Source organism: Cotesia glomerata, linkage group LG8, assembly GCF_020080835.1.
Source record: "Cotesia glomerata isolate CgM1 linkage group LG8, MPM_Cglom_v2.3, whole genome shotgun sequence".
NCBI classification, from domain to species: domain Eukaryota; kingdom Metazoa; phylum Arthropoda; class Insecta; order Hymenoptera; family Braconidae; genus Cotesia; species Cotesia glomerata.
The window spans coordinates 8,314,833-8,603,190 of record NC_058165.1 but is presented as its reverse complement, the minus strand read 5'-3'; the positions used below and the strand labels follow the sequence as shown (position 1 = coordinate 8,603,190).

The 288,358-nt window shown below is 31.7% G+C and overlaps 13 protein-coding genes, 1 long non-coding RNA gene and 1 other non-coding gene across 19 annotated transcripts; 6 read left to right on the top strand and 9 right to left on the bottom strand.

The window, feature by feature from the left end:
* Positions 1 to 580: 580 nt before the first annotated feature.
* Positions 581 to 9,028, bottom strand: LOC123270600. The gene is made up of 2 exons (XM_044736727.1): positions 8,424 to 9,028; positions 581 to 1,330 (listed from the first exon to the last, which is right to left on the bottom strand). The coding sequence occupies exon 2, from the start codon at positions 1,328 to 1,330 to the stop codon at positions 668 to 670; it is 663 nt and encodes a 220-aa protein (XP_044592662.1). The 5' UTR covers positions 8,424 to 9,028; the 3' UTR covers positions 581 to 667.
* Positions 9,029 to 14,734: 5,706 nt separating this feature from the next.
* LOC123270559 lies at positions 14,735 to 15,615 on the top strand. The gene is made up of 3 exons (XM_044736672.1): positions 14,735 to 14,941; positions 15,014 to 15,119; positions 15,202 to 15,615. Exons 1-3 carry the CDS (start codon positions 14,819 to 14,821, stop codon positions 15,462 to 15,464), a joined length of 492 nt encoding a protein of 163 aa, XP_044592607.1. The 5' UTR covers positions 14,735 to 14,818; the 3' UTR covers positions 15,465 to 15,615.
* Positions 15,467 to 27,383, bottom strand: LOC123270558 (centrosomal protein of 290 kDa). Its single transcript, XM_044736671.1, has 8 exons — positions 26,939 to 27,383; positions 26,278 to 26,469; positions 25,091 to 25,920; positions 21,931 to 22,072; positions 21,585 to 21,834; positions 21,279 to 21,444; positions 16,425 to 20,484; positions 15,467 to 15,589 (listed from the first exon to the last, which is right to left on the bottom strand). Exons 1-8 carry the CDS (start codon positions 27,116 to 27,118, stop codon positions 15,515 to 15,517), a joined length of 5,895 nt encoding a protein of 1,964 aa, XP_044592606.1. The 5' UTR covers positions 27,119 to 27,383; the 3' UTR covers positions 15,467 to 15,514.
* Positions 27,384 to 47,719: 20,336 nt separating this feature from the next.
* LOC123270557 (2-oxoisovalerate dehydrogenase subunit beta, mitochondrial) lies at positions 47,720 to 52,830 on the top strand. Its single transcript, XM_044736669.1, has 8 exons — positions 47,720 to 47,873; positions 47,955 to 48,032; positions 48,114 to 48,316; positions 48,410 to 48,565; positions 50,177 to 50,348; positions 50,488 to 50,633; positions 52,427 to 52,513; positions 52,611 to 52,830. Exons 1-8 carry the CDS (start codon positions 47,747 to 47,749, stop codon positions 52,749 to 52,751), a joined length of 1,110 nt encoding a protein of 369 aa, XP_044592604.1. The 5' UTR covers positions 47,720 to 47,746; the 3' UTR covers positions 52,752 to 52,830.
* A 6,461-nt stretch (positions 52,831 to 59,291) lies between these two features.
* On the top strand, positions 59,292 to 204,464 carry LOC123270930 (terminal nucleotidyltransferase 5C). Of its 4 annotated transcripts, none has more exons than XM_044737113.1 (2): positions 59,292 to 59,642; positions 202,173 to 204,464. In XM_044737113.1, exons 1-2 carry the CDS (start codon positions 59,415 to 59,417, stop codon positions 203,685 to 203,687), a joined length of 1,743 nt encoding a protein of 580 aa, XP_044593048.1. In that variant the 5' UTR covers positions 59,292 to 59,414; the 3' UTR covers positions 203,688 to 204,464. The 4 variants fall into 4 exon arrangements, with proteins under 4 accessions (XP_044593048.1, XP_044593049.1, XP_044593051.1 ...); XM_044737114.1 differs by lacking the exon at positions 59,292 to 59,642 and adding an exon at positions 177,212 to 177,690 and having other exon boundaries at positions 202,173 to 204,461; XM_044737116.1 differs by lacking the exon at positions 59,292 to 59,642 and adding an exon at positions 199,681 to 199,892 and having other exon boundaries at positions 202,173 to 204,462.
* On the top strand, positions 60,250 to 60,322 carry Trnat-cgu. The gene has a single exon. It is a non-coding gene; the product is annotated as a tRNA-Thr (tRNA).
* LOC123270931 lies at positions 84,939 to 87,077 on the bottom strand. Its single transcript, XM_044737117.1, has 2 exons — positions 86,958 to 87,077; positions 84,939 to 86,773 (listed from the first exon to the last, which is right to left on the bottom strand). The coding sequence occupies exon 2, from the start codon at positions 86,577 to 86,579 to the stop codon at positions 84,984 to 84,986; it is 1,596 nt and encodes a 531-aa protein (XP_044593052.1). The 5' UTR covers positions 86,580 to 86,773; positions 86,958 to 87,077; the 3' UTR covers positions 84,939 to 84,983.
* Positions 120,576 to 121,285, bottom strand: LOC123270932. The gene is made up of 2 exons (XM_044737118.1): positions 121,135 to 121,285; positions 120,576 to 121,076 (listed from the first exon to the last, which is right to left on the bottom strand). The coding sequence occupies exons 1-2, from the start codon at positions 121,139 to 121,141 to the stop codon at positions 120,742 to 120,744; spliced, it is 342 nt and encodes a 113-aa protein (XP_044593053.1). The 5' UTR covers positions 121,142 to 121,285; the 3' UTR covers positions 120,576 to 120,741.
* A 7,209-nt stretch (positions 204,465 to 211,673) lies between the features above and the next one.
* LOC123270928 lies at positions 211,674 to 232,015 on the bottom strand. The gene is made up of 3 exons (XR_006510728.1): positions 231,267 to 232,015; positions 226,945 to 226,949; positions 211,674 to 211,689 (listed from the first exon to the last, which is right to left on the bottom strand). It is a non-coding gene; the product is annotated as an uncharacterized LOC123270928 (long non-coding RNA).
* A 3,557-nt stretch (positions 232,016 to 235,572) lies between these two features.
* On the bottom strand, positions 235,573 to 237,546 carry LOC123270407 (2,3-dehydroadipyl-CoA hydratase-like). The gene is made up of 4 exons (XM_044736444.1): positions 237,150 to 237,546; positions 236,832 to 237,079; positions 236,002 to 236,296; positions 235,573 to 235,909 (listed from the first exon to the last, which is right to left on the bottom strand). The coding sequence occupies exons 1-4, from the start codon at positions 237,262 to 237,264 to the stop codon at positions 235,632 to 235,634; spliced, it is 936 nt and encodes a 311-aa protein (XP_044592379.1). The 5' UTR covers positions 237,265 to 237,546; the 3' UTR covers positions 235,573 to 235,631.
* Positions 237,547 to 238,042: 496 nt separating this feature from the next.
* LOC123270406 (exocyst complex component 3) lies at positions 238,043 to 241,874 on the bottom strand. Its single transcript, XM_044736443.1, has 3 exons — positions 241,765 to 241,874; positions 240,148 to 241,512; positions 238,043 to 239,100 (listed from the first exon to the last, which is right to left on the bottom strand). Exons 2-3 carry the CDS (start codon positions 241,480 to 241,482, stop codon positions 238,168 to 238,170), a joined length of 2,268 nt encoding a protein of 755 aa, XP_044592378.1. The 5' UTR covers positions 241,483 to 241,512; positions 241,765 to 241,874; the 3' UTR covers positions 238,043 to 238,167.
* A 986-nt stretch (positions 241,875 to 242,860) lies between these two features.
* On the bottom strand, positions 242,861 to 244,723 carry LOC123270416. 2 transcript variants are annotated; one of them, XM_044736450.1, is made up of 2 exons: positions 244,609 to 244,723; positions 242,861 to 244,485 (listed from the first exon to the last, which is right to left on the bottom strand). In XM_044736450.1, exon 2 carries the CDS (start codon positions 243,715 to 243,717, stop codon positions 242,881 to 242,883), a length of 837 nt encoding a protein of 278 aa, XP_044592385.1. In that variant the 5' UTR covers positions 243,718 to 244,485; positions 244,609 to 244,723; the 3' UTR covers positions 242,861 to 242,880. The 2 variants fall into 2 exon arrangements, with proteins under 2 accessions (XP_044592385.1, XP_044592386.1); XM_044736451.1 differs by having other exon boundaries at positions 242,887 to 244,485.
* A 12,400-nt stretch (positions 244,724 to 257,123) lies between these two features.
* On the top strand, positions 257,124 to 261,892 carry LOC123270657 (XK-related protein 6). Its single transcript, XM_044736802.1, has 5 exons — positions 257,124 to 257,294; positions 257,550 to 257,859; positions 257,940 to 258,264; positions 258,339 to 258,494; positions 261,147 to 261,892. The coding sequence occupies exons 1-5, from the start codon at positions 257,251 to 257,253 to the stop codon at positions 261,641 to 261,643; spliced, it is 1,332 nt and encodes a 443-aa protein (XP_044592737.1). The 5' UTR covers positions 257,124 to 257,250; the 3' UTR covers positions 261,644 to 261,892.
* Positions 261,893 to 262,508: 616 nt separating this feature from the next.
* On the bottom strand, positions 262,509 to 263,423 carry LOC123270717 (dynein light chain roadblock-type 2). Its single transcript, XM_044736873.1, has 3 exons — positions 263,264 to 263,423; positions 263,117 to 263,195; positions 262,509 to 263,043 (listed from the first exon to the last, which is right to left on the bottom strand). The coding sequence occupies exons 1-3, from the start codon at positions 263,264 to 263,266 to the stop codon at positions 262,832 to 262,834; spliced, it is 294 nt and encodes a 97-aa protein (XP_044592808.1). The 5' UTR covers positions 263,267 to 263,423; the 3' UTR covers positions 262,509 to 262,831.
* Positions 263,424 to 265,164: 1,741 nt separating this feature from the next.
* On the top strand, positions 265,165 to 270,813 carry LOC123270691 (maternal embryonic leucine zipper kinase-like). The gene is made up of 12 exons (XM_044736853.1): positions 265,165 to 265,537; positions 265,628 to 265,778; positions 266,461 to 266,570; positions 266,745 to 266,898; positions 267,003 to 267,109; positions 267,187 to 267,357; positions 267,443 to 267,637; positions 268,272 to 268,497; positions 268,719 to 268,791; positions 268,882 to 269,047; positions 270,181 to 270,284; positions 270,388 to 270,813. The coding sequence occupies exons 1-12, from the start codon at positions 265,394 to 265,396 to the stop codon at positions 270,683 to 270,685; spliced, it is 1,899 nt and encodes a 632-aa protein (XP_044592788.1). The 5' UTR covers positions 265,165 to 265,393; the 3' UTR covers positions 270,686 to 270,813.
* The last annotated feature ends 17,545 nt before the right edge of the window (positions 270,814 to 288,358 follow it).

The window sequence follows — 288,358 nt, the reverse complement described above, 5'->3', positions numbered from 1 at the left end:
AATACAATACTTAACTAACTTATTCGCTAAATTAAATTCCTATTCGCAATAAATTTTGTTTCGAACGCAATCGAGCTTCGGTCAAATTTTTTTTTTTTTCCCACGCGAGGGCGACTCGGTCGCGGCGAATTCAATCAACGGACATTAAATAAATTTAAGAGCCCAATTTAAATTTTCTTTTAAAATTTAAATTCAAAATAAAATTATCATAAAAGAAAATAAATAATAAACAAACGTCTTAACAGGTGGCGCTAAAAGCGGCCTGTTACAACACCTCCCCCCAGCCGTCGACCAGGAGCCCATGGTTTCATCTAGGTACCGCTTGGACCAACACAACTACCTTTGGAACCAACAGCAACCTAAACTACCCATCACCAGCAATATAACCAAAATCAATTTCCGTCCAATTCCAAAATAACAAGTTTTTATTTATTAAATTACTCCGCTTAGCGGCACGTGCAACACTATCGCCATTCGGCGTATTCAGTCAGCGCCTTTGGCGCATATCAGTCATCTCCTCGACGATCAAAAAGGTTATTACAAACTCATACCAAAAAAAAAACTTCAGATAAATAATAAATACTAAAAAAAAATAATAAAGTACACGCAAAAAAAACTCAAGTAAAAACAAACAAACAAACAGACGTCGTCTGTACAGTAGTGTCATCTAATGGCGTCGGGGACCGTCGATTGGGCACTCGGGCTGGCACCGGCGGCACTCCTCGAAGTAAACGCCGATCTCTCCGCAGCGTTGGCAGAACGTGCCTCGAGGGTGGGGACACATCACCATGTTGTGCGGCATCCCGCAGTTCCAGCATCCAGCTCGGCTCCGCGATGGCACAGTGGGGTTGGCTCGCAGCTCCCGGGCAAGAACTCGAGCGTTCTCTAACGCTCGGGCTCTAGGAATTTTTGGGAGTAACGTCCGCGGTGGGTTACGTTGCACAAACGCGAGTGCACGATTCAACCGCTCCGCCAACGGCAGCAACTCCTCCAACGTTGCTTCCGCTCGGCGCACTCGTTCGACAAGCGTCAGGTGGGACGCCAGGATCGCGTCAGCTCCTCTCACGCACGCTTGTGCTGCGTACGTCGGTCGTCGGCACGTTGGACACCGCCAGCCCACGGCGATCGGCGCCATTGGAATCTGGATGGACAGCAGATAACGCTGATACCATCCCAGGCGCATTCGTCGTGTCGTCGGGAGCGCAACAATGCGGCATCGCTCAGCGCGCATTGTCCGCTCTTCTCTTTCCAGCAGTTCGTCGAACAGGCTCTGGTTCTCAGCGCGTAGACGTGCCAGCACGCGACGTTGGATTTCGTCGTTATTCGCCATCTGAAATTCACACACACACCCCAAACCAACAATTACATGCTTGAACAACAGTTAACTAAATTTAAGGGGATTCGAGCTTCGGTTATTCGTCGATCTCGTCGTTCTCGAGCGCACGCTCAACTAAACGCAACGCTTTGACATGTTGTCGTCCCGCTGGACGATTATTCTCGCTCACTAACTCATAAACAACCGGTGAAATTACTTTCGAAACTACATACGTCTCCTGCGAGTATTTACGCGCCAGCTTCGACGAAAAACGATCAACTCCGCGTGACAGTGTGTGCTGTCGCACCCTTACAACGTCTCCTACCGCAAATCGTTCATCTCGGTGATGACGATTATAATATCTTGCTTGTCGCTCAAAACTTCGACCTAAATTATGTGCAACTAAGTCGTGTAACTGCATTAAACGCCCAATTCGGTCTAACCACGCCGCAGTATCAGGACACGGAATGTCCGTCGCACCTTCGATCAACTTTCGATAGTATTTCGGCGCACGCGGTTGCCACCCGTAATTCAACATCGCTGGGGAAACATGTAACGAACTATGTACAGCGGTGTTATACGCATGCCTAAACTCATGGACGTGTTCGTCCCACGCTCGGTGATCCAACTCGACAAAGGAGATGATCATTGTCTTCAAAACGCGATTTACGCGCTCGACGGGATTCGCTTGCGCGTGATACGGCGGTGTGCGAGAATGATGAATACCATAAGCTTTTGCTACCTCATCTACCAGCTTATTCACAAACTCTGTGCCGTTATCAGTCAAGATCACTTCAGGACATCGGAAACGATGAACGATGAGTTTGTCAAACTCTCGAATTATCGTCGGGCCATCAGCCTTCTTAATAGGGCATACTTCGATCCACTTCGTAAATAAATCTTGGAACACCACCATGTATTTACATTTTGCATGACTAAGCGGAAATTCCATGCAATCGATAGCAACCACTGTCCATGGTGTGTTCACAATCCGTCGACACATCAGCCCAGCAGCTGGTTGTTGCGACACTTTCGACGTTTGGCAAACATCGCACTCAGCAATGTAACGTCGGACGTCTTCTTCCAGTCCTGGCCAATAATAATCGACTTTAATACGTGATACCGTCTTCTCAATGCCTAAATGACCTGCATCAGGTGGATCATGGTTTTCTTCGATGATTCCCTGATGTGCGGCCTTCGGTGGAACTAACTTCCAGGCATCCAAGTCCTCAACGACGCTCGATACAAGAGAATTCGGCATATGTCGATACAAACGTTCCTCCTCGACACGCCAGTCCTTGAATTTCGTCGGAAAAGCTAATACGTCGCGTTTTCGTCGCGAGTACCAATCGTCAACTACTTCAGCAGCAGGTATTTCGTCAGCCTGCTCAGGCAATTCGTCAATTGCCATGATGTCATCGCAATATTCCAGTTCGTCTGGTTCAAACATTCGTGATAACGCATCAGGAACGTCGTTCAATGAACCCTTTCGATACTCGATCGGAAACTGGTACTCGGCTAAACGCATCGCCCATCGACTCAATCTCGGCGTCTTACTTTTTAGATCACGCAGCCAACGAAGACTGCTGTGATCAGTAATAACTTTAAATCGATATCCTTCAAGATATCGTCGAAAATGCTCACATGCCCAGAGAACTGCGAGGCATTCGCGCTCAGTCGCTGAGTAATTCCGCTCGGCTTTATTCATGACGCGACTCGCGTATGCTACAACTCGCTCACCATCTTCATGTTCTTGGGTCAAAACAGCTCCAAGACCAGTTGCGCTCGCGTCAGTCTGCAACACGAACGTCTTTGAGTAATCAGGACACGCCAGCACTGGTGCTGTTGCCAATGCTAGTTTCAACGCTTCAAAAGCCGTCTCTTGATCCACGGTCCAGGTCCATCTGACCTTCTTACTCGTTAAACGCGTCAATGGCTCGGCTATCGTCGCAAAATCAGGTATAAAACGTCGATACCACGAGGCCATTCCTAAAAATCGTCGCATTTTCTTCAACGTCGTCGGCCTCGGGAACTCGAATATCGGTTTTATACGCTCTTGGTCTACTAATAAACCCTTCTCATTTACGCGGTAGCCTAAATAACGAACCTCATTCGTACAGAACTCACATTTGTCAGCATTTATCTTCAGATTCGCAGCTTTTAGACCGTCGAATACTTCATCAAGCACTTCTAAGTGCTCCTCAAACGTCTCGGTGACGATAATCAGGTCGTCAAGGTATCCAAATACCTTCAAACCACGTCTTTGTCCCAACATTTTATCAATTAGACGTTGGAAGTGCGGCGGCGCTCCAGCAAGGCCAAACGGCATGCCTACATACTGGAACATACCCCTTCCGGGTACGCAAAACGCCGTATACTCTCGACTTGCAGGGTCGAGTTTCACCTGGTGGTACGCATGTTTCAAATCTATCTTCGAAATAAACTTCGCACCACTCAATTGGTCCAAGATCCATGTCATCAGCGGCAATGGATACGCACATGGCTTCGAAACGGCATTTAATCGTCGGAAATCCAGGCACATTCGATACTCGCCTGTCGATTTCTTTACCATGATGACTGGATTGCACCAAGCACTCGTCGAAGGCTCAATTATACCCGCCGCAAGTAGATCGTCTACTTGCCGGCACATTTCTGCCTCAATGATCGGAGAAGTCGGATAGTTCCGCTGTCGAATCGGTTCATGACCCTGCACGTCGATTTCATGGGTCATCAGATTCGTAAACGTCGTTTCTCCTGTATAATTCACGTTAGGCAATCGTCGTGCCAGCAATTCATCCAACGCTGACTGCTGATCCGGGGTTATCTCAACTATGGCCGCTATTTCCTCATCGATGAGGTAATCTTTCGCGTTCCAATCGTATATCTGGCCCTCGCGTCGAGTCCACCATCGCTCCGAACCCCCGTCGTAGCAAATACCAAAAGCAATTATCGCATCCATGCCTAGTATCATCTCGTACTTCAACTTCGGGATGACACGAACCTCAATCGGCATGATTTCGTCGTTAATCGCAAGTGGCAGCGTGATCAGCGATTGCACTGACATCATCGAACCATCAGCAACTGCTGCTGAGTTTCGAGGTGCTGGTCTCACTCGAGCACCGCACCCATAGACCCAATTCAACTCGTCAACTTCTCTGACGCACGTCATCGTCGAACCGGTATCTAATAAAGCCTTAATTTCCCTTTCGCCTATCCTAACATCTATAAAGGGTCTTACATCGTCGCCCTCAGACTGCATAGGACATACTTCCTCGGCTAATTCAAGAAAAATTCGCTCACGGTCATCAATCGGTACGCAGATCCACTGGTGGATCGGCCAATCCGCTTCTTGATGCTCACGCGAACAGTAAAACGCATTCTTGCACCCCAAACATCGCCATAAGTTGCCTTCTGCGCCACAGACGCCACAGCGATGGCGCTGCCGAAAAGGTCTTCCTCAGTTATCGTCGGTATTCTCACGTCACATCCAGGTGAGGAACCAGCATCCGAGGACTGGTTCACGGGCCCGCAAGGCTCAATGTCAATGTTAAAGATGTCTGGCAGCGGCTCGTTCGACATGTTGACTTCCACATCAATCATCGGCCCATTTACGTCGCGGGAAATCAGTTCTGGACCCGTCCTTACTGATTCCCGACGTCGTTTTCCGGCCTGTTGTACTCGAAGAACATCATGCAGCACGTGCATCCAGGCGTTGGTTCGGTTCGCGTTCCACAACCGAAACAGAACTTCTCTTGTCTTGCCTCGGGACAATTACGCCATCCGTGATCCGTCGAGAAGCAATTAAAACATTTGCCCCAAAGATCACGACATACCGGCGTCTTGGGTTTACCCTGCTTCGGGCTTGATCGGCCATTCGAGGGGCCCTGGTAACCTCGCTGAGCTCCATTGTTGTTTGGAGGCCTTGAGGGCGGCCCTCGGTTTGCGTTCGTCGTCTCTTGCGAGTTTATCGCAACAACCTGATCATCTGACTGATCAGCATTGTTCGACTTATTCTGCTTCTTCTTATTTTTCTTCGCATCTTGGGAGGAGTTCGATACAGCAGCAACCTGACCAACAGTACGTCGCTTAGATTCGTACTTGTCAGGTTGGTAGGCGTACTCTGGAACGACGCTCTGTTCCACGGGTACTGGCTCGCGTCGTTGAATACGATTGCGGGGAATATCGACCGCTCGTACGTGCTCATACAACTCTTCGAAGTTGTTAAAATCGTACCGCTCGAACTTCTGGTGGTATTCCGGGCGTAAACCATTGTATGCAAAGTCCAATTGATCCTTCAACGGCAATGGATCGTCTACTCGCGACCACAGCGCGATCACGGCGTCTAGGAAGTCTAACCCCATCTCAAGCTTCCCTTGAGTACGCGTGATAACTTCCCATTTAATCCTGCATCCAACTGATGGCTCTCCAAAACGTCGACGCAACTCGGATCTGAATTGAGAATACGACGTAACACGACGTTTCATGTGTGACCACCACGTTTTGGCCACATCTGATAGCAATAACGGTAATACTGCCAATGCATCCGCATCTGTCATACCACACGTCGTCAAACATTCATCCAACCGATTCAAAAATGATTCAACGCGCGCGCTACCTAAACCGGAAAACTTCAAATTCCATTTCGACACTCTCTCATACATCGCGGGTTGATAATGTGGTCCTCCACCCATTCCAGACAGCACACAGAGCTCACTGTGTGGATGCTGAGGTGAATTCGCACCCAGTGGTGCCACCTCTGGTGCAAAAGTCACGTTATGTGCCGGCAAATGTGTCGAATTCGCAGTAGGTCGCAGAAGTCCCTCATTTAGACGATTTCGTCGCCTAGGACTCGGAATTGGACGCACTATCGGCAATGATGTCATTCTCGGGCGTTGATTGTTAATCCCGTGCTGCGTCATGTATGTGGTACGTCCATTGACGTCCACATGTATTGCTCCTGGGGCTAATGTCGTCCAGGTCGTCGTCGTATTGCTCGCGGTCGTCGCCGTTATAGTGGTCGACAGCGGAATCATGTTGTTCGCTGTCGAACAACCTGTCAGTGCGGTCGAGCAAGGCATCATCCTCGATGGACGTCGTTGCTCTCGCTCAAACGCGTTCAGAACCTGTCTGTCTGGTATTGCCTGGTCCTCGTGTGTCCAGACAGTGTTCGGAAACCGCCTCAGACGCAAACACCGATGTAGTCGGTCGCGGATCACCGCAGCGCTCCCTATCGGGTTGGCATTCATCGTCACGAGGATTTCCTGCACCTGCAGAGGTGACGCATCCGCGATCCAGTCATACTGCCCGCTTGATCCGCTGGATCCTCCCATCGATTCATGGCGTCCTTCTATCGCGGCTAGTTCGTCCTGAATTATACCCTCACGGATTGCCAGCTGCGCGAGCTGATCAGCCATATTACGCTGAACCGTCTCCAGCCGCAGCCGTTCCGCACTTAACTCCCCCCTGCGCCTCAGATACCACTCGTATGTCTCATTCTCATCAATGGCATTCGGAGGTACCCGAATACGACGTCTAGGTGGCGATGGTGGGCCGAATACATTGGCACTAGTCGTCGTCACTGTAATAAGTTGAGACACCATATGCGTCGGACTACTTGTATGTACTGTAGTACTCGTCGTGGTCGTCAATTTCGGGAAATCCCCGGGATTCGTTCGTCCATTCGCGTTCTCCTGATTACCCTGTTGCGTGGAATCATTTACGATTTGATCCCATGTCACCAGAGACTCGTCTCCCACCCCATCATTCGGGACAATTCCTTCGCGACTATCGCTCATTTCGCCGATTAATTAACCTACGTTCTAATTTAATTATAACGCGTCGTAATTTGCCCTTTTGTGTGCCCCACGTTGGGCGCCAAATTATATAACGGGTATTTTCGTACTCGTGCGTTAGCGAGAACGAAGCCCGAAATAAATAATCTGGCCTACCTGCTTTACCTGTTGTTGGGCGCCAGGAGCCTTGCTCCAATCACGTCGATGTCCGGCTACTCCGGTTCGGGACTCCTTTCGTCGGGTGGCGGGCCTCAAGGGTACGACTTAATTATAGAGGAACGAGGAAAGTATTCGGGCTATTCGCATTAATTCGCAATTAAATTAACAAAAAATAAATTATCAATTTATTGACAATAAATTCAAATAGTTGTTCAAAATTAACAAAATACAAGAATTAAACGCGAGAAAAAAAAATTAATAATAATCGTCGACGATCTCGTCGATACGCCGTCGATACGCAGTTTTCGCCGAAAAGCAAACTTCAACGGTTTCAAAAACAAAATACTCCGGCAAATTTCACTCAACAATCTCAAAAAATAATTTTGTCGTCGCTCACTCAGTTAATTTAGTCAGTTAACGACAGCAACAAAATAAAGCTCCCCGCAATTCACTCAATCGCAATTGATTAACTAAATAACCAAAAAAATTGAATCTTCGCTTAATTTAATTGAAATCCCTTAATTAAATAATACTAATAATAATAATAACATAACGTCCTTGAAATTCAATTAATAACAATTAATTGAAATAGTTAAATATAAATCGTCGCTCAAGTCAGTTGTTCTTAACTAACCCAAAAAAAATTACTTGTTCATAAATTGTCGCTCAATTCAGTTACGTTCAGTAAATTAACACAAAAAGATTTATACAAATTCACTCGATTCAAATTTATAGCAGTCAAATAACTAATTCATCATAACTACTTTTAAATTTTACTTTCTAAAATTTCGCCGAATTTTTGGTACTAATAATAATAAACAAAAATACATTCACCGCAGTTAAATAATAGTTAAATTAATTATTCAGCACGAATCCGAAGCTCGATCAATGGATAATCGACCTCGTCGATTATCCCGGGAGTAAACGTCGAAATTAAAAAAAATAATAATAACAGTATTAATTGTAACTTTCATACATCAGTACACAAAAAAAAATAACAACCATGGCGGTACCGAAATACCTCGTGGGATTACTCGGTTACTGGCTGAGTCAACACAACCTTGAAATTCCTCATCGACAAATTTAATGAAAAAAAATTATTACTTGATGAATATAAATCCCACGAGCTATTTATTTACGAAACCCGTGGCACTCACCCTGGTCGAAGACGTCGCTTAATTCCGTCCGTCGATTGGCCACACCAGGTCGTACTCGGCTTCCACGTCGAACTATCTCGGACAATGAACCTCCTCGGCAAAGATACGGGGTGATTTTGTTCGTCACTTGCACACGTCAACCAGCGATCACCCAACAAAAAAAAACGTCGTAATAGATCGCTTCTATTAAATAAATAATTGGCGACAGCCAATTATCGTCGTAATGCCGTAATAAATTTTTGGCAAACAAATTCGCAGCTAAACACAATAGATTTCAAACGCGAGAAATTTCACGATAGTCGTTCTAATAAAGCTCAAAATCAGACAATATTAAAAAAATAACCAACAAAAATCCTCCGGATCGAAATTACATCCGCACGTGGCAAGTGGAAAACGTGGAAGAAGGAAAAATTAGCACATGTCGCATTCCTCGTCTCTTCCCCTTTCTGGGTCCGTCGTTAGCTTTGAACTCCAGAGATGGCGCCGCAAGTCCAATTTACCAATATCGACGTTTATTGAGTGATATATTGGCTGGAACAGTTGCTCGTTCCCGAGATAGACATCCGCCCGCCGTTGATAATCTTGCAGATGATCCACGTCGTTGATCCTCGTTGGTCGCTCTTCGCGGGTTTGTGGCCGGTAGTACCATTCTCAATAATACAATACTTAACTAACTTATTCGCTAAATTAAATTCCTATTCGCAATAAATTTTGTTTCGAACGCAATCGAGCTTCGGTCAAATTTTTTTTTTTTTCCCACGCGAGGGCGACTCGGTCGCGGCGAATTCAATCAACGGACATTAAATAAATTTAAGAGCCCAATTTAAATTTTCTTTTAAAATTTAAATTCAAAATAAAATTATCATAAAAGAAAATAAATAATAAACAAACGTCTTAACAGGTGGCGCTAAAAGCGGCCTGTTACAGTATATATATATATATATATATATATATATATATATATATATATATATATATATATATATATATATATATATATATATTAAATAATAATAATAATAATAATTGTGACGGGTGGGCCTACCTTCCCGTCAATATTATGATATTCTATATATATTTTCTATAAATCGATGGGCCAACTTGCCCACCTGAATTGGACACCGAATTTCCGTTGTATTTCTAGCCTGACTCTGGTTACCGGGAATCGCTGCTTGCACGTGTTGCTGAGGAGACGCTTTCTCATGGGAACCGAGCGAACAGGTACTCTAGCACAGGGAACCGCTTTCGGCGCCTTGATACCATTTTCTGCTGACTAGGGAACTTGACAATAACCACCTAGTTCCTAAGGGCGGAATAATCTGAGTTCAACCGCGGAATAATACAAGTTCCGCGCAGTGATACAGGTCTTTAGCGGCATCCGCGACCGAGGTTACATAAACCTGGGACCTCCAGGAGGAGCGGCCGCTTGTAATCAGTCAGTCGTTTAGTCTGTCCGAATCTATGTCGAATCCGAGCTGTCTTGCATCGTGATTAATTGTCTCCTAAGACTCTCATTCTCGTTGCTGTCCCATCTCTCTCTCTCTCAGTTATAGAATCAAAAGTATTGCATCAAATGGATTATTATACTGGATTAGATTTGCTTTCATAAATAGAATTAGTTTGTAAAAGAGACTCTCAGGGCCATTTCGGGCAACTCCCATGCTTTGGGGACGCCCAATAAACAATTAGTACCGTAATTCACGAGTATTCTTCATTCACTGAGCGACCCACCCTCTTATCAACATCTAAATATTTTTCAGTGAGACGCTGAGCTAGTCCGGAGGTCTGTTTACGTGACAGGTAAATAACCAGGTGTAGGCTCACACGTAACAACAACAATAATAATAATAATAATAATAATAATAATAATAATAATAATAATAATAAGCGGGCTTGTTACGTGGCCTCCAAGTGGCGCACCGCGGGAAACGCAGACCAGATCACCAGGTCTGTAGGCAAACGACGTAACAGGTGCAGTGGGCCAACTACCCACTGCACTGAAACTCTGAGTTACAACAAGACATAATCTCAGAAGTGCTCCCCACAACCGGTCCTTTTCGGATGAGGACCATTTATCAGGTGGGAGGAGCACACCGGACCCGATAAATGATGACGACACTGGCGCTTTAAGGACTAACTTTAAGTGGACGGAGGAACTGCGAGTCGATCTCTTGGCGTGTTACCAGCGCAGCGAGCCGGGGATGATCGGTTACATAGCCCGGATGCACACTCTTTGGAGTGACATGCATCCGGAGCTAGCACATTTTACGCCGAAACACCTGCGTAACTATGCCGCTCATCTCCGGCGTAACAGACGATCGCTTGTGCCGGATAGAAGGCAGTCTAATAGACTTTCCTTTCCGGCGCAATTACACCAAGAGCGACGCCGTTCCTCCTTGGATAACAACAATCCCTTTATAGGACGGCAAGTAAGTATATCTAAAAAGATAACTTACTCCCAACAACAACTTGACACGGTCAATGAAGATCTCCTTACACAGATCCAGGAGGATTCCACTCTGCTCGCTGTGAACCAGGTTGTGTATGGTGCAGCAGTTTCGGCTTTTCCGAGAGAGAGACATCGTCTCTTAATCGAGGCAAGGTTGAGACAGCGCATCGCACAACTTGGCGACAAAATTGACAGATCCCGGAAACATGTCTCTCGCATCCAATGTGTGATTGAGTTCGAAACAACTCAACGAGCATACACGCCCCGAGTACGTCGCATTGCTGCTGAACTTCGGTGGCGTCATCACACATTGAATAAAAGTACTCTTCTTGTCATCAAGGAAGAGTCGCTTAATAAATTGCGAGCTCTAGTGACTGCCAAAAGTCACTAGAGAAAAGGCTGAAACGGCTGGTCGACAATTCGTTGTTTCGATCTAGCCCTTCACGCTTTCTGACACCAAAGACTGTTGTTACCGGGAATTATCCAGCACCTGAGCGGGTGGAAGCCTTTTGGACTGAGTTGTATGGAGATCAACCAAACGTAAACGCCAACACTCCAGCTCTGCATGACTTCAAAGCATTTTGTCGGAAACACCGTCGACAGAATGCTGATGAAGAGAGCCCTGCAGTCAGTGTAAATGAAGTTCGTTTAGCTCTAGATGGCAGCAGAAATTGGGCTGCCCCGGGACCAGATGGCATTAATGTCTTCTGGTGGAAGAAGTTTACTTCTACCCACCTCCATTTGGCCCGTATATTTACATCCTACATTAGAGCTGACGAACCGATTCCAGACTGGCTCGTAGAAGGGCGAACCGTACTGATACCCAAAAAAGGTGACTTGTCTGACCCAAAGAATTACAGGCCTATCACCTGCCTGAATGCGGTTTATAAAATTTTTACAAAAATTTTGAATAACCGTATCTTGCATGAGATAGAACCTGTATGGCAACAGATATATGAACAGCGTGGCAGCAAAAGAGGCCTGTCAGGTTGCAAAGAGAACTTGATAGTTGATCGATGTGTCACACAAGATGCGATCTACTATCAACGCAACCTGTCAATGGCCTGGATCGACTATCGCAAGGCATTTGACTCAACTTCTCATGAGTTGATTTTATATCTCCTCAAATGCCTGGGGGTCAATCCTGAAATAGTGGAATGCATTCGGCGTACAATGCAGCTCTGGCGAACGCGTTTTCACATTGGAAGTGGAAACGCATTGCACATAACCGGAGTTGTAGAGTACAAACGAGGGGTCTTCCAAGGTGATTCCTTAAGCCCTCTGCTGTTTTGCATCTCACTGCTGCCTATATCTGTTGCTCTCCGTAAAACTCGTGGGTACTCTGTGGGGCCTCCGGGTGATCGAAAATACTCGATTACCCATCTGCTTTATATGGATGACCTGAAGCTTTATAGTGCTGATGAAGATCATCTACAGGCGGCCCTTAACATCGTAGCAGAGTACACGCGGGATGTCGGAATGTCTTTTGGGTTGGACAAGTGTGCGGTCGTACATCTGGCGAGGGGTAAGTGCTCTGTTACGGGTGATGATGTCGAGTTGGTAGATGGGAGCGTTTTAAGACAATTAGACGCCGGAGAGTTGTATAGATATCTAGGAATGGAAGAGCACCGCATGCATGCGGTCTCCGAAGTCCAAGCAACTCTCCGTAGCGAGTATGTTAGGAGACTCCGGAAAATTTGGTCCTCCGAACTTTCCGGCAAAAATAAAGTCTCCGCCACTAACATGCTCGCTGTCCCAGTCTTACTATACTCTTTCGGTGTCCTGAAATGGGCCCGAAAGGATTTACGAGATCTCGACATCAAAACCCGTAAGGTTATCAATATGAATCGGAGCATGCACCCCAATTCATCAGTCGCCAGATTATACCTCTCCCGGTCCATCGGTGGGAGAGGTCTGCAGAGTTTGGAGCGGCTGCATGATCGTTTGGTCCTGGGCTTAACATTCGAGGTTGTCAATTTCACTGCAGACGAGGATGACTTCCTTATGCAAATCGTACATAAACATGAAAATGCGCATAAGGGGTCGTTCTTGTATAAGGCAGCTATATATGCAGCAAGAACCCTTGGTCTTGGAGAGATAAACGCTCTTATGGAACTCCGAAAGGAAGAATTTAAGAGCGTCATCAGGAACGCCGAGGAAAAACAACTCCTAGGCGAACTAATGGACAAGTCCATGCACAGCGTGTACTTCAAACACGTGCGTGATCATGGCTTGTCCACCCAGCTGACCTTTTCCTTCTTAAAGTCAGCTGGCCTGATGTCCGAGACTGAAGGGTTCATATTTGCCTGCCAAGATGGTGTCATTAACACTCTAGAATACCGTAACAAGGTGCTCCAGGTGCAGCTTCTGGACACGTCATGTAGGATGTGTAAACAACACCCGGAGACGCTCATACACCTTTTGTCGGCATGTCCTGTGCTGGCGAGAGGTGCATATATCCAGCGTCACAACGCTGCCCTGAGAGTACTGTACTACTATCTTCGTCATTACTACGGTATTGATATGACACCAGTGCTGCCTTATCTACCAGGAGATATTCCCCAGGTTGTTGAGAATGACAGTTGCAAAATTTACTGGAACATGCCATTTGCAACAACCCGGCGGATCGATCACAACAAACCTGATATTGTGCTCTTCGACAAGGCCACTCGTGACATTTATGTCATTGAGTTCTCGGCCCCGGCTGAACACAACATCTCAGCCAAAGAAGAGCATAAAAGAAAAATATATCAGGATCTCCTATTTGAAATTGGCAAACTTTACCCAGGTTACCGTGTCAAACTAGTCGTCCTAATCGTTGGCGTCCTTGGAGGGATGAAACAGTCTTTTGTATCCTCACTTGACAAAGTTCCAGCTTGCACGTCAAAATCTGAGTTCTTGGCTGTCAGGATGCAGAAGGCTGTAATATTAGGTTCCCTCCGTCTACTTAGGGAAATGACTATGGCCTGCTGTGGCCGCTAACCGCCTTGTTGTGCGGAGTGGTCCAGCAGTAATGGATGGAGCTCAGGCTGGGCCCTCGGAGAGTCGGACTTCGGGGACAACCCCCCTGAGCATTTAATAATAATAATAATAATAATAATAATAAAATTCCTAAATAACATAAAAATGCATGTGCTGTATATATTTAGTAAATAAAAAATATTAAGTGGTAATTTAAATTAATCATAATTAAATATTGAGCCACTAAATAATATTTTTCTGATTTAAATTTCACTGTCATTAGTAAAAAATTTTGTGACGTTACGGCTATCCCAATCGCTCCCGTAAAACTGTCTAAAATTTCTTTAAATGTAAAACTTAAAAAAAAAATGTTTTATTAGTAAACAACAAATTTCTTTTAATAAATTATAACTACAAAAATGAAATAAAATTTTTAAATATTTTTCATTTGTCATACCCTGATAAAAAAAAAGTATTGAGACAAAGAAAAAAGTATTGAAAAGTATTGGTTTTCTAGTCAATCTAATACTTTTCAATACTTTTTTCTTTGTCTCAATACTTTTTTTTTATTCAGGGTAATTTTTTTTTAATTGTTTACAATTCAAAGTTAGTGATCAACAATTTTTATAAAAAACTAATAAATTTTCTCCGTGTAAATCCATAATTTAATTAATACTATTGACATAAATTTTATCAATACTTAAATACTTCGCAGCTGTTATAAGTATTGTATATAATATATATTTGTTGATAAATGAAACTATTGAATAGCTAGAACGAATTAATAATCTATATATCTAATATTTCTGCCTGTGTAAAAATGTTATTTAAAACAGCACGTTCTCTAATCTAAAAAAACATATTGTCGTGAGATATCACGAGCACGTACGTATAAACTTCATATCTACAGTCCATCGTCTCACGTTTTAAAATCGGCATACTCTGTTCTATTCGTCAGTCTAAGTTTTCATACCAGTTAGTTAACATGGCCAGTAAAGTCGTATCTGTTCTCTTCTCTATTATTCTAGCCACCATTTTGGTAGCCGTGAATTCTGCTAACGATGGTATCAACCGCGAAATCCAGTCCTGTGTTAATCATACAATGGAGGTTTGTAATTAAATTGAATAAAATTAAATCAAAGTTACCAATAAATTAAAAAAATAAAATAAAAATTTTCAGTGTAATCCCGAACTAAGTGAACCATGCTGTGATTCAAGTACCACTTGCAAACTAATAAACAATGTCTTCAAGACAAATACAGTCAAATTTTTCTGCTACAAAACAAGTAAAATTATTTAAAGATCTCAAACCTAGCCTAATTTCTTCTTTCTTCTTTGTTAAATACATTAATCTACTAATTATTTTAGTAAGCATTGGCGAAGCGTGTGAAGATGACGACTTCGACTGCACTGAAGACAACTTTGCTCGCTGTAACAGCAAGAATATCTGCGAGTGCGACAATCGATTCACGAAAAACAATGAAACTTGCGAGCCAACTTTGTCGGCGTACTGCAAAGAGGACAATCACTGCAGAGTAGAAAATTCAAACTGTCGTGATGGTTTCTGTAATTGCAAACCCAATTACAAACCAAACGAAGCGTCGACAAAGTGTTTACCAGATTTTTTATAAAAATTTTATTTACAAAATATTTAAAACATTGTATTGAATTATAATTATTGCTAATTTTGTGTTGGTGAAGGAAATTGACACTCGGGAATTGTTGATAAAGTTTGTTTCATCTCAATCTGATGAATCTGAAAATAAAACATTATCAATCAATGATTATTATAATTATTTCTTAACCATATTTTACAGCTAGATTTATCGATTATCGACAAATTGGGAGAGGAAGAAGAAAGGATAAAAGGGAAAGGGGGGACCTACTTACTGGATATCACTTTCGGTTTCTTAAAAAACTTTTCTTTTTTTTTTTTTTTAAAAAGAAGACTCTTTAATAGTTAATAAATATTTATTGAATTATCTGATATTAATCATGACTAATATCCCTGATTAGAAAAAAAATTCAAAACGATTGACATGCTCTCTTCATAAGAGAAGAAATTCAAAAGTATTGTAAGTATTCAGAAGTACTGAAAAGAATTCAAATTTTGTTATTTTTAATTCGTTTTTTTAATATTAAGAAATTCTTCTATCAGGGCATAAAAAATTACTTAGTCTGGAATTCGAACCCTGGACTTCTGAAAATTTTTTATTGTACTTAAATACCAAAATTTTAGAATTTTAACTAAGAGAACTGTAGCCACCTAACGGTAACTTTTTGAATTATTTTTTTGATTTATTTCATTTTATTCTTCATTTGAAACGGCTAATTTTATTTCTTAATACACTAATAAAAGAATTTACTAACTGTTATTATATTTATTTTGAAACAGTTTTTTCATTTATTATATGGACTAAACATTTCTTTATTATTAATAAATATTTATTATCTGTTAATAAATCTTAATAAATGATTTATCAACAGTAATTGAATCTCACTAATTATTAAAAAAAACCCTTCTATCATTCTATTACCATTATTATAAAATAATGTCCAATTAAAAGTAATAAATAAACTAAATTACTTACACGCTGCCGGAGAGCTTTCTCATTAATAGCAGCTCTGGTAAGCAGCTGCTTAACTTTGTCCAGGAGTTCCGACTTATGAGCAAGCTGTTGCTTAAGAATATTAATCTCCACAGAAGTGTCTTCCTTATGCATATCCTCAAACATTTTAATCCTCTGCTCAGCTAATTGTAAATCAGTCTCCAAAGCAATAACCCTTTTCTTGGCCTCGTCATACTGCCACTTCAAAACAGCCATTTCTTCATCCTTCCTCTTCCCATTCCCATTCCCATCCCCTTTAAACGCTGTCTTCGCAACCCCCCTATTATTTACCACTCGGTTACTATTCTTCGAATTAACCCTTAATCTCTTGTTCTCCGCTTGAAGTTTCTCAATAATTCGCTTCAGCACAAATATCGTACGTTCCAATTCCAACACCGACTTCTTAGAACTCTGCTCATGATCTTTCTCCGAGGAACAAGCCGAAGAATCTGGCGACTTCTCTATCTTCAGCAACTGAACATACTTCTCCAAATGCTCAACCTTTTCCTTCAACCTAGGAGTATCATTACTAACCTTCTCAATCTCCATGCGCAGTTCAAAGTTCTCGCTTTCCAACTTAATATTGTTCTTTTCCAACGCGGACTTAGCAGCTTCCAAAGCTTCCAATTGATCAACAACCGATAAGTTACCTTCAGCAGCTATTTCCAAAGCAGCGATCCTCCTTTTCTGCTGTTCAAGCAGCGCAGCCAGCCTTTGGCAGTCTTCAGCTTCTAACCTATCAGTCAATTCCTTAATTCTGTCCCTCAAAGTTTGGCACTCTCTCTGAAGATCTTCAATGACCCTCAGGTTAAAATCAGGTCTTGCAGTTCCGCAGTCTTCTGCCTTTATTTTACTCCTCAGGAACCACTTTTCACGTTCCATGCAGGAAACAATCGACCTCAACTTCTCATAGTTAACATTAAGCTTCTTAATCTCCGCCTCCTTGTCCTTCAACTCTCGCTTCAGTTTTTCTGACAACCCTTGCCACTTTTTTTGCTTTTCCCACAAAGAAAGCTCTTCAGCAGTTTTAATCCTCTTATTTTCCTGGAACCTGTATTCTCTATCGAGCTGAATTCTCGCTTTGTTTAACTCTTCCTCCATCGACTTCAGCTTTTTCTCCAACTGCGCCTCTCGCATCGACGTTTTTCTTTCTTCACTTTTCTCAGCCATGTATCTGCGACTCAACTGCTGCTTCAAATCAATAATCTGTTCCTTGTACATCTTCTCTTTCTCCGCAAAAGACTTGTGCTGCTTTTTCAACAAATCTAACTCAGAATGGCCCTGGCTCTGAGGATTTTCACCACTGCGATTCAATTCTGTGCGATCATAACCTTGATTCACATTTGAATCATTATTGAATTTATTAGACTGCTGCGATGATGGAGTTTGATGATGCACAAATTCAATCATTTCGAATTCGCTTTGAAGCTGCTGATAAGCCACCGTCAGCTCTTCTATCTTGTTATCTCGTTCCTGGAGCTCTTTTGTCAGCGTGATATTTCCTTTGGTCAATTTGATCCTATTATCCGACAACTGTTGACGCAAAGCGCTAGTTTCCAATTGCCATTTGTCTATTTCACGACGATAACTATCTAATTCATTCTTATGTTGCAATTCTAGCTTGTTGCGAATCTCATCTACATGCTCGAGTCTTTCTTCTGCTAATCTTCGCCATCTTTCATTCAATTGACTGGCAATCTCCAGGTCCGCTTGCAAATTTGAAACCTGTTCGGTAAAACGAACTATTTTATCTTCTGAATCAATATCAAATTTCGGTTTAGTGTCTTTCAAATCATTTATCAAGTCTGATTGATCCATTTTATCTTGCTCGTTTTTCATCCCATCTATTTGCAAGTTTAACTTATTGATTTGTTCCTGTAGTCGAGCAGTAGCTTTGTTATACTCATCCCGTTCTTCTTTAAGAAGATTCTGATACCGCAGAATCGTTTCTTCCTTCTGGCTGATTATCTTCTGTAAGCTATTGGTTGTCGATTTAAGAGTCACTTTCTCCGTAGCTTCTTCATTTTCAATATTTTCTGAAGATTTTCTAGCAATAACACGTTTTTGTTCTATTAACTCACGGTCTTTGTCTTCTAACGAGCGATTCAGAGCATCAATTTTTGCCTGGTACTCCGTAATCTGCGACTCGTATCTGATCAACTTTGCAGAGCGATCTGACGCCAAAGTCAAAGCTTCTTTCAGTTGATTTTCTAAAAACTCTGGAACTTTTTCTTCTGCATTTGCTGTTTTATTCAACTCAACTTCTTTTTTTAACTCTATATTGAAATTAAGATCAGTTTGAACGCCAATCACTCTAGTGCAAACATCAATTTGAGTTGAAATCGATTTCTTCTCCATAACTTTTTCATTTTTTTCCGTCTGAGATTTTTCGACCAACGACTTAATCGGGAATTTTTCGCTCTTTTTCTCAGTAAACTTTTCAAGATTCTTCCGAGGACTTTTTATTCCAAGATTGTCAAAATTCTTCCAAGCCTTTTGATTGCTAACCATTTCAATCTCCATTTCTACTATAATACCTTCATACTCGCTCAACTTGTTGATTTGCACTTGCAGCTCATTTTCCAGCTGATAAATTTTTCTTTTGTATCTGTATTCATTCAAAGTGCTCTGCGAATTATCTGAAAATGTCTTGATAACATCTTCAACATTCGCGCTCCCGATCTGCTGTTCCAAAATATCCTTTAGCCGCTCCACAATTTCAAGCCTATTGGTCAAAGTTTCCTGCTGTATTTTGGCTTTTTCAAGAGTCTCTTTAGCCTCCTTGAGCTGTCTTTCAACCTCAGCTCTATTTCTTTTCAAATCAGCCATCAGATCTTCGTACCTTAGCAGTGAAGTCGCAGAAGTTGATCCTGAGTACTGATTCCTCAAAAACTCAATAATCAATTCATAATTTCTGGACTTTTTATCACAATAATTCCGATGCTCCTCCAACTGCGACTGAATCTCAGAATACTTCTCCTCGGAAATTTCCAAATCCTTCTTAGCTCGCGCAACTTCGTTCTCCAATTGAGCTTTGTAGATGTTAGTTTCCATTTCCACGGCCTTGCAAGTGTTAAGTTCAAATCCTAACCTAGCAATCGTCTCCTTGTCTTCACTGACTGCCTGCAAGTCGACTATCTGATGCCTCAGATTATCAACTTCGAATATTTTCAATGAATTCGTTAAATAATGCTTCTGCGCTTCGTCTCTAGAAATCTCCAAACTCTTCATCAAATTGTTATTTTCATTTCTTAGCTTTAAAATTTCTTCCTTCATTTCAAATGGATTTTTATCACTAATTTTGCTTTCACACTCGCAGTATGATTTTATTTTTTCCGCAAGCAAAGTCTGAACATTAGCCAGCTGTTCCTGCAACTCGGCATTGATTTTTTCAACACCCTTAAAATCTTTCTCATTCACGCTCAGCTGAACTTCGTACAACACTCGATAGCGCAAGTGCAGCTGGTTGTACTTTTTATTCAATTCATTGAAGTCGTCACGGCTGACCGTATTCGCGAAATTTTTCTCTAATTTGGTCACCTTTTGTTCTAGTAATTTTGCGCTTTTCTCCAAATCAGCGATGGTTTTTTTGTAAGCGCTCTCGCTGGCAATCGCCTCCTTCTTAAAAAAATACATTTTCTGCAGCTCGTCGTTTAGCAAAGACTCCAGAAGCTTAATTTTTCTGGAAGTTATTTTTTGAGACGTCATCAATTCTGTGAACTCTTTGGTGCGTATCGCGAAAGCCTGCTTTATTTCATCCTCGCTAGATCCGAAGACTTTTAAATCGTTTTCGTAAATCTTTAATTGGGTTTCGAGCTTTTCTTTCAGTTCCGTCAGATTACTAATTTGCTGGGTGAGAGTTTCTTTTTCTTTTAGCCATTCGTCGAAATCATTTTCATAGCGCGTTTGGATCTTTTCCATCTCCAACGCGTACACTTTGGCTTCTTCAGTCTCAGATTCTTCGGAATTTGTGACACTGTTCTGGTTGTCATGCTTTAAGGCTACTTTTTTTAAGATATTGTCTTTTTTCTGGATCTCTTTTCTGCAACAAAAAAAGAAAATTCCTGTTCAAAAATTGAATGATATTGAAATCAACAAAAATTTATTTTGATTTTATTTAAAAGATAAATTAAGATACTTATACAAGAATTTATTAACTATTAATAAATTCAGTTATACAAAAACAATTTGTTCTTTTATTAAATTGGCTGAATATTTTTTAATTGTTAACGAATATTTTTTGAAAAAAAATAACATTTATGAATAGTTAATAAAAATTTCTTGATTAATTCTGCTAATTATCAAATATTCGTCGAATCATCGAACGTTAAAAAATCATTCATTAACAGTTAATGAAACTTATTAAATATTAAAAAATCCTTTTATCAGTGCATATAAAAAAAATTACTTTGTTTGGGATTTAAATCCTGGATCGTTGAAAATTTTTTAGTGAAGTTTAATACCCAAATTTTAGAATTATAACTATAATAACTGTAGCTATCTAGCGGAAACTTTTTGATTCAGTTCATTCGACTTTTTATTTTGGATTGTTTAATTGAATTCTTAACACACCAATAGAATAATTTATTAAGTGTTAGTTAATTCATTTATTTGGAAACAATTTGTTTATTTATTAAATAAAATTAAATCATTTTCAACTATTAGTAAATATCGATAAATATTTATTAACTCATTAAATGTTTAAGAATCATTTATTAACAATTAATAGGACTTAAAAAATCAGTAAAAAAATTTTTTTAATTTAATCAATAATTTTTTTTTAAATTAAAATGATCAGATTACTGTTAATTTCAGCATTATAAACCATCGACTTACCTCAATTGCTTCAATTGTGACCTCAACTCATTGTTGCTTCCCTGAATGACATTCAGGCGCTCTTGCAGCCTCATTGCAGGATGATACCACCCAGCCAAATGCCTGACATCTAGTGCCTCGAGCAGCCGTTCCAAAATGTCCGATTGGATTTCAATAGAGCTTTTGCCTAATCAATAATCAATTAAAATTTTCAATCCTCAAAATCCCAAAAACAAGAAAATAGAATAGAAAGAAGAAATCAGTGCATGCAAAAGTGAGGAAGACTGAAAATGGTGCATTACAGTACCATTAAAAATGTAAATTCACCGTCTTGATCGTGAATGCTGTCTAGTATTTCATGCATCCCCTTTCTAAGAGCCTCGTTCTCTTCAACAATAATCCTCATGTTTTCTTGAACCTCATCGTACTCGGATTTACGCCTCAGAGAGATGAACCCTTCATCGGTCCAGTTTATTGTCGAAGTATTGTCCTGACTTTGCTTCTTATCTGGCGAATCACGGCTACTTATTATCGGCTTATCACTAAATTTACTTAACTTATATTTTAACGCTCGAATCTAAAATTCAATCAAGCAGAATTAATAAAAAAACTTAAAAGTTTAAGATTGCACACTAAAGCACTTTTTGATAAAATAACATTTTTAAATACTTACATCAGATTTCAAATCTAAGTTTTCTTGTTCAAGCATCTCAGCGCGTTTTAATAATTCATTTTTAACTCGCGCTTCTTCTTGGTATCTCGATTCGACCGCTTCGACACAAATTTCTTCATTATCGGACATTTCCAATTTTTCTCTGCAAAAAAGTTCATTTTGTATCGTTTGTTAGTATTAATCATTACCATCAATATAAAAAATACAATGATAGAAGGATTTATTAATATTTAATTAGCTTTTTATTTTAAAAATTTTTAGTTATATCTGACGAGTGAAAAAATTGTTTGCAAATAAATTAATTTATTGATAACTAGCTGTTACCCGCCCGCTCCGCTGGGCACTTAGCATTGTATTTAGAATTTAATAGAATTGTATTTTTAGATCTAGACTTGAAATTAAATTCGAGTATTGTTTTGACTAGCACAGATTCCAAATTCCATCGGATTGGCCTGTACCTTTTATCCATGTGATTATTTTAGCAAATATTTATTAGAACTTTCAATGTGCAATCACTATAACATTTTCGTGTCTTTCTTCCAAAAATGAATAATAATTAACATAAAGAAAAAAATTTGAAATAAGCATTGTAAGTTTCAGTTAAAGTGATCGCAGGTCTCATAAGTGAAGTTGAAATCGGCCCAGCTTAAAGTGCGACGAATTTTGCTGTTATCTATGATTCTATCAAATTTTATATCTGTACACGGAGAAAAAAATTTTGTTATAGGAACTCTATAATAGTTAGTTAGTTGTAAAAAGTTCCAGTAGGTTAACGTATTCTTATGGTAACAATACCGTTTGGCTCCTGCAACTCTACATCGTTGAGCTTTGAGAGCTAAACGTTATTTACCTCTCACAACTCTACAGGATCGTTCTGAGACTATAACAAATTTTTGGCAGTCTCCTTAATAATTTTTTTTATGATTTAGTATTGATAATTTAATAAATAAATGCGGCAGAACGAATTTATATTGCCAACAATAATTGTATATGATAAATAAAAATAGTATTATAATAGAAATAAAATAATAATAGAATTTATATTACAAATAAAAATTATTTGTAAAATAAAAATATGGTCGTCACAAAATTATCTTATTTTTTTAATTATATCAATAAATATTGAACATAAAATCACTACCGTGTATGCACAAGAAAAGATAAATAAACGAAAACAAATTTTATTTTGTTAAATGGGGTCTTTTTAATGTATTCCGATAACTTATTACTTAATATCACAATATATTCAACTAATAAATTAAATTAACAGTCACTGCAAATGAACCTTGAAAAACCATAAGTACAAAACTGTTCTAACGAAATTCAATTTAAGGTAGTTGTAGCGTGATAGGCATTTCAACAGAAAATTATGAAATTTTTTTTATTGAAAGATAAATATATTAATAATTCACTACCAAAATTTCAGATCAATTGACCACACCGTTTTTGAGTAATTAATTTTCGAAATTGCACCTTTTACAGGTAGAGGTATAGAGAGATGGTAAAGTTAGTATGAAATCTTTGGCCCACTCGAGTGGTACAAAATTCGTTCATGAATTATTTCTACATCACATATAGAAGATTCCTACCAAATTTAGAGCATGTAGGCCCTATAGCTTGGAAATTTAAAATTTTCATTGTTAACACCTACCCCCGCAACCCTCTGTGGGGTGGGATATCGTAGAATTCGTTCATAAATTATTTTTACATCACTTACAGAAGATTCCTACCAAATTTGGAGTCGATAGGAGCTATAGCTTGAAAATTAAAAATTTTCATTGTTAATAGCCACCCCCGCAACCTTCTATAGGGACAAGATATCGTAAAATTCGTTCATAGATTATTTCTACATCTCTTACAGAAGATTCCTACCAAATTTGGAGTCGATAGGAGCTATAGTTTAAAAACGGGAATTTTTCATTGTTAACGCCCCCGCAATTCCCTTTGGGGGAGGAATTTCTTAAAATCCGTTCTTAGCTGACCTCTACATGGCGAAAGTAATATTCCTACCAAATTTCAAGTCTCTAGGTCTTATAGTTCCAGAGATATCGTGATGAGTGAGTATATACGTGGAAATCTCTTATATATATATATATATATATATATATATATATATATATATATATATATATATATATATATATATATATATATATATATATATATATATATATATATATATGTCGGAGATAATATCGAGCTGGGTTTTCCTAGAGATAGGGAAATTCCCACTATTTTAGTTTGTTTGTTAGTTTTAAGTAAAATTGTAAAGCATAGAATATTTAATAATTATTTATAACTTAAGCCGATAATAATTTTTATGGTTATGGCGATGGGCTTGAGTCCGGAGTGACAATGGTCACCAAACGTAGCCGAGGTCACAGGATAGAAGTAATAAGTATACAGTTAAAGATATCGACAGACAATGAGGGCTGTTGAAATATTTTTTGAGACAAGAAGTACTTAGGGTACTGAGACGAGTAGTGCTCATTGAGCATTGATCAAGTAAAGACATCGAATATATCCTGCTGACCCCGGATTCGTTCTCGGTCTCATTCCCCAGCGCTTTTACCTTGTATATTAATTATATTTGGATAATTAATCGTAGTATTGTTTATACAAGTTAGCGTATATTTTAATTATTCTAAATTAATAAATAATTGAATAAACGAATCCAATGGACTGTACTAACGCCCCTAATAATGCTTTTCCGACATATATATATATATAGATTATTAAATTCTTGTATCAGTGTGTTAGAACTTGAAATTAACCATTTAAAATAAAAATTAAAATAAATTGGATTGAAAATTTATTTCAAAAACTCTCCGCTAAGTGGCTAGAATTATCGTAGCTAAAATTTAAAAATTTTGGTATTCAAATTCACTGAAAAATTTTCAGAGATCCAGGGTTCGAACCCTGAACAAAGTCATTTATTATATGGACTAATAGGAGAATTTGTTACTATTTAATAAACTTTATTAACTGTTAAAAAATGAGCTATTAATATTAGACGATTTAATTAATATTTATCAAAGATTAATAAATGTACTTTTCTTCAAAAAAAATGTTTATCTTTCAAAAAAATAAACAAAGTGTTTCCAAATAAATGAATTATTAACAGTTAATAAATTTTTCTGTTTATTGAAAAAAAAATTACCTTAATGCAATAATTTGAATCTCCTGTTGTGAATTCAAAGTCTCTAGTTTATTAACAACATTAACCAAATCCTGAATGTGATTAGTTTTAGCTGTCAATTGCTTCTTCAGCTCCTTGACTTCGTTGATAATTTCCGTGAGTCCTTGGTTTTTGTTCTGGTACTTTTTCAACGAGTCCAAAACTTCACACAGCTGCTGGCTTTTTGCCATCAAATTATTCTCACTTTCAGCCAACGAAGAATTTAGAATTGAAATCTTCACATTGGCATCTTGAATTTTCTTCAGCAAATCTCTCTGCTCTTTCCTCTTACCACTTTTCTCCATTTTCTTCAAATCCCCGTTTAACTTCTCAATCACAGCTGCACTGTCATTGATTTCCGCAGCAGCTTCGCCTAATTTGAATTTCAGTTCCTCGATAATCTTATCTCGCTTGTCTATTTCTTCGTTCAAATACACGATCTCCGCTGTTACATTCCTGCTGGTACTCGGATTGATCAATGACTGGGACAATTGCTCCTTTAATTTGAAAATTTCTGCGTCTTTGCTGTCCAAAATCCCCTTCCACTCGGAAACGCGCTCGTCTATCGCTGCCCCAAATTCGTCAATCACTTTGTCACGTTCGAGTTGCGCAGATGTCATTTCTTCGATCTGGTTAAATAATGCTGCTTTTTCTTGTTTCAAATTAAAAGCTTCTTCTTTCAAAAGTAGCAATTTTCCATTTTGGTTATTGAGTTCCTCCGTCATTTCGTTCATGCTTTCAATCGCGTCCTCCATTTCTTCTTTTAAATTCCCCAATTTCTCCTTTAGTTCCTCGTTTTCTTTTTCAAATTCCTACAAAAAAATAAGTAAAAATATGACTAATACTACATTACTGTCGGATTTTTTAAAATAAGCAAATTAGTTGTAGAAAACAATTTTTTTTAATCTTGCATTCATTGATTTTTGCAATTTGTCCGAGCCAAATTAAAAAAAAATTTTTTTTAACCACAATTTATTAGTTAAAAAAAAAAAAAAAAAATAATAATAATAATAATAATAATAATAATAATAATAATAAGTTTATTGTTTCTCAGACAGTTACAAAATCTGTAACAATTATATAAAAGGATATAAACAAGTCTAAAAAAATTATAAAAATAAGTAAATAAATAATATAAAACAATGAAACTAATTATAATCAAAACCAACCTCCAGTTCATTCATAAGTGTCTTAATTTTCTCATTTTTGGTCCTCAATATTTCTTCATAATTATTCGAATTAAAATCACTTATCTGAGTGACACTATTGTCTATGACATTGTTTTTTTTACTCTTCTTAGGAGTTAAGTTGTTTGATATTTTAGTCTTTAATTCATCACATTCTAATACTAATGATTCCACCTAAAACAAATTGATAAATTGTTCGTAAATTAATCAAAACACCGGTACAAAAAAAAATTGACCATTCAAAAAAAAAAAAATCTTGAACATAAAACCATTTTGGAGTTTTTTAATTTTCATGTCACCAAAATTAGTAAACATTTCACTGTATTTAAATATTACTTAAAAAATAAATTATTTTTCAAAAATTATTCTTTAGAAAATTTTACTCATCGATTTTTGCATGTGAAATTTTTTTGAAAATTTTCTTTTTTTTTTTTTTTCAATTTATTTATTATTAAAATTATATAATTCTATGATAATGAAATTAAGAGACATTTGGTGATTTTTATGATTTTTTAAACAAATAAATTATACAAAAAAAAAAAAAAAATTCAGAAATTATGTTTTTGGTTAAAGATTTTTTTTCTAAAATCAAATTAATTCTTTATCAATATAAGTGTCAAATTATAAAGAAAAATGATCTTACTTGATTATCTTTATACTGCAACATTTCTTGTGACAATTTAATAAGAGCTCGTAGATTATGAATATTATCAACTTGTTCGGTATCACATCCAATTACCATCGGGAATAAATCTTCTATTTCATCGTCTGTCAGCGAAACCGCTTTGACACCGCGAATCCTATCCCAATCCATTTGCACCATTTTAACTTTTATTAATTATTTATATAAATTACAATATGAACAATATAATATTACAAATCACATCAGAGTAGTTACTTATAACTGAATATATTATGTTATGCTTTATTTTATATTTTTGTATACATTTGTGCCAGAGCGCAATCACCTGGTCTGTTTGTGTGTCATGTTTACGATTGTTGTCATGGATACGCTATTAATAGTAGAGGGGAATTATACATTTTTTAAATTGTGCTCCAATGGATATTCTACTTATTTTCATAAATATCACTATATTATTTTCTCAAGTAACAATTTTTAGTGTTTTAAATTTTTTGATTGAAATAAAATGTTCCTTTATTAAAAACTTGTTAGACATGCTTTTAAAATATATTCAAATTCTGTATAAATGTAAATTATTTCATGAAGGGGTCATTCTGGTTCATAGAAAAATTTATTAACTATCAATAAATTTATTTATTTGTGAACAATTTTTTCACTTGTTAGATGTAACTAAATATTTTTTAACTATTCCCTGATTAAGAAATATGATTTGGAATGATTCGAAAAATTTTAATAATTTCATATTGTATGATATCGCAAAATTATGATTCACAATTATTCAAAATGATTCAAAATTCTTAGTTCTGAATCATTTTGAATCATAATTATATTATTCAAAATTATTCAAAGTTTTTAGTAGTATATGATTTTAAATCATAATTATATTATTTGAAATTATTTAAAATGATTCAAAATTCTTAGCTGTCCATAATTTTGAACCATAACTTTATGACTTAAAATAACTCGAACTGATTTAGGATTGCTCATTTTGAATACTTAAAAATTGCTCATTTTAAATACTTAAAAATTGTAAAATTATGATTTAAATTAATTCAAAATAACTTGAAATTTAATTTCTATTAATTTTAAATTATTTTTTCGACATTATTATTAGAAATAATTTATTGCTTTTATAATCGACATGATCAAGTTTACGTAAAGGTAACAGTAGCTGCAGTAGAAAAATTTGATATTTTTGAACATATATTTGTTATAAAAGAGTGGGAAAATAAATTTACAATTATAGATATAAAAAAAATAGTATCAAAAATGGTATTTATTAGAGTAGAAAATTTATCTTTGATTTCTATGACTGACTATGTATGTCTACAACCCAATAGTTTTGAGGTTCAATAAAAAATAAGATTATACCTATGTAACAATGACAATTCAATCTTTTGTATCCCTATAACGACACCTTCATTACCATTCTATTTATCAAACTAATAACAATTAAATGATTATGATCACTCTGGGATCGAAAATATTAAAAGAAATTTATAAAATTTAAAATTACCCAAACGAGCTTTCAATGTTATTCAGTATTATTTAAGATGATTTGGAAGTTGGAATCATTTCAAATAATATTAAATCATCTGGAAAACCAGAAATTATAATATTATTTCATCATTCAATATTATTCAAAATGATTCGAACGTTTAAATTATGCTAAATAATTTTATATCATCTGAAGAACCAGAAATTTCTATATTATTTTATCATTCAATATTATTCAAAATGATTTGGAAGTTGAAATCATTTCGAATAATATTAAATCATCTTATGAACCAGAATTTTCAATATTATTTTATCATTCAATATTATTTAAAATGATTCGAACGTTTAAATTATGCTAAATAATTTTATATCATCTGAAAAACCAGAAATTTCTATATTATTTTATCATTCAAAAATTATTAAAAATATTTGGAAGTTGAAATCATTTCAAATAATTTTAAATCATCTGAAGAACCAGAATTTTCAATATTATTTTATCATTCAATATTATTCAAAATGATTTGGAAGTTGAAATCATTTCAAATAATTTTAAATCATCTGAAGAACCAGAATTTTCAATATTATTTTATCATTCAATATTATTCAAAATGATTTGGAAGTTGAAATCATTTCAAATAATTTTAAATCATCTGAAGAACCAGAATTTTCAATATTATTTTATCATTCAATATTATTCAAAATGATTTGGAAGTTGAAATCATTTCAAATAATTTTAAATCATCTAGAAAACCAGAAATTATAATATTATTTTATCATTCAATATTATTCAAAATGATTTGGAAGTTGAAATCATTTCAAATCATTTTAAATCATAAAATAATATTACATTTTTTTATTATTTGATATGATATAAAATGATTCGTTGTAAAATTTATGCTTGAAAGTCAAATCATCCTGACAATTTGGGATGATTTGAAATGATGAAACCCGCGTCTTTTCGAATCATTCCAAATGAGATTTCTTAATCAGGGTTATTACAAATACTTTTTGAAAGAAAAGTTAATTTATGATTAGTTAATAAATATTTATTAAATCTTCTGTTGAAGAATTTTTTACTAATAGTTAAAAAGAATTAATAAATATTAACGAATCTTTCTATTAGTGCATATAAAAAAAATTACTTTGTTCGAGATTCGAACTCTGGACCCCTTAAAAATTTTTAGTGGACATAAATAATCAAATTTCAGAATTCTAACTATAAGAACTGTAGCTACCTAGTAATGAATTTTTTGTTTTTTTTTTTATTTAATAAATTTATGGTCACATCAACTGCTTGGTTATTAGCAGGGCCTGGAAGTTGGGGCCAACAATTGCACGTAAAACAAATTCTGATTGTACAATCTTGTCAAGTCTACTTGTAATTTTTATTTAGGGGTGCAAGAAAAGTTCGAGCAGATATTTACAATAGAATGATTCTATATTCATTCTGAATTTCTTATATATATGATGTTTTTTACTCAACGATGATATTTGGTGACTCGAAAATAGTGAGTTATTTGTTATAATCATTTATCTATGCAAAATTTACTTATTTCGTACACGCAAAAAATATTTGAATTTAGGTATTATTTTGAGTTTTACTTGTATACCGTTATCTGGTTTTTACAAGGCTGATATCCCCACTTTTTATCTCCATTCTATATCTCCACTCTATATCTTTCACTCTATATCTCCCTCTTTATTGTGGCTGTGGACCGAATTGTGCTTTCTGTACCGTATTCACCCTGAACCTCACCTTCTCAGGCTGTTGGAACAGAACCATGGGGAAACCACAGAGAAAACCCATGATAGTACAGTCGGAGCTGGGCTAAGTCTATAGTGATTGATAAGAAACTCTTCTTTGTCGACCACTAGAGCATTAGACCCCTCTCCTAGTGTGCAGAGATCCCTCGCGCTAGCCAACGTTGACTAGAGTGGTCACCCATTCAAGTTGTTGCTTAAATGTGTGATCACCCAAGTCAGACGTGTGCCGCCCGGCTATCTCTGCCACTTCCAGAGGCTGGCAACGTAATGTAACGCACTTATATTTAATTATAATCACTGAAAAATATTGGTGCGTGCTGGGATCGAACCCGGGTCACACACTTTCGAAAAGTGAGTAACGAGCCGACCAGGCCATTGCCAGCCTCCTTGAATTTAAGTATTTATAAAGCTAAAAAACATAAATAAATCTTCAATATTTGCATGATTTTTTCGTTTGACTTTCAAAATAGCAACAGAGTCTTTTTAAGCTTTGATTTATGAACTATCATATCTGCCATTCTAGAATTTAGAATTTAGAATTTTATTTATTAATGCCAAGGCTCAGGCCAAATGGCAAATTTCATTACATAGTAAATACAATTATTACATAAAAAAAGAAAAAAAAAAAACATATTTGTTTGTTAGTTTGTGAGTATTATATTATATTCTCTAATAATTTATATAAGTAGCAAACTGCATAATACAATCGGCGATATTTAATTGTAAGCCATCCTAGCTCTTGACGGTGAGGACTAATATGGTCATCTTTTTTGAGATTAAAGATAAATCTAATTGAAGAGTTGACAGCTCGTTGCAGCTTCAGATCATTTTCTGAAGTCGAATCAATAAGAACAATAGAGCAGTAATTAATTAGAGGTAATATAGTAGCTGTAACTAGGAGTTTTCTTATCTCAGGAGTGTAAATATTTTTTCGCACTTTAAGACTATGGAGAGCAAAATTAATCTTCCTGGTGGTTTGCAGAATGTGACTATTCCAGGATAAATTTTGATTGATTACGAGCCCCAAGCACTTTGCAGAATTTACATAAGGAATTTCCGAGTTGTCAATTTGAATAGGGGGAACATCTAGAGATTGCAACTGTTTTAATTTGCTACTAGATCCCAAAATCATCGCCGTAGTTTTAGATAAATTAATTACCAACCCATGTGAACGTGTCCAGTCGGCAATCGCCTGTGAATCAGTTGTGATTTGCTGAACTGCATCATGGAGCTGGTAAGCGAAACAATGTCGGTAGATGTACATGTCGTCAGCAAACAGGCCATATTTACAAAAGATTATCCACCTAGCCACAGAATTTATAACAATTAGAAATAAAATTGGGCCAAGTACAGAGCCTTGAGGAACACCCGACGAGGTTTTTAAAAGTTCAATTGGAGTTCCATGATCATTTAGTATGGATTGGGAACGGTTTGACAGATAAGAAAAAAACCAATTTATCACTTCTGTGGAGAAGCCTAGCTCATACAGTGAGATCAGAATAACTTTGGGATCTACGTAGTCAAAGACCTTACTCAAGTCAAATAGCACTAGTATAGTGAATTGATTTTTATCCATTGCTCCTCTAATGTCATCGGTGAGTTTTAATAATGCCGTTTGCGTACTGTGATGCTTACGAAATCCCGATTGACATCGATCAAGTAAGGTATTGTCTTCCAGGTAAGTTACCAGTTGATTTGCGACAATTCGTTCAAATACTTTCGCTAAGTGCGACAGATTTGCAATTGGTCTTGTATCTGATGGAGATTTGGGTAAGGTTATCTTGTTCAATGGTATGATGCATATGATTTTCCAAATCTCAGGAAAGATACAGGTGTCAAGCGACCTGTTGAATAAAGCTGTAAGAAATAAGGATATTTGGGGAAGGTGATCCTTTAGCCATCGTAAGTCTAATCCATCAGGACTATTGCCTTTAGATTTCGTGAGAGTTAGTTGAAGAGCCTTCGTGACATCGACGATATCAATTTTTTCCCAATGAAATGAACAATCTACCTGGCGCTGGTAACAGTTCGACAAACTGTCTAAGAACTCATTGTTTACAGCTGGATGTTTCCTAACTATACCTGCATAGTACTCATTTAATTCTAGAGCATCAAAATAGCTTAGGGGCGATGAAGAATTTGATTTAGTGAGACCAAGATGTTTAAGCTTGCTCCAGATAGAAGAGTCACAAGGCGAACTAGATAAAGCTGTCTTCAAGTATAACTCTCGCACCTGTGCTATTTCAGTTTTTAAGAGTTTTCGCTTGATTTTATACTGCGTAAGCAAGGTTAGATCATGGTTTCTTTTAGCTCGTTTATAAAGTTCATCACGCTCTTTACATTTATTTTTAAGTTCTTTGGTAAACCAAGGGTTACTGCGCCGAGAAATATTTTTTGTGTGACTTGGTGCATACTGGACCAAAGAGGCAAGCACATTTGATTTAAAGATTAATAATAGCTCATTTGGATCAGAGTTTTCTAGCACGGAGTTGTCAATTTTCAAAGAGTTAAACAAGGAGTCTGATAGCGCTTGATGGTCACAGTTTTTTAGATTCCGGAAGGTAATTTTCTTGTTCATTGGTTGAGGTTGGTCCATTGTATATTGACATAGTAAATAGTCATGGCCATCAGCGAACGGGGAATCAGATTTTGAAGAAGAAACCAATTTATTTTCATTGTCAACCAAGATTACATCGAGCCAGGAGTCGCAACCATTCTTATGGAAGGTAGCACCATACGGTATGCAGTGTAAGGAAGACTCAGTAATAAAATCTTTTAAGTGACTCGTAACGTAGGAATTGTCCAGAAGATTACAGTTTAAATCCCCTGCTATGACAATATTCTTGAAGTTAGGAGCAAGTTTGGAGTAAGTATCAAAAAATTCAGTAAGGAACATTCCCTTTGGTCTTCTGTATATACAAGATAGCAGGAGGTGGGAGCTAGTTCTTAAAGTAATGTCAACTATCAGAAATTCAGGCTGGTTTATGTGATCTGACGTTGAAATGTGCAATACTTTGACTTTGAGAGAGTTGTGAACCAAGCAAGCTACTCCACCACCTCTAATATAACATCCATTTTCAGTATGTTTTAAAGTTCGGTCTCTTCGAACAACTGTGTAATCACTTAATGAAAAAATTTAACTATCAAGCGAAGGTTTTAACCAGGTTTCAGTCAAAATAATAATATCAGGATGAGTTTCATGGACTAGGTTTAAGAACTGAGCTAAATGTCCGACAAGACTGTTTATATTTAAACTCAGTACATTTATAGGTGAAGATGAATTACTTATAGACTTATTAATTGAACAATTTTGGCGTCATTCAAGCTTCGAAAGATCAACAGTGGAGGCAATACTGAGCCTATCTGAGTTGTCGTCTTTTTTGGCGATAATAAGGCCACTTCGAACCCAGACATACTTGTAATTCATAGTTTTGGCCTTTTCCTTGGTCTCTATAAGTAGTTTGTAGGGCTCTGGGTGCAAGAATTCGTTTATGTAAATAGTCCCTCTATAATTACTATCAATAATGCCCGAGAAAATATCCTTTGCTGGAAGAAGTTTATTCTACTGGATATTAGGAAAATAAACTCATAAAAATCATAGAGTATACTTTAGGAAATATTTCCAGACCTATAATCGATCAATCCACTCCATGGACACCGAGTATTAGCAGCAAAAGTGGTGTCTTTTGAATAATTCAACTTTTTAAAATTCAATTCTCGGTGTCTACTGGATATTAAGAAAATAAACTCATAAAAATCGTATAAGAGACTCTATTAAAGATTTCTAGATCCATAATCGATCACTCCACCCCATGGGCATCGAGTAACAGCCCGAAAAGTGGCGTTTGTTGAATAAGTCGACTTTTTAAAATTCAACTCTCGGTGTCCACTGGATATTAAGAAAAGAAACTCAAAAAAATCGTAGAGACTCTATTGAAAATTTCCAGGCCTATAATCGATCGATTCACCCCATGGGCATCGAGTAACAGCCCCATAAGTGGCGTTTTTTTGAATAATTTGACAGGAATTTGACTTTTAAAATTCAATTCTCGGTGGCCACTGAATATTAAGAAAGAAACTCTTCAAAATCGTAAAGGAAACTCTACTGAAGATTTTCAAACCCATAATCGATCGATCCACCCTATGGGCATCGAGTTACAACCCCACAAGTGGCGTTTTTTGAATAATTTGATAGAAAGCAGACGTTTAAAAATTTAATTCTCGGTGTCCACTGGAAATTAAGGAATGTTTCGATTATGCGTTTGGAAATCTTCTGTAGAGTCTCCTCTACGGTTCTCATAAGTTTTTTTTCTCAATTTTCAGTGGATAACGAGAAATGAATTTTTAAAAGTCAAATTTCTGTCAAATTAGTCAAAAATCGCCACTTATAGGGTTGTTTCTTCGTGTCCATGGAGTGGACACGGGTATTTATAGTAGTTTAAACAATTCAATTGTTACTAACAATCAAACTTACCATCGGTGAGCAAAATAATCTAGTTTCTCATAATCCTCGGCAAAAAATACGGAAATATCAGTTATCAGAACCCGGGGACCTAAAAGTGCATACGGGCTTTCTTCTTCAGCTGAAGAACTATAAACTTATAGTCTTCTTTTATTTTTTATTTCTTCAACTGATAGTTTCACGAACCTCTCTTGACATTAGATGACAGCGCAGAATGATTAAAAAGAAAAAAATTAAAAAAGTTGCTCAAATAACCAGTAATTAAAAATATATTTTATAAATATTTCATATACTTTATACCTCATCAATGAGTCATCATTTTATATTGTGCTATTACAATTTTATTTTCATTTATCAGTTTTTTTTTGTTTTTACAATTTTCTTCATTTTTCAATTCATTTTGATCGTTACACTCTAATTTTTTGAAGTTTTAATTGTGTTTCACGTTATTTATATTTGCTGTTTACTTACCAGTTTTGATTAATTAATTTCTTTCTTTTGAGTACTTGTTTAATTTTTTTTCTAATTAAACCAAGTCAGTATTCTTCACGTACGAAAGGTAAGTAAATTTTCATCAGCTTCTTTACTGCGGTGTTTCTAAAAAAAGTTGTATCAAACGTTTGTAGTATTTATAACAGGCAATTTTTTTTAACAAAATCAGATATGGCGGCTGAAAATCTCCGTGTTCCCGTTTTTCGACGGATTCAGAGGGAGTTACAACTACCTGACGATCATTTTCGACTTGAAGACAACTGCGTACGTTGTTTATTGTGTACATCAGCAATAGTTGTGTTGAAAAGGTACTCGTTTGAACGTCACCTTCAATCCGCTAAGCATCAAGCAGCAATTGAGCGGCGAAACCAACCAGTTTTCCCAACTCCACAACAACAAACCAATTTGAGCAGTCGACACTCGGCTTTTTTCAAAGATTTCGCGAGTGCATGCATCAAATTAGATATTTGCTTTGACAAAGTTTGTCAGCCTGATTTTGCCGCTTTTCTACAGACTCATACCCATCATAAAGTCCTAGATGCAACAACAATGAGCAAGACTTATGTGCCCATTATATGCACAGAAACCCTTACCGCTATTCGTGAAGAAATTGGAGATAGTCCTTTCTGGATTTCAGTCGATGAAACTACTGATTCTCAGCGTCGATGTGTAACCAATGTTATCATTGGTAGGTTACTTCAAGATCAAGCTTCACCTGGACGACTGATTAGATGTGGAGATGGTGTGACTGCAAACGCTGCAAACATGGCTGCTTACATTATTCAGAGCTTAAATCAGTTTTGGCCAGCAGGGTTTGATCCAAATCGACTTTTATTATACTTGACGAATGCTGCTCCATACATGAAAGCATCTGCAGGAATTTTAAAAAGAACATTCCCAAAACTCGTCAACGTAACATGTTTGGCACACGCATGTCACAATGTAGCTGAAAAAGTACGAGAACATTATGAAGAGATCAATGATGTCGCTGCTAGTGCCAAAGAAGTTTTTTCAAAATCTAGAATGCGGGTTGATATTTTCAAAGCTGCTCTTCCGAATGTCCCTTTACCACCAAGACCAGTAATAACACGATGGGGCACGTGGATCAAGGCTTGTCAATATTATTGTACATACTACGAAGACGTAAGACCAGTTTTCATGGACCTTGATGACAATAGTGAAGCTGTAAGAAGCTTACAAGAAAGTTTAGAAAGGCCAGAAAACCTCCAAGAGTTTGAAGACATTACTGCCAAATTCTCGTGCCTAGTAACAACGATCAAGCAACTACAAAAGAGAGGATGCAGTCTGCTTGAAACGTGTAGAAGTATTGCTGACTTAAAACAAGAATTCGAGGAGGATTTAGATATTCCTTTAGAGATCCGGAATAAAGTTGTCCAGGTATTCAGAGATAATCAAGGATTCACACAGATGATCAATATCAACAACTGCATAGTCAATGGAGTAATGCAAGACTTACCTGATAACTGGGATGCTAATGATGCTCTCAGTATGACTCATGCACCATTGACATGCTCAGATGTAGAAAGATCATTCAGCATCTATAAAGCATACTATAGAAATAACAGTCAAAGTATGAATTTTGAAAATTTGTGTCAGCATATGGTAATTAACTACAACAAAAACATGGGACGCGAAAATGAGAATGAGGCAGTGGATTCGGATGAAGATGAATAAACAATGATCAATAAAAAATTTCATAAAAACTTCTAGTATTTTATTATTTTATCATTATTTTGAATTCTGTGTGAAATTTATCATGAATTTTATCTTAAATTTTGTCTTGAAATTTGTCTTGAATTTTATCTTAGATTTTGTCTTGAAATTTGTCTTAAATTTTATCTTTAATGTTGCTTTGAAATTTGTCTTGAATTTTATTTTGAATTTTGTCTTAAAAATTTAATTTTAATTCAGTCTTGGATTTTGTTTTGAAATTCATCTTGAATTATGTCTTGATATTTGGCTTCAATTTTGTCTTGAATTTCACATTTAATTTTGTGCTGAATTTTGTCTTGAATTTCATCTCCAATTTCAACAAAATATTTAGCAAGACATTAAAATAGAAACCGATTTAGATATTCAGCCAGATATTCTGAGAATAGTATATTACGACCCTAGGCCAGAAAGTTGGATTTCCATCATATCATATACGTCAGGGCATCCAACATTCTGGTCGTGGATTGTATACTACTTTTCTTTCTTTCCAGCCAAAAGTACGCAATCCCGTGGAAGGGGTTTTGCAAAACCGAGGCGAAGTCGAGGTTTTGCCGGGCGCGAGGGGGGCACCGCCCGACTTTTGCAAAGCCAAGGCTTTGCTAGACCGGAAATTTTTTTTGTGGTTTTTTTGAGATTTCTCAAAATATACCGGTTTAAATAGCTCCAAATTATATTCAAAATCTAAGTTTAGTCAAGCCCTTTCGAATGGCACCAACCGCGATGAAATCGGTCGAGCCGTTCAAAAGTTATGAGAGGTTTACATACGGCCACACACACAGACACACACACATATACAGACATACGGACATCACCGCGGAAACATTCGGGTAGGCTTCCTAGGACCTCAAAACGTCAACATCCGTTGAAAACTCGATTTTCGAAAAACGGGGTAAAACTAATAACTTCCCGACTTTTGGAAATTTTCAATTTTCTTAGCGGGAAGTTAAAAAAAATACTGCGCTCATAGTTAACATTTTTTCATATATTTTACTTATTCGAAAATTCCCTTCTCATTTTAAAATTTATTTTAATTTTTTATTATAATTTTAAATTCTTTTTATTCGTTTTACTGTCAACTTTTTTTTTTATTTGACATTTGCGTTAGAGGCTATATTTTGCATGTAAACAATTTAACTTGTTTACGTTTGTCATTTTTTTTCGATAACATATTAACAATATAAAATCTTATAAATGTTCACCGTCTCACTTAATCGGGACAAGCCGAAATACACATGTCCGTGTTACATGGTACACCTAGTAAAGTGTCTCATAAACCGGGGCATTCATGTTTATAAGTGTAGGTATTGTGAGACACTCAGATTTAAAATATTGTAATAAAAAAAACGCATAAATATGTATAGAAATAAAGTCTATGACTCATCAGCTTTCAATTGATATACAATTTAACATAAAAGTAGAAGAGACAATGAAATTAAACTAATATAAGAAACTAGGTAGCCGTTGCCGTTTTACTATTCTCGGTCGGGGCTTTGAGCACAGATAACAAACCTCGCACTTTAATAAATATTTTTTAAAAACAGTATGAAATTAATTAAGAGCAAAAGTCGAAAATTGCTTTTGAAATATGTGAATTGAAATATTTTTTATATTTTTGGTATGCTAGCGGTGTGTTTGTTTTTATAAAATAGTATTTTTATGTAGTGTATCATAAATGGGGACATCGTCTCATAATAGGGACTTTTACCTTAATATGAATTTTAGATAATCATAGGTTTTTTAATAGTTTAAATTTCTGTAGTAACTCGATGATACTTTCGGTGTGATCCGGGTTATCTAAGCAATTTTTTATGTCCTTTGGTAAATTGTATCTTTCAGCTATAGAAGCCTCTCAATCGGTGATAAGATGTTGGATAGTAAGTCATGTACCACATTTACATTTGTAGGGTTCAGTTTTTGTGAAGATGTGGCTGTGGGTGTTTGCTGTGTGACCAATACGGAGCCGTGTAAAGATACATTGGAGTTCTCTATTATAGATGTTAGGAGCCACTTCCCATACATTATTTCTGATATTGTGTAGGCTGGAAGATTCCTGTTTCCATCTGTCATTCCATAGATTCCACACATATTTATTAGCTGTTTTTTTAAATTCTTCTATGGTTAGTGGCTGTTTTGTATAATCTGAACCATTTGATGCCAAGACTATGATCTGTCCTTGATGTGCCAGATAATGGATTTTTTTTTAATAATTTGAATGCGTGTGTTTTTATTTTTTGTGTTGGATATAGCTTCCAGTGTTGATTTGGAATCAGTGAATATCACAGATTTCTCCAAGTGATTCGAAGTTGTAACAGGGAAAATCGAACTTCCCGGGGTCATTATCGACCCCGATAATTGACGCACGGTAGGTAAGGGTTTTCCCTTACTTTTCGATTTTTGACAAGAGTTTCGACTTGTCACCGGGCGTGCTAATCAAGATTCCCCACTACTGTTCCCGAAAAATGAAGCGGGGCGTAACAATAGGAAAGTTCGAGAGCCTGAGCTGAGGGTTATAAAAGAGCGAGCACGAAAAACATCGAGGCTTTTTCCCTTCTGGAAGCCAGTGGCCTTTTGCCTTTTGTGAATCAGTGACCTTGTTGAGATTAGATAAGTCAAGAGAGTGCAGTTTTGAACGCCGACGATAGAAAGCAACTACTGAGGAGTTTATTACGGTATTTGGAATTGGACAAGCCCTGACCGGAAGCTAACATAGTGGTTTGAGACGACAAGACGTCAAGCGGCGGAGCCAGCCAAGTTGGACCGGAGTATCAGTCGTCGTTGGATAAAACAATAATTGAGTCTCTAGGTATTTTCGATTAATTTAGGCCAAAATTGATTATTAATTTAATTAAGAGGCTGAAATAATTTAAATTAATTTCTCGAGCGGTCATTTTTATATTAGCAAGTTTTGTACTTTAGAGATTCATGCGCCAAGGTCATTTAGCTAGTTTTGTTATTGGATATTTATTTTAAAAGAATGAGATTAATAGTTTATTTGTGAATTTACTGTAGATAATTTAATCAGTAATTTATTATAGGCCTGCTGGCTATAATAAATTAATTTAGTTAATAATTTTCGGGATATAAAGAAAAGTAAATTTGAATAAGAAATGAAAATGCGTAATTAAGTCAGTGAAGGTCATTCTAGAATGTATGTAGTTAAGAGTTGTATTGAGACGCTTAGGATCCGAATAGTTGATGTTTAGAATTTTGTTTAGGAAGATTAAAATTAGTAAATCCTGTAATAAGTTCAGTAGAATTTATTAATTGAAAATATTAGTAGAAAATTTAGTAAGTGAACTAGTACAGAAATTTAGTGATTATGTAATGTAGTAAAATTTATTTGCAGTAAACAAGTGTTGGCGTAAAATTTAGTAGATTATGATAGTATTGTAAAGTTTTGGAAAATTAAATTTAGGCCGGTGGATAAATGTAATTGAATTGTTTAAGTTAGAAAAGTGCTAAATCAATTATTAAATAATTGATTGAATTAAGGATAATTTATTAGATAAATTCGATAAGAAAATTTGGTGAATTTGGTAAATTTAGTTAATTTGGAGATTAAATTTATTTAAGGAAAATTGGTTAAAATTTTATTTAAGAAAATTTGAGAAATGAAGTTAACGTCCGGTGGATGATTTTATGTGGAATTGAATAAGATTATATGGTATTCCGTCAGGTAGACGAGGTTGTTTATGTGAAATTAGTTCAGATAATTGAATAATTAAGAAGTTTTTATTGGGTAAAACATGTTGTTTGTTATTCCGTCAGTTGGACGAGGGTTTAAGAAATTAAGAATCTAGATGCGTAATGGTCTATGATTAAATTTAGAAATTAGGAATCTAGATGCGTAATGGTCTATGATTGAATTAGGAAATTAAGGATAGATGCGTAATGGTCTATGTAGAGTTAAGAAATTAAGAAGATAGATGCGTAATGATCTATAGTTGAAAGAATTTAAGGATATTTAGTTATAAGTTTTGGCAAGTGCCTGCGTAGGTGAGAGGTCCTCACAATTAAGTAATTGATAGGTTAATTTTAAGGGTAATATTATTAAGGAATTTTGTTAAAATAAAATTGTTTATATTGAATAAATAATTAAATTGTTAATAATTGTTTCTCAGTATTAATTTTTCAGCCTTTCTCAACTTCTCACGACCCGATCTTTCCTTCTCATGCTCCCCGGTTTCTGGGACACCGAGTATAAAATCCCAGTGGCGCCCTTTTCAAAGAGGAAAGGGGTGACCAATTGGACAGGGCTAACCACCCCGTTACATTGGCGCCCAACAATTTAACAACCCTTGAGAAGTTTGGGAAGGGTTAAAAATTTGCTGAGAAAAATTTGATTTGAAGAAAAATAAGTTAGTTGAAAAATTCGGACACAGAGAATGGGAAATTAGAAAATTTTTATCGTAAATAAGAAATAAGTAGTTGGAAAAATTTTTATAGGAAAGGATTTAGAAAATTTTAGTTGAGAATAAAATAGGATAGAAAGACCGAATATAAGTGAGGGATTAAGAAAAGATAAATTGGTAAAAGTGAAAACTGAAAATAAAGTTAGAGATTAAAGTTCTTGAAATAAATTTTGTTTACAAGTAATGAGTCATTTAGCTAAATATTTTAAGTGGACTAAAGTAAAATAATTTAATCTCTTCATAAGTCTCTTTAAAAATTAATTTTAGTAAAATTTTAGTTTCAAGGTAGAAATTTTATCTCTACTCAAAATAATTTGGGGATTATTTTCAAATACAAAATTTTACCTAGATTTATTATAAAATCTACTTAAATTAATAAGTAGTCTTTCACAATTTTATTAATCCCTATTATTATATTTCATTAGATTGAAAAGAGACATCAGATAAGAATGACTTATTCAAACATGGCAAACACACAGTTAGATGGACGTAGAATGTCTGCAGGCCATGTGCAAGGCCGGATTAATTCCATGGCTAACCCGGGCTCGACAGACATATTTCTATCAATACCAACGTTGTCAACAGCTACAACTACGACTTCAACAGTCACAACTACGATGAGTAGCAGAGTCTCCGATAACTCAACAGTTCAGCGTTCCTCACAGGCCAACAATGAGTTACTCCAACAGAGTACTCCGGCTGGAGGCGCTTTCCAAAACAGGAACCAATACTTTACACCGCCAGGGGACCATCGTTCAGAGGAAATTAATTTACCCCCTGAGATGCAAAGAACTTTCAACCGTTTAGACCAAGCGACAGAAACAGTACGTCGAATGAGTACTGAACAGAGGACTATAAATCAAGAAAATTCTCTAGCCATTACTCGTCTGTCGCAGATATTGGAGGATGTGGTTCATTTTCAACGTGATTTAATGAACAGAATTGGCAGCCGTGACAATTCCGTATGGTCAAATTCTCCAGTTGATTTCAACATTACTGACTGTCAACTACGGGGTACAACCCTAGCCCCTCCGGGTCAAGGTTTGGCAGGGGGGGATGGAACAGCTCATCCGTCGGGTCCGAGAAATCAACCGGAGAATAACAGAGACAGGACTGAGGCTGAGCAAAATATTCCTCTATCAGAAAGGATCAATTTCCTCAATCACCGACTGAATCAGCTTCACCTTTCCCAGAATCAACAACAGACAGGTGCACGAGGTGACTCTTCGTTTCATAACCGAGATAGTTTTGGACGAAGGTCAGGCCACGACTCCCAAGGCCAATACACAGGGCCGGGGATGGCTCTACCTCCGTTCCAAAGTCCATACCAAAATTTGAACAGAGGCACCAGGTACTTTATGCACGAAAGAAGGCGCAAAGATATTTTATCAAGTCTGAAGCTTGGTAACCTGATCTTTCCACAAGATAGAATGTCTGTCGAAGAATTTCTGCATGCGGTCGAGAGCAGAGCACACCGTGAAGGCTGGACAGAAGACGAAGTCCTGGGTTCCATGGGGTACATACTCCGAGGAACACCAGCACGCTGGTTTGATAACAACTACCAGCGCTGGGGTTCTTATACTCAATTCAAGATGGAATTCCGCAAGGCTTTTGGTAGTGCAATGACAGATTACCAAATAATTCACGATATTGGTAAACTGAGGATGAAACCCGGGGAAAATTTCACGGAGTTTGTGTTAAAGGTTCAGCAAAAATATTTGACCATGATGAGTCCTCCATCCATAGAGGATCAAGTGACAAATATTAGAAACTATCTAACTGATGAACTGCGAACTCTGGTTTCTCTAGGCCGGTATACTCATACGAAGACCTTTTGAACGCTCTGCATGAAGCCTCGAGGTGCATCGAAGAAGCTGGACAGTCTTGTCAGACTCAAGAAACAGTAAAGCCCCAGGAGAAGACAAAGGTTGGGGTGATTGGGCCTACAGTCGAAAAAGGGAGCTGCCAGGAAGAAGAGTTGGAACTATCAGGCTACAGAACTCCAACCACATCGTACGATAATAAGTATGGGGTTCAGGTGAGAACAAACCAGAACCATTATCGGCAGCCTCATAGATTTCTGCAGACTCCAAGAATTCCCAGGCCGTGTTACAACTGTGGTGTTCCTGGACACTCCTTTGTGGGTTGCGAAAACCCTAGACAAGATGTCTGTAACAATTGTCTCAAAATTGGTCACACTCGACAAAACTGTCCGCTGTTGACAATCGATAACCGTAGGAAAAGCTCTTTGGATAGTGTAAACTCTAGTGAGCAGTGTAATGATCCCAGAACTGAAAATGAACGGAAAACCCACTTACACCTGTCCCTAGTTCCCCGTCGGTTCAGTTCGTTCAAGGAGCAGCAATGGGGTCTAGTGAGGGTTCGATAAATGTTGAGACATCTGGCTGCTCAGAGCTAAGACAGGCTTTTAAGCTACCTTGCTCTGATTCAGGCCCATCAACATCATCTGCGGCATAGTCTATGGACACAGTTAACTTCAATCAACGCATCTCTTTGGCCAGAAGATCAACCAGCAATTATAAAACAGGGCAGTAGGCTATTTGATGATCCTAGTTGTACTATAATTAACACTGATAGTAAGACTTATACTAATTGTACTCTATTTTCTTTAGCAGGGAATCAGGAGAGCAATGAACCTGTAATTTTGATGGAAAATGAACTGGACCTAGGTTTTGAAGTTGAGAATGACAAGACCCATCTGTGGTCCCAGAACACAGGCCCTGGAGGCTGGTCCTCGAATCAAGAGGCCCCTAATAACACACTGGAAACGTCATCTAGGGCAGCTTTCATTCCTAGAATGCTCTAGAGTGAATCTTCGTCAACGAAGGTCAACTCCAAGCTAGCTGAAAGAAAGGTTTTCATCTCAGGAACAGGTCCAAGGCCTCCAATAGTTACGGATAAGATCCCTGTGTCCTTGTGGATATTTGGAGTCACTCTGAATGGTATCTTGGACACTGGTAGTAAGAGATCATATATTAACAGCAAGATATATGATGATTTAAAAGAACTTGCTTCGGGTGAACTTAGGACGGACGAAACTAAGGAACAAGTTGCGGGGAACAATATCTAAGTGTTCTTGAAAACCTCAGTCACCCAATAGTTTTGGGTATGGACTTCGCTCTCCAGTTTGAGGTCATAATAGACGGCAAGAACAAAACCTGGCACTTCAATGGAAGTCGAGAACTACATCCGTTCGAGTCGGTTTATTTTGAAGAAAGACACCCAGATTCCGGTGTAACCACGACGGAGCAAGACCAAGACTCCCAGGAATATTTCAGACGTGAGTCGAAAAAAAGTTCAGGGACTTATCAATCCAGGGACTCACGAATATTATTGGAGATGAGATAATATTGAAACCCGAGGCTATTCCGGTAAGGGGTGTCAGGCCTTTTTGTTGTAAACGCCCGGGTGACAGTCTGGCAGGGGGGAGTGTAACAGGGAAAATCGAACTTCCCGGGGTCATTATCGACCCCGATAATTGACGCACGGTAGGTAAGGGTTTTCCCTTACTTTTCGATTTTTGACAAGAGTTTCGACTTGTCACCGGGCGTGCTAATCAAGATTCCCCACTACTGTTCCCGGAAAATGAAGCGGGGCGTAACAATAGGAAAGTTCGAGAGCCTGAGCTGAGGGTTATAAAAGAGCGAGCACGAAAACATCGAGGCTTTTTCCCTTCTGGAAGCCAGTGGCCTTTTGCCTTTTGTGAATCAGTGACCTTGTTGAGATTAGATAAGTCAAGAGAGTGCAGTTTTGAACGCCGACGATAGAAAGCAACTACTGAGGAGTTTATTACGGTATTTGGAATTGGACAAGCCCTGACCGGAAGCTAACATAGTGGTTTGAGACGACAAGACGTCAAGCGGCGGAGCCAGCCAAGTTGGACCGGAGTATCAGTCGTCGTTGGATAAAACAATAATTGAGTCTCTAGGTATTTTCGATTAATTTAGGCCAAAATTGATTATTAATTTAATTAAGAGGCTGAAATAATTTAAATTAATTTCTCGAGCGGTCATTTTTATATTAGCAAGTTTTGTACTTTTAGAGATTCATGCGCCAAGGTCATTTAGCTAGTTTTGTTATTGGATATTTATTTTAAAAGAATGAGATTAATAGTTTATTTGTGAATTTACTGTAGATAATTTAATCAGTAATTTATTATAGGCCTGCTGGCTATAATAAATTAATTTAGTTAATAATTTTCGGATATAAAGAAAAGTAAATTTGAATAAGAAATGAAAATGCGTAATTAAGTCAGTGAAGGTCATTCTAGAATGTATGTAGTTAAGAGTTGTATTGAGACGCTTAGGATCCGAATAGTTGATGTTTAGAATTTTGTTTAGAAGATTAAAATTAGTAAATCCTGTAATAAGTTCAGTAGAATTTATTAATTGAAAATATTAGTAGAAAATTTAGTAAGTGAACTAGTACAGAAATTTAGTGATTATGTAATGTAGTAAAATTTATTTGCAGTAAACAAGTGTTGGCGTAAAATTTAGTAGATTATGATAGTATTGTAAAGTTTTGGAAAATTAAATTTAGGCCGGTGGATAAATGTAATTGAATTGTTTAAGTTAGAAAGTGCTAAATCAATTATTAAATAATTGATTGAATTAAGGATAATTTATTAGATAAATTCGATAAGAAAATTTGGTGAATTTGGTAAATTTAGTTAATTTGGAGATTAAATTTATTTAAGGAAAATTGGTTAAAATTTTATTTAAGAAAATTTGAGAAATGAAGTTAACGTCCGGTGGATGATTTTATGTGGAATTGAATAAGATTATATGGTATTCCGTCAGGTAGACGAGGTTGTTTATGTGAAATTAGTTCAGATAATTGAATAATTAAGAAGTTTTTATTGGGTAAAACATGTTGTTTGTTATTCCGTCAGTTGGACGAGGGTTTAAGAAATTAAGAATCTAGATGCGTAATGGTCTATGATTAAATTTAGAAATTAGGAATCTAGATGCGTAATGGTCTATGATTGAATTAGGAAATTAAGGATAGATGCGTAATGGTCTATGTAGAGTTAAGAAATTAAGAAGATAGATGCGTAATGATCTATAGTTGAAAGAATTTAAGGATATTTAGTTATAAGTTTTGGCAAGTGCCTGCGTAGGTGAGAGGTCCTCACAATTAAGTAATTGATAGGTTAATTTTAAGGGTAATATTATTAAGGAATTTTGTTAAAATAAAATTGTTTATATTGAATAAATAATTAAATTGTTAATAATTGTTTCTCAGTATTAATTTTTCAGCCTTTCTCAACTTCTCACGACCCGATCTTTCCTTCTCATGCTCCCCGGTTTCTGGGACACCGAGTATAAAATCCCAGTGGCGCCCTTTTCAAAGAGGAAAGGGGTGACCAATTGGACAGGGCTAACCACCCCGTTACAAAGTTACCAGTTCAATTGCTTTGTCAATGGCGAAAGCTTCGCAGGAAAAGATTGAGAAGGGTTCAGGTAATTTATATAGTAATTCTGTATTGTTCCAAATCACTGCACATCCGGATTTATCCTCTGTCTTGGAACCATCAGTGTAAATATGATTGTAATCTTTGTATTTGTCGAGTAGTTCATAAAAAAGGTTTTTGTACAGTATATTCGGTGTATTAGCTTTGTCTTCCGAGTTCTCTAACATGTGACGTTCGATATTGCATTTGAAATCTTCCCATGGAGGAATAGGTTGGTATTGTCTTGGTATGACGCTAATGTCTTTTAGTCTAGCATCTTTTTTAATGTTTTTTACCCTGTGGAGTAGAGGAGTAGGTAATTGAGGGTGCTTGTGTAGTTTTATGTCAGTTTTGGTAAACTCTACTTGTTCGTGAAGTTTTGATCCAAATGTTTTGACTTGTTATTTTGAATTATCAAATTTAATTCTTAACACACCAATAAAAAAATTGAAGAATTCATTAAGTGTTAATTCATTTACTTTTAAGCAATTTGTTCATTTATTAGATATAACTTAAGATTTTTTAACTTATAAAAATATTTTTTTAAGGAAAGTACATATTTATTAACATTTAGTTAATGTTTATTAATAGTTAACAAATTTTAATTAGTAAATAATTTATTAACTATTATAAAATATTTATTAAATCATCTAACATTGAAAAATCATTAATTAACAATTAATAATGCTTATTAAAAATTAACAAATCCTTCTATCAGTATAATAATAATGATAATAATAATAAAATAAAAACCACTACATTAAGAGGTCAAATGTGAATACCAGTATTAAAAGATACCGTATGTAAATGTATACAAATTTTTATCACAGCTACAACTCGAGCGCAGATATATAATAAAACACAATTAATTACAAATACGAATACTTATTACTTACACATAAGTAAATACTGTAAATGTAAATACACATGCGATTATCAACTGGGCACTTGTCAGACACTAGTATTTTTCGAGCATGATTCCAAGCAAGTTGTACGCGTATAATTACATGAGCTTGCTGAGAAATTTATTGAGAAAAAAGTCTCTTAATTTGGTTCGTAGCTTGCATTTTTCGTTTGTACCAGACAAGAAATCCTACGATGGTAATTCAAAACTTGTTGTATTGTATTTATTATTTATAAATGATTCATAATTAACCATTAATTGATATAATTTTGTCTAAGGTGAGACCAAAAAGATTAATATGTACCAGGCGATTAATGACGCGCTGGGCATCGCGCTTGAAAAAAACTCTAATTCAGGTAATACAGAAGTTCAGTTAATTGAAAATGATAATTTTTTTAACCTTTATTACTAATTAATTCTTATTTAAAATATTGTAGTAATTTTTGGCGAAGACGTCGCATTTGGTGGCGTATTCCGTTGCACAGTTGGCTTAAAAGATCGGTTTGGCAATAACCGAGTTTTCAACACTCCGTTATCTGAACAAGGAATCGTTGGATTTGGAATTGGACTCGCTAATCAAGGTGTTACTGCGATCGCCGAAATTCAATTTGCTGATTACATTTATCCAGCATTTGACCAAGTAACTAAAATTAAAATTTTAATTAATTGTTATTATTAATTTTTTATTGGAGAAGAAATTATATTAATTGATAATTGTTGTTAATATTTACAGCTGGTAAACGAGGCAGCTAAAATCCGATACCGAAGCGGCAATCTCTTTGATTGTGGGAAGCTAACAGTACGAGCACCTTGTGGAGCTGTTGGACATGGAGCTCTCTATCATTCGCAGAGTCCAGAAGCTTATTTTGCCCACACACCTGGTCTTAAGGTAAGTATTTTTATTATTCACTCAAAAATTCAAACAAAAAGTTAAATTTTTTTATTATTTAATTAAAAAATAAACTATGATAAAAAAAAAATACTTATAAAAATTCGCACTTTAAATTTTTACTAAATTTTTTTAACTTTAATTTAATTAGTAAAAAAAATTTTTTTAATTTTCAGATATCTTTTAATTTCAGTATTATTAAGATTTTCACTATTCTCGCAATTTTCATATTCTGACTGAACCTAACTTTTTTTTTATTTAAAAAATAATTTATTTCAAAGAAACGTTTTCAAAAAATTGCGTACTTTTTTTTTTAATTCTTTCATGAGTAATTTTCGAAAATTTTTCTTATAATAATTTGTTAGTTAGAAGAAATTCTAAAAACTGACAGATGTTTTTTTCTTTTTCTTTTTAAACAATGTTATTAATAGTTTTCAATTAAATATTTTTAATTTTTACAAAAAATTTATTATGTGATTTATAAAGTTGATCATTCTTCGCTTGGCTCAACTATTTCATACTTTGATTTATTTTTATACATTTGATAGTTTTACTTTTTCATTTTGTTTCTTATTTATGATTGATCCATGGATTTTGGATTGTTTTAAAAGATGTCTACATGATTTAATATGTCTTTAAAGAATCTCGTTGAATGTTCGTACACAATTCATTTTACTTCCGGTGACAGATTATTTTTTTTAATCATTTAAATTATTATTTCTAACTACCTAGTCTCAGTATTACTCAACAGATGGTGCCTCTGACTGAATTATTGTTATAAAATTAACCTGAATAATAGTGTCGTTAACAGGCGAGACCATCTTTTTCTCGCTTTGCTCTCACGGAGTTCAACGGAACTATCTCTGTCGCACTCCCAACAGTAGAGCAATTGCAGTTTCGATTGGTTTCACGAAACGAATGAAATTTTTGAAAAAAAACGCTTTGTGGTGAAATAGTTTATTAAATTATCTATTATCTCTAAAAACGTTTTTTCAAAATTTCCATTCGTTTCGTTAAGCCGATTGAAACTGCAATCATTGGTCTCGGCTGTTAAAACCTTACAGAAGTTTATTAACGATATTGATATTTTTATTTAATTAGAATCTTTATAAGCATAGACTGTTTGTTTGTTTTTTTTTTTTTTTTTTTTTTTTTAAAAAAAAAAAAAAAAGGAAAAATTAAAAATGTTAAAATGTTAATTGTTGCGGAATTGTGATATTAAGGATAATGTATTTTAAATTATTGTTTTTGATTTCATACTGGTACAAGTAACTGTGTAGTCAAAGTAAATATTGTTTAATTTAAAGACCGCCTGTGATATGAAATAAGATTTAACTGACCCATATGCCGACGAATGGTAATTGTAATTGTACTGTTTATTGTTATAACTATGTATCAGTTGGCTGCATTGGTTTTTACCAGGGCCTTTATTTCAATAAGAAAAAAAAAAAAAAAAAAATATAAAATTTACTTGCAGAAATCAGATGTTGATTGTTAGTTATTCCTTGCTGTTTATTGCCATAATTACTGATCATTGATCAATGATTGATAATCAATTATTATGATTGATGATTAATGATTTGAATAGTCACAAGTATTTGTTGTAAATAGATCGTAGTTCCTCGAGGACCGATTCAAGCAAAAGGTTTGCTACTGAGCTGCATCGATGATCCAGATCCTTGTTTGATATTCGAACCAAAGGCTCTCTACCGCATTGCCGTGGATGATGTTCCTATAGACAACTTCAAAGTACCCATTGGAAAAGCTGAAATCGTAAGAGAAGGTAATTCAATGTAAGATGTAAAATGTAAATAACTAATTTAATAAATTAGATATTAGATATCCCATCGAGGCAATTTGTCAATGCATGATTGTGATTGATCAGATAAATTTATGACAAATGATTAATGGTTTACTCTCAGGTGATTCAATAACGCTGGTTGGATGGGGTAGTCAAGTGCATGTTCTACTCGAGACTGCTGATATTGTCCAAGAGAAACTCGGCGCTTCTTGTGAAGTCATTGATCTCATGTCTATTCTTCCGTGGGATATCGAGACTGTTTCCACGGTAATTTTTGTTTTCTTATGACTTATGACATGATTATCTGATGTCTTATTGAAGTTTTACAAAATATAACTTTTATTGTCCTTTCTTCTTTTTAAATGCTACTGACCCTGCGTAGATCGCGTAATGAGTGCAGCGCCGCCTTTTTTACATTTTATTATTTTTTTTACTAATATTTTAAAGGAAAGTTTTGAAAAAAAATTTAATTCTTTCTTTGAATATTTCTAAAAATTTTAGTCCAATTAAGGTAGTACTACCAGTTTTAGAATTGACGTTCAGAATTTAATGAAATATTGCATATTGGTACTTTATAATATCATAATTAAGTAGTAAAATTTTTGGAAGCCTAGCGAGTCCTGAAAAAAAAGATATTAATATTTACATATTTTTGCCTTTACCATTGATCCTTATGGAAAATCAAAGACTTTATTTTATTTCACAAAACTGGACGTTCAGATTCTTATAAAAATTAAGACAACGAGAGTAAATAACATCTAGAACATATTTAATAACAATCAGTATGGTTTTCGAGGATATGAGAATATTTATTAATAAAAAACATTCAAAATGTATATCTGTCTCTCTTTCTCCAACGTGATTTAGTATAGGGAAATCTACTACGTTAATCAAATAAGGTTAGATTTTGGGATTTGACTCTTGTGGTAACGATAGTACTACCTTAATATGTCCTAAAATGTTCTAGAAAAATTTATCAGAATGTAAAGTATACTTATGTACTGATAAATAGTATATTACATACCTAGGGAAGTAAAGTAAGAAATGTCTCAGATCACATGTAATTGTTGGCTGAGGCGAAGCCGAGGTCAACAAACATGAGTGATCTGAGGCTTTCTTATTTACTTCCCGTAGAGTGTAATACACTAAATTAACTGTTAATAAATTGATTTGGAAACAAATTATTCATTTATTAAATACATCTAAATATTTGTTTATCACAAAAGTACATTTATTAACAGTTAATTAATTTTTTTTTTGGAGTGAATATGTTAACAGAAAGATATGAAGATTCATAATAAATTCATTTCTAAATTTATAAAGCTATAATTTTTTATAATGAGGCTTATTAAATATTAACAAATTTTTCTGTAAGTGGATAAAAAAAAATTACTTTGTCTGGGATTTAAACCCTTGACCTTTAAAAATTTTTCAGTGAAGTTAAATACCCAAATTGTAGAATTTTAACTACAAGAACTGTAGCCACCTAGCGGAAACTTTTTAAATAACTTCTTGATCCAATCCATTTAACTTTTTATTTTAAATTGTTAATATTATTTCGTAACACATTGATAGTAAAATTTATTAACTAATAATAAATTCATTTATTTGGAAACAATTTATTAATTTATTAAATATTAATAAATATTTTTCGAAAAAGAGTCATTTCTTCAGATAAAAAAATCTACTCGGAAATTTTAAAAAATATACGTTCTTTTGTCAAGAAAATAAATTTTAAATAAAAAGTGTTTTCTTTCTCAGTAGTGTGCATCGAGAATATAACTATTCTCTTTTCTCCATATAATCAACAATCGGATTGTAAATTAGCATTAATGGTGATTGGATATCGATGCATTAGATCTATGATCTATGATTTATATATACTTTGTATTGAGCATTAATGCAAAGTGCATTCTTGTAACGTACAGCTGATCCGCGAAAGTAACTTCATCGAATAAAAAATACATTCGTAAATACCAGCTGCTAATAGTCAGTGTTTAAAATTTTATATTATTTATTGTTCGTACTGTCTACTTAATCATTATTTATTAAACTTTTAGTCTGCGAAAAAAACTGGACGAGTTGTTATTGCGCATGAGGCGCCACTCACTAACGGATTTGGGAGTGAAATAGCTGCGACCATCCAGGTATTTTTTTCTTCTATTTATTTTTATTTGGTTTATCTTATTTATCTTGTTTGTGTTTATTATGTGGGTAATAATTATTTTTTGTTGTTGTTGACAGGAAGCTTGTTTTTTACATCTCGAAGCTCCCGTTCAAAGAGTAACTGGTTGGGATACTCCCTTTCCTCTTATATTCGAACCGTTTTATCTTCCTGATAAATGGCGTTGTTTTGACGCGATAAAGAAGACTTTGAATTTCTAATTTTTTTCCAAAAATGAGAATCTAGTGAAAAAGAAGAAATGTAATTTTTATAAATAAATAAATTACTCATGGAATCAATATTATGAATTAAAAAGTTTGGAAAATCCAAAAGTGCACAACTCATTACGCGCATTAAATTTTTAATAAAAATGTATTGATAATAGAAGAGTAAAGTGAAAAAGAAAGAAATTTATTAGTGGAAATTATTGATGAAATTCATAATTCAAATATTTTACGGTGTTTTTCGAACTCAACTCAGCTCCAGCTATTATTATAACGCGCATGCACATTAGGAACAAAAGAGTGTTAAAAAAATTTAAATGATAGATTTTTTGTAAAATTATCGTATTTTCAAGCTATAAATATTTTTCTATTGCGAAGGTGGGAACAAATTTGGGAATTTGTTATGATTTTACTTGATTTTAGAACACTGAATGAATTTTGAAAGTTGGAGAGTTGATATTGATTAAATTATCTGTTTGATGGTACACAAATTATGTTGGTCTCCGAGAACTAATAATAGTATAACAATGAAAGATTGAATTTTTGATACTTCCAAAAACTAAAATTTTATATTTCTGAAAATTGACCTTTGATAATTTTTGGTATCTTAAAAAAATACATTTTTTACAGTTCTAAAAACTTAAACTTGATATTTTCAATAATTGAATTTTTCCAAAAACTTAAACTTTGCAGTTCCAAAAATCGAATTTTTAATAATCTTAAGATAACTGAATTTTAATATTTGATACCTTAAAAAAATTAAATTTTATAGTTCCGAAAATTAAATTTAACAAACATAACTTTTGAATATTTTTAAATAATTACATTTTTATACTTTCAAAAACTTAAATTTTATAATTTCAAAAATTGACTTATTGATCGTTTCATAAGACTGATTTTAACAAATTCTAGTTAACAAGCAATTGAAATTTTTGGTATCTTAAAAAATTGAATTTTTTTATATTAACAAAAACTTAAATTTGATATTTTCAAAGATTTGATTTTTGATTATTTTCAAAAAATTGAATTCAAGAAATCTCAATATTTGATATTTTAAGAACATTGAATTTTTAATATCTTCAAAAACTTAAACTATAATTCTCACAATTGAATTTTTGATAATATTAATTGCTTACCCACACTAATTTCTTCCGAGCCTAAACGAGTGAATTAAGAAAAATGTCATAAATAATGATTATTCATAAAACTATTCATGTTTTTCAGCTACGAAAATTTTTGTGTCACTTAACAGGACTACATTTGTTATTTTATTTTCCTAAATTTCTATTCCACTAAATAATTTTTTGAACTATCAGAATAAATCTTGATTGAATATCTGTTTCATGGCGCAAAAATTATATTGGTTCCATGGGACTATCAAGAGTGTAACAATAACAAAATTAGTTACAGAGAGGAGACGAGAGAAATTTTTCGAGCGTAGACTACTCTCTAATGTTTCGCAGCATGAGTAGTGTAATAATAAGTAATAATAAGCAATAATAAGTAATAACAAGGAAGATAATTGTGAGACTGAAAACGAATAATTCGAAAGGTCAAGGTATTTTGATGCTGGAAATTGGCATAAAATAATTTTATTAAGTTTATTCAGTGGTAAATTATTGCCTGGGGCTTGCTTATAAAATCACGTGTTCGATACATGGATATAATAATAACAACGGGTTGTGTTATGTTATATTACAAGATATAAGAGAATACTTAATAAAATATCTACTCTCGACACTACGCCTTAGTGTAACGAAACTTACACTACATAACATATATACTATATCCACCACCGACCATGGCCTAATTTTTCCTACACTAGCCATTTCTATGTAAATAAATCATGCTCAAATTCAATAACTAGATGTATTATTGATTATCATGTTTATCATTGAATATCATCTTGCATTTCGTATGCATATAGACATAAATATGCAACACGTTTATTTTTTTTTTTTCTTCAAAATTTATATTTATATATATATATATATATATATATATATATATATATATATATATATATATATATATATATATATATATAAATTTTTGATAGAGTGCGTTTTTAAAATTAATAATTACAAATCTCGAGGACAGTTGTCAGTACCCTCAACTGAGTATTTTGTAATTTGAAAGGGAAACCACATTCTTTCTCTATGTGTATTATGATACGTGAAAGTTGGCAGCAGTGGATATATATATATATATATATATATATATATATTTATAAAGGAGACTGTAGTGTGCAGTGTCTATAAGAGTTAAATAAAATGCGACTATCTCTGAATGAGAGGTTGTTACAATGGCATAAACTATATCGAAGGTCGACGAGTTGTTTCGTTTTTTTAGTCCAATATTTTTATCAACTATCAATTTTAATATTTATTCACAGTCTGGGTTTTTTTAAAGATTAAGATCGAAATTTGATCGTCTAGTGATTAGGGAGAGGCTGTTTTATTTATTTTATGGATGTATTACTGAAGACTAAACGTAACATATGGCGGCATTGCTGGACTTCCCCGGTGTTTCAATGGCATCAAATGACCGTCAATTGTGAAATGTTTCGTTGAGTAGTTAATAGGATTTATTCAATTTATTTAACTTTTTTTTTGCTTACTACTTTTATTTCTTGTCACTACTCCCTTCTATTACGATTGATTAATTGAAAAAGTTAATCAGACCTTTTTGTAAGGAATTTAATTTTTTATAAAAATTATTTGAACCATTTTTTTGGTATCTTTAACCCTTTAGTCAGAAGAGATGGTCGAAGTTTACAAGTCAAAGATATTATTGAAGAATTACTCGAATGATTGACGAAAAAATCAAAACTTCAAATCTTGGATTAAATATTGAAGAAACAAAAGAATTATATAAAACCTTTTTAACTTCCCGCTAAAAAAAATTGAAAATTTTTTTAAATTTGGGAAGTTATTGGTTTTATCCCGTTTTGCGAAAATCGAGTTTTCATCAGTTCTCAAGTTTTGAGGTTCTAATAGGAATATTCCTTGATTATTTTTACGGTAGTGACCGTACGGCTGAATGTGTGTGTGTGTGTGTGTGTGTGTGTGTGTGTGTGTGTGTGTGTGTGTGTGTGTGTGTGTGTACACCTCTCATGAGTTCTGAATGGCTCGATCGATCGGGACCAAACTTTGACTTTGTAAGGAGTATCGTTGCCATTGAATTTCCTGAAAATTTGAACCAATTAGGTTGGTTAGATTTTGAGAAATCTCAAAAACAAAATTTTCGAAGAATCGTTTTTTTGAAATAACTTCTGAATGGCTTTATCGATCAATCTCAAAATCTAATCAGCTTTAAATTTTGGAAAACCACATCGATCGCTGCCAGACCGGTCAAAATTGATTCGTTCGTGAGTTATCAAAAACGAAAAATTTCAAAAATAGTGTTTTATTTACATAACTTCGACATTTTTTTCGGATCGTTTTCGATTAAATAAAATAATTATTAATGCTCAAAAAATCACGTTGATCGCCGCCAATAACGTGAAAATCGGTTGATTGATTCGAGAGATATCGTTGACGAAAAATGTGGGAACAAGTGTTCTTTTAATATAACTCCGACATTTCTTTTCGGATCGGTTTTGATGTAATGATATAACTATACGAGCTCAAAAAACTACATTGATCGCCGCCAGGCCGGTCAAAATCGGTTAATTCGTTCGTGAGTTATCAAAAACAAAAAATTTCGGAAAAAATGAATTTTTCAAATTTCTCCAAAATTTTCGGTTTGATTAATTTGTGTTTACAAGTTAATCCTAAGATTTGAACAACTGCATCGAATGCTGCCAACCACGTGAAAATCAGTTAATTCATTCAAAAGTAATTGCAGTTTGAAAATTTTAAGAATAGTGTTTTATTAAACCTTTATCAGGCTTTTGAGCTTGAAGAGTTAACTCTTTGAGCTCGAAGAACTCAAAAACGTCATAAGTGCAATTTTAAGCACTTATGTATGGAATTAGCGGGAAGTTGCAGGAATGGCCTTCAGGGTCAACCGTTTTTCTAATTTTTTTTGCTGGGAGTTTAATTTTCTACAAAAAATATTTTAATCACCTTTCTCCGTATTTGCAAGCCTTTACTCAGAAAATTAGATAAAACTTCAGAAATCAAAAATATCATTTAAGGATAAATCGAATGACTTTTACGAAAAAATCACAAGATACCTTTTTTGTCGAAAAATAAATTTTCAATAAAAAAGGTTCCTTATCATTTTTTCGTATCTTGGATATTCTTGCCAAAATTCATGCGCACATCTTAATTATCAGTACCAAAGTCAATAACAGATGATTAAGTATTGATGAGAGCAATAAAAAAAAAAATAAAAGATGACATGATACATCAGATATTTGCTTAGTTGTTCAAGCAATGTGACGTCAAATACTATTGTAAATAAACAATATTTATAGTTTTACACCAAAGTTATTACAGTAGCTATTGTAACAAATAAATAAAGATAAAGACATACGTAAACGCATATACTTATTCATATTTAATATATGTATAATGTATAATCATTACGCAATAATGATATTTATTATTTCATCCACGACAAATATACATATACATACACACTTATGAGTTTTTATAAGTGCTGTATATTAATGAACGAAATTAAAAGTATAAATCAATGAGTAACCTCAAGGTGTTTTTCGAATATTTCACAGCTGTTATTGTTTTCGATTATTCATTGACAGAAAATATATATATTAACATTTATGTTGGAATTAAACCGTACGGAAAGACTAAAAATATTATTTTGTCCTCGGACTTCATAGTGCTTAAGCGATGGGTCACAAGCGACTAAAATAAACCAACTACAAACAGTGTACAATTGTTCAGCAGCAAATAAATTATTTATTCTCTACTTCAGTATTTTCTTCTTATTATTTTAAAATAAAATACGCTATTAAATCTTCAGTTTAAATAATTTTAGACGAAGTATTTTCATTAAAAAACTAGCGTAGGTGTTTGCGATTCTAATTACACGTGTAAGAACACCTGGTTAAATAAAAATTAACAACAATTCATCAGTAATTAATAAATAATATTTGAGCAGATATTAACATCATTAACGTCCTTCAATCTTATGTTAATACGACAGTAATTAAATATACAGTTTTTATAATCATATTTAGTATAGTCGTAGAAAAATTGAGCAATTCATAATTCAGTTAAATATTTAATTAATGGAATTAAAAATTGAAATTTATTACTCGAAATTGTAATATTAATTTATGTACTTATCATCACCTGTTAATAAATATTTTATCAGGCAATAAATTATTTAATTTAATAAGGAAAAAAAATAAAAAACATTTAGAACATCTAGAAATAAGGGAATTTTTATAATTCTGAAGAGGCTTCTCAATTTAATGATATAGAAATTGACATACTTATAGTAGTGACTTTTAATTTCGATCATGAGTTTTTTTGTTAACAAGAAAATGATTTTTTTTACTCCTGTAGACGATCTTTGAGAAGTACTAAAAACAAAGGTATTGATGAGCACGATATCTTCAGTCTATAATTGAAATTCAAAAATCCAAAAATGTTTCGGTAATGTAAGATATTATCTGGTGATTATCGAACGATCAAAATCATTCGGAATTACCAAATCGAAAACTGAAGGAGTATAGATTCTGTTTTTATCAAAAAATCAATACGAAATTATTAAATCTTAAGAATTTGCATTAAATACTACAGATACGAAAAAATAATAAGATACTTTTTTTTGTACACTGATGAAAAATTTAACTTGATTTAAGATGTAAAAGTATATATAAAGTCAGGACTTTTCTCGAGTTATGTAGATTTTTAGGATGCTTTTGGCCGATTATAAGCGATATGATCATTTATCGTAAATATCATATAAATTCGTAATAATAGTCATTTAGCAAAATTACTTTCTGTTCTTGATCTAAAAATCATCAGAAATTGAATTTATTGATCAAGTCTCTTTAAAATTATAAAAATAAAATTAATAAAACTAATTTTTTATATATTTCAAGTGCTTATAACCTCTTATCAATAAAATTAAATAAAATAAATTTAATTAACGTTTGTACCGAACGGAACTCGATAATTAATTTAAATCTCTAAATCTTGTTTATTTAAATATAATGTGAGCTATTTATAACAACAGACAGAAAAAGCATATCAGAATATTTGTCCACTGGCATGACTTGCAACCATTTTAATCGGCTCACTCTCAAAATTCAATTTAAAAAAAGTACATGCTTAGAGCTGTGACGAGTAGTTTTCGCGCTTGCGCCAATTCACACAAACATTTTATCTACTAATTGCATGTATTATCCCCTCCGGAAAGTATTAACGTCGCCGACATGTAAATGTGGAGTTTGTCTGTGTACCGTCTCTATTCTTAACTAAAGATAATCCAACATTAACATTACATCTACACGCACAACTATTAAATAATAAGAAGAAGAAGCGCTCAACGAAAGCGGGAATGTTCCAAGTAGGGGAGCAGAGCAAAAAAAGTTTATAAATTTTTACAAATAATTCTAAGTCTAGTGAATTATTTTCACGAGCATTCATTGTCTTTCCGTCTTCAATACTCGTCATATCAGTGATTCAAACGTTTTATTATTACGAGTCTTTGAGAGTGAGTGAGTGATTATTTACGATGGAGAATCGATGCGAAAATGTGAATGAAATTTTGCAGGGTCGAAAAAAAATAGGGATGTTAAGTATCGCTGACCCAGAAGAAATCAAGATTGTTTCTTCCTCTTCTTCTTCTTCTTTGGCCGAAAAAATGATGCTCGCAGAAGTTTGTCCGTCAAATTTAAATTCAAATTACGAAACTAATTATCGACTACCCGAAGTCGGAGACGGAATGATTCAGCTTATGCAGGTAGATTAAGATTATATTTTTATTATTGTTATTATTATCATGATGAATAAATATTATATAACATGCAGCAAACTCTCTATTGTTGGGTTTATAAATACCCATATTTATTACCGGTTACAATTTATGCGCTCAAACAATTAGAATTTCATTTGTTAAGCAAGTGGAAATGTTGACGTGTATTGATAGTTATTGTTATCATTAATACTTATTTATTTATTTTTTTTTTTTTTATTAATTAAAGGATGTTAGTATCAAAAGTTGCGACCTTGGTTATCTTCTTTCACAATAATAATAATAATAATAATAATAATAATAATAATAATAATAATAATAATAATAATAATAATAATAATAATAATAATAATTATTAATTACACATTTATTATTATTATTATTATTATTATTATTATTATTATTATTATTCGGCTTAGAATAATAACTATCTATCTTTATCAATAAACACCGATCTTCGAGTCGATTATATATATATATATATATATATATATATATATATATATATTAAATACCTTAAATATTAAAAAGCCTTGGCCAAAAGAGTTTTACTCAGTGGAACTTAATAGGTAACTGGAAGGTAGTTACGGACAGTGTCTCGGATAGCTTAACTGGTAGAGCATTTGGCGCGTAACCAAAAGATCCAGGTTCGAGTCCTGGTCTGGGCTGTCTGAATTATTTTTTCAGTTTCTGAAAAAGCTATACTGAGTAAAAATTACATCTTTCTCTAACAATAATTTTCGATAAACGAATTTTATTTGTGAATTTCACCTAAATTTTCTCTGATGGTATGAGACCTCATACCGATAAAATATTATGGTGAAGAAGTAATAATAAAAAATTAGTCATTCTTCAAGAATTTGGATCGGGAGTATTCGGCTTAGAATAATAACTATCTATCTTTTAATAATAATAATAATAATAATAATAATAATAATAATAATAATAATAATAATAATAATAATGTAATGTAATGTAATGTAATGTTTATTAATAATTTTAGCAAAAGCTGTTTACATCATTTTTAAAATTTACAATTTCTATCAAGTATTACTGCTATACAAAACAGTAATGACAATTTATAACAATATATATATCCAATACTATCTATAATTTAATATTATTCATAATATTAACGTTCTTTCTAATATATTCTTTAAGTTTGATTTTAAAAATTTTTGTTCGGTTTTCATTAACTATATCCTTATCTAATTTGTTAAACCATTTGAATCCTCGTGACACAACTGTCTTCTCAGCTGTATGTGTCTTTGTATGAGCAATTTTCAATTTAAAATCTTGTCTAGTCACATAGTTTTTATCGTACACTACTACTTCATTATTCAAATAGTCCGGATAAAGTTTATATTTCATTTTATGTACAAATATGCATGTATTATAAAAAATAATTTGTCTTATTGAAAACCAGCCTAATGTTTCTAGCATTTTGGCTATACTCATATATTTATTTACTCCTAAGATTGCACGCATGGCCCTATTTTGCAATTTCTGTAGAATATTTATTTTATTCTCATTATAGTTCAGCATAATGGTGTTACAATAATTTAAGTGTGGAAGCACAATTATTTTGTAAATAAAGCACTTGACATAATTACTTACTGAATATTTTAACCTACTGATCACATTAATTTTTTTGGCAATTTTTTTACAAGTATATATTGCATTGCTATCAAATGAAAGATTATCGTCAATTATAACTCCCAAGTACTTTGTTTCACGTACGTAGTCTAATTCTTTGTTGTTAATAATTAATTTACATCTATTTCTTACATTTTTAATTCTTCGATCATGCAAAATCATATATACAGTCTTCTTTACATTAATTTTCAGTTGATTATTTTTCAGCCAACCCGAAAGTGCTTTTAATATACCATTTAACTTTTTTTCTATATCGGACAACTTATTACCACTTACCGACAACATCATGTCGTCAGCGAACAATTTACAATCTATAGATAGTCTCTTAAATATATTTACAATTTCATTAATATATATTGAAACACTAAATTTTTGCTTAATTTAAAAATTTAATTATTTAGACCATTAGACCTCGCGGATAAGAAATAATCGCCTAAACTTCTAAAAATTAGGATTCGCTGCTCTGGGATATTCCGCTCCCGTGAACCAATGAGTGTCTTTGTCTTTAGATGATTTTATTAGTTTGAGACAGAAGTTCTCACGCGTGCCAGTTAATTTATTTTACTTACTTACAAATTTTAACTGCAACGATGACCCTTCGTCTTTGATTGACCCTTTGGCAGGTTGTAGGTAGATAGTCGTAGTAAATAGATAGGTGAATAGTGGTAGTTTAGTAATAGTGTATAGCGGTGATAACAATAAACTTAACTTTATTACACAAAATAAGCACTTTTAATATAAACTTGTGGTATTTCGGTTACGTAATTTAACAAAATATTTATAGGGATAGAATAATTAAACTTAGTGTTATAAATAATTGAACAATAGTAATAAACGTGGTGAATAATCACCTAATGCAAAAATAATAAAATTAATAGAAGTAATATAAAATATTTCTGATAATTAGTATTAAACTATTAATAGAATTTAAGTAGGTTTTAGTAGTAAGTTTTATAAATTTTGGTGAGTAATCACTTAATAGTGATAATAGTGGTATAGTAGTAAATTGACTAAGAAATATCAAACGTGGTGGTTGACACCGGGGGATAGATCGAAGTGTCGAGCAATGCTCAAGGTTTGAGGTTCGTAACCGTTTTTTCCCCTCCTCGTGTCGTCCTGTGACGTCACGGGAGTTACACATTAATTTAGCGAGCGTCGGTAACGAAAATTTCGGGTGGTAGTTCGCCAGGCTGATAAAATCGGGACATCTGTAGTGTCTCAATATTATAAATAGTATTGGACCCAATTTGGAGCCTTGTGGTACACCATGTTTTACATCACACTCTTCTGACATAACATTTCGGAACTTTACTTTTTGCTTCCTATCTGATAGATAGGACCTAAACCATTTAAGGACTGTTCCTCTTATACCTAAGTTGTACAGTACATTCGATAATTTACTCTTATCTATCGTTTCAAATGCTCGAGCAAAGTCGACAAACACAACCCCAATGAACAAACCTTCATCTAAATTTTTTCTCAAACGTATGATGGAATGTTGAAGAGCTGTTTCGCATGAATGATTTTTTCGAAAGCCTGATTGTTCAGGGTTAATAATTTTATTATTATCAATAACTCTAACAAGTTGTATATTAATTATTTCTTCTAAGACTTGTTCATATACAGGGAGTGTGTTTATCGGCCTTTGATCTACTATTTTATTACTTCCTGCAACTTTTTGTATTGGTGTAATTGTCGAAATTTTCCAACTGGGTGGGACAAGACCCAATCTGAGTGAATTATTTATCATGTAAAATATTATATCATTTCTGACACTCCATATAAGTTTTAAAATTTTTACATTAACGTCATTTTTAGAGCTCTTAGTAATATCTAGTTTATTAATCATTTTGTCAATCGTATTTATATCAATTTTATCGAATGATTCCCATTTACTTATGCTATGTGGTTCGATATTTTCATCTATTTCCTCACTATAAGACATTCCACAATTAATCTCATTAATAATATCTTCTATACTACAAATAAAGTACTCATTGAGCTTATTAGCTATAACTTGATTATCAGATACAATATTATTATCTATTAACATTTCACGTAGATTCGTTTTTGTATTTCTTTTATCACCTATTAATTCTTCCAAGGTTTTCCACATGCATTTTGAATTGTTTTTATTATTACTGATGTTAGTTTCATAATATTGTTTTTTATTTAATCTTATGTTATTTACTACTTTATTGCGCAATATCTTATACTGATTCATATCCGATTCTAATTTCGACCGCATAGCTAATCTATATAATTTATCTCTGGCTCTAATTAGTTTAATAATTTCATTATCAATCCAAGGTTTATTGGCCCATTTAATACTCTTGGATTTTTTTTCGAATGGTGCCAATTTATCTAGAACATCTAAGACATTATGACTGATTTTATTTACATTTAATTCAAAATTTACAATATGACTGTTATTATTACTATTACTACCATTATCACTATCAATAATACTATCACAAATACCTAACTCTGTCTGCCAATTATTAAATTTATTATATATTTCAGTTTGAAATAAAACATCACTAAATTTTTTAAAGTTCCTACTATAAACAGTTATATTATTATCAACGCTATTTACTTGCTCTGTCTGAATACAGATGATGTTATGGTTAGACAACTTCGGTGTTTGTAATACTGAAGATTCAACTCGGAAATTCGTGAAGACTAAGTCAATTATCGTCCTCGATGTTAATGTCGATCGTGTCGGCGTCTTAATATTCTGTTTCATGCCTAAATAAGACATTTCATCACTTAATTTTCTCGCGTAATAATCATTTTTTAACATGTCAACATTAAAATCTCCTAACATTATTAGTCTTCCAGAATCTAAGAGTTGTTCTGCAATTTCCAGAATTTTATCACAGAAAATACTTATACTACTGCTTGGTGATCTATATATATTGCATAATACTAAACAGTCTTCACTATTGCCTAACTTAATACTATTCAACCAAATTCCTTCAACAATTTCACTATTATTCATTACTACTTTATATTTAATATTTTCCTTTACGTAGGTAATAGTTCCACCTGTTCTATTATTTTTTGTATTGGTTCTTATCATATTATAATTCTTTATATCAATCTCATAGTCTAATATTTCCTCATTAATATGATAATAATAATAATAATAATAATAATAATAATAATAATAATAATAATAATAATAATAATAATAATAATAATAATAATAATTTCAATGTGAAATTTTATTTTCATCAGAGGATTTAATTATAACACGTGTTTAGATGTTTAAAGTCTTATTCAAAGGCTATCTATCAGAGATAGAGAAAAATTGTAAGAGACATTTCTTATAGAAAATTGAATTCCTTACAAAAAAAGATCCTTATTAATTTTCCCGTATTTTTTATCATTTAGCCGGAGTTTTCATTTTAAATACGATTTCAATCAAAGATGTATTTCAATTATTTATTATTATTATTATTAGTATTGTTCAGTTTTTAATTATAATAATAATAATTAATTTCTTATAAAAATTATTGGACTCACTTTTGCACTGTGCTAAAAAAAAACTTGGTACGACTTATGAAAAGAAAGGATTTGTAGTTATTTAGCATAACAAGTACTTATACTGGTAACGAGTTAGTTAATAACCTACAGAATGCGTTAATTTTTTTATTTTTTCTTTTAAAATTAATTTTTATGCAAGTTTCAAGTCTTCAGGAATTCATTTTCTCTCATATATTTTTTTTTTTTTCAATTTGGCATTACAAGTTAATTATATCGCCGAAATTGCACCGAGAATTTCGTTGACGAAACTTGGAACTTTCCAATGTAATTAACTAACAAGTTTTTTTCGGTGAATGAAAGTAAAATGATTCACAGATATAAGATATATAACATGCAACATTTAATATATGTTTTAAAATTGTTGTTGTAAAATGTTAATGAGATAATTCCTAGCAATGAATTGATAATTTTCCATAATCCATAATAAAGTACGTCAGTATTGATTAGTGTGAGTTGAGATAACTTGTTGCGTGGGATGTTGGTCTCACAACCTACGCCTCGATTAATTCACCCTCGTTTACGTCAATAATAATCTTTATTTTGTTTTTATTTTTATTTCCCAAAGGATTTTCAGTAAATTTTTTTGTCAATTACTTAAACTCGATCCCTAAAATTAAATAAAACAACGAATTTCGCTACGAGGGACAAACCAGAAAAACTTGTTGCGTTTTATTCGAGAACTTAAATTGAAACCTTGACCGAATCCTCCGGAGTGAGTCTTAGTAACAAGTATTAACGTTTCAATTTCAAACACAAGGTCATGGGAATGTTAACTTCACTTCATCATTACAATTTTTTTTTTTGAAGTTTTTAGTTGAAAGAAGTTGATTTCATTTCAAGGTTGTTTCATCAATTAATCAGAATAATTTATCTTTATTGATAAATGAGAAATCTTTTTTTTTAAATGTCTGGTTGAAAAATTTTTAAATTTACTAGATCGAAATAATACATAAAATTTTTACCAAAAGATGCAGCGAATTTGAGCGATGGTTTTAATTTATAATACATCCTCAATTGCTCATTTCTTATCTACATTTTTTTAATTAACAAAATAATAAATTTTATGAATTATAAAGTGGGTATTTTGATTTTCATTTATATAAAAAATCAAAATAAAAATCCAAGGATTTATTTATTATTTATTTGAATCTACCTTTATTAATTCAATGATATTTAAGTTAATATTAGAAATTTGAATAGCGCGCTACGCGCGCGCCTTTATTTTAACCAATAAAGAATCGTGGCCCGTTTTTTGCGAGTTTCGACCTTTGACTAACTTCAAGACTTTCATGTATTTTAATTTAGAGGATCAAATCAAATTTTAATGATAATTTATTGTAAAAGTTTATATTAAATATCAAACTGAAATTAAGCAACCAATCTAACTCACTTTTCATAAAGATATTCATATTTTTTTATAACACATGTCCGAAAATGAATTAAATATATATCTTCAATTATTTATATCTGTACTATAAATGAAGAGACCTGTTTTATAAAAATCCAACAAAAAAAACCATTGACCTATAATAAACGTCTAATTAATCATATAAAATTCAAAGTTTCTCAGTTAATCTTTTAAGTTTACGTATTATTTCAATATTTTGTAAGTTGAGAAAATAATGACTTATCATTATTTGCACTTATCAGCACATTACAAATTGTTTCTTTGAAAATTTTATTTAAATAAATAAAACGTAATAATTATATTATTGATTGACTAATTAGATATGTTTATAAAGTTAAACTCAATTTTGATCACGATTATAGAGATGTCAATTTACAAAACTATAGATTATTTGTCGTTTGAAAGATTAACCTTTAAGGTATTTTGATAATATTGACAGTATTTATCTTTGCAAATAAAAAATTGTAAATATTCACAAAAGCCCTTAAAACATAATTGAGGATGAATACTGATGTAAAATTAAAAAATTATTTTACTGAAAAGCAAACAAAGTTCAACTCAAAATAGAAAAAGATAAGTGAAAATAATGACTCATCAAGTTGGAATGTAATGAAAGATTATTTTTTATTTTTAAAACAAAGCGAATTATAAATTTTGATAGACGTAATTATAGCTTGATAATAAAAAGTTAAAAAAATAGTACAGTGTATTATTATATCAAGGAAAACTGAATTAAATGAAGAATTTTTAGTAAATAATCCCAATAAAAATTCGACAGCATTTAAATCAGTTGTTTTTAAAAACACATTATCAATCATTTTTTTCATTGAAGTTACCATTATGCTGATGTAAAGTAATTTACTATTTTACTAACAAACAAACAAAATCCAACTTAAGCTCAGCGAAGTGGGCGATTGACGATATTTATTCACTACGGTTAAAAAAGACTTAAAACAATCTGTTATGTAAAAAAAATTATTTTAGGGTAATTAATTAATTTTACATTTAAAATATTTAATGTGTTTAAGTATTCGGCCCTAGCGTGTTAGACTAATAGACCGGGAACTTCCGAGTTTTAATTTATTGAGAATAATAGGTTTGTTTGAATATTTGATGTAGTTGAATAATTTTAATACATATATTGTTTAAATCCAAAATTATTGTCATTATTTAATTTACAATAATTACAATTCTTACACAGTGATTGAAGTTAACTTTTTCTTTCATATAACTATTTTACAATATTACTAAATTCACAAATATTAATAATTTAAAATATACCTGATAAAAAATTTGATGAACCTTGTTGATTTAATTTGTTTTAGTTGGTTTCACTTTACGATTTCACTTTACCTTTACAAATGTTTTACTTTCTATACAATAGATTTACACGTGGTCTATTGAGACTTATTTAAACTATGTACGATGTTAACACTAGGACGTCAGGACAACGAGAGAGTTTTTTTTGGTGACAATTGCGAGATGTCGAATTTTAGGGCGTTACTAATTTCCACTCATTGGGGGAAAAAAATGTCCAATTATTTATCTATTTTCTTGGGCCCTTACCCTCTCTCTTAAATTTGTCTACAAATGTTGCATGAGTCCCTCTACTTGGGTCAGAGTGCAACATACTTTCTTACTTACTCTTATGTTCTATTATTCATCTTTGTGTTTGTGTATATATAAGCGTATTTACGCATAGACAAAGACATACATTTGTACTGTCTACATTAATTTATTTATTTAAATCGTATGAATAAATACGTACTCAAATCTAGCATCTCTTACGTTTTCTTGAATTTAATTATTTATTTGTAGAAATATTTCTTTGTCGTTTTATAAATTTGTTGTATTATTTTAGAATTTAATTGTTTAATATTTGTTTATTTTAAATTATTTAACTTTCAAGTTTTATTTTTTTTATTTGTTTCTTATTTCATATTTAATTTTCATGATGTAAAAATTATTTCAGAAAGTGCATTATTAAAATTTATTTTGATATTTGTCTCAACACTAAAATTCTGTAATTAAGTTATTCTAAAATCTTTTGGTTTAAAATAAATCTTTTATCTAATGTTTTTTGTCATTACTTAAGTATTTCTTATTTTAAGTATAAGTGAGTTTGCTTACATATAACAAAACTCCCATTCATCTATTTAATCTCTTTAATGTACCTGGGCCCCAGACTAATTACGGGAATTTCCCTGGGTCTCTTACAAGAGTCAAACGAGATACTTAATGATCACACTCGAATTATCTTTTACAATCGTTAAAAAATGAAATAAAATCATACTCGATTTTTTTATAATTAATAAATATGTAAAGAAAAATTTCTTTACATAACAAATCCAATACTTGAAAATTTCAAATTTCGCGATCAGTTAATTCTTTATTTTTCCGCTAGGTAGAAACGCTCTCTCACTTGCAAATTAATTCCACTAGAATATATATAAGCTTCAAACTTCTTTTTATTGTTTAAATAAATAAAATCATTTTGAGGCCCTTCATGTTCAATTTTAAAGAATTGAATTACTTTTTTTTTCTGAGTTGAAAAATTGTTAAACTAAAGAATATAAAAAAATTCCAACAAACTCAGCAGAGCACGCGATTGACAGATAATATGAATGTAATTGGGAAAAAATGATTATGAATAATCAATTCAGAAACTTTAAGTCAATAAATTAAAATGTTGTATGCTAATAAATATTTTTTTAATAAAAAAGCATAAATAAATTTTTCGAATTACTATTTGTCGCAAGTTTGTTTTGAATCAATATTATCAACTTTCTAAAGTATTTAAGTCCCGAGCGAATGTCTTATGATAATTACTTAGATAGACAAATATGGGTAATTTGAAATAATAATAATTAAAATTATAAATCATAATCATAATTAATTTCATAATAAAGTTACTAACAGTTTCAAATAAAATCTCAATTAGAGATCCGGCATTTAAATACTAATTTATTTATTTGCTGCCTAAATTTGTTAGGGCTGGTAATTTAATTGTAAGTAATGAATAGCAGCTCGTATGAAGTTGATAGGCTGTTCGATTTAGTAGGATGGAGAATAAAAGGCCAATACATTATTGAGATTAATTACCTCAAGACAAAATAGATTGATCTACTGCCGTTTTATTTATATTAAAAACTAATTTATTATTTTGCTTACTAAGTATTTATCTACCTGTTTTATTTTAACTTTCATTGATTAATACTGATACCTGTGATATCCCGAATCGCTAAAAAATCTTACACGATAAGATTATTCGAATAAATATTTAGTGTCATTGTAAAATTATCGCGTAAAAATTTATCACTCAGATTTTTATTTTCTAGGAAGTTATCGGTTCTTAGTAATTTTTTTATCGTCGTTAACGCTAGTTTAAATTATTTATGTATTTGATCACTGAATACTTTACTTTTACGACTGTGAATAATTATTTCTGTACGTTTTTAGACGATAAAAAAATTCAAAGACAGCAACACTGGTTGGAATTTTTTTGACGCCTCGAGGTTCCACAATGATAGAAGGATTTGTTTATAGTTAAAAATATTTGTTAATATTTAACAAATCATTTATTAGAGACCACTTTTTAGTCCTTAATAAATATTTCTTAGTATTTAAAAAGATTTATTAATATTTAATAAATGAATATCAGATTTATCAAATACAAACAAATCATTTTAAATACTAAGAAATATTTGTTTAATACTAAAAAATGGTCTCTAATAAATGATTTTTTAACTATTAACAAATATTTTTTGGTACAAAAAAATCCTTCTATCAGTGCAGCTTCGAGTCCCGGCACCTTAAAATTTATTATGAAAATTAAATGCAGTTATTATTTAATATAATATAATATAATGTACGAATGACTTGTGGCGTTTAGTGTGTTTTGTAATATATAACACATTTAATGGTTAATATTTAATACCATAGCGTGTAATGTCCGATTAATCGTAGTATAGAGTACTAGGTACAGAAAGGTACACATGCATTTACGTATACACACATACAGAATAGGATCACTATTTAACATTTCCCGTTATGTTGACAAATTGATCATTGAACCGAATAACAACGCTTATCTCTAAAGCTGTTACGCAACTTTATTCACACGTGCTCGGTGAACCGATAATTCACTATGCTATGCTACATAAAATGTCTCGATATACATATTTTTTAAATAATTTACACTTGATATTAATGATTGTAATTATATTCATCATTTATATTTATCATAGCCATCGATGTCGCTTTTTATACGGCGTTATTTTATGATATTAATTATTAATATACATTACAATAAGCTGATTTACTATTACATTCTATTTCATTATTATTATTTGAAAATTTGAAAAGATTGAATAATAATAATAGTAATTAGTACAATGATTTATTTTGACAAGTTCATTAAACTAATTTTCTTACGCCAAGAGGTCTTTATTTTGAAACCAGATGATTTATCTAAATATTGTGGCTTTATAACAACTTGGTATTCAGATAATAGATGTTAGGTCAGGAGTTATCGATTATCTAACTTCTGTTTCGTTAAAAGTTGATAAGCTCGAAATCAGAGTTCAAAAAGCACCCGAATTTTTATCTGATAAAATCTGTTTCGAAGAACGCAACTTTTACATTTAGCACTTATAATAATACTTATAATGTACACCCGAGTAAAAATGAAATTATTATTTTTTACGGAAAAATAATAAATTTCGTTCGACCGCCGCACCACCGCTGCACTACCGCCGTTTGGCGGACTATTACGCCGCACGCTAAAAATTTACTCCCCCTAGCATCGCCGCACCACCGCTGCACTACCGCCGCACCAATGCTAAGTCTTACCTACAATTTCACAAAAAATGGTATCATAATTAATTTATCACGCAATAATTAATTAATAAATAATGCGACTAGAAATATTAATGTAAGACCTATTGATCAACCTCCTTTTAATCAAATGCCTAATATTAAAAAAAAAAATTTTTTTTAAATCAGGCCAAAGCACCGCGAAATTATTAATTTTTTTAGTCGTATTGTTGATGTAGATTTTTAATTTCGTCCTCGGGTTGCACAGAAGTGGTACGCCTATCGAAATACTCTGAAAAAATTTTAAAAATTGAACTGTGATGGGATTCGAACCTGGATAGTCTGCATGGAAGTCTCGAACATTGCCAACTACGCTGCAAGCCATAGTTAACTAAAAAAATTTTGTTAAGCTATTTGAATGATCAACAAATATTTTATTTCAATGTATATACCATCAAACAGCGGTATGGTGCGGCGGTGGTGCAGCGGTGGTGCGGCGGTTGAACGAAATTTATTATTTTTTCGTAAAAATTAATAATTTTCTTTTTACCCGGGCGCGTCACAGCTGTGGTGCGGCGGTGGTGCAGCGGTGGTGCGGCGAATAGAAATTTATTTACTTGTCACGGCGGTGGTGCGGCGGTGATGCGGCACTTGTAAAATAATCAAAATTGTCACGGCTGTAGTGCAGCGGTGGTGCGGTGCTTAAAAAGCCGTGCAGCGGTGTTGCGGCGGTGGTGCGGCGGAATTCTGTTTTTACTCGGGCATCTATAAAATATTCTCCGGTGCATTTAAATGTTGATAAAATTTATTAGTAGCAAATTAAAATGTTTTTGACGAAAAAGAAAAAGAACTGAGTAAATATTTACGAGACAAAAAACAGTAGTTTTTTTTTTATACTTGTAAGCTTTACAATATTTATCCACAAATTTAAATTCACCCGAGTCAAAATTAATAAACTAATTTCAGCCTCCAAATTCTACTCGAGGGTAAGGAGGCTGAAATCAGTTTTTTAGATTAACCCAAGATGTACAGCGAAACCTTAATTTCAGCCTAAACTTGATATTTTTGTCCACTTTTACCAAGTTTAGGTTGAAATTAGTATTACAGAACCCTAAAATGACCCTCCAAAGCCTACAGTTCGATCGAGAAGAAGATCCTGATTGGTTTATATGAAATAGGTGAGAGGAAAGAAGGGAAAGGAGAAGAAATTTAAATAAAAATGGCTGCTGGGAGCGGGAAAAATTTTTAATTTTAATTTTTTTATTTATTCATTATCCTCTATCTATAGATGAAATATAAATGTGTGAAGTTAATTAAGTATCGAATTAACGCAAAAATATGGTCCCTGATTCCTTATTGATTGAAAAATTAAGGCGCGTAAAGCGCGAAATTTAAATTCCTAGTAATTTATAATTCTCATATAATTTATAAAATTCGCTATGTGAATTAACAAAAAAATTAGCATTAAAAAAAACATTTGATAAAAATGTTTTCTTTATTTTATTTTTTTTTTGTTTTTTATAATTTTTCTTTTTTATTTTAATTTTTACTTTTTTTTTGGAGTTTTTTAAAGGAGGCGGAGGGGGAGGGGATAAGGTATCGCATCATATTTACATTCATTCATCTTAATTAAGTTTAACGCTTGCCTTATAAATCATTTTCTAAAAACGCCTATCGCTCTAATCGAGATTCGAACAGTACACCTAACGCACGCGAGACTACAACTTATCCGCAACGGGAACGTCCCGCTCGTGAGATGGACAGGAACTATAAGCGGGCGATTGACGGGACTTATTAAAATATCGAAAGTAGCCGAAAAAGCCTTGAAAACCTGAAAATGATCTACAAAATAATTCAGAGTAGTTTCAGGTTTTTCTTCGGAATATAAAAAATTATAAAAGTGCCGCGGAAATTCCTGCAAATAACCTGAGGCTGAGTTTAGGATACACGGAGAAAAAAATTTTGCTATAGGAACTCTATAGTAGTTAGTTAGTTGTAAAAAGTTCCAGTAGGTTAATGTATTCTTATAGTAACAATACCGTTTGGCTCCTGCAACTCTACATCGTTGAGCTCTGAGAGCTAAACGTTATTTACTTCTCACAACTCTACAGGATCGTTCTGAGACTATAACAAATTTTTGGAAGTCTGCTTAATAATTTTTTTTTACGATTTAGCATTGATAATTTAATAAATACATGCAGTAGAATGAATTTATATTGCCAACAATAATTGTATATGACAAATAAGAATAGTATTATAATAGAAATAAAATAATAATAGAACTTATATTACAAATAAAAATTATTTGTAAAATAAAAATATGGTCGTCACAAAATTATCTTATTTTCTTAATTATATCAATAAATATTGGACATAAAATCACTACCGTATATGCACGAGAAAAGATAAATAAACGAAAACAAATTTTATTTTGTGTTAAATTGGGTCTTTTTAATGTATTCCGATAACTTATCACTTGTCACAATATATTCAACTAATAAATTAAATTAATAGTCACTGCAAATGAACCTTGAAAAACCATAAATACAAAACTGTTCTAACGAAATTCAATTTGACAAAAAAAACCTATTTCCTTAAATAAATAAATTAGGAACTTAATTGTCCTCATATATTTTTAATAATATAGATTAGTAACAAAATAATTATGTTTGGCATTTTAGAAGGTTATGAAATATGTCAGCGCACTCTACTACTGCGCAACGTAGAGCGCTCTCAACTATACCGTTTGGCTTTGAGAACAATCCCGTAGAGCTCTGAGAGCTCAACAACATTGAGTTATCAGAACTAAATAACATTTTGTTACTGTAACCCTACAACGAACAGTAAACTGTGTATAGTTGTGGTAACTCTAAAGTTACGTTACCAGAACGAAATTTTTTTTTCCGTGTTGTTTCAAGTACTTTTTGCGGAATACAAAATTAATAATAACACCGCTGAAATCCCTGTAAATGACCTAAAGGCTAATTCGAGATAGTTTTAGGTTCTTTTGCGAAATACAAAAACGATCAAAGTACCGCTGAAAGTCCTGCAAATGACCTGTGGGATAATTTAAGGAAGTTTCAGGTTCTTCTTCGGAATATAAGAAATTATAGAAGTACCGCTGAAATTCCTGCAAATGACCTGACGAAAAATTCAGGATAGTTACCGGTTCATCGGTGGTATAAATAAAAATAAGTAAATTACCGCTACCATTCTTGAAGATGATCTCTGGGATAATTTAGGGGAATTTCAGGTTGTTTTGTGGGATACAATAATGATAAAAGTACCGTTGAAAGTCCTGCAAATAATCTGAGACTGAGTTTAGGATCGTTTCAAGTACTTTTTCGGAATACAAAATTAATAATAGTACCGCTGAAATCTCTGTAAATGACCTGAGAGCTAATTCGAGGTAGTGTAAGGTTCTTTTGCGGGATACAAAAATGATAAAAGTACCGCTGAAATTTTTTCAAATGACCTAGAGAAGAGAACAGGACAATTTCAGGCTTTCCTGTGGTTTAAAAAAAATAGCAAAAGTACCGCTTCAATTCCTGCAAATGACATGGAGGAAAGTATAGGATAGTTTTAGGTTTTTCTGTGGCATAAAAAGAAGATAACAAAAGTACCGCTATCATTCTTGCAAATGACCTGTGGAATAATTCAGGGTAGTTTCAGGTTCTTCTTCGGAATATAAAAAATTATAGAAGTGCCGCTGAAATACCTGCAAATGACCTGGAGAAAAATTCAGGGTAGTTGTAGGTTCATCTGTGGTATAAATAAAAATAACTATAGTACCGCTACCATTCTTGCAGATGTCCTGTGGGACAATTTAAGGGAGTTTCAGAGTTTTAAAAATATAGCAAAAGTGCCGCTTCAATTCCTGCAAATGACATGGAGTTTAGGATAGTTTCAGGTTCTTCTGTGGTATAAAAAGAAAATAACAACAGTATCGCTAAAACCTGCAAATGACCTGTGGGATAATGTAAGTAAGTTTCAGGTTCTTCTTCAGAATTTAAAAAATCATAGAAGTGCCGCTGAAATACCTGCAAATGACCTGAAGGAAAATTCATGATAGTTGTAGGTTTTTATCTGTGGTATAAATAAAAATAACTACCCAAAAAGACACGATAATAATTACGGCAATTGTCAGAGCCGCAACGAGATCTTGTATTTTACGTTTATTTATAATAATTCAATGTCTGATTACATACAAGAGCGAGTGACGACTCAACAGCAATAATAATCATCATAAAAATAATAAGAATAATAGTTATAATAATACTAATAATAATAATGATAGTAATAACAATAATAATAATTATATGAATATTAACAATGATAAAAATGGCAATTGTAATGAACAGACGTAGATAATAAAAAAACCTAAAACATGTTATTCATTTTCTTGAGTAGGTTCTTCATCTTCTTTATCAGTTTTGGCCTGTTCTTTATTTTCTATATTAATTTTGGCCTGCTCTTCACTTTTTTTATTGATTTTTATCTGTTTTTCACGCAATCCACCTAGCATTTTGGTCACGACTTTTTTAAATTCACTGTCAGTCAGTCTTACGCTCTTCTTACAGTGGAATTCCACGAACTCTATGAATTAGAAGAATGATAAATATCAATTTTAATAATTATTTGATTTAAAAGTAAGCGCGTTATATCGTTCAATCGGGTTGCGGTCAACTAGTCAGATCGACAAAATTCCAAATTATTAAGACTCTAGAAAATTTAAAATTCCGCTACATTCAAAGTTTATAAAATACATTAGCTTAAATAGAATAACAGCCGAAAAACAATTTTGTAAATTATAAAACACCGGGTTATCGAATAAAAGTAAATATAAATCTTATATTCCTCAAGAGTTAAAATTAATTTGATTTCGAAAAGGGTTGTTCCGACGTATATTCATCCGAATACTCATCTATCCGAATAATGATTCGGCCGAAAATTACTCATCCAAAAAATTGGAAGTTTTTCTTAGATGGTCCACCTTTACAATCATGAAATTTGAGTGTTTTCCATACATGCTTGTAAATTAAAATAAAATTAATTTTCAAAAATTAATTAAAAAAAATTTCTAATCTAATTATAAAATTATTTACATTTTTCGGCTAAATGAGTGTTCGTCTGTTCATTCATTTTGGCGTATAAATTTTCGTTGTTATGTTTTTTAATTTATTGAGACTTTGTGACTTTGAAAGATTCTATTAATATAGCTTTAGATTTTTCTTTATTTAAGATTATATTTTTCGGAATTTTAAAATTTGTAAAATTAATTATTTTAAATTACATTTAATATTTACTTTCTAAGTTCTAGTAATTTATTAATTCGGAATGTTGTCAATCTGACTAGTTGACTGCAATCCGTTCAATCGTATAGCATATGTATATTTCAGATATGAATTAACCTTCCGTTACTCATGCTATGAGCGTAGCGCTGCCCTAAAACGACTCAACTTATAGGTTACCGCTTAAACATAAGAGATAAACTAAATAAAAGAGCGCGAGTAATAAAGGGTTAATATTACGTTATTAATAATATTTTTGGTAACGAAGATACTTCAAAGTCATAGTAAATGCAATATATATGGACGTTTACTCCATAAACGTGCCAATTTTATGCCTATTTTTGTCTCGACAAATAGTCCAAATTTTTCATAGATTAATAATTTTATTTAATTATTATCATTGGGAAAACTTAAAAAGCTTAAGAGATACTACGAAAATATGGAGATTAATTATACTAAATGTTATTGAGGCAATATTCAATATGAGAAAAAGGATTACTGTCGGTAAAAGTTCTTTTTAGGTACAATTTTGAATTGAAAAATCAATTCCTCTGATATTGTCAGTAATAAATGCAGTAATTTCTAATTATCTTAAATATAAAAAAAACTATTGATATAATTATTAGGTATAGGTTGTTTTTGCCAGGAAACTGTTTCGAGACACGCAGGGGATTTTTGAGCTCTATAAAAACGTTTTTGATGTAATAACTTTTATTTTTATTGATATTGTATGATAAACAGTGGTAGATAGGGTGATTATCTTTTAAAGTTAACAACAAATTATATAATTAACTATATTTTTTTTCTTATAATATTGGCCTGAGACCATACTCGCCTAGTATACAGAGAAACGCCCATATATAATATTTCATAAACTACATTTATTAATATTTTACCTATGATTCACTTAAACGTATATGAAAACTAATTAATAGAAATATATCTACTATCTAATATCTAATGAAGAAGAACCGAAACAAAAATATATTTTTAGATATTTTCATTTACTACTGCTCGATGACTATAGGGTAAATCCACAATAATACCTTACAATGAAATACGGACTTTTTACTGTATCGTAGGTGTTTTTTGGAATTTTTTGCCGTTCATTTTTCTTGGTCATCGCGATTTCCATCAGTTTTTCTACCCCAAGAATTTTTTTAAACAAAGATCTGGTCATCTCATTTGGGTTCCGTCTCATTCTTTTCGATGTTAAATATTCGAGAAAAGTGGCACTGACCAAGATGTCACTTTCTGGCATCAATTTTTGCTAAATATAAAACAAAAAATTAACCATTTTTTGTGACAAAAACGTGAAACAGTGGTATTTCAAATGAAGTAGAGGTAAATTTTGTAAGAAAAAAATTAGGAAAACGGTTGACCCTGAAAGCCATTCTTGTAATTTCTCGCTGATTTAAATCGCAAAGCTATCGTAATGCAAGTTGTTGTGACGTTTTTGACCTTGAAGAGCTTAAAAATGTATTTTTTTTTTGCTGTTTTAAGCTCTTCGAGATTAAAAGCGTGGTAGTGATTGAATAAAACATTTTTTTTTCAATATTTAAATTGCATTAATTTGTGATTTTTCAAATTTGTAAAAAATTAAAAACTAAGTGATTCTCACGCGATTGGTATCAATCAATGTGGGCTTTTAGAGTTATATAAAAGCTCAAAATTTCACTTATCACTTATTATCACACATTTTAACGAAGATCATCCTTTAATTTTATTTCTATAGGCATTCTAATGGCTTTCAGGAACACAACAAAAGTTATGTTATAAATTTTAGGTAACCTTATATTGTCTTTGATTGACTTCTGGAACAATGTTTATTGACGTCGCTATCTTTGCAGGATCTTGCTGCTGCCGAGCATAGAGTGTTTTCATTTGTCGAAGATAATACTCCGTAAAATTTATGCATTCAGGTGTTACTGTAAAATCAGTAAAAAAAATTTGTCAAGTGATTTAACGACAGTTTACGACCTGATATCCCTTCTGGAAAGAATGATAAATACACATATAAGATTTCATCACATCTATGAGTTTCTATGTGCATTTGTTTATATTTTCATATTTTGGATAAGAATTTATGATTATTTTCCAGAAGGGACGTCTATGTACAGTCATACAAAAATATTTGACCTTATATAACTTAATATATCTTGATGAAAGTATGTATGCTTCGAATACTTTTGAAAACTCTTTTAATATAATATTTTCTAGTCGTCTACTGCCGATAGATATATTTATATATGCGATCATATCTCTTTATTTTTAATAGTCATATTTTTACAATCAATATTAAATAATACCTACACTGATAAAAAGTTAACTTGACTCAAGAGAAAAAATTTTGAGCGGAGATATTCTTCATTGTTTATGTAATTTTTCTTGATTCAAAAAATTTTTCTCACTGATTCAAGTTAGCTTTTTTATCAGAGTACAACTTATGCATAGAGATACGTCAGAAAAAACAGCAAAAAAATAAACGTAGCAAAGCTCAAAAGCTTAGAAAGATCAAATTTAAAAAAAAAATAAAAGAAGATTTTCTAATAAATTTTATAAAATATAGTATGCTACTAAATATTTTTATTAAGGAAGAAATAATAAAATATTCATACTTGTATCAGATTATATTAGACCTTAAATGGGAATAACTAAAATTAACGAATATAAGACCTGATCAACAGTTTTAACATGAGCCAGTGTGGCTCATCTAGGTTAAGGTCTGACTCAAGTTGATATACCTGGGCGAAAGACAAAAATGAACTTTCCAAACAATTCTTAAAGTATAACAGAAACAGGTATTATTTTATACAGGTTCTAGGGACACATCGAATCTAACTTTACCTCTGCACGCACTGATAGAAGGATTTATAGTACGGAGTACTAAACTGATTTAGTAACAAAATTTTTATTCATTTATTTGGGAGAAACAAATATTTTGTACCCATCAAAATTATTTGTTACAGTTTAATAAATGATTTCTTTATATGAACAAAGTCTTATTACATGGAAATAAATATTTAGTTCCACCAAATAATATTTATTAGTAACAGGTACTAAATATTTGTTTGGCAAGTATTGTCGGCAGATGGCTATGCTTTAATTCCAATGTTTATGTGATACATAACCTATTCACTAATTCAGATTATTTTATTCAGCTCGATTTTGGGAGATTTATTAAACCTTTAAAAACACACATACTCCCAATAAATGTCTTTAATTTATGTCCTTTTTCAGTGGAGTTTAGTTTACATTTTTTTATTTGTCTATTATCGATATGTTAAAAACTTGTTTAATTTTAAATTTTATAAATGTCTCAGACAAAAAATATAATATAATGAGATTCTTTTCTTTCTAATACCTTATAATTTTACTTAAAATTATTTATTTTAATTATTTTTATTTATTTAAAGTTAAAAAGTTAGGTTACACGCTAAAATTAGTTAAAAAATTAATTTCTTTGATACCAATAAACGATTTGTATGTATGTATATTTGTATGTATTGAGTACCAATAAATCATTTGTTAAATACTTCTAAATATTTATTTGGTGGAACTAAATGGGCTTTAATAAATGATTTAGTACCTATTACTAAATATTTGGTAATGAAAGGTTTGTTACTAAATCATTTAGTATCTGTTACTAAATCTTATTAAATAGAACTAAATCCTTCTATCAGTGCGGAGTTAAGCATTATACATAGTAATTAAATTACCCCTTGGCCAGGTATCAAAATTTTTGTCCATTTTTCCAAGATTTTTTTCCGTTTTCACAAGATTTTTTTCCACTTTTTCAAGATTTTTTGAAGGCAGGTTGTGAAAAAAGCAGGATAGAATCGCATTATTTTCGTTGTTTACTCCTGACTTAGTGACTTTTGCTAACTTTTTGGGATCAAGAGCTTTTTGGGAATGAAAAGTCTATAATTGAAATTTCATACATCATTTAATCATACTGCACAAAAGACTAAATCGAAAAAATATATGTCAATTTTACATATTTGAATTTTGTCGACAATGATATCTCACGAAAGAATAAACCGATAATTTTTTTTACTCGACGAAGGCAAGAAGCGGCAACTTTGTTTTGTGCAGCGGGCCGAAAGTTGACGCTTCCTGTCCGTCGAACAAAAAAAAAATTATTTTTCCATTAAAACACTAAAATTTTCCGTCATTATGTCAAAAAAATATCTGCGTAAAAATCATAACAATAGTCTTTCTTTTCAAGTGTGCAAAATTTGATACCTTTTTGTTCGTTTCTTCGATAAATTTATTCTTGATTTGGATAGATTTTTCACCATTGCTCGATTCATCACTCTCTCATCGATAAAGCATTTGTTAATAACTAAGCTAGCAGAGTAATAAAAACATAAAATTATACTGATGTAATGTTATACCTTTTTTGATAATCCATGGATGAGGTTATTTTCAGGTATATATTTTGTATTATCATCCTCACAACTACTGCCGTTTATACTTTTATCATCCCCAAGTTTATTAAATTCCTTTTAAAAAGAACGATGTATCAAATAATTATTTTTAATCACTTAAGTATCAAATATTTTTTTAACTAACTTTCTCCCGTTCGCTAGACGGGATTTATTTCTAGATAACCGCTTAGAACTTTATGTATATTTTACATAAATAAAAGAATAGTATATTACATATCTAGGAAAGTAAAATACTATTCTTCCATGACTTTAATAATATTTAAAACAAAATAAACATTCCCGTAAATCAAAACTCGATTTGTGGCATTTAAAGGGGCACTAATAATCCTGTAATAGTGCGACTACATAAACTAACTTAATGTTAATTTTTGAAAGATTTTGACACTTTTACAGTCATTACTGTAACTCATCGTGATAAATTTAAATTGTAGCAAGATAACTAGTACACTGTAAAAAGAACGGTGTTAAAAATGGACTTATTTTAACACCGCGCGGTGTTAAAATAAAATAACACCGGCGTAACTTTTCCGGTGTTAAATAGCGGGGTGAAATCGGTGTAAAACGGAGTAATACCAGTGTAAAAATGGAGTAAACAGTCTATTTAAAATATCAAGATTATAAAATCTATAAAACATAATAAAATTTAGTTTTTAAATTAAAAAAATAAATAGAAAATATATTAAAGTAGTATTCATTACACCGGTCCACAAAAAAAGTAGTCTGTACTTTTGACCGGGCCTATCTATCTTTATGTATGTTGACGCCCTGAATCCGAATCTGAAGTCAGTTTTGCCCGGACACCCTCAAAATTTTGAGTAAAATGCAGAAAAACCCCAAATAATTGCCAAAAACTGATCACAGCGATGAATAAATTTTTGTGAACCCAAATAAAGTATGATTTTTATGTATGTCAATTCACTTAATCTGAATCTAAACGTTAAGTAACCCCTTGTGCCGTCAAAATTTGAAAAAATTGCAAAAAACCCAAAAAAAAATTGCAAGAAATCATGAAAAATCGAAATTATCGAAATGAAAAAAATTTTTTGCCAGTGTAATTTTTATAATTTTTAGTAAAATAAACAAAATTGTACCTATAAAACTGGGGAAAAAAATGTATGACATAAACAAAATATAAAAAGTCTTTGAGTATCATCCAGAACAAATTTTAATTTCCGTTTATCGTTATTTAAATTATTACCTATATAAATCGAACTTTACTTAAAAATTATACAATTTTACACCTACCATTTCAATAATTAATAGTTTTATGAATTAATGAATATACTGTCCAATAGTAGTAATTTAGTGAATAAAAAAATTCACAAGGAAAATTTTTAACACCGCTTTAACACCGGAAAAAAATATTTACACCGGCAGCGGTGTTATTTTAACACCGCTTTCGGTGTTGGAATTTAACACCGCAAATTTTAACACCTACACCGCTTGGACTTACCCCGGTTTTTTTTACAGTGCATGTTCAATACAAGAACAACTAATATCATAAACTTAATAGGTTACTTACATTCAGCAATTTTTTCTGATCTTCATTATTTTTAATGGATGATTTAAAATCATTAGTGGCTGGTAAATTTGACAGATCTTCTTCACTGTCATCGTTAGTCATTATTTTTTTTTCTGTTTCAAATCCATCAATTTTTTTTGAATTGTTTTCTACACAGGTTTCTGAAAGCTTGAAGAGAAACGAAACGGAATGTTATGTTTCCCTTGGTTGCCCCTATTATCTCTTAAGGGCGCCACTGGATTTTTGGACTCAGTATCCAGAAACTGGACCAGAACATGGAGTAATAGGTCAGGGTCGAGAGAGATTGCTGAAAGGAACCAAAACTTAAACACAGAAATTCGTTTAACAAAATTATTTATTTATCCAATCCCTTTTACAATTAATGGCCAAAATAACAATATATAAAATTTCATGAAACAAATTCACACTCACACCCCACTCTCATACGATATATTTCGCGCTGTCCAGCTAGACCCTCACGTGGCTGTAGTACCCGATGCCTACTGGACTCTCACGTTACTCTATCTACTTCGCGTCGTCCCCTGGACCCTAACGCTACTCTAACTTAGTTCACACGGTCTCACGGACCCTCACGCCACTGAGCTGCACCCTGACGTGACTACACACGCTGTCCACACAGTGCACGCTGTCCCCCAAACTTCACGCTACTCTAAGAGAACTACCCCGAAGCCAGAGGAGTATACCATGAAACCGAGATGGTCTCTTTACTCACACACAACCACACTATATTCCTTAAATTCCAATAATAATAACGCTGGATTCCAATTTATAAATAATTTTCCAAAATATTATTTTCCGAATTAATATTTCTAGATTTGCTATATCATTTTCCTAATTATAAATTACAAATTTTTATTATCTAAATTACCACAACAATAATTATGCAAATTACAATTCCAAATTATCGAGGATTAAATCCATTTATTATGTCCGAGAATTTACTAAATAAATTTTAATCTTCATTTTAGTAAAAATTAAATAAATTCCGATAATTGAGTAAACTTAAATTCTTCCTAAATTATTTGTATTTAATTCGAATTATTTTATTTAATTCTGAGCCATTTTATTTAATCCCTTTATCGGCGGTAAATTTTACTGAATTTTATTTTCATTGCAAATGTGAAATTATGACAAAAGATTATTCTATTATATTTTATTTTATGTCTCTTGAAACTTATTTTACTTGAGTTTATTTTATTTTAAACGAACTAAGACTTTTGTTTCGACCTTGAGTGTCCTCTACTCAGCGTTCTCGCGCGGGACAAGATGGCTGACGCTCTCGCTTGGTCTTGCGTCTCTGTCGCAAGTTTTTAGTGTAATTTTTTTTTCTGACGAATTTTTACAATTTTTATTTTCTACCCTTTTTTTTTTTTTACTAAATAATTCAGATTAACAAATTCTATTGATTTTAATGATTATTTCCTGACTCTAGATTTATTTAAATTATGACAAATATTAAATAATACGCCAAATAATTTATTAAAATAATTTTAGTGTGAAATGAATTTTTGTCTTAAATAATTTTAATTTAGCGGTTTACTTAATTCTACTCTGCTGGCTTAAGCCAAATTATTGTCCAACGATTCTCAATAATTAAATTTTACACATGACATAAGAATCTAGAATTAATAACCCGAATTAAATTCCTGGTATTACTAATTCAGACAGGCCTATGTGTAAAATAAGTAGTGACAAAGATAAATTATTTTTCTTAACAAATTAATCAATAACCCGAAATAAGTCCTAGTATTATTACTTAATTAATTTATAATTTTTCTAATTTATAGTCAATTTAATTTTAATTCTTACAAAAAGCGATTGTGACCGAACGCGAAATGGCGGTGACCTTCAGCCGACATGTTGCCTGGCTGACGTCGCAGACTCGAGAAATAAAATCAGACAGGATATTTGTACCTGGAGCTTTCTTAACCTTCCGTCACTCGCGCCTAAAATCCTGACATAGTTACACGCGTCGCGGGGAATCGCCGCAATACTTTTCAGCTCTACAGTGTTGCCAGATCGATTACGCGCGCAAAACACTAGCTGCTGGTTAAATTTAAATAAACAAGTACTTAAAATTTTATTTTTTGGAGTTGGAACGAACAAATAAATCGATTTTTTAGTCATGTCAAAATTATTTTTATCATCAAATAAAAAATAATCCAATTTCAACAACTCTTTAACTTAAAATTATTACAGTATGATGTCAAGTAACATTTATTTTTATGATATTATTTATAATTATACAAGTTCTATATTTTTAATAACTTTATTTGGTTACTTAAAACAGCCTTTTGACTATTATAAACATATTCTTTTTTTATCACGTTTTCTTAGCTCTTTTTAAAAAATTATTATGTTAATTATTTTCATATATTAATTCTGTGACACAGATAATTAAATAATTATTATTTTAATACTTTTTGACTAATATTAATTAACATTGCACTAACAAAAAATAATAAAATAAATAATATCTTAATTTAGTGAATTTAAAATTCTACTACTATATTAGTCAAATCGTAAGATCTTTTAAGAATTAAATCATACTTGTTTTAAAAAATATCATTGATACAAATCGCGAATTTGTAATTCAGAAAATATTGCTTCAACCCACTACTCCTCCGAAAACCCATCATCAACATCATGACATTTGGCACAAATTGCCTTTGTGTGTTCTCTGCAAATTGTTTTAAGACATTCTGCACACTGGGTTTTAGATTTTCTGTTTTTACGCCTCGGACACAAATAACAAATATCGCGTGCTTGATGATTTATTTCGTTAGTAAATATTCGATCAGAGTAAAATTTTATACGTGAACGAAGATCTATCGGCAGTGTTGACATTTCAGATCTTCGTTTTAATAAAGGTTCAGTCAACTCACGGGCAATCATCTTTATAAACGCAGATCTTTTCATTTTATTCTGAGTATTTTCACGATAAATAATTTGACTATTTATTGTTGCAATATTCATCAAACTAAAGAACGCTGTCAAAGACCATCGGTTACTATTTCTAGATACACTGTACGCCGACTTAAGTTTGTCAACAGTATCAACACCACCTTTGTGTTTATTATAATACGTTATGATTTCTGGTTTTTGTCTATCGCCAGTATTCTTGTCAATAACTCCGGATGAATGTAATGATGAACATAATAATACATTCTTATTTTTTCTAGGAACGTATGAAGCCAGCATAACGTCTTTTTGAAATCCGAATAAACTACTGTAAACTGGTTTTTTTTTAGTAGTAACGAAATCGGGTGGTATTTCTGCTTTATTTTTTCTAATAGTTCCAACTACCGTAGTGTTATAATCATTTTTTAGTTCTTGAATAAGAGGAATTGAGGTGAACCAATTATCCATAACTATAGTTCGACCACTATTCAATACTGATTCAGAAATACGCTTTACAACGCTCGCAGGTTTATTATCAATCTTATTTTTTTGTTTACCAAGATATATTTCCATTTTCAAGACATAAAAACTCTGTGAGTCAACAAGAGCAAATGTTTTTAGACCATATTTATCGGGTTTTTTTGGCATATATTGCTTGAAGCTACAACGGCCGCGAAATGCTGACATCATTTCATCAATAGTCAATACTTGACCTGGAGAATAACATTCTTGACATACGACGTTGATTTTCTCCCAAATTTCTCGGATGGGTGCAAACTTGTCACTTGAAGCTCGATCTTTCCGAGTATTTATATCATCAAAACGGATTGCTCGAAGTAATAAACTAAAACGAGTGTAACTCATTACGCATCGAAAGTAATCAGGAGAAGTACCATCAGTCGCCCAAATATCTCGAAGATTTACTCGAGACATTTTCAATGATCCCGCTAGATATAATAAACCAATTAACGCTCGTATTTCAATAACATCTGTCAGAGCACAGTCTCTATCACGTTGGAATTTAGATTGTTTACTCAGTAGTTTAATATTTGTAAAATGCACTATGTCTTCAATCATTTTCTTATCAAAGAATAGTTCCCAGCAATCCATCGGAGTTTTACATTTTTCAGCTCGTTTATTAACTTTAGCAACATGTACTTCATTTGCTGTCTTGTTGTGTGAATAAGGCTTTTTCATCCATCTTGAGGTTTTATTTTTACCCAAATAATAACTATTTGAATTCCAATTATTTGAATTAGTCTCATTATCTGACTCAGCCGATTCTTCAGAACCACTGTCATGGTCAGACATTTCAAAATCAGCGTCTGAAACATCACTGTCAGAAAAAATACCAGATAATTCATCTGTAATCTCATCAACACTCTCTTCGTCGAACCAGTCATTTGTTGTTATTTTTTTGAAATAGTTGTTTTTTTAGAAGTAGTTTTCTTCGAAGTTGTTATTTTTTTTGCATTTGTTTTTCTTGATGTCATAATAAGATTTATCTAAAAAAAAATATAACATATATAAATAAATAAATAATCCATTTAACATTTTACTGTATATATATATATATATATATATATATATATATATATATATATATATATATATTACTCATATCGTTAATTCAATTAATTATTTTGTTAAGTTATTTGATTTATTACAAAACATTTTGTAAATACTAACCTGAGCATAACCTATATCTTGTTCATAAATATCGTGAATTATCTCACATATGTGAATAGCTGAATTTTTTAAATCATGTAAATAATTTTTACGAATTTTAAATATCATATACAATTTATATTAATTTTGATTGTTTAATTTTTTTTAATTTTATGTTTATTATTTCTTTTTAATCACTGCTTATGTATGTGTAATCACAGATATTACACTTGTACCTACTGCGCAAGTCCGTAAGTTTCTATGTCAAAATCTGGCAACACCACAAGTAAAATTTATACATCAAGAGTACACGCGTTAGCGGGGAAAAGCCGTAATTCTCGAGACGTCGTTATTTTAAATTCAATAAAAAAAATTTTAAGCAAAATAAATTGAAAATTCCGGCTTAAGAAGATTTTTTGATAAATAATATACAAATTCTGAAACGTTTACAGTACTGACTATTATAATTTTTTTAATATTTAAAATAAAAGTTGACATGCGGCGATTCCCTCACTAGCGCGAGTGACGGAAGGTTAATAATACTCTGTGCACTCCCTCGAAGAGTTGCAACTCCTTTTTGTCCGTGGTGGTGCAAATTTTTCCTCGGTAGGTTACTCTGCTTGGCGGCGAAACTTTGGTCACCGTCACTCGTCCTCCGGATATTTTATAAAGCCTGTAACCGCAAATCGGCATTAGAAATTATCACAATTTAGAATTAATTTACGCAAGCTGACATTAGGCCTAGCAAGCAATAAATTAATTGCGTTTTATCGCTTCGTTCCACTTTAAAACGAACAAAATAGAAATAATTACCTGTGCTATGCTGTTTGATAAATTTACGTGGTGTCCAGTGAGACTGTTCGGTCACAATGAATCTTCGGGATATTGTCGTTGTAGTTCTTTCTTCACTCTGCCTTCCCCACTCTCTCTCTCTCAGCACTGGCGCTTCCCCCTCGGGGACTTACTTACTATTTATAGCTACAGGCGCGAGTATTTCGGAGCACAGCGCCCTGGTATCCGTCGATAAACTAACTGGCGCGTATCACTCCGTTACAGAAAAAATTGAATAATTTTTTTAATAAGTTTTATAGTAATAGAAATAAAGTTCGGTTAAAATAAATAAGTAAATCTTTACAAGATATCACTACGTTTGAATAATTTGTTAGGGTAATTCCCGTTGAGATCGCCATAGGGGAGAAATGATCAACCGAAAAAAGTTCAACTAATAATAATAAAAAAAAACGGAACTATAGTATACTTTCAATTAAGTTTGCCTTATTTTAAAACAAGCAAAGTTAGTTAAAGTTTATCCAAAACAAACAAGAATAGATGAATACGTTGACTTTGTTTATTTAAATCATATCATATCTAAGTTCCGAGCTTGACATATAAAGTGATCACAAAAAGCTGCTCGGTTTTGTTATTTTTTTTTGTATTTTTATTTGTCAAGATAATCATTTTCAAGTATTCTAACTCCAAAATTAACTAACAAGTTTATAAGGTGCACTAATTAACTTGTGGCCATCTCACCCGGACAATCGGGAAAAAACGAACAAAAGTAGAAGGACATTTGTAAGATTTTAAATAAAAATTTGCGAGAAAATTTCTATGAATTTCAGTGACATCTTTACAACAGATCGAAAAATAAAAGAAGTACAAGTCTCCGTTTTTTATCATCTTTAATATCATCAGCTTCGATGAAGGAACATTTTTTTGTTGAAATCCAATACACTAAAGAATACATTTCTCACTTTTTAACAATGTGTAAATAATTCGGAGTTAATATTTATTTATTTTTTTAATCCTTATTATTCTTCTACAATTAAATGAATTTTTGATTTTTATACAGAATAAACAATGTGAAGTTGTTAACATGAAGTTATACAAATTTATTAAGTAATATGAATCACGCAATGAAGTTAGGCTAGTTCATTGTTTATTTTTTTATGTAGTTTTATTATAATATTTTGTATTTAAAATAAAAAAAAAAACCGTTGCCATATAGATAGATAGATAGATTTATTTTTACTTGTATCACATAAAGATAAAAGTGTTTTACAAGACATTTTTACATATATATTCCTCCTCACTCTACTATACATATAAAGGTATTAGTTACATTTTTCGTTTATAACTTACGTAGAATTTCTTTCTAATTCTCTATTTTTACTCATACCTTCAATCCATAGCCTTTTTTTTTTTTAATTTTTATTTATTTTCCATTCGTACATACTCATTCATTCTTTCTATTTCTTCCTTGCCTTTATATTCCTATTCTACTCTTTTCCCTCATTTTTAATTTTTTCCTATTTTTCCTTTTTCCCTATCGCTTTTTCTCTTTCACTTTTCTTTAAGATACTTTCTATTTCTCTAAGAGAAATTAACACCTTGCATGTTATTGCTTTTATTCTTCCCTTCATTATTCTCACTATTTCCTTCCGTATCTTATCTTCATCCTCAGTACCCTCCCACCACTTCTTTATTTCCTCTTTACTTTCCCTAGTGAGTTTATCCTTTATTTTTTCACATTTAAAAACATGCGTCAGCGTCTCTTCCTTTGCCTTGCATTCTCTACATCTCCAATCATTTCCCCCTTTTTTTCCAGCTTTTACTAAGTTTCCGCACCTTACTCTTGCCCTTACTTCTTTATCTGCACTTCTAACTTTCTTATTCTTCCAATATATTTCTTCATCACTTTCTTCCATTAGTTCCACATAAATTTCACTAAACTTCGATGCTCTTATCCTTGTCTCTTCTCTCTCTGTTTTCTGCTTCTTTAAATATTCTATTCCTGTCCTTATTTCTCTCTCTATCTCTTCTATATCTTCTCTATTATATATTTTTTCTATTACTTTTTCACATTTCATCATCTTTGCGCTTTCTTCTATTTTCTTTCCCCATTTTGTCGGTTTTTTATTCATTATTCCTCTCATCTCTTCCCTTAGACAGATTTTTGGCCATCTTGTACCCTCCATCCCCGCTATTTCTATTATATATCTCCATAGACTTTCTCTTATTATTACTTCTATTATTCCGCTTCCCGTTTCTCTTCTCACTATGCATCCTGGCGTGTTTTTTGCCACTTCTAATGCCATTCTATTTATTTTGTTTTGTAGTACTTCTATCTTCTTCATCTCTCCACATCCCCATATCTCTACTCCATACATACATCCTGACCTTACCAATGTATTATATAGGTACATCCTGTCCTTCATATTATTCCTTTCTGTTCTTCTTATTACGACCCATGTCGCGTTCGCAATCCTACTCGCTTTATCCTTCATTATATTTAGGTGCATTTCATGGCTGTTTTTGACTATAAATGTATATCCTAGGTATTTGAAACTTTTCACTACTTCCAACTTTTCTCCTTTGTATTCCCACTTCCCTTTTTCATTTCTTCCTCCGTTTTTGAAAATCATTACTTTTGTTTTCTTTGCGTTTATTCTTAATTTGTTTTTATCCGCGTATTTTTCTAACTCCTTCAGCATTTCTCTTAATCCCTCCTGTGTATCTGCGACTTCCGCTCCATCATCCGCATATTTTATCATGTATATTTTTTCCTTTCCAATTACCATTCCTCCTATTTTTTTCCTCACTATCTCGTCTTCCATGTCATCTATAAATATATTGAATAGCACTGCACTCAGCGCGCATCCTTGTCTCACCCCTTGATCCGCTCCAAATTCTTCCGATTTTGCCCCATTAATCACTACCTCATTTATCGTTTTACCATATATCACCTTTATCATCTTGTACATTCGTCCCTTTATCCCTGTTCTCCATAGCTTCTTCAGCAGTATGTTCCTGTCCACCGTGTCAAACGCCTTTTCTAAATCTATAAAGCATACGTACAGTTTTTCCTTGTCTCTAATCTTTCTGTTTATTAATGCATTTAGAGTGAATATATGGTCCCTTGCTCCTCTTTTCTTCCTGAAACCCACCTGGCTCTCTTTTATTTTCCCTTCTCTGTCTGCCCAGCACATTATCCTCTCTGCCATCATTGCTGTCAGTATTTTGTATCCTATGTTTAGCAAGGATATTCCTCTGTAATTTCCCGCTATATTTTCATCCCCTGCTTTATATATTGGGATTATCCTTGCTATTTCCCATCCCTCTTGCAATCTTCCTCCTATCCACATCCTGTTTATCACGAGTCTGACGTCTTCCATCACATTTCTTGGCAGATTTTTTATAAATTCTGCTGTTATCCCATCTTCACCCGGCACTTTATTCCTCCCTAGCTTTCTGACTGCATTTTTGAATTCTTGCCTTCCAAATTCCTCATCCAGCCTTTCATCTTCACTGCTTTCTTCACTTTCTTCTCTTTCCTGTTCTTCTACCTTTCTTTTTTTTTCTTTATTGTTTAGTAGGCTCGCGAAATCTTTAATCCAGCTTCTTCCATTTATTTTTTCTCCCTTGCACTTCTTACTTTTTTTGCTTCTGAATTTATTTATCATCTCCCACCATTTACTCATGTCCTTTGCTTTATCTATTTCTTTCTTTTTCTCTTCCCACCATTCTTCTTTTACTTTCCTTATCTCTTCCTTGTACTTCTTTTTTTTTGCCATACTATAATTTCTCTTCTCTTCATTGTTGTTTCCATATTTTGTCAGATCTTTCAATCTTTTCCATACCTCCTCTCTTGATTCTCTGCATCTATCATTAAACCATTCTTTCTTTTGTGTTCCCCTTCCTTTTCCATTTCGCACCTTTGTATTCATTTTCGTCATCTTTGCCGCCTCTTTTATTACTGTTTTTATATCGTTCCATTCTATCTCTTCTTTGCTCTCTTTTATTTCTCTCCATTTCTCATTTGCCCCCTCCATATATTCCACCGTTTTTTTTTCCATCGTAGCCTTTTTTCCGTTACCTTCTTTAAATCCTTATTTTCTCTTGTTTCTTCCTCCTTTTCTTCTATCTGCTTCTCTTGTCTTTCCAATTCACTTTCAACTGGTAGATGATCCGATTCTATTCTTTTTATTACTTTAAATTTTTTTATTCCATCTCCATCTCTCCTATCTAATACCATTCCCAAATCTAAGACTGAACAACTGTTTTCATTTTTTCCTCCTATGAACGTGATTTCCCCTGAACTATCTCCTTCTTTTGTCCCATTTAATATTCTTAGACCTAATTCATTGCACATTTTTATTAACTTCTTTCCTTCTACATTTATTTTTGTATCTTTTGATTTTCTTTCTTCCTTATTGCTCGCCCCCTCTGTATTATATTCTCCTATTCTTGCATTCAAATCCCCTATTACTATAATCTTTTCAAATTCATCCTCATTTTCATTTACTAACCTTTTTATTCTATTCTCTATTTCATTCATTCCTACATTATTATAGATTGATATTATTAGCTCACTCTCTTCTCTGTTCGCTATTTTAAAGCCATACATCCATTCCTCCACTTCCCATTCTTTACATATTTCTTTCTTTATTCCCACTAAGTGACCCCCACTAGCCCGCCCTCTCATATATTCTATCCTTCTTTCTGCTACTTTGCACCACCACTTCATTTTGTCACTCATCCTTTCTATTACTTTATCTCTATTTTTTTCTTCTACCCAAGTTTCCATTAAATAAGCTATTTCATACCTCTCCAGAAATTCTTTTATATCCTCATACTCTTTCATACCTGCAATGTTCCAACTCATCATTTTCCAATGTTCCAACTCATCCTGCAATGTTCCAACTCATCATTTTCCAACTCATCAACACTTTCTTTCATTTTCTTTACATTTTTTTTTTCATTTTCACTTTCTTCCATTATTGCATTTTCTATTTCATTTTCATCTACTTTTCTCTTATAATTTTTATCTTTAATCCTAATTTTTCTATATTTACTACCCCCCTCAGACCCTTCTCTCGTATTGCTTCCCTTTCCCTCTTTCTCTGTTATTTTTTTTCCACCCTTTTTTTCTGCGCTTTTCGCTTCATATCTCACTTCACATCTCACTGTTTCTTCTAGCTCACTTTCACTTCTGCTTCCTCCTCCTATCGACACTCCATCTGCTTCTTCTCCTTCTGCTCCCTTCTTTTCTTCGCTGTTGTACCGTCATTTTATCATTTCTCCCTTCGTCTCATTCCAGCTTCTCCAAATGCCTCCAATCTTTAGTCTCTTTTCATCTATCTCCACTTCACTTCCATTGCTTTGTTCCCACCTTGCTACTTTTCTAATCCAAATCTCAACTTCTCTCTCTCTTCTCGTTTTTTCATCCATTATCCATATTCCCGTTCCCTTCATTATTTTTCTGTTTTCCCATATTGTTTTTTTTTCTCTTGCACTGCTGCACTCTATTCTTATTTGTCCTCTTTTAACTAACGTTGTTCTCTTCTTTTCTATTCTCGTTCTCAATCTTTCCTCTAGGTGTATCATTACTTGTTCCCAATTTTTGTATTTTTCCACCCCATATTGTATATGCAAGTTCAACCTTACTTTTTTTCTTTCTTCCAGTTCATCCTCCATCTCTTTTTCATTTAATCCCTTTGGCCTTTCTTTTTCTAATTTCTCTTTTTCTTTTTTTTTCTATTTTTCACTTCTTTCTTCTTCTCTCTTTCTTGTTTCCTTTAATAGAGTCTCCATTCTCCTTTCCAATTCCCTTTGTGCTTCTCCTATTTCTTCGTCTCTATCATCGTTGCCTCCATCTCCGCCTGATATTCTTTTCTTGCTTCCTCTTTTCTTTTTTTGTTCCGTTAAGCTCTTTGTCAACTCTTCTTGTCTCATTATTCCACTTCTCACCAGCTCCTTTAATTTTTCTATTTCATCGTTTTTTTCCTCTATTATTCTTTCTCTTTTTTCTATTCCTATCCTGCAGATTTCTAGCTCTCTTCTTGTTTGTGCTTCTTCTTCGTTCGTTATTTCCTTGCACTTGCACTTGCACTCTGCATCCCTGCTTAGTTTCTTCAATATTTTTTCAAATAACTTCCCCAGCCTTTCCTTTATTATCTGTTCCATTCTTTCAATTTTTCTTCCCACCATTTCTCTTTCATTATTTCATTGTTTTCTTCTTTTTCATTATTTTCTTCTTTCTGTTTTTCTTTTAGCTCGCGTTTTTCTTTTATTCTCATTTTTTCTGCTTGTGCTTCTTCATCCTCTTTGCGTGCCTTTTCCTCGTCATCCTTATTCTTTTCTCTCTCCTTCTCCACTTCTTTCTCTTTTTTTTCGTTTCCATCCTTTCCGTTATCACTATTGTTTTTTTCCGGTGTCCTGTTTAACATGAACCTTGTTCTGAATCTTTCAATGTACTGCTCCATTGCTCCTTTTCTCATTCCCGTTTTGTTTTCTCGCGCCAATTCTTTTGACAGTGCTGGCCTTCCCCTCCCTCTTCTTTCTTTTACATTTATTCCGTTGTCTGCTTTGATCTCTACCTCGCCTTCTTCCCGCTGTCTATTTCGCTCTATGTGTCTCCCTCTTTTGTCAGCTCTCCAAAACTCTCTTTTCCGTCTTCCACTGCTTGCTCCCTAACCTTGCTTTCACTTCCATCTTTTACCTCGCTCATTTTACCTACTATCTACTATTTCTGCTTCTATTTCTATTTTCTTTTCGAAATCTCCTATTTTTTTCTCTCTTTAACGAACTATTTTTCCTTTTATTTCTCTATATTTTATTCTTATTTTTAAAGTATCTCTACACTCAAATTTCTCGCGTCTATACTCTCCAGGCCAATGTTGCCAACTTTCCGTTGCCATATAAATAAACATTGATTAAAAAATTATAATAAAATTCATAAATATAAATGATTTTTTAATTTATGTAATTATAATTGTTAAAATATTAGTATTTAAAAATGAAAAAGTCTCAATTATATTCACGTTCATCACAATATAGGATTTTGAAAGACAGCCAAGAGAGAGATGATAGTTCGTCCGATGAAGAAGTTGATCGCATAAATTCTAATAGGGGACAACCCAGGGAAATTAATCAAAATTGTAAGCTAATATATTAATTTTTTTATAACTTTTCGCTTCGAAAATTTTCGAAAATCTGGTAAGTTATTGATTTCGGTCCGATTTTCGAAAACCGAGTTTTGATCAGATCTTCACGTTTGGAGGCACGAAAAACCTATTCTGACGATTCCCGTCAAAACGTCCGGTCGTGTGTGTGCAAATAAAATTTTGTCAAACAGAAAAAAAATCCGTATTTTTTTTTACGTTTTTCTAAGATAACTTAGAGGCTTAAAAACGAAACATGACAAAACTTTTTGTCCTCGAAAAACCATATCAAATGCAGTTTTGAAACGGAAAATAAAACAACGCGTTCATAAGTAGGAGCTGTTCAAAAATTCCCAAAAAGAGTTTTTTTTTTCTCACGATACCTTAGACGTTTTTCGACCAATCAATAAAAACCTTATATAAATTTTAAAATAAGTCTGAAGTTCTCAGCGTTGGATGCGAAAGAATTTTTTTTGTCTGTTAAATGCAAAAAAATTCAGACGTTCATTAGATCCCAGAGGAACTAAAAAAAAAATCACCGGGGCCTTTCGTATCCCGTAAGACCTTATATCAGCAATCAAAAAATATATTTTTTTTTTATGCATTTAAAAATCCAACATTTTTTATAAGATTCTGATACATCTGTTTATTTCACCAAGTCCTCTAGGACCTAAAAAAGATAATAATTTTAAAAAGGATGATATTTTTAAGGGTAGATATAAGGGCTTCTAGAGTATGGCGTTTTCAATGATTTTTTTTAGGTTCTCGAGGGTCTAATGAACATCTTTGAATTTTCGCATTCAACAGATAAAACAAAAAACGTTGGCATCTAACGTTAGGAAGTTCAGATTCGTAATACATTGAGCTTGAAGAGCTCAACAATTTACTCTTGAGCATATTTCGGTGCGTTTGGAATTCGAACATAGCGGCAAGTTTTAAGAATCCGAACAAAAACAGTTTCACTGTAAAAAAAATCGCGCCAAGCCCACGTTCATAAGACTATTAAGAAAAAAAAATTTTATTTCTTTACAAAAAGATATAAAATAAAAAATTAAAAAATCCAAAAAACCGATATGATTGTATATGATTTTCGGAAATTAAAAAAAATTTTGCTGTAAATTTAAAAATTAAAAGAAACAATTTTGGATCGAATTTACTGTGCGTGGTTATAAAATATTTCGCTTTTTATGAAATTCGTAAAATCTATCTACTAGAACTTTTAAAAAAAAATTGAAGTACACAATGACGCATACCAAGTGCGTTCCAAAATTGTTTCTTTTAATTTTTAAATTTACAACAAAATTTTTTTTAATTTCCGAAAATCATATACAATCATATCGGTTTCTTGGATTTTTTAATTTTTTATTTTATATCTTTTTGTAAAGAAATAAAATTTTTTTTTCTTAATAGTCTTATGAACGTGGACTTGGCGCGATTTTTTTACAGTGAAACTGTTTTTGTTCGGATTTCAGTATTTTTTGTAATTATAACAAAAATTGACAATTTTAATTTAATACGTTTCCGGTGGAAAACTATTCTCTTTAAGCTATAGTTCATGTAAAAGTTATTCTTGTGCCGCCTGGCGTATGTAATTGTAAACTGTTAAATGTCTTTTTTCACTGTAGTTTTCCATCTGTTATAAGATTAACATGCATCCTTATATTATTTAGTCTCTGGCCGTCCGCTTTTTACATAAAAAAAAAATTAAAATCTAAAAATCTGGGTCGCTATAGTTTGTGCTGATTATATTTAATAATTTTAAATAGAAATTATAAAGATAACTGATAATAATCAAGTAACACGCTCAATAAAAAGCATGAACTATTATTATAAAATATCATATAAAAAAAAAACAAAATAAATTTGAAAAAAAATTTGTAACCTCAAAAAACCGTTCTGCTTACGGTATATACACACTCGGTAGTCTGGCTAGAGAACGGAACTTGGCGCCAGACTCTATCGAGTCTGTTGATAGCCTGCAGGGTCAACTGATTTCCAAACTTTTTTTTTGTAGATTCCGTAAATTTAACTATCAATTGAACTCATTGTATTTAACTTCATGACTGAATTTTTTAAAAGTTTCGCTACTTCAGAACTCGATACATGTATATGTTTATATTGATACTGTTGAACGCAGCTTGTCATGATGATAGTTTCTACACAGATAAAAAATTAAGTTGACCTAAAGATATATATATATATATATATATATATATATATATATATATATATATATATATATATATATATATATCTATACTACTATATAAATCTATTGACTCTGTCTGTACATTCAATTTTTTCATCTAATTTTGTGATAAATAATCGTTTTATGATGCGCTGATTCACATCCGACTTTTTTTTTTTTTTTTGTCTGTCTGTCTGTCTGTCTGTCTGTCTGTCTGTATGTCTTCTTATAACTCAAGAACGGCTTGACCAATCTTAATAAAAATTGGTATACAGTCAGAACACGTTATTCTGCGAATGATAGGACATATATGATGTCGGTCAACCCAGTGGTGGTTATGAAATAGGAGTCCTAATCTATATTATTATGAGATTCCTATCTATATAGTCACCCATCACGATATCTCGGGAACCATCAGACCTAGAAACTTGAAATTTGGTAGGAATATTACTTTTGCCATGTAGAGGTCAGCTAAGAACGGTTTTTAAGAAATTCTTCCCCTAAAGGGGTTTGCGGGGGCGTTAACAATGAAAAATTTCCAGTTTTAAAATATAGCTCCTATCGACTCCAAATTTGGTAGGAATTTTCTGTCAGAGATGTAGAAATAGTATATGAATGAATTTTACGATATTTCACCTCGCAGGGGATTGCGGGGGTGAGTGTTAACAATGAAAAATTTTAAGTTTCAAACTGTAGCTCTTACAGACTCCATATTTGGTAGGAATTTTCTGTAAGTGATGTATAAATCATTTATGAACGAATTTTACGATAGCTCACCCGACAGGGAATTGCGAGGGTGGGTGTTAACAATTAAAATTTTTAATTTCCAAGCTATAGTTTCCATAAACTTCAAATTTGGTAAGAATCTGCTACATATGAGATAGAAATGATCTAAGAGCGGATTTAATGACAACCTAATCCAAATATGAACTGCGGGGGTGGGTGTTAACAATGAAAATTTTTAATTTCCGAGCTATAGCTCTTATAGGTTCCAAATTTGGTAAGAATCTGCTATATGTGTGGTAGAAATGATCTAAGAGTGGGTTTTGTGACAACTTACTCTAAATATGGATTGAGGGAGTGGGTATTAACAAAAAAAAATTTTAATTTTCAAAATATAGCTCCTACATGCTCCAAATTGAGTAGGAGTCTTCTATATGTGATATAGAATTGATCTAAGAGCGGATTTTACAACGAATCACCTCCAATAAGGATCACGGGAGTGAGTGTTGACAATAAGAACTCTTAATTTCCAAAATATAACTTCTAAAAATATAAATTTGGTAAGAATCTTTTATTTCTTATGAAGAGATCATCTCAAAATGGATTTTAATAAATTCTACTCCTGATAGAGATTGCGGGGTTGGGTTTTAAAATCTAAAATTTTAATTTACAAATAATAACTTCCAAAGACTCCAAATTTGGTAGGAATCTTCGTGTATGATGTCAAGTTCAGCTAAGAATGGATTTTCTCGAATTCTAACCCCATAAGCGATTGCGGGCGCGTTAACAATGAAAATCTCTCATTTTCAAACAATAGTTTCTATGGCCTCGAACTTTTGTTGGAACCATTTGTTTATAATGTAGAAATCATCTCGAATAGGATCTTACAAAATTCCTCCCCTACATAGGAGTACGGGAGTGATGATTGTCAAAAATTCAGATTGTTCCTACAGATATAAAATTTGATAGAATCTCAAGAAAAATAGGAAATCACAGGGATGGCCTCCAAGGTCAACCGATTTAAATATTTTTCTTTCTTAATAATTATATTTTCTTACAACAATCGTCTCTTTGGCAGCGGCTAAAAGTCATTTTAACGTTTCCAAAATTTTACTTTCCATGTAGCTATTCAGTCAACGGACTAAAAGATTAACATACATTTATTTTTACTGATCACTAACCGATGAATTGTTCTTTTTACGGAGGAAATTTTAATGAACAGCAAAATTCGCTGCACTTTGAGCTAGACAGATTTCAACTTCACTAATGAGACCTACAATAACTTTAACTGAAACTTTCAATGCTCATTTCAAATTTTTTCTTCGTGTCAATTATTATTCATTTTTGAAGAAAGCCACGGGAATTTTATATTAATTGCACATTGAAAGTTACAATAAATATTAGCTCGAATGATCACATGGATAAAAGGTAAATGCCAATTCGATGAAATTTGGAATCTCTGTAAGTCAATACAATACTCCAATTAAATTTCAAGTTTAAATGTACAAATACAATTCTATAAACGCCCAGCGGAGCGAGCGGGTAACAGCTGAGCATATATATATATATATATATATATATATATATATATATATATATATATATATATATATATATATATATACAGGGTGTCCCAAAAGTCGAGGACGCCATTGTAGCATCTGATGAAAAAAATAATTATGAGACGAAAAGTCCTTAGCCATTTTTCAATTAACCGCATAGATAATTAATTATTAATTAAAAATAACGTCTCTTTATTTGTTAGAGAGAGAGCGCCAGTGTCCAGTCAAGTATGTGCCAAACAAAGACACAACTAACTGTATGACTAACTAGTTTCTATAGCTAACGTAGACATATTTACTTACACATTCATACGTGCAAGCGTCTTCGTTGGAACGCACTTGACTTGACACTAGTGCTCTCTCTCTAACGCATAAAAGGACGTTATTTTAATTAATAATTAATTATCTATGCGTCTGATTAAAAAATGGCTAAGGACTTTTCGTCTCAGAATTATTTTGTTTATCAGATGCTACAATGGCGTCCGTTACTTCTGGGACACTCTGTATATATATATATATATATAAGATTTTCTATAGACATAATCACTCATCGCGATATTTCTGGAAGTGGGAGTGTTAAATAGAAAAAAAATTGTAACTTTTAATTTGTAGCCCCTACAGGTTTAAAATTTGATGAATATATTACTTCTACCATATTGAACTTAATTGAGGATTAATTTTACAAAATTATACCCGTAAAGGGGGTTGGAGGAGAGGGGGCATTAATTAAAAAAAAATCAACATTTTCAAAATAAGGCTCTCAAAGGTTTGAAACTTGGCCAGACCGTTTTTTTTTTGACATGCTAATACTTATTAAAAACGGATTTTATGAAATTTGACCCCTAAAGGACAGTGTGGGGGCTTTAAAAATTAAGAAAATTTGAAACTTTTAATCTATAGCTCTCACAAGTTTTAACGTTGGTAAAAATGTAATTTTCGTCATTTCGGACGAAACTGAGAATAAATTTTACTAAACTTCACTCACTGAAGACAGTGCGGGGGCGTTAAAAATTAAAAAAATTGTAACCTTTAATCTACAATCCCTACAGGTTTGAAATTTGGCAAATATATTATTTTTGTCATTTCGAGCGCAACTGAGAATACATTTTACAAAATTCTACCCACTGAGGGCCGTGCGGGGGCGTTAAATATTAAAAAAAAATTGAAAATATTTCATCTATAGCTCCTGCAGGACCTAATAGAAAGTCATCGATACCTATTGTATTCCGAAAACCCTAAAGTCAGTCTGTATAGTCTCCAGATGTAATGTTTTTACTTTTAAAAAGTTGTGATGGTGTTTACCAATCATGTTTTGTGTAATTTTATACCATAGAACATTTTCATATTTTAATTGAAAGTCTGAAAAATGTTTGGCACTCAACATTTTTATTTCTACCGCCCTCTTTCTTTTTTCATCTAAAAATTTTAGAAGTTTGTATGGCACGATACTATAAAAAAAAAATACCTATTTAGGTCGATCGACCAGGTCATTTAATAACACCAATTGCAATAGAAGTGATGAAAATGAGAATGATGAAAGTCTCAGTGAAAAAGATGCCGATAATGTTTGTGAGTGTCTTTAAAAAATATGTTCCATTTTTTTTTACACATGATATTCATGCGTGGAAAATATTTTATGGCTGTGATTATTAATATAAAATTTAAATAATCACTATCCTAATATTTTATTGACAAAAATTTGATTGTGGTAACAGTTACAACACAGCTGATGGTATTTATAACCGTCATAGTAGTAGTTATCATTCCAATAGTAATGATTACCATCACGATAGTAACAACTACTATCTCACACATTAAAATCTTAAATCCACGTATTTAAGGTAGTTGTCGTAGTACAATATTGTCAAAAAATTAGAGATTATACGCGCCGTAAAAGTATATGAATTTTTAGCTAAGTAATCCATAATTTTTACGCACGACTGTACCCGTGGAGACGTAAACTATACATTATTCATATATATAGATATAATCTATATATACTTTTTCATAAATAGTTGAGCTTTAATCCGTTGTATATAAATAATTAGACGGTCAAAAATTTTTTTTAATTTTTTTTTAAACTCACAACAAATAAATTAAAAGGCTGTTAGTCTTTTTAAAGTGTCTGACCGTTAATTTTTTTTTATAACTAAGAACTTGGTACAGAACTGCAGAAAGTGGATGCAATTAAGGTTGCACGGACAGTACCCCGTAAGTCATAATAGAATCTAAATATTTTTTTCATTAAAATTAAAAATTTGAATACGAAAATTCATTACTATAATTTAACCGTTACCTTACATTATTATTAATTAAAATAATTAAATAATTTCATTAACAAAAACAATAAATAGTCAACGTTTGACTCAAGTATTTTTTCACAAAACTCAGACCTGGCAACACCGCGCATAACAGCTGTTTATATTTATCTAGCTGTGTAATGTTGAGTTGAAAAACATAACCCATAAATATACACAGGAATTATTAAAATTCAAAATTCGCGCGTTCTGTTCTGTGCAATGTTGCCAGACTGCGCTGAATCACGTGGTTTATTTATCTTTAAATATGTCGGCCTGAAATTTTCGTGAATTTCTCATCTTTTGCATTAAAATATCTTTAAAAGCTTTCGTCAGAAAATTTTCATTTTATTTTTAAAGTATTCTACGAAAGTTGATTGACTGAAATACAAGTTTTTTGTTTTTTAATCTTCCTATGAGGTAGTCAAATAAATCGATATATGTGCAATCCGCCAATAGTCTCTATAGGCTAGATGTTAAATTTCAATTTTTTAATAATTTATTAAAGGATAACCTTTCGTCAGATCTAATCCAAAAAATTAATTTAGACGTATGAGATAGCAATTCATAACATATCAAAAAATTAGCTTTTGATATTCACAAGTGCATTAGTGTCCGAACAACCTTAATGTTAAATATCCAATTTTTAATTGAATTCATCTCGAGTTATAGGTGGTCAATCGACTTTAAGGGTAATTGTAACATCATGTCCTTAATAAGTATGCAAAAATTTAGAATTTTCTGACACTATGCCTTAACCACAACAACTACCTTAATCATTGTTTTTGATATCTTGATATAAATCTTAACTTCTTCATCTTAAGGGAGTATTCTACTGTAGAGGCATGAATTTCGCCCGGTTTTAGAAGCGCTATACGAAGGAAACAAAAAATATTTTTATAATCAATTTTTTTATCATTTGTTTATTGATGTTTTATTATTACATAAAAAAATTATTAAAAAAAAAAATTAAAATTGACAAAGTTATGAGCAGTCAAAGTGGAGGGTCAAAAAAAAAGAGGGTGCCCTGGCGTGCATTATTCCAATCCTCCTGGTGATCTGAAACATAAAAAACACACGGATTCTTAATTATTATAGATGCCGCTATCCTATAACCTTTGGATAAGTTAAAAAAAAATTTTTTTTCAAAATGGCGGCAGTTTGAAAAAAAAATTTTTTTTTTTCATATTTTTTTAACAATTCCGAATTTTTTAAAAATACTAAATGAGAAGTTATAGTTTTGGCCAGGTTTCATGAAGCGACGTATAGAGAACATCCTCTTCAAATTTGAAGTAAATCAGTTCATTAGAACTCGAGATATCCTTACCGCCAGCTCGAAAAAAGTAGTTCCGAGAAAAACGCGTTCAAAGTTTTGAGACAAGTTTTTGACAATTTTACTTGTAGAATGGTGCAGAATACTTACATATTTTTAATCGGCGATTCCTGCTCCATATAAGAATCCTTCCTCTACTTCAAAATGCTCATTCTCCGATGTTCGCTTGTGAAGACGTGCAGTTCTACCCTCCTTTGACGCCTCTGAAGTCCGGAGTTCCGAGCGCTCGATACGCGCTTCGTCCCGTCTCGCTGCAAAAGCATTAGCTTCTGGGCCAATCGTGATTCCCATAACATCTAAGATTTTTAATATAGGTATAAAACCTTCATTAAAAATACTAACTGCGAAGAAAGTGGCAATTTCAATTGTCTTCGGTCCAGCGTGAATGTACTTCGGAGCAAAAGTCTAAATTAACGAATTCAAAGATTCGTTATTATTTTGGGTTTCAGAACCCAAACATCGTTCCAATAAAGAATCAGCTGATAAACTTTCATAAATTGGTTTTATTACTTCTAAAACTTTGTCATTTAGAGGAGGATTTTTGTGGTTAAATTCGTCAATAGTGCCGTCTTCTATTGCCTTCTGATATTTGCACCAACTAGATGAACAATTCATGTGCTGAGGATTTTCGTTAGTTGAAATTTTATGAAAGTAGGTTGCCCACACATCTCTCTTCATGTCTTCAACAGAATCTGGATTTCGACGAATTGCCAAACCATAATATAAAGACAATTCATTGATAAGCTTATCAGTGAGTTTACCAGCGCCTTTGCCACCAATACCTTTATTATCTTTTTTTGCTTTACGTAACCGTGGTCCCATGCGTTTTTGAACATGCCCAACACACTCCTTTTTTTCTACTACCGGGTTATCATTGTAGGGGTTAATATCAAGAATGCCCTTGAAAGTAGGATAAAGGACATAAGTAGGGACTCGGGAACGCCTACCGTCTTTTGTTAACTTGTAGCGGTCAGACCGGAACCGATGCCACGTATCTAAAACGGCTATAATTCATGAAATAATAGGAATTTTGAAAAATCCTTTTAATGACATATTTTTGAATATCTAAACTTTGAAAATATGAAAAAAAAAATTTTCGATTTTTTCAAAATTCTACAGTAGAATACTCCCTTAAACGCTTTTACTGAATGTATTTTATCATTTATTTACTTGTTAGGTTCCTTTGGACTTGACAACCTATAAAGGCTGTTAATTGTGAATACTGGTGGTTCAAATAAATATAAAAACATGATATGATTAAATATACACAGAAAAAAAGATTCACTTAAGCCAAGAAAATATTTTTCTTCCTAATTATTTTCTTGAGCGAAAAAAAAATTTATTTTGACACAAGAAATTTCACTTATTCCAACTAAATTAATTCTCTTGCTTCAAGAAATACATATCTTGATCCAAGAAAATTTATTTAAGTCAAGAAAATCTTCTTGTTTTGAGAAAATTCAGCCTCTTGGTCCAAAAAATTTAGTTCTAGATAGAAGTAAATTTTCCTGTCTTGAGAAAATTTCTCTCTTGCTCCAAAAAATTAAATAACTCGACAGAAGTAAATTTTCATTAATATTTTTATTGATTAGCATGTCAAATGGGAAGATCAAATAATATTTCATTTGTTTTCATCTCATATGTATAATTACACGTTAAAATAATATAAAATGGGTATCAAATATTCAAGAGAAAAATTTTCTCAAGGTGAGAAAATTTTTTTCTCAGCTGAAGTAGGTGGTGCTGCTTCCCTAAAGTATCTAAAAATCTTGATCAAATATAAAAATTTATTGTTTCAAGTATTTATGATAATTTGAATTAAGAAAAAATTACTTCCACGAAGAATAGAATTTCAAGAAAAATTTTTACTTCGGCCAACACAATTTCGGTCTTCCTTCAGGCACCCGAAAATTTTCTTGAGCCAAGAATTTTGTTCTTCAGTCAAGAAATTTTTTTTTCTGTATAGATTTGACAAAGAAATATTGAAATTTTGTTTAAACTGATCGTTTTTAATTTATTCTTTGAATTGTTTGTATTTTATACGATTTTACTCTATTTTAGTGTATTTCTAGTTTTTTATCAGTGTTTATAATTGGAAGCTTTTATAAGTTGACAACTCCAGCCTGTAAGTACAGCTGGGGAAATGTCTAACAAATAAAGGAATGATAAAGTACATTCAATAAATAATTAAATATATTTAGATGATGATAACAATGATCACGGATTTGAGGAAGCTGAGAATATTCCAAATAATCGAGATATCAATGATGAAGAAATGTATGAAACGGATTCGGATGACGATTCTGAAAACAGTCGAGAATCTGATGGCAGCTCTAGTTTTGAAGAGAGCAGTACGAGTGAAAACGACACTGATTCTGATGACGACATGAGAAATGGGTCACCCAACAATAACGAAAATCTGGATTCACCGTTGTACGAAAATGCACCATTATCTTGTGGCGAAAGTATTTTATCAATATTATTGCTAATAATGCGTCATAAAATAAGTTCAGTGGTATTGAAAGACGTTTTAAAAATCATTCGTATTCATTGTAGTCTACCAAATTTGTGCATAAAATCATTATACAAATTTAAAAAAATATTTAGTAGGTTAGATCTCCCATTTAAACGTCATTATTTCTGTTCGGATTGTGTGTCGCTCTTAAAATCAAAAGAGAAATGTCAAAATTGCCCGGATTCTGACATATGCTATTTTATTGAAATTCCACTTATTAACCAGTTATTGAAAATCTTCAAACGTGATAGTTTTTACAATTTGCTAAATACAAGATTTACTCGTCGGAAACGAATGCCTAATGATTATGAAGATATTTGGAATGGAAATGTTTATAAATCTTTAAGTGAAAACAATGGATTTTTGTCATCTAGAAACCATATTTCATTTACGTGGAATACCGATGGGATATCTCTATATAAATCGTCAAAGTTCAGTATATGGCCTTTTTTTAATAATTAATGAACTACACTTTCATCTCCGATCCCAACTAAAAAATCTTTTTGTTGCTGACTTTTGGTTTGGTCCTAAGAAACCCGAAGCAAATCTTTTCATGAATTCATTTCGACATAACCTTGAAATAATTTATAACGGAATTTTTGTTAGTATTCCTGGCCATCAAAATCCAGTGAAAATTCGTGGAATGATCATCTGCGGCACATGCGATTTACCAGCAAAAGCTGGTTTCCTCAACATGAAAGGTCATCAAGGTATCTATGATTGCTGCAAATGCAAAATTAAGAGTGAAAAATTAGGTAATTTTAGAATATTCCTCCACTCGGTACTCGCAGCTGCAAATTTCGAAAGTGATCTCTATTTTTTCTAATATATCTGATTTTGAAGATTTGTATTTGCGGCAAGGTAGAGGTATCTAATTTGTGCTATGAACTTGAAAAAAAAGTTTGACATCGGAGAAAACTAACACCTATAAACGAAAACTCTTCTATCATTGGTAAAATTTGTTTAATGAAGAACTTACCCCTAAATTTTGAAAATATATTCAAAAATATCGGCATTACAGTCTTCCAAAAATGCTATGAATTTCACCACCTGTTGAAGAATGGAGTAGAGTTTGACTCGGAGAGTTATAGAAGAAAGAAATGAAAAACAATTTCCTACGTCGTTGTCTATGAATCGAATAATACAATGAATCTGGGAATAATAAATACTTTTGTAAAATTATGCAGGTGCTATTGCGAAGATTTATGTGAAAATTGTGAAAAAAACTCTAGCTATTTTGCGATTATTAATGAATGTACGGTCGATAAAGCTGTTATCAGTAATGAGCATCTCGACATCGGTTCTATTGGTAGGAGATCTGACAAAGCCATGGTTGCTGAAGAAATTTCGAAACTAGAACTAGTTTGTTATTATATTGAGAAAGATAAAGAAAATAATTCGTTTTATGTAATGGAGCCTGTAAACAACAGAGAGTTTTTTTAAAAATGATAAGCTGTCAGTGAATTTTATGACTCGTCACTCGCTCTTGTATCTCATCAGATATTAAATTATTATAAATAAACGTAAAATTCAAGCTCTCGTTGCGGCTCTGGCAATTGCCATAATTGGCATCGTGTCTTTTTGACATTTTAACTCACGTAAATTTTTTTTTTGTTTTTAACTAAGCCGTTAATTAGTAATCTGTTAAGATTGAAAATAAATGAGATAATTTTATTTGTGGTATCCTTCCCACTTGCCCCAGCTCTAAAAAATTATAATTTGTTCCGTTTTTGTTTGTCGAGTCTTTGTTTAGTAAAAATATAAATAATTTATATTAATAAACCATAATTATATTAATTAAGTAGCGCTGTAAATGATAAATATCAATAAAAAGACTCACTATGTCCCAAATTATCTCTTCAGTCATTTGTAAGCAGTTGCAGTGACACTTTTATTATTTTTCATATTTTGCAGAAGAAGCTGAAACTACACAAAATTATCCCACACGTCATTTGCAGGCATTTCAGCGGCACTTTTATAATTTTTTATATTTCGAAGAAAAACATAAAACTCCCCTAAATTATCCCAGAGATCATCTGCAAGCATGGTAGCGGTACTTTACTTATTTTTATTTATACCACGGATGAACCGGCAACTATCCTGAATTTTTCTTCAGGTCATTTGCAGGAATTTCAGCGGCACTTCTATAATTTTTTATATTCCCAAGGAGAACCTGAGACTCCCTTGAATTATCCCACAGGTCATTTACAGAACTTTCAGCGGTACTTTTATCATTTTTGTATCCCGCAAAAGAACCTGAAACTACCCCAAATTAGCCCTCAGGTCAGTTACAGGGATTTCAGCGATAGTATTATCAATTTTATATTCCGCAATTGAAGCTATCCTAAACTCAGCCTCAAGTTATTTGCAGGAATTTTAGCAGCACTTTTATAATTTTTTATATTTCGAAGAAAAACCTGAAACTCCCTTAAATTATCCCAAAGATCATCTACAAGAATGGTAGCGGTACTTAACTGATTTTTATTTATACCACGGATGAACCAGCAACTATTCTGAATTTTTCTTCAGGTAATTTGCAGGAATTTCAGCGGCACCTATAATTTTTTATATTCCAAAGAAGAATCTGAAACTCCCTTGAATTATCTCACAGGTCATTTGCAGGACTTTTAGCGGTACTTTTATCATTTTTGTATCCCGCAAAAAAACCTGAAACTACCCAAAATTAGCCCTCAGGTCATTTGCAGGGATTTCAGTGGTACTATCTTTAATTTTGTATTCCGCAAAAGTACTTGAAACTATCCTAAACTCAGCCTCAGATTATTTGCAGGAATTATAGCGGCACTTTTATAATTTTTTATATTTCGAAGAAAAATCTGAAACTCCCCTAAATTATCCCAGAGATCATCTGCAAGAATGGTAGCGGTACTTTACTTATTTTTATTTATACCACAGATAAACTGGCAACTATCCTGAATTTTTCTTCAGGTCATTTTCAGGAATTTCAGCGGCACTTCTATAATTTTTTATATTCCGAAGAAGAACCTGAAACTTCCTTAAATTATCCCACAAGTCATTTCCAAGACTTTCAAAAGTACTTTTATCATTATTATATCCCGCAAAACAACCTGAAATTCCCCTAAATTATCCCAGAGATCATCTGCAAGAATGTTAGCGGTACTTTACTTATTTTTATTTATACCACAGATGAACCGGTAACTATCCTGAATTTTTCTTCAGGTCATTTGCAGGAATTACAGCGGTACTTCTATAATTTTTTATATTCCGAAGAAAAACCTGAAACTACCTCGAATTATCTCGTAGATCATTTTCAGGTTTTCAAGGCTTTTTCGGCTACTTTCGATAATTTAATAAGTCCCGTCAATAGCCCGCTCATAGTTTGTCCGTCTCACAAGCGGGACGTTACTGATGCGGGATTCCTGAGGCATTCCTTAGGAACAAATTTTTTTTACACGGGTTAGTTTTTTAACTTTGACTCGGGCGAGCATTAGCTTCACAATTAAGGAGAAGAAAGAGTCCCACACATCATGCGATCATTTTTTAAGTACGAAATGATAAATTTCGAAGTCTAAATTTTTAATTATTATCTTTTAACATTTCAACATTCACATAGCGAATATTACTGTTTGAAATGGTATTTTCGCCACGTAAATAATAAATTCTAGCATTTAAGTGATAAATATTATGAGGTGATCATTTAAATCACGATTTTACTGTTTAAAATGATAATTTTTTTCAGTAGATCATTACTTATTATAAATCGACTAAAGTAAAAGCCCCAATTATTGACAGGGGTCTAAATATTGACACACTAAATTATTTTTAAATATATTTAATTATCTGTAATAAGAATAACTATCATATAAATTTTTATTAAATTTTAATTAATTAAAAAATTGAAAAAAAATTACTGTCAGTTCAAACCAGTTTACGAGCATCTATTTTCTTAACAACTTCGGTTAGAAAAGCATTTTATTCAAATGCCAAGTTTAAATTAATTTCTTCATCTAATTATAATGATCTTTATTTTTTTAATTAACAATATATGAAAAACTTATAAAATTAAATAATCGAAATTAATTGTATGCTTTATAATATTTCAATAATGGGTGTCAATAACTAGTTGATAATTTTTAAGTTGAATCTCATATTGACAGCCAGCAGATAGCGTTATATGACGCTTTTTTTTACTTTGACCTAAAAAATTTACTTTAAGAGTTTGAACTTTTCTGATTCAATGAATTATTTTTAAATTAATTTTTACATTTTTAATAGTAATTAATCACTTTTATGGAAATTATTATTAATAAACTTTAATAATATTGATTACTTAATAATGAGTTTCGATAAATAAAAATAAGCAGATAATTTGACACATGCACAGTATAGGTGTCATTAATTGGGGCTTAGATATGTCAATAATTATTAGATCAATCAGTTTTTAAATCTGTCAATAATTGGTGTATCCGGATAATCTATTTAATTATTTAAAATTAATTAGTACATATCACTGATTATCATTTTAAGAAAAGAAATTGATTAGTAAAAACATTACTTGAGATATTAACACAAATAAAATTCAACGATATTAACATTTTATCGCTTAAAAAAATGAAATCATAACTTTGTGTCTTATAGTGTCAATAATTGGGGCTTTTACCTTATTATTTATTACAGTTTACTTTTTTCCGTGTTAAAAAAAAAATGAGTACTGTTTATTTGTGGTATTGAAATTACTATTACTTTTTTTTAACTTTCTCTACTAATAAACTTTCGAGTTTGAAACAGTGTAATAAATTTATCATATGTGTGTTTATATTACCCTATGCCCATATACTTATTGCTACTAATATATAATATTTTAACCAAATTTTTGAACTTTAGTTTTTCATATTCAAAGTTAAAGTGAAAACTTTGAAATTTTTATTGAGAGCATAAAGTAGAAAAATTCTAAGTCCAAAATTGGGCTAAGTTAATGTTTTCAACTGTAAACTTACGAAATTCTATTGCAAAATATTTATAAATTGTCAACTAATCGCAATTAATAAATGATTTATCAACTCTTAATGATTGATTAATGAATATAGATCTGATCAGATATGAACAGGCATGAGTCTTCAGGTCTGATCAGATATGAAAAATGACCGGGTCTGATCAGACCTGGCCAGGCATGTTCATGTCTGATCAGATCTGTTCATGTCTGACTCGATCAGGTCCATAAAAGAAAAAAGAAAAGATTGGTGCCGACGGAGATTCGAACCATGTACGTTGCGCTCTTCAGACTGATACTTTAACTGTTGACCCAATGACTTATCTATACTCTAGTGTACCTTTCAAACTACTTTAAGTAATTTAAATTTTATACATAACTTATCCTTATATTTAACGGAGTTCTATACTTAATTTATTAATTATTAATAATTAATTATACACAGTAAAAAATTTCGCGTCATTGCGTCAAATAATTTTGTGTTAAAAATTATTATGTTAAATATTTAACACTTTTTTGTGTTGATTTAACAGAATAAATGTTAAATTTACACATAAAAGTGTTAGATATTAAACATAAAAATTTTTAACACTAAGATTACTGACGCAATGACGCAAAATTTTTTACTATGTATATTAGAGTGATTTATTTGGGACGGCTATGTATTTTTTTCGCTCCATTAAAATATGGTTCTATGTAAAGTAAAAAAAAAATTTCTTCAAGGTTTATTCCATAATTATAATTTTATTGTTTTCTTTTAAAATTGAAGTTTTTTTTTAATTAAAATATATAGGAAATGAAGAATTATTTGTGTATTCTACAATTTAGCAGCCTTTGACACTACTGCAATGGCTCAAGGCGTAGCTTAAGATAATAACAGACACCTTGAAAGGACTTATCGCCTATCGATATCAACTGATATATTTTGGTATTTTCACGCTATCAAACTCAAACTTTTACTAAATAATCTTATTTTTCGCGTATTCAATGGAACACAGTAAAAAATTTTATGTCATTGCGTCAAAATTCATCGTTAAAAATCATCGTTTTGGCATGGAAAATTAAAAAGTTCATGCTTATGTAAGCCGAAATTTTTTATGAAAGTTGTTCATTTAAAATTTATAAGCGGATAGAAACTGATACGGCATACGGAACAAATTAATTTTAAAAATAGAACTGCAGTCTACAGTTCGATACAATTTTTCTTCCAGACTTAAAATATCATTTAAGACCCTGATTAAGAAATCTAATTTGAAATGATTAAAAATAATTTGAAATGATTTAAATGTATCGGATTTGAATACTATATAGGTATACAATTAACATGAAAGTAATCATTTCAAATCATCTTTCTGAATCAGGGGAGGACAAATCATGCATGAACAGTTCTTGTCAGCTGATATCTGGAGTTTTAATCCTTATCTATTTTAGGCTAGATCAGACATGATCAGACATGGACAGGTCTGATCAGGTCTGAGCGTATTTAACGCTTCAGACATGAACGGGCATGGACAGGTCTGATCAGGTCTAAGCATATTTAATGCTTCAGACATGAACAGGCATGAACAGGCTTGATTAGATCTGATCAGGTCTGAGCGTATTTAATGCTTCAGACATGAGCAGGCATGAACAGGCTTGATCAGGTCTGAGCGTATTTAACACTTCAGACATGAACAGGCATGGGCAGATCTGAGCGTATTTAACGGTTCAGACATGAACAGGCTGGACAGGTCTGATCAGGCCTGATCATACATGAACAGGCCTGATCAGGTCGGATTTCAAGCCTGATCAGATATGAACAGGTCTGATCAGTCCTGATCATTTTTTCCCGGGTACGTATAAAAAAAAAAAAATTACTTTATTAGGGATTCAAACTCCGAACCTCTAAAAATCTTTTATTGATCTTAAATACTTAAGTTTACCAGCCGAGACCAGTGATTGCAGTTTCAATCGGCTTAGCGAAACGAATGGAAATTTTGAAAAAACGTTTTTAGAGATAATAGATAATTTAATAAACTATTTCACCACAAAGCGTTTTTTTCAAAAATTTCATTCGTTTCGTGAAACCAATCGAAACTGCAATTGCTCTGCTGTATTAAATTGATTTTCTAACACACCAATAGAAGTATTTATTAACACTTACTCTCTAAATCTGAAACAGTGAAAATCACTGGAAATTAGTGGTATATTAACTATTTCATAGTTATAAGTATACCACTTGGTATACTTATAGCTGTGAAACAGTGAAATTCCACTGATTCATTTTAAGAGAGTAACAAATATTTATCAGCTATAAATTAATATTTATTAACAGTTTATAAAACTTAAAAAATATTAACGAATTCTTTTATCAGTTCACCTAATTTTTATAATTCTCTCAATTTTATAGATTACATTTATTCATGTATGAACTTAGTGGATAAGATATTTGGCACTTGTGTGTTAGCGCATACGTTCAACTTGTTTTATCAACCTTCTCATAAGTCTAAAGCTCCTTAAATTTTACTTATTCTCTTAATCATAAAGATAGTTAATAATTAATAATATCTAATCTTAGTAATTATTTATTCAAGTATTTAATATTAAAAAATTATTTACTAACAGTTCAGCAGGTAAATCAATGTATCTATTTTCAAAAATTACAATTTGTATCATTAAAAGTTTGTTTAAAATAATAATGGAGGTGATATATTTATATAGTTTAATGAAAGAGGTAAATAATATAATAGTTATATAGAAAGACAGTTTTAGGCGTAAATGACAGTGCAATATATACTATACGACATGTATTTTTATACAGTATAAACTCCGTTCTAATTATTATCAACCAGCTATTATAATAATAAACGGATATAAAACTTGTTTGCTAGTTAATTATATATTAAAAATTCAAATAATTATTATATTAACAACTGGTTGTTAAAGTTACAATATATGAATTAAAAAATAAAATAGACGCACCCCTTCCCCTGGAATCGAACAGAAAAAATAATAACCAGTGAAAGTATCGAGGTAATTTTAGCAATTATTTTTTATTGCCCACTAGTGTTACATAAATTATAATATGTAATTAATAGAATAAATATTCAATAATGAGCAAATAAATTAAAAAAAATTGAATTAATTATCTTGCATATGGAGAGAAGAGATAAGTTATATTTCCAATTTAGAATGGTAATTATTAGTATGTTAGACAACTACATACTAATCATTAAATTTAAAAGAATAATAAATAATAGTAAAATTATCGCTTTACTAAGTTACAATATAACATAGTAATTATTATCATAAAAATAGCAATGAATCGTATTTTACGTAGCATCATTAATTATTTTATAAAAAATTTTACACGAGTCGATAGTTACTTTGCAAAATAATAAATATAACTATTTTTTTCTCCGTTTCTCCTTATTATTTTCTGCAAAAATATGGCAACAGACGGACGTTCGATGACGCCCGTTCATTATTAAAACGTTCCTGTCATTGACATTGTCCGATAACGGCTCGAGTGATAAAAATTCTCAACAGCATTACTAATTTACATTTTAAATAAATTAGGGCATTGTGACGGTTTGCAAAATTAATTATAATTGTTCTGTTCGGTGAAACAGCGACAGACTTTAGACAAACAAAAAAAAAACGTCTATCGTCAATCGTCTATTTGAAGTTATCGGTCAGAACTAGAACTACTTTCGAGTTTCGAGGCAGGTTACGCCCGCTTCGTTACGAAACACCTGATATACTTAACTTATAAAGACCAATAAGTCGCTTGATCTGAGTTCTTTCTAATCTAATGTATACATATGTGTATGATAGCTTAGACTCTTACTGATAGTTTATTTTTATTCATGCATTAGATAACCTCAAAAATTCTCCGGACTCTAATTTAATTTTTAAATTATATTTGTTATTTATTAAAGTCAACGCGCGTTAAAGTTTTAACTTTGCTAACTTTTTAAATTCATTGCTCGTAAAACATTTCAATAAGCTAATAAATTATGGAATAATTATTATATATATGGATTTATGTCTTTTTATTCATAAACTTCTATAAAAGTTTACGAGCTAATCATAGTGTCATAAAACTTTTCTTTTTATACTAAAACTAAATACCGTTATTATTATTTTTTTAGTCATCTAGTTGAAAAATTTGCGGTCAATTTTCTTGTTCAACTATTTTCTACTGATTTATAAAGAAATTTTTTGTGAAAAGATGAAATATTCATAAGAACTACAAAATTTTTACTTGGTCCAGAACAATTACGGTTTTTTTATTATTTTATTGAAAAAAATAATTTATCTAAATATGATGCATTACAGTACAAATTGAATTTTGTAATTCAAGTATCTAAACGATATTCATCAAAAAAATTCTAGATTAATTTTATTATCATTTGCTGGTTTGTTTTTTGAATGTAAAATTCATTTCGTCTAATATCTAAAGAAATTAAAAAAACATACTGTATAGGGAAAAAAGCGGAAAAATTCAACTAGAAAACTAGGATTTTATTTAATCTTTTAAAGGTAAAAGATTTCAACCTTGAACTTTCGTTTTCACATTAAATATTTTACACTGTAATTTGTCGTATAAATTCATTACATTTTGGTAACTGAACGACATAGTTTGAGAATTACAGATTGAGCTGTTATAACAAAATTATATATAATTCACAGTAAATGTAATATTCTCGAAAGTAAGTAGCTCACACTGCAAATCTTATTCTTTCTTGACTATTTTTGGCCACTTGATATTTTAGTGAATTTGTAAAAAATTTAACTATTCAAGTAGAATTTTTATAGAATTTATGAATTAGTACATTTATACGAATTGAATTCATAGTCTTGTGCTTATGGAAATATTTATACAATAATTTGAAAATGAAGTGGCCAAAAAAGGTACACTACACGGGAAAAAAATCCCATGAAAAATTACTATAGTAAAATCGTAATCCAGGACTAGACTTTCAGTATCTCGATTTTTACGATGCTGCCGTCTACAGAATACAATTTGAATTATTGAAAATTACGATGTTATTTAGTAAATTTTTTTTCCGTAAGGGCAAGTGAATAAGGACGCATACTATATATGTTTTAATAAAAGAGAGACAGAGTCTAGTAGTTTGCGACGCCACCACCGAAAGATGACCAACTACTGTAATGAGGGTCTTATTATGCGACTGAACAGAAACTTTAGATAATCCCTCCGATAGCGTGAGGGGATAAACCTTAGACTTGAGGCGGAGTGGACACCGGGTTCGATTCCTGGATGATACAGAAATATTTTTTCGGTGACCTAAACTTCTTTTTAATTCGAGTGATAGAAATTTACGATGTTGCATCGTATAAACTACGATGTTTGAGTTCTGGTCCGGCACTGCAATATCCTACACTAAAAATTACGATGTTTTCATTGTAATTTTTCGTACAATTTTCTTTCCGTGTAGCCACAAACGGTACTTCTATCCTATTTTCACAAAATCAAAAAATACATTACGAAAAAACAGTAATTTTAAAAGTTTTAGTTATTAACTACATGAATTTCTCAATAAAAAACTGTTAAAAAATAATAAATAACTGACAGTTTTAATTTTCGTGCCAGTAAAAATTCGTTTGAAACTGTAAAATTTGGTATTTCCAATTGTCATTGCATTATTACAAGATATACTCTCAATTATTACAGTATGAAGTGTAATACTTGCAGTTTTGTGACGAGCGACCTGTTTTCACTCGAAAAAACTGCAAACTTTACTTTTTTTTTCCGTGTGATAAAACTATTTATTTTATGTACGAGAAGCGCGTGAGGTAGTGCTTTACTCCCGCCTCGTCAAAGTCAAGCGATTTCGTGATCTTTAAATGCCTATATTACAACCATATTGCACTTATACAATAATATGAGTAGATTTACATCGAGAAAGCACTTGAAGTAAACCATTTCATACTTTTTAGAAATCATTTTATGTTGCTACTGTGAAAAAAAAACGTTTCGAAAATTTTACGTAGACGTCCTGATGTCACTCGCTGATTTTGTATGTACCAACGATTACTCTCGAACAAAATCATACATCGAGAGCGGGCTTTTTTCATTAGTTCCAGAATTCGATAAACTGGTGCCGTATTTCATTTCAGTAGCCTAGTTTACGTAGTTTTCAACTTCCCGTTGAGAAAATTAAAAATTTTCAAAAATCGGGAAGTTATTGTTTTTACCCCATTTTTCGAAAATCGAGTTTTCATCATATCTCGATGTTTTAAGGTCCTAGGAAGCTTTCTTGACTATTCCTGCGATGGTGTGTCTGTATGTATGTGTGTGTATGTGTGTGTGTGTGTGTGTGTGTGTTTTTTTTTTCCCTTAGGGGGGGGGGAATCCTTTTTACGGATTCTAGGCGTAGCTGTTTGGCCTGGATATGTGGCGACTCGACGCAGCGTCATACTAAAACTCGACGCTAACGCCCCTACCCACTAAACCCTAAACCCCTTTCCTCTTTCCTCTAATCCCTCATGGAAACCGCCGTTAGGCATTACTTCGTGGGGGGAGGATATATCGACTGCTCTTCCTTCTGGTAATTAGGTATTATTTTACCTTTCTTCTAGTTGTTGTCATTTGCTCTTTTTCTTTCGATGGAACGCAAGTCTATAAGGACTTCTGTTGCAAACGTGTTTGCGGCGTTCCAGGCAGCCTCTGATGACAGCATTGCTTCTACTATTGTCTCTGGTTGGATTTTCTTCTTCAGGATCATCTCCAGCTCATCGCGCTGTGGGTAAAATCGTGGGCACTCAAAGAAAACGTGCTCCGCGTCTTCATTGATTCCTGGGCAGGACGGGCACTCCAGTGAATCATCATGCTTGAAGCGGTGAAGATACGTCCGAAAACATCCATGTCCTGACAACATCTGCGTCAGATAGTAATTGACCTCGCCATGACTCCGGTTTATCCAAACGTCGATTTTCGGTATGAGACGGTGTGTCCATCTTCCTGTTGTCGCGGCGTCCCACTGCGATTGCCATCGTGCGATGCTGTTCTGCCGTTCTTCAGCTCTGAGTTCCTCGGCACTTAGTGTGGTTGACCTCTTTCGTTGGTAAAGGTTCCGTCTTTCCTCAGCTAGAACTCTAAGCGGCAGAGTTCCGGAAATGACACACACTGCTACTTCTGATATCGTGCGGAATGCACTGGCTAGTCTTACAGCGCTCAGTCGATATACTGGTCCAGCTTTTCTCCATGATTCTTGCAACTTCAGCGCGTCTGCCCAAATGGATATTCCATATGTGAGCACCGATGTGACAACTGATGATAGTAGTAGTCTCCTGCTCTGCTTTGGCCCTCCGACGTTCGGCATCAGTCGTGCGAGACTAGCCCTCACTACTGACGCTTTGGCACTGACGTGTTCCACTTGCTGTTTAAAGTTGAGACGGGCATCAAGTATCACTCCCAAATATCGGATGTAAGGTTGTGATGTGATTTCTTGTTCGCCGACTTTCAGCTTGATGGTCTCTAACACTTTTCTGTTGGATATAAGCACTGCCTCAGTTTTGTGTGTAGCCAGATGCAGGTTTACCGTATTCATCCACCGATGGACTTGCTCGAAGGTGATGTCGAACATGTTGTTAATTTCGTCAAGGTGTTTAGCGACGATTACTACGGCTACGTCGTCTGCATATGCTACGAGTTTTACACTTCTTGGCAATTTCAATCTCAATAGGCCATCGTACATGATATTCCACAGCAGTGGACCAAGTACAGAGCCCTGGGGTACACCTCCTGTAATATCGTACTCTTTTAGACCATTCTTCGTGTCGTATTTAAGAACTCTATCGGTGAAATAGCTGGCCACTATTCTACACAGGTATTCTGGAACGTTTTTCTCTCGAAGAGCTTGCATAATGCAGTTCCAGTTGGCGGAATTGAAGGCGTTTTTAATGTCTAATGCCGCCACCAGGCAATACTTCTTTGTGCCACCCTTCCATCTGGTTCCTGCGATCGCTTCTTTAGCCGTGCTAACAACCAGATTGATCGCGTCCAGGGTTGATCGTCCTTTCCGGAATCCATACTGGTTGTCTGCCAGGAGTGGGTCGACTACTGCATCTATTCGTTGATGAATTATGCGCTCAAGTATCTTACCCGCCGTATCTAGCATGCAAAGTGGTCGGTAAGATGACGGTTCTTCTGGTGGTTTCTTCCCTTTAGGTAACAGTACCAATCGTTGTTGTTTCCACTTACGAGGAAAAGTCCCCTCCTTGAGGCATGCATTATAAGCGTCTAGGAATAATGTTGGAGCTGCCTTTATGATGGTTTTCAAGGCTAAATTAGGGATTCCGTCCAATCCCGGCGCTTTATTATTCCCTACACGGTTACAAGCCTCCAGCAGTTCTTCTTCAGTGACAGGTGGGATGTCGTCCAATTTGCCTGGCGCCAACTGGTAATCGTAGTTGCGTTGCTGTGGAAACAGTGCAGTGACGATTTTCTGAAGAAGTTGAGGACACGTAGGTGATGGCATTTGTTGTTTTTTCAGGTGGGTCATAACCACCTTATAAGGCCTACCCCACACGTCTTTATCCACCTCGTATATAAGCTCTTTCCAGCATCTTCTTTTGCTTTCTTTGATGGCTTTATTCAGTTCACGACGCGCCTTTTTGTACTCTGCGATCAGCTCCACTGAGTTGGGCCGTTGATAGCCGCGCTGAGAGATTCTTCTTTTCTTATGACACTCTTTACGGAGGACGCTGATATGGTCGTTCCACCAATGCACCGAAGGTCTCGAATTTATGCCACGTTTACGAGGCATACTGGCATCACAAGCATGTGTTACTCTCCTCATCAGGTCCTTAGTCTGTTCTTCTGCACATCCAGTGTTGATCGGATCACCATCGAGGGCTATTAGTAATGCTTCTGGGTCAAAAGATTTTACCTTCCAACCAACGATGTTAGACTGCTTGACTGGTCTCTTGGGGTTCTGGTCGCTTGATATTTCCCAGAATGTCGCATGATGGTCGCTGGCAGTGTAGATGTCCAACACTTTCCAGTTGCAGTCGCCTCTGGCAAGGCTATTACTGACAAAAGTGAGGTCTACAATTGAGCTTGCGTCACCTTTGGTGTAGGTCGGCGTATCACCACTGTTGAGCAAAACCACATCTAGTCTAGTAAAGGCCTCCAGTAGTGCTTTCCCTCGTGCGTTTGTATGTTTGCTGCCCCAGTCAACTGCCCAGGAGTTGAAGTCTCCAGCTATCGCTACTGGATGGTATTGCTTCGCATATTCGGTTAGTCGATCCAGGAAATCAGTGAAGTCAACAATGGAGAGGCTAGGTGGTGCGTAGCAGCTATAGAAGCGGATGCCTTCTACTGATACTGCTACAAAGCCGGCATTGCTGTTGTCGACTGCATTTTGGAAAGAAAGCTTGCCACATGACCAGATGACAGCTTTGGATGTGCTGTCAGATTCCCAGGGTTGGGTACTCAGGTGTTTATATGGCTCTGCTATCAGTACCAAGTCCAGCTCTAATTCTCGCACAGATTGCATGAGCAAGTCATGCGCTGCTTCACAATGGTTGAGGTTGAGCAGCAATATCCTCATGATTGTTTGTTCGTCAACTTCTGGAGCGCCTCCTGATATACCGGGCATCTGTAGGTGCCGGCATGGTGAGCCACGTCCTTTGCTCCTTGCTGGTCAGCACATATTGCACACTTGGCAGAATTTTTACAGTCCGCGATACGGTGCCCTTCTTGTCTACATTTGATGCAGAGTTTAGATCGGTCTACTTGGCTTTTACATTGGGGCCCAACATGTCCAAAGTGCCAGCATTTAAAGCATTGGATAGGTCTCGTCGTCGCTTTGATTCGGCAGTTAACCCACCCAACATGGATCTTGCCGGTTCCTTCCACTAATTTTCGCGCGATGGTCATAGGTAAAGTGACTGTAGCCGTCTGCGTACCTCTGAAAGCCTTACGGATTTTTATTCCTTCTAGAGGTATCTCATGATCTTTTCCAACTTCCTCTTTCAGGGCGGCCTGGATCTCTTCCTTCGTCGTTTCTTCGTCGATGTCTCGAATCTCAATGGTCTCCTGTGGACCTTTACAGACTACCTTAACATCGTCTTGAAGAATTCCTGTGATGGTCCTCTGCAAGGCTTGGCCTTTGTCAGCACTTTTCCTTGACAACGTGATCAGCATATCTCCGGTCATTGTCCTGCGGATCTTCTCGACGGTATTTCGAACCTGGTCTGCTGGGACATCACGCTTTATGCGGCGCAATATCTCGGAATACTTCTCTTTTTCGGCAGGGCGGATTATCAGCGCGTCAGGTCTGATCCATTTGCGCGATTTTTCCGCTTAGGTTCCGGTCGTGGCTCCTTCGGCAATTGCTTTGGGAGGTGATCCTGCTCCGGCCTTCTCTTCTTCGATTCTACTTTTTGCCACGCGTCGACCTCCTTATTTTTGGCACTCCGTGCCGCCACTTCTTTCGGAGGACTTGGTTTTGTGTCCTTTTTCTTCATTACTTGGTTGACCGTTGGGTCAGGAGAGTTACGGTCTTTCCTCTTCCCAGACCTGACACCAGTGTCGCTTCTGTCTTCTGTTACAGATTCACCATCGCCTTCGGCACCGGTGTCCATCTCTTCGACGGTGTCTGCGGCAGGTTGTCTGCTCTTCTTCGGTGTGACATTGGGAGTTTGCCGTTGTTGTGCCTGCCATCCGTCATCAAGTGTTCTGAACCTTTGAAGGGCGTTGACTACACCGGTTGTCTTCGTCTTGATCTCTTTGTGGATGTTGACTTTAGACTTAACAAACTCATGCAGCTCTCTAGTAAGCTTATCAAGGTGTTCCAGCGCTTGTGCCCTCTTCATCTCAGCGCTTGCTACAATAGCTGCTTGCTGGGCGTGAGCCCCGTTTTGACTCTTGTTTGTTTCCATATTTCTACTCATACTTTTTTGATTTACCAGCGCATCGTACGGAGTGGAGCGGGTTGCCATAACTAGGAACGGGTGTACCCTCGGAGATAGTACTCCTACCCCAGTTCCCTGAGGCCTAGCCGACACTTAGCCAGTCCCGGAATACACGGACGGACTAGACTCGCTCGGAGCGGTGAAGATTCCGATCTCTAACACTCACTGCGTACTTCCTGATCAAGGCCCGAAGTGGCTGGCTCCTGATCCACTGCTGCAACTTTCACCTCTGCAGAGCAAGCTCACATCAGCCGTGGCCTGCATCGTCGGAAACTACGATACAGGTTCCGGACACTCCCAGTGAATTACAGCAGGAACCAATCGTCTTGCTAGGTCAGTTAGTGTGACCAAACCATTAAAGGGGAGTTTTGTCCACGGGAGCTTATTTTGTTTGGTTATTTTGCTTGGCTCCTACCCGCTGTACCTCATCAACTAAGAGATTAAGTGTCATCCAAGGACAGCGAGCGTTCTCCCATCCGCTCGGGGAGACGCGCCCGGTAGCAGTATCTCTTCTGCCCCGAGTCTGTGTGTGTGTGTGTCTGTGTGTGTGTGTGTGTGTATGTATTAGGGTGTGCCAAAATGTAACTTCCATGGAGAACCTTTTAAAATTGGAATTTTGAGTTCCACTTTTAACAGCAGCTGTGTTTGGACATTTCCTGAGATATTTCGGGTTGAGAGAATTCATTTGATTATTTATAGGATTTTTAACAGGAGATTTAATTGGGCACTTCCGGCCAAATTTTGAATTTTCACCAGAAATACCCAAACTAAAGTTCTGTTAAAAAATTCTATGAAAATCAAATACATTGTCTCACACCAAAATATATCAGGAAATGCCCAAATGCAGCCCCTGTTAAAAGCGGAACTAAAAATTCCAATTTTAAAAGGTTCACGGAAGTTACATTTTGGCACACCCTAGTATGTATGTATGTATGTATGTGGGTCATTCCATGTCAAATCGACCAATAGTTGGAATCGACCCCTTTCAATTTGGATGAATTTTGGTCAGAAGTTTTCTTTTATCATAAAACGAAGTTCTGCCAAAGAAAAAAAAATAAAAAATTTTTTTTCAAAAGATATGCAAATTCAAAATTTCGCGATTTTTCCAGTTTTTCAATTTTGTTTTTATAATATCTCGAATGCTATTATAGATACAGGAATGGTCTTTTTTTCGTTTGAAAGGAGAGACTTAGGGCTATTGAAAAAAAAAAATTTTGGAAAAAAACTTTGAAAAATGCCAAATTTGTCAAATTTTGAATTTTTGAAAATCGTCATGAAAATGAAGACCGCCATTAAAATTTTGGCTCAATTTTTTTTGTATGATACCTTGTACTGATCTTGAAAGATCCTGAAATTTTTGAATAGGGGTTTTTTTTTTCAAAAATATGAATTTTTGAATTTAAAAAAAAAATTTTTGAATTTCAAAAAAAAATTTTTTTTTGTTTTTTGCAACTTCTATATAAGGTAAAGTTATTCAAATACATAATATTGTAATTTTGAGTATTTAGAAATCAAATTCACGGCGTGGAAATCTTAAATAATAAATTAATTTCAACTTTTTTTTATTTTTTGGACATAATCTTAAAGTCAGGCTTAACGCATGATATAATTTTTTATTTTTTTAACGTATGATATATTTTGTACGTTTCTTCAGTGTTTATCCCTTAATTGACAAATTAATACACGGGAAAAAGTAAACTGTAATAAATAACAGTCGATTTATAATAAGTAATGATCAACTGCTAAAATAGTACATTATGTGCCTAGGGAGGAAAATAGGACATTTCAACCAGCGTGACAAAAACGGGGGTTGAAAATGTTCTACTATCCTCTCGTGGCGCGTATACTATTTTTCATCATACCAGGACCGAAAGTTCGATAATTATTATACAAAATAAATAAAGACAAATGAGGTTAAAATAAATATATAAATTCACATAAAGTTCAATTTTTTATATATAACATACTTACTGAAGTAAATCTTAAATTAATATTGAGATGCAGGTATAGAGTCTCGATGGAGTCCAGGGGCGAAGCCTCGGCAGGGGGTGGGGGGGGGGCCCCAGTCATAAAAAAAAAATTTTTTTAATTTATAAAATAAATTAAAAAAAAAAAAAACAAAAATCAACCTTCCAGACAAAACAAAAAAAGTTAATAATTTTCAATAGTAATATGAACGTTTTAAACTATTCACAAAATTATACTTCAAATAATAATACTTATTAGTAAAGAGAATAGGATGTATATTGAACGTTTGAAACATTGAATATTATAATTGATACAATAATTAGTAGAACTTAATTATCAAAACAGTAAATAAAATTGAATTTAATGCAATCAAATAGTAATTAATTTTCTTTGTCTTCATGATAGTGAAAATGAAATTCAAATTTACAATTTTCAACTTTGATACTTGCATTTTCCGGAATACTTTTTAAAATATTTTGGATGTCATCATTCTTTAGAGAAATTTTTTTCCTCCGCTTCGCATCAAGCAGTCCACTATTGGGAGAGTGAGTATTCGGTCGGACAAGTTTTGAAGAGGATTTTGAGTGCTCAGTCTTTTTTTCCTCGATTGGAGCTGAGAAATCATCATTTAAATAGTCCATTACCAAATCATGATCAATTTCAAGTGGTGATGATATATCTTCTGATGATGCTCTGGATGTATTATTTAAAACTGTTGAATTTATTGGATAAGTAGATGATGTTGTTGTTGTTGTGTGAGCTGTTGTTGTTGATGTAATTTTATGTGTAATGGGTGATGCAATTGTCTTTGGAGTATCAGCTGTTAATGACGATGTAACTGTATTTGTAACAGCTGATGATGTTATAGGTGTTGAATAAATCTTAGGAGCTTCTGTCATTGGATGAGCTGTCAATTGCAAGTTTGGTGCTGTTTGAATTGTCGAAGTTAATGTATGTGTCACTGTAGCCGAAGATTGACTAATATTCATAATTTGATCATAAATTTTTTTTTATTCCGGGTCGAATTTTCAATATATCCACTGTCTACCGTATCTGATCTCCAACCTCCGTATTGCCTGATTGTCGTCATTGAAGCTCCAGAATCAGCCCACAACGTTGTTGACGTACGCCGAAAACTGTGACCGGTATATTTCTCGGGTTCGGGTAAATTCAAATATGTAGCAATTTTTTTAGGGACTTGTCCGAATATATTTTTACCGATGACTTGACGTACACATCGACCCTTCTGAAAGTGTAAAAAAAACCTATCCGTATTGGAGTTCTTAGGTCGTAGAGCTTTTTACTGCAAAATTTTATTGCGGTATTCCGGGCCAATTACAAAAGTGCGAGGATAGCCTGTTTTTGTCTTCAAGATGGTAACAATTAGCTGACTGCCGGTATCTTCGACGTCTTGTACTCGTAATTCAGGAAATTCTCCACCTCTCATTGCTCCAGCAATACCAAAAATCGCAACAACCTAGAATGAAGTTTTTATAAATACATGTAAATAAACCTATCTTGTTATAAATAAATAAATAAATAAATATGTACATAAATGACGATTTTAGGCACAAAAATTAATATGTAATAATTGTTACTTACTTTTTAAATTAAATAACCATCATCCGGTGCCTCATCGATCAACTTCTATATCTCATTCCATGAGAATACTTTTGCCTTCTTCTGACGATGACCTTTAGCATTATTTTTAATTAGTGTCTTTAATCTATTGTAATTTTTAATCTCGATGCTATGATTAATACTAATCATGGTTCTTAGCATCGACCAGTGACTCCAAATTGTCAAGGGTGCCAACGTTTGAAATAAATCTTTAAAATATACTAATAAAACATCTTCATTGATTAAATTAATACGATTTGAAGCCTTCAAACTGATAAATTGATCATAGCAATTTCTGTAGCGTTGCACAGATTTTGAGGGTGCTAAATTTTGGATAATTTCAGCAGCTTCCGCAGCAATATTTCGTCGCACTTCTTCAGCTTCGGATTCTTCAGACGAACACTCCAATGAACTCATTATTTATTTTTTTTATACACCAGTTTGTTTATTTAGTGATATTTTTAATTAAATTCTCGTAAAAATCACAAAAAACTTGAAATTTATATAAATAATTTTAATTTTTTATTATATTATTTCATTTATTATTTTTATTATATTTTATTTAATTATTCTGTTTATATAAGTCAACAAATTTTATTATTTTAAACTACACATATAATTAAATTATAATTTTATTGCCGCGTATATAATCGTGTTGACATTAATGTCACGGGAGAAAAAATAAAACAAAAAAATACAGTAATTGAAACTGTCACTAATTATGAGCAGTCTGAAATGAGTAACTTTCTTCATGCAAGAAAACAGAAGAAAATCAAACTTTCGGCCTCGGAATGATGAAATAATTATTTCCATAGGAAAAAAAAAATCGGCGCGAGCGGGAATCGAACCGTGGACCTAACGCTCGAAAGACTAATTCATTACCCGTTTACCTAAGAGACTTACTTGGAGTACAGACTTTATTATAACTACAAGTAATGCAAATCGTATACATGATCGATTCGTAGTGAACAAAATTTTTTATCTAATTTATTAATTATTAACTGTCAATATTTATATATAATAATGGTATTTATATGTAGATTTATAAAATTATCTATGTATACATGAAATCGCAAAAATGATTCTACGATATATTGTTAAGGTACTTCGTTGCTTTAGAATTTATAATTTCTTTGAAATTAAAAAAATAATCGAGGTAAAATCAGAATTGAAAGCTTAAATTTTGATGGAATTATTTGTTTAGTATATGGAACTATATATTGCTGGAGGGCCTGGCTAACGATTTATGAACTTGACAAAACTAATAATTTTTGTGAAATTAAATTTTTTTTTAAGTTCCTATTATTTCATCCGAAAAATACTATATATTAAAAGATTGTTAATCATTAGAGTAACAGACTCTTAGATAGAAAAAGAGAATGTTTTATGGTAATCACAAAATACCCACTAGAGTAAAAAAAATTATATAGAATTCTATATGATTCATATATAATTGTATATGAATTATGCATACATCTATATAATGATAAATAAATTACATATGCTTTTATATAATTAGATATGAATCAGGCCATATCAGGACATATAAAAAATTAAATATGGACATATCAGATCATATCAGGCCAGATATGAACATATCAAAAATTTTTATATGGCATCAGCTCATATCAAGCTTGATCAGAATATTTTTTCACGGGCAATTATTGTTATCCACGGTTATTTGCCCGCGGTTATTATTCGACGGTTACTTTTACCGCGTATGACTCATCAGCGCAACATTAAATAGATACACAATTAGTAATATAACTTTTCCATCAATAATATAAAACTAAAAAAAAAAAAAAAAAAATCAATCATTAACTTTTTAAATTAAATATTTTTTAAAAAAAGCATTACTCAATATTTAAAAAAAAACCACGGAAATCAGGAGTAACAAATAAACTACAAATTACGTATATATAACATATTCTAATAATAATAATAATAATATTAAAAGAGTGAATCTAGGTCGTCTGGTTGCCAGGGTAACGTGTAGCACATTTACTTATACACCTCTTATCTCCTACGCTTCATTTCTCACCAACAGTGAATATTACAAGTGAATGATATTTAGTGTTTCAATTGCTTTACTGATCACGTCATAATATACTTCATAAAGTTATTTTATATACTACAACTAAACATGTCTCTCCTCTATTTTATATAAATGTAAAAATATATAAATATATGCGACAGTACCCAGAACAGCGTAGGCGAAAACAAGTAAATGGCAAAAACAAATTTTTGCATAATGATAACTTATTAAACGGTTGATTTAATCCCGCAATTAGCTTAACAAACATCTCTACAATTGATAATTATTATTTGTCTTTCACAAGATTTTGAGTGCACAGAAGTTTTTTTTTCCAACTCAAAAGTCAGACATCGAATTTAGGTTGATTTTATTTATTAATCAAAGATTTAAGTCCATAGTAACCATAACGATGAAACATTCTTATTCTGAGAAAGAGCGCCCGGTTTAATGGGCCAAGGTTTATCTCATGGTCTCTACTCGCAATTTAGATTTTTTTAACTTCTCCAAGGATTCCCTGGGGAAGAAAACCTCGGTTGTAATTGTAACTCATTTTATCTTTTTCAGTTTTTTGTCACGCGAATAGTTGTTTTTTTCCTGATGCAGTATTTTTATTTATTTAAACGTAAGTAAAGTTGACAACTGCAAAGTATGCGCTAATTCATTATTTACAGTTACGATGATAAATAGATTTTTGTAGGACGCTAGATAATCATACGGAAGTAGGTTTGTGTTGGTTTAATAGGTTCATGATGGCACTGTAAGATTATTGATGCTACTCATTTTTATTTTATTGTTATTATTTTTCGATGGATAATATCATTTTTAATAATAGATGTAATGGTAATAGTAATTTGCTGCAGTTGTTGGAAATTAATGGGCTGACAATGAGTAGGAAGTATTTTTTTACTCTGACAAAAGATGTTTGTTTCCGGGAAAATTAAAACAGAGAATTCTCTCTTTTATTAATTAATTAGTTAAAAAAAAATTTGTATTCTATTTTATCGATGCGCGATTATAAAGTAGTTTGATGAAAAAATAGTATGGCGATTTTTTACAGCTGATCGCTCGAGATTTTAAGTTTTTTTTTATGATTTTAAACTGACGAAAAATATTTAAGCTTTGATATTTTATAGAAATATGTTTTAAAGTAGTATTAAATGAATTAAAATCTTTAATATGAATACTAAGAAAATTTTATTTAATGAAATTTGATAATTTTTTAGTTTCACTGTCGCCTTTTTTTGGCATAAAAAATCAAGAAATTTATAATTTGAAACCTTTTTTTTATATTTTTTTTTTTTCATGGCAGATTTGTGATATAAGTGATGAAAATCTAAAAAATTAAATTAATTAATTTTTGTAGCTTTTAATGCTGACAAAAATGTTATGTTCATCGAAAATCGGTAATAAACTCTATCTGTATAAATTTACCATTTTCTAATATTTTTTTTCTGTATCTTACGCGAAAAAGAAAAAATTTAGAACAAAAAATTTTTAAAAAACGTTGAGTTTTTAATCGAAACATTAAACTTAAAAAAAAATTCTAAATATCATTTTTATGAGATTAAATTTTATAAGCCGTAAACAAAACTCCCTTTTCTTCAAATTCTAATTTCAGAATTTAAAATAATTTTCTTCGTCAAAACATCCTTACATTTGAACTTTAACCACAAGAAACATTTCAGAAAATGTAATTTCCCTTTAACCTATCGAAATATTTACTCGAAAAATTAAACCAACTCAGATGACATAAAATTGAATAGACAGTAATTAAATAGACACTTCCACCTAAATACAGTCGACGCTCTCTGTATTGGACCTCTTTGTATTTGACCGCTCTCTGTATTTGACCACATTCTTCCTCTGTATTTGACGATTTTACACAGCTCTTATGGACAAGGACGAGTCAAATACAGAGAGCGTTGACTGTAAACAAATTAATTATTCACTTATAATAACATGCAAATAAAAAGTTTACTGAGGTCTTGGAAACTTTACCTAAATCAATAAGCCGTCATACCAATACAATACAATACAATATAACAATGGTATAATAAAGGTGGGTGGGGTTTTTTGCGTTTCACCAGTTAGGTTGACAATGCACCTGTTGCTGGTGACATACTGTCTTATCAATATCAAATATACCGAAATAGATATAATACAAGATATATATATATATCTATATATAACAAACAATGTATTCTTAGCTATAATGCTCAGTGTCTCTGAATCCGAATTGGTACAATTGTAATTAAAATAATGCTTCAGTAATCGAAACAATATAAGTATTTTTCAACCTTGATCTCAGATAACGCGACATTTCATTGAACCGGTGAAATGAATTTTTAATCAAAATGCTTTAAATCAGTTATATTTTTATGTTGATAAGTTTAACAAACAACAAATTAACGGATATTGATCTTTAATTGAAAATGCAATAATTAATAATAAAATGCAGTATGTTATGCATAGAGTTATGCAACAAATGATAATATACAGTGATAGAAAAATTTATCAGCTGTTAATAAATTGATTTATTACGAAAAAATTTGTTCATTTATTAAATATAACTAAATATATTTTTCAACTATTAATAAATATTTTTTGGAAAAGAAGTACATTTATGAACAGTCTTCACCTCAACTCTACTCTTCATCTCAACATGAAACATGATCAATTACAACTATGATTGTAATAATTGATATCTAGCTGTTACAAAATACATAAGCGATAAATTGACCGTGTATAAAATCGCCGATTACTTGATTATTTATTTATTGTTATGATAATTCACAAAACTATGTTAAAATTAATTTTATTTTGTCTTAATTATAACTTTTTTTGTCTTAAAAAAAGCTAACTATGAAAGAAATGCAAGTGATATAGACTTAATTTTTATTTTTTTTTTTATAAATCAAGCCAACTCTGATACAAAACCAAGTGATACTGATTTGATTTAAACTTTTTTGTCTTAAATCGATGCTAACTTAGCCAAAAAAAGTCAAAAGTAAGTCAATTGTTATGTAAATTTTACAATTATAGAAGACAATAAATAAGTTGAAATGTGAGGATTTTGAATTAAATTTTAAGTCAAAATTAAGATTTTTTTTCGACCCAGGCGTTCATAATAAAGATACGATATCTTTTTTTGGAGGAAAGATACGGTGGAACGCTTCACGTAATAATTACCGTAACTCCTATTCTTTCCCGCTTTACAGCATTATTTATATTTATAAAAATGCTTACCGTAAGATGGACGGTGTGGCTTCATGTATATAGAATAAGCGAAAGGAAATTTAGTATAGACCGGATAGCTCAAATGGTAGAGTAGCCGACATGTCTTCGGAAGGTTCTGGGTTCGAATCCCAGTCCGAGCTATCTAATAATTTGTTCTCGCATATTCTATAAACTCACATTAAGATGATCCTCTCCACATTCCTTTCTCAATCCTTTCCTACCAATATCCTGTTACGTGAATGTGGAACGCTTCACGTAATAATTACCGTAACTTCTATTCTTTCCCGCTTCACAGCATTATTTATATTTATAAAGCGGGATAGGTAATTATTACGTGAAGCGTTCCACATTCACGTAAAAGGATATTGGTAGGAAAGGATTGAGAAAGGAATGTGGAGAGGATCATCTTAATGTGAGTTTATAGAATATGCGAGAAAAAATTATTAGATAGCTCGGACTGGGATTCGAACCCAGAACCTTCCGAAGACATGTCGGCTACTCTACCATTTGAGTTATCTGGTCTGTACTAAATTTCCTTTCGCTTATTCTATATACATTAAGCCACACCGTCCATCTTACGGCAAGCATTTTTTACAAATATAAATAACGCTGTGAAGCAGGAAAGAATAGGAGTTACGGTAATTATTACGTGAAGCGTGAGTATTTTACGTGAAGCGCAAGAAGAATGCGAAAGAGAGGAAAGATATACTTATCATTTTCACCGCAAAAAAGCAATTCTATTATTTATTACAACGTTTGTTGTATTATTAATTTCGTTTCGGATATTTTTTTATTCAAAAGTAATCAATGATTCTGATCTAATAGAATTGTCTGTTGAAGTTATGGGGTTATAAAAAGTCTCAAAGTTTAATTTTTATATTTACTTTTTATTCAAGAATCTAAACTAATGTTTATTAACAATTAATAAATATTGATTAACAGTGAATAAATATTAATCAATTATAAACAAATATTCTCTACCTGCCAAGCTAGAGCAAATGACACCCTTAATCATTCCCTACTATCATATCTTCTATATAATTAACCAGGAGCTAATTTTTTGATTCGCAATTATCTAAATGCAAACGATGTGAGTTTATATAAAAATCTTGAATTTATACACGGAAAAAAATAAACTGTAATAAATAACAGTCGATTTATAATAAATAATGATCAACTGCTAAAAATTACCATTTCAAACAGTAAAATCGTGATTTTACTATTCACTTTATAATATTTACCATTTAAACGTTACAATTTACTCTTTACATGGAAGAAAATACTATTTCAAACAGTAATAATCGCTATGTAAATGTCTAAAATGTTAAAGTATCATAATTAAGAATTCAGACTTTGATATTTATCATTTCGTATCTAAAAAATTATCTTATGATATGTAAAAAATATAAAATAAAGTTAGTAAATTTCTAATACAAGCAACGTCAATACTTACAAAATAAAATGGTAAATTTTAAACGCAACGCTAAAAATCAAACTGTAATTATTGACTTGCTTGGACTGGTAAAATGTATATTTTAAAAGTATAATTTTTACTGTTTCAAATGTTAAATTCTCCCAGAGTGAGACCCCCTTCTCTTTCATCTAAGTTCCCCTTCTCCTCACAATATGGACTATATATTGAAATGGCAATTTTTACTGTTCGAAACTGTTATTTTTTAAGATGAAAGAGTTGTTATTTACTATAGTGACAGCTACTAATCACTTATTTTAGATATTAAATTATAAATTGTAGCTTTTATACTTTCTACATTAAGTTCTGTAATATTTATATTTTTGCCACCCCGATGTCCGCTTTACTGTTTGAAACTATAAAAATTAACCGGAATCCGAGTGAATATTACAGTTTACTTTTTTCCGTGTATGACTCAAAATCCTTTAAAGTTATTTTCTATAGAAAATGTCTCGGATAGCTTAATTGGTAGAGCCTTTGACGCGTAAACAAACGATCCGGGTTCGAGTCCCGGTCTGGGCTGTCTGAATTATTTTTTCTGTTACCGAAAAAAATTCCTACTAAGTAAGGTCCCCCCTCCCCCCTTTATCCTTTATTTCCCCAGTTCCCAAAATTTGTCTTTAATGACAAATTTAGCTATAAATTATATATATATATATATATATATATATATATAATATATTATATCGGGACTTTATGGAAAATAAGAGAATTGAAGATATAATATCACTTAGCGCATGACGAACTGTTTTTCAACAGCACTGTATTTCCTTTTTTTTTTTTTTTTCTATAATTTGAACTCATTTGTACTTAAAAGATGTACCTTTAAATATAAACAATAAATACATACATAAACAAATATTTATGAACTGTTAATATATCGCAGTTAATAAATGATTAATTGATTGTTTGTGAATATTTATTAAATCGTTTGATGTTTAAAGATCATTTATTACCAGTTAATAAAACTTGTTAAATGTTAACAAATCCTTTTATCAGTAGATAAGAAAAAAATGACTTGGTCTAGGATTTGAACCCTCGACCTCTCAAAATTTTTCAACGAACTTAAATATCTAAATGTCAAAATTCTCACTATGAGGACTGTAGCCACTTAAGTATGACGTTGTGAACTAAATTTTTGATTCAATTTATTTTACTTTTTATTTCAAATTATGAAATTTATTTTTCAACCGAGTGATAGAAGAACTTATCATTTGTTGATATATATTTAATATATAATTTAATGTTAAAAGATCATTTAATGACTGTTAATAAAACTTACAGAATATTTACAAATCCTCATATCGGTGCAAAATAAAATGCCCATCTGGAATTCGAGCCCTGAACCTATAAAAATTTTTTGGTGAAGTTAAATACCAAAATTTCAGAATTATATCTGCAAGAATTGTAACCATCTAATGGAGACTTTTTGAAGTAGGTTTTTGATTTATCAACAGACTCGATAGAGTTCCGTTCTCAAGCCAGACTACCGAGTGTATATATACCGTAAGCAGAACGGTTTTTTGAGGTTACAAATTTTTTTTCAAATTTATTTTGATTTTTTTTATATGATATTTTATAATAGTAGTTTATGCTTTTTAATACACGTATTACTTGATTATTATCAATTACCTTTATAATTTCTATTTAAAATTATTGAAAATGATTAGCACAAACTATAGCGACCCAGATTTTTAGATTTTAATTTTTTTTTTATGTAAAAAGCGGACGGCCAGAGACTAAATAATATAAGGATGCATGTTAATCTTATAACAGATGGAAAACTACAGTGAAAAAAGACATTTAACAGTTTACAATTACATACGCCAGGCGGCACAAGAATAACTTTTACATGAACTATAGCTTAAAGGGGATAGTTTGCCACCGGAAATGTATTAAATTAAAATTGTCAATTTTTATTATAATTACAAAAAATACTGAAATCCGAGCAAAAACAGTTTCACTGTAAAACAATCGCGCCAAGTCCACGTTCATAAGACTATTAAGAAAAAAAAATTTTATTTCTTTACAAAAAGATATAAAATAAAAAATTAAAAAATCCAAGTAACCGATATGGTTGCCCTGAATAAAAAAAAGTATTGAGACAAAGAAAAAAGTATTGAAAAGTATTGGATTAACTAGAAAACCAATACTTTTCAATACTTTTTTCTTTGTCTCAATACTTTTTTTATCAGGGTGTATATGATTTTCGGAAATTAAAAAAAATTTTTTTATAAATTTAAAAATTAAAAGAAACAATTTTGGAACGTACTTGGTGTGCATGATTGTGTACTTTAATTTTTTTTAAAAGTCCTAGTAGATAGATTTTAGGAATTTCATAAAAAGTGAAATATTTTGTAACCACGCACACTAAATACGTTCCAAAATGGTTTCTTTTAATTTTTAAATTTACAAAAAATTTTTTTTTAATTTCCAAAAATCATATACAACCATATCGGTTACTTGGATTTTTTAATTTTTTATTTTATATCTTTTTGTAAAGAAATAAAATTTTTTTTTCTTAATAGTCTTATGATCGTGGACTTGGCGCGATTTTTTTACAGTGAAACTGTTTTTGCTCGGATTTTACTTTATAAAGAGTATACTCTGTATCTGAAATGGTTAATTTCATTCCTTAACACACCTTTAGAAAAATTTACAGTTGAATCGCGTTATGAGTCCGGCTTCTTTTCTTTGTTATTTAACCAGACTCGTGTCAATATGAGAGAGACACAAGGAGGGCTCATAACGCGACTCGACTGTATCAACTCTTAATAAATTAATTGATTTCGAAACTGTTTATTCATATATTGAATAAAACTAAGTTTAAACAAAAACGTACATTTATTAACAGTTATTAAATATTTCTCAATAGTTAATAAATAATTATTAACTGTTTAAAAAAATGTATTATATAATTTAACGTTAACAAATCATTTGTTAACAGTTGATAAAGCTTATTGAATATTAACAAATTCTTATATCAGTTAATACTATATAAGTATAGTATATTGATATGTTATGTTAATCTAGAAACAACTATACATAAGTAATAAGTAATCAGTAATAAAAAGAGTGTTATCATGTGCGTTGGTTGTCCGTGACCCTGACATCGTGATAATGTTTTGTGACGAGCGAAGAAACCTCATCGAGTTGACAATCATATATATGGATATATTTATATATACATATAAGTCGATCTATAATACTGAGTTATCTTTCGTGAGTATTTAAATGATTAGATAATAGATATAATATAATAATTAAAAAAAATAAAAAATGTGTGAGAAAGCAATGAAATTAATACTGATGATGATGATTGAAATTACATTGTCGCGGCACTGATGACGCTAACGAAAAGAGTTAATGGACGTGCAACACTAAAATAGTTCGGGAAAAATGTCGGAGAGAAGAGAAGAGAGCAGCAAGCTTAAGAATAAAGCACGCGTGACTCAAGTGACTCAAGTGTCGAGTGTGCATATTTAAACTGTGCGCCAGTCACGTGGCAAGTTTCTTATTTATTCCAACTTGAAACGCTTCCAAATTGTTAGAGTCCACGAATTCTACATAATTATAGAACACTTTTTCAATTACATAAAACGAAAATGAATCAATACTACAAGAATACCTGTGCTAGACTGGTCATGTGTTTTTCAAATTGTTGGATTATGTTTCGGGGAAAATGGTTTTCTTTAATCGAGTTTTTTAAAAAAAAAATAGTCATTTTTGGTTTATATTCAGAATTTATCAGGGATCTAAGTTGTTACACGTGTATAAAGTGTAATACTTGCAGTTTTTTCTACGAGGGACCTGTTTTTATCTTAAAAACTGTAATTTTTTCGTAAAATTTGAAAATCTGTCTAGTCGGTTGTTTTTTATTGATATTTTTGTACCAGATTAGTTAATAGAATATTTGAATGTTCATGGCTAGTGCTGTAAGTCTCAATTGAAGTGATATGCTGACTACTGTTATGACTTTTTAATAAACCTGAAGAAGACCGAATAAACGTTCGAAACGTGACGATATAAAAAATTTCATAATAGTCTAATTATCTGTCAAATTATCGTTGAATATCCTACAATATTTACGTTTTGGATTTACCGAATTTCAATACAATGAGTTATGCAGTATTTATTCGAGCATACTCACTTACAAATAATTTTCATATTTTCACTGATTTTAGAAGCTGCAGAAAAAAATAGAAAGATTGATGATAAAAGAAAGTATCATAAGATGAATTGAAGTTAATTATATAAACTTTAAAATTAAATTGCCAAAATTTAGTTACCAATTATGGTTTCGAAGTTATTTTGAAAAATCTCGCAAAATTTTGATTTCTATGAACACCCACAACTTTGGAACTAATAGAATGATTTTGGCCATTTTTAAACATGACCGAAATTTTCGTTTATAGAATAAATTAATTGAGTTTCATCGAGATCCGTCAAGAATTGCGGCCGTAATCATGTTGACAAGGCCAGTTTTATCTATATACAGAAACTTTTATACTGATGCTTTTTCGGTATAACTCAGAAAAATAAAACATATTATAGTAAAATTAGCGGACCCGATAGACGTTGTACTGTACACACGTCTTAAATTTAAAAACTTTAAGCTTATTTGAAGGAGCTGTCACAGTTTGGACTGTTTTGATGAAAATTATTAATAACACATTTTCTTAAATCTGATTGCAGCACCCACTATCGGGTCACACTGAAATTAAAATAAAATATTTCGGAACATTCGATACTGCGATCGCAGTGCTGTCTGCCGAATACAATGTAAAAAATTCCAATATCAACAACATTTTATAAATAAACATTTTCCCGTGGACTGAATTGTGAATATAAACCATTCTCGAATTCACCTGGATACACAGAACATTTCATTAAAATCGGTCCAGCCGTTTAAGAGGAGTTCAATGACAAACACACGCACAGAAGAAATATAAATATATATAAAGATTTTATGTAAATTTCAACATGAGTTCCTTTGTAACAGGCAGATTTTTGAAGAAATTTACCTATAAAACTAAAAATTTGATTTGAATCCATTCAGAAAAATATCGAGACTTATTTCTAATGGGATAGAATTTGGGGAATTTTAATTGACAGAGAAAAATCTTATAAGTATAATTTAGCAAGATTAAAATTAATATTGCTTTATAGCAAAGCAGCGAGTAATTTTCTAGCAGCGAAAATTTCAAACAACAAACTATGATAAAAGTTTATTTAGGATACAAAGAAACTTTACTCAACGTAAAATATAAATGAATATAATATTTACATGGGTTTTAACTGGAAACTCTTGTTTTATTGTATAGTAGTCGTACCAACTTTGCTGAGTAAATGTAAATAATAAAAATAAAAATAAGAGTAAGCCGGGTGAGTAAACGTGAATGGAATGGTAACCAGTATAGACAGACAATAAGCTAAAATCTATTCGGTATTTGCTACTGATAAATAAAAGGAAAAATATAGACAAAAATAATAAGTAATATAGATAAAAGTATTTATGTAAGATTTATGAAATCTTTTATCAAATCAACAAATTAGTGCGATACTTAAAAATGATAAGAATTAAACAAGTAATGTTTTATAACGATCTGGATAATATATTTTGTGGCAAACTAAACACTCAATATACGATGTATGTCTGGGGTTAGTTTCTGTACAAGTACATTAGCTTCCGTGTTTGTGTAGTATTGTGTTAAACTGTTGAACTCGAGTTGAGTACGTTTATCTCTTTACCGGTTGGTTATGTCTAATTCTAACTCTAATTAAATTTAAAAGCAGTTGCCGTGCGCTTACTCCAATCGTTAATTTCACATTTTCACTTCAAGCAGTTATGAAAACAGAAAAAAAAATGTTCTTGAATCAAGTATATAATTTTGAAGAACTTAATATTCTTGATTTGAGTAGAAAAATTCTTGATTTAAGGAATTTTTCTTGATTAAAGGAAATTTTACTTGATTCAAGAATTTTTCGTCTTGATTCAAGACAATTACCGTCTTCAAAATTATATTCTTGATTCAAGAATTTTTCTCTTGAATCAAGTTAATTTTTTTTTCAGTGTATCTAATATGTGTAAGCAAATCCTAATGTGTAAGCTAAGATTTTAGTTTATTTTATTTTATCACCGAGTGTTGCTCAAATTCGTTCTTTTAGCACCAGCTATACGTATTTTAAAGACTTTGTTTCGTTATATCCTTAATAAAAATTTAACACTGCACTAATTGCTATCGCAACGCTTCTGAAATTCTTGTTGATTGCTTAATTCTTTTGTATAATATCAAAAGTAACTTGCTTATTTATTTATTTACACGGAAAAAAAGTAAACTGTAATATTCACTCGGATTCCGGTTAATTTTTATAGTTTCAAACAGTAAAGCGGACATCGGGGTGGCAAAAATATAAATATTACAGAACTTAATGTAGAAAGTATAAAAGCTACAATTTATAATTTAATATCTAAAATAAGTGATTAGTAGCTGTCACTATAGTAAATACCGACTCTTTCATCTTAAAAAATAACAGTTTCGAACAGTAAAAATTGCCATTTCAATATATAGTCCATATTGTGAGGAGAAGGGGAACTTAGATGAAAGAGAAGGGGGTCTCACTCTGGGAGAATTTAACATTTGAAACAGTAAAAATTATACTTTTAAAATATACACTTTACCAGTTCAAGCAAGTCAATAATTACAGTTTGATTTTTAGCGTTGCGTTTAAAATTTACCATTTTACTTTGTAAGTATTGACGTTTCTTGTATTAGAAATTTACTAACTTTATTTTATATTTTTTACATATCATAAGATAATTTTTTAGATACGAAATGATAAATATCAAAGTCTGAATTCTTAATTATGATACTTTAACATTTTAGACATTTACATAGCGATTATTACTGTTTGAAATAGTATTTTCTTCCATGTAAAGAGTAAATTGTAACGTTTAAATGGTAAATATTATAAAGTGAATAGTAAAATCACGATTTTACTGTTTGAAATGGTAATTTTCATCATTCCGAGGCCGAAAGTTCGATTTTCTTCTGTTTTCTTGCATGAAGAAAGTTACTCATTTCAGACTGCTCACAATTAGTGACAGTTTCAATTACTGTATTTTTTTGTTTTGTTTTTTCTCCCGTGACATTAATGTCAACACGATTATATACGCGGCAATTAAATTATAATTTAATTATATGTGTAGTTTAAAATAATAAAATTTGTTGACTTATATAAACAGAATAATTAAATAAAATGCAAAGCGCTCCTAATTCCATCATTGATGAGGTTTTTTATCTATTCAAATTGAAAAACATAGTTTTTTTGCTCGACGGGCAGAAAGCGTCAACTTTCGGCCCGCTGCGCTAAACGAAGTTGCCGCTTTCTGCCTTCGTCGAGCAAAAAAATAGTATACACTCCACGGGAAGTAAATAAGAAAGCCTCAGATCACATGTTTGTCAACCTCGGCTTCGCCTCGGCCAACAATTACATGTGATCTGAGACATTTCTTACTTTACTTCCCTAGGTGTGTAATATACTATTACAACTATTTTGAGTTTCCCAAGTTTCAAGATAGATCTGTTCAAACTCCAAAGTCTAGTTTATATTTGAATCGTTTATTTGAGAAACCCCATCATTCATATTTTTTTCGAAATCGGGTTTATTGCTTTTTTCGGTTCTTTGAATTTCCCCTCACTTATACCAGTACCAAAAAATATTAAATTCGTGTTCAAGACCTAACCAATCGGTCTATATGAATCTCGTTTAGTTGAGAAACCCCATAAGTCAGTGACTTATGGGGTTTTTCAAATAAACATCCAATTTCAAAATTCCAAAAATAAATTTCTTTTTGTTTTTTTTTTTCACAAAAGCTTCTTCTGAGTAGAAAAAATTCAGTTCAATGCAAAATACTTAAATTTTAATAAAATACTTGAATTTTAATGAGTTTTACAATATTCGCTTGATGGATTAAAATTAAAAATATGTTGTTTTATCGCTGAATCTGATTTAACTGATTTAAATTCTAAAATAAATGATAACCCAATAAAAATACATTACATTTACTGTTAAATACTTTGATTTCAATTATTTTTGCAATTTTAGTTTTATGGGTGATTCTCTGTAAGGACGTCCTAAATCTGTACAAAATTGTCCGACCAAATTATTTTTGATTTTATTAGAAAAAAAATTAACAAGGGCTACAAAACTATCAGCTTAGTTATAATAAATAAACAGCCGAATTAATTTTTACTTTTCGATATTTGTGTATCTTTTGCCATATAACATGACAGGGGACTGATTGCCAGGGGACTGATTTTTTTTATCAAATTGTAAATAAAGTTGGATTGTGATAAATTAAAATGTTGTTTTATTGTTGACTCTCGGTTCACTAACTTGAATTTAAAAATAGATGATTTATTATAATTTTTCGTTAATTGTAGTTCGAATACATATTTTATACTTTATTTTATATATATATAATAAATGATTGACGGAAAAAAATTGATAAATTAATGATCTAATTACTATTTTGTTCGTTTTGGTGAGAAACCCCATAAGTCAATCAACTTCAAATCATTGTTATGAATAATAGTAATTAACAATTAAATTTCTCATGCTCGAATATTTTTTAGGGATACTAACATTATTAATATTCATCATTGGTTCATGATGTTAATGCAAACTTAACCGAAAAAAATGTTATTTGCTTCTCCTGAAAAATTTAGTATTTTTGACTTATGGGGATTTTCAAATAAACGATTCATTTAGTAAGAACATTTTCTCTGAAATAAATGTGATCTCATAAAGAATTGATAAATTATTTCAAAAATCACGTTTTTTTTTTCAACTAATTTTTCAAATTACATATCTTATAAACAATTGAATCGATTTTGGTGACCGTGGTGACGTTAATCGCAGTTTTTGAAGAACTAGTAGTTAATTTATTATGTCATAAACAATACGAGAAGAAATATAAAAGTTGTTTGAAAAAACACTTTTTTCGAAATTTTTTGGCAACGATAATTTTCGAACGGATCAACCAATTTTGACGTAATTGGCAGAAATTAACAGAACATTTTGAAAACAATAAAAAAAATCTATTAGAAAAAAGAAAAAAAATGATGAAACGATAAATTTAAAATAAGTTATGTAAATAAAAAAAACTTTGAAATTTTTGGTCACCAATTTTTTTCGACGCATGAACCAATTTTTATGCGGCTTGCAATAATCGTTGCCGTTTTTGATATTTAAGAGCTGATTAGATTTTGGTGTTGATCGGTAAATCGATTTAAAAGTTGTTTTAAAAAAGATAGTTTTTTTTTTAATTTTTTTATTATCAAGCTGTAATTGCGTCTATAAAAGTTATAATTTGCATTGCTTCAAATATAAAAAAAATCGTCCATTACATTTCAACTTGATGAGCTTATAATTATTTTTAGTTCTCTTTTTATATTATCGGATATTATCTAAATGCCTTACAAGTTGATCTATAAATAAAAAAATTAGGAAAACGGTTGACCCTGAAGGCTATACCTGCAACTTCCTGCTACTTTCGTAATTAAGCGCTCAAAATTGTACTTATTACGTTTTTGAGCTTTTCAAGCTCAAAAATATAATTTTCATGTAGTTTTAAGCTCTCCGAGCTCAAAAGTCTGATAGAAGTTTAATAAAACACTATTTTTTGAATTTTCAAACTGCAATAACTTTTGAATGAATGAACCGATTTTCACGCGGTCGACGGCATTCGACGCAGTTTTTCAAATTCTATGATATATTTTCAAACACAAATTGATCAAACCAGAAATTTCGGTGTAATTCGAAAAAAACACGTTTTTTCGATTTCTTTCGTCAACGATAATTCACGAACGAATCAACCGATTTTGACCAGCTTGGTGGCAATCAACGTGGTTTTTTGATGTTAAGAGCTGATTAGTTTTTGGAATATATCGGTGAAGCCGTTTGAAAGTTATTAAAAAAAAAAACCACATTTGAAAAAAATTTTTTTCGGTCCAACTTGTATTCAAAATTTAATTTTAGTCGAACCCTTTCGAATGGCACCAACCGCGATCAAATCGGTCAAGCCATTCAAAAGTTATGAGAGGTTTACATACATTCACACACACACACACACACACACACACACACACACACACACACACACACACACACACACACACACACACACACACACACACACACACACACACACACACACACACACACACACACACACACACACACACACACACATATATATATATATATATATATACACACACACACACACACAGACATACAGACACCATCGCGGGAATAGTCAGGGAAGCTTCCTAGGACCTCGAAACGTCGAGATCCGATGAACTCGATTTTCGAAAAACGGGGTAAAACCAATAACTTCCCGATTTTTAAAAATCTTCGATTTTCTTAGCGGGAAGTTACAAAAACAATTTGTAATGAGAAGTTATTATTTTCTTAATTTTCCAAATATCGAAAGAATATTTTAACTTAAAAGGTTAACTGGGAAACTTTACTTTTTATAGGATTAGTTATGTCGATCGGTTTAATGATTTTATTTGGTTAGGCATTTATAAAAAAGGTCTCTTTGTACATTAGTATAGATTTAGATAATTTCAGATATATATATTTAGTTTATTTTCGGGACATGTTATTAAATAATAAAAATTTTTTATGAAAAGTGAGTTGATTTGGTTGCTTCATTTCAGCCCGATACTTAATATAAACTTTGATAATTAATTATCATTTAAATTTGATTTGATATTAACTGAAATATTATTGAATAAATAAATGTTGATTTAAATACATTATAAATAAGTCCTAGAATTTTTATTTTGATTTTGCTTAAATGAAAATCGAAAATACTGAATTTATAATTTATAAAAGTTATTATTTTGTAACCCAAAAAATGCAGAGTAAAGATGACCAATTAAGGATGTATTATATACTAAAACCATAATGCGAAATTCACTGCATTTTTTGGTACAAAGTTTACGTAGATTGGTCTAATAATTTTTCCAATGAGACATTTCAAAAAAACTCGCACATAAAAAAGTTAACTTGATTCGAGAGAGAAGTTCTTGAACCAAGAGCATCATTTTGAAAAATTTGATAATCTTGAATTAAGTAGAAAATCAAGTAAAATTGACTTGAATCAAGAATGATTTCTTAGATCAAGAATTTTTCTACTTGACTCAAGATTATCAAACTCTTCAAAATGATGTTCTTGGCTCAAGAATTTTTCTCTTGAATCAAGTTAATTTTTTTATCAGTGCATCAATGTAGAATTGTAATGTCGCAAGTTTATAGTATTCTTCTGAATATAAAATAGCGATAATTATTATGTTTTTATAGACGAAATCGGTATTTAGAATCAGAGAAATTACTCAATCAAGTGACTTTCGTTTAAAAATCCTTTTTACCATCTCACATACCAATAATCATCATTCTACATTTTGATTAAGAATATAATAATTATAATCTGTTAAGAGAATTCTCTCCGTTTTGTAATGAAAAAAAGTCAATATATTAATAAGTAATAAGTAAATAAGGTAAAAAAGAGTTTGAGAAAAAGAAAGGAACACTTGATCGAAATTACCTTTCGCACGTTCGCAACTTTGATCGATAAGTTGATGGCCTTGATATACATACATGCCCCTTGCCTCGAGTTTTCTGAGTAGAGGCCGAACTGAAGTAAAAGGCTCATATCCCGACTACACTCTTAGCTCAATACAACATTACCCATTACCCATTATATATTATTACATTACATGTAATGTAACGTACAATGTATCGGTACCCGGTTGCAACCGATGGTGAGCGGGTTTTCATGAGTTATCGGTACAGACTCTATACTAAAACCTAAGGCACTCTTTGTTAGGATTCCGAACTATTGTATATATGTGTATATTTATTTATGTATTTATATCTATATTACTATATTGCCTTCTTTATAAATGTTTATCTATACTCTGTGTTGTGTAACATGACGTACGAGTACGAGTAAATACACACTAAACATACATGTGTGGATGGATAAATACAAATTCAAACAAAGAAGAGAACGTAAAACGGTATGCTGACTTACAATGTAATGTAATGCGATTATTATTACCTCTATTATTCGTACCTCTATTCAACCTTTCTTAATCCCTGTTCATATTAATGTTGATACATATGATACTATATAATCGAACCCGACCACAGAACACTGTCTTTGACAAAGTGATTATGAGAACTAGTCGAGTGTGAATTGTTAATTATCTATGTAAACAATTATTTTATAATTAATGGTTTATCGGAGTGATCGTTTATTCTCTGAAAATCGTTTTTTCATTTTTTATCTTATATTATTATTATAATTGTTATTTTATTTTATAAAGTATTGTTGTAAAATAATTATTTATAAATGAGTTTTGGTGTAAAATAACTTTTTATGAATAATATGAATGATATGTAATGTTTTGATTATCTTTTTCAGAGCTTGTTATAGTATAATAAATATAGACGAAACGTCGCGATCGCGCGAATTCAACACAGGCTGAACCCGTAGTAACAAATAAATTTACTTTTTGAAAAACTTGACATAACACCACTTTTTTTCAAAGTATGCGATATCCGGAGTAGAACCCCGGAGGTTATTTTCATTTATCTTAAAAAATGAAGTTTTTAGTAAAAAAAAAAATTATTGTGTGATTTTATGAAACTACGATGCAAGTGAAACTTTTTTGGATTGTTGACATTCAACTAAAAATTTTCAGAAAATTAATCAATTTAGGGTATTAAAATATATAGTCATTAACGGATCTTAATGAAATTTAGTACACATGTTTCTTAGACGATTATCTCAAATAAGTTCAAAGATTAACTAATTAGGTCAATAAATTTAGAAATAATAGCTATTTGAATTTTTCTGAAGATAGTGGAAGTTGCATTTTCTATCTTGTTATTTTTAAAGAACATTTAATTGAAATAAGATAATTTATTATTGAAGTTATACTTCTTTTGGCGCGTTTAGATGAGAGTGAAATTTTTGAGCTGTGCGCGTATGATGTCCCAAAAAAGCGACATAATGAAGTTGCCCATCAAATATAATTAAAAATATAGATTTCTTTTACTGACTAAGCTAACTCATATACAGGGTAATCGAAAAGTATCTATCGAAACGTTGTTATTTTTAAATTCGATAGAAATACCATTTAAGGTAAAAGCCCCAATAGATGATCACGTACCAGTATATGATCACTCCATGTATTTGTATATCTATATTCACAAATATAGGTATACAAATACATGGAGTGATCATATACTGGTACATGATCATATATTGGGGCTTTTACCTTAATATGAAAAATAGTATTCATATTAATAATCAATTCTAAAAATGGACAATTAAATATTTTACTTTTTATTTAACTTGGTAATAATTTCTTTTTAATTAATATTTTTTTAAAAATAATAACAATCTCATGAATTAAAATACTTGAACTAAAATGTAAATATTGTAGTAAGGTAAAAGCCATAGTAACTGCTCATATACCAGTATATGCTCACTCCATGTATTTGTATATCTATATTCACGAATATAGATATAAAAATACATGGAGTGAGCATCACTGGTACATGAGCGGCTACTGGGACTCTAACCTTACCTATTATATTTAGGTATCTTTTTATTGAGTTCATAATTTTTTAATACAAGCTTAATCATTTTGTTTATCAAATCTAGTAATTCCCTCCATATTTTTTTAAATTTATAATATAGACCATTTTAATAATTTTCCGGAATTTTATTGGAAACAAAATCTAGTTTTGTACTACAATATTTGTAAGTCTTTTAATTCATGTAATTAATATTATTTTTGATAAAGTATTTATTAAAAAGATATTATCAATAGGTTAAATAATTAATAATGAACTATTTTATAAGATACATATATTTACCCACACTGAAAAAATATATATGCGCATATATGCTGACAAAAATACATATATGTCGCACATATAAAATATATACGCCACATACTTTTTTTTTGCCCCCGTATATGCGGCATATATTTTTTTTCAGTACGGGTAAATAAATAATTAAAACATTTTATAGTTATCAATTGTAAATTATTGATACTTTGCAACTCCAAAATTAGTTGATTAATCAGCTGTAATAAGTAATGAATTCAGACAAATCTTAAATAATATTGAATTAAATTCATATGATAATGAATGATTTTATATTTATACGGTATAGCTAAATTTTTACTATAATATAACCTTTTTGATTGTTTTTAACATTTTTCTTCGATCATCTTTGCATTTTTTTTTCTTTAAAATTTTTTTTCTCATGCCAAAGAAGTATAACTTCTGACTCGTGTACATAAGTACACACACCATTTTTAACTTCCTGCTAAGAAAATTGAAAATTTTCAAAAATCGGGAAGTTATTGGTTTCACCCCGTTTTTCGAAAATCGAGTTTTCAACGGATGTTGACGTTTTGAAGTCCTAGAAAGCTTCCCCGAATGTTTCCGCGATGATGTCCGTATGCCTGTATGTATAATATGTGTGTGTGTGTGTGTGTGTGTGTGTGTGTGTGTGTGTGTGTGTGTGTGTGTGGCCGTATGTAAACCTCTTATAACTTTTGAAAGGCTCAACCGATTTCATCGCGGTTGGTGCCATTCGAAAGGGCTTGACCAAACTTAGATTTTGACTGATTCAAACCAGTAGATTTCGAAAAATCTAAAAAAAAACTGCGAAAAAAATTTTTTCAAATGTAGTTTTTTTGGAATAACTTTCAAATAACTTAACCGATCGATTCCAAAAACTAATCAGCTCTTAACATAAAAAAAACACGTCAATTGCCACCAGCCCGGTCGAAATCGGTTAATTCGTTCGTGAATTATCGTTAACGTAAAAAATCGAAAAAATCGTTTTTTAGGAATTACTTTGAAATTCCTTGTTCGATCAATTTAAACTTAAAAGTTCTATATGAGGCTTTAAGAACTGCGTTGAATGCCATCAACCACGTAGAAATCGGTCCATTCATTCAAAAGTTATTACGGTTTAAAAATTCGAAAAATAGTGTTTTATTCAACTTCTAGCAGATTTTTGAGCTCGGAGAGCTCAAATGATACGAAAATCATAATTTGAAGCTCGAAGATCTCCAAAACGTAATACATGCAGTTTTTTGCGCTTAAGTATGAAATAAGCGAGAAGTTGCAGGAATGGCCGCTAGGGTCAACTGTTTTCCTAATTTTTTTCTTTAAAACTTATCTTATGGTTGATAAAATTGCGTCTTCAATTTGATCTGTCAAACATTTACCAAACGATGATTTTATTATGATTATAAGAATTTCAATTTCTGCCAGTTTTCGGTAGACAGGTTATATTATCCTGTGTAATAGAACTAACGGTCGTTTAATTAAAAATTAATTGTGATTTTTCACTGATAATTTATTAATTTATTGTTTGATATAATTTGTTTAACTATTAATTATAGCGAAATCTTCCAATTCAATTATTCTATCAATAACTTTATTTTTGCCATGAGTCTCGTAGTTTATAAATGTAAGTAATATTTCATAGTAACGAAAATAAGCTCTGATTGAACAAAAAAATTAAAAAGTATTGAACTATTAATAATTCAAATTTTTTCAAATTCTACCTCTTTTTAAAGTTCAGTACATGAAGAATAATTTTTGATCCTTTTGTTCTTAACTTCCCGCTAAGAAATATCGAAGATTTTCAAAAATCGGGAAGTTATTGGTTTTACCCCGTTTTTCGAAAATCGAGTTTTCATCAGATCTCGACGTTTTGAGGTCCTACAAAGCTTCCCTGAATGTTTTCGCGATGATGTCCGTGTGTCTGTATATATATATATATATATATATATATATATAAATGTGTGTGTGTGTATGTGTGTAGGTATGTAACCCTTTTATAACTTTTGAACGGCTTGACCGATTTCATCGCGGTTGGCGCCATTCGAAAGGCGTTTGACCAAACTTAGATTTTGTATACACTTTGGACCGATTCGGACCGGTAGATTTTCAGAAATCTCAAAAAAACTACAAAAAAAATTTTTTTCAAATGTGGTTTTTTTGGAATAACTTTTTAACGGCTTTATCGATCGATTCCAAAAACTAATCAGCTCTTAACATCAAAATACCACGTCGATTGCCGTCAGTCCGGTCAAAATCGGTTGATTCGTTCGTGAGTTATCGTTGTCGAAAGAAAACCGGTCGAAAGAAAAAAGTGTTTTTTCGGAATCACTCCAAAATTCCTAGTTCGATCAATTCATACTCAAAGATTCTTTATGAGGCTTCAAAAACTGCGTCAAATGCTACCAACCGCGTGAAAATAGGTTCATTCATTCAAAAGTTATTGTGGTTTGAAAATTCAAAAAATTGTGTTTTATTCAACTGCTATTAGAGTTTTGAGCTCAGAGAGCTCAAAATGACACAAAAGTCATATTTTTGAGCTCGAAGAGCTCAAAAATGTAATGTGTAATTTTGAACGTTTAAGTACAAAATGAGCGGGAAATTGTAGGGATGGCCTTTAGGGTCAATCGTCGTCCTAATTTTTTTAGGGAGTAAACAACTTCTTACATTTCATTTGAATATAAATGCTACACGGTTAGCTGATGCGAGCTATGGGCGCCGCCATATTGGCCTTGGGTGCTCTGCCATGTGCCTTTCACTTTATCCTTACTCTACGGCCGGGTAATGCGACATGCGATAGATGGACGAAAAATTTTGGGGCGATAGAATAAAAGTTTCACTTTAAAAAAGTCAAATTTTTCGGAATTTGACTTTCTCGCATTTTTATTTATAATTAAACAATTGAAAAACGATTAAAAAACGATTGAGTTATTTAACGGAAGTGTTAAGAATTACACTCATGTACGACTCGAGTAAAAATATTGAAAAGAACGCAAGTAGCAACAATTTTTTCCGTGCACGGAAAAAAAAATATCGCTCTCAGAGCCATACTGTAATGCTACTGTAGCTATCCCCACTTTACTAACTGTTAGATTCTTACTAGAGCCATCTAGTAGATCGCTCTGACAGGTATACGTTAGTTAGCTAAAATAGCTAAACCGTATTGCTGGAAGAGCCAAACGGGATTGCTGAGGGCAGTAAACGCCTTGTCGTAGTCTCAGATTTCGCGCTCAGTCTTGTGTGTTGACATATTTCATAACCTCAAAAATATTTGTTTTGTTTATCGCTAATTCAATGATGACTACCAAATAAAATATTATTTATTGATTGATGCAAATTTATTTGCTTATGTTTTTTTTTATTTTTAAACAAATTTAAACTTATATTAGTTAAAATAAAAAAATTCACAAAAATTATACTAAGTTTTTTTTTCTAATTCTCGGCTTCGCCTCGGTTTTGCAAAACCCCTTCCCGGGAGTTGCGTACTTTCGGCTGGAGAGCAAGAAAAATAGTATACAACCCACGACCAGAATGTTGGATGCCCTAACGTATGTGATATGATGATATATCCCATACGCCAGGAAATCCAACTTTCTGGCCTTGGGTCGTAATATACTATTTTTCCGTGTGCATGGAGTCAACTAGACCCAGTATGCCCACTACGTTATTATTAAGAAGTGTGACCACTACGGGTTAATTGGCTTGAGTGCAATAATTCTAAATACTCGTGATCAGAATTAGTATTACTATTATTATTAATGTTATTATTGATAAATTTTTTTGAAACGATCGGAAAGTTACTTCAAAAAGTCTCCGCTAGGTGACTACAGTTTTGTAGTTAGAGTTCTAAAATTTGGGTATTTAACTCCACTTGAAAATGTTCTCAGGTCTTTCTAACAATGTTTCTAATAAAAAAATTTGAACGACGGTTGACCTGCAGGCCATCCTGGAAAAAAAAAAACAATTATTTAGAAATTTTTAAATAGTTATCATTTTTGAACGCGTCTTTTGATTTTGACTTACTTGTATTCGATGCAGTTTTTTAATCGAAAAGATTGTCTCTGAAGTCTGGAGTCAATTAGTCGAATATTTTGAAAGTTATTTAGAAAAAATTAAAAAAAAAATTTTTTTTTTGGTTTTTACTTTTTGAATGACTGAAATGGCTCGACCGATTGACTTTAAAATTTATTTTGATCGAAGTCTCAATAAAAATTTTCATACTCCGTGTCTCTCGTTTTGATCGATTGGTTTCTTCTAAAGATTTCGTACGACAATATTTTATTTACATTCGTACATACATACATACACACAAACACACACACGTCTAGACGCCCAGCCAGAAATAGTCGCAATAGCTTCCTACCAGTGTTGCCGATGGGTCGAATTTCGATTACCCTTTCCTCAAAGTTCGATTACCCGTTTTTACCCAACACTGTTACCAACTCTATTTTGATAGCGGCAAATATGAAAAAAGTTTGGAAAATCCAAAAGTACACGCCTCATAACGCTCATTCATTTTTTAAGAAAAAATAAATTGTGTAACTGATAAAAAAAAAAGAAAATTATAATTAAGTAATTTCTTACAGAGTATTTTTTTTTTTTTTTAAATATCAGCGCCCTTTTTTCTTGTTATATGCGCACGCAGTCTAAAAAAATCTAGCTTTATCAAGTGGCGCCATAGTTTTCACGTGACAAATAAGAAAAATTCGTTTGTCTTTGTACGGTTATATCGTAATAAATTTTAATAAAAATTCAATTAAAAAAAAAAAATACGTAAACTAGGCTACTGATATGAAATACGGACCCAGTTCATCGCATTCGTAAATTAATAAAAAAAGTCCGGTCTTGAAATATCAATTTGTTCGGGAGTAATCATTGGTACATCCAAAATGGGGTAACATCCGGACGTCCACGTAAAATTTTTTTCAAAACATTTTTTTTTTCAAAATAGCTACATGAAATGATTTTAGAAAGTAAAAGATGGTTTAATTTGAGTGTTTTCTCCGTGTACATCTACTTATATTATTGTATAAGTGTAATATGGTTGTGATAGAGACATTTAAAGATCACAAAATTGCTTGACCTTGACGAGTCGAGTATAAAGCACAACCTCACGCGCTTCGCGCTATGAGGCGTGCAATTTATTTATAATTTTATACCCTTACAGTATTGACAATCTAAAATGCATAAAATAATTAATTATTAAATAAAATTCTTTATTTTATGTAAAAATTTTATAATGTTTGTAGCAACATTATTATAAATTTAATGTTTAAAATTTTTACAAAAGTCATAACGTAACATATATAAATATACTAATGTTTAAACGTCTTTCTTATCCCAAATATTAGTATTTAACATTTCTTCATTTGGTTCAAAGTTAATAGTCACACTATCTTAGGATAAAAAGTTTTTAGTAATTAAAATAGACTTCAATGTATCAGTTTTTTACTGAAATAAGTTATTTCTATGATCAGTTTTTACATTTTCAATAACATTAAATTTAGCTGTCACTTGAAAATTTTTTAATTTTTTTTAACAAGCAAATTTCTTCAAAAAAATTATTTTTAAAAAATTGCATTTTTAATTTTTTAAAATTTCTAAATGTCAATTTTTTTTATAATTATTTATTTTCATAATTTATTTGTTACAAAAATTCTTAAAATTATCAAATATCCGCTAAATTAATTATCATACATTTTTAATGACACTGAAAATCCTCTCAACGGATACATTTGAAAATGGTAAAACTTGTAATAGAAAGTATGTAACTTTTTTTAGATTCTTAAAGAATAGTTCACATTAATAGTGAAATTAATTAGCTTTTTTTATATTAAATTTTATATCTTAAGATTTCCCTCCAATAATCTTCGGAGTCTAAATTTAAATAAATATTAAAATCAGTCAAATCCAACAACGCGTGTCGATTCCATTTATTATCTAACTCTTGCAGTACAATATTTTTACAATATTCCATCTTGATTAAGCTGATTACCCAATTTCACCCACCCAAATCTAATTACCCGTCGACTTACCCATTCGATATCGAATTACCCGAAAAATGGGTAATTACCCGGACATTGGCAACACTGCTTCCTACACGAAAAAAAAAAAAAATTAGGAAAACGGTTGACCCTAAAGGCCATCCCTGAAACTTCCCGCTAACTCCATACCTAAACGCTCAACATTTCACTTATTTTGTTTTTGAGCTCTCCAAGCTCAAAAGTACAATTTCTGTATTATTTTGAGTTCTCCAAGCTCAAAGAGATAGCTTCTTTATGCATTTGAGCTCTTCGAGCTCAAAAGTCTGATGGAAGTTTGATAAAACACTATTTTTTGAATTTTCAAACCGCAATAACTTTTTAATGAATGAACTGATTTTTACGCAGTTGGTGGCATTCGACACAGTTTTTGAAACCTCATAGCGAATTCTTAAGTTTTAATCGATCGAACGAGGAATTTCGAAGTAATCCCAAAAAAAACACTTTTTTTGAAATTTTTCGTTTTTGATAACTCTCGAACGAATCAACCGATTTTGACGGGACTGGTGGCAATCGACGTGGTTTTTCAAACTCAAGAGCGGAATAGTTTTTGGAATTGATCGATGTAACCGTTTAGAAATTATTCCAAAAAAACGATTTTTTGAAAATTTTATTTTTGAGATTTCTCAAAATCTAGCGAACCAAATTGATTCAAATTTTTACGAAATTTAATGGCAATCATACTCTTTGGATCGCCTATTTCGCCACCTATTTCGATCCGATCGGTTAAGCCGTTCAAAAGTTATAAGAAGTTTACACACACACACACACACACACACACACACACACACACACACACACACACACACACACACACACACACACACACACATACAGACACACCATCGCAGGAATAGTCAAGAAAGCTTCCTAGGACCTTAAAACGTCGAGATATGATGAAAACTCAATTTTCGAAAAATGGGGTAAAAACAATCGAATTTTGAAAATCTTCGATTTTCTGAGCGGGAAGTTAAAAATTAGAAAATCGATTGACATTAAAAGGCCATCCCTGCAATTTCCCGCTAATTTCATATATAAGCGCTTAAAATTGCACTTATGAAGTTTTTGAGTTCTTCAAGCTCAAAAAGTTAGCTGTTCGGAGAGCTCAAAAGTCTGATAAAAGTTTCACAAAACACTTTTATTTCCATTTTCAAACTGTAATTACTTTTGAGTGAATAAACGGATTTTCACGAAGTTGGCAGCATTCGACGCAGTTTTTCAAATCCTACACGGAAAAAATAATCGATAGAGGCTACTGATTTTTTCGATAAAGGCTCCCGAAAAAAAACGGTAGCATCTACTAAAAAAAAATTAGTTCCCTCAATCGAAAAAAATCAGTAACAGATACCGATTATTTTTCGGTAGAGTCTACACGGAAAAAAAAAATTGGGGCTGCCACATGATACATTCCTGTGGCAGCAACATGATTTTCATGTAGCAGGGAATAATAGTTAAAATAACAATAATAATTAAATAAAGATAATCATAATAATAACAATATTAATCTATATTATTAAGAGAGTAAGAAAAATTTTGTGGCCAGTGTATTTATATGACAAAATGGGTTTTTATGGTTAAATTTGGTATCATTAGAAACGTCTTGACCTGGAGCTGTGCTTTTTCAAGGTTTCATATCATTCTCACTAACAGTCAATTTATGATGATAAGAATTTAGGCTGCATTCGAAAATATTCTGTTTCTAGATATATAATTAAGAAATGACCTTGTATCTAGTGAACTATTGACATTTTTAAAGATATAAGCTCATCCCGATGTTACACTCATCAAGAGCTTTCATTTGAATGCCCACATGCATTTTGATATATTTTTCATATATAAATGTATATAATAAGGGTGTGTCAATTTTAGGCGACTTTTTTTTTTCAACGAAAAAACAGGCTGAAAACTTGCATGAAGGTGAGAACAGAAGCCTGTTCAAAGCGGAGCTCTTAATATTAATATTTAGAGGTGTCTGTCCTTAATTTTTCATTTCCCATTTAAATAACATAGGAAAAAAAATTCTTTTTTTTATTTATTTTTCTAGCTCGGCATACGCACCTCATATAAATAATTCCTTAGCATATTCTTGTGAAGAATTTAACGCTCTACAAAAAAGATCTCTTACACTTTTATCATAAAGACAGCCGTTCTAAACTTATTCAGACGTAAACTTCTAAATGTATAAAATTTTGATTATTCAAGTATTAAACTGATACAAATTAATTTATTACTGTCTTAAAAATTATTTTTATATGTAAAATTAGTTCTTAAGCGCTAACATTTTCATAAAGCTAAAAAAAAATTACTCATATATCAAATTTTTTTCTTCTTTATTTCATGTTCGGTGAACAAGGCCCAGTAGCGATTAACTCGCTCCTGGGGGACTCCCAAATTCAAGAGACGCACCTGTCCACCGCTAGTTCCCGCAAAATCGAACCGCCAATAGAAAATCAGCCTCTTGATCACGCCATGAATCGACCGCTTTATTGGCTGATCGCTCCCGCTAGACATGCGCAATAGCCTTCTTCCCCAACTCAACGAGGAAGAAGACGAACTATTGTTATTATCTTTCGCTTCCACGCTTTCGTTGCAACAAGTCGCCATTAATTCCGCTTTACTTTCGCTTATTGTTAATTAACCGCATTTCGCTATTTTTATAATTTAAATTGCTTAAATTAACCACTAATAATTCGCTCTAATTTGTTACAGATAAATTGTGTTATTTGTGCATTTATTTCACCGCTTTTACAGTGCCGGCAGAGTGTTCACCCACGTGTCAACCGGTATCGCTTGTGCTAACCACGCTGTGTATTATAAATCCGCTTTTATTTAAACAATCCGCTATTTAACATATTAAATATAACTTGTATTTAGTGTAAATAAATTTATAGTGTTAATTTTGATAATTATTTACGCGTTTTAATTGAGGTATCCAGACCTAAACCTGATCCCCGCATTTCCGCTCTTTCAGTAATTATTCATTTCATTTACTGTAAGAAAATCATGACCCGAGTAGAATGAATTAAATTTTCAAAAAGTTTCACGGGATTATTAATTTATTACTCTACACGGAGAGAAAATATAGGTTTGGAAAATCAGAAAAGTGCACGTCTCATAACGCTGATTTATTACAAAAAAATCTGGAAAACGGTTGACCCTAAAGGCCATCCCTGCAACTTCCGCTAATTCCATATTTACCCTAGTGGAAATGATCAAGTTTTTACTTGATTAAATCTAGTATCTGGCTAGCGATCATGTCTAGTAACTGGCTAGTATAATATCCAGTAGCTGTCTAGTTACTGGCCAGTTTTACTAGATATCAAATAAAACATGGTGACACTTGTAGATTTGGAGGTTATTTAAAATTAAATATGGATAAGTTTGTTACAATTCAAAATAATAATAATAATATTCAGAAAAAGTGTAAATAATTAAAAAAAAATTGAGTATTTCAATATAAAAATAATTTGTAATATATTTAAAAAAATGGATGAAGTTTAAAAAATTGACATAATAACCGAATTGCGGTTGTGAGCAATCAAAACAAATACTCCAGACTGTCATCTAGATGAATTATTAAAAATTTTACGAGGAGTTCTTCCAAATTTGCCAATACGTGCAAAAACACTTTTAAAAATAACTGTTATTTTTATTTTTTTATATTATTAATGTTTTGAGTTTTATATTTAAGAATATAATATAATAAATTAATAACTTATTTCATAGTTCTTAATACTTTTATAAATGAAACTTTTATATACCAGTTAAATGTTAAATTCATAAATAAATTTTATAATTATTCCGTTTATTAATTATTACTATTTTTATTATTAATATTATTACTTTTTTGAATTGTAACAAACTTATCCATAGTTAATTTTAAATAACCTCAAAATCTACAAGTGTCACCATGTTTTATTTGATGTCTAGTAAAACTGGCTAGTAACTAGACAGTTACTGAATATTATACTAGCCAGTTCCTAGCCTAAGTCTAGTTAAACTAGCTAGTTACTGGCCAGATACTTGATTACATTTCTACTAGGGTAAGCGCTTAAAATTGCACTTATGAGGTTTTTGAGCTCTTCAAGTCAAAAGTCTGATAAAAGTTTCAAAGAACACTATTTTTTTAACTTTCGAAGTGCAATAACTCTTGAATGAATTAACGAATAATCGAAAAAAATGTTTTTTTTACATAACGTCGACATTTCTTTTGGATTGTTTTTGATGAAATAAAATAATTTTCGGTGTCTAAAAAACCACGTCGATCGTTGCCAAGAACGTGAAAATGGGTTGATTGGTTGATTGATCGGTTCGAAAGTTCAAAAAATAGTGTTCTTCGAAACATTTATCAGACTTTTGACTTGAAGAGCTCAAAAACCTCATAAGTGCAATTTTAAGCGCTTAGATATGGAATTAGCGGAAGTTGCAGGGATGGCCTTTAGGGTCAACCGTTTTCCAGATTTTTTTGTGATAAATGAGCGTTATAAGACGTGCACTTTTCTAATTTTCCAAACTTATCTTTTCTCTCCGTGTAGAGTAATAAATTGATAATTCCGTGAAACTTTTTAAAATTTAAATCATTAAACTCGGGTCATGATTTTCTTACAGTAAATGAAATAAAGAAGAAAAAAATTTGATATCCCAGATTAAAAAAACGTATTGAGACAAAGAAAAAAGTTTTGAAAAGTATTGGTTTTCTAGTCAATCCAATACTTTTCAATACTTTTTTCTTTGTCAATACTTTTTTTTATTCAGGGATATGAGTAATTTTTTTTTAGCTTTATGAAAATGTTAGCACATCAGAACCAATTTTACATATAAAAATAATTTTTAAGACAGTAATAAATTAATTTGTATCAGTTTAATACTTGAATAATCAAAATTTTATACATTTAGAAGTTTACGTCTGAATAAGTTTAGAACGGCTGTTTTTATGATAAAAGTGTAAGAGACCTTTTTTGTAGAGCGTTGAATTCTCTACAAGAATATGCCAAGGAATTATTTATATGAGGCACGTATGCCGAGCTAGAAAAATAAACAAAAAAAGAATTTTTTTTCCTATGTTATTTAAATGGGAAATGAAAAATTAGGGACAGACACCTCTAAATATTAATATTAAGAGCTCCGCATTGAACAAGCTTCTGTTCTCACCTTCATGCAAGTTTTCAGCCTGTTTTTTCGTTGAAAAAAAAATAATATATATTACCCATAATATATATATGTATATAATATATATTAGGGTGATTTTTTTGAAAAATTTTTTTTTGTTTGATGTCTCAAAAGTTTCTTTAGAGTAAGAAAAAATTTTTCCCGCCTGAAAAAAATTTTTAATTCCAATTATAGATTAGCCTCAAAGGGGGGTCCTCTTTCCCATTTAAATAACATGGAAAAAAAATTTTTGTTTAATAAAACAATTTTTTCTCGTGGAAAAAAAGTAGTAAAAATTCTTTGACAAATGTTTCTTATAAGAAATTAGATTCTCTACAAAATTGATCTGATATAAAATTTTCATTACTTGAACGGTTTAAAAGTTGTAGGCCCTCAAAGTTGAATCAAGTTTTTATGAATTTTACATGAATGCACATAAAGATTTTTAAAATTTTCACTTCTTATCATCATTTTCAAACAAAAATAACATTATTTATAGGCAATCAAGCTCGACGCACCGATATTGGACCATGCTTAGGCTAATACTGGGTAATCAGCCTTGGCCAACCCAATGATTACCCGAGCCTGGCCCAAGACTGGTTCGCCATAGAATGGCCAAGGCAAAAGAACCAAGCCTTGGGCCAAGACTGGGCAACCAAGCTTTGGGCCAGAACTGGGTTCTCCAGATGGCTGTTGAATGGCAACCCAGACTTCAGCCAGAATTGGGTAACCTAGCCTTGGCCATTCAATGGGAAATCCAAACTTAATGAATCATTAAGTAATAGAATTTTAAACTGTCAATATTTATTGCTTAACGAATTTTTATTGGCAAATGCTAAAATTGAAAATTTATTATTCAACCAAAACAATTGCATATCGTCACAATTGATATGGTCTTAAAGAAAAATTAAAATATAATTAATTTACAGAACGATGTTCAAAGTCTGAAGTAATTTATGAACTTGACGCTTGCATTTTTTTAACTAATAAAAATTTGTAAAAATTAGTTCATTTTCATCAAAACACAATAGTAAATAACATAAATTATATAAATAATAAACCGTCACACTTCGTCACCATATAGATTTAGGTTATACGAATGATGAAGCGATTATTAGCTTATCGGTGTAGGTGTAGGGGTTAGCTATCGGTCTGGCAAACACGTAGCTCGGGTTCGAATCTCGGTTAGAACACATGCGATTTTCACTTTATTTCTATAATCAGCGTAAGTTAGGTTTAAATTAAGAATCAAACGGCCTAAATTTGCGTTAGCTCTACATCGAAATTAAAATAAAAAAATCAAAAATTATTTCTTCATCATTTTTTACCAAATGGCATGGGCTAGAATTGAAAATTAACTATGGCCCAGTCTTGGTAACCAGCTATGGATGTGGTAACCAGGCTTGGGCCATTGTTATCATTCCAGACTTAAACCAAGATTGGGCCAACTCTGGCTTACAAGCCTGGCCTAGAGTTCTGCATAGTTAGGCCAGGCCTGGGCCCGCCGCACTTTCCTACATGGATATAGCCTCAAACTCGTAACGTCATTTCAAGCCGTCAGAATCCCTAATACCGTTGCGTATATGTATCGAAATAACTATTTTTATTTTGTGGAGAAATTGGAAAAAAATTCAAAATTTTTTTTTATGTTAACAGTTGAGCTACAAAAAATAATTTGCTAGTTAAAAGGATAATAAGTACTGTTGTTTTTGTTTGAAAATGATAATAAAAAGTGAAAATTAAAAAAATCTCTTTATGTGCATTTATTTAAAATCTATTAAAACTTGTTTCAACTTTGAGGGCCTGTAACTTTTAAACCGTTCAAGTTATGAAAATTTTATAAAATATCAATTTTGTAGAGAATTTAATTTCCTACAAAAAAAGATTGTCAAAAAATTTGTACTATTTTTTTTCCACGAGAAAAAATAGTTTTTTTAAACAAAAATTTTTTTTTCATGTTATTTAAATGGGAAAGAGGACCCCCCTTTGAGGCTAATCTATTGGTAAATGGCACCGTGTAAAAAGGTCTACTACCAAAACCTGGTTTGAGTAGTTAAATTGTTTAACGCCAGATGGCAAGTACGTCCCCGCCATAAGAATACATGACTTGGTTTGAGTAGTGCTCTTTTCAACCACGAGGTGGTGTCTTGAAATTTACAGTTACCAATAATTGGAATTAAAATTTTTTCTTACCCTAAAGAAACTTTTGAGACGTCAAGCAAAACAAAAATTTTTTTAAAAATCACCCTAATATATATAAATATATGAAAAATTGATGTGAGTACTCAAATGAAAGGTCTCGATGAGTGTGATGTCGGGATGAGCTTATATCTTTAAAAATGTCAATAGTTCACAAGATACGAGGTCATTTCTCAATTATGTGTCTAGAGATAGAGCATTTTCGAATGCAGCCTAAATACTTATCATCATAAATTGACTATTGGTGAAAATGATATGAAACCTTGAAAAAGTGCAAATTCAAGTCAAGACGTTTGCAATGACACTCAATGTCTCGAAAAAAATCGATTTTATCATATGACTATCTAGGAGACAAAATTGTTCTCATTCTCTTAATAATTTAGATTATTATTATTATTGTTGTTTTAACTATTATTGCCTGTCACATGAAAATCATGTGGCAGCCACATGAAGAAATCATGTAGCTGCCACAGGAATGTATGATGTGGCAGCCCCAACTTTTTTTCCTTGTAGACTTTACCAAAAAATAATCGGTATCTGTTACCGATTTTTTTCGGTTGAGGGAACTGATTTTTTTTCGGTAGATGCTACCGTTTTTTTCGGGAGCCTTTACCGAAAAAATCGGTAGCTGCTACCGATCGCCAATCGATAGCTTCTACCGATTATTTTTTTACGTGTATGATATAATTTTAAACACACATTGATCAGACCGAAAAATTTAGAGAAATTTGAAAAATTCACTTTTTCCAAATTTTGTCGACAACGATAACTCACGAACGGATCAATCGATTTTGACCGGCCCGGCGGTGATCGACGCAGGTTTTTATATTCTATAACAGAATTTAGAACATGCATTTGATGAGGTATAAAATTTTTAAAGTAATTCGAAAAATCACTTTTTTCGATTTTCTTTCGCCAATGATATTTCACGAACGAATCAACAGATTTTGACCGGCCCGGCGGCGATTAACGTGGTTTTTCTATGTTAAGAGTTGATTCGTTTTTGAAATCGATCGGTAAATCCGTTCAAAAGTTATTCAAAAAAACCACATTTAAACAAATTTTTTTTCGTAGCTTTTTTAAGATTTCTCAAAACAATTTCACTGTAAAAAAATCACGCCAATCCCACGTTCACAAGACTATTAAAAAAAAAAAGAATTCTTCCTTTACAAAAAGATATAAAACAAAAAAATCTAAGTAACTGATATGATTTTCGTAAATTAAAAAAAAATTTGTTGTAAATTTAAAAATGAAAAGAAACTATTTTGAAATGTAGTTGGTGTACGTCTTTGTGTACTTTCAAATTTTTTCAAGTCCTAGTAGATAGATTTCATGAATTTCATAAGAAGTAAAATATTCTGCAACCACGCACACCACTACGTTCCAACGTGAGTACCAGAGTTAATAAATATAAGTAATTTTTTATTAATTAAAATAAATCTCATACATAAATTTTTTTTCGTCGAAATTGAAGAAATATTTAAATTGAAAGAAATTATCGAATTGGTAAAAATTTCAAATTTTAAAGAAAAATTATAATTTTTAAGAGAAATTTGAATTTTGAAATTTTAGAATTTTAATTTTGAAAAATACTATTAATTGAAAGAAAAATTTTTATTTTGAAGAGATATTAAATCTTGAAAAAATAAAATTTTTAAAAATGTTCCATCTAATATCATACTTTTTGATTATCATTACGTTGATTGCTAAAAAAATTCTTAAACGCCTTTATCAAATTATTATTATAAATTACTCACAATGAGAATTTTTTAAATTATGCCTAATTGTGACATGTATCACCCAATTTCAATTATCATATCTCTATGATAGAACTATAGAAAGCCATCATCAAAGGGTTGTTTATGATGTTGTTATGACCAACGCTACCCATCTAATAAAATGACGTTAATATTTCTGAGTAATCATAAAACTACACTTGCCTCTATTTTTAATTCTTCGAAGCCGATAGAAGGTTCGAAAGATCAGATACGTCAATGCTTACTAATACGTACTAGCCCAATTCTTAGGACCAGAAGGGTGTCCAGATATAAAAACCCCTGCAAAATCATAAGCTTTGGTCAGATAACCACAAGCTTGTCATCCTGGCGGTCGGCGGATTAAACTTCCGATTCCGCGGCATTTCCGAGTCGAAAATCTAAAGTCGGAGCCTCCAATCCAGTTGAAGAATACTTAGACTACTTTTTGACCAAATGTTAAATTTATTTAAATCTTCAACCTTTTTTATGTCAGGTCATCTTGATTAAGCATTATTTTCCGTTTTTATTTTTTTTTTTTTTTTTTAAAAAGCATATGAATTTTTACAAATTTCATACTTCTGTCTCAAATTATAAGTGCATAAGGTACCATGAATATTCAGTGTATTATATCCATTTAAACATTGTGGCAAGTTATAATTATACTTTAGTGTTTATTAGATTATATATCAACTCATCAAGTGAATCTGTAAGTCATTCTCAATTTTTAAAAAGTTTTGAAAAAATTTTGCATACTTTTTCTGGGTCCAGGGGCTTGAGAAAATTTTTTCCAGATAAATAACCTTTTGGACTTGATAAATGTCTGTTAATTTCAGTATCATACGGAGAGAAAAGAATAGAACTTATTCCTATGTAGAATGGTAACCATTACCATGTTGCATAGTAACGAAAATTTTTGTGAGAACCCTGTGTAAATTTGGATGACTGTCTTTTATTTCTCATGCAATAATTACCTACGACAAAATTTCTCAGCAAAAATTTCTTATGCAACATTTTATCCTAGCAATATTTTCTCACACACACACAAAAATCATGATCAAAAGGCCATTTTATTGTTGAAGATATATAAGCATTTTTGTATATATTTTGTATATGAGAAATTTTTGCTGAGAAATTTTGACATAGGTAATTTTTGCGGATTAATAAAGGCGGGGAGCCGTAAATTTGCTAATAAATAAATTTGCAAATAAAATCTTAGAAATTGTGATAAAAATATGAACAATCACTCATTCGATGCGGAATTAAATTCTGAAAATAATATTGATGTTTTTTTATTTTTTTGATGAAAATTTCAATTTGTTATTAACAAAAAACATAACCAAAATAAAAAATCTTAGTTTTTTGTAAATAACTCAATAACTATTGGTGCTATTAAAAATCTGAAAAAATATCCTTAAAGAGGAGGAAATTTCTAAAAAAAAAGTCTTGACCCCCGGAACTCTAGCTTAAAAAACAATAATTTTTATTTAATGTTGAAAATAGGGTTCCGCGCGACTGTTGTCACACGGCCGCGCCGATGCTAAAATACGACGGCAGTAGCGCGGAACCCTATTTTCTACATTAAATAAAAATTATTGTTTTTTTTTCAAGCTAGAGTTTCGAAAATCGAGATTTTTTTTTTAGAAATTTTCTCCTCTTTAAGGATCTTTTTTCCGATTTTTGATATCACCAATAGTTATTGAGTTATTTAGAAAAAACTGAGATTATTTATTTTGGTTATGTTTTTTGTTAATAACAAATTGAAATTTTCATCAAAAAAAATAAAAAAACAACAACGTTATTTTCAGAATTTGATTCCGCATCGAATGAGTGATTGTTCAAATTATTATCACAATTTCTAAGATTTTTATTAGCAAATTTACACAGGGTTCTCACAAAAATTTCCGTTACTATGTAATATGGTAATGGTTACCATTCTAACATAGGAATAAGTTCTATTTTTTTCTCTCCGTGCACAATATAAAATTGGTTTTCAAAAATCGGCAAATAAATCTCATAAAACAATTGATTATAATTATGAAAAAATAATCAGTGAATAATCTTTTATAAATATGAACCAGATATGAGGTCAACGGTCAGTATCAGTAAAAAAAATTTAAACACAATATATGTGTATGTATAAAGAGAATATTTGATAACAAACATCTAATTGTAAAAAAAAAAATGTATGTAAATAATTATGCCATATTAATAAATATAGTTAATTGCAAGGACGTTGGAGGCCGGATAAAATAATGTTGTATGTATCATTGGTAGCAATAAACGTCGATACGCCTCAGTGAGGTACGAATGAACGTCCTTGACGGCCGTGGCTGCCCAGTAACTGACAGCTACGCATGCGTCGTAGATCTGTTTGGTACTTTTTTTTTCTCTTACTTCATATCGTTGTTGTTATAGTAGTTGTTGTTTGTTATGAAATTATCAATAGAATAATAATAATAATAATTTTTTTATTTTGAAATAATTTTGAAAGGAACAATAAAATCTCAGTTTAAAATTATTTTTAAAGATTTTTTCAAAATTGCTTTTCGCGAAAACGGCAACAGGCCCAGAAATAAAAAAAAATATTAATGATATTTTTTTAACATTTAGATTTTTCATTTTTAAGAATATTGATTAAATGTAATATTTCTAAAAATAATATTAATAATTTTTTTCAATAATTTTTTTAATTCGTTTTCTTTCTGTGTTTTTGGCAGAATTGAGATTTACAATTTTTTTTTTGAAAAAAAATTTCCCAAAATTGGTTTGACCAAATTTGGATTTGATTATCATCATTATTGTTTAAAATTTTAAACTGTCGAAAAAGAATAATAAAAATAAAAATAATAACAATGTAATGATAAATTGAACAGACAAAGATAATTAAATATTGATAATTGATAAATACAATGTTAATGAGATAAATGCGAACTCTTCTTTAATTTTCTTCGCTATTGTTTACTATAACGTGTTGCATACGTATGTATCTAAACAGATGATCCTGGCGGATATGAAAGTGTAGAAAGAGCAACTGTAGCAATGCAACTGAAAAAAATTAGCAACTTACGTCATCACCACCTTCACTTTATATACGTCGTAGTATATTTAATGTCCGTTCTCTTCTTATTCCCAACAGCTATCACTTGTTGTTTTTATATATTTTTTTTTTACTTACTTTTTTATCCGAACTCCGAAGATTGCCCGTAAGCTAATTTGTAAAATATATAAACTTTAATGCTATTGGATACGATCCGATGTATAATATTATATTTATATTTAAATTCAAAAAAGTTTCATGACCTGATTCTGTCGGTGGTGTCAATAAGACGTCTCATTTCCAGCAATAACCATTTGGATTTTAATCGGTTTCTTTGAATAAATATTATATAGTGAACAAAGCGAAAGTTTTATATCAAACCTGTAATTTTTGTAATACTGCTAATTTCAATTATTTTTTGAAACTTTTCTCAAGGTTTTTTAGTTAACCAACAAGTATAAAAGGCAATTATTAACACTTAAAATTTCTTTCAATATGAATTTAAGTAATTAATAACAATTAACTTGGCTGTGGAGAAATAATCTTAAATATTTATTTATTTTGAAAGAAAAATATTTTTCTTTATACCTCGGTCGAAAGTACGCATCTTTTGCACCTATTTCGAGGCAGAAAGTTAAAGATTCGTGCATTGATTAAGCTACACATTCGCCTTCTATAACGGCGGGAGCAAATGCTTTCGCTACCGCGACTGACATTAGTCATTTGTTACTAACTATGGTTTGTTTACGCTGATCATTTACGATTGATGGTACAATACAACTTGGTTATATTCCTTTCTTTCTTCTACTTACATGAAATATTTCATACATAGATAGAGATATAGATAATAGTATACTACACACCTAGGGAAGTAAAGTAAGAAATGTCTCAGATCACATGTAATTGTCGGCCGAGGCGAAGCCGAGGTTGACAAACATGTGATCTGAGGCTTTCTTATTTACTTCCCGTGGAGTGTATACTATTTTTGTGCTCGACGAAGGCAGAAAGCGGCACTTTCGTTTAGCGTAGCAGGCCGAAAGTTGACGCTTTCTGCCCGTCGAGCAAAAAAAATATAACTGTCGTAAGAGTGAGTAGATCATCCGATGTAACTTATAACCAGGTTGTACTGTACTGAGATTCAGTTTGACAGTGGCGTGTGTAAAATGGATCAACTTTATTTAATAATGAATTATTTAGAAAAATGTACGCAGTAACAACAATTTAATTTGATTTTTATTAATTATTGTTAATTTTCAGATAATATGCTCGTTTTTTCTATTTTTAACCGAGATGAATCTTTATTAGGTTTGTTGAATTCAAGAAATTTCAGTTTAATTTAATCTAAAAATTAAAAAAAAATGTTTTTTAATTATTTTTTATTTGATTTTACATTAATTTTTTTTTATTTGATGCCTCCCCTCCCCCCCCTCTGCCCCGACAACAGCACTCGCTTCGCTCGTGCCGCAAATGTCGGGGGCAGGTATCAATTTTTTTTCGATACAGTATTACTCGGCTACGCCTCAGGCATCATGGCGCGCAGTGCAGAAATCTCCAACTTTCTGCCTTAATAGTGTAATATACTATTAAATTTAACAGCAAAATTCTTAATACAATCCAAAATCTCAAAAATAATTTTTGTGGTTCAACATTTTTTCTCTACGATCCAATTAAATTTTTTAACAATGAAAAATATAAAAGATGCCTGAAAAAAATTTGAATTTATCAATAACCTTACAGTAATTGACAATTTTTTTGTCCCATATATTTATAGTATAGGAGCACAAAAACGAAAATTTTTCTTTTTTGAGTTTTCTAGAAAAATATGTATATTTATGATGTTGCGAAAGTTCTCCCATAAGATTATAGTTGGATAAAAAATTTTTCAAGATTCACTAAAGATTTTCAATGTTTTTGAGATTTTTGAGCTCAATATACAATTTATGTGATATTTTGAGCTCGCTGATAGAAGTTTCATAGAACACTGTTTTTGGAATTTTCAAACTCTCAACCTTGAAAAACCACGTCGATCACCGCCAATCCGGTCAAAATCGGTTGATTCGTTCGAGAGATTTCGTGAACGAAAGAAAACCGAAAAAAGTATTTTTTCGGAGTTACTCCGAAATTTCTAGTTTGACCAATTGCAACTTAGAAATTCTTTATGAGGCTTAAAAAACTGCGTAGAATGCCGCCAACAGCGTAAAAATCGGTTCATTCATTCAAAAGTTATTGCGGTTTGAAAATTAAAAAAATAGTGTTCTATGAAACTTCTATCAGACTTTTGAACTCAAAGAGCTCAAAAGCACAGAAAAGGCATCTTTTTGAGCTCGGAGAGCTCAAAACAACGCACAGATTGAATTTTTGAGCTCAAAAAACGGGGCAAGGTATTAACGGGCAATAAAAAACCACGTCGATCGCCATCAAGCTGGTCGAAATCGGTTGATTCGTTCGAGAGATATCGTGAACGAAAGATAACCGAAAAAAGTGTTTTTTCGGAATTACTCCGTTTGTTCGATCAATTAAAACCTGAAAATTACTTATGAGGCTGATAGAACTGCGTCGAATGCCGCTAACCGCGTGAAAATCGATTGATCCATTCAAAGTTATTGCGGTTTGAAAATTCCAAAAATAGTGTTCTATGAAACTTCTATCAGACTTTTGAGCTGGGTGAGCTCAAATGCAAAGAAATATTATCTCTTTGAACTCAGCGAGCTCAAAATATCACATAAATTATATTTTGAGCTCAAAAATCTCAAAAACGTCATAAGTACAATTTTAAGCGCCCAGGTATGGAATTAGCGGAAGGTTGCAGTGATGGCCTTTAGGGTGAACCGTTTTTCTAATTTTTTTTTATTTTTTTGTAATCATTTTTTCAATAAAAAAAAATTCTAAAAATTTTTAAATGTCGGCTAACTTAATTTTCATAAAAATTGATGTGAATACTCAAATGAAAGGTCTCCATAAGTGTAATATCGGGGTGAGCTTATATCTTTAAAAATGTCAATAGTTCACAAGATACAAGGTCATTTCTTAATTATGTATCTAGAGATAGAGAATTTTCGAATGCAGCCTAAATACTTATCAAAATAAATTGACTATCGTTGAGAATGATATGAAACCTTGAAAAGGCACAAATTCAAGTCAAGACCATTGCAATGACACTAATTTTCACTAAAAAAACCGATTTTATCATATGACTATCCTGGACACAACAAGATTCATCCGATGAAACTTTTTCATTCATCTTATTATTAATTGTAAGTACCCTGTTTAATTAAAAAATTACATACAAGACAAAAAAATACTGACGTATATATAAAGCAACGATCTACGAGGTTATTGTAAAAAATTTTATTGATAAAGTGGTAGGCGATCACTAGATGGCAGCAACCGGTTGTTTCTGTAGAGACGAAATAGTATATTACACTACAAGGGCAGAAAGTTGAGATTCCTGCACTGCGCGCCATGATGCCCGAGGCAAAGCCGAGGGCATCATGTCGCGCAGTTCAGGGCTCTCAAATTTCTGCCCATGTAGTGTATACTAGTTTTCTTGCGATCCGGTCGAAAGTACGCAAAAAATTGCGTTGAAAAAAATTGATGCCTGCCCCCGAAATTTGCGGCATGAGCGAAGCGAGTGCTGCTGGTCGGGGGGGGGGGGGCAAGCATCAAATACACCTGTCAATAAAGATACTAATTTATAATCTATCATACACGGAAAAAAAAATTTCGTTCTGGTAACGCAACTGTAGAGTTACCACAACTATACACAGTTTACTGTTCGTTGTAGAGTTACAGTAACAAAATGTTATTTAGTTCTGATAACTCAATGTTGTTGAGCTCTCAGACCCAAACGGTATAGTTGGGAGCGATCTACGTTGCGCAGTAGTGGAGTGCGCTGACATATTTCATAACCTTCTAAAATGCCAAACATAATTATTTCGTTACTAATCTATATTATTAAAAATATATGAGGACAATTAAGTTCCCAATTTATTTATTTAAAGAAATAGGTTTTTTTTTGTCAAATTGAATTTCGTTAGAACAGTTTTGTATTTATGGTTTTTCAAGGTTCATTTGCAGTGACTGTTAATTTAATTTATTAGTTGAATATATTGTGATAAGTGATAAGTTATCGTAATACATTAAAAAGACCCTATTTAACACAAAATAAAATTTGTTTTCGTTTATTTATCTTTTCTCGTGCATGTACGGTAGTGATTTTATGTCCAATATTTATTGATATAATTAAGAAAATAAGATAATTTTGTGACGACCATATTTTTATTTTACAAATAATTTTTATTTGTAATATAAGTTCTATTATTATTTTATTTCTATTACAATACTATTCTTATTTGCCATATACAATTATTTTTGGCAATATAAATTCATTCTACCGCATGTATTTATTAAATTATCAATGCTAAATCGTAAAAAAAAATTATTAAGCAGGCTTCCAAAAATTTTTCATAGTCTCAGAACGATCCTGTAGAGTTGTGAGAGGTAAATAACGTTTAGCTCTCAGAGCTCAACGATGTAGAGTTGCAGGAGCTAAACGGTATTGTTACTATAAGAATACGTTAACCTACTGGAACTTTTTACAACTAACTAACTACTATAGAGTTCCTATAGCAAAATTTTTTCCTCCGTGTATTACTACTTTCTTTTGAGAAAAGATCTTAATTTAATTAAATAAATTTAAAGTTATAAATATATTATAAATTAACTCTGATTTTAAGAATAAAAAAAAAAAAAAAAACAGAAAAATGAAATAATGATCGTAAAATGCATAGAAAAAAAAATTAAGAAAAAAATCTGTTTGTGTATTTTTTCAAATAATTATTTGTTCAATAATGAATTTATTTATTTGAGAATATCTATCAGGATAAAAAATATTTCTCGTTTCTTTTGGTAATTTAAATATTAAACAAGTCTCATTTCATTAAAATAAATATTTATTTTCTATAATTAACTTAGTTTCAACCTAAAATCATTGACACGTAACAAGATAGATGAAAATTAAATTAGCCGACATTTGAAACTTTTTATAATTTATTTTATTGATAAATAATTTTTAAGAAATTAAAACAAAAATTTTCACATGTAGAAAATTTCAAAAATTATGCGTGGAATTTTTTAAAAATAGTTTTTTAGTTCTAGTTTTTAATTAATAAAAAAATCAAAAATTGTTGAGTGTCGGTAATTTTCATACAAGACAGATACATTCATAACAATCACAAGTAAGATTAGGCTTATAAACATAAGTTCTAGAGTGAGCGCGACTACTTTCGGGCTTTCTGCTACTATACCGACTTTCGGGCTTTCTGCCGCCTCGAGTCTCGTTGTCAGTGCATGAATGCATTATTTCGGCTCCCCGTCGTAGAGCGCATGCGCGACTCGACCACGGCATAAAAAAGGGTCTTTCTGCCGTGAAATCGCAGCGGGAACCCCGTACTTTCGACCGGCGTAGTAAGAATAGTATATTACACACCTAGGGAAGTAAAGTAAGAAATGTCTCAGATCACATGTAATTGTTGGCCGAGGCGAAGCCGAGGTCAACAAACATGTGATCTGAGGCTTTCTTATTTACTTCCCGTGGAGTGTATACTATTTTTTTGTCCGACGAAGGCGGAAAGCGGCAACTTAGTTTAGCGCAGCGGGACTAAAGTTGTCACTTTCCGCCCGGAGGGCAAAAAAAAATTTTTTGCTCCCGGCGACATAAGTGAGGCACGTGTAATTCCACTCGGCGAGGGAAATAAGACTTTATTCTTTAAAATTGGGGAGGGAAGTGCGTACTTTCGACTAAGGTATAGAGAAAATTTTATTTAAAGAAAAAATTTTTTTTTTGTAAATTTTTACGATGATACATCATAAATAATTTTTTCTGCCCTCCAGGCGGAAAGTGGCAACTTTCGGCCCGCTGCGCTAAACGAAATTGCCGCTTTCCGCCTCTGTCGGACAGAAAAATAGTATACAAACCTATGGCAGGAAAATAATAAATATCTCAGATCACATATATGTCGACCTCGGCTTCGCCTCGGGCAACATATATGTGTTCTGAGACATTTCTCATTTTCTTGCCACAGGTGTGTAATATACTATTTGTTATTTATTACTGACATCAATTGTGAAAATTACGATGCTCACGTCATAAAAATTTATAAGTAAATAATAATTTTTGAATTATAAAAATATAAAAGATAAGATATTGAAAGATTAGTCCTAGACTACGATGTTACCATTGTAATTTTTACTTTAATTTTTTTTCCGTGTAATACTATCAGAAATATGACAAATAATCTAAAAGAAATCAAAAATACATAAACCTGCTCTACTTTTCAAGTGATAGAGCAATTTATTAAAACAATGTAAAGTATTATTTACTAATCAAAGAAAAATTAACAATAAAATATGTTTCAATTATTACCTGCTATTGGTTTGACTTAATGGTACACCTTATAGTGCGAAGCGCGTGAGGCTGTGCTTTATACCCGACTCGTCGAGGTAAGCAATTTTGTGGTCTTCAAATGCCTCTGTCACAACCATATTGCACTTATACAATAATATAAGTAAATGTACACCGAGAAAATACTTGAATTAAACCATTCTTATACTTTCTAAAATCATTTCATGTTGCTATTTAAAAAAAAAAAAAAATGTTTTGACAAAAATTTACGTGGACGTCTTGATGTCACGCCATTTTGTATGTAACCAACGATTACTCCCGAACAAATTGATATTTCGAGACCGGCCTTTTTTTATTAGTTTAAGAATTCGATGAACTGGCGCCGCATTTTATATCAGTAGCCTAGCTTACGTATTTTTTTTTAAATTTAATTTTTATTAAAATTCACTATAATACATACACGGAAAGAAAATTGTATGAAAACATCGTAATTTTTAGTATAGAACATTGCAGTGCCGGGCCAGAACTCAAACATCATAATTTATATGATGCAACATCGTAAATTTCTATCACTCAAATTAAAATGAAGTTTAGGTCACCGAAAAAATAATTCTGTATTACCGAGGAATCGAACCCGGTGTCCTCTCCGCCACAAGCCCAAGGTTTTCCCTTTACGCTATCGGAGGGAATATCTAAACTTTCTGTTCAGTCACATAATAAGACCCTCCGTACAGTAGTTGATCATCTTTCGGTGGTGGCGTCGCAAACTACTGGACTCTGTCTCTCTTTGATTAAAACATATAGTATGCGTTCTTATTCACTTGCTCTTACGGAAAAAAAATTTACTAAATAACATCGTAATTTTCAATAATTCAAATTGTATTCTGTAGACGGCAGCATCGTAAAAATCAAGATACTGAAAGTCTAGTCCTGGATTACGATGTTACTATTGTAATTTTTCATAGGACTTTTTTTCCGTGTACTAGGCTGTGCTAAAATTCAATTTCCGTGAAGAATCTTTTAAAATTGGAATTTTCAGTTCCACTTTTAACAAGAGCTGTGTTAAGGCACTTCTTGAGATATTTAGGATTGAGACATTCGTATTTGATTTCCATAATTTTTTCTGGCCGCTGTGGAGATATCTCACGGTCGGAAGTGCTCAAAAAAAGCTCCTGTTAAAAATTATATGAAAATCAAATAAATCGTCTCAACCCAAAATATCTCAAGAAATGTCCAAACACAGCTCCTGTTAAAAGCGGAACTCAAAATTCCAATTTTAAAAAGTTTTTTACGGAAATTGAATTTTGGCACACCCTAATACACACTTACAAAAACAAACGAACTTTTTTTATTTCTATATGACAAGAAAAACAAGCGCCGATAATTAAAAAAAAAATAAAATAATACTCTGTGAAAAATTACTTGATTATTATTATTTTTTTTTTTTTTTTCAATCAATTACACAATTTATTTTTTTTTTTTTAAATGAACGAGCGTTATAAAGCGTGTACTTTTGGATTTTCCACACTTTTTTTTTTTAGATATATTACACAGTAAAAAATTTTTCGTGAAATTTAACACAAAAATTTGTGTTGATGACTTTTTTTTCACAATTTGTGTTGAATCAACACTCTATTGTGTTGAATCAACATACTAAAATGTTAAATTCTACACTAATATTTTTACACTTAACACAATGACGAAAAATTTTTTTACTGTGTACTTCAAAAGTAATCACTCGTAGAAATTGGAATAACAATTTCGTAACTCCTTTTCCATCGATACTAATTTATCAGTAAAAAAAACCATAATTTTTAATAATATGTTTGCTATAATTATAAATTTAAATGTAAGCAATTTTCAAAAAGAGTTAAATACTAATGTTTGACATAAATATGCCAAAAGAAAAATATGTTAATTCCAAAATATATTCTTAATGTCAACATTTGGTGTTTTAACTCGATACTTACCGTCTCCAATATTTTTATGGTTATGATTATTACGATTATTGGTATTGCAATGCCCATAAATAATATAATGTAACGTAATAAAATTCCTGAACGTCCGGGTGGATCATCCTGTATAAATTGATCGATCAATAGTCGACGTGAAAGTAAAGATACCGATCTCGGTATGTTACTTCCAATACTATTTTTTCCGGGTGAGATTCACTGATGAACGTTATTATACACCACGACCAGCGTAAGTATAATATATAATCGATATAAATGTTAATGTCTATCGACAAGCATTCGCATAAATCCGATTAGATACAATGTTTTAATCAAACACTCATACTTATTTAATTATCCCGGAAGAAAACGCAAGTGTTCTCTGTGTATAAGTGCCTTTTTCTCCACACTGCAAAAATAATCCAAATTATAAGCTATAAATTGAGCTCATTTCTCTCGATATAAATATAACTATAAAAAAAAATATCTTGCATTACATGTCTTCATTCGCATCTTGAAGAATTTAACAGACGCGTCAACAAAAAAACGCTCATAGAGTGGAATAAGAAAATTCATTCCAGCAACAGATGTCTCCTTGATATTTTCACTACTGCTGTCATACATTTTATACGACATACATTATATGACTAGTCTAGTCTGTGCCAATAATAAGTACAAGGAAAAAGAAATTGGCTGTATATTTTTCGCAGTACGATAATGTCAACTGTTTTTGGGACTGTGAAAAATAGTCGCGGTTAATATTTATCATCCGTACCCTCAGCTTGTTTTTGATAAATGGGCAAATACTTACTCGGTTATTCAACTCTATTTCCTTTTCATTTGTATTACATTATATTGGATTGTGGTTATAATATATTTACTGACAAATTTGATAGTATACTATCACTCTTATTAAATTACGCTAAACATTGAGAATTCAAATTAAAAATATTTTAGTATGTTCTTTTTTTAGTTTTAATTTTTGACAAGAGATCATAAGTTGATAATGATCTTTTCATAATAATAAATTTCATCATGTTTAACGTTTGCTTGCCAATGTAATAATTTATTTCTAATTTGTTTGAAGAATAGTAGAAACAATGGAATTTTTATTTGCTATTTTATGAACATTTTTATTGAGAAATAAAATTTCATTCAACAAAATGTCTCTTGTGATATTTGTGGCAATTTTATTTTACTGACGCACATTAATGAAGTAGTGGGGGGTAGTTTGGTAGAAAATCAATATGTCGATTGATTTACAGCTGATCGCTCGGTTTTGACTTTATTTTGTTGATTTTGAAGGGTTAGAACATGTTAAAGGTTTGATATTTGGTAGAATTTTGTTCTGGAGTAATATTAAAATAAAAAAATAAAAATGTATATTATAAGAGAATTTTTGAAAACAAAATTCGGTAATTGTTCAATTCTATAGGGGAAGGACGGGCAAAACGGATATGTTAATTTAAAAATGAAATAACAAATATATATTACAATCATATCCATTCTTAACTTTGGCTAATAATTTTTTGGGTAATTGAAGTTTATAATTAAAGTAAAATAAAAATAATAACAAAGAAATTCTTCTTCGAAATTAAAAAAAAAAAAAGTCAACATTATCCGTTTTGCCCTACCAGGGCGGGCAAAATGAATACTCAGGTCGCGTAAAACGAATACTGATTGGAAAATACATTTCAATCAAAACAATCGTCGCAAAAATATCAACCGCGTCCTGAATATGAAGAAAAAAAATCAAATCTGCATCGTCCTTAACAACATTAAACTAAGTACTGTATACTTACGATTAAAAATTTTTTTTTTTTCCTAAATTTCAATATTTATAAAAAAAATTCCCACAAGTATGCAAAACCAATGCTTTATCGATAACGGTAAGTGTAGTTACATAATAGATTGATAGATTGCTGTCTAAAATGTTTCTATCGACCGACCAGCGATTTAAAACGATTATTCATTTTACCCGCCCTCTCCGTCTTGCCCGTCCGTCCCCTAGTCTGTTTTTTGGCACAAAAATCGAGAAAATATTTTGAAACTTTTTTTTTCTATTTATTTTATTCCAGAAAGAATTTTAGATAATAGTCATGAAAATTTATAAAAATAAATTTTTCAATTATTTTCAAGTTCAAGGCTTCTAATGTCAATATAAAATTTTTTTTTATTGTAAATTGTTTATAAAATATGTTTAAATAAATCCACCTTTTTCTAGTATTATTTCTCTCAGTTCTACGCGAAAAAAAATGTTCGAAAATTTTTATTCTGTCATTTTTGTATCATTTACCAAAATTTTTTGATCTAAAAGTTTATATATTTAAAAATTTTTTAAGAATTATGCAATTTTTGATGACCTTTAAGATAACATATGTTATTGTTTAAAAAAAATTAAAGTATTATTTTTATGGATTTAAGTATTTAATGCCGTGAAACATAACAATTAAAGATTAAAAAAGATTTTTCAATAACTGAGTAAAAAAGTTATCTCGGAAAAACAAACTATTGCATAAAACGAAGTTACATAAAAATAAATAATCTATCGGATAATACCGTAAACTAATAAAAAGAGATGACTTTTCATTGAAGACAGATTACAAGTAATATTTCTTCGAGCTGTAATTGCTTGCTGTAGGACAGTACCAATAGATATTACAACAAACGTTAAATAATAAGAATGATTTAGACGCGTTGACAGTGCAGTGCTGTACTGTGTAGACTGGGTCATATATTCTGTACTATTATAGTGTTACAGAATATCATATCATATATTACATGTGTTAGGCATCAAAGATAATATAGTTTCAAGTGACTAATAGCTCAAAGCTAGAACAGAAGTTTTTTGAGCTCAGAGCTCAAATAAAAAAAAACACATTTTTTGTTTTTTTAACTTCCCGCTAAGAAAAATTGAAAATTTTTAAAAATTCGGAAAGTTATTGGATTTTACTCCGTTTTGTGAAAATCGAGTTTTCATCAGATCTCGACGTTTCGAGGTCCTAGGAAGCTGTCCTGACTATTCCCGCGATGGTGTCCGTGCGGCTGTGTATATGTGTGTGTGTGTGTGTGTGTGTGTGTGTGTGTGTGTGTGTGTGTGTGTGTGTGTGTGTCTGGGGTGGTGTATGTATGTAAAACTCTTATAACTTTTGAACGGCTTAATCGATCGGATCGAAATTAGTGGCGATCTAAAGCATATCATTATCGATTTTGAGAAATCATAAAAATAAAAGTTTTCAAAAATTATTTTTTCGAAATATCTTTTGACTGGCTGCACCGACCAATCTCAAAAACTAATCTGCTCTTAAACTTGAAAAACCACGTCGATTGCCGCCAGTCCCGTCAAAATCGGTTGATTCGTTAGGGAGTTATCGAAAACGAAAAATTAAAAAAAAAAATGTTTTTTTTTTTTTTTTAACTTCGACATTTCGTTTTGGATCGTTTTTTTTGATGAAATAAAATAGTTATTAGAACCCAAAAAACCACGTCGATCGCCGCCTAGAATATGAAAATCGGTTGATTGGTTCGTGACTTATCGTTGTCAAAAAAAGTAGGAAAAAGTGAATTTTTCAAATTTCTCTAAAATTTTCGGTCTGATCAGTTTGTGTTTAAAAGTTAATCACAGGATTCAAAAAACTGCGTTGTATGCTGTCAACCGTGTGAAAATCGGTTTATTCATTCAAAAGTAATTGCAGTTTGAAAATTTAAATAATAGTGTTTTATTAAACTTCTATCAGACTCTTGAGCTCGAAGAGCTTAAAAGCATAGAACAGCTAATTCTTTGAACGCAGAAAGCTCGAAATAACATATAAATTATATTTTTGAGCTCGAAGAGCTCAAAAACATCAAAAGTGCAATTTTATTAAGCGCTCAGATATGGAATTAACGGGAAGTTGCAGGGATGGCCTTTAGAGTCAACCGTTTTCCTAATTTGTTGTTTTTAATTATATTTCTCACAAGCCAATTGGCCGATTTGACGAACTTGGTGGCGTTTGATGCAGTTTTTTTGAGCGCTAACTTAAATAGTTAATTTATTACATTAAAAACGTGTTAAGAAATTTTGAAGTTATTTGGAAAAAAAGACTTTTTTCTAAAATTTTCGACCATTTCTCTTGAACGAATGAATCGATTTTATAGCGATTAAGAACAATTTATGTGGTTTTCCGATTTTAAGAGCTGATTAAATTTTAAAATCGATCCAATCGATCCATTAGCTTAAGAATTAATTAATATCGCAAAAAAAAATTTTTATCAAATTTTATTTTTGAGATTTCTCAAAATTTATCAAGTTGAAGTGATTCAAATTTATATAAAATCTAACGGGGAAAGAATTGTTTCGAATGCCGTCAACCGTGTTTCGATTGATCAAGCTGTTAAAAAGTTATAAGGATAAATACACACACATACGAAAAGACATTCTCATAGGAATAGTCTGAATATTTTCCTAGGATCTCAAAACGTGGAGATCTGATGAGACCTCGATTTTCAAAAACTGGGATGAGACCGATAACTTCCCGATTTTTTTTTAATCATTGATTTTCATAGAGGAAAGTTCAAAATACACTATCATACCTATGTTTTTGGTATAAAATTTAAATACGTATTCAATATATTTTGATATATTTATTTTTTCATATATTCTAAGATGTATTCTTAGAAATTAAATTTCATTTAAAATATATAACAAAATCGGCCAAAAATTAGATATTGAAAATATATATATGAATATGTATATATTAATATATTTTCACAATATTTTTGAAATTTTGACTTTTATATTTTATTTATTAATATTTTTCACACGGTATATATAAGAACTTTAAGCTCTCTATCTCTTTCTGTATCTGTATTAACTATATAATACCAATATACACTTACATTAACTCGGCAAATATAAACACACACACACACATACATAAATTTAAGAGTTTAAAGTAGTGGGAGCCTTCAGTGGGTTAAAATGGAGGGGCGAGACCGGTTGGTACGCGCAGCCGCGCCGGTTTTCCTGTCAGTGTCAATTGATTCGTCGCGGTGTATTGCCGCGTAATTTGAGTGCGCCAAATATTCTGGATAATATATATAAAAAAATAGTTATAAATCAACGAGCCTTTAAACTAAACATTAAGAACTAATTATTATCTACGGTGTCAATTTACTACCACCCAGTCGGTCCCTAAATTATATAAAAACTTTATTTCCTTGTTTATTTTTAATTATTTTATTTAGTTTGCGCCGACACCGGTCTAGAACTTCTCGAAGTTTCCAAGAGATCTCAGTGCAAGTTACGTGTATTTTCAATAAATATTTGTGATTTTAGTTAGTTTTAGTATTACACACAGTATTTTACGAGCGTGAAAGTGTTGGATTTTACAATCTTGTGTTAGTAAAATTATCAGTAAATTGAATACATTGTAATTTTACTTACAATTATAAGAATAGAAATTAATTAGCGAGATAAAGAAACGCATCGACTGGATGTAAGTATTTGATAGATATTTATTGTTATGTCAGGCAATAGATTGCAATAACTGTCACTGATCACCATATGCTATTGTTATTCACGGCACGTTTTTTAAGTTTAAATTCGATGAATTACTCTTGAGGGGAATTCCCGGAATTTTATGTAATCTTTATCTTTAATTTAATCCTTGAAGCATATTATTGTTAAAAAAAAAATGTTTTTTTTCAAGTGAAAGGACCTGTTGATCACTCATGATTCGCGTATGCTAATCTTAGAATCGGCGAGATATTTTGCGATCAAAGAGCACTTTATATTTAGTTCGTTGACCCAAAAAATAAAAAATGTTAATCGATTTATCTGTTGGGTTTTGTTTGCTTATTATTGTTATAAGTTAGGGATATTATTTATTTAATTAATATTATTATTATAAGTGATTTGATAAGTTGATAGATAGTAAGTAGAAAATAATTATATGTAATGAATTGACAGGACTATTATATATTGGGACAGAAGCAAAGTTTGTTTGCAATAAAAATCCAATCCTTAGAGTCCGAGCAGTGATAGCGTGTCTAACGAGTTTTATCTCGACAATAAATTACCGAGCAATGTAACCAGTAACGTAATATTTTTATCACGACTCTGATTACTTGACACTTGGATAGATACGCAAGTTTAAATAAACAACTAATAATATTAATAATATTATTATTTTTATTATTATTATTTGACCGTTTAAAATTTTTATAATAACAATAATAATAATAATAAATTTTGTTTATTCAATTAAAGAACAGAAATATTTTTTGGGATTGAAATTGTTTAAAATTAAATTTTCTAAAAACTGTCACTATTGTTATTATTATTATTATTATTATTATTATAAAATCCAAATTTTGCTAAACAAATTTGAACACCAAAATATTTCTTTGGAGTTCAAATTAACTGAATTTTTTTATCATTGAATATTTTAAATTAAAATTTTCTTAATATAATAATAATAAATTCTTGGAAAATTATCTGTACTAAAAAAAAATCAACTTCACCCAAATAAAAAAATTGTCGAACCAAGAAAATTTCTTGAATTATTTTTCATCGTGACTCAAGAAGAAATTCTTTAAAATGATGTTCTTGGTCCAAAATTTCATTCTATTGAACAAATTAAACAAAATCATTTTATCAGTCTGCTGAACTATTTAAACAAAATTATCGGGAGAGTTCGCGAATTTCAAAACAGCTAGAATGATCGAGAAACTCCGGGAATCCTCGAGTAAGCACGCGTCCACACCCGGTTATTGGCCTGCGTTTCTCACTACACCTATACATACCTACATATAAATGCAAGTGTGTATGTAAGTACTAGCAGCCTACAAGCATACAACAGGGTTACAATACAAACACACGGAAAGCGACCTCTCTTGAGAGGACAAGATGTGGGATGACGGCAGGCAAGAGGATACTGAAAATTTATTGATCGATGCTTGATTTTGCGCGCCGGCAAACTCTTTCGCTGGCAGGACATTAACCTTATCAAGTTAGTTTGTGAGCTATATTTTTCAATTTCATAAAACTTTTAAACCACTTATCGCTGCCGATATATGTTTGAACAATTGTGGAAATTTTTATAAGTGTAATAAATTATTTTTGATTTTCAAGTTATTTATCTTAATATGAAAATAATTATTTAGTGAAAATAAAAATAAAACAACTTCCCGATTTTCGAAAATTTTCAATTTTCTTAACGGGAAGTTAAAAAAAAAAACACAAATAATAAATCAGACAAGTTGTTATTATTTTGTTTTTTTGACAATTAAAAAAATTTATTGATAGCGATTAATGACGCGTCGCTTTATAGATGATAATGATGATTAAAAAGCCATTAATTATTTATTAAAAGTGGTATTTAACGATTAAAAATTTTGTTATTGACAATAAAAGTCAAAGCCTGTTAAATTTTATTATTGAATTATAATAAGACCGCAGTAAACAATTCGAGAAGAAATGTAAATACTTTAAGTAAAAATAAATTTCTCCTTATCCGACACAGTTTTATTTATATCTCAACTCGAAAACCTAAACTTTGAGTTATATTGAGGCTTCACACTCAATTCGACTTAACTAAAATCTCGCCCAAGAATTGTGAGAATAATTCAATACTTTTACTCTCTAGCCGCCTCGGCGAGAATACTGATGTAAAGATTTGTTAATAGTTAATAAGGTTTATTAATTATTAATAAATTATTTTTTAACGTTAGATGATTTTATTAATAATTATTAACGGTTAATCAATCATTAATTAAATAAGATTTATTAATAATTAAAAATATTTATTAACAGTGAAACAATAGTTATTTTTAATAAATGAACAAACTGTTTTCAATTATACTAGTTTATTAACAATTAATAAATTCCTCTATCAGTCTATTGAAGATACATTTAATCATTTAAAATAAAAAATAAAATAAATTGAATCATAAAGATTAGTTCATAACCTCTCCGCTAGGCGATTACAATTCTCGTAATTAGAATTCTATACTTTGAGTATTTAATTTCGGTAAAAAATTTTCAGGGCTCCAGGTTCGAATCTAATACAAAGCTATCTATTATTTGCACTAATAGAAGGATTTATAAATTTTTATTAAACTTCATAAACTGTTAATAAACAATTCTTTGGACATTAAATGAATTAATAAATATTTATCAAATGTTAAGTGATTATTTACAAAATGCGAATTACTAACAGTTGATAAATAATTGTCTATAATTAAGAAGTATAAATTACTATTTAACAAATCATTTATTAAACAAAATATATTATTTGTTAATAAATATTTATCAATTATTAATAAACATTTCTTTAGTGTTGAATAAAAATAATTCCATTAGATCAGAATAATTAATTATTTTCGAATTAAAAAATACAAAAAAAAAAATTAATAATAAAATAACGGTCGTAAAAAGTAACAAAATTTTTTTAACGGCGAAAATAATTATTATATCGTATCTTCATCACAAAAAGTAATTGCATTATTTGTTAAAAAATGATCTTTACATATTGCCGTAAATTATAATTGTCTATAGACATATTTAATCCAAAAAAATTAATTTACTTTTTTGTTAACTATTAATAAATATTTACTAAATGTTTATAAATATTCATTAATTGTCAATAAATTTATTTTTTTTTCAAAAAAAAAAAATTAGGAAAACGGTTGACCCTGAAGGCCATCCCTGCAACTTCCCGCTAATTCCATACTTAGGCGCTTAAAATTGCACCAATGACGTTTTTGAGCTCTTCGAGCTCAAAAATACAATTTATGGGTTATTTTGAGCTCTCCGAGCTCAAAGAGATTGCTTTCTTATGCTTTAAAGCTCTTCGAGCTCAAAAGTCTGATAGAGATTTGATGACACTATTTTTTGAATTTTTAAACCGCAATAACTTTTGAATGAATAAACCGATTTTCACGCGGTTGGCAGCATTCGACGCAGTTTTTTAAGCCTCACAAAGAATCTTAAATTTTGAATTGATCGCGCTAGGAATTTCGGAGTTATTCCAAAAAAAACACTTTTTTCGGTTTTCTTTCGTTCACGATATCTCTCGAACGAATCAACCGATTTTGACCGGACTGGTGGCGATCGACGTGGTTTTTTGAGGTTAAGAGCTGATTAGTTTTTGGAATTGAACCATAAAGCCGTTTAAAAGTTATTCCAAAAAAACCACATTTGAAAAAAATTTTTTTTTCAGTTTTTTTAAGATTTCTCAAAATCTATTGATCTGAATCGGTCCAAATAGTTTTCAAAATCTAAGTTTAGTCAAGCCCTTTCGAATGGCACCAACCGCGATGAAATCGGTCAAGCCGTTCAAAAGTTATAAGCGGTTCACATACTTTCACACACACACACACACACACACACACACACACACACACACACACACACACACACACACACACACACACACACACACACACACACACACACACACACACACACACACACACACACACACACACACACATACAGACACCGTGACAACCTCGCGGGGGTAGTCAGGGAAGCTTCCTGTGACCTTCAAACGTCGAGATCTGATGAAAACTCGATTTTTGCAAAACGGGGTGAAAACAATAACTTCCCGATTTTTGAAAATCTTCGATTTTCTTAGCGGGAAGTTAAAAATAATATTTTTTAATAGTTAAAAAAATATTAAGTTATATTTGATAAATAAATAAATAGTTTCCAAGTACATGAATTTAGCAACAGTTAATAAATTCAATAAATTGTTCTATCAGTATACTTTCACTCTCTAGTGTCTCGGCGGGTATTGAATAACAAAATCTATTGACCGATTTGAATGAACTGGCCTTAAATATTTGAGCGGCAAACTGAATATGGGGTAATTTAATACGAATAATTAATAAGTAATTAACCAACAGAAGAGAACAGGGTGACCTTGTTACAAAAATTGAGGATCGAGGCTGAAGAAATCAAAGTTACTATACTTATCGAATAAATATAAAGCTAATGTTGATTAACTTTACGTTACCTTCGAACGTGTGACCGCATTTTCCCGTTCATCCCGGAATGCGTCCTCGTACTATTACTATGTATATATTTATATATTTGTATATTTGTAGGTATTTATATAGACGTCTCCCAATAGTAGAGTTAAACTAAGTTTAAGCCGACCAATACCACTCACCAGCACATCACATGTGACTCTAATATATACGTACATTTAGTGAAGTATATATTATAAACACCATGAATTTTTTATAATTGCAAATAACAATAGAGTGTGCAAGTTTCCCTTGGCATTAAAAGAGCAACGATATGTAAGCGGTGCTGCCTACCTTCTCGACGCATTTAATATATTGTTTAATATACCGAAAGTGGCCTCCAAGATGTCCCTTGTTCTCTACACTGTGTCCTTCATTATCATTACACATGTGTATTATACTTGGATGTGTACTTAGATACTCTTTCTTAAATATATTTTAATTTATGTAAGATATTATTCCTTTCTTTTGTTGTTTTAATCAATTTTCTGTTAATAGATAGACTTTTATTTTTCAATTTTTTTTTTTGTATAGAAAAAGCTAGAAAAAAAATTTTTTTCATAATTTTCAGAACTATAATCTAAACTAATATTATAAAGAGGAAAGATTTGATTGTTTGTTTGTTTGCATTGAATAGACTTCAAAACTACTGAACCGATTTGAAAAATTCTTTCACTGTTGGGAAGCTACACTATCCCTAGGTGACAGGCTATATTATATGATAATTAATTTTGAAATTTTTGTTAAATACCTGTGCGAAGCTGGGGTGGATTGCTAGTTATTAATAAAATTTCATCTCAAAATACTCATAATTGATATCATAACAATAAGATGTTATAAAAAAAATTAAAAATATCTTTATTTTTTAATTTTTTTTTCAATTCAGTGGTTTTTCGCGGCTTGATATTTTTAAAATAATCGAAACATGTATATATTCATTTTAAAGGAAATTTTATGTCCTATAAGCTCATGAAATTCACATTGTATTATCCTTATTATTATTATTATAAATATAAAAAAAAATTTTTAGGGTCATTCGTAATTTCTAAATTTTATCACATTGAAAAAATGCGAATCAATGACTTGATGTATAAAAAAATAAAAGTATATAAAAATTTCTTGCTACTAAAAATAGATAAATGGTTGCATTGAATACTGTAAAAAATGTAAATAGAGCAAGTCAACCGGACGCAGTGATAAAATAATCAAATGTGGTTTTTATGATAATTATATTTTTTAGTTGAACTATTTAAAATAGTGCATTTACTTAAGAGACGCAAGGTTAAATAGAGTAAAATAAAATAAATTAAAACGAAATAAAAAGACAGTGCAGGTCTTTAGTAATATGTAATATGTTAATGAATTATTTTTCGGTTGACAAATAAAGCATTTTGTTAGGCTCGAAGTTTGCCAACCGTCTATGGAAGCAATGTAATTAATCTTAACTTGTGCTCTAAATATGGCGACCACTTAATGTCAATCCCATACAGGAAAATACGACGGGGCCAGATATGGGCCACACTTGGCGCAATGCTGTCTATCTCTGGCCAATGCTTGTAAACCCACTTTGGCCCAGCCTTGGTAGAAGTCTGGAGTGATAACAGGGTGCCAAGCTTGGTTGCCAAGACTGGCCCAAGCATGATAACCAAGACTGGCCCAAGATTGTTAACCAAGACTGGCCCAAGTTTTTAAGCCAAAGCAAGCCTCGGCTTATTTACCACAATAGAATTTACTAAAAGAAGTAGATTATAAAATATATTTAGAATCTAATTGTTTAATATTAAACCAAATTAGTATTAAGAACCCAATTTCGAATAAATTAAATTCTCTGAAATAAAATAGTAAAATTCTACGAAACGGTTAAATTATTTTGTATAAAATGAGTAGTTTTTAGTTGAAATGATAAAAAAGGAAATTTTTAATTGTCATTGATTTATTTTAATTTTGATGTAGAGCTAACGCAAGTTTAGACGACTTAACTCTTAATTTAGACTTAACTTTCGCTAATTAGAGAAATAAAGTGAAATTCGCATTTGACCTAACTGAGATTCGAACCCGAGCCGTGCGCTTGCCAGACCGATAACTAACCCCTATGCCGTACGACCGATAAATTGATGTATATCTCATCATTCATATGAACTAAATCTATATGGTGACGGAGTGTGATGGTTTATTATTTATATAATTTATGTTATTTAATATTGTGTTTTGATGAAAATTATCTATTTTTTACAAATGTTTAGTAATTAAAAAAAATCAAAAGTCAAATTCTTATATTACTTTAGACTTTGTAAATCATTCTGTATATTTTTAATATCATATTATAAATTTTAATGTTTAAAATTATTAATATTAAAAATTCAACTGTAAATTATTATATTTTAATTTTTTTAAGACCATATCAATTTTGACGATACACAATTGTTTTGTTTAAAAAATAAATTTTCAATTTCAGCATTTGCTATCAAATATTCGTTAAGCAATAAATATTTACTGTTCCAAATTCTGTTATTTAATGATTAATTAAGTTTGGATTTTCTATTAAATGACCAAAGTTAGGTTGCTCAATTCTGGCTCAAGTCTGGGTTTCCATTCGAAAGCCAAGGCTAGGCTTCCCAGTCTTGGCTAACGCTCGGGTGATCATTGCGTCGGCCAAAGATAGGTTTCCCAGTCCTGGCCCAAGTCTGGGTCGCCATATCACAATGTCACGTGAATATAAAGACTTCAAAACCCAAGTTAAGGTGTCTCTAGGTTTGGCCAAAACTGGGTTATTCAGTCGAGGCCCATGTTAGGGTTACCATCCAACGGCCGAGGTTAGGTTACACAATCTTGGCCCAAGTTAGGGTTACCATTCATTGGCCAAAGCTATGTCATTTAGTCTTGGCCCATGTTAGGGTTACCATCCAACGGCCGAGGTTAGGTTACACAATCTTGGCCCAAGTTAGGGTTATCATTCATTGGCCAAGGCTAGGTCATTTAGTCTTGGCCCATGTTAGGGCTACCATCCAACGGCCGAGGTTAGATTACACAAACTTGGCCCAAGTTAGGGTGACTGTAGGCTTGGCCAAGGCTAGGTTATCCAGTCTTGGCCCATGTTAGGGTTACCATCCAACGGCCGAGGTTAGGTTATGCAAACTTGGCCAAAGTTAGGGTGACGCTAGGCTCGGCCAAGGCTAGGTTATCCAGTCTTGCCTCATGTTAGGGTTACCATCCAACGGCCAAGGTTAGGTTACTCAAACTTGGCCTAAGGTAGAGTGACGCTAGGCTCGGCCAAGGCTAGGTTATTCAGTCTTGGCCCAAACCTGGGTAATCACTGGAATGGCCACGGCTGATTGCCCAGTTATGGCCCGGGCATGGGACAATATAGGTTTGCCAAGATGGGCTTCCCAATAATGTCCCAGGCATGGCCCCGTCGTTCAACTTTGGGGCTTCCTGTATGGGATGATAAAGACTTTTTTTACACAATCAATTATCTATTTTAAAGAAGAATATTTGCGTAATAAAAAATAATGGTTTAAAAAACAAACTACCTTATTTTTAAAAATAAATTTTATTGTTATTGTCTTCTTAGATGATACTTTTAAACTCTGTTGTTAAATGATCATTTTATAATTTTTTATCATTAAATTTTGTAAGCAAATTCAAGTATATTCTTTGTCACGACTATTAAAAAAATTTATCAGCTGGTACACGGTAAAAAAACCTGTATTAATTTTTTTTTGTCATAAAAAGAAACCCAATAATTTATTACAAGATAAAATTTTATTAATTGTTGTCTATGAAGAACTTTTTTTTTATTAATTACCTGACATTTATGATTAAACAAAAATTGAAAGTTCCTTTCTATTGAATAAAATTATAACGAAATTAAAAATTTTAATTTCTAACACGATAAATCTTTATTCATAAAAATAAATTCTTTGTAAATGTCATCACCTTATTTGTACTTAGACATTTTTAATTTCAATATATATATATATATATATATATATATATATATATATATATGTATATATATGTACTTATTTGTAATGTTTGAGATACGCACGTTTCTCGTATCGCCGTTACGTAAATCTATGCAACAGTCTAACATATTATATATTCTTGTATATCAGATTATCTTGCGCGTACAATTTAACTTCGCGGTTCATTGAGCTGCTATTATTTAATTTCAAAAGTCTTAAACCGTCTACAGGCGCCATTTTTAATCAAACTACAATCTGTTCGTTTATTTTTCCCTGATGAAATTTATTTTAATTCAAGTTCTTCACTTAAAATTTAACTTTAGGTTAAACATCGAAAATACGAAAAAATTATAAGAAATTTTTTTGCAGGATATTAAATTTTCTACCAAACAAGTCCTTACAATTTTCATATATCTCTTATCTTTATTTTCAAAAATCAATCCAAAATTCGGCTCTAAAATTATTTGATTACATCAAGTGTTTAGATAGATTTAAAATAAAAATTCTGGGCTAAATATAAAAAATTCTCCAAAACCTTTCTTGTAGGAAATTTAATCCTCGACAAAAAAAGTTTCTTATCAATTTTCCTATATCTCTTATCCTTTGCTCAGAAAATCAATCGAAAATTCAACCTTAAAAGTATTCGATTACACCACGTATTTAGAGAAGTTTAAAACCGAAATTCTAGGCTAAATATAAAAAATATGAGAAAATTCTAAGAGACCTTTTTTGTAGAAAATTCGATTCTCTACGAAAAAAGTTTTCATCAATTTTTCAATATATTATCTTGTCTTTAGGATTCTACAGCCAAAAGAAAATAAAAAGAGAACAAATTATTGCTCTGTTAATAATAACAAATAAAGCAAATATGTTTACAAGGAGTAAGATAATAGAATGAGAATTAAATAAAGTGAAGCATAAAAATAATACATATTTACATGTATAATATTATTTAACCTATTTATTTTTCTCAGAGATAAAGCTTGCTTATAAACAGCACATAATTTCTCAATTTAGATTTTGCTTCGTATTACAGCATGAACAATTCAATGAACTTGTCGGTTGTTGTCAGGTTGTTGGAACCGAGTACTCACTGATAATGACAAGTTCATTATTGAGTGAAATAATTTGCCAGTACACATAGTTGTACATAATATAATAATGAATAATGATAATGATAACAAATAATTAAGGTCAAACAGATCGAGTAACGCGTAGTGACCGCATTGTTCATTCATGCCCGATCAAATTGGGTTTCATAGAATAGAAGTGAAGATACAAATGATATAATATGATGACGCACTTGTGAAATATAACGTGCGTGTTTAAAGAGGTCATACAACGGCTAATGCTCTGCTCATAAATATCTACTCACTTTTTAATCTATTATTAAGAGATTATTTACTGTTTATCATAATTTTCTGGCATCTACTGTGGAACATTTCATTTTCGATTAACATTTTGTTAATTCCATACTAATGATTCATGATAACAGACTTTTATCTATTTCAGTAATAAATTGATACAGAACAGAAAATTTTGAAAGTAAAAGGAAGTAGTATAGAATTGATGTAGGCGGACTTTTTTCTAGTCATCATGACCCCGCACTCCTTTTCATATATTTACTAGTAAAATCTAATAATAGGTCTGGAGCGTCGAAATTTTTATGATTGAATTTTTTTTATTAACAAACAAATTTTTCGATTTCGATTAGTTTAAAAAGAAATAAATTCAAGTTGACATTGTAAATTGTCGATACATTTAATCGTGATTATACAAGTGAAATAATTTATAATTCATGAATCATTGCTGAATTAACAGAGCTGATGGATGGAAATTAAAATAATTTATTAAAATATTTACATAACTTATGGATTCCCTATACAGGACAATACGATGGGGCCAGATATGGGCCGTGCTTGGCGCAATGCTGTCTATCTCTGGCCCATGCTGGTAAACCCGCTTTGGCCCAGCCTTGGTAGAAGTCTGGAGTGATAACAGGGTGCCAAGCTTGGTTGCCTAAACTGGCCCAAGCATGATAACCAAGACTGGCCCAAGATTGTTAACCAAGACTGGCCCAAGTATGTTAACCAAGACTGGCCCAAGTTTTTAAGCCAAAGCAAGCCCAGGCTTATTCACCACTATAGAATTTACTAAAAAAAGTAGATTACAAAATATATTTAGAATTTAATTGTTTAATGTGAAACCAAATTAGTATTAAGAACCCAATTTCGAATAAATTGAATTCTCTGAAATAAAATAGTAAAATTCTACGAAACGGTTAAATTATTTTGTATAAAATGAGTAGTTGTTAGTTGAAATTATAAAAAGGAATTTTTTAATTGTCAATAATTTATTTCAATTTTAATGTAGAGCTAACGCAAGTTTAGACGGCTTAACTCTTAATTTAGACCTAACTTTCGCTAATTATAGAAATAAAATGAAAATCGCATTTACCCTAACCGAGATTCAAACCCGAGCCGCGTGCTTGCCAGACCGACTACTAACCCCTACGCCGTACGACCGATAAGTTAACGCACATCTCATCATTCATATAAGCTAAATCTATATGGTGACAGAGTGTGACGGTTTATTATTTATATAATTTATGTTATTTAATATTGTGTTTTGATGAAAATTATCTATTTTTTACAAATGTTTATTAATTTAAAACAAAAAGCAAAAGTCAAGTTCTTACATTAACTTTAGATTTTTTAAATCGTTCTGTATATTTTTAATATCATATTATAATATTTTAATTTTTTTTTAAGACCGTATCAATTTTGACGATATACAATTGTTTTGTTGAAATAATAAATTTTCAATTTTAGCATTTGCTATCAAATATTCGTTAAGTAATAAATATTTACTGTTCCAAATTCTATTACTTAATGATTAATTAAATTTGGATTTCCCATTGAATGGCCAAAGTTAGGTTGCCCAATTCTGGCTCAAGTCTGGGTTGCCATTCAACGGCCAAGGCTAGGCATCCCAGTCTTGGCTAACGCTCGGGTAATCATTGAGTCAGCCAAAGCTAGGTTGCTCAGTCCTGGCCCAAGTCTGGATCGCCATTGAATGGCCATGGCTGGGGGACCCAGTTCTAGTCCAAGCTCGGGTAATCATTGGGTTGACCAAGGCTAGATTGCCCAGTCCTGGCCCAAGTTAGGGTGACTCTAGGCTTGGCCAAGGCTAGGTTATTCAGTCTTGGCCCATGTTAGGGTTACCATCCAACGGCCGAGGTTAGGTTACACAATCTTGGCCCAAGTTAGGGTTACCATTCATTGGCCAAGGCTAGGTCATTCAGTCTTGGCCCATGTTAGGGCTACCATCCAACGGCCGAGGTTAGATTACACAAACTTGGCCCAAGTTAGGGTGACTCTAGGCTGGGCCAAGGCTAGGTTATCCAGCCTTGGCCCATGTTAAGGTTACCATCCAACGGCCGAGGTTAGGTTACACAAACTTGGCCCAAGTAAGGGTAACTCTAGGCTTGGCCAAGGCTAGGTTATTCAGTCTTGGCCCAAGCCTGGGTAATCATTGGAATGGCCAAGGCTGATTGCCCAGTTATGGCCCGGGCATGGGACAATATAGGTTTGCCAAGATGGGCTTCCCAATCATGTCCCAGGCATGGCCCCGTCGTTCAACTCTGGGGCTTCCTGTATGGGATCATAGTAATCGTTAATGTTTTGTTTGTTGTTGAAAATCTTATCAGAAGTACATTTTTATCGATAATTATAACGAAGCCAGAATTTTTAAATTTATTTTAATTATAATTATTTGATTTTTTTGGCAATAAGTTTAAATTCAAACAATTTTACTTCCAAAGAAATATTTGTTCTCAAATTGATTTTATAAAATTCTTATTTTATTATTATAAGTACTATTATTATTATTCAAAACATATCAAAAAGTACTCCGTATTGATACCATAACCATAAAATTATAAAAAGTTTTTTTTTTAATCATTATACTCAAGTTTTTTTTTCATTTTGCGGATATCTCGCGCTTTTTCGCGGCTTAATATTTTAAAGACACGTATATAGGTATTTATTTTAAAATGAATTTTAAGTTCTATAGACGTATGCAATTTATATTTGATTATTATTATTATTATTATTATTATTATTATTATTATTATTATTATTATTATTATTATTATTATTATGAAAATTTTATAGTAATTATATTTTCATAAAAGCAAATCATTGTCATAAAACTAACCTTCCTCATAAATAATATTAAAAAAAAAAGCAAAGACGTAGATTTAACAATATAGATTTTATTTACGTCGTCACGAAGCCTATAAGTGTTCACCTTAACAAGGCCGTAGTATTTCCTGTAGATCTATCTATCTAATGTCTTTAGATGGTTTCCCACTTCTCCGTTATTATACCCTATCGACTATGAAATCTAAATGAAATAAAGGCTAAAGATCTCAATACACACTTATGCTTTTTTATTATTTCATTTATTCATTTTTACTAGCTATTTTTAGCTACCCTACACATCTGTATCTTTCCAATAGAAGTAACAAATTTTACGATAGTTTAATTGTAATATTTCTACATTAGTGTGAGTGTTGGCCGTGCACAATGCTAGACTCCGAGTTTATGTAAGTGCTGAAGGATATTTGTAGTAGTTTACCTCGGATAGCGTAGAGAGAAAGTCTCAGGCTAACAACTGAGAGTTCTGGGTTCGATTCCCGGTCGAAATTTCCTATTTCATTTTTCGGTTACTGCAAAGTTACCAATGAGTCCAACTTCCTATCCTTCTTTTTCCCTAAAATTTCTTTTAAGAGCTGTTGATAGTTAATTTTCAAACAGTTTTGTTCATGTATAAGATATAACTTCGAAAAAAATGTTTCGCTCTTTGATAGATAATTTAATTATCTATCGAAGAGCAAAGCGCTTTTTTTTTGAAAATTTTCATTTATTTATGTATAAAATGGTTTTTAAGATTCCATTTGTTGTACAAGTATGACAGAGATACTTCCGTTTGACCAATAGAGGGCAAGAGAGAAAAAAGTGCAAGCCCTTCTTAAAAAAACTGACTGTCTATTTTTACGATATAGTTGAATTGTAACGTTTACTAATACGTCTTGTATCATTAGCTCTAAAAGTATTGGACTTTTTAAGGCTCTTACTATAATTATTTCTTAAATAAAATTCACGGCAGTAGATCGTAAAATTATTAAATGAGAAGTATATTCCATCGTTACTATTTTATTTAATAAAAACTACGACAGTTAAATAGTAAAAATCCCTTTAATTTTCTCTCCTTGTAAACTTACATTACACTGGATTATATTTCGAGACTGTAATAATTACAGCTCACTGCCATTGCCCTGTCATTCCGTGATTTTTATCATTATTCAGACGCCCTCAACCCTCAATCTGCTTCATTTACTCTCAATCTCGCTTTGCTTGTTATTCACTGACGTAAATACTTTTTCTAATAGAAAACACCAAACTCTAACAAATTTTCGCGACTTTTATTATTTTTTATTTTAACGTTTATTGTTATAATTTTATTACCAAGCGCAAAACGCTTACATCACGATAATTGACATAAATTATAAATATTGCTTCTGTTAACTCAGGCCAACTCTTGTTGACTCGGCGTTAAAGGGAAATTTAAATTATTAATATTCAAATTATTTATAAAATATTTTTACTGTTTAATTTGAATAAACAACTTCATAAAAAGTGTCAGATATTTTTTTTTTTTTTTTTTCATTGAAATAAGTAACTAGTTGATTTGAAAGAAATATTGTATATCCAAAAAACAATTGTTTTTAAGAGATCCTTAAATCTTAAATCAAAGATTTTTTGTCTTAAATCTCCTTTACTTTTAAAATTTAACTAGTTTTCATGCAAAGTTATCAAATTTCATCGAAACGTAATCTAAATAACATGAAATTAGTCAGTACTTTTTATTAAATTAAATACTTAAATTAAATCGCTACCAGAAAAATCTAACCAAAGTATATAGAACCAATTTATTTTTTTTTTTAAATAATTTTACCAACAAAAATTAGGCAAACTCTTGATTCTATTTTTAAATGAAATTTCTTAGAGAATATTTTTCTTCAAAATTAAGCACCTTTTTTCAGCGTCTTACCGAATAAAATTTCAATGATAAAGATTTTAATATTTCCACGCCTAGTTAAAGTGCAAAAAATTTCGCGTTGCCAACTTTAAAAAGAAAAATTAAAACTCTATATTAAAAAAAAATTGATAAATAAAATTTTTTTGATGGAGATTATAAATAATAAAATTAAACAAAATAAATTCAGAGTAAATAAATCGCTAAGTTGATGCGATGTCAAAGAAATAAATTGAATAAACGTGTTTACAAGTTGGTACGAGTATGAGTAATGTAATTTATTTATTTACTTGTTTTTTTTTTTTTTTTTTGTTATTATTCACGCTGAAAAATGATGTGGGAAGAGAACAGGTGCATCTTGAGTGATTCAATCAGCATCAATATATGACGCAATTGTTCGTGCATACCTAGCATCCACGTACACAAATATATATTCATGTTCCCACGTGCTCAACACAATTCTCTATACGCTTCATATTCGCGGCTATATATGAATTTAACAATACAAGAATGTCTTAAGTGCCTGAGTTAAATCCTGGTGATTAATTATCGCGCGCGCGCCTCTTGTTTAAATTGTTAATGCTATTTTGTTATTTAATACCTTAATTTGAATAAATAAAAAAAAATTCTCGAAGCTCGGATCGAATTTAATATTTAATTATTTTCCTAAAAGAGTTAATTAAATAATCTTCCACGCAGAGTTACCTCGCAAAGTTTGGTATTTAATTAACTAAAAATAATAACTTTGTTTTGTTATAAGAAAGTTTAAAAAGTTGAAAGTTTGTAAGACGTTTATTATTGTGTAATACGAGACCTTTGTATTCTAGATTAACTGTTATTTGAAAGGTCAACGATAATAAAATACACTTATTTAATATTTTACTTATTAATATTAATATTAATATTTGTTTTCATCTTTATTTTGATTATTATTACTTTGATATTGTTAAAAAAATATTTTATCTCTCGATTTCACGAATAGGTCAGTGCATTTGCACTTAAAAAATTAATAAGGTTTCAGTACACATTTAATCTCATGTACGTTATTTTTTTATTGACAGAAAAAAAATTTTTGGTACTTTTTTATTTTTAGTCAACTAGTTAATATTTTTTAATAATTCATATAACAGGATAACGTGCTACTGCGTGTATCATTATTTCCTCTATACTTTTCTTAGTCCTTTATATCAGCGAGGGGAAAGTAGTTTATAAACAGGTTGTTATTTTAAAATAATATTTCATCATTTTTTTTATTTTCTATTTTTTATAATAGTTCAATAGCTTGTTGAAATTATAAATTTTTTCCGTTTTTTATTTATCATAATTTATATAATCAAGATTTAGAGAATTTTTTTCCAAGTAAAATTTTCATTTTAAGAATTTTTTGTTTGATTTCGAAGTTTTAACGTAATTTAACAAAATTCTGAAAAAACGATAATAACAATAAAATCCAAATTATAATGAGCAAATTTCAGAAAAAAAATGTTTGAGTTAGTTTTCTCAATATTTTCAACAAAATTCTCGATCAAAATTTTTTTATAAACAAAAATGATATAAATTTTTTGAATTAGTCAAAATTGTTTAGAAAAATTTTAATTGTTATTATTTTTAAAATCAATAGCATAAAATGTGAAAAAATTTAATTTTAGAAAAAATCATTATAATTTTGCGGATTAATAGTAAAAAAAATTCTTCAAAATTAATTTTAAAAAAATTTCAAGCAACCATTTCTTTGTTTCTTACGAATTACTTCAAAACAAAAAGAATATTATTATTATTATTATTATTATTATTATTATTATTATTATAAACAAATAAGATATAAGTTCAAAAAATCAAATATTTATCCATAATTCTAGAAAATTCTTGAACAAGTAGATAAGTTAAAAGCAGTAGCAGCAGCAGCATTTATTTGTATAACTATAAATGTAGGGTAAACCTAATTCGATTTGTTCTAGTAGTTGTTAAGCTGTCTATAATTCTCAGTGAATAACAGTGGCTAATATTTAACTACGACGATGTTACATAGATTATTTATTGAACTATGGTTCATAAAGTGCGATACATGATAAGGTACCCACTAATACTACTACTACTACTACTACTACTACTACTACTACTACTACTACTACTACAAAACCGAATACTACTATAGTTATAAGTGTAAATGCATTATAGTATATAGTACTATATAGACCCACGTGCTATTTCTCTTTCTACTTCTCTTTGCATGACTGATAGATCTACGCTCTGCTCTACACTAATAATATTAAACACTGAACAACACAGTAACAGACAATGTTTTATAGGTCTATAAGCACTTCATAACGCAAACTCTAATATGTACAACTATTCAAACGCCATCTTGCTCTTATTAATCTTGCAGAATATAGGTCGCTGGATGGATTTACATCACCTATTCATTATTTAAACACTCGATGATTCTTTACTCCATTTATTTATTTACAGTCATTGAGAAATTTTTAAAATTAAATCGATTGACGCATTTAAAACTAAATAAATGTCTCAATTTAACGAATAATTCCATGTAGTAAAAAAGGAATGTAAATTTTACAAGTAGTAAATTCCACATCGAGTACGTGAGATACTTTTATATCCGTCAGTAATTATCTTAAGCGCAATTAAAGTCCTGGAATTTGTTAAATTGTCGATTTATTTAGCTATTAAATTTTTCAGTAAATTTATAGCCGTTTTAATTTTATTATTATTTGTATGCTAATTAAAGCCAATGTAATTGCAGTAATAATATTCACACCAAGAATGTCAACAATCGTGGCGTGTAATTTTAATAAATATATACGAACAAAGTTTAACAAGAAGCATTAAATCGTTTATGTTATACCGAGAACAGTTTGTCTAGAAAATTAACCGGATTTTATTCTGAGAATTTAACTGCCAGTGAAATTATACTTTTGGCGAACAATTATAAATATTTTTCTATAAAGAGAATTCAAACTTTAATTGTAATTATAGGCTTTTACTTTTTGCTCTGTCACTGTCATATTTCAATGTCGAACTGTAATTTTTTTAGATCAAACCGATTCTGATTATGGACACTGATATGCATTAATGTGTTAAGTACTATGAAAATCTTATGTACTTAACGCACACTATTGCGTAACACACTGTAAAAAATCCGGAGTGAATTTCACTCCCATCACTCGGAGTTCCGGAGTGAAGTAATTAATCACTCTGCGTAGGGAGTGAATCCGGAGTTTTTATTTGCGGAGTGATTTCAGAGTGATTTCGAATTTCACTCCGAAAAACATCCGCGTTCGGAGTTTTTAAAATAAATAAAATAAGGATGAATTTTCGTTCTACAAAAAAATCTCAAAATTAATCTTTATATATTATATTTCTTCTGAGCGTGTGTTTGTCACTGAACTCCTCCTAAACGGCTGGACCGATTTTAATGAAATTTTTTGTGTGTCTTCCGGTGGATTTCAGAATGGTTTAGATTCACAATTCAGTCCACGGGAAAATGTTTATTTAATAGATTTTTTATTTATAAATTGTTGTTGACCTTGACTACCCACATGCACTTTTCATATATTTTATAAATATCATATATATAAGATATATGAAAAAATTCATGTGGGTGCTCAAATGAAAGGTCTCAATGAGTATAAAATCATAATGGACTTATATTTATGAAAATGTTAATAATTAACGAATGATAATGTATTTTGTTAACTAATGATGTTTTTAACGATATAAGCTCATTCCGATGTTACACTCATCAAGAGCTTTCATTTGGGTACCCACATGTATTTTTGATATATTTTTCATATTTACATATATATATAATATATATAAATATATAAAATATATGAAAAATTGATGTGGGTACTCAAATGAAAGGTCTTGATAAGTACACTTGATAAGTGTAACATCGGGATGAGCTTATATCTTTAAAAATATCATTAGTTGACAAGATACAATGTCATTTCTTAATTATTGAAGTTTTTAAAGATATAAGCTCATCCCGATGTTACACTCATCGAGTTCTTTCATTTGATTACCCACATAACATTTTTTATATATTTTATATATATGGTATTTGTGAAATATATAAATATATAAAATACATCAAAAATGCATGTGGGTATACTCAAATAAAAGCTCTTGATGAGTATAAAATCACAATGGGCTTATATTTACGAAAATGTTAATTATTGAAGAATGCCCATTGCATATTATTAACTAATGATGTTTTTAACTATATAAGCTCATTCCTAAAATTTCTAAATCTAAGACGTGTGTACATGACAACGTCTGTCGGGTCCGCTAGTATATATATATCTAATATATAAAATTCTCGTATATATATCTACATATTTTTTTTTATTAACTATTGGAGATATTGAATATAAAAAAAAAATTTCAAATTTTATTGTTGAGACCTTTGACAATTTTTAATTATAACTAATTTATAGAAAAAAATAAATAAAAACATTATAATAATAATTAAAATGAAATATTATTAAAAATAATAAATTAAATTTTTAATATATTAAATATAAAAAAGGTTTATGAAAATATTTTCTTTACAAAAATTTATTTTTTTCTAAATTCATTAATTTTGGGAGTGAATGCGGAGTGAATTTTATTATTAATAAAAATTAACTCCTTCTCGGAGTAAATATCACTCCCGCTGGGAGTGAATCAATTAAAAATCATTCACTCTTCATTCATTCCGCGTTCACTTCGAAAATTTTTTACAGTGCAGAGTCCATATATGAATCATTTTAATATTTTTCAAAGTCTCTCTATTTATATTTATGTCCATTAAAAAACCACCATGAACTTTGATTAAAATTAATGATTTTTTGAAAAAATCAATTCGTTGACTTTTGAAAAATTTTTTTCAAAAGAAAAATTCTAAATTTTTTTTTCTTTGGCTAAATAAATTAATAATGGTAAATTTTTTTATTTTTGGTAAAATTCTATTCCTTAAACTTTATCAAATGAAATAAAAAAAAAAATTTTTTTCAAGTCAATTTTTCGATAAAAAAATTATCAAAAATCATAAAAAATTTAATCATGAAAGTTTCATCGAAAAATATCCTAACTATTAAATTTCAAAGTTGATTCATTTATTTAACTCAATCTCCAATTCATGACTTTAAAATCAATTAAAATTTTAAATATATTATAAATCCGAAGAATATAAAATCAAAAAAGATCATTTATTTTAAATTCTTGGATTATCATTCTTCGCATTCTCGGGATTTGATCGAACCAAAAATTACAATCAACCAAATTTTAAAAAAAGATAAATAATGAAGAATGCGCGTAATTAGGCCGACATTGAGCATGCGAATAACTGGGTCGAAAATTCGCCGTATCCGCCGAAATAAATAACGAAAATTGCTGGTTGCAGACGATCGTATCGGAACTAAGCTCCCAATTCCATAATTTCCCATCACACATTATATATACCATACGTAAAAGAGAGATAGCGTAATCGTAAGTGTCAACTGACGTCAAAGCTCAATCGATTATACTAGATTAGTTTCGGATATTAAATACATACATTCATAAAAAAAATAATAAAAGACACAGAAAGTACGTCACTACTAGAGAACAGGATCAACGATCTTGATTTGAGTTTTAGTTACGTAGAAAAGTTATTTTTTTTTTTTTTTTATTTTTTTTTTATTGTCTTTATATTTTATATAGTTACCATGCATGTAATGGAGGCACCGTGGGTTACGCCCCCGCTTATATTCACTCTCTCTACATGTGCCTCTCTCTCAGTATTTTCGCAGACTGTTTCAACCCCCAGCACTCGTATCAGCTCTTTTACACAGAAACTCTCGAGCAGACCCTTCCCCTTCTCCACTTTCGTGGCAATTCATTCAGCTGGCGCCCACGCATCCCTCTCTGACCCCGTCTAGTCTATGACGTCATTCGCCGCTATCGCGCAAATTCAACCCCATACGGGCTCCTCTTGCAAAATCCTTGGAACTTGCAAAAATTATATTTCGACACCGATCGAAGAGTTTATTAACTGTTAATGAATTCATTAAATTGGAATCGATTTGTTCGTTTATTAAATGGAATATTTGTTTTTAACTATTGATAAATATTTATTAACAGTTAACGAATATTTATCAATAGTTATTTATTTCTTTATTTATAGTTAGTTAATTTTTTTTTAATAAAAATCACTTGTTTACTGTACTATGTGAAAATCATTCATAAACAAACAATGCAATTACGTTTTATAATAAATATACTATAAACTAATTATTTTCACCGCTAAAAAATTCTATTATTAGAACTATTGTTTTATTATTAATTTTATTTTTTATAATCTTTTATTCAAATATAATTAATAATTCTGATCTGATGAAATTATCTATTGAAGTTATCGGGTTATAAAAAGTATCAAAGTTGAACTTTTACACTCACTTTTTATTCAAGGGTCTAAAAATATTTATTAACATTTAGTAAATATTTATAAATAGTTAACAAACTATATTTAATAATCGATGAGTTAACTATTAATGAATATTTTTATTTATTTATTTATTAGTAATATATGCCAAGGCACAGGCCAAATGGCAAGGTATTTTAATACAATATTATTTGTGATGACTGTATAAAATATAGATAGTATAATATAAAAATAATACAAAGATTCGATCTAAATTTTTACAAGTTATAACATAATAGAATGGTATAGATTGAAGATTTAAAATTAACTTAAGATTTAAGTAATACAATTTTAAACATAATTATTAATTTTACAATTTTTAGAAGTCAGTAGAAAATAGATAATCAAACATTTTCTTTTTAAATGTTTCCAAAGTGGTCGCACCTACTATATCAGCTGGTAACTTTTGCCATAGACGTATTGCCAAAATTAAAAATGAATGCTCAAGATGTAAAATAGAAAAGCTAGGAATCAAGTAATTTACATTGCTGTTTTTACTCGCTAATCTTTTTGATATTTCTTAATTATTAACAAAAATTTATTAATTGTAAATAAATGTTTTTTACGTATGAACATTTATCGGCTGTTAATCTTATTTAATAAATGATTCATTAATTGTTAACAAATAATTATTGAATCATTTAATGTTAGAAAATCATTTATTAACAGTTAAAAAAGCTTATCAAATATCAGAAAATCCTTCTATATCATTGAAGCTTTTTTGGATAATTTTTTCTTAATTTTTATAAAATATAAAAAAATTTCAAATTTTTATGAATATTTATTTTTATATTCGCACGAATATGAGTAGGGCACGTTACCACACTGTAGAGTGGAAGTATAAGTAGTAACAGACAGAACGAGTATAGATATATGTCTGTCCGTAAGCTCGACTCGTATCGAGTGAGCCTTTCACTCTTGTACTCACTTCAGTTCAGATTTAACACTTGATCTATACGGATCTCGTTTATCAAACAACCTCAGACCGTTTATTTTACATAACATATCTATTTGTATTATTCAATAAGTTAATAACTGTTTATTCGCTGTAATTTATTGTTGCGGCTCGAGTTTTTATTTTATTACGCAACTTTTTATTCGTCGACCAGGGTACATATTTTTTTTAATTTTATCAGTAATATTAATTCTCAGTAGAATATTGTATTGTATTCTGAAGTTTCAAATTTTTTATTAATATAAAAAAATATTACATTTTGTAAATAATTTTTTCATATTGCTGTAACATATGTTACAATTTTTTCAAGTGTTTGGTTTATTCGAATATTTTATTAATTATTTTAATAATTTTATTGGAAAGTTGTGGAGATGTTTGGGAAACATTTGGAGCGCTTGCCATTAAAAAGTTTTTAAATGAAAAATATTTACACTGATATGGGTGTTAATTTTTAGAAAAAAATATTTGTATAGCTGTTTGAAGTTTGTTGTTGATAAGTAGATTATTAGCTTGGAAAATACTTTTATCTAGAAAGAAATTTTATGGGATATCGAGAAAAAAAAATATTTTTGACGATGCATTTATTTATTTCTAAGACATATTTTATCGGATTAATTATTTTTGGGGGTGATAAATTTAAATAAGACATTTTAATAAATAAGCATTTATATAATTCTATTAATATGGTAGGAATTGTTATTGATTTTCGAAATTTTAGTGATTGGTAAGAATTTAAATTATTTTTTGCCATTATCTATCGAAAAATTAATGCTGTAAAAAATTTTCTGTTAAAATTGAATTGAAAAATTATAATTTTTTTTGCTTAAAATCAATTTATAAATTTAAAAATCGTACAGTGCTTATTTTTGTTTGAAATTTTTGTGATTATATGTGTTTTTTGAAACGAATATAATTTGTTTTTTAATTTATTAAAGATCAAACAGTTTTAAAATCGATAAATTCTTGAAACACTGATTTTATGATTTATAAAAAACTTTTTTTAAGACGAGTATTTTTGCTATTTATAGTTAATATTGTGTCGAAAATGATTTATATTAGGAATTTTAGTATTTGTTCAGAGTTGCCGTTGCTATTTTTGGCTCTAAAATTTTGAAAAATTGGTGATAAGAAACTTTTCTATTAAATATTTATTCGGTAAATTTACAAATTCGAATTCTTTGGAGTAAACTTAATTTATAAAATTAAAAATTTTTCAGTTGACTTCTATTTGTTCAAAATTTTTATAACCATATGTTTTCGAACGAAAATTTAGGATATAAATGATCTATTGATGAATTATAAATATATTTATGTATATGAATTGAGAAATTTTTTAAAATTATAATTGTATAGAGTAAAGTAAACTTTTTTATTAGAATATTTTACAATTAAGCGACTTATGCTTGAACTTTTTAGTGAATGTCTTTTGAACAATGGAAAATAAATTTGAGCCCATGTTTTAATTCTTCATTATTTACTTTTTTTTTTTTTTAACTAAAAATTAACTTTTTTAATAATTTTATTTCTGTTTCATTGTTTAATTTTTTATCGACGTCAAAATTTTTACTCTCGCCATCTCTGCTCAAAATTTTCATAATTTAACTTTTTCCAAACAATTTCGAGAAAAACAATTGATTCAATTTTTAATCATTTTTATTTATTTATTGTTCTTATTTATTTATTTAATTTTTATTTAGAGTCGGTTTTTAACTGCTGTATTCATACCGCCGATTTTAACTGTTGGGAGTACCACGTTGAGGTCTTTTTGGGTTGTGAGAATCTTAACCCACGCGGCAAGGGTCAAATCTCAACCAAGCTGGTTTCTAAGACCAGCTTGGGATTCGAACCCACGCCTGGCTGGTGAGTTAGTTTGAGTGCTCTATAGGCTGCGCGCCTTTGACCACTGGGCTAACGTCACCGGTTTTTTTAATTGTTTTATTTTTGATAAATTTTAAGACTCTACACTTCAGCTATTTCTGCTCAAAATTTTTATAATTAAATGAATTTCTAGAAATTTCACAAAGAAAATAATTTAAAAAAGTAAAATTTTGAGTCAATCTTTCAATTCTTCACGATTAGAGCAAGGAAAGTGCCCTCTTTGAATTGGTTACTTATAAACAGTTATTTGAACGGTGGTGAAAGTCCGGGCCCTATTCATGACTTTTTCATTTCGAATAACAAAATTGATTTTTTTTGTCATACAATTTCTTTCTTATTGTTTTATTTTTGATAAAGTTTAAAATTCTGCACTTAAGTCATTTTGCTAAAAGTTTTCATTCTTTAATAAATTTTCAACAATCCCAAAATCAAAATTTAATTTAATCGTCCATTTCTAATTCAAAAAATTGACTTTTTGAAAATCTTATCTTACTTTGCCTTAACTTAAATAAAAAAAAAAAAAAAAAAAAAAAAATTATATTTTACAACTACAAAACTAACTATAAATTTCTTTTGTTCCAGTGTGGCTCCCTGGACATCGACGAAGCCCGCCAGCGCCGAGTAAATAGAATGGAGTCGTTGTGTCAAGTGGTAGCCAAAAGCACTCCCAAATTAAGCAATACCCAAGACACCAAGACCACCAATGACAAGAACAACAACAGCACCACCATCACCAGCAACAACAGCACCCCCATCAATAATCAAAACCACAATACAACAACCAAAAACACCCTCAACAGAAGTTACAAGTCCTCCTTAATAAACTCAATAATCGACGGGGGTGGAAATGGAGGTGGCGGAGGCGTTAACAACAGCAGCAAGCTCCACAAAGACAGTGACTGCCCAAACGACCCTCAGCAGAGACTGGCTGTGTTGTCTTTTGAGCAAGTCCGCCGATTGAACGACGTGATGAACGAAGTGGTGAGCATCCACGGGAGAGGAAACTTTCCAACTCTGGAGGTTAAATTACGGGACCTAGTGACAGTCGTCAGGTCGAAGCTCGAAGAAGATCCAAGCAATGGAGGGGCTGGAATGCGAGTCAGAGACATCAGGCTAAATGGTGGAGCAGCTTCCCATGTCCTGGCCACCGAGTCCCAGCCTTACAACGACCTGGACCTGATATTTGCAGTGGAGTTGACCTCGCCTAGAAACTTTGACCGAGTGAAGGCTGCAGTCCTTGACTCACTGTTCGATCTCCTTCCTGAAGGTGTTAGTCGCAAGAGAATCACTACTTGCAGCTTGAAGGAAGCGTATGTCAGCAAAATGGTGAAAGTCAATGATGGAGACAGGTGGTCTCTTATTTCCCTGGGAAATTCTCGCGGGCACCGCAATGTCGAGCTTAAATTTGTGGACACCATGAAGAGACAGTTCGAATTCTCAGTTGACTCCTTTCAGATTGTCCTGGACTCCCTGCTGCTGTTTTACGAGTGCAGCAAACTCCCGATTGGGGAAAATTTCTACCCTACGGTTGTTGGAGAGTCTGTTTATGGAGACTTCCAGGAGGCGCTGTATCACTTACATAAAAAGTTGATCTCCACGAGGCACCCCGAAGAAATCAGAGGTGGAGGCCTGCTGAAGTACTGTAATCTTCTAGTGAAGATGTATAAACCGGCGCAGCCTGATTATATTAAGACTTTAGAGAGATACATGTGCTCGAGATTTTTCATTGATTTTCCAGACATCAATCAGCAGCAAGCCAAGCTGGAGAACTACTTGTGGAACCATTTTGTTGGTCCCGAAGAAGAGGCTCTTAAGTATCAGTACCTGATGCTTCTGCAGAGTGTCGTTGAAGAGTCAACTGTTTGTCTGATGGGTCATGAGAGAAGACAGACCTTGGCGCTGATCGAGAACCTGGCCTTCCAAGTCCTTTATCAGGAGCAGCAGCGGCTAAATAGTCAGCAGTCCGCAGTCGCTGTTGCAGCTGCTGCTAATGGACAGCCTGCTTATGTTTACACCAACACTGGGTTCTACTACCCTGTGATACCGACCGCTTGTTACACGTGTACTTGTAATTCGTGGATGGCTTGTTCTTCGTGATGTGATTCTACTCAAGTTAATTTTAATTTTTATGGTTATGATGATAATAATAATAATGATGATGATGATAATAATGATGATGATGATGATGGTTGTTGTGATGAATGAAATAGTTTTAACAATGGTTGAAGTTTAGTAGTATTGACCGTTTTATTCGCGGGGGAATTATTATTATTATTATTGCTATTATTGTTGCTGTTGTTGTTATTATTGTTGTTATCATTTATTGGTCTGCAAATTGTCTCAAATTTTTTTAATTGAGAGAGAAAAAATAATTTGTTATTTCAATTTTGTGAGGAATTTTTGAATCATAAGTGAGAATTTTGAAAGCGAAGCAAGCTTGGGAACTGATTTTTCTTCTGTAATAATTAGTTCGTTTAAAAAATGTAAGTTTAAAATGTGTTAAAATAATCGTGTGAAAATATGTTAGTTTTTAAAATTCGTCCCAAAGATCAGTAGAAAAAAATTTTTTAAGATCGATCAAGATTTTTAAAAGTTCATGTCAAAAATTGAATTTTTTTGCTTTCAATATTTTAATATCGTCAGTCTATTGTTTTTTAGGTTAACAATAAAGTATATTCTCAAAATTACAAGTCGAAATTTTTATTTATAGAAGTCGCTGAAGGTTTTTAAAACTTTCTTTAGATGGTGGATGAATATTTGGAAATTAACCACACAATAGAAATTATTGTTTTGTCAGACTTTTATAGATCTCTTTTATGGTTTATTTATATTGTTTAATATGTTAAATTTATAGAAATAAAATTTAACGTTCGTTGATATTAATATTGACAAGTTAAAAGAAAAAAATTTAAGTACTCTAATACTTTGAAAGTTTAAAAAATCTTGAGCGAGTCCTAAAGTATACACGGAAAAAAGTAAACTGTAATAAATAACAGTAGATTTATAATAAGTAATGATCAACTGCTGAAAATTACCATTTCAAACAGTAAAATCGTGATTTTACTATTCACTTTATAATATTTACCATTTAAACGTTACAATTTACTCTTAACATGGAAGAAAATACTATTTCAAACAGTAATATTCGCTATGTAAATGTCTAAAATGTTAAAGTATAATAATTAACAATTCAGACTTCGATATTTATCATTTCGTACCTAAAAAATAATCTTATGATATGTAAAAAGTATAAAATAAAGTTAGTAAATTTCTAATACAAGCAACGTCAATATTTACAAAGTAAAATGGTAAATTTTAAACGCAACGCTAAAAATCAAACTGTAATTATTGACTTGCTTGGACTGGTAAAATGTATATTTTAAAAGTATAATTTTTACTATTTCAAATGTTAAATTCTCCCAGAGTGAGACCCCCTTCTCTTTCATCTGAGTTCTCCTTCTCCTCATAATATGGACTATATATTGAAATGGCAATTTTTACTGTTTGAAACTGTAATTTTTTAATATGAAAGAGTTGTTATTTACTATAGTGACAGCTACTAATCACTTATTTTGGATATTAAATTATAAATTGTGGCTTTTATACTTTCTACATTAAGTTCTGTAATATTTATATTTTTGCCACCCCGATGTCCGCTTTACTGTTTGAAACTATAAAAATTAACCGGAATCCGAGTGAATATTACAGTTTACTTTTTTTCCGTGTACCATTATCGATCTGATTTTTGTCGAGAGCTTTTAAAACATTAGAAACTAACATATTCTCATAGTCGGCTCGAAGAAAAAAATAGTCGGTTTTTTTGCGCCACTTTGGTGTAGTAGAAATTTAAGAAATTTGTGGATTAAATTTTTTTTATCATTTTTTCGTTTAATAAAAATAAAAAATTTCGGATGCTTGATTTTATTATAAAAAAAATGTTAAAGCGATTTCAAGTATAAAAGTTGATGATTGTAATGAATAATGAAATAAATATGAAAGACAAGATCTTGGATGTTATTTTAGAAGTGAGAAATTGACACACAATGACTGAAGGCCCGAAATTTAGGGTAATATGATGTAATTTCCGTGATATATAAATAAAATATTTCCAGAATGAAATAAAAATAAAAATAGAAGAGAAGTAATTTATCTATTAGGGATAATTTGCAGGCACGAAGAAAGATAAATTATTTATAAGTTATTTGTTTCAAAGACTACAACATATATGATAATTACGATGATGATGATGATAATTACGATGAAGAGAAATAATTATAATTATTCATTGATTGTTAGTTTTAAACTGAATTTTTATGCGCTTTAATTTTCATTATTATTATTATTATTATTATTATTATTATTATTATTATTATTATTATTATTATTATTATTATTAATATTATTATTATTATTATGATTATTATTATTATTATTATTATTATTATTATTATTATTATTATTATAATTATAACTATACGATTATTAATATTATTACTACTACTATCACTATTATCATTATTATCAAATTAAATATTATTAATATTAATAAATATTACTAGAATGTGACTGATTCTGCAAATGGATTTTTGTTATGATTAATCGGGTGCAATTTGTTATTATAAATTCTAGTGGGTGTTATTTGTGTATTGTATAAATATATTGAATGTGCAAGTGAGGATTCAGTGCCCGACAACTAAATTTAAACTTTAGTTTGTAATTCAATTTGTTTGTGGTCTTCGTAGTCAATTGTTTAATTGTTAAATTAGGACAAGAGGCATCTTGGATGAATCTTCATTTTTTTTTTTTTTTTTTAATAGAAAGCATTTTCAAATTGTTGCTTCTCTTGTCCTTCTGATCCGATGTCAAAAATTGAAAAGAAAAATTGAGGGGTTGTACGGACTAAGAACACTGAAAAAAAGGATTTTGGAATAATTTTTTCAAAAAATACTTTTTAAATATGAAAATTAATATACTTAAAATAGTAATTTTAAATTTAAATTTTTTTTTTCCAAACAACTATTTTTCGAATTACTGTAGATAATATACGGAGGTACTTCAAAAAAATGTGTCTTGCGGTGAGCACGATATCTTCAGTTTTTGATCAAAATTTGAAAATCTAAAATATTATTTGGTGATTATAAAATGATCAGTCATTCTGAATCACCAAAACAAAAAATAGAAAAGTATAGATTCTGATTTTGTCAAAAAAATCAAGACGAAATTATCATACCTTCAAAATCTTGATTTAATATTAAAGATACGGAAAAATCATAAGATACTTTTTTTTGTTGGAAGTTTCATTCCCTGCCCAAAAAGTCCTTATGAATTTCCATCTATCTCTTATAAGTTGTCCGAAATTATAATTTCAAATTGGATTTCAAGCGTTTCCGATTAGATTAGGTTTTTAGAAAGTTTGAAATTCAAGTTCTGGTTCAAATACTGAAGATACGGAAAAATTATATAAGACCTTTATGGTGGAAAATTTTATTTTAAGAAAAAAGCCTCTTTCTCAACAGATGACAATTGAAAAAATAAAAAAAATCGATTTTTTTTTAAATTCGAAGTGCTTAACCCCTTAAATAAAAACAAAAAAATTTACTAAGTTTAATTTTATTTGTATTATCATTTCTAAAAGGTATGTTACTTTATAACAATCTAAAATTAAATTATTAAATATTTTTATCATTATAACTGTTTATAATGACCAAAAATATAATTAAAATTGTTAACGGGTCAGGTCATTCCGAAAATGGTTTTATTATATAATTAACAATTAGAAGATTTTATCCAAGAGTTATTAATGGGCGAGGAAATGCTTTGTAAAAATATTATTGCGGTAAAAGTAAAAAGTATAAATAAAAATATATAATAAATAAAAATAAAAAAATGTATGCGTATATAATTATTATCTTAAAAAATAAAATAATAATAATAATAATTATTATTAATATTGATACACATAATATGAATTAAATATTAAATATTAATTATTAATGTGTGGCTGTGATCACATTTCATTTTTAGATAATATCTACAAACTTGTAAGATTTGAAAAAAAAAAAAAAAAACTAAAAAAAAATCAACAAAACAAAAAAAAATAATTTACTATATATGGTTGTGCGAAGAAAATAAATGTGTGCATATGTAAAATGTATTTTTAATTAAATCGATTAAATTAAATTAAAGGAAATTAGCTCACTTTATTTCACACAGTAGGCATTTTATATAAATATATAAATAAAATATATATATATATATATATATATATTCATTGTAAATTAATTAATTAATAAATAATACTTGATTTTTTTAATTAATTCATATAATTATAATTGCATACTTGAATCCTTAACCCTGTAACTTTAAGTTTAAAATGCCTACTTGCGATTTGTTGCAGATAAATTTGTTATTTTTAAATATTAAATTGAAAATTAACAAAAAAAAACTTGACTGTAAAAATCCTCGCCTACTGCAACGCTTCCGTCAATATTTTTTTCTACACATAATTTTTTTACGATGTTTAAAGATTATTTTATAAATGTTTACTGGAGATTTTATATTAAGTGTAACTAGTCCTCTAGGCCGTGCTTGCTAAATGTATTACTGTTAACAATAACAATAATAATAACAACAAATAATTTATTGAAATTGAAACTAACAATAATAATGATAATAATAATAAAAATAAGTTCAAATAAAAATATCAGATGTACTACATATGAAAGAAATGATTAAGGTTTGTATAGATTATATTACAAAAATAATATAGTAATAGACTGCGATCTCTCAATCGGTTCGATGTGTTGACGTATGACCCCGTTAACTATACACTTATATACATTTAATGTAACAATCTTTCATTAGTATATCTATATTGACCCTCAGTTTAATCATATTCTTTTCTGTTACTATATTTTTTAATTTACAATTATTAAAGCATTTTTGGAGGTTTTTATATTGGACGAGGGTCAAATTTTAGCATTTAAAAGTGGATGAAATTCTTTGAAAATTGGTATACGAATGGCCGCCCCATTTCAAAAAACAGTACAGTGATAGAAAAATTTATTAAATATTAATTTTTTTCATTTATTAAATAATTATTAACAGTGAATAAATTTATTTATAGTTAATAAATGATTCATAAAATGTTAACAAATTTTATTAAATTATTTAATGTTAAAAAATCATTTATTAATAGTTAATAAAACTTATTAAATATTAAAAAATATTATCAGCGTGGTAACAGAAATTTTTTTTATTTTTTTCTAAACTAATAAGATGTTTTTATTTAGTTATTAAAAATTTAACAATAACAAAAAAACAGAACTTAAAATTTTGCAGTTACCTTGTTTTAATATGGGACAGCAGCGAATTGTTTAAAAGTATTTTTAAAAAATTATTTAAAATTTAATAACCACTGCCTTCTTTGAAAACTCTCAATTGTATTACGTTGACACTTAAAAGTCTCGCGAAAGTAAATCTTAATTTGAAAATAATAAAAAAGGACGTTTATAAAAATGAAACTGGTTTTACGAGTTACCAGCCACTGAGCAGCAAACATCTTTTCTTGTCTTGTACTTATATGTATAAATACTAACGCAAACGCTAACTAACTTTAAAAGTTTTTCCCCCCGCACTAATTAATCGTTGACGCCTCCGATATAATTTTCAATTAATTGGTTTGAATTATCTCATGGAGAAAAATTCATATTGAAAATATGTTAATAATATAGTAAATTGTAAATGATATGTATAAAAATTTATTTTCAATAGCTAACTTTTGCCAAATTTTATATATATTTTAATTGTAATAGCGATTCGTGTTTGAAAATATGAAAAAATTTAATTTGAGCTATAAAATAATTTCAGTATATTGTTACAGATATTTTCAATTATTTAGTTTGAAAAAATTTTCACATATAATGTATTTTAAAGTAGTGCAAAAAGACTATTTTTTTTTTCTTCAAGACGACTATGAAAATATGTTAATTTCTAATGTTTTAAAAGCCTTCGACAAAAATCAGATCGATAAAAAATTTTTTAGGGCTCGCTCAAAATTTTTTAAACTTTTGAAGTAGAGTACTTAAAATTTTTTTTCTTAACTTGTCGATATTATTATCAACGAACGTTTAATTTTGTTTCTATCAATTTGACACACTAAACAATATAAATTAACCATAAAAAGGATCTATAAAAGTCTGACAAAACAATGATTTCTATGGTGCGGTTAATTTCCAAATATTCATCCACCATCTGAAGAAAGTTTTAAAAACCTTCAGCGATTTCTATAAATAAAAATTTCGACATTTAATTTTGAGAATATACTTCATTGTAACAAAATAATAGGCCAACGATAAAAAATATTAAAGGCAAAAAACGTTCAATTTTTAAAATGAACTTTTAAAAATCTTGAAAGATCCTTAAAAAATTCTTTCCTACTGATTTTTGGAATTAATTTTGAAAACTAACAATTTTTCATAGGAAACTAAAAAAATAAAGCTGTTTTTTGTGTACCACCATTATGTATTTCTTGCATATTTTTAACATATTTTAATTATAATTAAAATATGTACAAAAATTGACGAAAAGTTACCGATTTAATGTTACCTAAGTTATCTAAAAAGTACATTTCTTCTTTATATTTCACATATTATTAATAAATTTTAAATTAAAATCTTTTTTTTATGCGAGTAAATTCTTGAGAATTAAATTCTTAGAATGTTAAAAAAGTAAAATGATTTTAAACGACATATATAAATATAGATATATAAATATATTTATATATTTATATATCTATATTTATATATATATATATATATATATATATCTCAGGAATAACTCATGAACGTTGTGTAGTTTGTAAGAATATCGAAAAAATTCGATGCATGTAATATGATGAGCCGAAAAATTATATTAATTTACATTAATAATTACCGAATTCAAACTTCACTTAAATACTAAAGTATATTGTTTCATGAATTATAATTTAACATCAACACGTCTGTGCGTTTTTAAATATTTAAAACTACTAATCGAAAGACTAATAAACTAAAATATTATAATTTAGTGAAAATAGTAAGCGTAGTTGTGAATTTCTCTTGCATGCCCAAAAATAATCTAAAAATGGGAGCAAATGCAAGAGAAAATCAGAGAACCTCGCGTTTTCTATCGCGCACACCTCGAGCGCTTCGGACCGAGGTTGCTATATTTTTAATCTCGGGCTCCCGTCCGTTGACAATGTGATCTGCTGAAGATTTTATAATAAATTTAATGAATTAATCAAATGAATAGTTATTATTAATTATTAATTAATGAATGAATAAATTAAGAAACACGTGAGGCTCTCGGAGTATACTTAAGCATGTAGTAGTTTCAACTAGTAACTTTGAACTGATATTGGTAATTAATGAATATTTTTAGAAATTTTAATTGCACTAAAAGACTCACGATTATTTTAAAAAATTATTATTAATATAATACATATATACGTAATAATAATAATAATAATAATAATAATAATAATAATATTGACAATGGTATTGCAGGGGAAGTAGTCATATTGACAACGACGCACGCATATTTGTGTATGCAGATATATGCTAAATATATATATATATATATATATATATATATATATATATATATATATGCTATATATATATATATATATATATATATATATATATACCGATATCATTAATTTAAATTACATGATTAATGATTTATTAATAATAAATAGTAGTATAATTATAATTATAATAATCATTATAATTATGATGTTGAAACATAAATCGTTTGTACATTTAACGTTAATGTTTTTAATGAATATATGTATATTTTATTTGAATTGTGTTTACTGCTGGAGGGAGCTGATTAATGAAATAAGAGATCGACGGATGGAATTTATCGATGGACAGATTATTTTATCATTAAATATTGACATTTGTATGTAAAGTTATAATTATTAATAAATATACTATCATATATTATAATGTATATGTAAATGTACCTAAGGAATGGGCTAAGGTTGGTTTTTTTTATGCTTCGAGCCCAATTGTATTCCAATGTATCATAAATAAATGGAGTAAGAAAACAATTACTTGGATTGTAAATTAAATGTTCATGCCCCGAGCCAAAATTAAAATACTAATTCGAGCCTCAAAAGCCTACTTTCTTTTGATGTTGTGCCTATCGCTGAATGTAAAATATTATTTTGACCCTCAATCTACTGAAAATAGGGTATGGAGGCACAAATTAGTGTTTTAGAATAATATTTTCAACCTCCAAAACCTAGGATCGCTTTGAACACCTTATTTGCAGTACTTCAGCGTACTAAGAGCATAAGTAGGTTAATTTTACGATTTCATAGAACATAGAATTTCGTAAGTTTACAGTTGAAAACATTAACTAAGCCCAATTTTGGACTTAGAATTTTTCTACTTTATGCTCTCAATAAAATTTTCAAAGTTTTCACTTTAACTTTGAATATGAAAAACTAAAGTTCAAAAATTTGGTTAAAATATTATATGTTAGAAGCAATAAGTATATGGGCGTAGGGTAATATAAACACACATATGATAAATTTATTACACTGTTTCAAACTCGAAAGTTTATTAGTAGAGAAAGTTAAAAAAAGTAATAGTAATTTCAATACCACAAATAAACAGTACTCTTTTTTTTTTTTTAACACGGAAAAAAGTAAACTGTAATAAATAATAAGGTAAAAGCCCCAATTATTGACACTATAAGACACAAAGTTATGATTTCATTTTTTTAAGCAATAAAATGTTAATATCGTTGAATTTTATTTGTGGTAATGTCTCAAGTAATGTTTTTACTAATCAATTTCTTTTTTTTAAATGATAATCAGTGATATTTACTAATTAATTTTAAATAATTAAATAGATTATCCGGATACACCAATTATTGACAGATTAAAAAACTGATTGATCTAATAATTATTGGCATATCTAAGCCCCAATTAATTTCACTTATACTGTGCATGTGTCAAATTATCTGCTTATTTTTATTTATCGAAACTCATTATTAAGTAATCAATACTATTAAAGTTTATTAATAATAATTTCCATAAAAGTGATTAATTACTATTAAAAATGCTGGCTGTCAATATGAGATTCAACTTAAAAATTATCAACTAGTTATTGACACTCATTATTGAAATATTATAAAGCATACAATTAATTTCGATTATTTAATTTTATAAGTTTTTCATATATTGTTAATTAAAAAAATAAAGATCATTATAATTAGATGAAGAAATCAATTTAAACTCGGCATTTGAATAAAATGCTTTTCTAACCAAAATTGTTAAGAAAATAGATGCTCGTAAACTGTTTTGAACTGACAGTAATTTTTTTTCAATTTTTTAATTAATTAAAATTTAATAAAAATTTATATGATAGTTATTCTTATTAAAGATAATTAAGTATATTTAAAAATAATTCAGGGTGTCAATATTTAGACCCCTGTCAATAATTGGGGCTTTTACTTTAGTCGATTTATAATAAGTAATGATCTACTGAAAAAAATTATCATTTTAAACAGTAAAATCGTGATTTAAATGATCACCTCATAATATTTATCACTTAAATACTAGAATTTATTATTTACGTGACGAAAATACTATTTCAAACAGTAATATTCGTTATGTGAATGTCGAAATGTTAAAAGATAATAATTAAAAATTTAGACTTCGATATTTATCATTTCGTACTTAAAAAATGATCGCATGATGTGTGGGACTCTTTCTTCTCCTTATTTGTGAAGCTAATGCTCGCCCGAGTCAAAGTTAAAAAACTAATTTCAGCCTCCAAATACTACTCGAAGGCAAGGAGGCCGAAATCAGTTTTTTAGATCTATACATTTGGTTAATAAAACTCCTGACATTAAAATTTCTCCAACGTTCGTATAGCGTTGCGGATAAGTTGTAGTCTCGCGTGCGTTAGGTGTACTGTTCGAATCTCGGTTAGAGCGATAAGCGTTTTTAGAAAATTATTTATAAGGCAAGCGTTAAACTTAATTAAGATGAATGAATGTAAATGTGATGTGATATCTTATCCCCTCCCCCTCCGCCTCCTTTAAAAAACTCCAAAAAAAAAAGTAAAAAACAAAATAAAAAAGAAAAATTATAAAAAACAAAAAAAAATAAAATAAAGAAAACATTTTTATCAAATGTTTTTTTTAATGCTAATTTTTTTGTTAATTCACATAGCGAATTTTATAAATTATATGAGAATTATAAATTACTAGGAATTTAAATTTCTCGCTTCACGCGCCTTAACTTTTCAATCAATAAGGAATCAGGGACCATATTTTTGCGTTAATTCGATACTTAATTAACTTCACACTTATTTATATTTCATCTATTTAAAGAGGATAATGAATAAATAATAGTATATTGTGCCACAAGGGACGAAAGTACTACATTCTGTCCCGCGTGTGTGATTGCCACCCGAGCCGAAGGCGAGGGTGGCAAACACGCGGGTGAGGATGTAGTACTTTCGTCCCGTGTCACACATACTATTTTTTCTCCTGCCAAGCCGAAAGTTCGCGAATCTTTTAATGCAATAGCATCGTAGGTAATCATGGAAGGGGTCCAGGGGCGAAGCCCCGGTGGGGTCCAGGGGCGAAGCCCCGGCGGGGGGTTGGGGGGGGGGGCGGAGACCCCCCAGTCAAGAAAAAATACAATTTAAAATTATTATTTAAGTAAAGATATTAAAAAAAATAATTAGTGTTATGAAAATAACAGAATAATTTTTATTATAACTTTAAATAATCATTTTGATAAATATTAATAGTAATTATAAGCATTCATTTAATAATAATTATGGATAATCTTAATGATAATATTAGATGATAATTTTAATATAAGAATAATTTTAGTGACTTAATTTAAAATTATCATAACTAATAATTTAAAATTATTATTTAAGTAAAGATATTAAAAAATTAATTTTGTGTTATAACTTCAAATATTCATATTGATAAATATTAATAGTAATTATAAGTATTCATTTCATAATAATTATGGATAATCTTAATAATAATATTAGATGATAATTTTAATATAAGAATAATTCTAGTGACTTGGTGATTTAACATATTTTATGTAAATCAACCTTTTTTTGGTACAATATGATAATTTTTGAAATTTTCAAACTATAACATTATCACTAAATTATCACTAAACATTATCATAAATCACATTATCACTAAATTACATTATTTTTATTATAATTATAGTATATTGCACTAATGACGCAACATGAAGTGTTGACGGAAAAAGTATGTGTTAAAGAGAAGAACGTACAATGCGTGAGAGCCGATGTAGGCACTATTGCGCGTGCGCGTTCATTTATTCCGAGGATAGAAACTGCTGCTTTATTCCGGCTGCAAGCGGAAGGTATTTGAACTTTCGGCTTAGGCAGGAGAAAAAAAAATTAAAATTAAAAATTTTTCCCGCTCCCAGCAGCCATTTTTAATTAAATTTCTTCTCCTTTCCCTTCTTTCCTCTCACCTATTTCATATAAACCAATGAGGATCTTCTTCTCGATCGAACTGTAGGCTTTGGAGGGTCATTTTAGGGTTCTGTAATACTAATTTCAACCTAAACTTGGTAAAAGTGGACAAAAATACCAAGTTTAGGCTAAAATTAAGGTTTCGCTGTACAGCTTAAGTTAATCTAAAAAACTGATTTCAGCCTCCTTACCCTCGAGTAGAATTTGGAGGCTGAAATTAGTTTTTTAATTTTGACTCGGGGCATTTAATTAAGTGTTGATGGAAAATATTTGGTATTGTTGTTGGCCTTTTTGTTCGATTTTTGACTTTCCGCTATCGAAAATTGGGAATTTATTAGTTTAAGTCCAGTTTTAGCAAAAAGTTTTCATCAGACCTCGACATTCGAGGCTCCAACAAGTAATTTGGATCATTTTTAGAAAAACGTCCGCATATCGATGTGTGTAACTTTTTTTTTTTGTGTACGATATCTTTAAAACGAATTAACCGATTGAGACGCGCGACATGCCGTTAGAAAGTGTCTATTGAGACTTGAATTCGATTAAATTTCGAAGTCAATCGGTCAAGCCGTTTTGAAAATCTTCGAAACAATCACTGAATCAAGAACAATAATTTGAAAACTTTCTTAATCCATCCATTTTTTATGATAACTCTTGATTTAATTACCCGAATTGAACCTTGCTTGCGATCATTGATTTTGTTTTCCAACCTTGAGCCCTAATGAATTCTAACATCATGTCGAGTAATTTATAAATAATAATAAAAAAAAAAAAAAAAAAAAAAAAGTATTTGAATAAAAAAATCGAAAAAAATTTTTTTTACGTTTCTTTTTTAGATAACTTTCAAACTTATTATCCAATTGACCTAAAACTGTATATAAACTTTTTGTGCTTAAAAAACTGCATCGATTGCCGTCAAGAAGATTAATATCGAACAACGCGTTTAAAAGATATCGTAGTTCAAAAATGGTCTAAAACAATTCTTAAATCTTTGAGCTCGAGGAAAAAAATTAACTAATTGATAAGTTATTTAGTGCTTTGAGCTTGAAAATAGTGACAAAGTTCAGAGATGGCCGGCAGGGTCAACCACTTTTCAGATTTTTAATTTGAAAATTTAGATATAAATGAGTAAAATGACAACACTAGTCACAAGATTGCAAAAAGCAAAAAGCATGTTTACTTAACTAGTAGACAGTCGTATAATGTATAATAATAATATTCGCGAGTAAAATTTAAGATTCAAGACTAAAAGATTACGCCAGCGCGTTCTCCGCGGTCAGTTGCCTATGGAATGCACCGAGGAAGTAGGTAAGTAAAAGTAATAGAAGAGTTGTATATATATTCAGCTAAAAATATAAAAATAATAACTTCACTTTTGCTTGTTACACGGCATACCCAATCTTAATAATCGCGTTACATCATTTTAAATAATAAATTTTAATAATTAAGTCATCGAAATCTCGAAATTTGTATTCTTTACTTTAATGTTTTAGTTTGTTGATTATTTAATTAAATTGAATAAATCTTGCGAAAATTTTCAAAGAAAATAATCGATTGGCGAATTTTATAACTTGCACTTTTACCCAGTCTCGAGAGGTTCGACATCACCCTACCGATTACCGATCTAAGAGAGATTTGCAAATTGCATTTGCCTTTAACTTGTAGGTTCAGACGAAATTCCAAATTAGTTAAAATTCATATGGATAAATAAAATAAATCAAAGAAGACAGCATATTACTCGATCTGAAAACACGCGCACATGATGACGTATCAACAGTATTCGAAAATATGTCGTTTTCTCCATTTAAAATAAATTCTACTTTAAATTATTACGACATACATTTACCATTACGTCATTACATAAATTTTTATCGATAACTATATTGTAGAAGAAGAAATTTTATTTTATATTTATTACGATTAAAATTATTTTTTTTGTAATTTTGTAATTTAGAAGACAATAATTTATTCATTAGTTAAAAATAAAAGTAAAATGAATAGTAATAATGATAACAATAAAAAGTGAAATTCTATTTTTGTTGAACAAATTTGAGAACAAAATTTTTTTTTAGTTAGAGTTTTAAGAATTCTTTTTTAGTTTCTCGAAAATCTGTTATTTAATTATCATAAAAATTTGAAACTGTTGAGTAATAGTAATAAATTATTTTTAATATTACTAAAACTATAAAAATTGTCATCAATGTCATGGTAAAGACGTCAAAAGAACACTTGAAACATAAAATAATCAAACATCAAAATCTGCTGACGTATTTCGTTTTTCAATTGCAGCTTTCACGGCAAAATATTTTTACACTCTTTACATATTTATAATGTTAGTTTAATTGAAAGAAAGAAATAAGAATTTAGAAGCAAGCTACTGGGCATAAAAAAAGATACTAAATGTCGAGGGAAGATCAAAGATCAATCATTTAAATAAATGATCGATCGGTACCCTTTAGCATTCTTTGGAGATTTTCCACAATAAATAAATAAGATAATACTTTAATAACAGTCTAAAATTTTCTCGTCGAGACACGAGGTTAAGAGAAACCCGAGCAATTGGTAACCGATCTCTTCATTACCATAAATCTCCTCTCTCTTTTATTTACTTGACAATTTTACTTGAAATATCTAAAAAATATTCACATTTTCCAAATAAATTATAACTATCAAAAATTGAGTTTCTAAGATTTATAATAGACTTTTTTGTTATCCATAAATTTAATAAGGTATATATGAGTAGTTGCACCAGGTTAAACAGTTGTTACGAGATTTATAGTGAGTCTAAACATGAAGATGATTACCGTACTGTGTCTGACTGTAAAATATTTTATTTCATCAGTTAATTCTGATTTTTTATTACTAAATATTCAATTAATATATTATAAAGCCAAATTTAATTAGTGATTAATCACGGCACACTGATAGAAGAATTTATTAATTATCATTAAATTCTTTTATTGGAAAGAACCTTTTACTTTATTATATATAATTGAATATTTTTCAACTATTGATAAATTTTAAAAAAAAAAAAAAAAGAAAAAGTACATTTATCAACAGTTAAGAAATCTCTATTAGCAATTAAAAAATATTCATTATGAGTTAACGAACGTTTATTAACAATTAATTAATTTGTTTGTAGTGAATAAGTTTTATAAACGGTAAAATGTTAAGATCATTCATTAAAAAATAATACCATATAATATTTTATAATAAAGATATGATATACACTAATTATTTTCACCATAAAAATAAATTCTGTAACTTATTACAACCCATGGTCTCTCATTAATTTTATTTTTGATATTTTTAACGTCCCGTTATGTAAATCAATGATTTTCAAAAAATCAGGAAGTTATTGGTTTCACCATGATTTTCGAAAGTCAAGTTCTCATCAGATCTCCACGTTTTGAGGTCCTAGAAAACTATTTTGACTATTGCTACGAGGATGTCCCTTCCATATCTGTGTGGATGTTAAGTTCTCAAAACTTTTGAACGGTTTGACCGATCAAAACGAGGTTCGCGGCATTCGAAAGAGTTTTATTGCCATTAGATTTCATATGAGTTTAAATCAATTCAGCTCAGTAGATTCTGAATAATCTCAAGAAAATTTCCAATAAAATAGTATTTTGGGATAACCTTTAAACTAGTGTATCGATAGATTCCAAAATTCAATCAGTTTTTAGCCTCAAAAAATAACCCTAGTAGAAATGAAATCAAGTTTTTAGCCAGTAACTGGCCAGTTTTACTAGACTTAAACCAGTAACTGGCCAGTGTAATATCCAGTTTCTGTCTAGTAACTGGCCAGTTTTACTAGAGATCTAACAAAACATTATGGCGGCTTTAGTGAAACTGTCAGTTTCGAATTCTGAGGTTATTAGGCGTTATTAAAATTGTCAAATAAATTCAAAATAATGTTTAATAAACGATATGATATAAAAAAGTTTCATTTATGTGTACATTATAAAATAGATAACATCATTAGTCTGATAGACTAATAATAAATCTAACAATAGAATAAGAAAATAATTATTTTGAATTGGAGATTTGTTTTTAATGTCCACAGTCGCAATTTATATATTGTGTCATTTTTTTTCACTGTATCCATTTTGAAATATATACTGGAAATTATTTACACGTTAATAAACACTAATTTTGATTGATTTATACTGTTTTTTAATAATAATAATTACAATAATGATGCGTACAGGTTAACAAAAAAAATAAACAAACATACACACACTAGTAAAGATACACTGTCGGTGTAACTAATGTTTATGACTTAGTTGTAGGTGGCGCGATTTCAAGTTTTTACTCGATATCACTGGCCAGTTACTGGTTTATATCCAGTGAAAACTCGATTATTTCTACTAGGGAACATTAGTGGCCGCAAACTGCATCAACATCGCTCGATCCGTTCAGGATATATCGTTGACGAAAAATTTGGAAAAAAGTGATAATTTTTGGTTTAGTAAGTTAACTATGAGTGCTTGAAAAAGTGCGTCGAAAGCCACCAAGCTCGTCAAAATCAATTGATTCGTTCGTGAGTTATTTGATTTTGAAAAATTACAAAAAACGTAGTTTTTATTATAATTTTTCAATTTTCTATCAAATCGGATTTCTTTCTGAGAGTGAAGCTCTCTTAATTGTGCTAAATGCCGCCAAACATTTTAAAATCGGTTGATTTCTCCTAAAGTTATTGCATATTGAACATTTTCAAAAAAGTTATTTAATGAATACAAACTAGACTTTTGAGCTTGATATTTTTTAATTCAGAAATAATTGATGATTTTGATCTAATGGAATTATTTACTGAAGTTATGGGATTATGATAAGTCTTAAAGTTCAATTTTTATACTCTATTTTTACTCAAGGGCCTAAAGAAAAGTTGATTAATAATCAATGAATATCTATCAACAATTAACAAATGTTAACTAACTATAAACAAATATTTATTAACAGTTGATAAATTGTATTCAATAAATGGTTTATAAGCTGTTTAGAAATATTCATTTAATCATTCAATGTTTCAAAATCATTCATTAAAAATTAATAAAACTTATTAAACATAATCAAATTCTTCTATCATTGATTTACATTAATCAAATCGAAAAAATTTAATTACATTGATCGATAAAATGGCTCTTTTAAAAAAGAATGAATAAAAAGATACTACAGTAGAACCTCGTTAAGTCGAACCTCGATAAGTCGAAAACCTCCGCAACTCGAAGAAATGTTTCATTCCCTTCCCCTCAAGCCGTAAAACCTCCGTTGCTCGAAATTTTTACCCTGTATAAGTCGAAATAATTAGTGAGTCCCTACAAGCTATTTCTGTACATTTTTACCCTCCATAACTCGAATACATACACTTGGACCTCTTTATCTCGAATTTAAAATTATTATCGTATGTAAGTATCTTATCAGGATGACCAGTTCTACGAAATGGTAATGGAATTTCTAGATGACATCAGGTTTTCTGTTGACGATTGTAAAATGATCATACTGTTAGACTTAGTTAGAATTCACTACAATATACATTCATTTTGACAGCTCCCCGTGAAAAAATTAATAAGCAATGAGTGTAAAACTCAAAACTCTTAGTCTTTCTAAACAACTGCAAGTGCTCAAAGCAGTGAAGATTAGTCAAAAAAAGCTAAAGATAAAGAATAGCTTTATTTAAAGCAAAAAAAGAATTACTGACTTTTTCCAATAAGTTTTTTGAATAAATATGTTGATAACATATGTAACTTGAATTTTTGTATGTGTATGTATTTGACTTTTTCCTTTCTGTTTGTCATCTCCCTAACTCGAAACCAGTTACTGCCTAACTCGAAACCCTCTATAACTCAAAAACTCTATAACTCGAATTTTTTTACCTCTCCCTTGGAGTTCGAGTTATAGAGGTTCTACTGTATATAACATTTAAAGTATTTAGCTTTGCGTGATCCTTTCTTATATTATAAAAGATACGGTCAAAATCCGGGATTTCGTTGACTGGAAACAGCTTTCCGTAGTTTTTATTTATTTACTTTTTTATTACACTGTTATTTTCTCCTTTCAGCGGTTGCTGGGTATATACACTTACACTTACATTTACGCTTAACTACGGAACATCCTATAGCCTCCTATGTCTTGTGTCTTGTCAAAGCCTTGGTCATAGCCCAGGTCGCAATCGTGTTTCAAGCATTAGCTGCATGTTAGACTGGTTTATCAAGGTTTCAAGCGTCACCAGCAGATGCAACCGGGAACAGAATCGTCTTATTTTAAGAGCTTATAACTTTGGTCATTACGAAAGCCGGTGGAACGACTATTTTATTTATACTTTTTTCGGGTTTGGAAACAACTTGGCCCTTATTTTTTTTGTGGAAACTTTGTTTACAAACAAATTAAAAAGTGTTAATAAATTCTGTATCTATATATACATTTAGTTAGGAACAAAATGAAACGTAGAAATGGAACTATTAAAATTTATCCGAAACGGAGAAATTTAAAAAGAACAACATTTTTCAGGAGTTCAAAATCATTCTTTCGTCATTTTACACAAAACAGTCTACTAAACGAAAAAAAAATATTGCTATTGGAGCCATCTCCTAGATAGCTACTCGTAGATCGCTAATCTATCGTATATAGTATCTAGTATATAGTATACAGCTGTATGACAGTAGCAATACTTCAGATCGCTCGGAGAGCTATAATACTACATTTTCCAACGGCGCCCTCTAGTTGGAAAAAAATATCGTTCTCAGAGCAACACTGTATTGCTATAGTAGCTATCTCCACTTATCTCTGTTTGATTGATTGTTATTAGAGCCATACGGGACTGCTGAGAGTGCTAAACGCCTTGCTATAGTTTCAGATTTCGCGCGCAGTCTTGTATGACATATTTTATAAACTCCAAAATATTTGTTTTGTTTATCGTGAATTCATGGATGACTACCCAATGAAATATTATTTTTCTCCTGCCTAAGCCGAAAGTTCAAATACCTTCCGCTTGCAGCCGGAATAAAGCAGCAGTTTCTATCCTCGGAATAAATGAACGCGCACGCGCAATAGTGCCTACATCGGCTCTCACGCATTGTACGTTCTTCTCTTTAAGGTATTACCCTCGCGACTTCCGTCGTCAAAAGTTTATGCCAGAGTGTACGGTACACATACCAGATAGCCATTATTGACAAGCCTAAAATTTTTTGCTGTTTATGTACTTATTTCAGCCAATCACGAAGGAGATACTGATCGTTTGAAAAGTCGGGCAACACTGCGTGAGCGTTAAGATATTTTATAGTGGTTATACTGTAGTGTTTTGGACTGGCTGTAGACTTACCTCTGTTTTGATACATGCGTTTATTTATTTATTTACATACATTGAAAGATTAATATATATTATTATATTAAAATTGTTAACTTTTTGAATTTTTAATAAATATAAAAAAAAAATGAAAATTAATTCAGCCGACATTTAAAAATTTTTAGAATTTTTTTTTATTGAAAAAATGATTACAAAAAAATAAAAAAGAAATTTCACTTGAAAAATACTTCAAAAACTGTAAATGCAATATAAAAAAAATTTTTTTTTTTCTAATTTAATTATTAAAAAAAAGTCAAAAATTAAAAATGTTGGCTAACTTTAGTATCATAAAAAAATACTTATTTTCATAAAATAATCATAGTTTTTTTTTTTCAAATAAATAAAATTAATAACTATAATATTACACCTAACGTAAATTAAACTTTTCAAATTTGTCAGCGCATGCGCGTCTCATACTTCTTTCGCGGCTAACAAAACTTGCGCTGTTGCCACAGCTTTATTAACGTATCCCCTCCTCAGTTAAAGTCTGGTAAATTTTTCATTACTTATTAATAAATATCTCTGAAACTGTGTGGTAATTATCAATGAATTTTTTTTTTTTAAATTGTTTAGTTGTTAGTTAACGTTACTCTAGTTTTTTAAAAAGATCCTAAGAAAAGTTTCTAAGATATAAAAATGTTTGTAGGTAAATTTTTCGATATCCCGTATACCGTAATGTATAAGAGCGTTCAAAACTCAAACTTTAAAATTAAATATCTCGGAAACTAGATAGTAAAAAATTCTCAAATTGCGCCAATCGACGAAGAATTATATGAACATTAATCGACCAAAATTAAAAAAAAATCCTAAGAAAACGACTTTGGCGAGGGTACTACCTTAACACATACTTTTTCCGTCAGCACTTCATGTTGCGTCATTAGTGCAATATACTATAATTATAATAAAAATAATGTAATTTAGTGATAATGTGATTTATGATAATGTTTAGTGATAATTTAGTGATAATGTTATAGTTTGAAAATTTCAAAAATTATCATATTGTACCAAAAAAAGGTTGATTTACATAAAATATGTTAAATCACCAAGTCACTAGAATTATTCTTATATTAAAATTATCATCTAATATTATTATTAAGATTATCCATAATTATTATGAAATGAATACTTATAATTACTATTAATATTTATCAATATGAATATTTGAAGTTATAACACAAAATTAATTTTTTTAATATCTTTACTTAAATAATAATTTTAAATTATTAGTTATGATAATTTTAAATTAAGTCACTAAAATTATTCTTATATTAAAATTATCATCTAATATTATCATTAAGATTATCCATAATTATTATTAAATGAATGCTTATAATTACTATTAATATTTATCAAAATGATTATTTAAAGTTATAATAAAAATTATTCTGTTATTTTCATAACACTAATTATTTTTTTTAATATCTTTACTTAAATAATAATTTTAAATTGTATTTTTTCTTGACTGGGGGGTCTCCGCCCCCCCCCCCCGCCGGGGCTTCGCCCCTGGACCCCACCGGGGCTTCGCCCCTGGACCCCTTCCATGATTACCTACGATGCTATTGCATTAAAAGATTCGCGAACTTTCGGCTTGGCAGGAGAAAAAATAGTATGTGTGACACGGGACGAAAGTACTACATCCTCACCCGCGTGTTTGCCACCCTCGCCTTCGGCTCGGGTGGCAATCACACACGCGGGACAGAATGTAGTACTTTCGTCCCTTGTGGCACAATATACTATTATGCAATCTCAAAGAAACATTATTTAATTCGAAGATTATAATTTAAATAATCAGTAAAAATATAATTTAAAAAAATTTATCTAGAAAAATGATTTAAATTAAAGTGCAATATTATCAGAACTCAAAACCAATGTTAATTCAAATTTTTTTTTCACAAAGAAATAAATTAGTTTTTTGATTGATACAGATTTATTTTTCATGTGGAGTAATAAATTAATTTTATAATAATAAATAAGTAATAAATTAGTAGATAGCTTATTTTTTCTTCAGTTTTTAAGTAAATTTAAACTTCGTCAAAAAAAAAATTCAAAATATGCACTGAAACAATTTTTTAAAAGTCTTGAGCGTTTTTTTTACTGTTATTTTTGTAAATTATTTATTACTTTTTTTAAAATTGTCGAACTTCTGACTATAATTATACTTATTGGTGATAAATAATATAAACCCATGTTTTTATTTGAATTATAATTTATAATAAAACATTATGATAATTATCCAAATTTTTTATTGACCTTTTTTATATTCTTCAATTTAATTTGTTTATTCAATAAAGATAAAATAAATAATTTGAAATTATTCAATTGATAAATTTAATTTTTTATAGATTTTTTATAAATTATTTTGAAATCATTATGGACAAATATTGTTATTCAATTATTCGATATTGGTATGTGTGTATTTGATTATGATAAATGGCACTGTTGGAAAATGTAGTATAGCTCTTTTAACCATCTAAAGTATTGCTACCAGGACCATACAGTATTGTTACTGTTGAAATACGTTTTGCTGTATTAGCGATCTAAGAGTAGCTATCTAGTAGATGGCTCTAGAAGCAATATTTTTTTCTCTGTGTAATATAACCACAATATTCATCAGTGAATTTATTATAAACAAAAGTTTGGAAAATCCAAATGAGCATGCCTTAAGCGCTCATGTCATACACAAATTATTCAGATCGTAACAAAAAATTATTCGTTTTTTATTTGAATTTTCCCGCGAGTAGTATTATCCCCTCTATAGGTCGAGCTAAAGAAAAATTTTAACAGATGATAAAACAGTTAGTAATTATACCATCATGTATGTATAGTTCCTGCTTGTTTATAGTTATTTCAATCCTGTTTTATGAAAAATATATATGGCTGCCGAAATCGCAGAAAAAGTCACCGAATTGATAGTCGAAAAAAATTAACTGTATCGAAACAGAATTATTTTGACACGCAATTTTCACAAGGGTTTTGACAAACTTCCTAAGAAATAAAACAAAAAAAAAATTAAATCGTGAAAGTGATTTTTGACAAAGTTGTGGTGTTATCGAACCCAGTGCTCCCGTGAATACCACGCTCTTATTCATTTAATTCATCAATAAAACGAGTTTTTTCTGAGAAATCTTATTTAATTAGTAAGAAATTTTTAACTTCCCGCTAAGAAAATTGAAAATTTTAAAGTCGGGAAGTTATTGGTTTTACCCCGTTTTTCGAAAATCGAGTTTTCATCAGATCTTGACGTTTTAAGGTCACAGGAAGCTTCCCTGATTCTTCCCGCGATGGTGTCCGTGCGGCTGTATGTGTATATATGTATATATATATATATATATATATATATATATATATATATATATATATATATATATATGTGTGTGTGTGTGTGTGTGTGTGTGTGTGTGTGTGTGTGTGTGTGTGTGTGTGTGTGTGTGTGTGTGTGTGTGTGTGTGTGTGTGTGTGTTTTCCTTAGGGGGGGGGAATCTTTTTTACGGATTCTAGGCATAGCTGTTTGGCCTGGATATGTGGCGACTCGACGCAGCGTCATACTAAAACTCGCCGCTGACGCCCCTACCCACTAAACCCCTTTCTCTTCTATCCTCTGATCCCCCATGGTACCGCCGTAAGGCATTTCTTCGCGGGGGGAGGAATTAGCTGCCGCTCTTCCTTCTGGTGGCTAAGATGTTATTTCTTTCTTCTAGATTCTGTCTTTCCTCTTTATTTATCCTAGATACTCTTTTCCTCTCAATGGATCGCAACTCTGTAAGCACTTTTGTAGCAAAAGTGCTTGTGGCGTTCCAGGCAGCTTCTGACGACAACATTGCTTCTACTATTGATTCTGGTTGGGTTCTCTTTTTCAGAATCTTCTCTAACTCATCGCGCTGTTGGTTGAAACGTGGACACACAAAGAAAACATGCTCCGCATCTTCATTGACCCCTGGACAGGACGGGCACTCTGGGGTATCATCGTGCTTAAAGCGGTGAAGATACTTCCGGTAACATCCGTGCCCTGATAACATCTGCGTTAAATAATAGTTGATCTCGACTTGACTCCGGTTGAACCACACATCAATCCGAGGTATGAGATGGTACGTCCACCGAGCTTTCTCTGCAGAATTTCACTCCTGTTGCCATCTTGCGATGCTGTGTTGCCGTTCTTCCCTTCTAAGTTCTTCAGGGCTCAGTGTGGTTGACCTTTTTCGTTGATATAGGTTCCGTCTTTCCTCAGCTAGGACTCTGAGAGGCAGAGTACCGGAAATAACACACACTGCTTCCTCTGATATTGTGCGGAAGGCGCTAGTTACTCGTAGGACACTCAGTCGATATACTGGTCCAGCCTTTCTCCATGATTCTTGCGTCTTTAGTGCGTCGGCCCAAATGGATATTCCGTAAGTGAGCACCGATGTGACTACTGATGACAATAATAGCCTCCTGCTCTGCTTTGGGCCTCCGACGTTCGGCATCAGTCGTGCGAGACTAGCCCTCACTACTGACGCTTTGGCACTGACATGTTCCACTTGCTGCTTGAAGTTGAGTCGGGCATCAAGCATCACTCCCAAATATCGGATATAAGGTTGTGATGTGATTTCTTGTTCGCCGACTTTCAGCTTAATGGTCTCTACCACTTTTCTGCTGGTAATAAGCACTACCTCAGTCTTGTGTTGCGCCAGTTGCAGGTTCACTGCGTCTATCCACTGGTTAACGCGCTCAAAAGTGAGATCGAACATATGGTTTATCTCGTCCAGGTGTTTGGCAACGATCACTACGGCTACGTCATCTGCATATGCTACGAGTTTGACGTTTCTTGGCAGAGTTAGTCTTAATAGGCCGTCATACATAATATTCCACAGGAGCGGGCCTAGAACTGAACCTTGTGGTACACCTCCAGTAATATCATACTCCCTCGGACCGTTCTTCGTGTCATACTTTAGGACCTTGTTTTCAAAGTAGCTTGCTACGATCTTAAGAAGGTATTCTGGTACATTCTTCTCTTGGAGGGCCTGCATGATGCATTCTCAATTGGCGGAGTTGAAGGCGTTTCTGATGTCTAGAGTCGCCACCAGGCAATACTTCTTCATTCCACCCTTCCATCTGGTTCCTGCGATTGCTTCCTTGGCCGTATCAACAACCAGTTTGATTGCGTTCAGGGTTGATCGTCCTTTCCGAAATCCATACTGATTGTCTGCCAGGAGTGGGTCGACTACTGCTTCAATTCTCTGGTAAATTATGCGTTCAAATATCTTACCCACTGTATCTAGCATGCAAAGTGGGCGGTAAGATGACGGTTCATCCGGTGGCTTTTTCCCTTTAGGAAACAGCACTAACCGTTGCTGTTTCCACTTTCGAGGAAAAATCCCTTCTTTGAGGCAGGTGGTGTAAACATCCAGGAATAATGCCGGTGCTGCCTTTATAGCTGTTTTTAAGGCAATATTAGGGATTCCATCTAATCCTGGTGCTTTATTATTCCCTACGCGTTTGCAAGCCTCCGTCAGTTCTTCTTCCGTGACAGGTGGAATGTCCTCCAGTTTGCCTTGAGCTAACTGGTAATGAAGCTCGCGTTGCTGTGGAAACAGCGCGGTAACGATTCTCTGCAGAAATTGTGGGCATGTGGGTGCCGGCATTTGTTTGACTTTTAGGTGAGTCATGACCCCCTTGTACGGTCTACCCCACAGGTCTTTGTCCACCTCGTTGATGAGCTCTTTCCAGCATTGCCTCTTACTATCCTTGATGGCTTTGTTCAATGATCGACGGGCTTTTTTGTACTCTGCGACCAGCTCCGCAGAATTAGGTCGTCGATGGCCACGCTGGGATATTCTTCTTTTCTTTAGACACTCTTTCCGAAGAACGCTAATGTGGTCGTTCCACCAGTGTACTGCCGGGCGTTGGCTTATGCTGCGTTTCCGGACCATACTTGCGTCACAGGCCTGGACAACTCTTTTCATCAGGTCCTTGGTCATTTCTTCTGCGGATCCAGTAGTAATCAGTTCACTATTCAGGGCTATTACCAATGTGCTTGTTTCAAAAGACTTCACTTTCCATCCAATGGTATTGAGTGACTTGATTGGTCTTCTTGTATTCCGGTCATGTGATATTTCTCAGATAATTGCCTTGTGGTCGCTGGCTGTGTAGATATCCATCACCTTCCAGTCGTATTTCCCACTGATGAGGCTGCTGCTGACGAAAGTGAGATCTACAATAGAGCTTGCTTCTCCTTTAGTATAGGTTGGCGTATCACCACTGTTGAGCTGGACTACATCTAGTGTAGTAAAAGCTTCTAGTAGTGCTTTTCCTCGCGCATTGGTCTGCTTGCTGCCCCAGTCTACTGCCCAGGAGTTGAAGTCACCGGCAATCGCGACTGGATAATGCTGCTTGGCGTCCTCGGTCAGTTTGTCCAAGAATTCAGTGAATTCAACAATGGATAGGCTAGGTGGTGCATAACAGCTGTAGAAACGGATGCCGTTAACTGTTGCTGCTACAAAGCCGGCATTATCATTGTTAACTATCCTCTGGAAGGGATGCTTACCACAGAACCAGATGACAGCCTTGGCGGTGCTGTCAGATTCCCAAAGCTGGGTATTCAGGTGTCTGTATGGCTCTGCTATCATTACTAAGTCTAACTCTAGTTCTCTTGCTATTTGCATAAGCAGATCATGTGCAGCTTCGCAATGGTTTAGGTTTAGCTGCAATATCTTCATGTCTGTTTGTTTATTATCTTCTGGAGTGCCTCTTTAAATACTGGGCACCTGGATGCGCCGGCATGATGGGCCGCGTTCTCCGCACTTTGGTCCGCGCATAATACACATTTCGCTGGGTTTTTGCATTCAGCAATCTTGTGTCCCTCTTGTCCGCACCTAATACATAGCTTAGACCGATCTACATTGCTCTTGCACTGGGATCCATGGTGTCCAAAGTGCCAGCACTTGAAACATTGGATTGATCTCCTCGTAGCTCTGATTCGGCAGTTGGCCCAGCCGATCCGGACTTTACCGCTTTCTGCCAATATCTTCCGCGCTGCAGCTGCTGCTAGTGTCACAACAGCTGTCTGAGTACCTCTGTAGGCCTTACGAATCTTAATTGCCCCTAGTAGTATCTCGCAGGTTTCTCCGATTACCGTTCGCAAGGCGGCCTGAATATCCTCCTTGGTTGTGGTATCGTCAAGATCTCGGATTTCGACGTCTTCCTGTGGTCCTTTGCAGATTACCTTCGCGTCTTCTTGGAGGATGCCCGCGATGGTCTTCTGTAAGGCTTGCCCTCGGTCAGTGCTCTTCCTCGAAAGCGTAATCAGCAAGCTCCCGGTCCTAGTTCTTTGGATCTTATCCACTGTAGTACGGATCTGTTCGTCAGGGACGTCCTGCTTTATTCGCTTCAGAATCTCAGCATACTTTGCCGTCTCTGCTGGGCGGATGATCAGTGCGTCCGGCTTGATCCGTTTGCGCGGTTTTTTCCGCTTAGGCTCTGGCCTGGGCTCCTTCGGCGGTTGTTTCTGGAGCTTTTCTTTTGCTTGCTCTCTCTTGGACTTCCTTGATTGGACTTTTTGCCACTCATTCACCTCCTTTTTTTCGCCGTTCTATGTTACCTCGTTTTTCGGAGGACTCGGTTTAAGGTCCTTCTTCTTCTTGTTACGGCTGGTCATTGAGTCTGGGGAATTTCGCTCCTTCCTTTTCCCAGGCCTGATATCAGTTCCAGTTTCCTCACCGTCTTCGACAACTGACTCGACGTCACCCTCGCCACCTGTGTCCACCTCTTCGACAAACGTGTCGGCTTTTGCAGGTGAAACCGCTGTCGCACTCGTCTTCATCACGACATTACCGTATTGCTGTTGGATGTTCTGCCACTCTTTGTCCAGTTTCTTGAACCTTCTCAGGGCACTGCAGATGTTCGTCGACTTCGACTTGATCTCCTTGTGGACATTTTGCTTGGTTTGGAGAAAGTCCTGTAGTCCACTGACTAGCTTCTCCAGATGTACCAGAGCATCTATCCTCTTCATGTTTGCACTAAGTAGCAGTGCGTCTTGCTGGGCATGAGGCCCGTTTTCACTCTTGTTTGTTTCCTGTGAATTACTCATACTTTTTGATTTACCAGCGCATCGTACGGAGAGGAGCGGGTTGCCATAACTAGGAACGGGTGTACCCTCGGAGATAGTACTCCTACCCCAGTTCCCTGAGGCCTAGCCGACATTTAGCCAGTCCCGGAATACACGGACGGACTAGACTCGCTCGGAGCGGTGAAGATTCCGATCTCTAACACTCACTGCGTACTTCCTGATCAAGGCCCGAAGTGGCTGGCTCCTGATCCACTGCTGCAACTTACACCTCGGCAGAGCAAGCTCACATCAGCCGTGGCCTGCATCGTCGGAAACTACGATACAGGTTCCGGTCACTCCCAGTGGGTCACAGCAGAGAAGGATCGTCTTGCTAGGTCAGTTAGTGTGACCAACCCATTACAGGGGAGTTTTGTCCACGGGAGCTTATTTTGTTTGGTTATTTTGCTTGGCTCCTACCCGCTGTACCTCATCAACTAAGAAATTAAGTGTCATCCAAGGACAGCGAGCATCCTCCCATCCGCTCGGGGAGACGCGTCCGGTAGCAGTTTCTCCTCAGCCCCGAACGGCTTTCCCAGCGATCCCGTATAGCTATTTCAGCTATCTTATGTATTGTTGTCATCAGAGCGATTTAGTAGATGGCTCTAGTAACAATCAAACAGATGGCTAAGTGGGGATAGCTAATATAGCAAAGCAGTATTTCTCTGAGAGCGATATTTTTTTTTCTGTGTATACATGGAAAAAATGTGTACCTAAACCCTGATAGCCATCTTAACTCAAACTTTTATTCAATCTACTGCCAAAATTTGTAGCCAACTTGATGGAAAAAGTTTGTAAACCAAACGGTTTTAGTTAAATTGTCTATAAGTTACTCTGCAACTTGACATCAATACTTGCAGTGTAAGTATTTTAGTCAAGTTGTAGTAAAGCTGAAAGAAAATTTAACCAAAAGTTTGGTGCTAACTTGTATTCAAATTGTGGATGTCGATTTTCGTCAATTTGTTTACAACTGTTGTACTGTAAAGAATTACCGCAAGCTTGATGTTAAGTTAACTGTAACTGCTGAAATCCAACTATTTTAAAAAAAAAAGCTTGGCTATCAGGAAAGTTCCAAAAATTTTTCAGTAAACGAATTTCAAAAAAAAATTTTTTCGTCTTTGCAGCTAGAAATGTATTCAAAAATTTATCAAAAGGATAAAAAGGAAGTAGAAAACATGACACTGGGGAAAGTTATTGCAAAACTTTCATAGTTTTTACTACTTAAATTCCCAATAATCATAAAAAGAGTTCCTAAGCAAAAGAGGATGCAGAGTTTCAGCAAAAGAAAACCTTCGACTTAAGAAAAATTTAACGCCGGAAAATGTTTTTGAATAATTTTTGTAGTTTCCACAATTTGAATAAATTACTCAGTTACTTATTGTTACATCGATGTGGTTTATGTAAGTAGTTTTTTTGCATTCTTTGTGTTATTGCACATGAAAAAAAAAAAAAAATAAAATAAAATTGATTAACTTCTCCGAAAATAAATTTCAAATTTCTTTCAATTTTTACATACTGACCCATCTGGGCGCCAGATTCCTCGAAATTTCCGTTTCAAAACTTTAGATCTTATAGTCATCATTATTTTCAAAGAATATCTTGACAATAATATAATTTTCCAACGCAGTTACGGTTGAAAAAGAATACCCACACTATTTTATGACGATAAATAGAAATATACTTATTACTGTACTCTTAAGCACTTGAAACTTGAGCATCCAATTAGTAAAAATCATATTTTGAATAAAGAATGTAGAAGTAGTCACTCGTGAATTTGAATGAAAAGTGTAGGACGTATCTAATGGGATATAAGTATGTTCAGTATTATATCTGAGTACAACTACTCGCATTCTTATGTAGTACATGTATTTATATTTATATATGTATGTAAAAGAAGTATGTAGAGTGCACACGAATAGCGTACGGAGGCTCGCCTGAAGCCATGTAACAACCTACATTTTATTTACTGCACTTTTACTCACCGGCCGTACACACGGCCTTGCTTTGGCCTGAATATCGCGCTTAGTTCTGCTACCTCCTGTATACGTCTTCGTCGCACCTCTCCGCGAGTCCTTTCTCCTTACCTAGCCTCCTGTCCATCGATATTTTATCCGTCAATACTGCTAATTATTTCCTCCCACACTTTTTTTTAAAACGGGCATCAGAAAAAATCAACTACACTCAAATTTTAAAATAGCAACCCTAAGATTAACATCGCTGATGATTTCTATCTTGGTAATTAATTTTTCGAAAAAAATGGGTGATTAAAAATGATAAATTAATTGTTTTTTTTTTTTTTTCGTCCATGTAAACAGGTCCTTGAACTCAATTTACGAATACTGACCTGGTATTTTATGCCATGTAAAGACGTTATTCTTAAAGGTAATGCCTGTATGACTGATGAGTCGAATTTATTTTTTATTTTATTCATCATTTTTTTTTTTTTATATTATATTCATTATTTTTCTTTAATTAATTCAAGATTTATTTAATTTCAGGAAAATTTTTATAGTTTCAATATTAAAAGAAATAATAATAAGTAAATAAATAATTGTAATAATAATTTTTGAAAAATTTAGATCCACAATTTTCTAAAAAAGAAATACGTTTTGAACAATTTTGGCTCGAAAAAATAAAATGGTTCTTCTTGAATTTATTTAAAAAAATTTGAATTTTATTTTTTTTTTCTTTACTTTTAAAATGACCTCTAGTAGCAAGGAGATTCATCGTGAGAGGCTTTTACCAGCGAAAGTCACGTTGGATTATCTGTCGGACGTGTAACACGTCTCTCGCCAACGGACGAGTAAAAATTTATTTATATATACATATATAAAATATATATATGGATAAGAGAACGGACGAGTCATATCGCAATGAATTCACGATGAGGTGAACACTCTTGTTTCCCTTCTTACGAAATATATTTCGATGATAGATCGGTGTACTGCTGGCACTTTACTTTCCATCTTTATTGTATTGAGAAAGGAATTTTTTATTATATTCCAAATACTATTATTATTTTTATTGCTTCATTTGCTATTTTATTAATTGTCCCGATCGAGAGATGCTATTACCATCATTATAACTTAGTTATTTTTCTCATCAAACACCTACTATCTGATTCAACTTTATTAAATATCTTAAAATCTGTTCGAAACTTGATAATTTTTTATGTATGTAGAAAAGCTCTGATTAAAAAATTAATTTCAACCACTAAAAAAATACAAAAAATTTTAATTGGAATGTTTATGACTGATTGCTATAAAGAATTTTTTCCTAACTTATTATTTTTTTGTGAGAAGTATGTTATAATGTAATACAACGTTACATTGGTAATTGTTTGAGCAATTTTCCCATGGACGATATATATATATATATATATATATATATATATATATATATATATATATATATATATATATATATAAATAAAATACAAAAGTGCCACTTGACTTTTCTTCAATAAAGACGGCCGTGCCCGAGTAACAATGGCCGTTGTATTGGGCCTTCGGCAATTCGTGAAAGGCTCAGTGCAGTCTGCGTGACTGCGTCGCGTTTTATTCCTTAAATGCCATGTATTCTGCGATTACAACCACGTGGATTATTCACATTCATATCTATATCTACAATATATTATTAAATTATATATCATGTTATATTATATTATATTATATTATATTATACACTTTCCGATCCGAGATCTGACGAAACAGGATTATAAAGATTTTTTTTTTTCATCTTCTGCACTATTCATTATAAGTACATAATAAGTATTTACCATTGTAATGAATTTTATATAAATATAAAAATATTCAAAGTAAATGTTAATGTTGTTGAAAAAAAAAAAAAAAAAAAACACGAGAGAATAGCAATTAGCGTAGATTAAAACCCGCATAATGATGAATTTTCTGCAATTACAAAGTGCGGGAACCATGAACCACCAGTCCCACTAAATAAAACCGGTAATTGAATACAGATTAGTTTTTGGTTTCTACATTGTAACTCGATACATGATACCGAAATAATTTGTTAAAAAATACATTTATCCTCTGGTCTAATCTAATAAGACTTATAAAATTATAAATCTGTTGCGAGAGTTGCAAGGATAAATTTATTTATTTTTTATCAGCTCCATTCACCGTCAATAAAATAAGAGAAGGTGGAAAATTAAGTAAAGGGTATAGAGGGTTCCATACAATGGTCTAGAGACAGTGCTACGTATTCGAGAAGGATATATATATATGATATTGCGCAACAATGCTTCGCCACCTGCACTCATTTCGTCACAAATATATAAGCTAACTGGTGGCTTTAATCGCGTATATTACCAGTGTGGTGGTAGCTTGTATTACTTTCGCCAATTAAATTTATACTGTATCTATAATCTATGATATGAAAGATGTTACTTTATATTTAAAGATATATTTAACGCAACTTTATTTATACTGCCTCGGGAAATTATTTTATTTAAAAAAAATTTTTTACTCAGATATTGTATCTAAAGATTTAAGTAGTAAGATTTTTTTTTTTGAGAAAAATACCGACTTAACAGTTAATTTAAAATATATATAATTTATAAATATTAAAATGACAGATTCAAGTGTCATTTGGATAATGGTGAAACCGATGAGTCTGTCTTATTACATAATCTTAGATAAGTCATACATCCCACACTGGGGTTTTATATATTTTGTATCTTGTAATGAGAGTAAGAGTATTGTAATAAAAATCTAGATGAATTGATGAGCAAATAGAGACGTATGTCGGTCACGGAATTTTCTACATACGAATCAATGATGTTACGATATACTCACTATATTATAATTATTATTATTATTTATCCTCACCATCAGGCGACTCACGTGTATCTATACATACCATCAATTTTTTATTTTTAATCAGATATGATAAAAATTTTAATTTCATAAAAAAGGAACTTTGATTTGATCATGAGTAACTAAATTTCACTAAAATGATTAAGTTGAAATTTAAAACCTTAAATTTGTGAAGTAAAAAATCTCCTAATTGCACAAAGTTATTTTATTATAAATACCAAGAGATAAATAGTACACAACAATGACCTCTTACAGAAGATCATCGCTTATTTCCCTAAAACTAGTCCTGTCCAACCTGGTGATATTACTAGCCTTGCCATGTCTCCCTAGACCATCAACAAACTTTTTAGCCCCGTGAATGCCGTCTTCAAGCAGAATATCCGTGGAGTTGTCCTTTTCGAACTCAAGAGCCTCCTCTATAGGTTTGGCGCCTAGCGATGCGAAATGTAACGACGTACGATCGGCGAGTAATGCGCGCTGCGGATATTTTATTATCGTCTGAGCCATAGATACACTTTGTCCCAGTCCTGATATCGATTGTCATTGCATATAATTGACAGAGAGCATTATAAGTTTTATTTCAATTTAACTGATCTAAATTTTGATGAAAAGAACTCACCAGCGCCACAGGCAACAAGACGGTTCGCGATTCCCCACTGGAAGGCTTCTTGTCCGGTGATTTCTCTACCGCTGAGGATCATGTCCATGGCTCGTGAATATCCGATCATTGCTGGCAATCTTACAGTTCCTCCGCACATTATTGGTATTCCAAAGCGCCGGTTCAGGAAACCCATCCGCGAGTGTTCCTCGACGATCCGTAAATCGCACATGAGAGCAAGCTCTAAGCCTACGCCTACTGCGTACCCATTTATTGCGGCAATCAGCGGTTTTTTTGACAGTTCGCTCTTGCTACTCTGTAATTAGATAGAAAATATTACTTAATAATGAATAATAAATAAAGATATTTAAATTAGCAAAAATCTATTTTTTTTTTTTTTTTAGGTCTGATTAGTATTTATAAATTTTCATGAAAAAAAAATTTAATAATAGTTAATCATTTCTACATCATAAATATTTTAAAGTTTTAGTATAATAATTTATTTATTATAGAAAAATTTTTTTTAATTTGTAAAAATTAATAAAAAATTTTGTCATAACCAAAAGTATAAGTTTACAATTTCTAAATGCAAAATATTTGAAAGTTTTTTTAAAACAATTTATTTACTAAAAAAATCTGGGATGTTTGCTGATTTGTGACAACAAAATTAAAAGACGTTTGATAATTATATGATTTTTTTTCACAAATAAGTTAGGATAAAAAATTTATAAATAAAAATTCAGTATATAGAAATTAAAAAAAATAATAAATTTTTTACTAATTTTAGGATCATGTCAATTCTTTATATCAAAATAAAAAATAAAACTATGAAAATTAATAAAAATAATTACCAGTGTCCCAAAATGCGGAAGATTGTCAGTTTCACTCTCGCATTTTGAAATCTCTTCTAAATCGAACCCCGAGCAAAAATTACCGCCTATACCATGGATTATACCCACTTGCGAGTCATCATCTTGCTCGAATGAATCCAAAGCATCTGACAGTTCTTCAGCTGCTGCTCGGTCCAAACAATTCTTTTTTTTCTGATTGTTTATTCCGAAAAAGGTGATTGGACCTGTTTTCTCCACCACTATTTTTCCTGAAAGCAATCCAACCAATTTATTCGTAAATGAGATTAATTCAATCAAAAAATTTCAATTAATCGCTACCTTTATTAGTTTCTTCTATTTGTTCAGCAACAGCAACATTTGAGGTTAAGTTGCGTTTTATTTGATTATTAAAAAATTTTCCGACTGACAACGCTAACCGTCTCGTACACGCCATGTTCTTATCTCAATTTATCGTAGTTAAGCAATAAATATTCATAAAATTACTCGGTTTTTGACTTTTTGTACAAAAAACATACACATGCAATCTATTTTTATCTATATTTATGTTATTTTGCCTCAAAAATTTGCAAGTTTTTACGGAGCGTTGTTCGAGTAGCGTCCCATGATGCCGATGAAAGGAAAGTACGTTACAATATGGCTGACCAAGACAGAAATGCTACGACACTGTGCAACAGTGCTGCGTAGTGACATCATTTTAGCGCGCGAAATTTGATTTGAATTCTTTTTGACTATTTTATATTTGTTATATTTTTATGATATGAAATTAGCAGGCACCTGACAAATTTTTTTTTTTTTTTTTAAATAAACTAGTTCTAGAAAATTATTTTGAAAAAATTGCATTTATAATTTTTTTAGAGCTTCTAAAGAAGGAATTTTTTGAATAAATTTTTCGTGTTATAATTTATTTATTAAAAAAATTATCAGATGTCTCAATTTCTGTATCCTATATTTTTAATATTAGACTAAAATTTGACAATTTTTTTTTTTTCAAACAAATTACCTACTCTTTAAAAAATTTTAATTTATAATTAAAAAAATATTTTATTTATTAAAAAAAAATTATCAAAATTTCTCAGATATTTTAATTTCAGCATTATAAATTAATACGTGTTGAAAAATAAATTAATTGATTAATTAAATAATCAAGATTAATATTTATATATATATATATATATATATATATATATATATATATATATATATATATATATATATATATATATATATATATACAACAATTATTGATACATTATTTCAGAAAGGCCTTAATTGGTTATTAAAACAATTAATTGCATTTTATTAACAAAAAAAAAAAAAACAAAATTAAATAAACACTCTAAGGTTTCCAACTCAGAAAACTATCTTGGAGTACAATTTGTTTAAAAATACTGTTGCTTATACTTTGTGAAGAAGATGTTCTATTTTTTTGCGCCTCCAGGATATAAGCGACCTTTTCTTTGGCTTCACTCCTAGGAATATCTCCCCTGAGACTCAGTAATCTAACCAAATGATCATCAGTCATATCCGGATACTTTTCCACCAGTGAATGGAGATCCAGAGTCAAAATTTCGGCGTCCTCGCACCTGAGAACCTCCGCGAGTCTCTTAATAATCTCAAAAGGGGAGTCAAAGTTACCGACCTTGGGCGCAATGCGTACGAAGAAATTCTTTAGCTTGTCTGCTTCGCTCATTATCTTAGAAGTACACGTCAGACACTCATCGTAATTTTTCAGAGAGATTTTCCTAGACAGCATCGCCGCGATATACCTTTTCGCGATTAAATTCTGAGCTTCATTTATCACGTACTCAAAATTTTTCACCCTCAGGTGTCCGTAGTCCTGGAAGTAATCCTCGAGAGTGACGCAGATAGTTTCTACCGCGATAGAGGTGTTGAGCCATTTTGGAGTTAGCAAATCCTGGAACTGGGTCTCGAGATCCAGAAGAGACTCTTCTAGCAAGATAGCTACGGCTTCGTTCCGCAGCTGCTGGTAATTTGTTAATAGATTTTCAAACTTTACCGCTGCGTCACTGGTAGCGTTGGTCACCCAGTAAAGCTGCTTCATCTGCTGCGCCAGCTCGACATATTGAAGACAATTGTTCACCACCGTGATCATGTGATTGGTAAAGTACGGCACTTGGCTCCGGTCGTCGAAATGTTTCGCCTTAAATTCCATTATAGCTTGTCGATACATCAGACCGTATTTGTTGACTTGTTCGATACAGACCACCAATGCCTTCGCTGTCAGTTCGTTGCTTATCGTTTTGGTGACCTATAGAAAAATTTAATCATTTATTTCAATACAACCGAGTCAGTAATCACTATATGAAGGAAACTATACGCGCTTAAAATTTTGGAGATAAACTTTTTTTTAATTTCATTTTTTAATCTACATACATTTAAATATGGGCACAGAAAATTTAATGACAATCGGACAAATATTTTCAAATTTATACTTATAAACTGAAAATATCAGTTTCAGTTCAAATTCTGACTGAAAGATGAAACATACGGAAAAATTAATAAAAACCATAGAGTAAAAGACCCCATTAGTGGTGGGGGGACCCCATTACTGACACTTTCTCTAATTTTGGTACTTATTCAATTAATGAAATCATTAATTTCAATAATGAATATATTATTTCTAATCTTTAAGACCTTTAGATAAAAAAAATTGTTAATTTTTATTCCAAGTAGAACATTTTTTCATTGAAAGAAAAAGTGCCACTAATAGAGTTTAAAGGTTTCACTAATAGGGTCTTTTACCTTATTTCTAGAAAACAAAATTCAATACAATAAAGGTCTCATATTATTTTTCCGTATCTTTAGTATCTAAACCAGAACTTAAATTTTAAACTTTCTATATAAACACGTGATCTAATTGGAGACGCTTGAAATCCAATTTGAAATTAAAATTCAGGCTAAATGATAAGAGATAGATGAAAACTGATAAAAATTTTTTTGGTAGAGAATTAAATTTCCAATAAAATAAGTCTCTTATGATTTTTTCGTATCTTTAATATTTAACCAAGATTTTCAAGATTTTATCATTTCGTATTGAGTTTTTGACAAAAACAGAATCTATACTATTTTAGTTTTTATTTTGGTGATTTGTAATGACTTTGATGAACTAAAAAAATCATTATTTGTAAAAAAAGGATTTATGATAAAAGTTAAGTCACTACTAAAAATATATCAATTTTCATCTTACTCAAGAAGTCTCTTCAGAGAAAAAAAAATTAATAAAAATTAAAAATTATTAAAAAATCCCTTTTTTCTCCGAAGTGCGTAAAACCCTTAAATTACTCTCAAAATTTACCTGCAAATTCTGGTCTATCATTTGAAAAATAATAACCGGAGCCGCTGTGTGATAATAAGTGTCCTGAGAAGAAGACTCTGGCGCTTTGCCACTCCACCAGTCAGCTTTCTCCGTCTCCAGAGTCTTCTTCATCCACTCTTCATAATTCTGACACATGTTCCTAAGATACTTCTCTTGAAGTTCATCAAGAATCTCCTTGCTCAGCAGATCACCGATCTCTGAAATATTTATATTCAACTCCGGGTGCAGCATCAAATCAGCGCCCGGATAGGTGTTCATGATCCACCCTAGAAGAGACACATACTCATTGCCCTCTAGACCATTGGCAATAATATCTTTCAAATGCTGAGAAAGACACCCGTGGTACATCCTAACAAATTTATTAACAATGTCATAGTACGGCGGAAAACAAGGCCCGCAAAGTGTTTTAACAACCCTCAAATCCTCCTGGATCAACTGGCGAGTCAATTCCAGGTATCGAACAAGCCACATTTTATTATCTGCGCGTTCATCAACCTGAGTGCCCTCGATACGATTAGCTACAGACTTCTCGAGAGTCTGCATCGCCATATCCTTCCACTTCTTGGGCCTTCCTGGAGGCATGAACCCGGACTGTCGGAACCTCTGGACCGCGAATTGATCAGCTTTCTCCTCCCGCTCGATTATCCGAAGCGCGGTGACAATAACTGTCGGTTCTTTCCGCACAGTGTTCAATGTACGACTCAGCACCAGCTTGATCTGCTTCTCCATCAGCTGTGACAGGGTCTCAACATCCTCAAAGTAGGCCTTGAGCATCACTTTGTCCGGCAGCGACTGATTTGGCAGCTTGTGTAACTCGTACAACAAGTCGTCCCTCGAATTCTCGAGGTCCATCAGACTCTGGTGGGCATGAAGCAGCTTGCCTTCGTTGATCCACGTCTTGGTCTTCTCCACAGACTCTGGTACCGTGAAGATATGCTTCAGATTCTCCTTTGCTGTCACGTACTGAGAGTGTCGCATGTTTTCTTCCTGAACTGGTTGGAGCTTCGTGTTCAACTCCAGTGCTGAACCGAAGGATTGACCTATCAGGTCTACTTCTTCTTTGATGGACGCGATGGTTGACAAGGAAGTCTGCAGCTGGTCGAAGCCCACTCTTACACCGTCCAACTGGCTCTGCATCGCTGTTTTCAACATTGTTTCTATTGAGGCTTTCTTTCTGGTGATTCTGCGCTTGTACTGCTCGACTTTTTCTAGCTGACCTGGACGCTGGAGCATATTCATCACGTGCTTAGTTGCTGTTGCTTTTGCTTCTTCCTCCAATTTTTGTAAATCTGTCAGATTTGTTGTTCCAATCATTTTTTGGGTTTTTTTTTTCTTCAATTGACGCTAAAAAATAATTTTTATTAGTTTTTTGAAAATTAAAAAAATTTTTTTTAAGGTTTCTTTTCATCAATCAGCATTGAAAATAAATTTTTATTCATTTTTAAAAAATAAAATAAATTTTTAAATTATAAAATTTAATTTCTTATAACTAATAAATTAAAAATTCAGTTTTTGTTTTCTGAAAAATATAAAATTTAAAATTTGTAAAAAAACGAAAATTGATTATAAGAATAAAAAATTAATTAATATAGTTACCTTTTTTTACGAATTATTTCATTTATAATTCAAAAATTAATTAAAAATCACTAATAACTAAAGGTTATGATTTTTATCTTGACATTTGACATGTATTTATTATTATATTAACTCCGGTTTCTACAGTGTCCCCAACTCTTGAAAAAACTTTTCCCTAAAACTTTCAACAAAAGCCCCTAAATTAAAAACAAAATCCCCTAAAACTAAAATTGAAATTATTTAAAAATTAGTCAGATTATTTTTTTTTTTTATCAGTTTTTATTTTTTAAAAGGTTTTAAAATAGAAAATAAATTATTTTGTTTCTTTTTTTTTAACTTCCTTTAATAGACTATACATTATATTTTATATAAGTATTCATATTATGTAAATATTTATATCATATAAATAAATATATTTAATTTGCGTGTATTGTTAATAACAAATTAATAAATAAAAATTTCTTTATCATATAAAATCACATATTTAAATGAACTATATTGCATTCGTTATATTAAGCAGTTCTTGAAACTCTACATCACTTACTTTTTCAGTGTCGTTTTTAAAATCATACATGTGTACCGTAAATCTGCTCAGTATTTCTTTAGTGAGCACAAATAAAGTGCACTGTTCGTAATCTCGTTTTAATGAAAATTTAACCATCATAATACTTTGAACCATTTCTAGTGCTAACTTGTTCCTTAACCCTTCAGCACTCTCGCAAAACGATTTACTATCATTACTCGCGCGATGAGAAAAACTCTCACGCCTTATGTGGAAGCGCACGCATGCTTATAGTCCCTTTAATTTAAAAAATCTTAAATAAAATAAATTTCTTAAAACAAAAAAAAATTGACTTATTTAAAAATAATATTTAATAATAATACATCCAAACACAAATGCACTCTTACGGGAACCTCCGAACTGTACCGATCAGACCCGATTTTTTAAATTCTGACCCCCCTACTTTACTATTGCGATGAGAAAATATCTCACAGAGTTAATAAAATTTATTTTATTTTTTTATAGTATAGAACAATTAAAATAATAATATTGTAATCTGAAATAATATTAATTTTTTGACAGATAGAAAAAAAATCACATAGTCATTCCATTTGAAATTTGAAAGAAAATTTGAGTTATTGATGATCGTGAGAGAAAATCTCATAGCGAGAGTGCGGAAGGGTTAATTTATCCTTTATCACAGCATATATGGAAAATGCTCTCTCAACATCAGCATTTGAAATGGGAGTAGTTAACAGTGCTAAAGCAAATTTAGAAACATTTTCAAATCTTCTATTACCGCCTGAATCACGATCCTCGTAAACTTCTGACCAAAATGATACTGTTTCATTCGTATTATCCCACTGTTTATGAGATAGCATGTTCCATTCTTTGATAATATTATCTTTTGATCCATACAATGATTCTCTAGTGAATTGTTCCAACAATTTGGATAAATCAGGTTTTTTCTGTGATGTAGCGTAAGTTGGTGTCAAGACATTCATTGATTTCAATATAGAAATATTCATAGGCAATCGTTCCTGAATTTCAGTACATAGTTTCACTAAAAAATCTTTACACCGAGCTCGAATATTAGATATTTCATTTGATGGCACTGATTTAGCTGCTTGATCAAAGTTGTATCCAAAAAAAACTGATGATGTATGCATTAGATAGTCTTGAAATTTAAAATTAACTAGATCGTCGTCCTTAATTTTCTGCAGTTGAGATGGAACCACAATTTTCTGCAGAATACTCTTATATAACAAAAATTTATACGCTGGACAAACCATAATATCATATAAGTACTGTGCTTGTAAACATTTGTCATTATTTTTAGCTAATTCAAATAGTAGTTTTAACTCTTCCCATTGCTCTAAAATAGTATTAATTGCAGAGTATCTAGCCAACCACCGAGTCCCGCTCAGACCAGCAATTTTTTTCGGATCCTTTTTAGCTTCATCACCATTCATGACTATTTATAAAGTTTTTTATATTCATCCTTACGCTTTGGACTATTGGAAAACCAATTGTGAGCTTCTCTGACAAGATATTCTAGTTGGCGAGGTAATATTTCTGCAGATTTTTCAGCGCACAAATGGAGAGAGTGACAGATACATTTGATAATTACAATATCAGGTACTTCTTATTTCAAAAGTGATGAAACAGAATGGTTCACACCGACCATCAAATTTGCACCATCAACTCCAATACCGACTAAATTTTTTAAAGAAAGTCCATCAGCTTCTAATTGTAATTTTAAAGCCGAATGAATACCATTAGCAGTTGCGTCAACTATTTTTACAATACGATAAAATGTAGTCAATAATTTTTTCTTTTTACAAGAAAAATATCGTACCATTATGTATAGAATTTTTTCAGTCGATATAACAGTGCTTTTATCAATAATAAGTGAGTAGGGAATTTCATCTTCCTAAAAACATCCGAATCCGGTTCAATTTTTTTCAACAATTCTGTCAAGTGATCAACTGTGATAATTGATGTATGTTCTGCTATAAATGCGGCTAGTTGAAGTTCAGCAACTTTAACTTTATTGTTAGGAGGTTTTATCACGTTTATTGGACGACATAATTTTGCTTGTTTATCTTTATCAACAGCATTTTTATGTTTAATTGATATCGCATGCTTGCCTAAATCTTTTTTATGTGGTACTAAAATAGTACGGCAATATTTACAATAAGCTTTTTGACAGTTACCAGTAGGATCAGGAGCTATCCAATCTAAAACAATATTGAAAAAAAGTATTGTTAATAAAAAAAAATCTTTTAATTGTGTAACTAAATAAAACATACTTAAGATTATGGAAAATGCTTTAAAAATTATCAAAAATATAACAAACTAACCTTTTAAGTTTTCGTCTTGTTCCCATTGCTTCGAATATTTTTGAGCGTATTTTTTTTCTTTAAAACAATTTGTTTTATTGCTCATATCAACTATTTGTGTTATAATAAAGTTTCAGTTATTATATACGATATATTTAAAAAGTAAAACTTGATTCTTACTAGACTATAGGGATGGGCGATATACATCGATGTTTCGACTATCGATGTTTTTTCGGGGAAACATCGATTTTTTTGGTCGATTTTTTTTTAAATCGAAACATCGATGGTCGATGTAAAAAAATGAACCATCGACATTGAAATAAATTTCTACTAGAAATTTTTTAGCGCGCGCTAAAAATTAAAAAAAAATCTCAAAATTAAAAAAAAATCGGAAAAATTACAGTTATCAATATGGGAAAAAAATCTATTAAACACGATTGTTATTGACTTGAGTGCATTTTCATAGCTGGAATATGATCTTAGAATTGAAAAATTGACAAAATTTTTAAATTTTTAAAAAATAGCATGTAAAGAATAATAAGAAGAATAAGAATAATTACATCTCTTTCGAAATGCCTAATTTTGCCACTGCTACCTTTAAGCACTCTTTTATTTTATCCAGTATTCGTCTATGGCAAGAATTACCGAGTGATATTATTAACTCCCATTCCCTTGAGAGTTTCAAAAATAAAGCGTTCGAATTTTTTCTAAATCTTGAAGTATCAAACAGTTTGTAATCCTATTAAATATTTTCAGTTTGGCTTGTTTTAAATTACTAATATTTCATTCATAAGTTATTGTGTCACATCTTATTATACTGTTTCTGTCTTATTACTTAATTACACTTTTTGTTATAATTCATTAATTATACTAGACACTGTACAATTTTCCATCCGGCTATAAGCCTTAGCATATAAATCTAATAAATAAATAAATAAATAAATAAAATAAATAAAGAGAAGATACGAAACCATATTTTCGAATTTCAGACTGTCGTTCGATTGTATCGGATTTTTTTAATCTTTAAATGACGTACGCAGTGTTTAATAGATTTTTTTCTCTTATTTATAACTTTAATTTTCTCGATTTTTTTTGTTTTTGAGATTTTTGTAACTTCCCGCTAAGAAAATCGAAGATTTTCAAAAATCGGGAAGTTATTGTTTTCACCCCGTTTTGCAAAAATCGAGTTTTCATCAGATCTCGACGTTTTGAGGTCATAGGAAGCTTCCCTGACTACCCCCGCGATGTTGTCACTATGTCTGTATGTGTGTGTGTGTGTGTGTGTGTGTTTTTTTAACTTGGGGGGGGGGGGGAATCCTTTTTACGGATTCTAGGCATAGCTGTTTGGCCTGGATATGTGGCGACTCGACGCAGCGTCATACTAAAACTCGACACTAACGCCCCTACCCACTAAACCCTAAACCCCTTTTCCTTCTTTCCTCTAATCCCTCATGGAAACCGCCGTCAGGCATTACTTCGTGAAGGGAGGATCTAGCTACTGCGCTTCCTTCTGGTGGCTAAGGTGTTAACTACCTTCCTTCTATCTTCTGCTATTTGCTCTTTTTCTTTCGGTGGAACGCAAGTCTTTAAGGACTTCTGTTGCAAACGTGTTGGTAGCGTTCCAGACAGCTTCTGATGACAGCATTGCTGCTACTATTGTCTCTGGTTGGATTTTCCTCTTCAGGATATTCTCCAGCTCATCTCGCTGTGGGTAAAAACGTGGGCACTCAAAGAAAACGTGCTCTGCATCTTCATTGACTCCTGAGCAGGACGGGCACTCCGGGGAATCATCATGCTTGAAGCGGTGGAGATACGCCCGGAAACAGCCGTGTCCTGATAACATCTGTGTAAGATAATAGTTGACCTCACCGTGACTCCGGTTCAGCCAAACGTTGATCCTTGGTATGAGACGATGCGTCCACCTACCCTTCACTGTGGCATCCCACTGTAGTTGCCATCTACTTATGCTCCTCTGCCGCTCTTCTGTTCCAAGCTCCTCAGCGCTTAGTGTGGTCGACTTCTTTCGTTGGTAAAGGATCCGTCTTTCCTCAGCTAAGACTCTGAGAGGCAAAGTTCCGGAGATGACACACACTGCTTCCATAGATATTGTGCGGAAGGCACTTGCTACTCTTAAGGCACTCAGACGGTAGACTGGTCCAGCCTTTCTCTATGATTCTTGCTTTTCTAGTGCGTCCGCCCATATAGATATTCCGTAAGTGAGCACTGATGTGACTACAGATGATAATAGTAGTCTTCTGCTCTGCTTTGGGCCTCCGACGTTTGGCATCAGTCGTGCTAAGCTAGCTACCACTGCTGATGTTTTTGCACTCACGTGTTCGACTTGCTGCTTAAAGTTGAATCGGGCATCAAGCATCACTCCCAGATATCGGATATATGGTTGTGATGTGATTTCTTGTTCTCCGACTTTCAGTTTTATGGTCTCTATCACTTTTCTGCTGGTAATAAGCACAGCCTCAGTCTTCTGTTTAGCCAGTTGTAGATTCATTGAATCCATCCACCGGTTAACTTTCTCAAAGGTGATACCGAACATGTGATTTATCTCATCTAGGTGTTTCGCAACGATTACGACAGCTACATCGTCTGCATATGCAACAAGCTTGACACTTCTTGGAAGAGTCAGTCTCAGCAGGCCATCATACATGACATTCCACAGAAGTGGACCCAGAACAGAACCCTGGGGTACACCTCCGGTAATATCATACTCTTTTGGACCATTGTTCGTGTCGTATCTCAGGATTCTGTCTGTGAAGTAGCTAGCCACTATCCTACGTAGGTATCCTGGTACGTTTTTCTCTTCCAAGGCTTGCATAATGCAGTCCCAGTTGGCGGAGTTGAAGGCATTTTTGATGTCCAGAGTGGCCACCAGGCAGTACTTCTTCGCTCCACCCTTCCATCTGATCCCTTCGATTGCCTCCTTGGCCGTTGCAACAACCAAGTTGATTGCGTCCAGGGTTGATCGTCCTTTCCGAAAACCATACTGGTTGTCTGCCAGGAGTGGATCGACAACTGCTTCTATTCTTTGGTGGATTATACGCTCAAGTATCTTACCTGTCGTGTCTAACATACAAAGTGGTCGATAAGATGACGGTTCTTCTGGTGGCTTTTTCACCTCTGGAAGTAGTACTAGTCGTTGATGCTTCCACTTCCGAGGGAAAATCCCTTCCTTGAGGCATGTGTCGTAGACGTCCAGGAACAATGATGGCACTGCTTTTATAGTTGTTTTTAAAGCAATATTGGGGACCCCGTCCAATCCCGGCGCTTTATTGTTCCCTACACGATTACAAGCCTCCATCAGTTCTCCCTCCGTGACAGATGGAATGTCATCCATTTCATTCTGCGCTAATAGGTAGTTAAACTTGCTTTGTTCGGGGAACAACGCGTTTACGATCTTCTGTAGGAGTTGAGGACACGTGGGTGATGGCATTAGCTGGTTTTTAAGATGGGTCATGACCACCTTATACGGCCTACCCCACAGATCTCTGTCCACCTCGTTGATGAGCTCCTTCCAGCATTTTCTTTTGCTATCTTTGATGGCTTTGTTCAGGGATCGACGGGCTTTTTTGTACTCTGCGACCAGCTCCACAGAGTTAGGTCGTCGGTAGCCACGCTGAGATATTCTTCTCTTCTGATGACACTCTTTACGAAGGGCGCTGATGTGGTCGTTCCACCAGTGAACGGAAGGTCTTGTGTTTATGCCACGTCTACGAGACATACTGGCGTCACACGCCTGGGTCACTCTTTTCATCAGGTCCTTGGTCTTCTCTTCTGCGCAGCCCGCGATAATCTGGTCACTATTGAGAGCTACTAACAATGCCCTTGGGTCAAGAGTTTTTACCTTCCAACCAATGGTGTTAAGTTGCTTTTTAGGTCTTCTCGGGCTCTGGGCGTTTAATATTTCCCAGAGAATCGCGTTGTGGTCGCTGGCTGTGTAGGTATCCATCACCTTCCAGTTGATATTACCTCTGGTGAGGCTGCCACTGACGAAAGTGAGATCTACAATAGAACTTGTGTCTCCTTTGGTGTAGGTTGGTGTGTCACCATTGTTGAGCAGTACTACATCTAATGTAGAAAAGGCTTCTAGTAATTCCTTTCCTCGCGCGTTTGTATTCTTGCTACCCCAGTCTACTGCCCAGGCGTTGAAGTCCCCAGCTATTGCCACTGGGTGGTAATGCTTCGCGTCCTCGGTAAGTCGATCCAGGGATGCGGTGAATTCGACAGTAGAGAGGCTAGGTGGTGCGTAGCAGCTATAGAAGCGGATGCCCTCTACTGATACTGCTACAAAGCCGGCATTGCTGTTGTCGACTGCATTTTGGAAAGGGAGCTTGCCACATGACCAGATGACAGCTTTGGATGTGCTGTCAGATTCCCAGGGTTGGGTACTCAGGTGTTTATATGGCTCTGCTATCAGTACCAAGTCAAGCTCTGGATGGTAGGGCACCCTGGATGTGATCCTTAGTTGTTTCTTCATCGACGTCTCGGATCTCAATTACCTCCTGTGGTCCTTTGCAGATTACTTTTGCGTCTTCTTTCAGAATGTCTGCAATGGTCTTTCTCAATGTTTGGCCTTTGTCGGTGCTCTTCCTCGAAAGAGTTATCAGCATATCTCCAGCATTGGTCTTATGGATTTTCTCTACCGTACTGCGGACCTGGTCGTCAGGGACGTCCTGTTTTATTTGACGCAGGATCTTGGCGTACTTTGCTTTCTCTGTCAGCCGAATGATGAGGGCATCCGGTCTGATCCATTTCCGCGGTTTCTTTCGCTTGGGTTCAGGTCGGGGCTCCTTTGACGTCTGTTTTGAGAGCATCTCTTTCTTCTGTCGCTTTAGCTCTTGCTTGGACTGAACTTTTTGCCAGACTGACGCTTTTTCCTGTTCGTCGCTTCGCCCTGCCGCTCCTTGTGGAGGGCTTTTCTTCAAATCCTTTTTCTTCATGGCTTGGCTGATTGTTGGGTCAGGAGAAGGTCGATTTTTTCTCTTACCTGACTTGTTGCTGGCTTCACTTTTGTCTTCCGCGACTGATTCACCGTCACCTTCAGCTCCGGTGTCCATTGCTTCGTCAGTCACGTCGATAGCCTGACAGTCTTTCTCCGGTGTAGCATGGGATATGCGCTGCAATGATGAGCGCCACTCCTCGTCCAGCTTCTCAAACCTTTGAAGGGCGTTAGTTACACCAGTCATCTTGGATTTAATCTCTTTGTGAATGTTGACCTTTGGTTGAACGAAATCATTCAACTCACTGATCAGCTTTTCAAGGCGTTTGAGCGCTTGCGAACGCTTCATTTCAGCGCTTGCGTCAATCGCTGCTTGTTGGGCATGTAGCCCGTTTCCACTTTTGTTTGTTTCCTTTGAATTACTCATACTTTTTAATTTACCAGCGCATCGTACGGAGTGGAGCGGGTTGCCATAACTAAGAACGGGTGTACCCTCGGAGATAGTACTCCTACCCCAGTTCCCTGAGGCCTAGCCGACACTTAGCCAGTCCCGGGATACACGGACGGACTAGACTCGCTCGGAGCGGTGAAGATTCCGATCTCTAACACTCACTGCGTACTTCCTGATCAAGGCCCGAAGTGGCTGGCTCCTGATCCACTGCTGCAACTTACACCTCGGTAGAGCAAGCTCACATCAGCCGTGGCCTGCATCGTCGGAAACTACGATACAGGTTCGGGTCACTCCCAGTGGGTCACAGCAGAGAACGATCGTCTTGTTAGGTCAGTTAGTGCGACCAACCCATTAAAGGGGAGTTTTGTCCATGGGAGCGTATTTTGTTTGGTTATTTTGCTTGGCTCCTACCCGCTGTACCTCATCAACTAAGAGATTAAGTGTCATCCAAGGACAGCGAGCGTTCTCCCATCCGCTCGGGGAGACGCGCCCGGTAGCAGTATCTCTTCTGCCCCGAGTGTGTGTGTGTGTGTGTGTGTGTGTTTTTTTTTTTTTTAGGGGGGGGAATCCTTTTTACGGATTCTAGGCATAGCTGTTTGGCCTGGATATGTGGCGACTCGACGCAGCGTCATACTAAAACTCGACACTAACGCCCCTACCCACTAAACCCTAAACCCCTTTTCCTTCTTTCCTCTAATCCCTCATGGAAACCGCCGTCAGGCATTACTTCGTGAAGGGAGGATCTAGCTACTGCTCTTCCTTCTGGTGGCTAAGGTGTTAACTACCTTCCTTCTATCTTCTGCTATTTGCTCTTTTTCTTTCGGTGGAACGCAAGTCTTTAAGGACTTCTGTTGCAAACGTGTTGGTAGCGTTCCAGGCAGCTTCTGATGACAACATTGCTTCTACTAGTGAATCTGGTTGTATTCTCTGGTTCAGGATCCTCTCCAGTTCTTCACGCTGTGGATCGAAACGAGGACATACAAAGAAGACGTGCTCCGCGTCTTCAGCAGCTCCTGGGCAGGACGGGCACTCCGAAGAGTCATCGTGCTTAAAGCGGTGTAGATACTCTCGAAAACACCCATGTCGCGACAACATCTGCGTAAGATAGTAATTGACCTCACCGTGATTCCGGTTAAGCCAAATGTCAATCCGAGGTATGAGACGGTGCGTCCACCTACCCTTCTCTGCAGTATCCCATTGTAGTTGCCATCGGCCTATGCTCTTCTGCCGTTCTTCAATTCTAAGTTCTTCAGGGCTCAGTGCAGTTGACCTTTTTCGTTGGTAAAGGGTCCGCCTTTCCTCTGCTAGAACTCTAAGAGGTAGGGTTCCAGCAATGACGCACACTGCTTCTTCTGATATAGTGCGAAAGGCACTAGCTACTCGTAGGGCACTCAGTCGATATACTGGTCCAGCCTTTCTCCATGATTCTTGCGTCTTTAATGCGTCGGCCCAAATGGATATTCCGTAAGTGAGCACCGATATGACTACTGATGACAATAATAGCCTCCTGCTCTGTTTTGGGCCTCCGACGTTCGGCATCAGTCGTGCGAGACTAGCCCTCACTACTGACGCTTTGGCACTGATATGTTCCACTTGCTGCTTGAAGTTGAGTCGGGCATCAAGCATCACTCCCAAATATCGGATATAAGGTTGTGATGTGATTTCTTGTTCGCCGACTTTCAGCTTAATGATCTCTACCACTGTTCTGCTGGTAATAAGCACTGCCTCAGTCTTGTGTTGCGCCAGTTGCAGGTTCACTGCGTCCATCCACCGGTCAACGCGCTCAAAAGTGAGATCGAACATATGGTTTATCTCGTCAAGGTGTTTGGCAACAATCACTATGGCTACGTCATCTGCATATGCTACGAGTTTGACGTTTCTTGGCAGAGTTAGTCTTAATAGACCGTCATACATAATATTCCACATGAGCGGGCCTAGGACTGAACCTTGTGGTACACCTCCAGTAATATCATACTCCCTCGGACCGTTCTTCGTGTCATACTTCAAGACCCTATTTTCAAAGTAGCTTGTTACGATCTTAAGAAGGTATTCTGGTACATTCTTCTCTTGGAGGGCCTGCATGATGCATTCCCAATTGGCGGAGTTGAATGCGTTTCTGATGTCTAGGGTCGCCACCAGGCAATACTCTTTCGTTCCACCCTTCCATCTGGTTCCTGCGATTGCTTCCTTGGCCATATCAACAACCAGTTTGATTGCGTCCAGGGTTGATCGTCCTTTCCGGAATCCATACTGATTGTCTGCCAGGAGTGGGTCGACTACTGCTTCAATTCTCTGGTGAATTATGCGTTCAAATATCTTACCCGCTGTATCTAGCATGCAAAGTGGGCGGTAAGATGACGGTTCATCCGGTGGTTTCTTCCCTTTAGGTAACAGTACCAATCGTTGCTGTTTCCACTTATGCGGGAAAGTCCCCTCCTTAAGGCATGAATTATAAACGTCTAGGAATAATGTTGGAGCTGCCTTTATGATGGTTTTCAAGGCTATATTAGGGATTCCATCCAATCCCGGCGCTTTATTATTCCCTACACGGTTACAGGCCTCCAGCAGTTCTTCTTCAGTGACAGGTGGAGTGTCATCCAGTTCGCCTGGCGCGAACTGGTAATCGAAGTTGCGTTGCTGTGGGAATAGTGCAGTGACGATTTTCTGGAGAAGTTGAGGACACGTAGGTGATAGCATTTGTTGTTTTTTTAGGTGGGTCATAACCACCTTATAAGGCCTACCCCACACGTCTTTATCCACCTCGTTGATGAGCTCTTTCCAGCATTGTCTCTTACTATCCTTGATAGCTTTGTTCAATGATCGACGGGCTTTTTTGTATTCTGCGACCAGCTCCGCAGAGTTAGGTCGTCGATAGCCACGCTGGGATATTCTTCTTTTCTTTAGACACTCTTTCCGAAGAACACTGATGTGGTCGTTCCACCAGTGCACTGCCGGGCGTTGGCTTATGCTGTGTTTCCGGACCATACTGGCGTCACAGGCCTGGACAACTCTTTTCATCAGGTCCTTGGTCATTTCTTCTGCGGATCCAGTAGTAATCAGTTCACTATTAAGGGCTATTACCAATGTGCTTGTGTCAAAAGGCTTCACTTTCCATCCAATGGTATTGAATGACTTGATTGGTCTTCTTGTATTCCGGTCATGTGATATTTCCCAGAGAATTGCCTTGTGGTCACTGGATGTGTAGGTATCCATCACCTTCCAGTCGTATTTCCCACTGATGAGGCTGCTGCTGACGAAAGTGAGATCTACGATAGAGCTTGCTTCTCCTTTAGTATAGGTTGGCGTATCACCACTGTTGAGCTGGACTACATCTAGTGTAGAGAAAGCTTCTAGGAGTGCTTTTCCTCGCGCATTTGTCTGCTTGCTGCCCCAGTCTACTGCCCAGGAGTTGAAGTCACCGGCAATCGCGACCGGATAGTGCTGCTTGGCGTCCTCGGTCAGTTTGTCCAAGAATTCAGTGAATTCAACAATGGATAGGCTAGGTGGTGCATAACAGCTGTAGAAACGGATGCCGTTTACTGTTGCTGCTACAAAGCCGGCATTATCATTGTTAACTACACTCTGGAAGGGATGCTTACCACAAGACCAGATGACAGCCTTGGTGGTGCTGTCAGATTCCCAAGGCTGGGTATTCAGGTATCTGTATGGCTCTGCTATCATTACTAAGTCTAACTCTAGTTCTCTTGCTGTTTGCATAAGCAGATCATGTGCAGCTTCGCAATGGTTTAGGTTTAGCTGCAATATCTTCATGTCTGTTTGTTTGTTATCTTCTGGAGTGCCTCTTTAAATACTGGGCACCTGGATGCGCCGGCATGATGAGCCGAGTTCTCCGCACTTTGATCCGCGCATAATACACATTTCGCTGGGTTTGTGCATTCAGCAATCTTGTGTCCCTCTTGTCCGCACCTAATACATAGCTTAGACCGATCCACATTGCTCTTGCACTGGGATCCAAGATGTCCAAAGTGCCAGCACTTGAAACATTGGATTGGTCTCCTCGTAGCTCGGATTCGGCAGTTGGCCCAGCCGATCCGGACTTTACCGCTTCCTGTCAATATCTTCCGCGCTGCAGCTGCTGGTAGTGTCACAACAGCTGTCTGAGTACCTCTGTAGGCCTTATGAATCTTAATTGTCCCTAGTGATATCTCGCAGGTTTCTCCGATTTCCGTTTGCAAGGCAGCCTGAATATCCTCCTTGGTTGTGGTACCGTCAAGATCTCGGATTTCGACGTCTTCCTGTGGCCCTTTGCAGATTACCTTTGCGTCTTCTTGGAGGATGTCCGTGATGGTCTTCTGTAAGGCTTGGCCTCGGTCAGCGCTCTTCCTCGAAAGCGTAATCAGCAAGCTCCCGGTCCTAGTTCTTTGGATCTTATCCACTGTAGTACGGACCTGTTCGTCAGGGACGTCCTGCTTTATTCGCTTCAGAATTTCAGCATACTTTGCCGTCTCTGCTCATTCTTTTGTGATTTACCAGCGCATCGTACGGAGCGGAGCGGGTTGCCATAACTAGGAACGGGTGTACCCTCGGAGATAGTACTCCTACCCCAGTTCCCTGAGGCCTAGCCGACATTTAGCCAGTCCCGGAATACACGGACGGACTAGACTCGCTCGGAGCGGTGAAGATTCCGATCTCTAACACTCACTGCGTACTTCCTGATCAAGGCCCGAAGTGGCTGGCTCCTGATCCACTGCTGCAACTTACACCTCGGTAGAGCAAGCTCACATCAGCCGTGGCCTGCATCGTCGGAAACTACGATACAGGTTCCGGTCACTCCCAGTGGGTCACAGCAGAGAACGATCGTCTTGTTAGGTCAGTTAGTGTGACCAACCCATTAAAGGGGAGTTTTGTCCACGGGAGCGTATTTTGTTTGGTTATTTTGCTTGGCTCCTACCCGCTGTACCTCATCAACTAAGAGATTAAGTGTCATCCAAGGACAGCGAGCGTTCTCCCATCCGCTCGGGAAGACGCGCCCGGTAGCAGTATCTCTTCTGCCCCGAGTGTGTGTGTGTGTGTGTGTGTGTGTGTGTGTGTGTGTGTGTGTGTGTGTGTGACTCGCTTATAACTTTTGAACGACTAAACCGATCGGAATCTACTAAACGGTGTTCTAAATAGTTCCCTCAAACTTAGATTTCCTGCAAATTTGAACCGATTCGGACCGATAGATTTTGAGAATATTAAAAAATCTCAAAAAAAATGAGAAAAAAATTTTTTTTTAAAGTGGTTTTTTTGGAATAACTTTTAAACGGCTTTATCGATCACTTTTAAAAACTAATCCGCCCTTAAGCTTGAAAAACCACACCGATCGTCGCTAATACGGTCAAAATCGGTTGATTCGTTCGAGAGATATCGTGAACGAAAGAAAACCGAAAAAAGTGTTTTTTTGACATAACTTTGTCATTTCTTCTCGGATCGTTTTTAATAATATGAAATAATTTTTAGAGCTTGAAAAACCGCGTCGATCGCCGCCAAGAACGTAGAAATTGGTTGATTGGTTCGAGAGATATCCTCGATAAAATATTTGGAAACAAGTGTTTTTTTTAACATAACTCCGACATTTTTTGGAATAACTTTTAAACGGATGCACTGATCAATTTCAAAAATTAATCAGCTATTAGCATGAAAAAATTACGTCGATCGCCGTCAAGCCGGTCAAAATTGGTCAATTCGTTCAAGAGATATCATAAACGAAAGAAAACCGAAAAAAGTGTTTTTTGGAATTACTTCAAATTTCCTCGTTTTATCAATTCAAACTTGAAGATTCTTCATGAAACTAAAAAAATTTCGTCAAATGCTGCTAACCACGTGGCAGTCGGTTGATTCATTCCAACGTTAGTGCCGTTTGAAAATTAAAAAAATATTGTTCTATGAAACGTCTATCAGACTTTTGAGCTCGAAGAGCTTAAAATAACACATAAATTGTATTTTTGAGCTAGGAGAGCTCAAAAACATCATAAGTGCAGTTTTATGCACCTAGGTCTGGAATTAGCGGGAAGTTGCACGTGATTTTTAAAATTTTAATCATATTCAATCTAAATCCAAAAAATTTTTTTATCTTGATAATTTCGATTTTTCATGATTTATTGTCATTTTTTTGGGGTTTTTGCTATTTTTTCAAATTTTGACGGATCAACGGGCTAATTAACGTTCAGATTCAGATTCAGTGAATTGAAATACATAAAAATCATGCTTGATCTGGGTCCACAAAATTTTATTCATCGCTGTGACTGCAGTTTTTTGCAATTTTTTGCCTTATTTTGGGTTTTTTGGATTTTATTCAAAATTTTGAGGGTGTACGGGCAAAACTGACTTCAGATTCAGATTCAGCGCGTCAAAATACATAAAGGTAGGTCCGGTCAAAAGTACTGGCAACTTTTTTTTTTATGTGCCGGTGTAATTATTAATGATTAGATTCTCATTCGTAATAATTTAAAGTTTTTTTCTTTTTACCCCAAATTTGGTTGCAATTATAATTTTTTTGAATTTTCGCGCGCATTTTCAACATCGATGTCTACAATCGATGTTTCGATGTTTTTGTCAAAACATCGATGGTTCAATGATGAAAAATTTCGAAAATCGATAGTCCGATGTCGATTTTTTTTGCTAACATCGCCCATCCCTACTAGACTAAAAACATGTCAACGTTTAAATGTCAAAATCCAGTGGGTATCATATACTATAATATAGGTGCGTAAATCTATAGCTATAGTACATCTACAATAAGTATGTAATGTATATAGGTATAACTCCCGAGGGCTCTACTTATACTTTGCTTTAGTATATATATACATTGAAAATGTTCTTTTAAAAATTAATAATTGAAGAATTGTTATTTTTTATTAATTTTTTATATTAAAATATATTTTCTGACGAATTAAAAATTCCCAAAAAAATACCCTAAAAAAATTTATCCCCTAAAACTTTCCCGCTATTTGCAAAATACCCCTAAATTTAGGGGAAAATCCTCCAAGTTGGCATCCTTGGGTTTCCAATTCAAAGACAAGTTCTTTCCATGTAACTACACACAAATGTCATGCTTGATAACATGTGTATATAACCAAGTATGTACAGTTACAACTGTTTACCTTTTTAGTTTACCTCTCATTTTATTTTTTGTTTACTCATAGTCATTAATCATAAACAATGTGCAATTTATGATTTTTTCGTTATTAAAGAAGAAAAATATTTACCCAAAAATAGAAACTTTCCGTAAAATTAGTTGATAAAACTACCTAAAATATAAATGGAATTGAATCATCTGGATAAAGAGTCAAACATGAGAAAAATGTAAGTTTTTTTTTTTTCTAAAATACCAAATGTCAAAATATAAAATTCGCAGACTTCTGATAATTTTTATGATTTTTCTTATTAAAAAAATTAAAAAAAAAAATTCTACATGTACAAGATTTAATAAACTATAAGTGCAATTTTTTAAAATATTTTTTTAGCTCTAATTTAGTTAATAAAAAAATTTTACTAATTTCGGTATCATCAGAAGTCAATTTTTTCTTTTAAAAAAATAAATACTTAAATAATTTTCAGAAGCAGAAAGTCTCAAGAACCAGATCCTAATGACAACAGTGAGCTGGACGGCGTTTTTCCTATCCCTAATTTCAGCACTGACGTTGCAGATCTACCAGAGAGCAAGGCTCTGGTTACTCGTCTTGACATCTTCTGGATAATTTTCTCAATAATTACCCACCTGGTAGACCTGGTAACCGACTTGAATTTATCATTCAGATATTACATCAAAGGACAACTCATGTACTTTTTCATCACTACAGCATTTTTGTTTATTCCTTCTTTTATTAATATCATCGTCAGTATCAGGATGTATGAACAAGATTCAGAGGTACTGTACTTGATTTTACAATTATTTAAAAAACTAAAAGAGTAATTGATTAGTTATTGATACTAAAATTGAATTTTTAGATGAAAGCTGAAGGGATAAAAAAGCAAACTCTAGCAAGACGGATCCTCAAACTAAAATTATGCTGTCCATTTATTCTAGTATTCCAACTAGCGCCAGTTCTCCGGTACCTAGACTGTCTGAAATATGCTTGCCAATCATATCAGTGCCGGAAAGACAACGATAATTACGGACAAAGAAAGTATTATATAAAAATGTTGAAAGAAGAACAGGACATATCTTTACTGCGAGTGTTTGAGTGCTTTTTAGAAGCTGCTCCTCATCTGGTTTTACAGTTGACGCTTATTATTTATACTTATGATGGAATTATTGCTGTTGATTCAATATGTAAGTACTTTAGAATTTAGTTTTTTTTTTTTTTTTTTTTAAATATTAATTGATGATTATTAAATTTCTTTTAGTCTTTCACCAATTAATCAGTATTTTGAGCTCTCTCGGTAGCATGGGCTGGGCAATGTCTAGCTACCACAGAATAATTCGCTTAGCACAAGGTGATAAAGAAAATATCAATTGCATTGGAAATATCATTCAATTCTTCTGGCATTTTTTCATCACTGGTAAGTATTAATTTAATTAAACTGAAATTATCAGACACCTGAAAATTCTTAGATTTTTTTTTTTTTTTTATGAAAAAACTATTGTAGAAAAATTTTACATTTAGAAAATTTGAATAACTATAAGTGCAATTTTTTGAAAATTATTTTTCAATTCTAATTTAAGTAATGAAAAAATTAGGAAAACGGTTGACCATGAAGGCCATCCCTGCAACTTCCCGCTAACTCCATACCTGGATGCTTAAAATTGCACTTATGCCGTTTTTGAGCGCTCTTCGAGCTCAAAAATACAGATAATGTGTTTTTTTGAGCTCTCCGAGCTCAAACAGATAACATTTCTATGCTTTTGAGCTCTTCGAGCTTAGAAGTCTAATAAAAGTTTGATAAAACACTATTTTTTGAGTTTTCAAACCACAATAACTTTTGAATGAATGAACCGATTTTTACGCGGTTGGCGGCATTCGACGCAGTTTTTTAAACCTTTTAAAAAATTTTTAAGTTTAAATTGATCAAACTAGAAATTTTGGAGTAATTCCAAAAAAACACTTTTTTGGGTTTTCTTTCCTGCACGATATCTCTCGAATGAATCAACCGATTTTGACCGGATTAGCGGCGATCGACGTGGTTTTTCAAGGTTAAGATCTGATTAGTTTTTGGAGTTGATCGATAAAGTCATTCGAAAGTTATTCCAAAGAACCACTTTAGAAAAAGTTTTTTTTACAGTTTTTTTTAGATTTCTCGAAATCTATCGGTCCAAATTATATCCAAAATCTAAGTTTGGACAAGCCCTTTCGAATGGTGCCAACCGCGATCGAATCGGTCAAGCCATTCAAAAGTTATGAGAGGTTTACATACTCACACACACACACACACACACACACACACACACACACACACACACACACACACACACACACACACACACACACACACACACACACACACACACACACACACACACACACACACACACACACACACACACACACACACACACACACACACACACACACACACACACACACACACACACACACACACACACACACACACACACACACACACACACACACACACACACACACACACACACACACACACACACACACACACACACACACACACACACACACACACACACACACACACACACACACACACACACACACACACACACACACACACACACACACACACACACACACACACACACACACACACACACACACACACACACACACACACACACACACACACACACACACACACACACACACACACACACACACACACACACACACACACACACACACACACACACACACACACACACACACACACACACACACACACACACACACACACACACACACACACACACACACACACACACACACACACACACACACACACACACACACACACACATTACATATTATTACACACACACACACACACACACACACACACACACACACACACATACTTACACACACACACACACACACACACACACACACACACACACACACACACACACACACACACACACACACACACACACACACACACACACACACACACACACACACACACACACACATACACACACACACACACACACACACACACACACACACACACACACACACACACACACACACACACACACACAACACACACACACACACACACACACCACACACAACACATACACATCACACACACACCACACACCACACACAACACACACAACACAACACACACAACACACACACACGCACACATACATTACACATACACACATACACATACATTATTGGCTATTATTATTATTATTACACACACACACACACACACATTATTACACACACACATTACACACACACACACACACACACACACACACACACACACACACACACACACACACACACACACACACACACACACACACACACACACACACACACACACACACACACACACACACACACACACACACACACACACACACACACACACACACACACACACACACACACACACACACACACACACACACACACACACACACACACACACACACACACACACACACACACACACACACACACACACACACACACACACACACACACACACACACACACACACACACACACACACACACACACACACACACACACATACAGACACCGTGACAACTTCGCGGGGATAGTCAGGGAAGCTTCCTGTGACCTTCAAATGTCGAGATCTGATGAAAACTCGATTTTTGTAAAACGGGGTAAAACCAATAACTTCCCGATTTTTGAAAATCTGAGATTTTCTTAGCGGAAAGTTAAAAATATCCTTACGTTTGCTGATTTCGGTATCATTAATTTAGAAAAAAAATGATAAAAATCAACAGATATCCGACAATTTTTGAGATTATTATACCAAACTAATCATGATAAAAAAAAGATTTTTAAAAATTCGCACTAATCATTTTTTTTACTTTCTAAATGTAGAATTTTTTTATTACATTTCTTCATAACAATTGAATTTTTATAAAAATAAAAAAATTTTCAGAAGTTTGTTGGTTCCAATATCATAAAAATTACAATAGTTGTTAATTATATTAATAACGACTAATTATTAATTATAAAATTCTAGTATCAAGAATAATATCAATAAGTGCAGCAGCAGCAATATTTGCAGTTTACACAACAATATTTTGCTTCATCCACTGGTTCGTAATGACACTCTGGATTTTAAGCAGACCAACTGGAGTGATACAATTCTGTCGTGACCAGAGCAAAGGTCCTGACGCTCCATTGACAATCTATGAGCGCATCGGATATTACCTGTTTTCAGCGATTCTCGGCGTGGTTTACGTCTTTACGTACCTAAAGCCAGCCGAGGGATCAACTTTCTACAGGCACATTTTTTATTACAGCATCTGCGGAATCGAAAACGCGGCAGCTTGTATTGTCTGGGCAATTGCTGATTACAATACTGTCCTGTTTTTACAATACTATATACTCGTTATTTGCTTGTGCATTGTGCCATTTATTCTTGGAATTCTTTGTATGATAGTTTATTACAAATTTTTCCATCCGACTTTGTCTAAAACCTCACAAGTACCTCACACAGACTCAGTCAATATTTAAATATACTTATATTTTTATAATCAGTGATGATTATTATTAATACTGCCACCAGTTTATACACACTCATGCATTTATATTTATGATACTGATATAATATAATAGTTAAATATTTTTATACTTTTTTAAGTAAAGTAATTAATATTTATTACCAGTTCTTACTCAGATTTTTATACAAGTTCAAGTCCATGACAGTACTTTGAATTTCAAAACAGCCAACAAATTTCAGATGTTACTAACATGTTAAATTTATTGTGAAATAATTTTTTATATACTTTGATAAAAGTATAATAAAGTACAAACTTTAAATAAAATAATAAATTGTTTAAGCATTTTAATCATTGTTCAGTTTTACTTTTTTTTTTTGAAAAAAAATCAATTGATACGAAAATATTTTTTGAATTAATCTACTGCTAATGAACTTGATAGAGAGAAAAAAAAAAAAAAAAAAAAAAAAAAAACATTTTTGTTAAAAAAAGTTTTAAATATCATTTTTGTCGATTGAAATTTAGTGAACCATGAAACTAAACAATTACCTCATTTTTTCATTTCAAAAAATCCATTAAATCGTAAAAACTACCCTTATTATTGTAGAATTGTTTCAAACTTACTAAAAGTTATGAATTATAATGATTTCATGAATTATAATGATAAATAATTTTTTTTTGTTTATATACAAGCGAAAATTTGAATTATTTGCTAAAATTAAAACTAAAATATTTTTTTAAAGATTCTTAATATTTTTTAGTAGTTACGCGTGAAAACAATTGAAAAAAAAATTTTTTCAAATCTTTTATTTTTGTTAAATTTATGAAAAATAAATGTTAAAATTTTGTAAACCGTGAAAATAAACTACCATAATTTTGTATCAATATTATTATATTTTAATCAATAAGTGTTACAGATTTATATAAATATTTTTGTTGATATAATTAAATTTGACTTAACTATATATTAATAAATTATTGAATTGTACATAATCACAACAATAATTAACTAATATTAAAGAAAAAATAATATTGCAATTTAGTTAAACTTTGTTCCGTGCAAACGATTTAGTAATAAATTCGGGTTGAAGAATATCCTTAAAAAATTCGTGTGTCACCCGAAAAATATAAAGTGAAGGATTAGAAGCATTAAATTATTAAAAAATGTTTATCATATAGTAAATAGTAGCATAAACCTAGAGTATCAGTCGACAGGATTTTGCACGACAATCAGAATAAACTCCTTATCAGGCGCTACCATGACTTCGTGCTTCTTGCTGCGGATACGCAAAAACGTGAGGTCGTTTGTCGGGTCTAGATCACGCACCACAGAACGAGCTTTGTCCGATAACTGGCTGATCAATCCCGCATATTGAACTGTTGTCGTGTTGTCAAGCGTTGATTTTATCGGTATACCTAGTTAGTAAATTAATGAATTAGTTTTGATTGTAATTACAAGTAACAGTAAAATATACGAAAATGAATTTACCTTCAGAATTGACGACAATTGTACCCACGACACCCTTGTGGGACTGGATCCGCTTCATAGTTTCTTCAACTTCCTGAGCCTGTAAAATTTCAGTCATTAGTTTCTTTTATGCTTATAAAAAATATTAATTTATTTATTTGTACTCACCATTTTAGGTTATTTATTCAAGCTACAGATAAACTGTTTATTAGATATGCTGTTTACGAAAGTTTAGTTTGATCTATAAATATATTTTGATAAGAATAATAATAATAAATGAGATTAAATCATTGACTAAACAAATTTGTAAATGCAAAATATGAGTAATGACAGTCGAAGTTAGGCAGGTAAGAGAGAGTTGGATTTTTTTACCGATTGGTGTTGAGGTTCAATTCCTACAGATTATAATACAGTATCATTCACTTGTTTTCAAATATTCATTTTTTTTTTTTTTTGTAATCTATACTGATAAGGTAAAAGATCCAGTTATTGGCTGCGTTCAAGTTTACTAAGTTCTTAGCAGATCTGAGCATATCTTGTAGCAACAACTTAAAATAACTATATTATTTTTTTTAAAAATCTATAATAAAACAATGCAAGGTATATTTATTTAAGTTTGTCTAAAATTAATTTTTTTGGTAGATAAAGTCAGCCCTGCTCAGAACTTAGTAAACCTGAACGCAGCCATATTGACACTGGCCGAGTTATTGACATTCGCAATTTTATTTTAATTAAAAAAAAAATAAATCGACTTAAATAAATTAATAAATATAATTTTTTTAATTATAAATTTTACGATAATTGGTTTTTTGGGAACATTTTATTTTTTTAATTAGAATAAAATTGCAAGTATCAATAACTGGGTCTTTTTACCTTAAGTGATAACTTAATTTTGAATGCCTAATTGAAAAAATTACTGAACCAATAGATATAAAAATTTTACCGAAAAATGCAGCATATTTCGGACGAAAGTTTTAGTATATAATACATTCTCAATTTCTAGTATCTAACATACATTTGTTGAGTTACAAAATGATAACTTTTGCAAAGTATAAATTCGGTATTTTCGATTGACAATTATGAAAAATCAAAATAAAAATTTAATGATTTGTTTATTATTTATTTGAATCAACATTTATTTATTCAATGATATTTTGTTAAATATCAAATCAAATTTAAATGATAAATAATTGTAAAAGTTTATTTTAATTATCAGACTAAAATTCACCAGCCAAACTAACTCACTTTCCATAAAAGTATTTTTATTTTTTAATAACATATCCAGAAAAAATAAACCAAATATATATCTTCAACAATCTATATCTGTTATAAAAAATGAACAGACTTTTTTTATAAAAATGCTTAACCGAAAAAAATCATTAAACTAAAGTAGACGTCAAATTAATCTCATAAAACTCACAGTTTCTCAGTTAATCTTTTAAGTTTATAATATTTTTTCGATATTTTGTCAGTTAAGAAAATAATAAGTTTTAATTACATACAAATCGTTTCTTTGGCCATTTTATTTAAGTAAATAAAACGTAATAATTGCATTGTTGATCGACTATTTAGATATTTTTAGAGTTGAATAGAATTTTGATTACGATTATAGGAGATATCAATGTAGAAAACCAAAGATCATTTTGCATTTTAAAAATCCACTTGTAAGGTATTTTGATAATATCAACAGCATTTATCTTTGTAAATAAAAAATTACAAACATTTACAAAAATTCTTACGAAAAACAAACAAATTTCAATAGCAAGTGTATAAATTAATTAATAAAATCATTAAATTATAATAACAGTGAAGAAATTAGCAGACATAATTTATTTGTTGAGAAAATTCTAAAAATTATCGGATACATCTCAATTTTAAAATCATAAATTGTATTACATTAAAAAGTAAAATTTTATCTAGTTTCAGTTTTTAAAAATTGAATATAAAATAGATTCAAATTTGCGCGCTTCAAGCACTGGCGTCGTTACCGCCATTTTGAGAAAACTACACATGCGCGCGCCGCAACTGTTTTGTGTAATTCCGTTACTTTATTTGAAATAAACGCTCTCTCTCGCTCGCGTCACCCGGCAGGCCGGCACCTGGACACCAGCGTACACTAAAGAGAAAGATGTTATTAAATTTTTCTCAAGTAAACTAAAGTTTGTTGTCTTGTTGACTACTCAAGCTAACCGCTTAATTGTAGTCATAACCAAAACATTGTATAAATAATAAATAATTGTAATTAATGTTATACCGGTATAACTTTATACATTTAGTACGTTAAAAAATAACACAAAAATGGTGCGATACACAGCATTGAAAGGTCTTTATGAACTTGACAAAACAATCGGTTGCGGAGGGTTCGCGAAAGTTAAATTAGGCACTCATTTAGCGACCGGTGAAAAAGTAGCCATTAAAATAATGGAAAAAGCAGCCCTAGGAGTATGTTTTTTTTTAATTATTAATTTTATTTTTTTCAATTGAAAATTATTTTTATAATGTTTAAAAAATTAATTTTTGTTGTCATTTTAGGAAGATCTGCCGAGAGTGAAATTAGAAATCGATGCGTTAAAAACTTTATTACACCAACATATATGCAGATTGTATCAAACAATTGAAACGAGTACCCACTATTTCATGATTATAGAATATTGTTCTGGTGGTGAATTGTTTGATCACATTGGTAAGACAGTGTATTGTTTTAATAATATTATTATTATGATTATAATTGTTGTGGTTGAATGATGCTAAAATTAGCAGACATCTGACCGTATTTCGGATTTTTTATAAATACAGAAATTATCGTGAAAGAAATTTAGAATGTATCACACGTAAAGTAATTTTTAACAATTATTTAATGGAATTTGTGAAAAATATTTTTTTCAAGTAGAAGTTTATTTCTAAAATAATAAAATATCTGCTTATTTTAGTATCATAATAGTGATTTTTTCCAAAAATTCAGATTTAGCGTTTTGAAAAAAAAATTTTTTTTCAATTTTCACAGAAAAAAAAATATTGTTTTAACAAAATTCTAATTTAAATATTATTTATATTAAGGTAAAAGCCCCAATAGATGATCACGTACCAGTATATGATCACTCCATGTATTTGTATATCTATATTCATAAATATAGGTATACAAATACATGGAGTGATCATATACTGGTACATGATCATCTATTGGGGCTTTTACCTTACTACTTTCTAGATTTAATACTAACAATAATAATGAGAACTTGAAAAAATGTTCAATTCACAATTTTCAAAGGAAAATTTTTTAAATTTTGTCCTCAAGTTGGTTCAAAAAAATTGAATTTTATTATCATTGTTAATAATTACTAAGATTTATTTGTTTCTGTTAACAGTTGAAAAAAATAGATTGACTGAACATGAATCAAGGAAATTTTTTCGGCAAATTGTGTCAGCAGTTGCTTATTTACACAGTTTGGGTTTTGCTCACAGAGATTTAAAACCCGTAGGTATTTTTAAAATTAGTTTATTCATTTAAGTTACTGAAATTATCATAAGTTTTTTTTTAATGATGATTAAATTAGATATTGATTTTAAAAATTTTGAGATGCTTTTTAATATTTTTAACAATATATACAATATATACAATACTTTAATTCTGATTATTTGATTTAACTAGGAAAATGTATTGCTCGACAAGGAGCAAAATTTGAAACTAATTGATTTTGGGTTGTGTGCTAAACCTAAAGGCGGAATGCAAACTCATTTATTAACTTCGTGTGGTTCTCCAACCTATGCTGCACCTGAATTAATATTAGGAAAAAAATATTTAGGTATTTAATAATAAATTTCATATAAATTTATAGATCATTGTCATTTTAAGACAATTGAATTTTTTGTTTTTCTGTTAATTATTAAACTAGTGAAATTTTTCTAGGGTCTGAAGTAGATATCTGGAGTATGGGAGTGTTATTGTACGCATTATTATGCGGTTTTCTTCCCTTTGATGACAATAATATTGACAATTTATATAAAAAAATTTTGGTATTTACTTATCATAACTCGAGTTTCTAATTTTGTTATTCAAGATTTATTATAACTTGTTGATTAATAAATTTCAGAGTGGAAATTTCGACGAACCAAGCTGGCTCTCTGGTAGTAGTAAGCGTTTGATACGTGCAATGTTACAGACTGATCCAAAAAAACGTATTACTATTGAAGAACTCTGCAATCACTCGTGGGTTATAAATGGCAGTAATTCTTCACCTTTCATCCCTACAAAGAAAAATATAGTAAATCATACTACTTATTATTTATTACTATTTATTAGCAATACTTTTAATCTACTTAATTCTAAAATGAAAATTTTTTTTCCAGTTGGAAAAAGATAACGAAATATTGGGGATATTATCAGAAATATGTTATGACTCAGTTCAGAATATATGGGAGTCGTTACTAAATAGTACCCGGAATGATTACAAAACAGCGACGTATTTGTTGTTGCTAGATCGTAAGAGCAAACGATTACCGCTAAGGATATATCCTGGTGCTTACTGTTATCTTTTATCTGAGGTATGTTTTTTTTGGTATATTCAATTATAACTAAAAAAATTTTTTATGAATTCTACTTAGAACCTTTAGCTTTTTAAACTGTCATTAAACAATTTTTTAATCTTTATGGTTTTAATAACTATTTTTTCTCAGTTAACAAATCGTTTATTAAACACAATTTATTAATTTTTAATAAACATTTGTTTAGATTCTTGAATAGAAAGTGAGTAGAAAAATGAAACTTTGAGACTTTTTACAACTCCATAACTTCAATAAATAATTCTATTAGATCTGAATTAGTAACTATTTTTTTATAAAAAATATCGAAAATAGAATTAAACAATGGTTATAAAAAGTTAAAAAAATTTTTTAGCGGTAAAAATAATTAGTATGTCGTATCTTTATTATAAAAGATTATTGCATTCTTTGTTTATGAATGATATTCACATCTATCTGTTAAAAAAACTTATTCACTCCAAAAGAAAAAAACAAAAAATTTGAATATTTGCTAACTATTAATAAATGTATTTTTTTCAACTAAATATTTATTTATATATTTAATAAAAAACCAAATTGTTTACAAATAAATGAATTTATTAACACTTAAGAAATTCATCTAGTAGTGATTAATAAATGTGAATATTTTTTATTGCAGAACTGTAAAAATATGAGAAACGAAAACGAAGTTAAAACCCTAATAACTCAATTGGACAATTCACCACGAAGACCATTGACAGTAAAAAGTACCGACAAATCAGAAGCTACGAGAGGACTGTCGCCAATACCGGACATAAAGAAGCCGTCAACAGAGTCTCCAGCTTCGGGAGCTCGTAAAAGAGTTCATGATACTAATGAGGAAGACGACAGTATATCTCCGACTGGTGAGTTATTGCTATTATACTTGAAGTAATTAAAGTTACAGTTACTTTCGTTACGGTTTTACTTCTAATTGCCCATAAGTTTGCTTGTTTAGCTTAAAAATCACAATAATTTTACTTAGCTTGTTAGAGTGTTTATTTTGGTAGTACATTTTCGGTAAAAATTATTCGATTACTCGGGTATAATAAATAAATAAATCAATGAATTTAATTATTTTTATTAGTACCAGTTAAGAGAATTCAAATGGATAAGTTTAACGATACAGTCCCCGTTACACCGAAAGATAAAAATAAATTGTAAGTTGTTAGCAACATATGCTTAGATTTTTATTAAAATATTATATAGGTGATAATGCTGGTTTGTTTTTTATAACGAATATTTGATAGTACACAGGGTACAGGTACAAATGCAACACCAGGTAGTGCTAGGAAGGTAATAATAGGTTTAGAGCGTGGACTAAATCGTATTAGAGATGTCTTGACGCCAAAAAGGAAACTTAAGTGCGTTAACAATGATAACTCTCCGGATCAACCTATTGTTCTTAGTGGAAAAGTAAGTTTTTTTTTCAAGTTCATTGATTGACTTTGAGACGAATATTAATAATTGGTGATTTGAGAGTTTATACGCACTTAGAAAACCGAAAAAAGCGATTTTTTAATTTTTTTTTTTTTGTCATTAAGATGAAAATTGATATAAGTAGTGACTTTATTTATTTTTTTTTTTTAATAATCATTTCGCTAATTCCTGTAGACGATCTCTAGGAAGTCATTAATATAAAATATTAATTAATGATTATCGAATTATCAAAGCCATTGGGAATCATCAAACCAAAAACTAAAGTGTAAATTCTGTTTTTGTCAAAAAATTAATACGAAATTATTAAATCTTAAAAATCTTAGTCTCCGATTATATCACGTGTTTAGGAAGTTTAAAATCTGAATTTTTGGTTAAATACTAAAGACTCAAAAAAATCATATGATATCTCTGTTGTAAGAAATTTATTTTTCTATCAAAATAGTCATTATTAGTTTTCCCGTATCTCTCATCGTCCAGTCAAAATTTGAACTGAAACTGATATCTTCATATTTTAAATTAGTTTAAACAACGAAATAATATTTTTTTAATATTTTAGGTGATATTGTTCTGATGACTTGCACGCTTGATAGTGGATTTATTTTTAAAAATTAAAAAAAAATTTTCAATCTTGTCTCGATAAGATATCTTATTATTGTCTTATTTTTGTCTTACAATGAAGTCTTATTTTTTACTTCCCGCTTTGAAAATTAATAATTTCATTTTGATATTAGAAAGTTGAAAAAAAAAGATATATAATTATATCTTCTTATTATTTTTTAAATTTATCTTTTTATATTTGTAAATTTTTAGATAGAAAATAAAACTTCATTTTAAAACAAAAAATAAGACTCCATTTTAAGACATGAATAAGTCTTCATAATTTATTAAAATAAAAAATTCTGACTATTTAAGATAGTATTTCGCGATTAACTTAATAAATTCTAAAAATATAATTGAGAAAATTATGTTAAAATTAGAGACCTTTCGATTCTATAAATACTAAGTGCGTACAACTCTTTAATCGAATTTTTACGATAAGTTATAAGCAAGAATTTAGAACATAAAAACTTTAAATAATACATTTAAAATTTATTATTAACTATTTAAAGGGCCTTTGTAATGTATCATCAACATCAAATAATTGTCCAAAAGATGTATTATCACAATTACGACGTGCATTACAACGTAAAGGAATTTTCTGTCGACAAAAAGGGTAATTTACAATTTCCAATTGACAAAAAAAATAAATAGATGTAGTAATAGGTATAGTAGATCTAAACAGGTGATAGTTAACAGAAAAATTATTTGTATGGTAGCTTCATTCTACAAGGAGAAACTGAGGTCTATGACAATGAGAATATAAAGCAAGGTCAAAGAGCATTTGGTAATCAAAGGAAAATCTGCTCGTTCGAATTAGAAGTTTGTCTGCTGGATGGATTTTCAACTAATGATAAACCGGTTGTCGGTATACGTAGGAAAAGATTGAAAGGCGATGCGTGGGTTTACAAACGAGTATGTGAGGAAATATTGGCACTTGCCGCTGAGGACGTTAAGACCACCGATCAGGATTCTGTTGAGTCAGCTAAAACACCGTCAGGACATTGTCTCATTTAATGGTTCTAAATAGGATGTAGAATGATAGTGATGGGATCTACTTGCTCCAATGACTCCGTACGCTTCGTTTATTACGTTTTTATATTAATTGTAAATTAATTTTTTAATAACTAATCATAAGTGATATAAATTATGTTTTTATGTTTAAAACTCGATTGTTTGTAAAAATTATAACAAAAGAGTTTTATTCTATGTTTTTGATAAAAAAAAAATTAATATTTATTTTAAAATAATTTTAAAATAAAAAAAAATTTTAAATCAAGTATTCGTAATTTAAGTTAAAAATTTGTTGGTAGCCGTAAAATATAAATTTGAAAGCTTACTGGAATAATAAAACCTAGCAATATTTAAATATAAATATATACATACAACAATTTCCAATATTCTCGATATTTACGATCGATCCAGTTCATAGTACGCGTGAATAAACCCAAACAAAAGATTAAAGAATGACCTGAAGAGCTCGCTCCAATATGTAAAGTCTAGTTGTTATTTCCTTCCGCGGCTCGTTTGAACCAGAGTAGCAACTCGACGTAAAACAAGCGTAATACAGACAACTGAAGTTATAAAATCACAAATCGATCACACTATAAAATAAGTACTCCCTCGGCAAGTATTGCCGCAATATAAGGCTTTATTTTATGACCAAAGTATTTTTTTTAGTTTCTCTCTGCTCTTGCCGCGAAAACTTTATCTTCTACTTCGTATACTCAGTAAAATGTATTATTTGTTACATTTTATTGTTATCATTAATTTTTCAAATTTAAGAAAAAATTTTATTAACAATGCTGAAACTAAGTTTCACCTATTTTTGGGCATAAATAATAGAAAAATTGAGTCAATAAATTTTGTTTTTATTCCATTTCATTAGGTAAATTCCTTTAGACATCTAGCTATTGTAGTCGGTCATATGTCGCAATTTTAAGAAAATTTTGTTGTAATATGTTTTATTTTGTCGAGTTATGTCAAAAAATAATATTAGCTTAAAAGTTTACTTATATATGGGGCATTCCACGCCAAATCGACCACTTTTGACCCTGACCCCTTTTTGATTTGACTGAAAGTTTACCATCCTTTTCTACCCTATCAAAAACGTCTCTCATAATTTTTTAAAATTTTTTTACCCAACCAAAAAAAAGTTATGAATTTTTCAAAAAAACGGGACGTTTTTTTTTTTCAAAATTTTTGTTATTAAATGTTCTTTTTGGGAAAAAATATAAAAAAATTATTCAAACCTATCTTCATCGTTATTTTTAAAATTTTCCGAAAAAACTCCGAATTTCTTAATGAATACCATTTTTAGTTTCTTTTTTCTTTTTTTCATATGAAACTTTGACATTTTTTACAAATATCCTGAAATTTTCAGAAAGGTATTTTTTCAATTGAAAAAATTTTTTTTAGTCTTATTTTTCATAACACCGGTCCAAAAATTTCTTGGAATCCTCAAAAAATAAGAAAAAAGTATAGAACCAAAAGTTGAACATGTTAATCATCGAGAAATTCAATTTTTTTAAAAACAAAGTAAATTAAAAAACAACAAAAAATATAGAACTAAAAGTTGACCAGATTAGCTGCTCAGAATTGCTTTTTAAATTTTTAATCCTTGCGAAGGCCCAAGTCTATTTTCAAATTACTCTAAACGTCTTCGAGAAATGATAGTTTGCGCCACCAATGAATCCTCTTCATAAAAAAAAATTAATTAAGTGTCATCATCAGAAATAATATTGTTAAAGAATATTTTCTTGCTTAGCTTAGCAAAATGTTTTTATTAGTTTAAGAATTATTGCATTTGAGACATTATAATCATGTATTAAACCATTTGACAAAACCGTTTTAACCATAAAACTTAGAGTATCGAAGAATTGTTCATTTCAATGCCCACCATTCACTAAACAATAAATAAAAAGAACAATTGTTTTTCAATTTTCTTTGATTAAAAAAAAATTGATTTTCTCGATGATTAACATGTTCAACTTTTGGTTCTATACTTTTTTCTTGGTTTTTGAGGATTCCCGGAAATTTTTGGACCAGTGTTATAAAAAATACGACTAAAAAAAAAATTTTTTTTTTTTAATTGAAAAAAAAAATAGAAATCGAAAAAACACCTTTCTAAAAATTTCAGGATATTTGTAGAAAATGTCAAAGTTTCATATGAAAAAAAGAAAAAAGAAACTAAAATTGGTATTCATCAAGAAATTCGGAGTTTTTTCGAAAAATTTAAAAAATAGCGATGAAGATAGGTTTGAATAATTTTTTTATATTTTTTTCCAAAAAGAACATTTAATAACAAAAATTTTGAAAAAAAAAAACGTCCCGATAAGTCAATTTTTGAAAAAGTTATGGCAATTCAAAAATAAAAAAGCGGTTTTTTTGAAAAATTCATAACTTTTTTTTGGTTGGGTAAAATAATTTTAAAAAATTATGAGAGACATTTTTGATAGGGTAGAAAAGGATGGTAAACTTTCAGCCAAATCAAAAGGGGTCAGGGTCAAAAGTGGTCGATTTGGCGTGGAGTGCCCCATATGCAATATAAAGCATCAAGTCAGCAGGATTGCGCCCATAGTTCTAAACCAATCTTAATGAAATTATGTGAGCTTATTCTATGAATCAGTGCTGAGATCAAGTTTGAACATGAGTGTGAAATTGGCCATTCATTTAACAAGTTTTGGGGGTTGGAAAATTTTTTTTTTCTTTTTCAAAAAATTTTGAATTTTGTCAATTTTATTGAACTAATATTTCAGTCGTGAAAGATAGTTAAAATTTATCAAATTTATTTTTAAAAAAACACAGAAAAAGGGAAAAATTACATCATATAATTTAACGTGGCACTTCATATAAAAAACTGGAAAAATTACAGTTTCAGATTCTAATTTTTATAAATTAACTTTCCAAGTTTGAATTTTAAAAATGTTATTTTGAACTGCATTTTTGCACGACTCATGATGCGAAGTAGAGCGTGCTTTGCGATCGAAAAATTTTTTTCGCCTCATTTTTCTAGTTTTAAATCTGAAGCGATACATTATTACTATTTATTATGTTATGTAATTTTTCCTTTTTTTTTTTTTTTTTTTCGTGTATGCATAATTATCTTTAATTGACGTTATTATTCGTCCAATTTTTATGATTTTTTCAATTTATTTTGTGACTTTAAAAATAAAAAAAAAATGTATTTTTGGCATTTATCTTCGAATAGCTATTATGTTTAATGATGAATCATTATTATTTCTTCTTGATTTAAGAATTCCATCTTTCCATGTCAGGTATTTATAATGCTTGACGATCGATCAACGATTTAAAGGTGATGCGACGGTTTCAAAAATGAAACAATTTGAAAATAAACATTGTCAATATTTCAATTTTTCAAATTTTGCACGTTAAGCCCAAAATTAAAATTAAAATTTTTTTTTAAATCTCTTCTTTGACTTTAAAAAATCTGATGTTAAGTAAACACTGAAAGAAAAGTCATAGAATGTTTTATTACTTCAACTTTTTATAAACAAAAATAAATGCAATTTCATTTTGTTATAATTTTGAAAATTTTCATAAAAAATTTTAGCAAACAATAAAAAAAGGACAATAATTGAAACCAATATCTAGAAATAACAAATTTTGTATTGAAATATTTATTACTCAACGGTCTATTATACATATTGTAATACATAATTATTTATAAAAGAGACAGTTAAAAAAGAAAAAAGCATAAAAGGATGCCTTTAACTCGACAGGAAATCTCAGACGCGCCCATCATCAGAACACCTCGCCCTTGTCCAACTCAATTTAATCTTCCGTTTCCTTTATTGTATTCCATGTACTCAATATGATAAGGGCTTTATAAATTATTATTATTTTTTTTTTCATTCTATACCACTCTGAAATAAAAATGTACATACATTTACCGTCTACGTTTTCTGTAGAATGAATTATAATTATTTATACGTCGAGTATTGAAATAATCAGAGTTATAGAGTAGAATTGGAATGGAATAAGATTAAAATTACACTTATGGTTAATAATTACTAAGATTTGTGGAAAGAAGTAGCAAAAAAATGATAAAGTTTGTGGATTTGAAGTAACGCACTTGCGCGAGTGCATTAAAGAGCAATTAGTAGCGGGTTGCGAGCACGGTGATGCCCGGAAGCGATAGAATAAGCCGCGCGTGCCATCTTTATGTACCTGCGAGTCCACTTGCGCCTTATTTAGAACCAGAATAATATAATAATACAATATAACAAGTCCGATGTACTCTTCTCTAATGCTACTTTGAATTTAATGCCTTTTTCATCATTACCTGCCTCTAAAGACGCTTATAAGATACATTTTTATTTATAACTTTAATTATAAATTTAATTTTATAAATATTACCTACAGATATATTAGACTCTCGGTAATTACCTTCATTATTACATTTTATTTAATTAATTTAACTGTTTCGGGAAATTTAAAAAAGCTAAGGAAAATTTTTAAGTCATTTTGACTTATATTTTTTTAATTGAACAGAAAAAGGAAATTAACTTGAACCAAGAGAAACATTCTTGAACTGATAAATTTTTCTTGATTTAAGTTAATTTTACTTGATTTAATAAGCTATAACGTGCACTTTACGAAATTTTCAAAAAATGAGTTATGCAGTATTTATCCAAGGACAATGACATCAAAATAATTATTTTTAATATTTTTGCTAATTTTACAAACTATAAATAAAAATAAAAAAGAAAGTATATTAAAGTAAATTAAATATAATTTAGTTATCAATTATAGCTTTTAGGTTATTACGAAAATCTCGTAAAATTTTGATTTTCATGAAAACTTTGGAATTAATAAACCGATTTAGCCCATTTTCGAACTTGACCGAGATCTTTATTCATGGAATAAATGTAATGAGTTGCATCGAGATCTGTTAAGAATTGCGGCAGTAATCGTGTTGACAAAGCCGGTTCTGTTACCCTGGCGGTTTCGGCGACGTAAACTTTTGAGCCGATGCTATTTTTCGGTATAACTAAACAAAATAAAACATATTGTAACTAAATTTTTATGTAAATTTAAACTTGAGTATCTCTGCAACATCTAAGATGTTTTCTAAGGAAATCTTCCTACACTGAAAAAAATAATCGGTAAAGGTTACCGATTTTTCGGTAGAGGCAACCGATTAAAATCGGTAGAGGTTACCGATTTTTTTTCGGTAGCAGCTTTTTTCTAATCGGTAACCTCTACCGATTTTAATCGGTTGCCTCTACCGATTTTAATCGGTTGCCTCTACCGATTTTAATCGGTTGCCTCTACCGATTTTAATCGGTAACCTCCACCGAAAAATCGGTATTCTCTACCGAAAAATCGGTAACCTCTACCGATTTACATTTACCGAAGAAATAGTTTTTTATAAATGACATGTCAACATGATTTTCATGTGACAGCAACATGATTTTCATGTGGTAGTAACATAATTTTCATGTGGCAGGCAATCCTTTATTTATAAATTGATGTAACGTTTTTATTGTTGTCGCTTTTTGTTGCTATTGCAACCACTTTGGCAACGATTACCATGATGAGAACGGTTAGATATTATTAATTGAAATTTGTAAAAATATTGATTGATGAAATTTTCGATGATAAACATTTTGTCCGAAACGTATTTAAATGAAAGGTCTCGATGAGCGTAACATCAGGATGAGCTTATTATCTTAAGAAATGTCAATAGTTAGGATATGGCGTTGTATTTTGTCCACTGATGATATTTTTAACGATGTAAGCTTGGCCTGGTGTTACACTTATCGAGATCTTCCATTTGAATACCCACACGAATTTTTTATGTATTTTATATATTTTACAAATATGAAAAATATCATATATATAAAATGTATGAAAAAAGTCGTGTGCGTACTCAAACGACACGTCTCAATGAGAGTAACATCAGGATGAGTTTATATTTTAAAAAATGTCAATAATTAAGAAATGACGTTGTATTTTGTCCACTAATGATATTGTTAATGATGTAAGCTTATCCTGGTGTTACACTTATCGAGACCTTCCATTTAAATACTCACATGAATTTTTTATATATTTATATACATCATATATATGTATATATGAAAAATATATCAAAAATGCATGTGGGTACTCAAATGAAAGCTATTGATGAGTGTAACATCAGGATGAGCTTATATCTTCAAAAACGTTATTAATTAAGCAATAACCGTGTATCTTGTGAACTATTGACATATTTTAAGATATAAGCTCATCCCGATGTTACACTCATCGAGACCTTTCATTTGAGTACCCACATCAATTTTTCATATATTTATATATATTATATATATGTATATATGAAAAATATATCAAAAATGCATATGGGTACTCAAATGTAAGCTCTTGATGAGTGTTACATCGGGATGAGCTTATATCTTAAAAAATGTCAATAGTTAAGAAATGACCTTGTATCTTGTGAAATATTAACATTTTTAAAGATATAAGCTCATCCCGATGTTACACTCATCGAGACCTTTCATTTGAATGCCCACATGAATTTTTTTTATATTTTATATATTTTACAAATATGAAAAATATCATACATATGAAATGTATGAAAAAAATCGTGTGTGTACTCAAATAAAAGGTCTCAATGAGAGTAACATCAGGATGAGTTTATACTTCAAAAAATATTAATAATCAAGAAATGACGTTGTATTTTGTCCACTAATAATATTTTTAACGATAAAAGCTTATTCCGGTATTACACTTATCGAGACCTTCCATTTAAATACTCACATGAATTTTTTATATATTTCATAAATATGAGTAATATCATATATATAAAATCCTTTATTAAAAAGTTAAAAAGCTTCTATCATTAAAAATATCATCAGTGGACAAAATGCAACGTAATTTCCTAATTATTGAAATTTTTTAAGAAATAAGCTCATCCTGATGTTACGCTCATCGAGACCTATCATTTGAGTACGCTTCTGTCAAAATGTTTATCAACGAAAATTTAATTAATCAATATTTTTACAAATTTTATTCATTATTATCTAACCGTTGCCATAGTAATCGTTGTCAAAGTGGTTGGCAAAGCAATGAAAAGCGACAACTATGAAAACGTTACATCAACTTTTTAATAAAGAATTGCCTGCCACATGAAAATCATGTTACTGCCACATGAAAATCATGTTGTTGTCACATGAAAATCATGTTGACATGTCATTTATGCTTTAGTAATGAGCCCCAAAAAATATTTCTTCGGTAAATGTAAGTCGGTAGCCTCTACCGAAAAAAAATCGGTAACCTCTACCGATCACCAATCGGTAGCCTCTACCGATTATTTTTTTCAGTATAATAACATGGTCTTAGTACCTCTTTCTTTTTTAAAAGATCTTCAAAAATTGTCATATATCTGTAAATCCTACATTCGTTTTTATATTCATATTCTCAAGATTTTTTTAGAAATGTAAAAAAATTTAATAAATAAACTCTACACAGAAAGAACAAGATAACATTAGTTGTCATTTCAGATTATACTCAGTGATATCTGTGGTGAAAAAGAATTTCAGATAGTAGTTAAAAAAATCTAGATTATACTGCGTGTTATCTAGATTATACTCATTGTAATCTGGATTATACTAGCTACTATCGAAAATTTCTTTTCTCTCAGTATAATCTGGGATGATATCCAGTGTCATTTTGTTCTTTCCGTGTATTAAAGAAAATTTGAAGTTATCTGTTGACAATACATATACACGGAAAGAAAATTGAAGGAGTTTTTACTATTTTAAAAAATATTAGGGAGAGAGAGAGATAGAAAGTTGGACTAATTGGTACCTGTACAGTAATCGAAAAAAGAAACCGACGTTTTCGTGCTATCTGGGAATCGAACCCAAAACTCTGTGTTGGCAGCCAGAGACTCTCCCTCTACGCTATCCGAGGTAAACTAAGACGCATATCCTTTAACATTTACATAAACTTGAAGTCTAGCGCTGTGCACGGCCATCACTCACACTGATTGAGAAACATTCCGATTCAACTATTGTAAAATTTGCTATAGTTCTATTGGAAAGATACAGAGGCAGCACTGGAAATTTTCATCTCTTACTTTTTACAATAGTAATATCGTATTTTTTCATGAATAAATAGTATTTTTTCTTCTAAAATATTTGACAATTAATAGTAATAAAAGTATAGTCCAGCTTTACAATAGTTGTATCGTAAATTCTCCCAGAAATTTTTTCCCGTGTAACTATGTTGAAAAGCGACAGAGTAATAAAGTTTTAGGCAACTATAAGGTTGACGCAACAAGCTAAGTTTGTGTCCTCACACACGAGTACAGAAAATCTCATTTACTTCGTTCATACGTGAATAAATGTCAATTTTTTTAACAGTTAATGAATTCTTCCATCTGAGTTCTAATAATAATTTTGATATTTTTTTTTTTTATACAATAAAAAATTTCTTTATCATTAGACTCTGAATTTTGATTTCAAAACTTCACGAGTGATTTTCTCAATTAGATTTATTTCCGAAATAATAAAAAACATTTTAGCCCCAACGTATTGATAAAAATAACAATAAAAATTATGTATATCTGATATTAAATGGTAGCGCGCTATTATACATAAAATTTAAAAGTTATAAGATATAAATCAATAGCTTCAATTGTATGGAAATAACATTATGAATGAAGACACTTTCATTTATGAAACCAAGTCGCCACAATCACTACCATGCAAACATGTGCTGTAATATCCTGTTATTAAATTTATTTCTATATACATATACAAAAATTATAAATTTTAACGCTCAAAAACCGTTAGATTGTTAAAAATATGAAAAATAATGTAGGCTGGATCGAGTCATTTTTATTCATAAAGTTTGAAATAATTTAAGTAATCGCTTGTATTAAATCATCCCCAATTAAAGAACCGGAGACGGTGAAAGAGGAAGAGTAGGAGAGGACGGAGTAGGAAGGGTGAAAGCATAGGTAAAGAGTGTAATGTGTTATGTGTTATGTATAGTAATATAATACAAATATAATGCTGAGCGAAGAATATATGGAGTTAAGAATATAAGACTGAGGGGGCGGAGGGGGAATGAGGACTGAATTCGTGGACTGTGACGATGCTTTCCGGTCAGGTGCCATCGCCGCCCTGCAACCGGTCTTTCTCTTTCTAATTTACGCACTCTCTTGTATTTTGTATCGAGCTTCCCTTCTATTTTTAATGGGTTCTAGTACTCTTGATTCTTCAGTTTAATTTTTTTGAAAAGGTCATAAAATTTTTTTTCTTGAATTCAAAGTCTTTTTTTTTTGTTGGGTTCTGGTTTGTACTTCAGTATAAAGTTTTAGTGAAATTCAAGAGAAATTTTTTATTGGAGAAAGTGGGGCATCTAGCAAAATTGGTTTTCATTTTATCAGGCTAGAAGTTGTTGTTCTGTTGTACTTTTCATTAATTAATTAAAACTCTAATAAAACTCTATTACAGCTAAAAATTTTAATCCTTATGAGCTTTTGAACATGCATTTTACTTAAACAATCTTAAAAAATAGTTTAAATCTTAATTTTTTCATAATTATATAATTTTAAAGTTTGAAAATTAATTTCAACATTTAGGGATTAAAATTTTTTTGAATATTTTCATGACAGTTTCTGTGGTAAAAATTTATATTCTACATTTGGACTAACTCAATAGTAAATTTTACTTCAATCTATGAAAATTAAAACCAGGAATGCTACTCAGTCTTACATAATATAAAATTCTATTCTATGAATAAATAAGCTATGATATAATCAATAAATATAGATAATTAAAGAATATTGGTGATTCAAAAAATTATAACGATAAAGGACTTTTTTTTATAGAAAATTAAATTTCCTACAAAATAACTCTCTAATCATTTTTTTGTATCTCCGATATTTGGCTCCAGAACATTTATTTTAAACTTTTTTAAGACATAGTATATTCAAACACGCTTAAATTCAAAGTAAAAAATTAAATTTTCTTAAAAAAAGCTTTTTTCGCATTTTTTTTTTGTATCTCCAATATTTAGCTCAGAATATTGAGTTACAACTTTGTTAACACCTGGTATAATAAAAAAGACTCAAAATCTAATTTTTAATTCAAATTTTCCTAAATGTTTAGAATTTATTGCTCTACATAAATTAGCTTTGTACTAACTGTTAAATATCGATTATTCAAAGTGATACCAGCACAAAAGTCAATAATGGCAATCAATTAAATCTTTCAATAACATATTGTGAAAATTTCAATGAAATTATTCACTTACTAAAAAAAAAAAAACTATTCTCTTCTCTCCATAAATGTCGCTAATAAAATGTTTATGTTAATCCCAGGTGTTGAAAAATTTCGAAATCTCTGATCCCATAAAAAAGGATTCAAAATCCATAAAAATATACCAATTTACAAGGTTGAATGCCTTTTGAACAAAAAAGCTTCACCTGGATCAACTGAAGAGTTAAATTATATTTGAAGCAGGTGTAAGTCGGCAATCACAGCTCAATCATGCACCCAGCCTCCATCTTTCACAAATAAAAAAATCCTGGGTTAAACTAGCTCCGAAAAACCTCAATCCGATCCATAAACGCTTGGTGGTCAGTCGTCTGTTTATTTTATTTGGCTCGATCTTTGAAAATCAGCGGCAGGGAATCATTATTGTTCATACATATAATATATATATATATATATATATATATATATATATATATATATATATATATATATATATATATATATATATATATATATAAATATGAATATAAAAATATTACATTTAATAGGAGCAGTGTTTAGTTGTATTATGTAGGTGTTAGAATCCATGGTGGCGAGCGGCGATGTGTTAATAATGAGAAACGTGGCGACTTAAGTCTTGATTCTTAAAGTGAAGGAGCCTCTTGTCTTGGATTGTAAGGATGGTAAGGTCCGGTGGTGCCCGAGGAGCATAACAACTCGCGGAGCATAACGCCACGAGCCATCATATCCTCCTCGAGTCGAGAATATAACATCAAGCGCACGAGCTCGCTTAATTTTTATTCTTACAACACATACAAATACTTACGAGTAAAGAGAGTCAGTTCTTTACATACTCAAATTTTTAATTTAATTTTATATTATATTATATTGTTTTACATTTAACACTTGTCTTTGTTCTACTGCTTCTCATTACATGCATAAACCCTATTTTTACTTTTTCTCTTTGAATTTTTACCCGATTGTCTATGGAGTTATTTATGTATGTATTTATTTATTTATTTATTTATTTATTTATTTATGATGCTCGGGTATGTGGAGGTAATGATGGCTGGTGTATTATGGCTGCAAGTAAATATAAAACCACTTCCGCAAACTAGATCGCTGCCAGATATTAGAGGTGCTTATATATATATATATATATATATATATATATATATATATATATATATATATATATATATATATATATATATATATATATATATATATATATATATATATATATATATATATATATATATATATATATATATGTATTTATGTATATCTATACTGTCTTTATGTTTATGTTCATGTTTATTTGCGTCGGCAAGGGGAGAAAGGAGAGAAGAGAGAGGAGAGCACCAAGTGGTCATTGTCCACACTCTGTACCACCGGAAGTCTCTTATGCCGGCAAAGTTAGATTTTGACGGATAGGTAAAAACACTTTTTAGAAAGGTAATTGCTGAGGAAATAATTGCTCCAGGAATTTTTAAGATTTTAAGTAGAAAAGATTTTTTTATTGAGATTACTGTGGTGAGGAAATAATTATGGTTTTATTGTTTTGAGTTGATAAAGATTTAGGTATTTGATTGGTAAGATGGGCACTGATAGAAGAATTTATAAATTTTTGATAAATTCATTTGGTTGGAAATAATTTGTTTATTTATTGAATATTAATAAATATTTTTTTAGAAAAAAATTCGTTTATTTACAGTTAACAAACATTTATTAACAGTTAATTAATTTTTTTGGCGTGAATGTGTATTTTCAACAGATATATGTGAAGATTATTAACATTCATTAACAAATAACGCAATAATCTTTGATAACAAAAATACGACACACTAATTATTTTCAGGGATAAAATATTCTGTAACTTTTTACAACCATTGTTTTATTATTTATTTTATTTTTGGTATTTTTTTATTAAAAATAATTAATGGTTCTGATCTAATAGAATTATCTATTGAAGTTATGGGATTATAAAAAGTCTCAAAGTTTAATTTTTATACTCACTTTTTATTGAAGGACCTAAACAAGTGTTTATCAAAAATTAATCTACATATATTAACAGTTAACAAATATTATGACTGAAATACATTAAAAATATTTTATGTTAAAAATAAAAAAGAAATACATGTATGAAAATATTATGCAGTTAAAAATAAATATTTATATATTTTCATTATATTTTATATATGTATTTTTTAATTGTTCTTGGATGAATTTCTTAATGTATTTTAATTACAGTTAAAATCTATAAAATATACAGAGGTCATTCCACCAAATAAGAACATTTTTACGGAGCGACCCTCGCGGATTATGTTTAAAATTTATGGAGGTGTTCTCTATAATAAGAAATAAATTCCCTACAAGTTTCAGCCCTTAATATGCAGCGGTTCTGGAGTTATGATTTTTTGAAATTTTGAAAAAAAATTTTTTTTAACTTTTTTATTAATTTTTCTGATGAGGAAAACTTTTTTATTAAAATCCACGAAAAATCTTATCTTGTCGGAAAAATTCTCAGCTTTTGAATGAAAATATCCATTTTATCATAAACACATCAGAAGATCCTTTGAAATCCAATTAAAGTGGAAAAATTGATTTTTCTCGGTGTGCGGTGCAAGGTACATCCAATTTGACTTTTTTTTCTGAAAGATCAGAGTTTTTTACACAAAATATATGGTTTTCACGATGTGCATATTTTTTGTTCAATCACAATTAAATTAAACGTTATATCGGCTAAGCGTTATACGATTATTCGGGATAGTAAAATAATTTTCTGTTAAATATTTAAAATTTCAAACTGCTCGTTAAAAAATTGAGTTTATACAATGCAGATGGCGCTCACAACTACGATTCCATTTTCTTATTTAGGATGTAATTTCCCAAAATTTGCGAGAAATACTGATTGGATTATGGAAACTTAATCAATCTATAAAAATTTATTGAATAAATTGATTTGTAATAATCCAACGGAATCGTGCTTCTTCAGAAGTTGTAATAGATGTTCAAACAATGAAGAAATCATTAATTACTTTCATCCATCGTTTAAAGAATTTGATGGAAATGAAATCGAATTTAAAATGTGGACATCAACCGATCGATGTACCATTGTAAACGTTATTTCGGATTCCGATGACTTTATTGATACCTTACCCATAGAGGAAAGTACCACGGGGCCTAGCTTGGCCCAAGCTTGGCTCAACTATGTAAAAGTCTGGGCCAAGCTTGTAAGCCAGGCTTGGCTCAGTCTTGGTTGAAGTCTGGGATGATAACGATGGGCCAAGCCTGGTTACCAGGACTGGCCCACGCCTGATTACCAGGACTGGCCCATGCCTGGTTACCAGGGCTGAGCCATAGTTAATTTTCAAGTCTGGCCCATGCCATTTGATAAAAAATGATAAAAAAGAATTATTGGGATGTTATTTTTTTATTTTATTTTGTAAGCAAAGTAAATTCGAACCTAACTGTTGCTAATTATAGAAATAAAGTGAAAATCGTATCCGTTCTAACCGAGATTCGAACCCGAGCCGCGCGCTTGCCAGACTGATAACTAACCCTTACACCGTACGACTGATAAGTTGATGCACATCTCATTATTCTGATAAGCTAAATCTATATGGTGACGAAGTGTGGCGGTTTATTATTTATATAATTTATGTTATTTAATATTGTGTTTCGATGAAAATTAACTATTTTTTACAAATGTTTATTATAGTTAAAAAAAATGCAAGAGTCAAGTTCTTATATTACTTTAAACTTTGTACATCGTTCTGTATATTTTTAATATCTTATGATAAATTTTTATGTTTAAAATTATCAATATTAAAAATTCAACTGTAAATTATTATATTTTAATTTTTTTAAGACTATATCAATTTTAACGATATGCAATTGTCTTAGTTAAATAATAAATTTTAAATTTTAGAATTTGTTAGCAAATATTCGTTAAACAATAAATATTTACTGTATAAAATTCTATTACTTAATGATTTATTAAATCTGAATTTCCCATTGAATGGCTAAGGCTAGGTTACCCAATTCTGGCTCAAGTCTGGGTTGCCATTCAACGCCCCTGGCTACAAAGAAAAAAAAATTTACTTAAATCAAGTAAATAATTTTTAAGAATTTCATCTTTTTGATTTGAGTAGAAAAATTCTTAAACTAAGAAATTTTTCTTGATTTAAGTAAATTTTATTTAATTAAAGAATTTTTCGTTTTGATTGAAGACAATTGAACTCTTCAAAGTTATTTTCTTGGTTCAAGAATTTTTTTCTTGAATCAAGTTAATTTTTTTTCAGTGTAGGTTTCCCAATCTTGGCTAACTCTTGGGTAATCATTGTGGCCGTGACTGAGTGACCCAGTTCTGGCCCAGGCTCGGGTAATAATTGGGCCGACCAAGGCTTGGTTGCCCAGTCTTGGCCCAAGGTTGGATAATCATTGGCATGGCCAAGGCTGGGTTAAACAGCCTGGCTCACGCATGGGCCAATACAGGTACGCCGAAGCTCGGTTTCCCAGTACTGGCCCAAGCCTGGCCCCTTTGTCAACTCTGGGGGTTTCCTGCATGGGTAGCGACGCAACTTGAGAAACTTTTAAAACATGACTTTATAGTAAAAATACAAAGTCGGTTTTTCCCTAATGCGAAATTAAATTTGAAGAGTGGTGAATTAGCGGTAGTTTTTAACTTGGTAGAAAATTACGTTTGTTGTGCAGGAAGCTGCTCAAGGCTATCATTGGAATAATGACCAAGCTACTATATTTCAAATGGTGGTTTACTAAAACGAAAATGATACTATTAAGCATTTAGGCTTAGTTGGTATCTCAGATTGCCTTAAACATGACACAGTTTTGATTTATTTATTTCAAGAACAATTGATTTCTTTTTTAAGAGAAAAATTTACTGTTATTGAAAGGATTTTTACTTCTCAGATGGAGCACCTCAGCAATTTAAAAATAAAAAAACATTTACTAATTTATGTTAATATTATGCTGACTTTAGAATCATCGTTGAGTGGCATTTTTTTGCGACTGCCCATGGCAAAGGACCATGCGATGAGCTTGTAGGTCCAGTAAAACGACATGCTGCTAGAGCTTCATTACAAATGGAAAATAAAAAACATATACTGGCACCACAAGATTTGAATTCCTGGGCAATCAAGAATTTTACAGGCGTTGATTTTACTTTCATAACGAATGATGATTATTTAGACAAAAAAAAATGTGTTAGACGTACGATATTCTTTATCAAAAACGGTAAAGGGTACACAGACATTGCACACTTTTACCGATAAATGATAAAATTGGATATGCTCTTATTAAAACTGTATTAACATCTGAAAAAAGTTCAAAAATAAAAGTATTTTAATTATAAAGATTTTACGTTTAATTTAATTGCGATTGAACAAAAAATATGCACATCGTGAAAACCATATATTTTGTGTAAAAAACTCTGATTTTTCAGAAAAAAAAGTCAAATTGGATGTACCTTGCACCGCACACCGAGAAAAATCAATTTTTCCACTTTAATTGGATTTCAAAGGGTTTTCTGTGTTTATAATAAAATGTATATTTTCATTCAAAAGCTGAGAATTTTTCCGACAAGATAAGATTTTTCGTGGATTTTAATAAAAAAGCTTTCTTCTTCAGAAAAATTAATAAAAAAGTTAAAAAAAATTTTTTTTCAAAATTTCAAAAAATCATAACTCCAGAACCGCTGCATGTTAAGGGCTGAAACTTGTAGGGAATTTATTTATTATTATAGAGAACACCTCTATAAATTTTAAACATAATCCGCGAGGGTCGCTCCGTAAAAATGTTCTTATTTGGTGGAATGACCCATAGGGTAAAAGACCCCATTAGTGGCGGGAACCCGATTACTGACACTTTCTTTGACTTTGGTACTTATTCAATTAATAAAATCATTAATTTCAATAATGAATATATTATTTTTAATCTTTAAGACCTTTAGATCTAAAAAATTTTTAATTTTTATTCCAAGTAGAACATTTTTTCATTGAAAGAAAAAATGCCACTAATAGGGGTTAAAAGTGCCACTAATGGGGCCTTTTACCTTTTGCGTGAGAAATTTTTTATGAAAAATTTTTGTCGGATTAATTTTGGCAAAAATTAATTATGATGTTGATAAATATTTAACTGATAATTTATTACTGAGAAATTATGACCTATGAAATTTTGTCTTGATAAATAAGCGACCGTTACCTTTTACCTTATATATGAAAATCGGCTACAAGTTAGTTATTGAAAAAATATTTTCAATACATATTTTATATAGTTTTTCATATTATTCATTTATTTTTTATATATTTTTGATAAAAATGTTTTATGAAGTTTTTTTCGGTATAGATACATTTTTTAGTAATTGAAGTAAACAATCGTTCTTTTTTTTTTTTTATTTTTATTGATTTAGACTGCAAAATTTTGTTTTTTAGAAAGTAAATTTGAGGAAATCCATGAAATTCAAGTTACTGTGTATGTGTTTTGAAATAGGGCAGCTTAACCATTTTAAATTCAGTGTAGTAGTCATAAGCTCCGAAAGATGGCGCACGATAGTTGAATTTTTTCGGTAGAAGAAAGTTGTAACAGATCAGATAAGTTTAAACAAACATTTGTTTTATTTGTAACACTCATTACATCGTTCCTACGTTTTACGATAATTTCCAAAAGATTTTCCTAAATTTTAAAGTTTTTATTAGAATTATGATGATGAATAATGTTTTTTCTTGATACACGGAAAAAAAAATTTCGTTCTGGTAACCTAACTGTAGAGTTACCACAACTATACACAGTTTACTATTCGTTGTAGAGTTACAGTAACATAATGTTATTTAGTTCTGATAACTCAATGTTGTTGAGCTCTCAGAGCTCTACGGAATTGTTCTCAGAGTTAAACAGTATAGTTGGGAGCGCTCTACGTTGCGCAGTAGTGGAGTGCGCTGACATATTTCATAACCTTTTAAAATGACAAACAGAATTATTTTGTTACTCATCCATATTATTAAAAATATATGAGGACAATTAAGTTTCCAGTTTATTTATTTAAGGAAATAGGTTTTTTTTTTTTTTGTCAAATTGAATTTCGTTAGAACAGTTTTGTATTTATGGTTTTTCAAGGTTCATTTGCAGTGACTGTTAATTTAATTTATTAGTTGAATATATTGTGATAAGTAATAAGTAATCAGAATACATTAAAAAGACCCCATTTAACACAAAATAAAATTTGTTTTCGTTTATTTATCTTTTCTTGTGCATATACGAAGTGATTTTATGTCCAAAATTTATTGATATAATTAAGAAAATAAGATAATTTTGTGACGACCATATTTTTATTTTACAAATAATTTTTATTTGTAATATAAGATCTACTATTATTTTATTTCTATTATAATACTATTCTTATTTGTCATATACAATTATT

Excerpts from the sequence above, each read along its gene's own strand:
- LOC123270600 (XM_044736727.1), bottom strand. The coding sequence starts at position 1,330 with ATGGCGAATAACGACGAAATCCAACGTCGCGTGCTGGCACGTCTACGC.
- LOC123270559 (XM_044736672.1), top strand. The coding sequence starts at position 14,819 with ATGGCCAGTAAAGTCGTATCTGTTCTCTTCTCTATTATTCTAGCCACC. Across the intron at positions 14,942-15,013 it reads GTGTTAATCATACAATGGAG|TGTAATCCCGAACTAAGTGA; the intron begins GTTTGTAATTAA and ends AAAAATTTTCAG. Across the intron at positions 15,120-15,201 it reads ATTTTTCTGCTACAAAACAA|TAAGCATTGGCGAAGCGTGT; the intron begins GTAAAATTATTT and ends TAATTATTTTAG.
- LOC123270558 (XM_044736671.1), bottom strand. The coding sequence starts at position 27,118 with ATGGTGCAAATGGATTGGGATAGGATTCGCGGTGTCAAAGCGGTTTCG. Across the intron at positions 26,470-26,938 it reads TGCAGTATAAAGATAATCAA|GTGGAATCATTAGTATTAGA; the intron begins GTAAGATCATTT and ends AATTTGTTTTAG. Across the intron at positions 21,445-21,584 it reads CAGCATTCACGATCAAGACG|GCAAAAGCTCTATTGAAATC; the intron begins GTGAATTTACAT and ends ATTATTGATTAG.
- LOC123270557 (XM_044736669.1), top strand. The coding sequence starts at position 47,747 with ATGATTCCAAGCAAGTTGTACGCGTATAATTACATGAGCTTGCTGAGA. Across the intron at positions 47,874-47,954 it reads AGACAAGAAATCCTACGATG|GTGAGACCAAAAAGATTAAT; the intron begins GTAATTCAAAAC and ends ATTTTGTCTAAG. Across the intron at positions 48,566-50,176 it reads CCCACACACCTGGTCTTAAG|ATCGTAGTTCCTCGAGGACC; the intron begins GTAAGTATTTTT and ends TGTTGTAAATAG.
- LOC123270930 (XM_044737113.1), top strand. The coding sequence starts at position 59,415 with ATGGAGAATCGATGCGAAAATGTGAATGAAATTTTGCAGGGTCGAAAA. Across the intron at positions 59,643-202,172 it reads GAATGATTCAGCTTATGCAG|TGTGGCTCCCTGGACATCGA; the intron begins GTAGATTAAGAT and ends CTTTTGTTCCAG.
- LOC123270931 (XM_044737117.1), bottom strand. The coding sequence starts at position 86,579 with ATGTCTGACCATGACAGTGGTTCTGAAGAATCGGCTGAGTCAGATAAT.
- LOC123270407 (XM_044736444.1), bottom strand. The coding sequence starts at position 237,264 with ATGGCGTGTACGAGACGGTTAGCGTTGTCAGTCGGAAAATTTTTTAAT. Across the intron at positions 237,080-237,149 it reads AATAGAAGAAACTAATAAAG|GAAAAATAGTGGTGGAGAAA; the intron begins GTAGCGATTAAT and ends GATTGCTTTCAG. Across the intron at positions 235,910-236,001 it reads TCTTGTTGCCTGTGGCGCTG|GACTGGGACAAAGTGTATCT; the intron begins GTGAGTTCTTTT and ends AATCGATATCAG.
- LOC123270406 (XM_044736443.1), bottom strand. The coding sequence starts at position 241,482 with ATGATTGGAACAACAAATCTGACAGATTTACAAAAATTGGAGGAAGAA. Across the intron at positions 239,101-240,147 it reads TGATAGACCAGAATTTGCAG|GTCACCAAAACGATAAGCAA; the intron begins GTAAATTTTGAG and ends ATTTTTCTATAG.
- LOC123270416 (XM_044736450.1), bottom strand. The coding sequence starts at position 243,717 with ATGAATGGTGATGAAGCTAAAAAGGATCCGAAAAAAATTGCTGGTCTG.
- LOC123270657 (XM_044736802.1), top strand. The coding sequence starts at position 257,251 with ATGGAATTGAATCATCTGGATAAAGAGTCAAACATGAGAAAAAT. Across the intron at positions 257,860-257,939 it reads TGTATGAACAAGATTCAGAG|ATGAAAGCTGAAGGGATAAA; the intron begins GTACTGTACTTG and ends TTGAATTTTTAG. Across the intron at positions 258,495-261,146 it reads CTGGCATTTTTTCATCACTG|TATCAAGAATAATATCAATA; the intron begins GTAAGTATTAAT and ends ATAAAATTCTAG.
- LOC123270717 (XM_044736873.1), bottom strand. Across the intron at positions 263,044-263,116 it reads AATTGTCGTCAATTCTGAAG|GTATACCGATAAAATCAACG; the intron begins GTAAATTCATTT and ends TTTACTAACTAG.
- LOC123270691 (XM_044736853.1), top strand. The coding sequence starts at position 265,394 with ATGGTGCGATACACAGCATTGAAAGGTCTTTATGAACTTGACAAAACA. Across the intron at positions 266,571-266,744 it reads CTCACAGAGATTTAAAACCC|GAAAATGTATTGCTCGACAA; the intron begins GTAGGTATTTTT and ends TGATTTAACTAG. Across the intron at positions 267,358-267,442 it reads TCCCTACAAAGAAAAATATA|TTGGAAAAAGATAACGAAAT; the intron begins GTAAATCATACT and ends TTTTTTTTCCAG.